The 268,206-nt window shown below is 41.3% G+C and overlaps 5 protein-coding genes and 2 pseudogenes across 13 annotated transcripts; 5 read left to right on the top strand and 2 right to left on the bottom strand.

Moving 5' to 3' along the window:
* Nucleotides 1-13,539: 13,539 nt before the first annotated feature.
* LOC122726603 (40S ribosomal protein SA-like) lies at nucleotides 13,540-14,547 on the top strand. The gene has a single exon (XM_043964429.1). The coding sequence runs from the start codon at nucleotides 13,580-13,582 to the stop codon at nucleotides 14,465-14,467; it is 888 nt and encodes a 295-aa protein (XP_043820364.1). The 5' UTR covers nucleotides 13,540-13,579; the 3' UTR covers nucleotides 14,468-14,547.
* A 1,400-nt stretch (nucleotides 14,548-15,947) lies between these two features.
* Nucleotides 15,948-16,640, top strand: LOC122726291 (annotated as a pseudogene).
* A 39,104-nt stretch (nucleotides 16,641-55,744) lies between these two features.
* On the top strand, nucleotides 55,745-181,356 carry GPATCH8 (G-patch domain containing 8). 7 transcript variants are annotated; one of them, XM_043999568.1, is made up of 12 exons: nucleotides 55,781-55,844; nucleotides 114,805-114,879; nucleotides 121,169-121,186; nucleotides 123,322-123,394; nucleotides 124,104-124,157; nucleotides 135,333-135,389; nucleotides 148,894-148,938; nucleotides 151,041-151,108; nucleotides 151,840-151,926; nucleotides 158,912-159,055; nucleotides 173,023-173,153; nucleotides 174,901-181,356. In XM_043999568.1, exons 8-12 carry the CDS (start codon nucleotides 151,082-151,084, stop codon nucleotides 178,769-178,771), a joined length of 4,260 nt encoding a protein of 1,419 aa, XP_043855503.1. In that variant the 5' UTR covers nucleotides 55,781-55,844; nucleotides 114,805-114,879; nucleotides 121,169-121,186; nucleotides 123,322-123,394; nucleotides 124,104-124,157; nucleotides 135,333-135,389; nucleotides 148,894-148,938; nucleotides 151,041-151,081; the 3' UTR covers nucleotides 178,772-181,356. The 7 variants fall into 7 exon arrangements, with proteins under 7 accessions (XP_043855500.1, XP_043855503.1, XP_043855505.1 ...); XM_043999570.1 differs by lacking the exon at nucleotides 135,333-135,389; XM_043999566.1 differs by lacking the exons at nucleotides 124,104-124,157; nucleotides 135,333-135,389.
* LOC122753433 lies at nucleotides 61,751-62,297 on the bottom strand (annotated as a pseudogene).
* A 7,901-nt stretch (nucleotides 181,357-189,257) lies between the features above and the next one.
* ITGA2B (integrin subunit alpha 2b) lies at nucleotides 189,258-205,860 on the top strand. Its single transcript, XM_044003994.1, is given in 36 exon segments — nucleotides 189,258-189,639; nucleotides 190,349-190,470; nucleotides 190,771-190,868; nucleotides 191,150-191,312; nucleotides 191,533-191,582; nucleotides 191,807-191,852; nucleotides 192,148-192,276; nucleotides 192,471-192,518; nucleotides 192,684-192,727; nucleotides 193,026-193,079; nucleotides 193,314-193,366; nucleotides 193,551-193,759; nucleotides 193,873-194,055; nucleotides 194,442-194,487; nucleotides 194,821-194,931; nucleotides 195,036-195,063; nucleotides 195,066-195,093; nucleotides 195,204-195,351; nucleotides 195,750-195,882; nucleotides 196,059-196,126; nucleotides 196,721-196,868; nucleotides 197,021-197,113; nucleotides 197,308-197,387; nucleotides 198,450-198,548; nucleotides 198,807-198,872; nucleotides 198,874-198,898; nucleotides 198,900-198,935; nucleotides 199,082-199,234; nucleotides 199,765-199,896; nucleotides 201,232-201,241; nucleotides 201,244-201,317; nucleotides 201,319-201,348; nucleotides 201,527-201,581; nucleotides 201,584-201,625; nucleotides 201,813-201,958; nucleotides 205,521-205,860. Coding segments are annotated over 36 exon segments (3,198 nt in total). The 5' UTR covers nucleotides 189,258-189,448; the 3' UTR covers nucleotides 205,578-205,860.
* Nucleotides 205,861-213,555: 7,695 nt separating this feature from the next.
* On the top strand, nucleotides 213,556-225,364 carry FAM171A2 (family with sequence similarity 171 member A2). Of its 2 annotated transcripts, XM_043963535.1 has the most exons (8): nucleotides 213,557-213,778; nucleotides 218,076-218,303; nucleotides 218,702-218,794; nucleotides 219,999-220,157; nucleotides 220,287-220,463; nucleotides 220,554-220,673; nucleotides 222,304-222,436; nucleotides 223,058-225,364. In XM_043963535.1, the coding sequence occupies exons 1-8, from the start codon at nucleotides 213,667-213,669 to the stop codon at nucleotides 224,511-224,513; spliced, it is 2,478 nt and encodes an 825-aa protein (XP_043819470.1). In that variant the 5' UTR covers nucleotides 213,557-213,666; the 3' UTR covers nucleotides 224,514-225,364. The 2 variants fall into 2 exon arrangements, with proteins under 2 accessions (XP_043819471.1, XP_043819470.1); XM_043963536.1 differs by lacking the exons at nucleotides 218,076-218,303; nucleotides 218,702-218,794 and having other exon boundaries at nucleotides 213,556-213,778.
* A 158-nt stretch (nucleotides 225,365-225,522) lies between these two features.
* On the bottom strand, nucleotides 225,523-233,312 carry GRN (granulin precursor). 2 transcript variants are annotated; one of them, XM_043964070.1, is made up of 13 exons: nucleotides 233,159-233,312; nucleotides 229,672-229,816; nucleotides 229,230-229,364; nucleotides 229,060-229,144; nucleotides 228,372-228,481; nucleotides 228,163-228,292; nucleotides 227,952-228,061; nucleotides 227,593-227,719; nucleotides 227,330-227,427; nucleotides 226,982-227,209; nucleotides 226,514-226,738; nucleotides 226,156-226,386; nucleotides 225,523-226,077 (listed from the first exon to the last, which is right to left on the bottom strand). In XM_043964070.1, exons 2-13 carry the CDS (start codon nucleotides 229,807-229,809, stop codon nucleotides 225,952-225,954), a joined length of 1,743 nt encoding a protein of 580 aa, XP_043820005.1. In that variant the 5' UTR covers nucleotides 229,810-229,816; nucleotides 233,159-233,312; the 3' UTR covers nucleotides 225,523-225,951. The 2 variants fall into 2 exon arrangements, with proteins under 2 accessions (XP_043820005.1, XP_043820007.1); XM_043964072.1 differs by having other exon boundaries at nucleotides 233,110-233,180.
* Between the last annotated feature and the right edge of the window lie 34,894 nt (nucleotides 233,313-268,206).

The following is a 268,206-nucleotide window of genomic DNA, read 5'->3' as shown; positions in this document are numbered from 1 at the left end:
AGAGGGCAGCACATGGCCCTAGAGAGGCTGGAGAGTTGAAGCCTGGCTGATGTTCACAGACATACAACTTAATGCTCAGTGGAGATATGATGCAATACCCAGCAGAGAGAAGAGTAATTGGTTTTGGTTTTTTGTTTTTTAAATTTATTTGATTATTTTCCAGTTACAGATTACATATAAGGATAGTTTTCAACATTTGTTTACACTGGATTTTTAGTTCCAAATTTTTCTTTTCTCTCCTCCTTCCCTCCCTCCTCCCCAAGACAGAAAGCAGTCTGATATAGGTTGTATATGTATACAGTCACATCAAACATATTTCTACATTAGTCATCTTGTGAAGGAACAATCAGAGCACAAAGGAAAAACCTCAAACAGGAAGGAAAAAAAATAGTCCCAAAGTAGAAACTGTATGATTCAATCTGCATTCATAATTCACAGTTCTTTTTTCTGGATGTTGAGAATATTTTCTATCATGAGTCCTTTGAAACTGTTTTGGATTGTTGCACTGCTGAGAAGAGCCAAGTCTATCCCCATTGTTCATCACACAATGTTGCTGTTACTGTGTACAATGTTCTCCTGGTTCTGCTCCTCTCAGTCAGCATCAGTTCATATAAGTCCTTCCAGGTTTCTCTGAACTCCTCCAAGCAGAGTAATTGTAACACCAGAAGACATCAGTAACTCTGGAGCATTGGACATGTGAGTTGCCCCAAATACTCATGCACCTTGAGACACAAACCTTACACGTGGTCCTCCATAGGTGTTCCCAGGCCTTCTGGATTCCTGTTATGTCTGTTCCATTTGTGGGCCTTGGTGCTTTCTGCATGTGCCCTCCCTTACTGGTGGTGTAGTAGACTGCGGGAAAGTGTACCTCTTGTTATACTGACTAGTCTTGTCTCTTGATCTGCTGGGCCCTTGGATTAATATTAGCTAACATTTATATAGTGCTCACTATGTGTCAGGTGCTGTGCTAAGCATTTTATCACATATTATTTGGTTTTCACAACAACTCTGGGAGGTGGATGCTATGATTATCTTCATTTTACAAATGGGAAAACTGAGATAAACAGAAGTGACATGACTTGCCCAGGGTCACCCAGCTAGTAAATGTCTGAGGCTGGATTTCAACCCAGGTCTTCCTGATTTCAGGCCCAGTACTCCATTCACTGAGCTCATTTACTTTGAACTAATGTCTACTTTCTTGTTGGCTGATAAAAGTAAGGGGGTGGGAGCGTAAGAGCTCTTTTTAAAAATGATTGAAAATGCATTTATTAATTGCTTATTATTAAGGGTTAAAATTCTAGCTAAACTGTCTAAAATATCTAATGAGTGGTCGCCAATAAATTATAAACTTTAGCAAGAGTTAGGCTTTTAAGCATTTATTAAGGAAAACAATAATTTGGTAAAGAGAGAGAGAAAGGCCTAGATTCCTATCTATTAAAGGGAGAGCACATTTCTAGCTCCGCTCTCCACCAGAGTCCAAAGGAAAGAGAGTGAGACTGAGTGCCAGTCTCTTCCTTCCTCCTCCCACTCACCCGCGTCACTTCCTCATGCCAAAGAAAAGACTCCTGGTCTTGCCCTCAAAGACCTTCCCTTCATGGGCGGAACTCTTCTACAGTAAGTCTCCAGCAGGTGGCGTCATTCCAATCGTTACAGTATTATGTTTTAGGTACTGTGCTAGGTGCTGGAAACACAAATAAAAGCAAGTAAGACAATGCCTGTCCTCAAGGAGTTTATATTATTTAAACATATTTTATTTTTTCCCAATTCCATGTAAAAATAATTTTTAACATAAATCTTTAAAAATGTTGAGTTCCAAATTCTCTTCCTCCTCCTACTTCTCTCCTTGAGAAGGCAAGCAATTTGGTATAGGTTATACATATGTAAAACATTTAAAAAATTATTTTTACATTCTTTTTAAAAAACTTTCATTTTATTCCAAATTTAATGAACACCAAAAAAAGAGCACTTTTCCATATGCAAAGTAGAATAGAAAAAAGGGAATTACATGTGAAACCATGAATATCTATTATACACAGCTTACTTTTCTTCGCTAAAATTCAACATGTTACTTTCAAAGATATCTTGCTTGGGGGCAGCTAGGTGGCGCAGTGGATAAAGCACTGGTCTTGGATTCAGGAGGACCTGAGTTCAAATCCAGCCTCAGACACTTGACACTTAACTAGCTGTGTGACCCTGGGCAAGTCACTTAACCCTCATTGCCCCACAAAAACAAACAAAAAGACATCTTGCTTGTCAAAAAAGTTTCAATGATCCTTCTTTTCATTCTTTTCCCCCATTTATTTATTTATTTTTAAATTTTATCTATTTATTTGCTTGTTTGTTTGTTTGTTTATTTATTTATATATTTATTTTCCCCAGGGAAAAGATACTTGTTTCTAGAGGCTTCCTTCCCTCTGTTTTACCCTTTCTACATTAGATGGGGAGACTAGGGCACGATGATAAAATAAGGGAGACTATCAGAGGTTGATTTAGAAGTCAAAAAGGGCAAACCCCAGCACTGAGTACACCTTTGGAGGGGAGGGAGTTGTGTGACCTTGGCCAAGTCCCTTCATCTCTCTTGGTTTCTTCCTCTGTAAAGTGAGGGGGATGGACTACAAGGTCCCTTTCTGTTCTATGATTCCATGATATTCTATCTTTAACACACAGTTCTCTTTCAAGGATTCTAGGGCTTCTCCCCTAAATACCTCTGGGTGCTGGCCGGGTAGGAGAGCTGAAGCCTTCTGGTCCCAGCCAACCACCCCCTCTCTCTGGATCTGCCCACTCTTTTGTGCCAGCCTTTTTCCCACAGCATAGGAAAAGAAGGGTGGGTTTCAGGCCCACCCCTTTCTGCCAAGCAGCACCCCCACGACCATCTCTCTCCATGGAGGATTTGAAAGTGGAGAGGGTGGGGGTGAGGGGGCGTCATGGTAGGAGGAGGGTATCCCAGCACCCTACCTCCCTTTTTTAGGGGGAAAAAGTAAAATGTTAATGGCTTGGGCCTCTTCCCCAGCTCCATTGCCCCAGCCCCACTCCCCCAGACAAAAAACTGCTTTACATGTGAAGAGAGGGCTGGCCAGGCCTGCTTCAACCCAGGCCCCCTCTCAATGGGGCTGTAGCCCCTGACAGCTGAGTGCAGCCTGCCCCTCTTCCCCCCACAAAGAGGCCTCATTTAGTTGCAATTAGCAATTCTTTGCATATCTCCCTACTGGGACTTTACTGGGAGGCTTTTCTTTCTCTGGCTTTGGCTCTGCTTTCTGGCCTCAAACATGCAACCCCTCCTCTCCCTCCCCTCTCCCCTTCTTCTCTTCTGAGGCCCACCCCATCTCACCCCACCCCAAAGAAATGATGCCCCTTCTTCCAGCCCTCTTCAAGTATTCTTTCTACATCCCTGGATTTTTTGGAGGAAAGGACAAGAGAGGCTCTCCAGATGATATATGGAGTGAAGAGTGGATAAAGGGGGGGATTCAGGGATGAGAAAAGTCTGAGAGTCTGTTCCCCCTCCCTCAAGTCCACAAAGAAAGTATGTCTCCTTGACTGCCCCCACCCCATGACTCATACTTAGGCGATTGAGGGATGAAGGGGAAAAGTTGGGATTGGGTATGAAAATTGATAGAGGGAGGAATCCTAGTTAGAGAAGGGGGCAGGCTAGGATGCACAATCCTAGAATGATTGAAGAAAGGATGAGAGAGGGGGCTCAGCCAGAAACTCAATATGGTCATGATTTTATTCCACAAACTGAACAAATGTTAGGTAGACACTGGGAAGACGAAGCAAAGGACCCAGTTCCTGCCTTCCAAGAGTTTACAATCTAGTGTAGGGGCATGTAGACATAATCATGATACTGATCAAGGATTAATTGCATAGGAGAAGGTTAAAAAAAAAAGTGGACAGAGACAATGGAGGAAGGAGAGATCATTTCTAGTTGGGAAGGGCTCATGAAGGAGGTGATATCTGAAGTGGGCCTTCAAGGGCAAGATCAAATCATGTAGAATGGAGTATTCAGGGACCTCTGGGATGTGGCCAGCTTTATCCCAAATCTGATTTTTTTTTCTTGGAAAGAGCACTGACTCTGGTGTAGGACAACTTGGAAGGTCCTGAGTTCAAGAGCTAAGTTCAAATTCACCTTCAGATACTTACTGCCTGCATGACCCTGGGCAAGTCCCTTAATCTTGTTTGTTTCAGTTTCCTCACCTGTAAAATGAACTGGAAAAGGAAATGGCAAATCGCTCCAGTATCTCTGCCAAGAAAACCCCAAATAGGATCATGAAGAGTGGGACACAACTGAAAATAACTAAACAACAAACCACAAGAAGACCCGAGTTTCAAATCCTGCCTCTTATTCTTTCTTTTTAATTTTTAATTTTTTTGTGGGGCAATGAGGGTTAAGTGATTTACCAGGGTCATACAACCAGTGTCAAGTGTCTGAGGCCCAATTTGAACTCAGGTCCTCCTGAATCCAGGGCCCGGTGCTTTATCCACTGCGCCACCTAGCTGCCCTGCCTCTTATTCTTAATAGCTGTCTGAACTTGGGCCTCAGTTTCTTCAACTGTGAAATGAGGGAGGGTGTATTAGATGCCCTCTGTGGTCCCTTCCAGCTCTAAGTCTATGATCTTTAATCCTATAGAAGATTTTCTGTGTGCCTCTTATTTGGGGACTTCTGTACAGTTTCTTTAGCTTTGGGGGGGTACCCCCATAGCCTTTTTCATACCTTGAATTTTTTTCTGGGGAGTCCAGTGCTTCAAAACCCATTCCTTTCCACTTCTACTCCCTTTCCCCAAACAAAATCCCTCCTGCCCTCCCCCTCAGGGTTTCCTCCCCAGTGGGAAGGAGCCTTTAAAAGTAATTAGAGGGGCAGCTAGGTGGCGAAGTGGATAGAGCACGGGCCCTGGAGTCAGGAGTACCTGAGTTCAAGTCCAGCCTCAGACACTTAACACTTACTAGCTGTGTGACCCTAGGCAAGTCACTTAACCCCAATTGTCTCACTAAAAAAAAATAATAATAATAAAAATAAAAGTAATTAGAGTTGAGATAACTGGGAGTAGGAGAGGGAGGGGGTTTCAGGAATCTAATCTCCACTTTGGGTTCATCTTCTTCCCCATTAGAATCTCACTATTAAGGGACCAAAGGATTTGGGAGAGGCACTTTTAGGGATAGAGGCCTGGATCCTTCTGTCCCAGGCCTTCATTGAGATGGGGTGGGGCTAATGTGTCAAGGGAAGAATCTCAGATTGTGCTGGCAGATGGGGTCGGGGCTGGAGGAAGAAGCCAAAGGACTTGTTAAGAACTTGGAATGGCCCAAGTTTCTCCTGGGAACCCAGGTGTTATCAACGCAGCACACACACCCCCTTAAAAATTTTTTTTCCAGTTAAGTATTTTTATTCTCTGCCTCCCTCTCCAATTGAACAGTTAAAGAAAATAATAAAACCCTTATAACAAATGTTTTCGCTGGAAAAAGATCAACAACCATGAGACCTGCAGAGACACAGCTTTACCCCAGAACCTGCTCCTCCTGCCTTAAATATTTGTATTGGTGTTGTTGCCATTTGTCCAGGCCCAAGGCGGCCTTGTGTGGATAGAGCCCTGGGCCTGGAGTCTCCAAGATCTGAGTTAAAATCTGACCTAATACTAGGTCACACTAGCTGTGTGACCTTAGACAAGTCATTTCATCTGTTTGCCTCAGATTTCTCATATGTAAAATGAAGAGAAGCCTAGCACCTACCTCCCAGGGTTGTTTTGAGGCTCAAATGAGACAATAACTACAAAGTGCTCAGTGTGGTGCCTGGCTCTTCAGTTGTTTCCAACTCTTCATGACCCCATTTGGGGTTTTCTTGGCAAAGATACTGGAGTGCTTTGCCATTCTCAATTTACAGATGGGAAAACTGAGGCAAACTGGGTTAAGTGACTCTCCCAGGGTCACACAGCTAGTAAGTGTCTGAGTCTATATGTAAACTCACTAAGAGGAGTCCTCCTGACTCCAGGCCTGACATTCTATCCACTACCACTTGCCTGGCACCAGTCAGCACAGTATAAATGCTAGTTATTATTATTATTATTATTATTTTATTATCTCACAGGATTATTGTAAGGATCTGGAATGAGACAGATAATATTTGTAAAGTCCCTGTCACATAGCAGGTGCTATATAAATTCTTAGTTCCCTTCTCTTTCCCCTCATGTTCAAAAGTTCAGTGTTATTCTCCCCCCCATCTTATACACAAGCAGGTACCAAGTCACAGAATCATAATCCTAGAGTTGACAATCCATCTTTCTTATTTTACAGATGAGGAAACTGAGGCACACAGAGACTTGCTCAAGGTCACCCAGGCAATAGGTGACTGACTAGAGCCACACAAAGGAGTGTTGGTTTTGCTACCATTATCTTTCTCATTCATTTCTCTTCCCTTTTCTGTTTCTAATACCACCACCCCTGTAGTCATTATCTCCAACCTGCACTATTTCAATGGTTTTCCTAAACATTTTCCCACTTCCATTTTTCCTCTTCCTCTAGGTTGTCCCTTTAAGTAACTTATACTCTTATCTCCTTTATACATAAATCTGTATGTATCACTCTTCTCTCTACTCATCACTGCAGTACCTCCCTATTGCCTTGTATAATAGTTGTTAGCCTATCTGTCACATCTTTCTTACTGGATTATAAACTATGAGGGGAGGTAATACACACAGGTCTCCTGGGCATACCCCCGTGTTCTGTACATAAGAGACTTTAATAAGTGTTTGCTGAGTGAATTAGAGATCTTACAAGTATGTGTGTGAGTTTGTAGAGGGTAAGGGGAGGGGTACTGGTGGTGAAGAATAAGGACTTGTGGGGAGCAGCTTTACTTCCTGGAATCCAGAATCTGGGGCCAATTGCCTTGGCACAGATAAGTAAGCTCAGTAATCTTCTAGGAGGTTTCTAGGACAGAAGTGGGGAGAAATTCAGTAAATATTGTCCCAGATGCAGTTTTCTGTTGAGGAAATCAAAGCTATTTATTCCCATATGAAAAAAATGCTCTAAATCACTATTTTTTTTTTAGTGAGGCAATTGGGGTTAAGTGACTTGCCCAGGGTCACACAGCTAGTAAGTGTTAAGTGTCTGAGGCTGGATTTGAACTCAGGTTCTCCTGACTCCAGGGCCGGTGCTCTATCCCCTGCACCATCTAGCTGCCCTTCTAAATCACTCTTGATTAGAGAGATGCAAATTAAAACAACTCTGAGGTACCACGTGACACCTATCAAATTGGCTAATATGACAAAAAAGGAAAATAACAAATGTTGGAGAAGCTGTGGAAAAAATGGAACTCTAATGCATTGTTGGTGGAGCTGTGAACTGATCCAACCGTTCTGGAGAGCAATCTGGAATTATGCCCAAAGGGCTATAAAGCTGTGCATACCATTTGACCCAGCAATACCACTTTTGGGTCTTTTCCCCAAAGAGATCATAAAAAAGGGAAAAGGACCCACATGTACAAAAATATTTATAGCTGCTCTTTTTGTGGTGGCAAGGAATTGGAAATTGAGGGGTTACCCATCAATTGGGGAATGGCTGAACAAGTTGTGGTATCTGAATGTAATGGAATTCTATTGTGCTGTAAGAAACAATGAGCAGGAAGAGTTCAGAGAAATCTGGAAGGACTTGCATGAACTGATGATGAGTGAGATGAGCAGAACCAGAAGAACATTATACACAGTATCGACATTATGTGTTGATCAACTGTAATAGATTAGATTCTTCTCACCAATATAATAGTACAAGAAAGTTCCAAAGAACTCATGATGGAAAAGGCTCTCCAAATCCAGGAAAAAAAACAAAAAGAACTGTGGAATATGGATGCTGATTGAACCATGCTATTTCTTTTTGGGGAGGGGACAATGGGGGTTAAGTGACTTGCCCATGGTCACACAGCTAGTGAGTGTCAAATGTCTGAGGTCAGATTTGAACTCAGGTCCTCCTGAATCCAGGGCCAGTGTTTTATCCACTGCACCACCTAGCTGCCCCTGAACCATGCTATTTCTTTTAGTTTTGGTGCTGTTGTTTTTCCTTTTTTGAGGTTTTTCCTTTTTTGCTCTGATTCTTCTCTTATAACACGACTAATGCAGAAATATGTTTAATGTATATATATATATATAAAACCTATATCACATTACCTGCTGTCTAGGGGAGGGGGGAGGGGAGGTAGGGAGAAAAATTTGAAATTGGAAATCTTATATAAACAAATATTGAAAACCATCTCTAGGGGCAGCTAGGTGGCACAGTGGATAGAGCACTGGCCCTGGATTCAGGAGAACCTGAGTTCAAATTCGACATGACACTTAACACTTACTAGCTGTGTGACCCTGGGCAAGTCACTTAACCCCAACTGCCTCACCAAAAAAAACAAAAAACAAACAAACAAAAATACTAATAAATCCTCCAAATGCTAAATATGCTGGCCTTTGCTCAATCTTCATCACTTCTGGCCTTTTGGCAGGGTAGGACATGTTGACCAGGTTGCTCTTGTTTTGTATATTTACTCTTTCTTCTCTGGGATATCCTAATACTGCTGTCTCTTGGTTTTCTTCTGATCTGTTGGACTATTTCTTTCTTTTAAATAATACTTTAATTTTTTCCAATTATATGTAAGGACAATTTTTAACATTCATTTTTACAAAATTTTGAGTTCCAAACTTTTCTTTCTTCTTCCCTCCCCTTCCCTCTTCTTAAAATGGTAAGCAATTTGATATAGGTTATATATATTCAATCATGTAAAAATTGTTTCCATATTAGTCATGTTGTGAAAGAAGAAACAGACCAAAAGGAAAAAAAAACATGGAAAAAATGGTGAAAGTAGTATGCTTTGATCTGCATTCAGACTCTTTCAGTTCTTTCTCTAGATGTGCAGAGCATTTTCTATCATGAGTCCTTTTTTTTATCTTGGATCATTATATTGCTGAGAAGAGCTAAGTCATCTGTAGTTGATCAGCACACTATGTTACTGTTAGTGTCTACAATGTTCTCCTGATTCTGCTCATTTCACTCTGCATCAGTTCATATAAGTCTTTCTGAAATCATCTTGCTCATCTTTTTTTTTTGGGGGGGGGACTAGTTCTTCTCAGTTTTCTTTGTGTGATTCTTCATTCATATCTCAGCCCCCTACATATGCATATTCTTCAAGGTTCTGACCTGAACACTCTTTGTTTTTCTTGCAGTATTTCACTCTATGACTTTATCAGCAACCATGGATTAAATAATCATCTCTATGCAAATAAGGGAAATACACAGAGATTTATATATGTAGCCCCAATCTCTTTCCTGAAACTGCTCCCACATTACCAATAGCTTACTGGACATTTTGACTTGATGTCCCTTAGGCAACTTAAATCTAACATGTCCAAAACAGAACTCATTATCATTGTCCTAAATCCTACCTTCTCCTGAACTTCCCTGTTTCTGTTCAGGGTCTCACCATCCTCCCAGTCACCCATGCCTTTGACCATGTTATTGACTCCTTACTTTCCCTCACCCCACAGTCAATCTTGTGCCAAATATTTTCTTTTCAACCTCCATAACATCTCTTACATCTGTCCCCTTCTCCCTTGTCACATAACTACTCCCTCAGTTCAGGCCCTCACCACCTATCCCTAGAAAATGACCACAGCTTGCCAATTGGTCCACCACTCTAATCCATGCTTCACACTGCTGCCAAAGTGATTTTCCTAAAGTGTAAGTCCAACTATGCCATGACCATGAAATAAAATATGATTTTATTATTAAAATAGCTTTTTTGGAAATTCTATAATGTACACAATTATCAATATAATACTACATGTTCATAATTTACAAATAAGCAAATATACATATTTGAGAGGGTATACTCAAAAGTTTTTACTGATGGATTGCACTATCGAAAAAAGTTGGAGACCAGTGGCCTAGATGTTCAAAGGAGATAATATATGTAAGGTGCCAGGCAAATTTTAAAAGTGCCACAGACAGTTAGAAATTAGATCTGCCTAACATCTTTTTTTTTTTTTAGTGAGGCAATTGGGGTTAAGTGACTTGCCCAGGGTCACACAGCTAGTGTTAAGTGTCTGAGGCCAGATTTGAACTCAGGTACTCCTGACTCCAGGGCCGGTGGTCTATCTACTGCACCACCTAGCTGCCCCTCTGACTAACATCTTTAAAATAAAGTTAAGGGGTAAGAGGAATGCACTGGAAGAAAGGGAAAGGGAGAGGTGGAATAGGGTAAAGTAACTCACATAAAAGAAACAAGAAAAAGTTTCTGGAGTAGAAGGGTAGATGGGGAAGGAGCCGGGGAGTGAGTGAGCCTTACTTTCATCAGAATTGGCTCAGAGGCAATAACATACACACTCAAGTGGGTATAGTAATATATCTTGCCCTGCCAGAAAGTGGGAGGGGAATGGGATATGGAGGGAGAGGTGAAGGAAGGGAGGGCAGATTGAAGGAGGGGGCAGTAAAAAGCAAAACACTTTTGAGGAGGGACAGGGTGAAAGAAGATAGAAAATAGAGTAAATATCAAGGGGAGGGAATAGGTCGGAGGGCAATACAGTTAACAATAATAAATGTGAAAGAAATGATGAGCAGGATTCTGTCAGAAGGATTTATGAAAAATGCAGTCCATCTACAGAGAAAGAACTGATGGTATCTGAATATAGATTGGAGCATAATTTTTTTTTGTTAGTTCCTCTTTCTAAAAGTATTTTGTCTGTTTTCTTTCACAACCTGACTAATGTGGAGATGTTTTACATGACTGCACATGTATAACTTATATTGAATTGCTTGATTTCTTAAAGTGGGAAGGGAGGGAGGAAGGAAGAAAATTTAGAACACAAAGTTTTTTTAAAATCTATGTTAAAAATTTATTTTTTACATGTAACTTGGGGAAAACTCTAAATCAATCAATCAATCAATCAAAAAAAAAGAAATTAGATCTGCCTATAAGGGGACTAGGCTGCCTCAGGAGACAGCGAGCCTCTCTCTCTACACACACACACACACACACACACACACACACACACACACACAGTCTTTAAATGAAGGCTAGATAATCATTTATTAACTAGATGGTGCAGTTGATAGAGGGCTGATCCTTAAGGTCAAATCAGGCAAATGGGCAATTATTAGGTGGGTAACACTGTGCATGTTATTTAACCCATTTGCCTCAGTTTCCCTATCTGTGAAATGAGGATAATCATAGCCTCTACCTCTCAGGATTGATTTAAGGATAAAATGAGATATTTGTTATATAAATGCTAGCTACATTTGAGGTCTCTTCCAGCCTAGAGATTCTGCTAGTTTAGCTGGACCCTGAAGATTGGGGAAGATTTAGGAAGAAAAAGAGAAGGCAGCAGCAAAGGGTTTTGTTGAATGTTTGGAGGCAAAGAGATTAGATCTGTCCCACTTTCCTGATGCCCACTTCCACCTGAATGGCTTTTCCACTCTGCTTGCTTCCTCTACCATCTACCCTGGTGTTGACTTCTTTCTCCTTCCCTACCCCACCCAGATTCTGGGTCTTTGGGAAGCTCGGGCTTCCAACGCCCGGCAGCAGGGGGTGGGGGTGGGGGTGGGGGGGAAAGGGGAGAGGCCTCTCAGTTTTGGGTTGAGAAAACAAGACTCCCGCAACTTGGTCTTTCCCTCCCTCTCTCTAGGGAGACCCAAGCCCAGGCAAGAGGCCAGTGGGGGAGGGGGGGGAGGAAAAAAAAAAAAAAATCAAACGGAGTCTCCATTATGAGACAAGAGTGCTCTCTGCTGGACAATAGGTGGCACGGCAATAGCAAGGCTCAAGGACAAGGTTTCTATGCCCAGAAAAGAGGTGAGGAGAGAAGGGTGATTGTTGGTGTTGGCCAAAGTGTTAATATACCTCTCCATCTAAACATCTTCCAAGGGAGAATGAGGAAAGCCTCTTTCTATAGTGGAAGTTATAATGAAACACTGTTCCATGTCAATGGGACAGTCCCAAAATGTGTGTTCTCTTTATTCTCTTCCTAGGATCTGAGAGTAGAAGGAATGAGAGGGAAAATTAATAGTTACTGGACCATAGGTTCATAGATTTAAAGCTAGATGGAACCTCAGAGGTCACCTAGTCCAGATCCCTCATACCCATGAGAAGTCACCTCTATATCCCAATGAGGTTGAGAGAAGACTTCAGTAGAACTTACAACTGAGGTAACGCGCGCGCGCGTGTGTGTGTGTGTGTGTGTGTGTGTGTGTGTCTCACTACACTGTAAACCACTTTAGGTCAGGGACCCCATCCTTCTACATTTCTGAACCATTTCATGTACATATATGGCTGGTGGCTAGCAATCCTGCCTCAGACACTTACCGGCTGTGTGACATTGGGCCAGTAACTTCCTGTTTCTGTCTCAGTTTTATCATCTGTAAAATAGGGTTGTAGTGGCCTACACCTCATAGGGTTGTTGTGAGGATAAAACGAGATAATATAAAGTGCTTTACAAACCCTGCAGAACAATATAAATGCTAGTCATATTTTTCTATCAAAACAATAATTATTATTTACTGCATAACAATATTATAATTATTTGTTGAATAAATAAAGTGACCAGGAATAGAGTATTAAGAATAGGATTTCCAAGGGCTGTCCAATGGCCTCTTGCTGCCTCCTCCCATCCTTTCTATGGGTATTAGGGAGTAAAGACTATGGAATATCAATGATCTCTATTGCTTGAAGACTTTTAATGGTTCTCTATTGCCTTACAACAGACTCTCCTAGACCTAGGCTTAACTGAAGATTTCTATTTCTTAAGGAATCAGAGCTAACCTAGCAGAATTCTGCCTTTTGGCCTAAAGATTCCTCCTCTTCCTCCTCCTCTTCTTCTTCTTCTTCTTCTACTACTACTACTACTACTACTACTACTACTACTACTACTACTACTACTACCAACAACCATCACCACCACCACCATCACAAAAACAACAATAACTAATGACAACAACAATAAAGCATCATGAATATTCAACAAAAACATTGATGAATAAATATTGATTGAATATTGCTTTCTATGTGCAAGGGGTTGTGTTGGATACTGGGGACACATAGTAAAAAATGAAATAGTCTCTGCCTTCAAGGAGCAGAGACCTAACCCCCTCTGCTGGGCTTAGATAGTATGGAGATACAACATGTACATAGAGCACTAAAGACAAGTTAGTGTGAAGAAGAGAATACCCACAAATAGAGGGATAGCCAATAGAGGTAAAATTTGAGCCAAGCTTTGAAGGAAGAGAAGGATTCTGAGAAGCAGAGAAAAAAATGGAGTGCATTCTAGGCTTTTGCAAATAGATGGGAAATAGATATTGACAATTTTGACCATAGGGCCTCAGATACTTACTAGCTGTGTGACCCTGGACCAGTTACTTAGCCCTGTTTGCCTCAGTTTCTGCATCTGTAAAGTAAGCTGGAGATGGTAAACCACTCCAGCATCTCTGCCAAGAAAACTCCAAATGGGGTCTTGAAGACTTGGACACAATTTAAAAATGACTGAACAGGCCCTTTCCGCGCTACCCAGAAGAGGGATCCATACGGCGTTGTACTCGGTTTCCGTCATAACTTTAAAGGGAAACTTCCACAATGTCCGGAGCCCTGGATGTCTTGCAGATGAAGGAAGAGGATGTCCTCAAATTCCTCGCTGCAGGAACCCATTTGGGTGGCACTAATTTGGACTTCCAGATGGAACAGTACATCTACAAAAGGAAGAGTGATGGCATCTACATCATTAATTTGAAGAGAACTTGGGAAAAGCTTCTGCTCGCTGCTCGTGCCATTGTTGCCATTGAAAACCCTGCTGATGTTAGTGTTATCTCATCCAGGAACACTGGCCAGCGAGCTGTTCTGAAATTTGCTGCTGCCACTGGTGCTACACCTATTGCTGGACGTTTCACTCCGGGCACCTTCACTAACCAGATTCAGGCAGCTTTCCGGGAACCTCGTCTCTTGGTGGTCACTGATCCTCGGGCAGATCACCAGCCTCTGACTGAAGCATCATATGTTAACCTCCTAACCACTGCATTGTGCAACACAGATTCTCCACTTCGCTATGTGGACATTGCCATTCCATGCAACAACAAGGGAGCTCACTCTGTGGGTCTGATGTGGTGGATGCTGGCCCGTGAAGTCCTACGTATGCGTGGTACCATCTCCCGTGAACACCCGTGGGAAGTGATGCCTGATCTTTACTTCTACAGGGATCCAGAGGAGATTGAGAAGGAAGAGCAGGCCGCAGCTGAGAAGGCAGTGACAAAGGAGGAATTTCAGGGTGAATGGACTGCCCCTGCCCCAGAATTCACTGCTGCTCAACCAGAGGTGGCTGATTGGTCTGAGGGAGTGCAGGTGCCATCTGTGCCCATTCAGCAGTTCCCTACTGAAGACTGGAGTGCTCAGCCTGCTACCGAGGACTGGTCCGCGGCTCCTACTGCTCAGGCCACTGAGTGGGTAGGGACTACCACAGAGTGGTCCTAAGTTTTATCCCAGATGCTCTAATAGAGAAGGAAAAGATTCTTGAAGGAAAATAAATCTTGATTTCTTAAAAAAAAAAAAAATGACTGAACAGGAGTCAAGATGGCTGAGTGAAACCAGGAAGCTGCCTGAGGTCTCCCAAATTTCCTTCAGAAACAATATTAAATTAAGGCTTGCAACAGATTCTGGAGCTGCAAAACCTGCCAAAACCCCGCAGTGAAACCATCTTCTGACTTAAGTTAACCAAGAAGATCTTCAGGAAGGGTGTGTTTCATCTGGGTAAAAGGGGAGCACAGCTTAGCTCAGAGGGTGTCTGGGCAAGCCAGCAAAAGGCTCCTAGTCACAGCACAGATCAGCAGCTGAGGACCTGAGATCCCAACCCAGCAAGCTAGTGGCATAGCAGGCCAGTTGTGAGGTCTCCAATCCCAACGCTGAAGGCAATCTGCAAGCTGGGGTATCGGCTACTTAGCAAGCCCAACTAAGCTGGGCCACTCCAGTGCAGTGAGAAGCCACAAGCTGCTGATGCCTCAGAACAGAAAGCTGGTGACTTGGTCCCCCAGAACCCAGCAAAAGAAGCTCTGGACAGTGCACACTGTACTCCAGGAGCAGAACTCAACCTTAAAAGGCGCAAAAGAGGCTAAAATAAAAACAAAAATATTAATAAAAAACAAAAAAAGAACCCTCACTATTGACAGTTACTATGGTGACAGGAAGGATCAAAACATAAACTCAGAGGAAGACAATGATAAAACTCCTACATATGAATCCTTAAAGGGGAAGAAAAATTGATCTTGAGACCAAAAAGCCCTTATGAAAGAGCTCAGAAAGGATTTTATAAACCAAATAAGAGAAATAGAAGAAAAATTGGAGAAAGAAATGAGAGTTATGCAAGAGAAAGTCAATAGCTTTGAAAAAGAAAATAATGTCTTAAAAATACAATTGGAAAATTGGAAAAGGAGAATAATTCCCATAGAATCAGAATTGAGGAGATGGAAGCTAATGACTCAATAAAACAACAGGAAGAAGTAAAGCAGAATCAAAAGAATATAAAAGTAGAAGAAAAAGCAAAATACCTCTTCAGAAAAACAACAGACCTGGAAAATAGATCCAGGAGGGACAATATAAGAAAAATCTGGGGCAGCTGGGTGGCACAGCAGATAAAGCACGGGCCCTGGATTCAGGAGGACCTGAGTTCAAATCAGACCTCAGACACTTGACTCTTACTAGCTGTGTGACCCTGGGCAAGTCATTTAACCTGCACCGCACTGCAAATAAATAAACAAACGAATGAATGAATGAATAAAAAATAATTGGACTACCTGAGCACCATGATCAAAAAAAGAGCCTAGACAGCATCTTTCGTGACATTATTAAGAACTGCCCCCAATGTCTTACAACCAGAGGAAAAAGTAGAGTCACTGAAAGAATCCAGGTGCTCTGCTACTGACCTTCAATCTCCTCCCGAGTCACTACCTGTTACCGACAAGCCATGGTGTTTCGGAAGTTCTTTGTCAGGGGCAATTGGAAGATAAATGGTGACAAGAAGTGTCTGGGGGAGCTCATCACTTTGATCAATGGGGCCAAGGTGCCCACCAACACCAAAGTGGTATGGTGGAGCCCCTTCCATCTACCTTGACTGTTAGTCAGAAATTGGATGCAAAAATTGGCATAACTGCTCAGAACTGCTACAAAATGGCCAAGGGTGCATTTACTGGGGAGATCAGCTTGGCCGTGATTAAGGACTGTGGGGCCAAACTGGGTGATCCTGGGACACCCTGAAAGAAGACATATCTTTGGACAGAAGGTAGCCCATGCCCTGTCAGAAGGCCTGGGAGTGATCACTTGTATTGATGAGAAATTGGTTGAGAGGGAAGCTGGAATCACTGAAAAGGTGGTTTTTGACTAGACTAAGGCCATTGCAGATAACATGAAGGACTGGAGCAAAGTTGTCCTAGCCACACCCCAACAGGCCCAAGAGGTACGTGAGAAGCTTTGATGCTGGCTTAAGACCCACATCTCAGAATCTGTATCACAGTCTACCAGGATCATTTATGGAAGCTCTGTGACAGGGGCCAACTGTAAGGATCTGGCATGCCAAGCTGATGTAGATGGCTTCCTGGTGGGTGGAGCTTCCCTTAAGTCTGAATTCCTGGACATCATCCAAGCCAAAAACTGAGCTCTCCATGCGGTCCTCTCACTCTCTCACTTACAGAGCTGAGACTAGGCTCCACAAGTCTGGTTTACCCCTCCCCTTCTCATTCGATTGTGATGTGGATTCCCCTCCCACCATGGTCCCATTCAAGCTACCCCTTTCTCCATCTAGTAGATTGTGTCCACCAGTTCTCAGCTCCTTAGCCCTTCATCCAATGGACCAGGCCTTTCTCCATTTACGGTAAATTTGAAGGAAGCAAAAAGAAAAAAAAAAGAAAGAAAAGAAAAGGAAAGAAAGAAAGAAAGAAAGAAAGAAAGAATCCACCTCCTGAAAGAGACCCCAAAAAGAAAATGCTAAGGAATATAGTAGCCAAATTCCAGAACTATCAAGTAAAGGAGAAAATACTCCGAGCAGCCAGAAAGAAACACTTTAAATATCAAGGAACAACAATAAAAATTACACAGAACCTGGCAGCTTCAACATTAAAGGATCAGAAGGTTTGGAATATGATATTCCAGATTACAACCAAGAATGTACTACCCAGCAAAATTAAGCATAATCTTTCAGGGGAAAATATTGATAGACATTCAATGAAATAGAAGACTTTAAAACTTTCCTAATGAAAATCTCAGAACTGAACAGAAAATTTAATCTACAAATACAAGACTCAAGAGACACATAAAAAGGTAAAAAGGGAAAAACATGTTATTCAATAATGTTAAAATGTTTGCATCCCTACATGGGAAGAAGATACTTGTAACTTGAGAACTGTATCTTTATTAAGGCAGATAGGAGGAGTACACACAGACAGAAGGTGTGGGTATAAGTTAATTCTGATGTGATGATATTAAAAAAAAAACCTTAAGGGGAAACAAAAAGGATTATACTGGGAGAAGAGGAAAGAGAAGGCAGAATGGGGTAAATCACATTACATGAAGAGGCACAAAAGACCTATTGCAACAGAAGGAAAGAAAGAAGGGGTGAGCATTGTTTTGATTTTACTCTCATCTGATTTGGCTCAAAGAGGGAATAACATACATACTTAATTGTGTATATAATACTATCTTACCCTATAGGGAAGTAAAAGGGGAAAGGGGAAAGAAAAGGATGGGGTACTGATAGAAGGGAGGGTAAAACTCGGAGAGGAAAGGGGAAAGGACAAAAAGGAGGTGGGGCTGATAGAAGAGAGGGTAGACTGAGGTGGCCAGAAACAAAACACTAGTGAGAAGGGACAGGGGAAAAGGAAAGAGAAAAATACAAACAAGGCAAAAAATAAGGTGCAGGGAAATACACAGTAACCATAACCGTGAATGTGAATGGGATAAACTCTCCTATAAAACAGAAGCAGATAGCAGAGTGGATTAAAAATCAAAAACCTACAATATGTTATTTACAAGATACACATTTGAAGTAGAGAGATACACATAGAGTAAAGGTAAAAGGCTGGAGCAGAATATATTATGCTTCAGCTGAAGCAAAAAAAAAAAAAAGCAGGGGTAGTAATCCTTATCTCAGACAAAGCAAAAGCAAAAATTGACCTAATTAAAAGAGATAAGGAAGGAGACTACATCTTGTTAAAAGGTACTATAGACAATGAAATAATATAAATATTAAACATGTATGTACCAAGTGGTATAGCATCCAAATTGTTAGAGAAGTTAAGTGAGTTACAGGAAGAAATAGATAGCAAAACTATATTAATGGGGAACCTCAATCTCCCCCTTTCAGAACTAGATAAATCTAACCAAAAATTAATAAAAAGAAGTTAAGGGGGCAGCAAGGTGGCACAGTGGATTGAGCACCGGCCCTGGATTCAGGAGGACCTGAGTTCAAATCTGGCCTCAGACAATTAACAATTACGCAAGTCACTTAACCCCAATTGCCTCATCAAAAAAAAAAAAAGAAAGAAAAAAAAGAAAGAAAAGAAAGAAAGAAAGAAAAAAGAAGTTAAAGAGGTAAATAAAATTTTAGAAACATTAAGTATGATAGACCTCTGAAGAAAACTGAATGGGGATAGAAAAGAATATACCTTTTTCTTAGCAGTACATGGCACATACACAAAAATTGACCATGTATTAGGGCATAAAAACCTCACAGTCAGATGCAGAAAGACAGAAATAGTAAATGCATCCTTCTCAGATCATGATGCAATAAAAATTATGTATAATAAAGGGCCATGGAAAGATAGACCAAAAATTAAATGGAAACTAAATAATCTCATCCTAAAGAATGAGTGGGTCAAGGAACAAATCATATAAACAATCAATAGCTTCATCCAAGAGAATGACAATAATGAGACAACATACCAAAACTTATGGGATGCAGCCAAAGCAGTTTTTAGGGGAAATTTTATATCTCTAAATGTCTACATGAATAAAATAGAGAAAGAGGTCAAAGAATTGGGCGTGCAACTAAAAAAGCTAGAAAAAGAACAATTTTTAAATCCCCAATTAAATAACAAATTGGCAATTCTGAAAATTAAAGGAGAGATTAATAAAATTGAAAGTAAGGAAATTATAAAATTAATAAATAAAACTAAGGGCTGGTTCTATGAAAAAACACAATAAAATAGATAAACCTTTGGTTAATTTGATTTGGTTCATTTAAAAAAAGAAAGAAGGGGCATCTAGGTGGCACAGGATAAAGCACTGGCCCTGTATTCAGGAGGACCTGAGTTCAAATCCAGTCTCAGACACTTGACACTTACTAGCTGTGTGACCTTGGGCAAGTCACTTAACCCCCATTGCCCCACAAAAAAAAGAAAGAAAGAAAGAAGAAAATCAAATTACCAGCATCAAAAATGAAAAGGGTGAGTGGATAGAGCACCAGCCCTGGAGTCAGGAGTACCTGAGTTCAAATCCAGCCTCAGACACTTAACACTTACTTAGCTGTGTGACACTGGGCAAATCACTTAACCCCAATTGCCTCACTAAAAAAAAACAAAAACAACAACAACAACAACAAAAATGAAAAGGGTGAACTCACCACCGACTTAAAGGAAATTAAAGTAATAATTAGGAGTTATTTTGTATAACTATATGCCAATAAATTTGACAACCTAAATAAAATAGATGAATATTTACAAAAATATAAAGTACCCAGATTAACAGAAGGGGAAACAAAATTCTTAAATAAGGCCATTTTAGAAAAAGAAATTGAACAAGCCATCAATGAACTCCCTAAGAAAAAAATTCCCAGGGCCGGATGGGTTTATAAGTGAATTCTACCAAACATTTAAAGAACAATTAATTCCAATACTATACAAATTATTTGGAAAAGCAGGTGAAGAAGGAATCCTACCAAATTCCTTCCATGAGACAAGTGTGGTGCTGATGCCTAAAGCAGGAAGAACAAAAACAGAGAAAAAAAAATTATAGACCAACCTCCTAAATGAATATTGATGTAAAAAATATAAACAGAATATTAGCAAAGATATTATAGCAATTTGTCACCAGACTGTGACCAGGTGGGATTTATACCAGGAATGCAGGGCTAGTTCAATATTAGGAAAACTATCAACATAATCAACCATATCAATAACAAAACTAACCAAAATCATATGATTATCTCAATGCAGAGAAAACTTTTGACAAAATGCAGCACCCATTCCTATTAAAAACACTAGAGAGCATAGGAATAAATGGAGCTTTCCTTAAGATAATAAACAGTATCTATCTTAAAGCATCAGAAAGCGTTATATGCAATGGGGATAGGTTCCCAATAAGATCACGGGTGAAACAAGGATGTCCATTATCACCACTAGTATTCAATATTGTACTAGGAATGTGAGCCTTAGCAGTAAGAGAAGAAAAAGAAATTGAAGGAATTAGAATAGGCAAGGAAGAAACAAAAATATCACTCTTTTCAGATGATATGATGGTATACTTAGAGAATCCTAAAGAATCAACAAAAAAACTACTTGAAATAATGAACAACTTTAGCAAAGTTGAAGGGTATAAAATAAACCCACACAAATCATCAGCATTTCTATATATGACCAACAAAGACCAGCAGCAAGAGAAGAGAAATTCCTTTTAAAATAACTGTAGACAATATAAAATACTTGTGAGTCTACCTGTCAAGGCAAACCCAGGAACTATAATGAACACAATCACAAGCCACTTTTGACACAAATAAAATCAGGTCTAAACACATGGAAAAATATAAATTGCTCATGGGTAGACCATGCTAATATAATAAAAATGACATTTCTACCCAAATTAGTTTACTTATTTAGTGCCATACCAATCAAACTACCAAAAAATTATTTCCTAGCTAGAAAAAACAATAACAAAATTCATATGGAAGAAAAAAAGGTCAAGAATATCAAGGGAATTAATGGAAATGACAGCTGTATCAGATCTAAAACTATATTATAAAGCAGCAATCATCAAAACTATTTGGTACTGACTAAGAAATAGAAAGGAGGATCAGTAGAATAGGTTAGGCACACAAAACACAGCAGTAAATAAATATAGCAATTTCCTGCTTGATAAACCCAAAGACTCTAGCTTCCAGGATAAGAACTATTTAACAAAGACTGCTGGGAAAACTGGAAAATAGTATGGCAGAAATTACTCATAGACCAACATCTTATACCATACACCAAAGTAAAGTCAAAATGGGTACAAGATCTAGGCATAAAGGGTGATACCATAGGCAAATTAGAAAAGGAAGGAATGGGGGGCAGCTAGGTGGCACAGTGGATAGAGCACCAGCCCTGGAGTCAGGCAGACCTGAGTTCAAATGCAGCCTCAGACACTTAACACTTACTAGCTGTGTGACCCTGGGCAAGTCACTTAACCCCAATTGCCTCACCAAAAAAAGAAAAAAAGAAAAAAGGAAGGAATGGTTTACTTGTCAGAAGTATGGAGAGCGGAAGAATTTATGACCAAAGATGAAATAGAGACCATTATGAAATATAGAATGGAACATTTTGACTACATTAAATTAAAAAGATTTTACATAAACAAAACCAATACAAACAAGATTAGAAGGAAAGCAGAAAGCTGGGAAACAATTTTTATAGACTGTTTCTGATAAAGGCCTCATATCTAAAATATATAGAGAACTGAATCAAATATATAAAAATACAAGTCATTCCCCAATTGAGAAATTGTCAAAGGATATGAACAGACAGTTTTCAGATGGTGAAATTAAAACTATCTACAGGTATATGAAAAAATGTTTTTAATCACTACTTATTAGAGAAATGCAAATTAAAAGTACTCGGAGGTACCACCTCACATCTATCTAATTGGCTAATATGACAAAAAAGGAAAATGATAAATGTAGAAGAAAATGTGGGAAAATTGGAACACTCATGGACTGTTGGTGGAGCTGTGAACTGATAAAACCATTCTGGAAAGCAATTTGGAATCATGTCCAAAAGGCTTTAAAACTGTGCATACCCTTTGACTCAGCAATACCACTACTAGGTCTATATTCCAAAGAGATCATAAAAAGGGAAAGGACCCACATGCACAAAAATATTTATAGCTGCTCTTTTTGTGGTAGCAAAAAATTAGAAACTGAGGGAATGCCCAACAATTGGGGCATGGCTGAACAAGTTGTGGTACATGAATGTAATGGAATACTAATGTGCTATAAGAAATGATAAGCAGATGGATTTCAGAAAAACCCAGAAAGACTTACATAAATTGATGCTGAGTGAAATGAGAACATTATATACAGTATCAACAACATTGTGGGATGATCAACTGTGATATACTTAACTCTTCTTAGCGATACAGTGATAAAAGACTCATGGTGGAAAATGCTCTCCACATTCAGAAAAAGAACTATGGAGTCTGCATGCAGATTGAAACATACTATTTTCACTTTCCTTGTTGCTTTGTTGTTCTTGTTCTTGTTCCTTGTGTTTTTTTCCTTTTGTTCTGATTAATGTAGAAATATGTTTAACATGATAGTGATGTATAACCTATATCAAATTGCTTGCTGGCCTCAGGAGGGGGAGGGAAGGGAGGATGGGAGAAAAATTTGGAACTCAAAAAATATCTTTACATGTAATTGAGAAAAATTAAAATCAGAGGAAAAAAGAGAAACGAGTGAACAAGTTAGACCATATGTATATCAGGGTGACCAGGATGATGAGAGGTCTATAGACCATATCATATAGTTAAAGGATCTGGATTTTCATCCCAGAAAAGAGAAGATTCAGGAGGAAAAGAAGATTTCTCATTCCACTTTGCATCTCCTGCCTTGCCTGGTTTCAACTCCACCAAGGCCAGGTACTCCTGGTGTCCTGTCCTCCTCCCTTCTACTTTTCTGCCTCCTTCTGTGTGTTGTTTCCTCTTTAGATTGTAAGCTCCTTGAGGGCAGAGACTGTCTTTCTTTTTATGAATTATATCCCAGCACTTGGCACAGTGCCTGGCACATAGTAGGTATTTAATAAAAGTTTATTGGATTGGATTAGAACAAGACAGTTAAAAATAAAATAAAAAAAATAAAAAGCAAACAAATTAAAATTTTTAAAATTTTTTAAAAGAACAAGACTTGTTTTCAAGCATTTTAAAGACTTTCACGTGGAAGAATGATTAGGATTTGCTTTGATTTGTCTGAAAGGGCAGAACTAGGAGCAAGCAGTGGGTGGAAGGATGAGTCTAAGATTTTTAGTTCTACCAAAGAGGGGGCGGGCAGGGAATCCTAACAACTAGAGCTTTAGCAGTTTCCCTATCACTGCCAATTTTTAAGAGGAAGCTGGCTGACCAGTTGTTGGAAATGTAGAAGAGATTCCTATTCAGTTACACGTTTGGCTAAAGACCACTGACAAGCTAGAATGAGATATTTTCATTCTGGAGAAGAAAAAGATACTTTGGAGGAGGCAGGGGTGGAGGAAGAGTTGTCTAAAATTATATGAAGGGTGTGGGGGGTGGGTGGGAAAGATTAGACAAGGTCTCTTCTAAATCTGAGATTCTATGATCTCTAAACTCCTGTTTGATCTCTGGAATCTGTGACTTTCTGGGTCCCTTAGCCAACATGGCTCCATCACCTTGGGGATCTTCTGTACCTTAATCACTAATAAAACATCCAGTCAATCATTAGCTCCTGGATCATTTCTGCAGTTATTCTTTCCCTGGGCATCCTGGCAACTTCTTTCCCTTTTTCCCCTCAGTCAACAGATTGTTTAATGGATCCATCAACAAGATGTTATTAAGTCCCTACTATGTGCTAGGTGCCAGAGAGACAAAGACAAAGAATAAAACAACCTCTAACCTTCAAGAGCTTACATTCTATCAAGCGAGGTATGTAAATATATAAGCATATACAGAATAAATATAAATGGAGTCAATACTAGATCATAATAGCTAGCACTTGTATAATATTTTAAGGTTTGCAAAACACTGTCCATATTATCTCATTTATAAGAGTTAAATATAAGGCATTAAGTATATTTCTTTCAAATAGTTTATCCATAAGAGAAAAGATTATACATACATATATACATATATATTCAGAAATAACATTCAAGGGCAAAAGTAATCAGCAATGTGACTACAACAATACTACCCAACTGTAGACTTGGTGGTACACAAGTTTACTGATCTAGTAATTCAGTTCAATTCAATTCAATAGACGTTCATTGGGGGGGCAGCTAGATGGAGCAGTGGATAAAGCACTGACCCTGGAGTCAGGAGGACCTGAATTCAAATTTGGCCTCAGACACTTGACACTAGCTGTGTGACCCTGGGCAGGTCACTTAATCCTCATTGCCCCGAAAAAAAAAATAGACATTCATTAGGCTCTTATTGTGGGCATATGATGGGAATACAAAAACTCTTACCCTCAAGGGCAAATGTCCTTCAAAAATACATTGAGAACCCAAAACTGGCAAAAAAAAAAAAAAAAAAAGGAAGTTGAAGTTAATTGGAAGGATAGCTAACAAGTTCCCTTTGGAGAGGCACATAAAGGATTTGGTTTTACGATGTACCCAAAGGCAATAAGAAACATAATTTCTTTTTTTTTAAACATTCATTTTGTTTTTGTTTTTGTTTTTTTTGCAGGGCAATGAGGGTTAAGTGACTCGCCCAGAGTCACATAGCTAGTAAGTGTCAATTGTCTGAGGCTGGATTTGAACTCAGGTACTCCTGAATCCAGGGCCGGTGCTTTACCACTGTGCCATCTAGCTGCCCCCAACATTCATTTTTTTTAAATTGTGAGATACAAATTCTCTCCCTTTCTCCATTCCTTTCCCATCCATTAGAGAAGGCAAGCAATATGATATTCATTATAAATATGAAGCCAAACAAAACACATTTTCATATTAGCCATGTTGCCCAAAAAAGACAAAATAAATAAAGTGAAAAAATAGGTTTCAATCAGGAACTCAGAGTTCATCAGTTCTCTCTCTGTGGGACAGTTGCTTAGAACTGTCTTGTATCATTGTATTGACTAGAATAGCTAAGTCTTTCACAGTTGATCATCATTACAATATTGCTGTTACTGTGCACGATGGTATTCTTCAGTCTTAAGTCTTTCTAGTTTTTTTCTGAACCTATACCCCTCATCATTTTATTTCTTTTCTTTTTTTATCCTAATTCTTAGGCAATTATTTTCATTAGAGAGCTTTTCCATTTGACTTTTCAAGCTGTTGACTTTTTTCTCATGTCTTTCCTGCATCACCTTCATTTCTCTTTCATTTTTTCCCACTACCTCTCTCTAACTTTATCTTCAAAGTCCTTTTTGAGCGCCTCTATGGCCTGAGACCAATTCATATTTTTCTTGGAAACCTTAGATATAGGGGCCCTGATGTTGACATCTTCCTCTGAGTGTGACCTCAGTCTTCCTTGTAACTGAAGAAACTTTCTATGGTCCTCACCTTTCTCTGTCTGCTCATCTTGCCTTTCTTTTACTAGACTTTTAGCTCCTTAAAGTGGGGCACTACTTCCAGGCTGCAGTGTCCCAAGCTTAAGAAGTCCCAGGTGGTATGATTTAAGGAGGATCAGGTTCTTCCCTGCCCAGCCTGTTCCCTGGTCCTAGATGACCCCAGACCAACTTGCCAATCAACCAGCTTTGTGTGTTGTGGTTGTTAGCTCCGATGAGCCTGTGTCCCTCCCCCACCTGGGCCACTTCTACTCGAGCCTACCTCCTGGTTCTTGGCAGGGGTGAAAAATCCAAGTTCTGCCTCAGCACTAGCATAGACCCCTGTAGTCTCCCCCCTGCCCAGGGCTCAGCCCTCTCACCAGACTGTGAGTTTAGTTCCAGATGACACTGGTGCTTCAGCTGATTTAGAGGCTCTGGGGGTCTCCCTCTCTGGTGAGGCCTTCCTGGGACTGGATCTGTGTCAGGGTGACTGTGGGGTTGGGCTTGACTCCTGTATCAGCACAGAAGCTCCCTCCTTCTGACCTTCCAAGCCGTTCTTGGTTAGAAGATGATTTCAGCACATTTTTCTGTGAGTTTTGCTGCTCTGGGCATTTTCCTATGGCGTTATTTGGATGGTTTTTGGAGCAATTGTGTCATGAGTTTGAGAGCTCACTGCCTTTCCTCCGCCATCTTGGCTCTGCCCTGGAAGTCTCCCCCTCATTATTTCTTAAAGCACTCCATCACAATCACATACCACAACTTGTTTAGCCAACAACTGATGAGTATCACCCCCAATTTCCAATTCTTTGCCACCATGAAAAGAACTGCTATGTTTTTGTACATATAGGTCCTTTTCCTTCTTCTTTGATCTCTTTAGGATTATTGTTGTTGTTTGTCCTTTGTTCTTGAAGACCATGACATCATGGTGATGTCATGACTTTCAGTGAATTAGATTTAAGTGAAGCAGGGCCAGTACTCTCTCCACTGCACCACCTAGCTGCCCATCTCTTTGGGATACAGACCTAGTGGTGGTAATTCTGTGTCAAAGGTTATATACAGTTTTATGACCTTTCGACCATATTTACAAATTGAAGAAACATCATTTCATGAGAAATTTGGTGGTTTTGCTTTGCTGTGTTCAAGATGAACATAAGCAGAAACATTATCACAAAGATAACTACAGTTTATGTGACATCTGTTAAAGAGGAAGAGGGAAAGAAAAAATGATATTCAATTATTTTATTTTGAGTCCTGAATTATCTCCTTTCTTCTATCCACTTCCCCATCCATTGAGAAGTCAAGAAAAATAAAACTCATTGCAAATATGTATAATCATGTAAAATAAATTCCTTCATTAGCCATGCATTTAGCCAAAAGAGAAAAAGAAAGAAAGAGAAACATATGCTTTAATTTGCACTCTGAGTCCTTGGGAATTATGGTTGGTCATTTTATTGATCAGTTACTAAGTCTTTCACAGTTGATTATTTTTTACAATGTTGCCATTATTGTATACATTGTTCTCCTGGTTCTTCTCACTTTACTTCATCAGATCATATGTCTTCCAGGTTTTTCTGAACCATCCCCTTCTAAATTTCTTCTAGCATAATAATATTCCACTGCATTGATATACCACACCTTGTTTAGCCATCCCCCAATTAATGGGCATCTCCTCAGATTCTAATTCTTTGATACTACAAAAAAAGCTGCTATAAATATTTATGTACATATGGGTAATATCTGAGAAAGACAGTGTTTAGAAAGAATTTGATAAGAACCTTCAAAGTAAGACATTTCTTAATTATTGGTGACTTCAGTTCAAAGGAGGGTTTAAGAAGAGTAGAGAAAGTACTTTGGAAAAAATATGGTTTAGAATTATACATAGCATCATCAACATTATGTGTTGATCAACTGTGATAGACTAGATTCTTCTTACCAATCCAATGGTACAAGAAAGTTCCAAAGGACTCATGATGGAAAAGGCTCTCCAAATCCAGAAAAAAAAAAAAAGGAACTGTGGAATATGGATGCTGATTGGACCATACTATTGCTTATGTTTTTGGTGCTGTTGTTTTTCTGTTTTTTTCCTTTTTACTCTGATTCTTCTCGTATAACATAACTAATGCAGAAATATGTTTAATGTTATTAAGTATATATAACCTATATCAGATTACCTGCTGTCTAGGGAAGGAGGGGAGGGAGGGAAGGGAGGGAGAAAAATTTGAAATTGGAAATCATATATAAACAAATGTCGAAAACTAAAAAAATATGGTTCATAATTAAGAAATGAGAGGTTGGGGCAGCTAGGTGGTGCAGTGGATGGAGCGCCGGCCCTGGAGTCAGGAATACCTGGGTTCAGATCCAGCCTCAGACACTTAACACTTGCTGGCTGTGTGACCCTGGGCAGGTCACTTGACCCCAGTTGCCTCGCTAAAAAAAAAAAAAAGAAATGAGAAGTCAAAGGCTAGACAGAAATCTCATACATAAATATCATGAATACTCTTTTTCATGAAGAAAGCTGGAAGGCTCTGGGTGTGTGGTAAGCATTGAATAACACTACGGGCATACAAAATGAAACTATGTCTTCACAGATTTGAAATGACTGGTTACTCATATGGGGGCTGTTTCTGAATCAGATGTGTAGCCAAATCATTGACTTGTTAGAACAAAGATATCAACACCAAATTAAAAGAAAGCATGACTATAAGAATAAATAGTGTATAACTAAAAAAGCTCCAGCATGATCTATTCAAGTAAGAAATTGATACTCAAAATAGGAAATGGAACAAGGAAAAAATATAATTATGGGCCATCATCATTTCTTGTAAAAGTTTAATGAAACAAGAAGTCCAAAAAACCTAAAAACTACTTTATCCAGCAAATTCTTGAACTTGTCAAGTGGAGAGACATGGTAGCCAATGGCAATGTGAGTTTAGAATATAAACTCATTTGCAAAATCTTGTGAAAGAGGAATGGTGGAAGAATATAATCTTTACTGCTTCATAAAACACTGAAAGGCAATGGAGAGGAAAAATGAGTTATCAAACATCTTGGTATGAAACTCAATTAAGCCAGAACTTCCAAAGAACACAGAGTTCCTGCTAGATTATGGAGCAACTGAACTGAATGATTGCTAAGGTTGCTTCTAATTATAATAGTCTGAGAGAAGTGGTATGGTATTGGAAAAAAGAAGACTGAATTTGGAGTCAGAGGGTCAGGGTAGGAATCTTTGGTTTATTGTCTGTATGACTCTCATTCTGGACTTTACTTTTCTTTGCTTTTTCTTTCTTTCTTTCTATTTTTTTTTGGGGGGGTGGGACAATGGGGGTTAAATGACTTGCCCAGGGTCATACAACTAGTAAGTATCAAGTGTCTAAGGCCGGATCTGAACTCAGGTCCTCCTGAATCCAGGGCTGGTGCTTTATCCACTTCACCACCTAGCTGTCCCTGACTTTACTTTTCTTATCTGTAAAATAGGGGCGTTAAATTAGACAATCCACAAGGTTTCCATTTGTCTCAGTCCTATTGTGAAATTCTATACTTACTGTGATACTGAGACACCAAGTCTCATGGAGAAAATGAAAACTTTATGGGAATTAGATTTTGACTACTTGACTCATAGGGCTATTGGGAGGAAAAGTCTTTGTAAATGGTAAAAGGCTATTTTAAAATATGACATCATCACAGCAAATGTGGATGGAGGTTAGAGAACAGCAAAAACAAAGAACAGCAGCAGTTGCAGTGCCCCAAGATTCCTGTAGATGGCAGAACACCCATTCTCATTCCCATTGCATCACGGAGGAGTCAGTCCTTTTGCAAGGTTTCATGACCTGAGATCCTTAGTTTATATGTGTGTATACATATATATAATATAAAATATATATAATATGATGACCATTTCAATATAATTGGTTTCCTTTATAATCTATGTGTTTAATTTTATGCATCTGAAAACATTATTCCGAGAAGAGATCCCATAGGCTTCACCAGATTGATAAAGGGGTTCATAACCTACAAAAATGGCTAAAAACCCTTGCTTTAGGGCACTGGTCTCTAAAATTTTTAAAACATGCACTCTGTTGGTAAAAATTTTTGAGCACCCCCCCAATATCTGTGTGTGTATATATACACATATTTACATTAAAATGTATATACATATATATGTGTATACACACAAATTATATGCAAGTACTACTGTGAAAATAATTGTGTCCATTATAAAATTTGTGCAAAGATAGAAATTTTAAAATATGGGAGAAAGATAAAATAATATCTGAACCTAGAATCAATAAGGAGCCACTGGAGTTTATTGAGTTGGTGAAGAGACGTGCCTGAATTTTGGGGGAAAAAATCACTTTGTGGGGGGCAGATTGGCGAGGAGAGAGAATTGAAGCAGGGAAAACAATTAGAAGGCTGTTGCAATAGTCCAAGTGGCAAGGGAGGAGTGGGATGATGAGAAAACATACTAGCGTGGAATGAAGGTGGTGGCTATGTGAGCAGAGAGAAAGAGATGCATGAAGGAAATGTTGTGGAGGTAGAAATGACAAGATCTGGTAACTATTTGGATATGGTAGGTGAGGGGGAATGAGGAATTGAAGACCAAATGTTCACAGAAGATGAGAAGCTAGGTGACTGGAAGGGAAGCAGGACCCTGGACAGAAATAAGGAAGTTCAGCATACAGGCAGATTTGGGGAGGGGGGGATGGAGATGAATAAGATCTATGATGCATGTTGCAGCCCATTCATACCCACTCATCTGATGCAATTCACTTTCCTCCACCCAAAATAAGGGGGAAGGGTGAGCTCTTAGTCAGAGTAAGAGTTGCTCTAGTTCCAGAGACCACCCTCTGAAAGCTGCCTGCTGCAGCCACAAGATGAACTGGGGGACAGGAGGTGGGTATGCTTGGGGGTGGGGTGCAAGGAGGAAGAGCACGGTGGAGAATCTTTCCAATGGCACCTGTATACTCAGTAGCTTATGATTGTCCAAAAAACAATTGGGTTATAAATGTCCCTTGAGGCCAACTTCAGGGGCTGGAAACAGTGGAGGGAGGGAATAGAGTGGCAGTGTGTTGGGGGATGAGGATGTGTGGTTTTGTTAGAGACCAGCCCCATGATTGGATATCATAGGGAAAGTGAGATTTATCTGATTGATCATAGACTCCCTCAGGGCAAAGCCGGGGGGAGGGGGCAGAACCCATTTTGAAGAACAATACTTTAGGGGACAGAGAACTGAATATATAGGAAGAATGAAGGAATAACCTCATGCAATTGAGATAGGATAAAAACTCGTGGGAATTTATATATCAAGATGAATATTATACAAATTATTCTCCAAAAACTGAAAAATAAGGCACTCTACCAAACTTTTTGCAAGACGAATATAGTTCTACTATCTAAATTGAGAATGATAAAGGAAAGAAAGAGAAGTAAGACCAGTATCATTAGTGAATATTGGTTCCAAAAGTTAAACTAAAATCCCAGCAAAAATATTACTATATTCAAGTTAGATTTATGTCAGGAATGAAAATAATGTAATTAATCCTATTAAAAACAAAACAGCTAAGGATCTTTTAGATGTGTGTGTGTATGTGTGTGTATTTAAAGTTTAGTTTAATTTTGTAGGGAGCATTCTGGAGAGCAATTTGGAACTATGCCCAAAGGGCTATAAAAGTATGCATACCCTTTGATCCAGCAATACCACTTCTTGGTTTATATCCCAAAGACATCCCAAAAAGAGAAAAAGACTTATATGTACAAAAATATTTATAGCAGCTCTTTTTGTGGTGGCTAAGAATTGGAAATCAAAGGAATGCCCATCAATTGGGGAATGGCTAAACAAGGTGTGGTATATGATGGTGATGGAATATTATTGTGCTATAAGAAATGACAAGCAGGATAATTTCAGAAAGATCTGGAAAGACTTGTATGAACTGAGGTATAGTGAAGTAAGCTGAATCAAGAGAACATTGTGCACAGAGACAGCAATATTGTTTGATGAAGAACTGTGAATGACTTAGCTATTTTCAACAATACAATGATCCAAGATAATCCCAAAGGACTAATGATGAAGCCTACTATCCACCTTCAAAGAAAGAACTGATATTGATGGAACACAGACTTTCTTTCATTTTTTTCTTTTATTCAAGTTTTCTTATACAAAATGACTAATATGGTAATGTTTTACATAATTGCACATGTATAAAGCCTATATCTGATTGCTTACAGCCTCAGGGAAGGGGGGAGCATAGAGAGGGAAGGAAGGATAAAAAATGGAACCCAAAACTATAAATAAACATGTGATTATTTTTTAAAAAGATTTCCAAAAAAAATAATTAAAATAAATAAATAATATTTTGGAGGTATTTAGGTGGTACAGTGGATAGAGTGTTGTGACCTCTAGTCAGCAAGACCTAAGTTTGAATCCATCCTTTAGACATTTATTAGCTGTTTGACCCAGGAAGCTAGGTGGCACAGCGTATATAGCACCAGGCCTGGAAGTAGGAAGACTTATCTTCCTGGGTTCAAATCTAGTCTCAGATAATTATAATTTTTTTTTGGTAGGGAAATGAGGGTTAAGTGACTTGCCCAAGGTCACACAGCTAGTAAGTGTCAAGTGTCTGAGGCTGGATTTGAACTCAGGTCCTCCTGAATCCAAAGCCAGTGCTTTATCCACTGAGCCACCTAGCCACCCCCATCAGATAATTATAACTGTGTGACCCTGGGAAAGTCACTTAACCCTGTTTGTCTCAGTTTTCTCATCAGTAAAATGATCTGGAGAAGAAAATGGCAAACCACTTCAGTCTCTCTGCCAAGAAAACCCCAAATGGGGTCATGAAGAGTTGGAAGCAACTGAAAAATGACTGAACAAAAGCTGGGAAAGTCACTTCACCTCTACAGTTTTCTCAACTGTAAAATGGGGATTAATAGCAACCCTTACCATGTAGGAGTGTTGTGAGGGTTAAATGAAATATTAGCATAGTGCCTTGCACATAGTAGGCATGATATAAGGACTTATTTCCTTCTCTTCCCTCCTAAAGTCACATGATTATATCAAAAGTTATTTTAAAAGCCTTTGAAAAGAAATTACTTATGACTTAAAAAAACAAACAAACTTGGGGGCAGCTAGGTGGCACAGTGGATAGAGTACCAGCCCTGGAGTCAGGAGGACCTGAGTTCAAATCCGGCCTCAGACACTTAACACTTACTAGCTGTGTGACCCTGGGCAAGTCATTTAACCCCAATTGCCTCACCAAAACAAACAAACAAACAAAAAACCCAAACAAACTCTTTAAGGCATGGGCTTAGAAGAGCCTTTAAAAAATAAAAAATAAAAACATGACAAAAAAGTGTTTATCTAAAATAAATAATAATTATATGTGATGGGGAAACACTAGAAGCTTTTCCAGAAATTAAAAGGGTAAAGCAAGAATCCCTCTTTTCCCTGCTGTTACTTGACATGGGTCTAGAAATGTTAGCAACAGCATTAAGAAAACAGAAGGAAAAAAAAGAAAAGAAAATAGAAAGAAAATAAAGATATATAGTCAGACAACAAAAGTATCTCTATTTGCTGATGACATGGCTTACAAAATCCTAGAAAATCCGCAAAGAAACCAATTGAGACAATTAACAGATTCAATAAAGTTTCAGGCTACAAAATAAACTCACAAAATAAGTAGCATTTCTATTTAATAATAATAGCAAAATCCAGGAAGCAATAATAGAAATGGAAGTCCTATTCAAAATAACTGCAAAATGCATTAAATATCTGGGACTCAAACTACTAAACTATACTTTATTTATAAAACATTTTTAAAGAAAAAAAAACAATGTAAATAGCTGGAGTCAAGTGACAGTCACTGCTTATGGCTGGGCCATGTCAATATAATGAAAATGCCAATACCACTAAGATTAATTTAGAGATTTGGTGCTATATCAATACCAAATATATTCTTTATAAAGCTAGGTAAAAAACCCAAACAAAAAACACACAATTCATTTGAAGAAACAAAACGTCAAAGGAACAATGTTGAAAAAAGGTAGGAATGAAGTAGAGGAGAACAGTTTTAGGCCTTAAATTATATCATAGAGCAGAAATTAACAAAATGTTGGTATTGATCTTTTTTTTTTTTTGAGGCAATTGGGGTTAAGTGACTTGCCCAAGGTCACACAGCTAGTGTCAAGTGTCTGAGGCCGGATTTGAACTCAGGTAGTCCTGACTCCAGGGCCGGTGCTCTATCCACTGCGCCACCTAGCTGCCCCCTATTTACTCCTTTCTTAAAAGCAAATCATTGAGTCAGAATTTCAGAGTTAGGAAGGACCATAGAGATCATCCATTGCTTTTCAGGGATGACAACCTGGGTCTGTCTACTTCTAACCTTGAGCAAATCCACAGGTCTCTTTGGCCCCCAATTTTCTCACCTGCAAAATGAAATAAATAAATTAGATAAGTACTTCCCAATCTATATGCTATGGATCCTTGGGGGTTCCTGGAGTTATAAGAAGGAATCTTTTTTAAAAAATAATAAACATTGGGGGCAGCTAGGTGGCACAGTGGATAAAGCACCAGCCCTGAATTCAGGAGTACCTGAGTTCAAATCCAGCCTCAGACACTTGACACTTACTAGCTGTGTGACCCTGGGCAAGTCACTTAACCCCCCAAAGCCCTGCAAACACAAACAAAAAAATTTTTATTTAAAGTTTTGAGTTTCAAATGTTATCCCTCCTTCCCTTCCTCCCTTTCCCCCTCTGTGAAATAATAACCAATCAGATATAGGTTATACATGTGTAATTATGTAAAACATTACCATATTCGTTGTTTTGTATAAGAAAACTCAAATAAAAGAAAAACAACAAAACAAAGTGAAAAATAGCTTGCTTCAATCTGTGTTCAATCAATATAGTTCTTTCTTTGAAGGTGGATAGTATGCTTCATCATTAGTCCTTTGGGATTGTCTTGGATCATTGTATTGCTGAGAATAGTTAAGCCATTCACAGTTCTTCACCGAACAATATTGCTGTCACTGCACGACATCCTCCTGGTTCTGCTCACTTCACCATACATCAATTCACAAAAGTCTTTCCAGGCCTTTCTGAAATCATCCTGCTTGTCATTTCTTATAGCACAATAATATTCCATCATAATCATATACCACAGCTTGTTCAGTCAGTCCCCAATTGATAGACATTCGTTTGACTTCCAATTCTTAGCCACCACAAAAAGAGCTGCCATAAATATTTAACAAGGAATCTTATTACAAGGCTGTTGCAATGGCCATGAAGATGGCCAAATCAGGTGCTGTGAAGCACTTAGAGCTTGGTCAGACATTGAGGATACTAAAGTCATCCACTGCATCCCAGGCCATTGCCAGTCATCTTGACTTTTGTCCTGCCACAGGACTTCACTGACTCCAGGAGAGAGAGTGAGGCTGCTAACTTTGTGGAACTCTGCTTCACTCAAATCCAATTCACACGAGTCAAGACATTATCCCTTGATATCATTGGTCCTCTTTGAAACAAAGTACAAACAACAAGAAGGAATCTGTAAATCCATAAGTTCACCATCCGTCTCATTAAGTGGTTTAATGTTTACCTTCTAAAGACTGAATCATCTCTCTATATAGATATGTGTATTTATATATATATAATTTTCTAATGGATATAGTTGCTGTTTTTATTAACAAAATAGGAATTCACTTTTAAAAATTGATGTCACAGTAGCTTTTGTTACCATGTATTTTCTCAATCAGTGGGATATTAATAGTATAATTAGGAGGCAGAGCAGTTCAATGCAAAAACCACTAGATTTGAAAGCAGCAGATCTGGTTTCAAATCTTGGCTTTTCCACTTACTCTTTTTTTTTTTTTTTTTTTTTGGTGAGGCAATTGAGGTTAAGTGACTTGTCCAGGGTCACACAGCTAGTAAGTGTCAAGTGTCTGAGGCCAGATTTGAACTCAGGTCCTCCTGAATCCAGGGCCGGTGCTTTATCCACTGTGCCACCTAGCTGCCCCTCCACTTATTCTTTGTGTGAATTGGATTAAGTCCCCTCCCCTCTTTGGAAATCAGTTTTCTTACCTGTAAAATGTGGGAGTTTGGATTAGATGATCTCTCAGTTCCCTTCCAGCTCTAAATTTAGGCTGCTATATCAGAGAAAGTCTGTGAAATTTGCTTATGTTATATTAGGGGGAGGATCTTTAAACTCAAAAAATTTGAAAATCATTAAACTAACTTTTTTTGGTTTTTATTTTATTTTTATTTTTTAATTTTTTAAATCATAAAAGTATTTTATTATGTTCCAGTTACATGTAAAGATAGGTTTCACCATTTGTTTTCATTTGTTTTTTAGATCCAGATTTTTCTCCTTCCCTCCCCCCTCCTCAAGACAGAAAGCAATCCAATATGGGTTATATATGTACAATCACATCAAGCATATTTCTGCATTAGTCATGTTGTAAAAGAAGAATCAGAACAAAAGGGGAAAACCTAAAAAAACAAAAGCAAAAGTAGAAACAAACTAACTTATTTTTGGTTTTTTTTGTTTGTTTTTTTGTTTGTTTGTTTGTTTTTAGTGAGGCAATTGGGGTTAAGTGACTTGCCCAGGGTCACACAGCTAGTAAGTGTTAAGTGTCTGAGGCTGGATTTGAACTCAGGTCCTCCTGACTCCAGGGCCGGTGCTCTATCCACTGCACCACCTAGCTGCCCCAAACTAACTTATTTTTAAGTTCCTTTCTACCGTCTATCGTTCTGTGATGCTCTTCCCTATACTTCAGTGGTAGATGCTCAGTAAATGCAAACTCACTTGAAAGTCTGAGTCAAACAGAATTAGGAAGGTCACTTTTCTGCTAAATCAATTAATCATAGAATGAATTAATCAAAACTAAATTAAAAGGACTTGTAGATTATCTAATGTTTTAGACTATCTGTATCACTATGTTCCTATAACAGAAGAGACAATTAAGGATTGACTGACCTTAATTTTAAAAATATACAGGATGTCCCCAAAGTCTTTGTGTAGTTTTAAGCTTTAATAGTTTAAAATGACGCTGAAACTACCTGGAACACCTTGGGTTTGGTATATATTATCTTTCTCTTTTCACTCAACAAACAATTATTAAGTGCCTTTGGATTGAATTATTCCTGGTCCAAAGGTGAAGTGCCCTATAGGGAGGAAAGGAGATAGTAAAGAAATACAAGAAATAGACCCCGACTTTACAAAAATTATAATCTATTTCTTTAAAGGGAAGGGTAGGGTCTGCCTCCCATTGTTCTGAGTATCACCATCCTACTTGAAAAAAAAAAAAAAAGGAAATCTTGCCACTCACTCTGTGTTTTGGTGGAGAAATACGTAGTCCTCAAGAAGACTGATACATGAAAAAAAAAAAGTGAAATCCTTGTTCTTCTTGGAGCCTGTTCCATTTTGACCCTAAGGGATTCAGTTTCTTCTACTTGCTGCCTCTTCCAGGACTGGAATCCTCTGACCCACATGCAAATCTATAATTAACAGAGGTTATCACTATCAAGTAGCTAGGGACTGGGGGCCAGATGTGAGGTGGGTGTCTTCTTTCCTCTTCTAAAACTGCCTGAAGTGTCTTGCTTAGCAGTTGTAATTAGGGCGGGGAGACTAGGGCTTTGTCCCCAAATTTAGAGGAGGCTGACACCACTCAGAGTCCTTCAGCATTATAGAAACAACAGAACTATTACATGAAGAACTAATTCTTGCTAATTAAAATAGGAAGTTACCAGGTGGTAGTCAGTGTGAACTCTTCCCTTGTCTTACACAGACAGACAGACAGATACACACACACACACACACACACACACACACACACACACGACAACACCCCTCCTTCATAGGAAATTTCCCTAGCAACACTGACCTTGTCCCTGATTGCCCTAGGCAGCCAAGTTCCTAAGTTTGGCTCTATGTCAAAAGATGGTGTGATGTTGGGATCTTCAAATGCTGGTATTCACATCCTGATGCATGGGAAAAGTTTCTTGAGGCAAATAGAACAGACAAGTTGTCCTACTTCTTCCCTTTCTCATAAGCCTTCATGGCCTTTGGGTGCTGAAATGTAATGTGAGAACACTGGCAACCCAGCTTTTGTGGCAGGCATCTTGTAACAGTACATTCCTCTACCCAGAGAGCTTTCAGTGAATTGTGGAATTGACAGTATATTTTTCCTGCCTTTGATACATACCTTCAATGTGACCATGTATAGGCTCTTTGAGCCTCATGTGTAAAAGGGCGGCACAAATACTTATAATATCTACCTTCCAGGGTTGTCATGAGGCTCTAATGAAATAATGTATACCAAGGGTCTTGCATACCTTAAAGTACTATATAGGGTATCCCAAGAGTCTTAGTTTTTTGGTTTTTTAAGTCTGTAGTTTTTTAAGCTAGTGAAGCTTAAAACTTTAGCTTTGTCACTATTTTAAGCTATTACTTGAAGCTAAAGCTTTAGTTTTTAATCACTAGCTTAAGCCACTCAAGCTTAAAACTGTACTAAGATTTGGGGAGAATCTGTATGTATTAGTTATTAGAACTATTAGATCATAAATTTGGAGTTGGAAAGAACCTTAGAGGATACAAAGCCCAACTTTCTTGTTTTTACATGTAAGGAAACTGAGACACAGAGAGGTTGTGACTTGCCCAATGTTACATAGATAGCAGAGCTAGAATGCAAACCCAGGCCTTCTGGACCAAATCTGTCATTCCATTGCACCATGATGCAAATTTTTCTTGTAGGCATACAGAGTAAATGGAATGATTTTTAGGGAGTTTTGATACCATCTCTGAGTCAGGGTGCAAGCTATACGTTTGTGGCTTGCCTTGAACCAGATTCGATATATTTTAGATGCCACTAAAAGGATGCTAAGGGGTCAGACCAAAGTATTTTCAACTTTTCTCACCTGGTTGGCATAAGGGCTTTCCCATCCCACCCTTCTAACTGCTTAAGAAAGAAAGGGGCATAGGTAAGACTTTCCATTTCATTTGCTTAGGAAGTCACTCAACCATTATTACTAGGTCCACTATACAAAGTTATGTTATCTAATTCCAAACTGGCCTTCACTGCAGTAAAATGATCCTTTTACTCCCTGATAATTTATTCTCTTTCCCACTTCCTACAAAGACTGTTCCAAACCTCTTTTCTTCTGGAGTCATCTAGAGCAATACATCCAACCACCATCTTAGCCTCTGCTAAGATCTTTACCTCTTCTTCACCCTCTGTGATATCACTGGTCTTCAAGAATAAAGGATGAACAGCAGTAACAACCACCACCACCTCATACTTTTCTGAGAAAATACAGACCAGTCACCTTGAGCTCCTTATTTCTTCTCCTCTTCCTCTCACAACACTTGACATCATCTTCCCCTATTTCTTATTTTACTACAGTCTCCAATGAAGAGGTAGCTCTTCTCTTCCCAATAAGCACCCTCTCTCTACATGCTCCTTCATTCAGATTCCTTCTAAGTTTCTCTAGCAGATTTCCTCCAGCATCTTCCTCCTTTCTCTCTCCATTCTTCAGTCTTTTTGTATCTACTGGTTCTTTCCTAGCTGCCTACATAGGCTTCCCCAAACTTATAAAAAACCTCATTAGAGCCCATCAATCTCCTATCCTATATTTCTCTTCCTCTTATGAGTTAAATTCCTTGGAAAACCCATCTACACTCAATACCTACACTTCCTCTTACTTTCTTCTAAATCCTCTGCAATCTATTTTGGGGGAGGGCAGGGCAATAAGTTAAGTGACTTGCCCAGGGTCACACAGCTAGTAACTGTCAAGTGTCTGAGTCAGAATTTGAACTCAGGTCCTCCTGAATCCAGGGCCATTGCTTTATCCACTGCACCACCTAGCTGCCCTAATGCAATCTATTTTCTTTTTTTTTTTAGTGAGGCAATTGGGGTTAAGTGACTTGCCCAGGGTCACACAGCTAGTAAGTGTTAAGTGTCTGAGGACAGATTTGAACTCAGGTACTCCTGAATCCAGGGCCGGTGCTTTATCCACTGTGCCACCTAGCTGCCCTGATCTATTTTCTAACCTCATTACTCAAATGAAACTACTCTCTCCAAAGTTACCAATGATCTAATGGCCTCTTCTTAATCTCTCTTCAGCTTTTTACAATGTTGACAGCCTTCTCCTCACAGGTATTCTATCCTCTCTGGGTTTTTATGACACTGCTCCCTCTTGGCTCTCCTCCTACCTGTTTAATTAACTCTCCTTCTCAGTCTCCTTTGCTGGATCTTCACCCAAGCCATGTTCATAGTTGTATGTGTATACCCTAAGGCTCTGTGTTGGGCACTCTTCCCTTTCCTCCCCTACTCTCTCATTTAGTGACCTCGCCAGTTCCCATGGGTTCAATTATTATCTCCATTAGAATGTATGCTTTTTGAAAGCAGGATCTGTCCTTTGCTGATCTTTTGTATTCCTAGCTTGTATACTCAACACAGTGCCTAGCACACAGTATTTAATAAATGCTTATTGACTCTTGCATACATTAGCCTCACAGTAGGCCTTATTATTTTATTTTTTTTTTTTGCAGGCAATGGGGGTTAAGTGACTTGCCCAGGGTCACACAGCTAGTAAGTGTCAAGTGTGTGAGGTCGGATTTGAACTCAGGTACTCCTGAATCCAGGGCTGGTGCTCTATCCACTGCGACACCTAGCTGCCCCTGTTTATTGACTCTTAAATCTATATATCCAATTCTAGGCTCTCTCCTGAGCTCCCACCCCACATCATCACCTTCTTATTTGACATTTGAACTGAACATCCCATAGATATTTCAAACTCAATATGTCAACAGCAAGCGAACTTATTATTTTTCTCCCTAAACTTGCCCCTCTTCTGAACTTCCCTATTACTATAGAGGGCATTACCATCTTTATAGCCACCCAAGTTCACAACCTTGATATAATCCTCGACTCCTCGATCTTCCTTCACATATGCAGGCAGTTGACAAATCTTGTTTCTGTCTCCACATTTGTTGTACAGGTCTTTCCATTCAAACATTCTAGTTCAGGCCCCAATCACCTCATCACTGTAATTTTGGAAAAGCTTCCTGGTTTATCTCTTCACATTGATCTCCACACTCCAGTCTATCCTCTACTCAGATGTCAACTGATCTTCTTATATGCCATCCCCCCATTCCTGCCCCATTTGATAAACTCCAGGGGCTCCTTATTATCTTTGAGATCAAATATAAAATCCTGTTTGACTTTTATAGCCCTTCATAACCTGGCCCCTTCTTACCTTTCTTCTAGTCTTCTTATAACTTCCTCCCCTTCATGTTCTCTGCAATCCAGTGCCACAGGCTTCCTTGTTCTTCCTTGGACAAGATACTCCCTCTCTTAACTCTGGATATTTTTGCTGGCTGTCCCCCTGTGTTTGGAATTCTCTCCCTCCTCATTTCCACTTTCTGGCATCCTTGGTTTTCTTCAAGCGCCAACTAAAATCCTACCTTCTACAAGAAGCCTTTCTTAATCCCCTTTAATGCTAGTGCCTTCCCTCTGTAATTATATCCAAATTTATCCTTTCTCTATCTTGTTTGTATGTAGCTGTTTACATGTTGCCTCCCCCATTAAATTGTGAGCTTCCTGAGAATAGGGACTTTTTGCTGGTCTTTGTATCATCTAGAGGTCAGCACAATACTTGGCACATAGTAGGTCCTTACTAAATACTTGATGACTTGATTTAGTTCCATATAGTTGCCAAAGTGATTCTGTCAAAGCATAGGTTTGACCATATCATTCCCTTATTTAATAAACTTCTGATATCAAATATAAACTCCTCTCCTTGATATTTAAATCCCTTCCCAATCTGGTCTTTTTCTACCATTCTAGTCTTACATATTACTACCTTCCACACACTGTATGGTCCAGCCATATTGGTCTAATCTCTATTTCAGATTCTCAGTCTATATACTGAACTGTGTCCCCTATGTCTGGTACATACTCTCTCCTCAATTTTACCTCTGAAAATCCCAGGTTTGGATTCAATTCAAAAGAGGGTTCCCCCTGAGAAAGCAGCAATGTGGTCAGAAAGCTCCAGGATAGTCAGAATTTCTCAGGGTGGTTACTTCTGAATTGGCTGTAATGATCAGTGAAGTAGCACTCAGGCTTGGACACCTCAGGGTTTTGAGGTCTCTAGCACCCTGTCCTGGGACACCAGAGAGGTCTCTTAACACCCAGTGTTCTGACCACCCAAGATCCCAGGGGTGGCTAAATCCAGGAAATAGAGATTAGAGAAGAAATCAGGACACCCAGGGTGAGACCAGTCAGGGGCCAATCACTCCCACTCAAAAGCACAGAAGGGAGAAGAGACTAACTTTGGCACAGAGGCCTAGTTCAGGAACTAAAGCTGGAGAAATGAGTATCTGAAAGAAAACATTGACCAGTATCAACAACTATTGCAAATGCAGAGATTCCTTCCAAAAGAGAGAATAACTCTGTGATAAATGCTAGCAGTGAATCAAATGAATAAAACTTTTTCATACTACTATATGAATACCTCAAAGTAATGAAGCAGAAGAAAAAAATGAAATAAAATTTTTGGAGGAAAAAATGGGAAAAACAATGAATGGTTTAGCAAATAAAATGATAGACCTTACCTAAGAAATGGACTTTGAAAACTAGAATACAGCAAACAAAAAATTAATGACTCTATGAGACAATAAGAGATAATAGATCATAATCAAAAGATTGAAACAATAAAAGACAATTAAGATATTTAGCCTTAAAAACAATCGACCTGAAAGACAAATCAAGGAGAAATAATTTAAGAATTACTGGACTCCCTAAAAATCATGATTTAAAAAAACCCAAATAATCTGGGACAACATATTTCAAGAAATCATAGATGAAAACTTCCTAGATCTATTAGAACTAGTCAGTCAGTCAATAAGTATTAATTAAGTGTTTACCATGTGCCAGGAAGTGGGGATACAAAAAGAGGCAAAAGACAATCTCTAAACTCAGGGAATTTACAATCTAATGTAAAGATAAAAATAATCTACCAATCATCTCCTGAAAGGACTTTCCCAAAAGAAAACTCCCCGGAATGTCATAGGCAAAATCTAGAGTTTCTATATCAAAGAAAAAAAAATACTGCAAACAATCAGAAAGAAGCAGGTCAAGTACCAAGGGACCACAATCTGGATCACACAAGACTTGGCAGCTTCTACTAAAAATGAAAGATTCTGGAATATGATACTGCAAAAGTCAAGAGACAGGTTTACAATCAAGAAAAGATGAGCATATTGCGGGGGAGGGGGGGGGGCCGGCAGATGAATCTTTAATGTGACAGAGTACTTGCAGGAATATTTGGTCTGAAAAGACCAGAGCTGAGTAGGAAGTTTGAAACACAAATACAACAATTGTCCAGAGAAACCTAGAAAGGTGAATTTATTTGAGCAATTAGAAAGATCTGTGTGATGTAATGCCCCCAGGATTCTAATAGGGAAAGAAGAAACAAGTGGCCCTTCAAAACTTTTAAGGTCCTCAAAGGGCATTAAAGAAGTAAAATAAAAAAAATCAGGTCTTGAGTGGGTGGAGACAGATTGGTTCTGTTCTGGGAATTTTGTTTCTGTCCTTGGGTTTTTAAGAGGGAAAAGAGAATAGATTGTAAAAGAAATATACTAGTATAGTAAGGAAGAAGAAGGGGGTGGAACTTGCTATTTTTCATATTTGGGATGCATGAAAAGATGAATAGATAAATATGGAAGAATGGAAAATGGGAGTGGGAATCAGATGAACTTGATGCTTATCTGAAATAGAGAAGGATGAAACACACACATACATGCATTCACAGACACACACAGTTTGGTGTAGTAATACACCAAATTCAACATGGAAAGAAATGGGGCTGGGGGACATTAAGAGAGAGAACAGGGGCAGCTAGGTGGTGCAGTGGATAAAGCACCGGCCCTGGATTCAGGAGTACCTGGGTTCAAATCTGGCCTCAGACACTTGACACTTACTAGCTGTGTGACCCTGGGCAAGTCACTTAACCCTCATTGCCCTGCAAAAAAAAAAAAAAGAGAGAGAGAGAGAATAATTCCAGGGTGGAAATAGTAGTAAGCAAAACAAAATTCCTGATCCTGAAAGGGGGATCAAAAGGGAGGAAAAAGAACTAGAATCTAATGGAGTGCCTTAGATTGGCCTTATAAGCAACTAGGAGAGGTTTGAAGAAATTGTAGTATATTATTGTGGTGAAGTGTTATTTTGCTGTAAGAAATGAAGAAAGGGGGCAGCTAGGTGGTGCAGTGGATAGAGGACTGGCCCTGGAGTCAGGAGTACCTGAGTTCAAATCCGGCCTCAGACACTTAACACTTACTAGCTGTGTGACCCTGGGCAAGTCACTTAACCCCAATTGCCTCACTAAAAAAAAAAAAAAAAAATGGGGGCGGCTAGGTGGCGCAGTGGATAGAGCACTGGCCCTGGATTCAGGAGTATCTGAGTTCAAATCCGGCCTCAGACATGTGTGACCTTGGGCAAGTCACTTAACCCCAATTGCCTCACAAAAAAAAAAAATGAGGAAAGACTATTTCAGAGCATCTTGAACAGTATGAACTGGTTTAGAGTGAAGAACTGAGTACAGAGCAAATGGAACAATTTATACAAGGATGGCAACATTGCAAAGTAAAATATCTTTGAAAGACCTAAGAAGTGTGATTGATGCAATGACCAACTATGTCTTCAGTGTACCTATCATGAAGGAAGTTCCCCACATCCTGACAGAGAAGTGATGGACAGAAGATGCAAAGACATGCATTTTTTTGTATGGCCACTGTAGATTCATTTTGATTGATGATGCTTGTTACAAGGACTAGTTTTTCTTTCTTTCTCGGTTTTCAATGTGATGGGAGGGAAGAAAGGAGGGTTATCAATAGTGATACCAAAAAAAAGGACATTGAAACATTTTTCCAAATGTACAGAAGACAACAGAAGGAAGATCAGAAGGAAGCACTGAGCAGGAGAATTTTGTGAATAACACGTAGAACTTGTTGCATTCTTTTGAAGAACAAGAGCAACTGGTATGGAGATTCAAATTTTCATACAGAATCTTTTTGTGTTCTGTTATGATTATCAAAATGTTTTGGTGTTTGAATTTAGAATAAAAAACTAAAAAAACCCACTTAGTTCAAGCTCCATCTTCTTCTAGATAAAGAGTTTTTTATGACTTTCTTAGCTCCTAGTGCCAAAAATTAATGTTTATTCATCTCTTCCAAAATTGTTTTTCATTCATTTTTTGGGGTGTGTGTGAGGCAATCAGGGTTAAGTGACTTGCCCAGGGTCACACTGCTAGTAAGTGTCAAGTGTCTGAGGCTGGATTTGAATTCAGGTCCTCCTGACTTTGGAGCTAGTACTCTATCCACTGCACCACCTAGCTGCCCCTTCATTCATTTTTTTTATCATAAAAGTATTTTATTATTTCTAGTTACATGTAGAGATAGTTTTCGACATTTGTTTTTTACAAGATTTATAGTTACAAATTTTTCTCCCTTCCTCCTCTCCCTCCCCTCTCCAGACAGCAAGCAATCTGATATAGGTTATATATGTACAATCACATTAAACATATTTCTGCATTAGTCATGCTGTGAAAGAAGAATCAGAACAAAAGGGAAAAACCTCAAAAAACAAAAACAAAAAAAGTAGAAATAGTATGGTTCAATCTGCATCTAGATTCCACAGTTCTTTTTTCTGGATTTGGAGAGCATTTTCCATCATGAATCCTTTGGAACTATCTAGGACCATTGTATTGCTGAGAAGAGTCAAGTGTATCACAGTTGATCAACACACAATGTTGTTGATACTGTGTATAATATTCTCCTGGTTCTGCTCATCTCACTCAGCATCAGTTCATTAAGTCCTTCCAGTTTTCTCTGAAATCCACCTGCTCATTGTTTCTTACAGCACAATAGTATTCCATTACATTCATAGACCACAACTTGTTCATCCATTCCCCAATTGATGGGCATCTCCTCAATTTCCAGTTCCTTGCCACCACAAAAAGAGCAGCTATAAATATTTTTGTATACCTTCATTCATTTTTTAAAAATCTGTTCTTCATATACTATATATGTATGTGTTATCTCCCCTACTAGAATATAAACTCCCTGAAAGCAGGGACTGTTTTACTTTTTTTTTTTTACTGTTTTACTTTTGACTGTGTATCTCTAGTGCTTAGTATAGTGCCTGACACATAGCAGAAACTTAATAAGTGCTTGTGGAGCAGCTAGGTGGTGTAGTGCAATACTTCTTAAACTGTGCATCACAACCCCATATGGAATCATGTAACTGAATGTGGGGATCATGAAAAAATTGGCAACAGTAAAAGGTTATATATACGTATTTTATATGCCCATATACCCTGGGTTGTATAAAAATTTCTCAGGCAAAAAGGGGTCATGAGTGGAAAAAGTTTAAGAAGCCCTGGTGTAGTTGATACAATGCCAGGCCTGGAGTCAGGAAGATTTGAGTTCAAATCTGGCCTCAAACACTTACTAGCTTCGTGACCCTGGGCAAGTCACTTAACCCTTTTTGTCTCTGTTTCCTCATCTGTGAAATGAACTGGAGAAGGAAATGGCAAGCTGCTCCAGTATCTTTGCCAAGATACTGTCAAACCCCACAATAGGGTCACAGAGATTCAGACTTAACTGAAGCAAATGAACACCAGTTTCCTCATCTGTCAAATGAAGCTGGAGAGGGAAATGGCAAACTACTCCAGTATCTTTGCCAAGAAAACTCCTGATGGGGTCATGAAGAGTTGGACATGACTTGACGACAACAAGCTTCAAGCAAACCTAAAGTGTACCCCACCCTCTCTTCCTCTACCAATAAGGTAATTTCCAGCTCCCAATGTATGATCCTATGAAACCCTAGAACTAGCTAGAACACTACCTGTCCATCCTTTGTGGCCAGCATCCTGAGACACACCATTCCTCCATCTACAGAGCTTCCAATGAATTGTGGAGCTCTCACAGTATTCCCATCCCTCTCCTTACTTAATAAACAATGTGACCACAGGTCAGTCAAGTCACTTCTCTGAGATTCATCTGTAAAATGGAAACAATAATGCCTCTTCTGTCCATTGGACAAAGGAGAGGCTGACAGGAGATACTGCATATAAAACTCCTTGCATTAGAATATAGGAAGAAAATTAGGGTCATAAAGAGGGTATAGATAAAGTGCTTTAGTTCATTAAGGGTGACCTATGAAGCAGGGCTTGAATGATAAGTAGATGCTATAATTCCTTGATTTCTTTTTTCCTATCTGTTTTTCTTCTTCTGATTCCTCCCCTTCCTTCCTCCCCATCCTTCCATTTCATCCTTATGAGGATGCTAGCTGCTCTGTGGTTTCCCAGGCAACAGGAAGAAAATCTCTATGTTCTACATTTCACAATGAACCTTTCTCTGCTTTCTTTCAGTAGGAAGTGATTCCTGCTATATCCTTCAATTCCAGATGAGATTCTTATCTACCAAAATAATCCTGGGTTTCAATGAAGCTACCTTGTCTATCTGGGGACTTAAAGGTATGCTAGTCACAAAGTGAGGGAAGTTCCAACCTGGCTTTCTTTTTTTCTTTCTTTTTTTGGTGGGGCAGTGAGGGTTAAGTGACTTGCCCAGGGTCACACAGCTAGTACATGTCAAGTGTCTGAGGCTGGATTTGAACTCAGGTCCTCCTGAACCCAGGGCCAGTGCTTTATCTACTTAGCCACCTAGCTGCCCCCCAACCTGGCTTTCTAACAAAAGTGGGTACCTTAAATCCTCACCATTTAGAGGTAATTCATTCTTATAACACAAACTAGATAGCAAACAACAAGGTTCTAGGGACTCTAGATTTACCCAGAGTAATATTCACATATGAGAGGCAGGCTATGTGAACAGAGGGGCCAGTTGCTTGAATTCAAGTCATCAGGGAAATTTATTTACTCTCTCAGTTGCCAAGCCAAGTCTATTAAGACTATATATTGGGGAAGCTAGGTGGCGCAGTGGATAGAGCACCAGCCCTGGAGTCAGGAGGACCTGAGTTCAAATCCGGCCTCAGACACTTAACACTTACTAGTTGTGTGACCCTGGGCAAGTCACTTAACCCCAATTGCTTCACATAAAAAAAAAGACTATATGTTGTAAAATAATTGCCAATCTCCTTCAGTAGGGGAAATCCCCTCCCAGGGGACTCCCTATATGGATGAAGTTATAGATCTGGACAACTCCCAACTTCAGTTTTTTGTTGAACACTTTCTAATAACAGATCTAGGTGCTTTTAGCAGTTTTGGGGGTAGAAAGTGAAGGGTTGATGATCAGGAGGTGTGCCTCTCTTAATGACTTTAGTTCTGCCTCAGGGTAGGTAGGTGGAGAGAATGAATTTCTCTAATCTGCCAGGAAGGAAGAAAAGAACCTAAGCAATTGTCTTCACCTGCAGGGCCTAACCCCTACAAAAGTGCCTGGGTTTCTTTTGGTCTGGATTGACTTGGTCTTTTTCTTTGTTTGAGAAGTTATAAAATATGACTCAATAGAATATCTCTTCAGTCTAGCTCTGAGCTCCCACGATGGAACTGTTCCCAGCAATTATGTAAATGGTTATCTTTCTTTACCTGGTTACCTTGCCACTCATGGCCCTCCAACCTCCTGCCCCCTCCCCCAAATCAATACAGTAATAATGTCCACTCAAACTTTTAGAAACAGGTTTCAAGACTGGTAAGGCAGACAGACAGACACAAACAGAGACAGAGATAGACACAGAGAAATACACGCAGCTAGGTGGTGCAGGGGTAGAGCACCAGACCTGGAGTTAGGAATATTTGAGTTCAAATCCGACCTCTGATACTAGCTGTGTGACCCTGAGCAAGTCACTTAACCCCTATTTGCCTCAGTTCCTCATCTGTAAAATGGGGATACACTGGAGAAAAAGAAATGACAAACCACTTCCACATTTTTTGCCAGGGGGTCATGTAGAGTGAGATGCTACTGAACAAAAACAAGAACAGAAAACTAGAGGGTAGAGGGAAGAGGCAGAACATGGATGTTTAAGAATTACCTGGGGGGGGCAGCTAGGTGGTGCAGTGGATAGAGCACCAGTCCTGGATTCAGGAGGACCTGAGTTCAAATACGACACTTAACACTTACTAGCTGTGTAACCCTGGGCAAGTCACTTAACCCCAACTGCCTCACCAAAAAAAAAAAAAAAAGAATTGCCTGGGTTTGTCTCCACAACTCTCTACATTGTTCTATCTGGATTATATTTAGCCCAGATGACCAGTCCTGATACTGGAGTCAAAGCATTGAAGTTGAAGCTGTTTGGATGGGGAGTAAGGGAGGGTCTCCCTCCCTTTCTTTCTCTTCCATATGGAAGTATCTAAATTTCCCAATGTGGTGCTACCAGAGCCCCTTTCATCCTCCCTTCCCCTCCTTTTTCTTCCTCTTGCTTCTTTAGAATTTCAGCTCTCCCTTCTCATTTCGAGAAAGAGGCTAGCTGTTCCTGTATAGTCAGTGCTCCTTTAGCCCTTGAGTAGACTAAGGCTTTCTGTCAAGTCTCACTTCTTACATATAGTAGCCATATGGCAACGGGTAAGTAACTGAACTTCTTGATGGCCCAGGCTTCTCCTTAAGACTGTTGAGTTTTTATTTATTTTTATTCTGAACTAAACACTAAATACAGCTAACAGCTCAAATAGTGTTGTGCAGCTCAAGTATTAGCAGCTCAAAGAATCTAAGCAGGCAATAGAGGATGGGTGAAGGCTTGTTTATTCATCTTCAAGAAAATGGGCACTCTTCTGAATGTGCTGGAGAGTGTACTGAAGTGAGGTCCTGCATCATTAGTTATACCCACCAAGGGTTCTTCTCCACCAATCACATTACAGTTCTCATTTACATACAGCATTACAGAAACAACCAATCACAGCATATAGTACCAACTTCCCATATATGGTAATTCTAATAACCAATCAGATTGTACCGGTTGACCAATCAGATTGCAACACTAGGCCTTAACCTTATTCAGGGCGAGAATGTCCATTTCTCACTAGAACAATGCTGTTTGGTTTTTTTGGTGGTTTTTTTTGTTTTTTGTTTTTTGGTACAATGCTGTTTTAACATACATAAACATACACCTGAGGTGCCTCAATGTGAACTTCCAGCTTAGCTCGGTTCCCATAAAACACAGGCCGGTTCCAAGCCCTGCTGGGGCCTAAGTCCCAGGAGCCTTGGCTTCTCAGAGCTTTATGTGCCATGTGGCCCCCTGCTGGGAAGTTGGGGGGTGGCAACAAAGTTGTGAGGCTTGAAACAAAACACTCTCTGTCTTTAGGGCTCTAAGAAGAGTCCAGATATGCTCTTTTCTCTCACATAGAAACTATAATAGAGAGGACTGAAAATGAAGTCATTAATTTCTATTAATTATAGCTTGCTTTTTAAAATGTATATGATAAATTCAACATATTACCTTCAAATCTCTCTCTCCTCTAGTATATCGCCCACTTAGCTGTCAAATTGATCTTCCCAAAGCACTGATCTGACCATGTCATATACTGATCCCCTTCCCCTATTCCATAAACTCCAGGGGCTCTTTATTATCTCAAGGGTCAAATATGATATCATGTGTTTGGCTTCTAAAGCACTTCATAACTGGCTCCTTCCAACCCTTCTAGTCATCTTATACCTTATTTCCTTCAATGTACTATGAAATCCTGACTAGCCTCCACGCTGCTCTTTGGGCAAGATAGTCCTCTACCTCCTGACTGATGGCTTCTTTCAAGACTCATCTAAAATCCCACCTTCTACAAGAAGCCTCTCCTGATCCCCCTTAATTCTAATGCTTTCTCTCTGTGATTATATTCCATTTATCCTGTATATATCTTGTTTGTATATAGTTGTTTGCATAGTTGTCTCCCTCATTAGACTGTGAACTCCTTGAGAGAATGGACTACTATTAGGTAAACGTCTGTAAATTGTTTTGCACAGTCCCTGGCATTACGCACTATTTAAATACTCTGTATTCCCAGGGCTTGGCATAGTATCTGGCATATAGAAGACACCTTATAAATGCTTGTTAATTTGATTTAACTTCCTTTGAAAACTGCTTATTCATATCCTTTGAGCATTTATATTTTGTGCATTTAAAAATGCTTCAATGACCCTTTTATTTTTTAACCAATTAGCTTTTTAAAAAATTTAAATCATAAAGTATTTTTTATTATCTTCTAGTTACATGTAGAGATATTTAATGACCCTTTAAAAAAAATCTCTCCATTACTACCTTCTCTTCATTCTATTAATTCCCCCTGAAATTTAAAAATAACAACCAAAAACTAATTACAAATAAGCATAGTCAAGCAAAATAAATCCATGCGTTGGTAATGTCTGAAAATGTAAAATCTCATTCTGCATCTTGATTCTACCAAGTTCTCCTATTAGTGGTGGAAACATGCTTCAACATCAGACCTCTGGAATTGTGGTTGGTCATTGCTTCTAATCAGAGTTTTTAAGTCTTTCAAAATTATTTGTCTTTACACAGTGTGGTTGTTATTATATAAATTGCTCTCCTGGTCCTGCTCACTTCATTCCACATGAGTTCATTACAAGTCTTCCCATCAAATCAGATAATATACATAAGGCACTTTGTGAACTTTAAATTGTTATATAAATGTTTTTGTTACAATTATTTCTGAGTTTTTTCCAAAACTATTCTTTTAATAATTTTTTATGGCACAATAATATTCCACTACCTTCATATACCATAATTGGTTCAGCCATTTCCCAGGTGATGGGGATTTTCTCAGTTATCAGTTTTCTAATACAAGAAAAAAATGTAGCTATTAATATTTTAGTCCATCTGGGTCTTTTCCGTCTTTCCATGATCTCTTTGCAATATAAGTCTAGTAGTGCTAAGACCCCTACTACTCAGGCAAGGACTCACTATTTAACCAAAGGTATGGTGAAAATTTGAAAGCAACCTGGCAGAAATTAGGCTGACCAAGGTCTTTTATACACACACACACACACACACACACACACACACACACACACACACACACATACATTTAAGATATATATATATATCTCTTAAATCAGAGCAGGGAAAGTGAAAAATTTCACATCTCTAGAGACAAGAATTTTTGACCAAAGAAGACACAGAGAGAAAGGAAGGAAACAAATATTTATCAAATACTTGATTGTGAGAAACAGGTGCAGACTATCTTCTCAAAATAAGTTCTTTCAGAGGCAACTTTGATAAGACAAAAGCCTTTATTGCATTCTCATGAGAATGAGCATCTACAGTAAAACCAATTAGTGATGCCAGTGTTGAGAGTGCTCAGCCTATATTTATCCTGAACTCTGACTCGGTCAGTCCCTCCTCTGAGTCACTATAGGTTGCTAGGTTCAGGTTCACAGTCTTCCTGGGAAAGTTCTAACTGAATTCTCCTTGATATATTACCCCTCCCATCCACATACACCTTCATTAAACCCATGATCAAAAATGGAGTGGAGATTTTAGGCTTGGGAGGAGAAGTTAATATTCATAAGTCTATTAAGCAAGCGTAGGGGTGACTAGGGTTGAACTTTTACCTATTTTTACTAGGATACCAACGAGAGCCAGCTCAAACTGGTTTCTATCTCTAACCCTGAAAAACTTACTCTTCTCTTTCTTGAGTTGATGTAATTTACTAGATATTCTTGCCCTGCTGTTCCTTATATGGGCATGCTTTTCTAAATGAGAAGAGTCCACTATTGTATCAGGTTGTTACTGTATTTCTCACATTTACTATGTGTCAGACACTGTGTTAAGCCCTAAAGATACAAAACAACCAAAAAGAAAGATGCTCCCTGCCCTCAAGAAGCTTACATTCTAATGGTGGAAAGATAATACATAAAAGGGAGCTGAAAGGAGGGGGCAGTGCTCCAATCAAATAAGTAAACAAACAAATAAATGAATGAATAAATAAATGTACATGCATACACACACTTGTATATACACATATCTATATATGCACACATATATGTACATGCATGCACATAATACAGTATGTCCAACTGTAGATGATCAGACCAATATGAGCTTAGACAGCTCTACCACAGGTCAGGCACAAATAGTCCATATGAACATTTGGAGTGGAGATGTCTCTAAATTTGCGCATCTTGTATTTCTTTTGAGCTACTGCAAATCTGCTTTGCTCATATACAGCACCTTCTCTGATGAGGGCATGATGTGCAGGGAGGTCCTGTGCCAGTGTTTTTCATGTCTCACAATCCATTCCAAAGCTCTTCAGAGAGACCTTGAGAGTGTCCTTGTATTCCTTCTTCATTGAGGTCTACTTGCCTTTTGTGAGTTCTCCATAAAACAGTCTTTTAGACAAAGATACTTTTGGCATTATAACCACATGGCCAGCCCCTTGGAGTTGCACTCTCTGCAAAAGAGATTGAATACTTGGCAGTTCAGCTCCAGAAAGGACCTCAGTGTCCAGTACCTTATCTTGTTTTGTTTTTCATTTGTTTGTTTGTTTGGTTTTTTTTTAGTGAGGCAATGGGGGTTAAGTGACTTGCCCAGGGTCACACAGCTAGTAAGTGTTAAGTGTCTGAGGCTGGATTTGAACTCAGGTCCTCCTGACTCCAGGTCAAATTTGAACTCAGGACGAAGGTCTTCTTGACTCCAAGCCTGGCAGTCTATCCACTGTGCCACCTAGCTGCCCCTGCCAGTACTTTATCTTGGCAGGTGATCTACAGAACCTTCCAAAGACAATTAATTTTTTTCTTTTTTCTTTTTTTGGTGGGGCAATGAGGGTTAAGTGACTTGCCCAGGGTCACATAGCTAGTTAAGTGTCAAGTGTCTGAGGCTGGATTTGAACTCAGGTCTTCCTGAATCCAGGGCCAGCCCTTTATCCACTATGCCACCTAGCTACCCTCCCTAAGACAATTCAAATGGAAGCAATTCGGTTTCCTGTCATGGTACTGGTATACTGTCCTGGTTTTATAGGCATACAATGAATGGCTCTGTAGAACTGCAGTTTAGTAGGCAGCCTAACATTTCTTCTCTTCCACACTTTCTTTTGGGGCCTCCCAAACACTAAGTTAAGCTCTGGCAATTATTTTTTTTGGCAGGGCAATAAGGGTTAAGTGACTTGCCCAGGGACACACAGCTGGTTAGTGTCAAGTGTCTGAGACCAGATTTGAACTGAGGTCCTCCTGAATCCAGGGCCGGTGCTTTATCCGCTGCACCATCGAGCTGCCCCAGCTCTGGCAATTTGTGCATCAACCTCATCATCTATGTATACATCTCTGGACAGTATACTGCCAAGGTAAATGAGTTTATTCACAACATTCAAAATTTCTCTATTTACTATAACTGATGGTTCCGCATATGGATGATGTGGTGCTGGCTGGTGGAGAACCTCTTTTTCCTCCTCCTCCTTCTCTTCTTCTTCTCTCTCTCTCTCTTTTTTTTTTTGGTGTTGATTGGTATATATATATATATATATATATATATATATATATATATATATGGTGTCTCAAAGCTATTTAAAGCTACTGAAGTTTAAAATTGCACTTTGGGACACCTTTTATATAATGATAAGATCTAGCATTTGCATATTGGGCAGCTAGTTGGCACAGTGGATAGACTGCCAGGCTTGGAGTCAAGAAGACCTTAGTCCTGAATTCAAATTTGACCTCAGACACTTATTAGCTGTGTGACCCTGGGCAAGTCACTTAAACCTTGCTTGCCTCAGTTTCCTCATCTGTAAAATGAGCTGGAGAAGGAAATGGCAAACCACTCCAGGATCTTTGCCAAGAAAACACCAAATGGGGTCATGAAGAGTTGGACAGGTGTGAACAACAAAGAAATATTAGGGTTTAATGTCTCCAAAGAGCTTTGCAAGTATTATTTTATGACAACAACAATCCTGATGTGGATGCTATTATTATTCCTCTTTTACAAAGGAGAAAACTTTGGCAGACAGAGGTTAAGTGATTTGCCCAGGGTCACACAGGACGCATCTGAGTTTGGATTTAAATGCTGGTCTTCTTGACTCTAGATCCAGGCTTTATCCAATACCCACCAAGCAGCCTCATATATAAATGTAAATGTATATAGACTGGGGGCAGCTAGGTGGTACAGTGGATAAAGCACTGGCCCTGGATTCAGGAGGAACTGAATTCAAATCCTGCCTCAGACACTTGAAACTTACTAGCTGTGTAACCCTGGGCAAGTCACTTAATTCTCATTGCCCCACCAAAAAAAAAATGTCTATAGACTATCCCAAAAGTCTTGGTGCTGTTTAAACCATTTGCTACTCACCTATTATTTAATGTTATAATAGGTTTATTATATAAACATATATTTTTGTTATACAAACATATTTAATACACAGTATATTATGTATTTAATATCAACACATTAATATTTCATGTATACATGACATATTTAACATCACTACAATAGATTGTATATTGCATATTATAAAATGTTATTATTAAGCTTTACAAGCTTAAAAACGACACTAAGGTTTTTGGGACACTATATGTATATGTATGTGTATGTATATGTGTATGTGTATGTGTTTGTATGATGTCCCCAACATCTTAGTTCAGTTTAAGCCATTTATTATTAACTTATTTAGTATATCATTATATTTAAAATATGACATACTAATGTATTTAACACAGGTATAATGTATTATGCACTATTACAATAACATAATTAATATACTACAAATAATAACAATTTACCATTAATCTTTACTAGTGTAAAAGTACACTAAGGCTTTTGAGACAATGTACTTGTACATATGTCTATGTGATGTCCCAAAAGTCTTAGTGTGGTTTAAAGCTATTAATCATCCAATATGCGATATTAAATCACAACATACGATTTAATATAGAAACAACAAATGGAATCTTTTTATAAAAAATTCATCAATTAAATTGCTAAAAATTTAATTGCTTAAAGCCGCACTATTGATATTTGGGACAATTCTGGGGCATGTATAGGTATATACATATATGCAGACCCGGACACACGCACGCAGGGACAAACGCGCACACACACACAAAAGAAGGTAAAGATTTCTTTGGACTTGCTCCGGCTCCTCCCCTCCGATCTTTCCCTCAAGGAGCAATTCTCTCTCTTGAATGTGAATACGCATGCGCAGCGCTAAGGGCTGTAGAGGCCAGACGGCGCCGCCGTATTACCTCCGGCTCGTATCCGGGCGGTGCCATCCAGACCAGGGCTTGCGAGCTCGCTCTCGCGCCAGCGCGCGACCCGCGGGCGTGGGAGGAGGCCGGGAAGAGAGGAAGGGGAGGGGGGGGAGGAGCGAGCGAGCGAGCCTGCGTCGTCGTCGTCGTCGTCGTCGTCCGGAGAGGAGCTACACGGCGGCAAGATGGCGGATCGCTTCTCCCGCTTCAACGAGGACCGCGACTTCCAGGTAAACAGCGGCCCCAGAGCCGGCACTGTCCGAGCCCCTAGTTCCCTTTCCAGCACGCTGGCCCCCGGAGACGGCCATGCTCGTCCCTCTAGGACTTCCCCTTTCGGGTCCTCGGGTGCCGGCGCTCCTTCCTCCCGCCCCCGGCTGCCTGGCGCCCCTGCCTGAGGCGAGGCCGCTTCCCCTCCACCGGGCCCCGGCTCCCTCCCCCTCCCGACCTGCAGGCGAGGGCCCGCGGCAGTGTCGGGGGGCTCCTTCCCGCCTCCCCCCCTTCCCTGTAACGGGCCGGGGAAGGTAGGCCGAGAAAAAAGGTGGGAGGTCGTTCTTAATGCCTTCCCCTCCAAGAGAAATCCTTCGTTTTCCTGCAGTTTCCATTTCCTTACCTGGAAAATGGGTCCGCTCTCCAGCTCTGGGGCTTGCCTGGCAGCGACGTTTCTGGGGTGGAAAGCGTTACCCACCTCTCTCCTCCTCCGCCCCATCCACGACTGTTGTTGTTGTGGTTGGTGTGGGGCCCGCTAATTGGCCTCAAAACACGCACGTCCTTGGGCATCCCCGGTGAGCTCGCCGGCTACGGCGGGCTTGACAAGTTTTTGCTAACCCTTATCCAAGACTGAGTTTATTTTATTTTATTTTAAACTTCTTTTCCCTCAGTTGCAAAGTACGATGGGGGGCGGGGGAGGATGTCAGTTGGGTAGGATAAAATCCTTTGGTGGAAGTTAAAAAAAAAAAAAGAACACATAATTAGAAACCATCTTCCCTTACCTGTTTCGAATTGCCTTGCTCTGGAGGTATCAGTCACCTTGGGAATCTTGGAGAATGAAATTAATTGAGGAGAGGTCTGCTGATTATTGGGTGGAAAAGTGCACCCTCGGAGTCTCAGAAGGAAACCAAATCCAACCAAAAGAACACTGCATTACTGCTGCACACCCTGGCAACAGTAATTTGGGTCAGGGGAAGAACACTGGAATTCAGATTTTCATCCTCCTACAAGGTCTTTCTTAGAGCAGTCCGGATTTACTGTCGCTATGCTCAATAGTCAGAGGAAGGGGATGCAGGTTCATTGAAGGTGGTTGGGTTGGAAATTGAAGGGGGATTACCAGCCAGTGGAAATTATTGTAATTTAGGACAGTCGTCATCAGAGGGACCAAGTAAGGGACTTCGGGGATATTGAAAATTATGTAGTCATGTGCTCTCTCTGTGGCTGCCGCACAAGGTGATTTAGGAGTATACTGTGGGTTCAGAGAAGTTTGAGATGGTTTAAAGCAACCATATGATTGTTCTGTTCTTTACTCTTAGTCTCTGTTAGGAGCCCAGAAGTTATCTCTTGGGTAATAGAAAACCTCACAATGTTAAGATTTTTTTGAAAAAAAAATGTACATTGTTTTGAAGGGCTTTTCGGAGGAGACTTCAAGGTGACTTAATCATATTGCAAATTGTCATGTAAGTTGAACATTGAGGAAAATTTTTTTAAAAAGGTTAATATTTGTGATTGCCAAACTCTCAGAATCTCAGCAGATCCTTTCCCCCCCTAGAATAGAGAGCACAAAATGTCATATGTAAACTTGGGTTTAGTTGTGAAAATTAGCATGAATGTTATGACTTGAAAAAATTGGGAAAGGGATTTAGATTCCAGTTTTCCAGAATCCAGTAGGAAAATAAGATGGCACTTTTACAGTTTAGTCATATTCGTGCTAAATCTTTTCATCTTAATCCTGATAAGGTGGATCTGATATTAATTTATCCAGAAACATAACTATCAATCATCTTTTAAGCTCATTTTCTGCTTTTACTTTTATTGAGGAGAAAATTTTCCTGTAGTCAGCTGTCCTAACAGGTATTGGGAAAATAGGGTATTGGAACTCAGCACACTTTTATTGGTTATTATAATATGCTATATTAAAGCTCTGTAGAGAGATTTTTGTGAAATATTGGTAATATTTTGTTTCTTAATAAGAACTTGGCAAACTTTAGCAAACATTAACATTTCATTATACAGAGAAGAACAGAAAAGAGATGTATATGAAACTGAACCTAGGATTGCATTCAGGTTTTTTAAAATGTATATTAAATTTAACAGAGTAACAAAACTATCTTGCTTGTCCATGTCTCTCTGCACTTTCAAAAATTCCTTCCTTTCTTCCTTCCTTCCTCCCTTCCTTCCGTTCCTTTCCCCTCCTTTCTTTCCTTCCCTTCCCTCCCTCCTGTTGTCTGTCTGTCACTAACTACCAACTTTCTCCAATAAAAGCTTTATCCTAACAGATAAGTATAGCCAAGTAAAACAAATAAACACATTGCATGTATGTCATTCAAAAGCAAGGGGTTACATTTTTTTTTTTGTTTGTTTTCTTTTTGGTTTGTTTTTTGTTTCGTTTTTTGGTTTTTTTTGCAGGGCGATGGGGGTTAAGTGACTTGCCCAGGGTCACACAGCTAGTAAGTGTCAAGTGTCTGAGGCCGGATTTGAACTCAGGTACTCCTGAATCCAGGGCCGGTGCTTTATCCACTGCACCACCTAGCTGCCCCACTAGGGGTTACATTTTGAAAGAATTCATCTTAAAAGATGTTTTATGGGCAGCTAGATGGCGCAGTGGTAAAGCACCAGCCCTGGATTCAGGAGTACCTGAGTTCAAATCCGGCCTCAGACACTTGACACTTACTAGCTGTGTGACCCTGGGCAAGTCACTTAACCCTCATCGCCCTGCAAAAACAAAAAACCAAAACAGACAAAAAAAAGTTTTAAAGAATTGTAGTTTATATTCTCATTACATATTTAGTAAAGTTTTTAGCTTACCAGAGAACTAAAATCAGCTTTTTGTATTTTCTTTTTTTAAAATATTTATTTATTTATTTAGCTTTTTGTATTTCCAATGGAAAATATTGGTGGGCTTTTCCCTCTATTTTTCCCCCTCGATTAGATGTAAAAATTTTTTTAATTGTTTTTAAAAGTTTTGAGTTTCAAATTCTTTCCCTCCCTTCTCCTTGAGAAGTCAAACAATTTGACATACATAGATCATACATGTGAAGTCATGCAAAACATTTCCATATTGGCCATGTTACAAAAGAAAACATAGACCAAAAAAAAGAAAAATAAACAAAGTATGCTTAGATCTGCATTCAAACTCCTTCACTTCTTTCTCTGGAAGTCGATAGCACTTTTCATCAGTAAGTCCTTTGAAATTGTCTTGTATCATTGTATTGATCAGGAAAACTAAGTCATTCACAGTTGATCATCTTTCAGTATTGCTATTATTGAATACAGTGTTCTCCCAGTTCTGCTCATTTCACCTTGCATGGGTTTATGTGAGTCTTTACGGGTTTTTCTGAAATCCTGCTTGACATTTCTTATAGTACAGTAGTATTCCATTACAGTCATATGCTACAACTTGCTTGGCCATTTCCCATTTGATGGACATACCCTCAATTTCTAAATATTTGACACCACAAAAAGAGATGCTTTGATTTTTTTTTTAAGCATGTTGGGTTTTTTTTTTTTTCTTTGATCTCTTTGGGATACAGACCATTAGTGATACTGCTGAGTTAAAGGGTATGCACAGTTTTATAGCTTTTTGGGCATAGTTCAAAATTGTTCTTCAGAATGGTTGAATCAGTTCACAATTGATTTTTTTTTTACTTATAATGTAATTCTTTGATTTAGGGTTCTCGGAAAAGAGAATGTTCCTAGAAATAATACAAAAAGTACCTCTACTTAGAGTATCATTAAAACATTTTCATATTTAGGTCAATTAGTGTTCATTGAGAAATGTGGTTTTTCTACTCAGCTCCTTTTGAGAATGCTGTAAATATTAAGCTGTGAAGGAAACCTCTAAGAGAAAAGGAAGAGATGAATATTGTAGTTTTAAAAACTGTTTTGAAAGTCTTGCAAAAATAACCCAAAATACCTAGTACAGCAGATAAATTTTGTTGCTCTTCATATGCCATTTACAACAACATTGGAATTTTCCTTGTACAGTAAGTTCTAGCTGAATAAAACCTTACAATTGTATTGGTTGCAGTTTAACAAGATGATTATTGTTCAGACGTTTTTCAGTCATGTCCAACTTTTCGTGACCCCATTTGGGATTTTCTTGGCAAAGATATTGAAGTGGTTTGCCATTTCCTTCTCCAACTCATTTTACAGACGAGTCGAGTAAGGCAAATTTGGTGACTTGCCCAGGATCATACCACTGGTAAATGTCTGAGGCTAAATTTGAACTCGGGAAGATGAATCTTGAATCCAGGCTTGGTGCCACCTCACTGTTCCCAACAAGATGATTAGTCCATGTTTTAGACACTCCACTATTATATTAATATGCCATTAAATTCAAGTGGAGAAATAAAAGCTTTTGCCTTGCTTATTAATCTCAGTTTGTTGCCATGGGGTTTAGCTAGTTCTGTTTTGTGCATCAGTATGTAAAGTCCATTTCGAGGGTATACCTGCATAGTGAACTTAGGTACAGTTTGTAGTCCTTTAGAAATCAAAACATTTGGGGGCAGCTAGGTGGCGAGGTGGATAGAGCACTGGCCCTGGATTCAGGAGGACCTGAGTTCAAATTCAGCCTTAGACACTTGATACTACCCAGGTGTGTGACCCTGGGTAAGTCACTTAACCCTCATTGCCCTGAAAGGAGAAAAAAAAAAGAATAGAAATTACAACATTCATAATAAGAACTAACATTTATATAGTGACTATGGGGTAGATACTTTAAAAATATTATCTCATTTGATCCTTACAATAACCCTGGGAGGTAGGTGGTATTATTATCCCTATTTTGCAGTTAAGGAAACTGAGGAAAATTGGTTAGATGAATTGCTCAAGGTCACACAGCTAGTAAGTGGCTGAGGTCAAATTTGAACTTAGGTCTTCCTGACTTCAGGTCCAGTGCTCTATCCTCTCTACCCATAAATACTAACAGTGATCTTTTTAATTTTTTTTTTTAAGGGCAACGGGGGTTAAGTGACTTGCCCAGGGTCACACAGCTAGCAAGTGTCAAGTGTCTGAGGCCAGATTTGAACTCAGGTACTCCTGAATCCAGGGCCGGTGCTTTATCCACTGCACCACCTAGCCGCCCCCCATAACAGTGATCTTATCGAGTCAACCTCTGTATTTTTGTAGTACACATGTACATATACACATGGAATTGTTTAGCAGGAATTGAATCACAAAATATGGAGGGAAAACTTAAAAAGTCAATGTCATAGGTATTACAAATCATTGATAAAGGCCATACAGCTACTGTTTTATATTGTCCTCTTTTTTGTCTAGATCTCTTTGTTTATTTATTGTCTTCAGAGGCTTTGCTAGCCTACATTACAAGGTTCAGGTAGTGCCACTTACTGCTATTTTAGTTAGTAGATTGATCGTTTGAATTATTGACCTATTAAATAATTTATGAATTTGGTACAGCCTGACTAGTTTTATTAAAGATATAATTTTTTGGAGGTAATCCTGTCCTAATAGAGGTAGAGAACTTATCTCAAGAGTCAGGAAAATCAGGGTTCAAGTTTGGCCTTTGTCACACACTGACTGTGTGACCCAGGAAGTCACTTAACTTTTTTAGTGCCCAGTCAGTTCTTTAGGACTTCCAGAATAGGTACAGATGCTCAAGAGAAGGGAGTTTCTGATTAAAGGTTAGTAATAGTATACTTTTTTTTTTAATGTGAAAGGAAACTGGGAATCATATTTATTTGTCTTTTGTACAATGCAACTCTTATATTTTACAAAAATGGATATAATCATACCCATAAAATTGTAATCCATGGTATCCAAAAGCAAACACTCTTTGTAATTATTTAAAAGAAGGGCCTTTTAAAAAAAATATAATACAAAGGTCTGTGCTATAGAAGCAGTCCTCCACTGTGCATTATAACCATAAGCCTTACTTTGAATACAAAGACTAATCACACATTCGGAGTTATGAACCACTGGATTTAACAAGCATCATTTTGTAATTGCTCTTTGCATCCTTCTTAGCTTTGGGGTTCTCTGCTTCCTCTGGCTGTTCAGTAGCTTGTAGTTCTTCGGCAGATTCCTCCTTCTCAGACTCTGAATCACTTTCAGAGTCCTCTGTACTTTTGGGGTCAGGTGAATCATCATCGTAGTCATCATCATTTCCAGCAGCATCACCTTCCCCATCGGGATCCTCTAACTCACTGAAGCCAGGTCCACAATGTTGCTGATATCTCCCTGATAATTTACTGTCCATATTCTGCTGATACTGTGACTCCAGTTCTTATCTTCTTCCCCTGTTCTGAAGTGAGATGTTGACTTATGATCTCCTATAACAAGATGGGATGTTCTTTCTTTCCAGCTCCCATTAGTCTTAAGAACTTATGTTTCCTCTCTTCATTGCCAAGGTCAGCTGCCTCCCAGTTGCTAGATCCAATATGGTTGTCAGGGGAGGCTGAGCGCTTCACCCCGAGACTCTCAGGCTGCACGCATCCTCCCGCTGACCCTTCCATGGGGAGCGCTGAGGCCACCCACTGCTCTCCTCCTCTGCCTCGGGCACCCACAGCCAGCCGTCACAGCCCGAGCTCAGCGCAGCTCAATAGTATACTTTTAATACAAAGTTCCCCAAGAACACATTATGACCTATAAGTGTAACAAAAATCACGGTAATTTTGTGCAAATTCATTTGTGGGATTCTTTATTACCATATTTAATTTGTCAAGAGACATTATGGAATAGGACAAAGCTTCTTAAGCTTTGGGTGCTGGTTATGTGGTCACATAACAGAATGTGGGGGTTGGGAAAATTTGGTAACAGTAAAAGGTTATGTATACCTTTTTTATATACCTATATACCTGGGAATAAAAGTTTCTCAGGTGAAAAGGGGTTGCAAGTGGAAAAAATTTAAGAAGCCCTGGAGTAGGAGATGGTTTACAATTTGTGGTCTTGGGTCCCTAGCACCCTTTCAGGGATCTTCAAAGTCAAAACTCTTTTTATAATAATATTAAGACTTGCTTATTAATACTCTTCCCTTTTCAACTACATATATATCTGTGAGGTCAGATTCTCTTCATATATTTCAACTAAAACTATATTGTAGCAGATTGAATGTAGACGCAGATATGCAAAGTCTTTTATTCAGACATTAAAGAGATTTGTAGACATGTAAAACAAAATGCTACTTTTCTCAATTGATTTCTTGTTTTGGAAAATATAGTGATTTTTCGTAAAGGTATGTTATTTACATTAATATTATGAGTTTATTATTTTAAATTTGATCCATTAAAATTTTATGTTTTAATTTCTAATATGGTAAATATAAAAAACCGCAAACTCACATAAAGCCCTTTGGGGTCCTCAGTAATTATTAAGAATATTAAGGGGTGGGGGCAGCTAGATGGTGCAGTGGATAGAGCACCGGCCCTGGATTCAGGAGTACCTGAGTTCAAATCTGGCCTCAGACACTTAACACTTACTAGCTGTGTGACTCTGGGCAAGTCACTTAACCCCAATTGCCTTACTAAAAAAAAAAAAAAAAAAAAAAAGAATATTAAGGGGTTCTGAGATCCAAATGTTTAAGAAGTTCATGGTTAGGTATGTAGTACTGACACAGTGGTGTGAGGAAGAGTTGAATTTAAATCCTGCCACCTGTGGCTGTGTAGTTGATCAGTCAGTTTTTGCCCCTGGGCAACCCTCTATAATCCAAATAGAAAGAACAACAATAGCAAAACAATTGATACTGAATGCAATGAAATGATAATCACCAAATTTGGCCCTAAAGAAGAGATAGGAAAAGACACCTTCCTCCTCCTTTTTTTTTTTTTTTCAGACAGGGAACTATGGATTTAGTTGTAATGTTAGACTGTTTTGATGTCTTGGTTAGTTTTGCTGAACTTTTATTTTCTTTTTAAGATTTATTATATAGGATATTATATAGGAGGGTTTAGGAGGCAGGGCTGCATTGGGAAACAAGTGATTTTTTTTAAAGCTATTAAAAAAGGCTATATATTATAAAAGTTCGCTTCCTTATTCCTTGAACAAGACGCTGATTCATTCTTGTGTGTATATATAAAAGATGTGTAAAGATAGATAGTTGCGTGCCCACCGCCCCCATTACATGTTAAAACAAGTTTTAAACTTTTTTTAAAAAAAGTTTTGAATTATAGATTTTTGACTGGGCATTTTCATTGGCTGTCTCCTTTACTTGGAATGTTCTCCCTCATCTCTGCCTCCTGGCTTCCCTGACTTCTTTTGAGTCCCAGCTAAAATCCCATCTTCTACAGGAAGTCTTTCCAAAATTCCTCTTAATTCTAATACCTTCCTTTTGTTGATGATTTCCGGTTTATCCTGTATATAGTTGTTTGTGTGTTGTTTTCCCCCTATTGTGAGCTCTTCAAGGGCAGAGAATGTTTTTTGCCTTCATTGTATGCCCAGCTCTTAGCACAGTGTCTTAGGGTGCACCTGTTAGTTGTGTTTAATAAATGTTTATTGACTTGAATGACTCCCAACCATAGTCAATTGAGGAGCTTATTTCTAGCATAACTACATCTGCTTTTATCCTACAGCACTCTCCTACTGGGCCTCTCCTTTCCCCCCGTGCATGCTACCAAGTCTTCCCCCTTCTGTACCTTGTTGATGCTTTTGGACACCTACAGCCAGCCACACTGGTGCAGTTGGGAAAATTCACCCTCTCTCATCACCTTATCAGAGCTCTGGGGCATTGACAGATGAATAAGAACCCCACCTTCCCACTTTTCATTTGGGGGAGGGCAGAATAGATTCTAAAGGATAAGCAAGTATGGTTGGGTCATGACAGATTGAAAATCTTATTACTTTTTCTCTTACGACTTTTTACTCACCCCTCTAACAAACTTTACTATTTTTATCAAAGGCATCACTGTCTTTCCAGTCACCAAGGTTTACCACCTCATTGTTGTCTTTGACTCTTCCCTCAACTCACATATCCAATCAGTTGCAAAATTTCATAGTTTCTATTTCAACATGTCTTCCATCTGTTCACTTCTGTCTTTTCATTCAACTACCATCCTAATTGTGGCCCTTATCACCCACTCACCTGGACTGTTGCAGTATTCTCCTAATTGGTCTCTTTGCCTATAATGCTTTTCCTCTACTCTATACTCTACAGAGCTGCCAAAGTGATTCTCCTAAAGCCCAAATCTAACCATATTGCTCTCTTACTTGATTAGTTCTAATGGCTCCCAATTGACTAGTATGAAATATTATTTCATTTTTATCTCATCCTTAACATTTTTTCTTTTGGTATAATTTCCATAACAAAAGTGTTTTTAGTTAAGTGGTATATGTATATAATTTGTGAATAATGTACTTTGAGGGTACATGCCCCCAATTTTTTTGCTGATACGTGGAGACTACTGAATTAGAAAATACATTCTAATGACAGATGGACTAATCAGTTACTATCCCTAGGTCTCAAGGTTACACTAAATTAGTAATCTAACTAGGATTAGACCTCAGGTTCTGTCAGGAGACAGAGAAAAACAAAACATCAGAGTTTTAAGGGACTTCAGGCCATCTATTTCAGTCCATATCCTTCTGTTCTGGGCTGGACCTAACTCAGGTCAGTCTCTTAGTAATTTATATTCAAAATTGTGACAAAATGAGACACTCAGGTCATTCAGCAATGAACAAAAGGAGATTTACTTTTGGAATATCCTCCATAGTAGGAGGATATTCAACAAAGGATAGGTTATTGAGGACATCCTGAAGTGATTAAGATGAGTAAAGCTCCCCTGCTTCTTGGAGAATTTCCTATCTTGGTCTGCCAACTATGCATCAAAGTGTGCCTGAATCTCCTCAAGGTGGTTTTGTACCCAGGCACCAGGAAATACTATTAGGCTGATCCTTTAATATTTGTTGTTCAGTACATTTAGTCATGCCTGACTCTTTGAGACTCCATTTGGGTACTAGAGTGGTTTGGCATTTCCTTTTCAGCTCATTTTACAGATGAGGAAACAGACTTGCCTGGGGTCACACAGCTAGTAAGTGTCTGAGGCCAGATTTGAACTCAGATGAGTTTTCCTGACTCCAGGTCTGGCATTTCATCCACTGTGACACCTGGCTGCCTCTGAATCCTTTAGTACCCTGAGCCAGTCAAATGGGGAGGATGCTTTCAGTGCCTTTTAAGGAAAAAAGTAGCCTAATTTACGTGGGGCAGGGGTTATAATGCCTATTACTCCCATAATACTAACCCCCTAGATGGAAAGGCTCTTAAAAGTCTCTTATAGAATATTCCATCACATAAATGACTTTAGGACTATTACTGGTCCATTCTGACCTTTGGTATTCAAGAAGTCTAACATAGATGGTACTAAAGGAGGAAAAGGAAAATTAAAACACAAATAGCAAAATAAAACAGCATAAAAGTCCAGGAAAGTGATTGAATATGGGAAAACAAAGACCAGAAATCCCAGGCTTCATCAGGGAAGGATGGATAAGTCCCAAGGTGAAGGTTCATGTGGTGGATTCTGTCCAGTCATTGCAGTTTAAAATGGATATCTTGATATAAAAAACATATGGGCCAATTTTCATTGATACGACCTGGTTGTTATAGCTTTGCCCTTCTCTTTCTTTTTCTTTTCTTTCTTTTATTTTTGGTGGGTCAGTGAGGTTAAGTGATTTGCCCAGGGTCACACAGCTAGTAAGTGTCAAGTGTCTGGGGTTGGATTTCAACTCAGGTCCTCCTGAATCCAGGGCCAGTGCTCTATCCACTTCGCCACCTAGCTGCCTCTTCTCTATTTTTCAGCACTTGCTAAAACCTACAAAAATTGGTATACGTGAGGCGGGGGAAAGCCAGAATTGTAGCACACTGCTTTTAGAAGATTGCCAGCTTTTGCCTCTTTAAAAGAAGACATGCTTCTTTAATCAATGGTTATAAACTTGATATAATGATACTCCCCCTTTTTATAGAAAAAAGTTTCCTTCCTTTTCATAAAATTACATACATTAATCATTCATATTTTAGCCAAATAAAATTAAGAATTTATGAACATTTTTATAATACCCAATCATTTTACACATAAAATTAAAATAGTATAACAACTACTTAATGATTAAATTCTTTTATAATTTTTACATATATAAAAATGTCTGATATTACTATTCATAATTCAGTCACTAATCAAGTTTATTTTGCTTCTATTTTAACTAGAACAGAAGACCCTATTTTACGTAAATAAGATGTTATGAATAGTAGTAAATTTTGTATTGCTTTATTTGGTAAGCTAGAAAATTCTGCTTATATACAGAACATAAGATTTTTCAGGTTCAAATGCTTGTTTCAGCATGCTATTTTAAGAAAAGTCTGTTAATATTTCTTGTTAATGGGCATCCTTCCAGACACCTAAGTTTGTAACTTACGGTGTCATCCTTAACTCCTCACTGTCTTACTGCCCCATGCCACCCCCTCAGTCCACCCCCCCCCCCAATATCCAGTCATTTGTCAGGTCCTGTTGATGCTACTCATTAACAGTCTCATTTATTCCCTCTTTTCTGACTGCCATTCTGTGGTACTGATGCTCATCATCTCAGACCTGGACAATTACAATAGCCTGCTGGTTTGTCCCTACCTCAAGGTCTCCTACTCTAGCAGATCTTCCACTCTGCTGTTAAATTGATCTTCCTAAAATGAGGTCTGCCTATATCACATGCCTACCCCACAATAAACTCCAGTGGCTCCCTATTATCTTCAGGATCAAATATGAAATCCTCTGATTTATTTTTTTTTAAGCCAGTCATAACATGAACCCTTCCTGCCTCTTAAGTCTTATACCTTACTCCTTTGTGAATACTGCTCTGCAATCCAGTAACCCTGACTTCCTTTATGCTTCTTGAATAAGACACTCTATCTCCCAATTCTGTGAATTTTTACTGCCTCCCATATCTGGAACGCTCCTCATCTTTCTCCTGATTTATTTGGCTTCCTTGAAGCCTCATCTAATGTTCCACTTTGTGCAAGAAGTCCTGGTTTTCCTCTAATCTTAGTACCTTCTCTCTGAGATTACTTACAATTTAACCTGTTTTTACTATTTTACTACATAGTTGTTTGAATATTGTCTTTCCCATTAGCTTGTGAGCTACTTGAGAGTAAGGACTGTTTTTCCTTCTTTGAATCTCCCAGTGCATAGCAGTCTTTCTTTCAATAATAACATTCACAAATCCCAGTGATCAGTATAAAGATTCATATTTTCTGAATGTTGCCTTTTTACTTTATATTTCTGCTACATATATTTCTGCTTTTATTTGTTTCAGTTACTCCGCTGGATTTACTCTTCAAACTTTATTATGTCTTTATCCATTATGAGGGAATATAATTTCACTAAAAAAGACAAAATATTTAATACAATTAAATTTCAGTTTTAATTGGTGAGAATTCCGAATGGTGTTATCTATAATCATTCTCAACATATTGTAATTTTTAAAGTTATGGGTTTTTTGGTTTTGGGGGTTTGGGGGAAACTTTATTTTGTGCTTAGCAAAATGAATGCTGTTGAATAATATGACATATGGTACTTTAGAATTCCACACACAAGTTATTTAAACACTTCACATTCCAGTGTAGCAAGCATAAGAACACAAGATCATCTGTGTCATGAGTCATTATTGATTGTTGATGGCAGTTAATTGAGTCCAAGTCAAGGTTTGACTTTGTGCATACTATATGTTAAATAATCAGTCAATTGCATTCACTGTTATAGTAAAGTCACAATGCTAGCCTTGCTTTTTAAAATTTTTACTTTGATTTTAATTTTATTTTCTTTGAAAAAGAAGTGTAATTCTGTGAGAGTTGCACTCAAAATATCCAGTAACTTTGGCTACCTCTTCATGTCATTTCTGAAAGGATCTCACTTGCTGTCTCCTCTTTGCCTTCCTCCATTTCCTCCTTGGAAATTTCAGCTTTAAAGAATTATCTTATTGGGGAGAAAAAATACAAGAACATGAAATTTCATGTGATTACTTACAAAGAAACATTTTAATGAGTACAAAACAATATTATATTCAGTTCAAGGTAGCAAACATTTATTATGCAACTCCTATGTGCAGTGTACTGTTAGATTGTGGGAATATGAAGATTTTTAATTTTTTTAAAAAAATTTTTAGGCAACTGGGATTAAGTGAGTTGCCCAGGGTCACATAGCTAGTAAGTGTTAAGTGTCTGAGGCCGGATTTGAACTCAGGTACTCCTGACTCCAGGGCCGGTGCTCTATCCACTGCGCCACCTAGCTGCCCCATGTGAAGATTTTTAAAAAGAGTCTTTTCTTAAAAGAATTTATATTCTAATGTTAAAGCTAAAATTCTAGCTATACTGTCTAAAATATCTAATGAGTGGTTGCCAATAAATTATAAGCTTTAGCAAGAGTTAGACTTTTAAGCATTTATTAAGGAGAATAAGAATTTGGTAAAGAGAGAGAGAAAGGCCTACATTCATCTATTAAAGGGAGAGTGCATTTCTAGCTCCCTTCTCCACCAGAGTCCTCAGGAAAGAGAGTGAGTCAGAGCACCAGGCTGCCCCTTCTTCCTCCCACAAGCAAACGTCACTTCCTGACGCCAAAGAAAATATGCATGGTCTTACCCTCAGAGACCTTCACCTCATGGCAGAGCTTTTCTACAGTAAGTCTCCAGCAGGTGGTGTTATTCCAATCGTTGCACTAATAATAGAGAGAAAAAGATAAATACATAAAATAATATGTTGGGTACTAAAGTTCACAAGAAAGGTCCAGTGTGGTATGAAAGATTTCAGGAAAGAGAAATCACTTTTAGGGATTAGGGAAAGCAATATGGGGGTGGTTCAAGCTGCACCTTGAAGGAAGAGAAGATTTAGACAGGTGTAAAACATTGGGTGAAATCATTTTTGATATGAGAAGATGAGAGGCAGTGTATGTAATGGCATAGAAGAATGGAATGAGGACTGGATACAAAATATTCAGGAAATGTAAACTAAGTGGAATCAGTGGAGTAAGGATTAATTAGGGAAGGCTAACTGAAAAAGGTGACTTGTAGAAGTAGGTGATTTGACTGAAGTGAGTTAGAGATTCAAAATTTAGGGAATAGCAAAGAGGAATTAAGTTGCATTTGGGGGTGGCAAGAAATGTCAAGATGTTATGTGATTATAATAAATAACTCATACAGTGCTTTAAGGTATGCAAAGCTCTTTCCTCACAGCAATCCTGTGCAAGAATTATTATCCTTATTTTATAAAGTATGTTAATTTAATTTGGGGTTCGTAAAATTCTTTGTAGAATTTATTATTTACCTCTTTATTCTCACTGATGTTGGTACATAAGCTGCAATTTATTTTCATGGTGGTCTTTTTGCGATTACCGTTACTGTTGCAATAGGTGATGACCAAATGTCCCATGAAATGAAATTTCTTGTTGCCTTTTGATGTATAATGAAACTGATCATTACCTCCTTATTTTGCTTCTCCATGAGTATCTGTAAGCAGTCCTGGCATTTTGCTCTACCTTCCTTTTTTTTTTTTTTTTTCTGGGGTGAGGTGGGGGTGGGGGTGCATGTTTAATAGCAAAAATGCTAAGATTGATATGATTAATTGTCTTTTGGCCATGTGTGTCCTTTTTGGGCATTGGAAAAGGAGCTCATATTCAGAGAACCATTAAAATTAAAGTTTATTTGAGAGTCTAAAAACTGCTTTCTTCACACCCTTTGACTCATTTTCTGTCATGACTTCCATATAGGACTGAGGGCCATTTAAAATATTTCTGTAGAACTTGTACATTAGTATGTATTTAGGTGATAGATGGTGCATATGGATAAGTTGAGTTCAATTGTAAGGGGCTAAAATTCTAGCTAGTCTGTCTAAAATATCTAATAAATTATAAGCTTTAGCAAGAGTTTAGACTTTTAAGCATTTATTAAGGAGAATAAGAATTTGGTGAAGAGAGAGAGAGAGAGAGACCTAGATTCATCTATCTATCAAAGGGACAGCACATTTTTAGCTCCACTCTCCACCAGAATCCTCAGGAAAGTGAACGAGAGAGCCTGCCTCACCCTTCCTTCCTCCCACAAGCAAACTTCACTTCCTGATGCCAAAGAAAAGCCACCTGGCTTGCCCTCAGGCACCTTCTCCTCATGGCGGAACTTTCCTACAGTAGCTCTCCAGTAGTGACATCATTCCAATCATTACCGTCCCCCCTTTGTTTCTTCAAGAAACGCGGGGTGTTTCCTTGATGAAACAGTCAAAAATAACAGAATATAATACCCTATTCTAACAAACAATATGTTAATAACAATAAAGAAAAGGGAGAAAGGGGAAATTTTGTCCAGAGGGACGGTAGCTCCTGAACCAGTGCTTTGACACTGGCCTGCAGAGAGAGGTCCTCTGCAGAGAATACATATTACAAATGGTGTACATAACAACAGAAGGGAATAAAAATCAACAAAACAAAACTGTTCAGTTAAAGTCTTTGAAAATCTTTTCTCAGATGATTCTTGGCATGTCCTCTGGGTGTAGTCGTGGAATGGAAGTCTGTTCAGGGGTTGATGTGTAGATGCTGGTAATCAATCAGGAAAATTTCCTACAAAATTGAGCTTAACACAACTTTAAAATAGCTTTGTCAATAATCAAATCAAACAATGAAAGGTTTTTTTTTTTTAAGTGAGGCAATTGGGGTTAAGTGACTTGCCCAGGGTCACACAGCTAGTAAGTGTCTGAGGCCGGATTTGAACTCAGGTACTCCAGACTCCAGGGCCCGTGCTCTATCTCCACTGCGCCACCTAGCTGCCCCTATGAAAGTTCTTAAAAACATATCTAAGGGAATTCAGAATCTTAGTTTTTATACATGAAACATATACTAAAACAAAAATTGAAACATTCTCTAAAACTTAATATTACGATAGTACCCCCTTGTGGAGGGTAAATTGAGAAGACAATTGCTGTGATATTAATTTAAAAAATAATTTTTATCTTTGTTTCATCACTTTTTGCATCATATTCCTAATTATCCTCATGCCATTGTGAGAAATTTTAAAATCTAATATAATTGGTAACAGATGTCAAGGCCAAATTCAACCCTGTATTTATCATGACACCTGAGATAATTATGGGGGTTACCATAAAAGAACAGAGAGATGATGGGATATGAGCATTCCCACACTTGAGCAATATATACTGCCCATGCAGTATGCCAGGCTTAAAATAGGTGTATGGGAGATACGTCCATACCACTGAACATATTGGAGGAAACTGAGTCAGACTTAATCAGATATATGGGTTTGAGATGTCCATGACATCAGGCATATAGAAGGGGGCATAGAAGCTAGGTGTAGAATGAGATGGGTGGGATGAAAACTTCAAGCCATCTGTACAATATTGTGGGGGAAAATTAAAACAAGAGAAACCAAACTCAACATTTGTCAAAAGCCATTCCCTCAGCCATATCTTGACTTCATGCATGTCTCCCTTCATATGACAGTTCAATGTCTGCTCTCACATGTATTCCTCTTGTGATAGGATGGCATCTTGGCCAACTGGCATCTGATAACTCAGAATGAAGGCAATTAATGTCTTAAATGATAAGTTCCCATAATCTAAGTCTCATGAATTTAAAAATTGAGGATAATGATAACAAAAATGTGAATGTACCTTGACTCAGAATATAATATACAATTATGCAACAATTTCAAATAATGCCCTTTTTTTTTACTAAGTATACAATTACTTTTGTGAAAAATCAGAACATATTTAAATACAAGTTAAAACACAACACAATCTTAAAGAAAACCTTTAAAAAAAACTTTTACAAATGTTCCCTTCTTTTTATTTTTAAATATGCTTATCAAAAATAATGCTTCTAGGGGGGCAGCTAGGTGGCACAGTGGATAGAGCACTGGCCCTGAATTCAGGAGGACCTGAGTTCAAATCCAGTCTCAGACACTTGACACTTACTAGCTGTGTGACCCTGGGCAAATTACTTAACCCTCATTGCCCCACAAAAAAAAAACAAAAACAAAAAAATAATACTTCTAGAATCAATTTACACTTGCCATGGCAACCAGTTTGCCAGGGAAATGCTTTATAGAGTTTGATCAAATAATCAGTTGAGAGAAAAAAAATAACAAAAACAAATAACAAAAACAAACAACTCAGATTATGGGAGCATAATACTCCCAGAATTAGCATTGTATTATGAAATCTAAACTATCTTGCATTGTTTCAAATTAGATAGATGAATGAATAGAAGAAAATACACATGGAAGAATGAAAGACAATGAAATTCAAACTGGGGAAATCTAAATGAATATGAACTTATATTAATAAGAGTATTACAAAATATAAACTTGATCACATGACTATAAAAAGCGTTTACAAATGTGTCCCCCCCCCCCTTTTTTTTAAACTAAGTATAAAACACAATATGTAAATAGAGATGATGTTACTGAAGCTTAGGCTAATTGAGCTAGTCAAGGTCACACAACTGAGATTTTTCCCCATTTCTTTCTTTTTCTATTTAAAAAAATTCATATTTATTTATTTTCAAGTCCAGAGTCTTTCTACCATCTTGACCTTCATTGATAAAGTGAGAAAAAAAATTCCACTAAAATCCCTTATAAACATGTATTGTCAAGCAAAACAAATTCCTACATTAGCAATGTCCAAGTGTATGGGTTGGAGGCTAGGTGGGGGGGGTGGTGTATACATGCTTCTCTTTTGTTTGCCTTAAAACTTCCGGGGTCATCCTGATGTATATTTGCCATTGGACCCAGATGCCTTTGGAGGAGAGAGTTTGGTTACCTTGCACACCCCTCCCTCACTTAAATCCAATTCAGTGCAAGTCATGACATTCATGGTCCTTTTTGAGAATGAAGGACCACCACCTACAAACAACAATCCCTGTTACAGATAATGTTGGTTCTTGTTTTTAGGTTGATATGACTTACTATTTTAGGGAGAAATATTCCTGTTTTCTCATGTGTTTTTGGTTTGTTTTTTTTTTAATACAAAGACTAGTGTACTGTTTTGTGAAAATCTTTGTCGGTATCTATTGATATGATCATGTTTTTTATTGTTATTCATATGGTCAATTATGTTTATAGTTTTCCTAATATTGAACAAGCTCTGCATTCCTAGCATAAATCCAGCCTTATCATAGTATATAATCTTTGTGATATTTTCCTGTAGTCTTCTTGCTGCTAATAATTTTATCTAAAAAATTTTGCATCAATATTCATTAGTGATATTTGTCTATGGTTTTCGTTTTGTTTTGACTTTCCCTTGTTTTAAGTATCATGAATATATTTCTGTAATAGAATGAATTTTATAGGACCCTTTTCCCTATTTTTTCCATACAGTTTATGTTGTACTGGAATACTCCATCTGGTTTGGGATCTTCCCTCTACCGCAGCCCTGTTTTTCTCATGACTCCACTTTGCCCTATTCTATTTCCTCTTCTCTTAATCTGAGCATTTACTATTTTTGTTTATATTGATCCACCTAATTTATGTCATCTATTATATTTCACATTATGTTGGCATATAATTGGTTGAAATAACTCAATTTCCTTTATTTTTTTTCTTCATTGTTTGTGAATTTGCCTTTTTCACTTTTGTTGCTGGTCATTTTTTTCCTTTTAAAACAAGTTAGGTAATGACTTCTATTCCCCACCCCAAAAAACCAGCACCTACTTTTATTTATTAATTCGTATTGTGTGTGTGTGTGTGTGTGTGTGTGTGTGTGTGTGTGTGTGTGTACGTATGTAAGTTGCTTTTAGTTTTGATCCTCTCTCCTTTTATTTTTCAGGATTTCTCTTTTGGGGTTTAATTGGGGTTTTTAATTTGTTCCTTTTCTAGGGTTTTGTTTTTTAGTTGCATGTCCAATTTGTCAATTTTTCTCTTATTGATGAAAGTGTTTAGAGAAGCAGATTTCCCCCAGAGTAGTACTTTGGCTACATCCTAAAATTTTTGATACGTTATTTCATTGTTTTTGTATTTTTTCTATATTTTTTCTTTAACCCACTCTTTAGGATTAAGTCAGTTTACAGTTAATTTTTTATTTTTACTTCAGAGACCCTTTAATATAATTTTTATTGCATTATGGTCAGTAAAAATAATTCTTTTACTATTTCTGCTTTTCTGCATTTATTTGTGAAGTTTTTAATATCTTAATACATGCTGAATTTCTGTTAAGGTACTATATAAGGAGAAATATGTATTCTCCTTTCTGTTACTATTCAGTATTCTTCAGAGGGCTATAGTGTCTTTTTCTAAATTTTACTTAGGTTTTTAATTTCTTTTTGATTTATCTAGGGTAAGAGAGGTAAATTGAGATCTATCACTATTGATCAGGGTTTTTTTTTTGTTTTGTTTTGTTTTGTTTATTTATTTATTTATTTTTTTTGCGGGGCAGTGGGGCTTAAGTGACTTGCCCAGGGTCACACAGCTATTAAGTGTCAACTGTCTGAGGCTGAATTTGAACTCAGGTACTCCTGAATCCAGAGCCGGTGCTTTATCCACTGCGCCACCTAGCCGCCCTATTGATCGTTTTACTGTCTATTTCCTCCTATAACTCATTTAGCTTTTCCTTTAAGAATTTACATGCTATGCCATTTGGTGCACATGTGTTCAGTATTGCTATTAATTGGGTTTGGTGCCTTTCAACAAAATGTAGTTTCCTTGTTTTTCTCTTTTAATTAGGTCTATTTTTGCTGTGTTCTGTCTGAGATCATGATAGTTATCCCTACTTTTTTTTACTTCAGCTGAAACATAATAAGTTCTACTCTAGCCCTTTATTTTAACTCTATGTGTATCTATTTTGAGTATGTTTCATGTAAACAAATATTTTATTGGATTCTAGCTTCTAATCCAGTGGGCTATCCTTTTCTGTTTTCTGAGTGAGTTCATCACATTTACATTCACAGTTATGATGGTTAATTGTGTATTTCCCTTCATCCTATTCTCTTACACTTTTTCTTCTCTTTGTTTACTGCATCCCCTTGAAGCTTTTGTTTTGCTTCTGACTAATCTCTCCTTTAATCTACCCTCTCTCTTCTTATTCCACTTTTCTTTAATATCCTTTCTCTCCTGCTTCCCTGCTGGGTGAAATGTTTTTCTATAGTGTGTGCCCATGTGCATATGTGTATTCTTCCCTCTTGTGACCAATTCAGATATGAATGAGGTTGAAGTGGAGCCTTCTACTTGTGCATCTAAACTGTGAGATAATTTTCCTTATTTCCTCTCTTTTTCACCCCACCCCCAGTGTATTCCTCCTCTTCTCTCCATTCTTTCAAAAAATATTATCAAAACATAACAAAATCATTTCTACTCTCTCTAATTAGACTCTGTGATGATAGAGCATTTCCTCGTGCAAACAATTTTTTTTGTATAGTCATTTTTGATTGCTCACTCATGTTTACCTGTTTATGCTTCTCTTGATTCCAGTGTTTGTAGTTCAGATTTTCTATTCAATTCTGGTTTTTTTCATTAGGAGTGCTAGAGCCAGGTCTTACCAAAGCTTACAAGAGCTGATTTTTAAATTTTAGGTGTAAGTACTTATCCTTGGAAATTGGCAAATGGTACATTATCAGGGCTTAATTTATCATTTCGTTGATGGTATAGACTTAAGAAAGTGATGTGGTTGGGGCAGCTAGGTGGCACAGTGGATATAGAGCACTGGCCCTGGAGTCAGGAGGACCTGAGTTCAAATCTGGCCTCAGACACTTAACACTTACTAGCTGTGTGACCCTGGGCAAGTCACTTAACCCCAATTGCCTCACTAAAATAAAAAAAAAGAAAAAAGAAAGTGATGTGGTAAACGTTAATGTTTCAGGTTAAAGTATGTGATATACCCTCCCCCCCTCAACAAACCCCTCAGCTAGTTTTAGAGATTTACTAATAGATGCCTGTTTAGAAGTCCTATTTTATTAAAGGTCCATCTGCCCTCCTTCCTCCCCCCCATAAGATTTTGTTCAGTTTTGTTGAGAATAAGTTATTTTTGGTTGTAAGCCTACATCTTTTGCCTTTTGGAATATCATATTCCAAATTCTCTGCTTCTTTATTGGAGTAGTTGCCAAATCTCATGTGATCCTGATTGGCTCCTCAGGACTTGAATTCTTTCTATTTTTCTGGCTGCTTGCAGTATTTTTTCTTTAATCTGGAGGCTCTTGATTGTTTCTGGGAGTTCTGATTTTGGCTTTTCTTTCAGGAAATGATAAGTGGATTCTCTCTATTTCTACTTTTCTTTCTAGTTCCAAAAGATCTGAGCAATTTTCTTTTTTATCATTCTTTAAAAATAGGATGTTTGTATAGGTTTGGGTTTTGGTCATGGCTTTGAGGTAGTCCACTGATTCTTAGAGCATCTCTCTTCAGTCTGTTTTCCTGGTCAGTTGTTTTTGCTATGAGATAACTTTATCATCATCACCATTACCATCATCACCACCACCCCCTTCCTCTTCTTCTGGCATTGTTTGGTCATTTTTATTTTCAGGGATATCTTTTCTTGGGAAATACCTTGTACTGCTTGTTCCAAATCACTAATTCTTTCTCTTATCTTTTTTTCCATAGCTCTTATTTCTGTTCTCATTTTTTCCCCTCAGTTGGTTTTAAATATAATTTTTAAGCTTTTTAAAAAAAACTCTTTCTTTTTTTTTGGTGAGGCAATTGGGGTTAAGTAACTTGCCCAGGGTCAAAGCTAGTAAGTATTAAGTGTCTGAGGTCGTATTTGAACTCAGGTCCTCCTGAATCCGGGCCAGTGCTCTATCCACTGTGCCACCTAGCTGCCCCACTTTATTTCTTCAAAGAATTCTGGTTAGACTTTTTCCAGGCTGTGTTTTACCATGAGATTTTGTTTAAATATTTTGGAGTCATTCTCTTCTGGGTTTGTGTTTTGAGCTTCCCTGTCATCAAAAGATTCCTTTATAGTGGCATCTTTTTTTGTTTGTTCGTTCTTAACAGTCTACTTCTTAACTTTGGACTTTTAGTACTGGGTTCTGTATACTTATGATGGAAATGTCTGTGCTGAGCTTCTCTCTTCATGGCTCCTGACCCCTTTTTTGGGGGGTGGGGTGAGGCAGTTGGCATTAAGTGACTTGCCCAGGATCACACAACTAGTAAGTGTCAAGTGTCTGAGGCTGCATTTGAACTCAGGTCCTCCTGAATTCAGGGCCATTGCTCTATCCACTGCACCATCTAGCTGCCCCTCCTGATGCTTTTTTATATATAAAGCTTTTTTTTTTTTTCCTTTTTTTTTTTTTTTTTAGTGAGGCAATTGGGGTTAAGTGACTTGCCCAGGGTCACACAGCTAGTAAGTGTTAAGTGTCTAAGGCCGAATTTGAACTCAGGTACTCCTGACTCCAGGGCCGGTGCTCTATCCACTGCGCCACCTAGCTGCCCCCTGATGCTTTTTTATAGGGTATTGAATGTTGTTATTCAGGATCTCAGGTACAGCTCATGCTGGGAACCTGCAAGCCTTTAGGGTTCCAACAGTGGTGTGATTGGAGTGAAATGTATTTATTCACAGCTTTCTTGGTTTAAGCTGTTAGTCTTGATGCAGATTTAAGTGTGGGCAAAAATATATCTTGACTTGTCCTTGATTGGAAATTCCAGTAGACAGTGCTACTGAATTCAAGCAACTGTCAGCTCACTTGGAGTTTTTGTAGACTCATAGTGACAGAACTGCAGGCTTCTCTTTGGTCTGTGATTACCTTGGTAATTCCTTTACACTTCACACTGGGCTAGAGGCTGGAACTGAGTCACTGCTCTGCTCCTGGGGTCAGAATCGCTACACCTCCTGTTTGCTTCTCCATTTATTCTTTGCTTAGTTAAAATCTCGCCCAAGTCACTTAACCCTGATTTCCTCAAACATCCGGGGCCATCTCTAGTTATCTTGATTTATATCTTGCCACTGGTCCCAGATGACTCTGGAGGAGAGAGTGAGATTGGTAACTTTGCAGAGCCCCTCCTCACTTAAATCCAATTCAGTATAAGTCATGACATTGTCATGTTCCTCTTTCAAGAATGAAGGACAAAAAACAACAATTACAAAGCTAAGGTTTGTTGAAAGCTGATTGCTTTTGTCTTTGCCATCTCTGGGCATAGGCTGCTTCTCAGTCTGATCTGGATCTGTGACCCAACACTAGGAAGTGAGTGACAGAACTGCCAAATGGCACCTGTTTCTGCACAGTTCATGGATCCCCTGGAATTTGTTCCTGCCCCCATGCACAGCTTCATTTCTCTTTTGGTTCCTGAAAGCTAGAAGACTCCACATCACATGGCAGCTCTCCTGGCCAGAACCTTTGCCCAGTGTCTGCAGACCTCTTTTTTGTCTCCTATTATCCTGGGCAGATATTACCTTCATTTTTCTTATCTTAAATTAAAAAAATAATAATAATGAAAATTTACCTTGTTTCCCTCCTGCCTGCCTCCTTATTATGCTGATTTTCTTTCTTTTTTTAAAAAATAATTTAATTTGAAGTTTTGAGTTTCAAATTCTGTCCTTCCTTCCCTCCTTTCCTTCCCCCTTCCCTGAAGTGGTAAACAATCAGATGTAGGTTATATATGTACGACTACATAAATATTACCATATTGATAATTTTGTATAAGAAAACTCAAATAAAAGAAAAAAATGAAAGAAAATGAAAAATAGCCTGCTTCAGTCTGTGTTCAATCAATATCAGTTTTTTTTTGGAGGTGGATAGTATGCTTCATCATTAGTCTTTTGGGATTCTCTTGGATCATTGTATTGCTAAGAATAGTTAAGTTCACAGTTCTTCATTCAACAAATACTGTCACTGTGCACAAAATTCTACTGGTTCTTCTTACTTTACATCAGTTCATGTAACTCTTTCCAGGCCTTTCTGAAATCATCCTGCTTTTCATTTCTTATAACACAATAATATTCCATCACCATCATATGCCACAGTTTGTTTAGCCATTCCCCAATTGATGAACATTCCTTTGATTTCCAATTCTTAGCCACCACAAAATGTGCTGCTATAAATATTTTCATAGAAATAGGTCTTTTTCTCTTCTTTGGGATAGAAACCTGACAGTAGTATTGCTGGATCAAAGGATATTTGTGCTGATTTTCAAAAACAGTCAGAGAGTAGGCTGCAAATTATTAGCCAGTGAGCTTGTTTCATTCTTTTTTTTTTTTCCTTCAGAATTTTGCACTTTTTTTTTTAAGTAAGGCAGTTGGGGTTAAGTGACTTGCCCAGGGTCACACAGCTAGTAAGTGTTAAGTGTCTGAGGCCAGATTTGAACTCAGGTCCTCCTAAATCCAGGGCCAGTGCTCTATCCACTGCACCACCTAGCTGCCCCAGTTGCACTATTTTTAAACGATCTGTTAGTTAACATCTAGAAAAGAAAGTGGTAGTCAGAGTTAAGATTTATCGCACTTAGACTAACTTGATTTCCATTTGTTGTTGTTGTTGTTTTGGTAAGGCAATGAGGGTTAAGTGACTTACCCAGGGTCTCACAGCTAGTAAGTGTCAAGTGTCTGAGGCCGGATTTGAACTCCAGGTCCTCCTGAATCCAGGACTGGTGCTTTATCCACTGCGCCACCTAGCTGCCCCGATTTCCATTTTCGACAGGATTCTTAAACTATAAGTAGATTAGGGAACTACTGTAGATTTAGTTTACCTTGTTTAGTCATTGTCATGTCCAACTCTTTGTAACCTGTTGGACCATAGCATACCAATAATGTCCATGGGATTTTCTTGGCAAAAATAACTAGACTGGTTTGTCATTTCCTTTTCCAGTGGATTAAAGCAAACAGACATTAAATGACTTGCCCAGCATCACATAGCTAGTAAGTGTCTTGAGGCTGGATTTGAAGTCAGGTCTTCCTGACTTTAGGCCTAGTGGTCTTTCCACAGAGCCATCTATTTAGATTTTATCAAATTATTTGACTAAGTCTCTTTTGCAATCCTTGTGATTAAGAACAAATTTAGAACTGGAAGGGGAGATCAAAATTCCTTTTGATATGCAATTTGGCAACAGTTCCTGCAGACCCCAGTCCCTGCCTTCTCAGCCACAACTACTAAAACCCGGGGTGTGTGGAGGGGTTATCAATACCAAAGTGCTTGACAGTGTCAGTTCATTGATTAGAAATGGGTGTGTTTATCAATGGAAAAAACATTAAAGAAGATGTATTATTTTCTCTTTTATTGCTGCACCTTAAGAATCATGGGACATTTCCATTTGACTTTGCAGCTGAAATCTTCTCTATGTGTGTTTACCTTCCCTTATTAGAATTTGAGCTCTTGGAAAGTGTAGGGGGGGGGGAGCTATCTTTTCTATTTGTATTCTCAGTGGTTAGCATAGTGAGCACTTAATAAATTCATTCATCTTGTACAACTCCCTAATTTTTAGAGGCTAATGTTAAGTGACTTGCCGAGAGTTACACAGGTAGTAAGTAGCAAAATTGGCATTTGAACACAGTTCTCTGCTTCAAAACCAGAAAATGCTTTTCTGTTGTACTACCTTGCTTACTCTGAAGTTGTAGATGAGACAGTACTACCTTGCTTACTCTGAAATTGTAGATGACACAGTAGTACATTTGGGTAGTAGATTACTTCAAGTCAAGGTTCAACTTTGATGCCACCACCTCCCTGATACTTTTCTTGTTTCTCCCTTAATTTTTAGTTTTATTATATTTATTTTAATGTATGTTGTATAATCTTCAGTAGAATGTGAATTCATTGAGGAAAGAAGTTTAATTTTTGTTTTTGTGTAACCAGCACCTATTACAATACCCTGCTATACTATACGTAGGAGCTGAATGTTTTTTTAATTGAATTAGGAAATGTTTGAATGACTCAAAGTGTGACCCTTGCTGCATCTAAATCAGCTTAAAGGGTCTCTAGTGGAGTACCCCCAGAGATCTGTGTTTGACCCTCTGCTGTTTAACTTTATCAGTGGACTTAGAACCCTAGCTTCTTAAATGGTGGGTTGCAACCCCATATGGGATCACATAACTGAATTTGGGGGTCCTGAAAAATTTGGCAACAATAAAAGGTTATGTATACCTGTTTATATGCCTACATACCTTGGGTTGTGTAAAAATTTCTCAGGTGAAAAGTGATCACAAGTGGAAAAAGTAAGAAGCCCTGACTTAGATAAAGGTTTCAATGACACACTTGATATACTTGCAGCTGATGTGAATCTGAAAGGAATAGCTAACAGAGATAACAGAATCAGGATCCAGAAATTTGAAAGGTGTGATGGGAATAACATTTGTTTTTGTATCCTATGACAGTGCTTACTCTTTTAAGGAAAAACAGATTAATTATAGGTCTAAAGGATATAACAATTTAGCCTGGCTTATATATGGAGTCAGGGCTCTTGGATTTTAGTAGAATTTACATAGCCTTGCAGGGATCCTGTGTTGCTCCTTGCCTTGGTAAATGCAGAGGTAGAGGGTAGTAGTGTTTTAATTGAAATTAGCCAGTAATTTTTAACCTTTTGAAGTCTTATTCAAGTATAGTGGTAGGTACTAGACCTGTGATTTCAGTGATAAAGGGAATTCTCAGATGAGTAATCTACTACTAATAAAGTTGGCACCATCTCTGCAATTTATTGCCCATGACAGTTATCTGTAATAATAAAAGGTTAAGTGATTTGTTCAGGGTCACAGACAAGAAGTTTCAGAGGTACGATTAGAGCCTAAGTCTTCCTGCCTCCAAGGTCAGCTTTCTATTTGTTTCACCAAGATGCTTCTCATTATCAGTAAAATTGTTGTTGTTGTTGTTTTGAAATTATTCCCCCAGAGTTTTGTTGTATTTTAATTAAGATCCTTAATACATTGTTGTTGTTTGTTCATTTTCGAAGATGACCAGTGATATCCTGGGATAATGTCTTGATTTGTTCATGAATTGAAGTGACGCATACTTTCACAAAGTCCTCAGCCTCGCTCTCCCAGTATCATTGGAAGTCTAACAGCAAGACAAAAGTCAAGACAACTGGTGACGGCTGGGGATGGAAAGGTGCACTTTGGCTTCAACCACCTTCATGGCCATTGGAATAAATTAATTTGTTCTAATAAATTGTTCTCATCCACCCGTTCTGCCTAGGGAAGTCTTCACATGCTTGGGGTAGACATCCCCTTAACTCACTGATGGGTTTGAGGCCTGTCAGTTACCTTCAGCCTGGTTTAGCCCATCTGGTGAGAAGGTTTTACTGGAGTGTGGCTGCTGAACACTGGCCGGAAGATGGCTAACTCTGGATAGCAGGATTCAAAAAGATACTGATAACCTAGAAAAGTGGGCTGAATAAATCTTAAACTTGTATTTTAAAAAATTTTTATTATACAAGTATGATAGAAGTGTGGCTAAGTAGTTGTTGTGAATGTACAGTAGAGCTAAGCTTTAATTTATTCATTTTTGTTTAATTTGGAACTCTGAGCATATGAAGAGAAAAGGCTGCTACCTTAGTCACTTTTGTAGCCCAGGCCATTTTTGAAAAAGTTGTTTCTGAAACGATTGAGTAATATATGTAAGGGGCTAGTAGGCCTCCACCAGTCGCAGACAACCATGGATCAGCACCCTGAAAAGCCACAGGCCACAGTGTAGGTGTGCAGTCCCATAGGGGAGCCCCAGCTCCTGAGTGACTTATAACCAGTAACTGTCGCATCCTGTGTTGTATCTACCCCATCAGGAGGAGCTGTAGTGTCCTCTCCAGGGTGCTGACCTGGGTGGATCAATATGGAAAACAAGCTGTTGCCCATGCAGCAGGTTTTCCCTCTCTGCGACATTGGTGGATCCAAAGGAGAGGCAGAGCCAATACAGTTTGGCACCAGTGCTGCTGCAGGAGTTGCCAGAGGGATGTGATGTCCAACATCCAACTGCCTCAAGGACTTCTACTCCTGATTTTTTCCTTGGGGTTAACTCCCGAAGCCTTTCCCATATATGGGTATAGCCGCAAGGCAGCAGAGGTTTAAAATCAGGGTTCAGGCTAACGAGCCCCACCTGCCAGAAGCCACCGGTTTTAAGGCACCAGTGACTCGCCTTCGCCCCTTCTCTTGTTAGGGGAAACAGTTCTGCCATGACAAGGCCAGGAGTTGGGCTTAGGTTGTCAGAGGCTATTTGAGACACACGCCATTGGAGCATTTTATAGAGAGTAGGAGCTTATCCCCACTCCCACCCCAGCATGACAATCTTTGGAACCTTTGGAAGGGGCTAAAATTCTAGCTATACTGTCTAAAATATCTAATGAGTGGTCGCCAATAAATTATAAGCTTTAGCAAGAGTTAGACTTTTAAGCATTTATTAAGGAGAATAAAAATTTGGTGAAGAGAGAAAGGCCTAGATTCATCTATCTATCAAAGGGAGAGTGCATCTTTAGCTCCACTCTCCACCAGAGTCCTCACGAAAGAGAGTGAGAGCCAACCTCACCCCTTCTTCCTCCCACAAGCAAACTTCACTTCCTGATGCCAAAGAAAAGCCGCATGGCTTGCCCTCAGGTGCCTTCTCCTCATGGTGGAACTTTCCTACAGTAGCTCTCCAGCAGGTGGTGTCATTCCAATCGTTATATATAGAATAATTAATATAAGAGCTGTTGTACATTTCTTACATTTACCCATATGTATGGCTTAATAAATTTCTTATACTTATGGAAATGAATTCTAGCTTGAGGTAAATAAATATATAGTTCCTGAGCTTTAAGATTCTTTCCATGAAGCATTATAGTGTTGCTTGTCTTATTCAACTTATGAATCTGGCATTAATTCAGTTTTCATTTTAATATTGCTATTTAACATTGTGAATGATAATTCTTGGATACTTCCAGTGGAATTACAAGTGACTACTACATGAATACTGAAAGAATCCATTGATTAGATATTGCAATGAATACCAAAAGAGACCGTAATGGTTTTCTATGTATAAAAAAATTAATTGTACATTTTGCTTTGGAAATCTGACCACCTGTGTTTACTGTACTTACTGTATTGGTAAATGTACAGTATTAAGTGCTCCAGATGAAAGTAATAAATGATTTTGTAGGTACTTAAAGAATAAGTAAATTTAATACTTGGTTTCTAATTTAGGAATGCATATGTTAAAAAAAATGTAGGCAGTTTCAATTTACATATTTTTGGTGCTCCCATACACAGAGTGGATAGCAAGGAATTGACATGTTTCGGGGCAGATATGGAATTCACTAATTAATTGCCTTAATTATTTTTGAGGTTGTGAATGGAATTGTCATAAAATTCTCTGTTTTATAGCACCCATAAGATGATAATAAAGCATAATAAATTTTCACATTTGGTTAAACAAGATTGAAACACAATTTTTATCATTCTTATTATAGCTAGGATATATGTAGGAGCAATTTATTAACCTAAAAGATGGAATCCCAAATCGTATCTGCTTTTTAAGGGCCTGAAAACAAAGCAGGTGTTAGATTTTTCCAATGGAGAAAAGGAAAAACATCACTAATTGTGTTCTTTTGAAATGCTTTTTTGACTGTTGGAAAAACCAGTACTGATGACCTGTAGTTTTTGTAGGCTATCTCATATTTATTAAATACTTGTTTTGGGGCCTCAATATTTCTGTTTATCATCATAAATCTATTATGAATATTTTTCTACATTTAGATATTTCACTATCTAACTTCCTTGAGGTATATTGACATTTTGATGTTTAAAAGCATAGTTGCCTCCCTTTTTAAAAAAAGCAATTCTGAGCAAAGACATGAAGTTTAATTTTATATTTCTGGTTTTGATGTTGTCGTTTTACAGGGCAATGAGGATTAAGTGACTCGCCCAAGGTCACACAACTAGTAAGTGTCAAGTGTCTGAGACTGGATTCGAACTCAGGGTCCTCCTGAATCCAGGGCCGGTGCTTTATCCACTGTGCCACCTAGCTGCCCCCGAATTTTATTTTTCTGAATAGGTCTTTACTGTATGTTGACTTAAAGTTGGCATTTGTGAATTATGAGTTCTAGTGTAAATTTCTCTCTAGTGTTGGTGTGAGGAAAGATGGAGCTATTTATGGGTAAAACACTGGTATTACTGTAAAGAAAAGACATAAAGGCTTTCGAACACAGTGATGGTGTAGTATAGACAAGACATTATTATACTTGATATTTGAATGAAAAGAAAGGTCTCCTACATTAAAAAAATATTTATAGTCGTTCTTTTTGTAGTAAGTAGCAAAGCACTAGAAGGATATTGAGTACACATTTATTGGGGAATGGCTGAACAAATTGAAGAGTGTGTGTGTACTTACATATATATATGTAGCAATTATCGTACCATAAGAAATGATTAATGAAGAATTCACAGAAACTTAGGGAAAGTTGTATGAATTGATACAGAGTGAAGCAACTAGAACTGGAACAGTTTGCATCTTGACTATGAGGAAAACAATATTGAAAGCTATAAAGTATAATTAGTACAGTGACCAGTTGTGATATAATGTTGAAGCATTTTTCCTGCCTTTGAGCACAATGCTAGTAGGAAATGGGTGTGAAAAGACAAGTGAATTCAAACTTGGACAGTGTTAATTTGTCTTTTGTTTTCATTTTATTTAATCTTTTGTTAAATGTTAAGTTTCAAACGGTGTCTCTCCCTACCTGTCACTATTGAAGACAGAGAGAGAGAGAGAGAGAGAGAGAGAGAGAGAGAGAGAGAGAGAGAGAGAGAGACCAACAGACAGACAGACAGAAACTGACTGAGAGCTCGAACACCACCATGCTGTGTATACTTCTGTTTATCAATTCTTTTTCTGGAGGTGGATTGCATTTTCCTTCATACTCATTTGTGGTTGATGGATACTTAGAATAACTTAGCAGGTATACTCGCAGGTATTTTATATGGTCAACAGTTATTTTTAAAGGGTTATGTCTTGCTATCTCTTGTAAGGTTTTGTTGGTAATATATAGAAATGATTGATGATGATGTGAATTATGTTGATGATTATGTGAATGTATTTTATATCCTGCTGCTTTGCTATAAATATTGTTTCAACGAACTTTTTAGTTGAATCTATATCATATCATATGCAAAAAGAAATAGTTTTATTACTTCATTGTCTATTCTGATTCCTTAAATTTGTTTTTCTTCCCTTATTGCTGTTGCTAGTGTGTAATGTAAGATTCTAAATGTGTATTCTAATCTGTTCCCCCAGTTTTGGGGAAACTGACTAAAATCACTGATAAAACAAGTTTAGGTTTTTAAGGGTTTATTGGAAAATAGAAAGAAAAAGATTGAGAACAGAATTCCAACAGCCTGGCATTCCTATCTTTCCTCAAATTTCCTGTGAAGTCCTCTGCCGCCACAACCATCCAGTCAGGAACCCAAAAAGCCCCAGAGCTCTCCGCGCAGGCTCCCTTTCCTCCTTCCTGTCTCCTCCCAGACCATAGGAGGCTCCTCAAGTTGATTGGCTGGTAGCCTTGATAGACAGCACCCATGAGCAAACATCATTTCCTGACGCCAAGGAAAAGCCACAATGCCTCTGAGGCATTTTCCTCATGGTGGAGCTTTCCCACAGCAAGTCTCCAGTAGGTGGCATCATTCCAATCATTACACTAGCATTTCTAATACAGTGCTGAATAATATTGGTGATATTGGGCATCCTTATTTCACTCCTGATTTATTGGGAAGGCTTCTAGCTTATGTCCATTACAAATGCTACTTACCAATGGTTTTATGTAGGTATTTCTTAGCATTTTAAGGAAAAATCCCGTTTCTACCAATGTTTTCAAGTGTTTTTAAAAGGAATGTGTTGTATTTTGTCAAAAGCCTTTTCTTCATCTATTGATATAATTGTATTATTTGATATGATCAATTATTTTAATAGTTTTCCTATTTTAAACCATCACTGCATTCTTGGTATAAATCTCACTTTGTGGTATATTGTTGTAGTCTCCTAGCTAGTATTTTATTTAGGATTTTTACATCTATATTCATTAGTAAAATTGGTATATGATATTCTTTCTGTTTTTGCTCTTCTTGGTTTAGGTATCAGCTTCGTGTTTATTTCATTTGGAGTTTGTAGGATTCCTTCTTTACCTAGTATTCCAAGTAATGTACTTAATATTGGGATTAGTTAATCTTCAAATGTTTGGTGGAATTCATTTTTAAATCTATCTTCTCCAGATGTTTTTTTTCTTAGGAAGTCCATTAATGGCCTCTTCAGTTTTTTTTTTTTTCTAAAATAGGCTTATTTATTCATTCATTCATTTATTTTTTGCAGGGCAATGAGGGTTAGGTGACTTGCCCAGGGTCACATAGCTAGTGTCAAGTGTCTGAGGTGGAATTTGAACTCAGGTCCTCCTGAATCCAAGGCTGGTGCTTTATCTACTGCACTACCTAGCTGCTTCCTAAAATGTGTTTTCTTGTAAACAACATATTGTTGGATTCTAGTTTTTAATTCTGTTTTCATTTTATGGGTGATTTTATCCCATTTATAATGACTATATTTCCCTCCATTTTGTTTTTCCTCACTGTTTGTCCTTCTCTCCCTATTTTTTCACCCTGTCCCTCCTCAAACATATAATTTACTTCCTACTACTGCCTCTTGTGACATTTAAAATTTAATGTGTGGTCGCCTTAAATTAGAAGCTTTAGTACCAGTCTTTGGGCATTAAGCATTTATTAAAGCATACCAGGTGTTAGAAAAAAGAGAACATGTGGAGTTAAGAAAAGGCCTATCTAGCCTAGAGTTCCAGCCTGGTCTGGTTTTTACTCAAGTCCTCCGCCACAAGCTTGCTTCAGCCATGAACTCTTCTCATCCTGAGTGTGGAAGCTTTTTATAAGTCTGGAGCAGAGGCAGTCCTTACACACTGCTTCAAGCTGATTGGTAGGCATCATCAAATCCCTTGATTCAGTGGGCTTGAAGGTGGTCTCAAGGTCAAAGTCCTTAGCTTCTGAGAACAATACCACCTTAAGGGCCAGCCAGGTGTGGTTACAATCTAATTAACTTGAAGTAGGCTAATTAGCAAAGTCAACCACTCTCACTTAATTCAGTCAGTTTAGATTAATCTCTAGGTGAGTCTTTGAGAATGTGCCAAATCCCATTATTTTCTCACACTCCTTAATCTGTACCCCTTCCAAGAATCCCTTCTATATCCTTTCTCCTTGTCCTCCTATTCCTTCATCTACCTACCCTTCTATAAGAGTCCCTTATAAGAGTTCCTCCCTCATTTTATTCCCTAATCTGCATATCCTTCTAAGCATTCCTCCCTTATCCTATTCCATCACCCTCCTATTTCTCTGTAAATTACAAAGATTTTTATACCCTTCTAGTTAGATATAATTCCCTATTTAACCCTGTTCTTATGAGAATAATTTTCTAGGACTACCAGCCCTCTACCCCTTCCTGCCCTCCACTGTAACAGTTCTTGTATTTGTGCCTCATTTTTATGAGATAATTGCTCCATTTTACCTTTCCTTGATCAATTTTATTTTTTTAGGATCATTCTGTGATTCTTAACCCCAAGTCTTTCAGCATATGCCTTTTTTTTTTTTTTTTGGTGAGGCAATGGGGGTTAAGTGACTTGCCTAGGGTCATGAAGCTGGTAAGTGTTAAGTGTCTGAGGCTGGATTTGAACTCAGGTCCTCCTGACTCCAGGGCTGGTGCTCTATCCACTGCACCACTTAGCTGTCCCTCTACATATGCTCTTTAAAACTACCCTAGTAATGACAACATTCTTAAGAGTTAGATAATGTTTTCCATATAAGAAGTAACAGTTTTACCTTATTAAATCCCTTAAAATTGGTCTTTCATGGGGCAGCTAGGTGGCACAATGGATAGAGCACCAGCCCTGGATTCAGGAGGACCTGAGTTCAAATCCAGCCTCAGACACTTGACATACTTATTAGCTGCATGACCCTGAGCAAGTCACTTAACCCCAATTGCCTCACCCAAAAAAAAAAATTGGTCTTTCATGTTTACCTTCTTATGTTTCTTCTGATTCTTGTCAGTCACATTTTTCATTCAGTTCTGGTCTTTTTCTAGTGAATACCTGAAAGTCTTTTAATTCATTAAATGTTCATTTTCCCCATGCAGGATTACATTCAGTTTTGCTGGGTAAATTATTCTTGGTTGCAAACCCATGTCCTTTGTTCTTTCAAATATCTTGTTACATGCCCTTTGATCTTTTAATGAAGAAACTTTAAATCTTGTATTATCCTGACTGTAGCATCATCATATTTAAATTGTTACTTTATGGTTGCTTGTAGTATTTTCTCCTTGATTTAGGAGTTTCAGAACTTAGTTACAATGTTCCTGTGAGTTTTCATCTTGAGATCTCTTTCAGGTGGTAATCATTGGATTTTTTCATTTTCTGTCTTACCCTCTAGTTCTAAAACTTCAGGCCAATTTTCCTTAATAATTTCTAGACTTTTTTTTATCATAACTTTCAGGTCCATTAGTCCATTAATTATTTTGGGTTTGTTTTTTGTTTTTTTGGTGAGGCAATTGGGGTTAAGTGACTTGCTCAGGGTCACACAGCTAGTAAGTGTTAAGTGTCTGAGGCCAGATTTGAACTCAGGTCCTCCTGACTCCAGGGCCAGTGCTCTATCCACTTCGCCACCTAGCTGCCCCCCAGATGTCACCATCTTTGAGGACAAAATATCCAACTAAAAATGACCAGAAAATAATTGGCAATTTGGGACTGGTCCTCGAGAGAGATCAAGATTGGGCATACAGACTGAGCTGTTAGTAAAGTTTTGAGAGAGGATGGTATTATAATCAACATGCATTTATTAAGTCTTGCTGTGCATTAAGCACTGTGCTAAGTCAGATAGGTAATATGGTGTAAGGATACCTCTAGAGGGTAGGATGGGGAAAGACCTCTTGTAAAGGAAAGTAATTGAATTGAATCTTGAAAATGGCCAGCAATTCTGAGAGATATATGTGATAATGCAGAGCATGGGGTACAGAGGCTCAGTGACCAAGACATAGAATGCCATCACTTGAACAGCAAGTAGGCCTATGTAGCTGGAATGTGGAAGTGATTAATATGTAAGAAGACTGGAAATATTGGAAGAGTCCAAGTTGTGAAGTGCTTTAAATGCCAAACTAACTATAAAGTTAGTCCCAGAAGTAATAGAGAACCATTGCAGTTTATTGAGGGGAGGGAGTGTATGTGAAGTGGTCAGGCTTATGGTTTAGGAAAAATCACTTTGGTATCTCTATAGAGAGCATAGATTAGAAAAAGAGAGGCACTTTGAGTCAGGGAATCCAATTAAAAAACCATTCTAATGGTCCACATAAGAGGTGGTAGGGTCCTGATCTAGAGTAGTTCCATGACTGTGAAGAGAGCGAAGGAGGTGTTATGTGAGAGATGATCTTGCAACTTCTAGATGTGCTGAGTGAATGAGAGTAAAAAGTCGAGGGTGACATCAGATTTTTGAATCTGGGTGATTGAAATGATGATGGTGCCCAGTACTGGAAAGTTTGGAAGACGTTTGGGTTTTGGGGAAAAGATAATGAGTCTTGTTTTGGGACTTTTGAGTTTGAGATGGTTATGAGACATCCAGTTGGATATGTTCAAGAGGCACTTGGTGATGACATGACTATAGTTCGTGCAAAAGATTAGGATTGGTTATATATGCCTGAGGAACATTTACATAGAGATAACTGAACCTGTGATCACCAAATGAGATTATAGAGTGAAAGAGAAGAGGGCCCAGATCAGAGCCATGGACTATTTCAGGAGTCAGGTGGGAATCCCAAATGTATTACTAAGTACCTAAAGGATAGGTTAGATTTCCTCCAGGGATGGAAGTTTTGTTTTTGTTGTTTGTCCTTCATTCTGGAAGAGGACAATGACATTGGGTGATGTCATGAATTGCACTGAATTGGATTTAAGTGAGGAGGGGCTGTGCAAAGTCACTAATCTCACTCTCTCCTCCAGAGCCATCTGGGTCTAGTGGCAAGATATTTATCAGGATGACTGGAGATGACTGTGGATGTTTAAGGCATTTGGGTTAAGTGACTTGACCAGAGTTACACAGTGTGACTGAGATGAAATTTGAACTCGGGTCCTCACCACTTCAGAGTCAGTGCTCTATTCACTGTGCCACCTGGCTGGCCCAGGATGGAAGTTTTACTTCAGGATGAATGTGGCCAGAAAAAATAATGGTAGTGACCATGGTGCCTTTGTATTACAATAATATGAGTACTTGGCCCTGTCCCAGTCCTTCAGTTTCACACAGCAGGATAAACCTAAACTTTGTCTACAGTAGATTTACAAGTTACTGTGTCACTGCATACTCACTGTGTGAGCCTTTGACCCCAGGTCCTCAATCTTTTTTGAAGGCTGGAAAACATTATTCCCCTCTCTGACCTGTAAAAACCTATTCCTTTTGTTTTCCTTTGGTTTCTCACATGTTACAAGGAGGTCAAGAAAGATGAGGATTAAGAAAAGGACAGAGGCAGCTAGGTGACGCAGTGGATTAGAGCACCGGCCCTGGAGTCAGGAGGACCTGAGTTCAAATCCGGCCTCAGACACTTAACACTTACTAGCTGTGTGACTTTGGGCAAGTCACTTAACCCCCAATTGCCTCACCAAAAAAAAAAAAAAAAAAAAGGAAAGGAAAGGACAGTAGATTTTTCCATAAAGACACCATTGATAACAGGAAGAAATTGTGGTGAGAATACAAAGGCCAAGTAATAAACCTTGGAGAATGCCTACATTTAGGGAATAGAAGAATAAAAGGAGTTAGCCAAAGAAGGAGACAATACTGTCTCATTGGATGGGAAACTTTCTATGAGGACTTACTGCATTGAAAGGCTATGGTGACTTTGACTTTAATATAGGGAAATTACCCCTTTGATCCTAATTAGATGAATACATTCCTGTGGAACACTTCTTTTTTTAGTTACAAATATTTCAGCTTTGTCTTTAATTTTGTTGCTTCTGGATTATTAGTGCTTCTGAATCAAAAGTTTAAATTCTTGATATCTGCATGAGATATTCCTATTCTCTCACATCTCTTGGTAACCAATTTTAAATATTCCCATCAATATTTTAGAAAGATAATTACCAGAGATATTGTGACTTTCCGAATTTGAAGAAACTAAATGGATTCCTTTCTTGGGGGTCATGTTAAAGGCAAATTCTTTTTATTTATTTGTTTTTTCCTAGCAACAAACATTTATTTTATTTTCCAGTTACATGTAAGGGTAGTTTTCAGCATTTGTTTTCATAAGATTTAGAGTTCCAAATTTTTCTTCCTCCCCCCTCCACAAGATCACAACCAGGTTATATATGTACAATCCACAAGTGTTCTTTTTATCAGTTCTTTCTATAGGGGTGCATAGTAAGCTTCCTTATTAGTTCCTTGGGATTGTCTTGGATCATTGCACTGCTGAGAGTAGTTAAGTCATTCACAATTGCTCATTGAACAATACTGCTGTCACTATGCACAATGTCCTCCCAGCTCTGCTCACTTCACTATACATCTGTTATGGGGGAAATGGGGTACAGGGTTTGGGTTAGGGGTAGGGGTGCTTAGGAATTCCTCTTTAAAGAATTATACCCTCTTGCACACAAAAGCAGTTAGAATAAGATGGTAGTTTATTTGGGGGGAAGGGAAGGGAAACCAAGAGACATCCTTGGACTTCTCTTGGGGAGAAAGGCACAAAGCACGTGGCTCTGAGGTACCAATCTCCTCGAGCAGGAGGCTAGTAGGTACTTTTATAGAGGACTGATTGGGGGACGGCAGGAGTGACCGTTTGACTGTGGAAAGTTCCTTTAGTGAGGGAGGACCATCCCCCACTGGTGGTGGCTAGGGGAATTGGGTGAGGGGTGGCTACAGATCTCTCAAGCCACCTCTCTCTTCAGAACACAAAGGCCACAGCCACACCCAAATTTATCTCTCCAGGGGTAAGGGAGATCAGAATGAAGGGTGGAGGTCCCGAAACTAGCTCAGTCCGATCTGGTCCCACTTATCTCCCTAGGCTTATCTGTCCTCTGGTTTAGTTTCAAGATTCCTTGATGTGCCCCCAGAGAACTTCTGGGCCCACAACACTATCTAGTTTTACCCCTGTATTCCTGTATCCCTCTCCTCCTGGAGCCATTCTTTATAACAGAATTTTTTTAAAAAAGGAATAAGGAAAAAAAATATTCAGCAAAACCATTGAACACATTGAGAAAAATCTGATATGAAATTTTCCTTACCTTTCCTCAGCAAAGGAGGGGAGCGGTAAGGTAAGAGTTTTCTTTTTCCTTCTTTGGGGCCAGGTTTATTTTTTTATAATTTCACAACATTCAGCTTTAATTTTTTTTATAGTTGTTCTTTCTGCTTATTATAATCATGTGTATGTTGTTTTCCTGGTTCTGCTTGTTTCACTTTGTATTAGTTAATATATACTTTTCATGCATCTGTTTCATTTTATTCAGTGTTTCTTTCAGCATAGTGTAGTTTTCTACTACATCCATGTTGTTTAGTCATTACAGTCATGTTCACATTTGGAATTTTCTTGGCAAAGATACTGGAGAAGTTTGCCATTTCTAGGCCTGGCACTCCATTCACTGTACCAACTAACTACTCCTTCATTCATATACCACAATTTGGTTAGCCATTTCTAGGGATTAGGTACTGTCCTAACCTCTCCTTTACTGTGAAATTTTCGGGAGAATAGTTTGTACTTACTACCTCCATTTCTTATTACCCCCCTTTTATCCCCTCGCAATGCAATTTCTATCTTTAATACTCAACTGAGGCTGCCTTCTCAATGGGTACCAGTGAACTCTTCACAAATCAGTATCTTTTTTTCTTGGGATATTGAGACATCATCTTACCCTTTTTGTAGTACTATTGCCGTTTTTTGGATACACTCTTGTCACTTTACTTCTGTGACACTGTACTGTAATGGTGATTTTATTGCATCTCTTTCTGGTTCCTCTTCTTCCAGTTCCCAAAATGTTCCCTAAAGGCTCTATCCCTTTATTTTCTTGTGTCTACTTTGACCTTAATGACTCCATTTACTGCTATAGTTTCAATTTTCAGCTCCATGTAGACGATTCCCAAGTCCAAACTTGTAGCCCAAAATTGTCTTTTGAACTGTCCCACATTTTCTTTCTTTTTAAAAAAGTTATTTTTTAAACATTCATTTAAAAAAATTGTTGAGGTCTGAATTCTTTCCCTCTGTTCTACATTTTCAGTTGTCTGTTGGACTCCTTTATCTTCAAGGGAATGTGATATAGTCAATACTGTGCTGGACTTTGAGTCTGAAATTTCTAGATTCAAAAGCTGCCTCAGAAATTTATTAACAGTGGCAAGTCTTTTAACTTTTCTCTGAGCCTTAGTTTTCCCATCTGTAAAGGAGGGAAAATAATAGCATCTACTTCCCAGTGTTATGAGGATTAAATGAAAATGGTGAACATAAAGCATTTTGCAAACCTGAAAGTGCTATATGAAATGCCAGATACAGAAATCATTAACTTAGTGACTGGTAAGATATTTCCAAAAAGGATCCGATTATCTTTGCCCCCAAATCTGACCCTTTTGAAAGTCTTTTATTTATGTTAATGACAACATCCTTTTTCAACTCACCCAACCTTGAAACCTCCATTTTTTCAAGTCTTTACTTCCAAATCTAAAGTCCTTTCAAATCCATGCCCTTCTTTTCATTCTAGTATTCTAATTCTTGGCTGGACTGTCATTACAGTAGTCATCTTGAATGTAACCCTGTTTCTAGTCACCTCTATTTCCCTCTGCAGCCCATACCACTGCCACATTTTTCAAATGCACCATTCAGAAACTTTTAATGGCTAGGTATTAACTACTGTGTAAAGTTCAAGTCCTTATTTTTATGGGCTTCAAATAGGTTTCTAACCTAGCTTTTCAATAATTTTTTTCTTCATATACATGATATTCTGGCCCAATTAGATTATTTACTATTTCCTGAATAACCCCATGCTTTTTTCTGCCTCATGCTTGTAAGATTCTATATGATTGGAATGTATTCTCCCTAATGCCTTCTCCACTTGTTGAAATCTACCCACCTGTAAGTATAACCCCACCTATTCTACAAAACTGCAGTGCTGTGTTTTTTGAATTTTACTCTGATTTCTCACCAAATAAAAGTCACTTTTCCCTCATATACACCTTAATGACACTGAACTTTTATCAAATTATACTTTTCATTGTACTTTAGTACTTCAGTGGATCTATGTTTTTATCAATAAGGGTACTATCCAATGATGCTGTTTACCTTAATGGGCAATCTTCATTATTTCATAGAAACATAGAATTTAGAGTTGGAAGATACCATAGAGATAATGTAGTCCATCTCCTTCATACAGACAGAGAAACTGAGGCTCATTGTTAAATTCACCATTGGTGGTGGTTCTTGACTGTGAGCCTCTCTGCACTTAGGCCAGTCCTTGGGTCAAACTATGAAAGATGCAACATCAGAGAAATTTATTTGACCTTCTGGTTTTTAATAGCAAGTAAGACATAGAAAAAGGGAAATATATGCTTACCACAAGTATGTTATTCTCGTGAAAGACACCTGGAGCAGCAAGGAGGGAATAACATACACATTCAATTGGGTGGGTAATCTATCTAACTCTGCAGGAAAATAGGAGGGGAAGGGGACAAAGAGAGGGGCAAAAGAAGGGAGGGAAGATTGGGGGAAGGGGCAATCAGAAGCAAATTCCTTTTGAGGAGGGATAGGGTGAAAGAAGATAGATAATAGAATAAATATCATGGGGAAGGGAATAGGATGGAAGGAAACAGTTAACAATGGTAATTGTGAAAAAGAGAAAAGGGGGAAAATTATACAAAAACTATTTATAGCAACTCTTTGTGGTGGCTAAGAATTGGAAATCAAAGGAATGTCCATCAATTGGGAATGACTGAAGAAGCTGTGAGATATGATTGTAATGGAATATTATTGTGCTGGAAGAAATGACAAGCAAGATGATTTCAGAAAAACCTGGACTCATGAACTGATGTATAGTGAATTGAGCAGAACCAGGAGAACATTGTGCACAGTGACAGCATGCAATTGTGAATGACTTAACTATTCTCAGCAATACAATGATCCAAGACAACCCCAAAGGGCTAATGATGAAGCCTGCTATCCACCTCCAGAGAAAGAACTGATATTAATTGAACACAGACTTAAAAAAAAAAAAGAGTACTTGTGGATTATACATATATAACCTATATCGGATTGGTTGCTGTCTTGTGGAGGGGGGAGGAAAGGGAGGGAGAAAAATTTGGAACTCTAAATCTTATAAAAATGAATGTTGAAAAAGATTCCTGGAGCAGAATCTAAATTGAAGAGGGATTCCTTATACATAGTGAAGTCCTCAGATGTTCCTGTTTATTTTTTAATATGATAGTTCACTTTTTACTTTTTGATATTCTGAGTTTGTATCCCAACAAAGTTTCCACATGTAAAGAAAAGAAGAAAAAATAGGATTATATATGACATCGCATCTTTTATGTTCCAGTTGCCTAGAAACATATTCAGCTCTCTCCCATTCTCAAAAACCCCAACTTCATCCATCCATCCATCCATCCATCCATATCATCATCCCATTTATTTCCTCTCTTTTGTATTGGGAGGCCTGGGCTGAGTTGGAGGCTCAACTTGCTGGGGTCAGTTAGAAGGTACTCTTCCTTTGGGGAAAGCAAAGCAATTAATCAACCAGGTAACAAAATAGACATGTCAAGGGTACCCAGGAAATTAGGTGCCCTGAAATTTATAGCAGGAGCCTAATTGGAAGCCTTATTTGTTTACTATCTGACTAGGACCAGGTGGTGACGATAATCCCTAGTTAGGCAAGCATCCCCCACTCCCCAACAGCTCTAACTCCCCTCCACCCCCTTCTATCCCCCTATAAAAGCATTGTCTTCCCTCTGACTCAGGGAGGAACATGTCTTAAATCTACTTCTCCCTGGGAGCTGAAGCCTTAAAACATCTCCCAGCTACATTCCCTCATGCCAAATAAAATTTTACTATTTCTGATCAGAACATGTGAGAGTTGATTCTTTAACATAGGGGTATCCAAAACTAGATCCCTAACATCCCCCCAGCCCCCTTGACATATTTTGGTGCTGAAACTCAGGATACAGGATATTCCTCCTTCTTCTTGCTACAACACCCTGAGGTAAGACTCCCTTCTGTGTATTTTCTCTCTCACATCTTCCCCCTGTTCCTTGCTGGTGGCTCCCAAAGGGAGGGGAGGCTAGTCTTCAGCGCCAAGGGAGTGGCATCTCTTGTGAAAGACTGACCTGTTGTTTGGACTGGAGTGTTGGGGGATACCCCAACAGGTGTTCAAACTCTCAGTTTCGATTATCTCCTTGGATGTAGGGACAGTATTTGGGTAGCAGTATAGCCAACCCTACTTGTCCTAGGCATGGGGCAGGGAGAAAGTATTCCAAGGGATTTCCCTTTGGGGTGCATTCTGAACAGTAGACCTAAATTCGACCTTATAGACCTGAAAATGGAGCACATGATCTTTTATTGTAACACTGCCTGGCTGTAATATCAGTTGGAATCCCAAGAATTCTGGGCATTAAACAAGACACTAAATAATTTTGCAGTTGGACTTGTTCTGTAGGCGTGAAGGAAAATGGACAGAGATCCCATATATATATATATATATATATATATATATAGGTCTTTAGGGACTTAAGCCAGAATTCAGAAATGAGGGAACAATGCAGGATGTGCCCAGCAAAAACCTTTACTGACTAAACCTGAGGAGGCCTTTGATAAGAACAAAACGACTCTCCCATTTCAGGATTCCACTGGGTTTTTTTTACTTTTTTTTTTTTTAAACTGGGTTTTTTTTTGGGGGGGGGGTGAGGCAGTTGGGGTTAAGTGACTTGCCCAGGGTCACACAGCCAGTAAATGTTAAGTGTCTGAGGCTGAATTTGAACTCAGGTCCTCCCGACTCCAGGGCTGGTGCTTTATCCACTGCACCACCTAGCTGCCCCTGCCCCTATCTCTTTATCTCCTTCCCCTTTTATTTTCCTTCAGGGTTAGAGAGATTACTCCACCCAATTGAGTGTGTGTGTTATTCCCTCCTTGAGCCAATTCTAATGAAATTGAGCTCTTTGAGCCAATTCTGATGAGTGTTAGGCTCATTTACTGCCCAGATTAAATAGATTACTCCACCCAGTTGGGGTGTGTGTGTGTGTCCCTCCTTGAGGCAACTCTGATGAGTTTAAGGTCTTTGAACCTTTTCTCTCTCTTCTCTCTCTCTCTCTTTTTTTTTTGCGGGGCAATAGGGGTTAAATGACTTGCCCAGGATCCCACAGCTAGTAAGTGTCAAGTGTCTGAGGCCGGATTTGAACTCAGGTACTCCTGAATGAATCCAGGGCCAGGGCTTTATCCACTGTGCCACCTAGCTGCCCCCTGAACCTTTTCTGATGAGTGTAAAATTCATTTACTGCCCTGCCCCTCTCCCATCTCTTCCCCTACTCCATTAGCCTTTTCCTGTTTCTTTCATGTAGGATTTCACCTCTGCCCTTCCCCCTCTCCCAGTGCATTCCCCATATCCCTCAATTTAACCCTAAAGATGTCATCATGGGGCAGCTAGGTGACACAGGGGACAAAGCATCCACCCTGGACCCAGGGTAGCCCTAAGCTTTGATTGGTGAAACTTGCTATTTGGGATAAAATCTTTTGAGTTGAATTTAGGTATAGTTGTCTGATGGATCATTAAGTCAGTAATCCACCACTTGAGAGAAATGCTACAAGTTATTCAGAGGGAATGTGATCCTGAGCTGTTATAGGTGGAGCTCTGTATCTGGAAAAAGGCTGAGAGGACAATCTTGGTTTCATCTAAGGTAGGATCCTTCTGGCTCAGTTTCTCCATTGTGTTCTGGTCAAATAGGAATGTTTCCCACATGGTTATTCCTCAGTATGTCTATGAGGTGGAATTGTTACTGCTTGACTGGTTGTCATCTGTGATTCTTCCTGGAAGTAAAACAGCTAAGATGCTTTATCCTGCCTAGGGCAGCTAGGTGGAGCAGTGGATAAAGCACTGGTGCTAGATTCAGGAGGACCTGAGTTCAAATCTAGGTTCAAATACTTGACACTTAGTATCTGTGTGACCATGGGCAAGCCACTTAACCCTGATTTCCCCACCATAATAATAATAATAGTAATAGTAATAATAATAATAATCCTGAGGGGCGGCTAGGTGGCGCAGTGGATAAAGCACCGGCCCTGGATTCAGGAGGACCTGAGTTCAAATTCGGCCTCAGACACTTGACACGTACTAGCTGTGTGACCCTGGGCAAGTCACTTAACCCCAATTGCCTCACCAAAAAAAAAAAAAAACCAACTCCTGAAGGACCAATCTGATGTTGTTATAATCATGTCTCTGCTTTGAGAAGGCTATCTACAATCGGTACCTCTACTTCCTTTATTCCCTGTTTTCTCAGCTCTCCACAGTCTGGCTTCTAAATTCATAATTTCTGCTAAAAATACTTTATTAAAGATACCAATGATCTCTTATTTGCCAAATCTAATTCTCAATCCTCATCCTTCCTGTCCTTTCTATGGACATTGACACTATCTCCCTCTTTCTTGATATTTTCCTCTTTGGGTTTCTATGATACTACTGTCTTCTGTTTTGGTTTTTTGTTTGTTTGTTTGTTGTTTTGTTTTGTTTGGGGGGGGGTGAGCCAGTTGGGGTTAAGTGACTTGCCCAGGGTCACGCAGCTAGTAAGTGGTAAGTGTCTGAGGTCGGATTTGAACTCAGGTCCTTTTGACCCCAGGGCCAGTGTTCTATCCACTGCGCCATCTAGCTGCCCTGATACTACTGTGTTCTGGTTATCTTACCTGTCTGGCTGTTCCTTCTCAAGTCTCCCTTGTCGGATCTTTGTCCAGGTCATGCTTGCCAATCCTGCTAGGTGCTATGTCTCGGGGAATCTGTCCTGTTTCCTCTTTTCTTCTCCCTCTATACTATTTTACTTGGTAATTTCATCAGATTCCATGGATTCAATTATCATCTTTTGGGGGGGGGCAACAAGGGTTAAGTGACTCGCCCAGGGTCACACAGCTAGTAAGTGTCAAGTTCTGAGGCTGGATTTGAACTCTCAGGTCCTCCTGAATCCAGGGCTGGTGCTTTATCTACTGTGCCACCTAGCTGCCCCCCCCTTTTTAAATAATAAACATTTTTATTTATAGTTTGAGTTCCAAATTTTATCTCTCCTTACCTCCCTCCCCTCTCTCCTCCCTGAGGCAGTAAGCAATCAGATATGGGTTATACTTGTGCGATTATGTAAAAGGTTAACATAGTAGACATTTTGTACAAGAAAACTTGAAGAAAAGAAAAATGAAAGTGAAAAATAGCATGCTTCATTCAGTTCAATATCAGTTCTTTCTTTGGAGGTAGATAATATGTTTCATCATTAGTCCTTTGGGGTTGGCTTGGATTGTTGTATTGCTGAGAATAGTTGTCATTCACAGTTCTTCATCAAATAATATTGCTGTCTCTGCATGTTCTCTTGGTTCTGCTCACTTTACTATACATCAGTTCATACAAGTCTTTCCAGACCTTTCTGAAATCATCCTAGTTAGCCTTTTTTTTTTGAAGCCACGTTGATAGCTAAGATTTGCTATCCATGTGAAAATAATAGAATTGACTACATCAAGATAGGTAGGACAACATTGGAGAATAGATTGGTTGTATTAAGTTCTGTAATTATTGGTCTCTAATTTTTGCTTAAGCATTCTTTCCATATGGGAGGGAGAGATAGCGAATCATCTCCATTGTTTTATGAATCTTTTTTGCACTTTGAAATTACAGGTTTGTGGCTGTATTTTTTAAAGAGCTGATCTGACTGTTACATTTTCCCCCAGTGGTAATTTTCCCCTTCTAATTACCATATATTTAATTGTGGAAAGTGTACAGCTGTAGGAGTAAAGGGGTTTCAAAATCAGCACCTGTTAGCAAATAGCAGGATTCCACTTAAAGGATAAGATTCTTGGGTAGCCCTGTCTTAGTTTATATTTAAATGATCATTGCATTGCTCGGTGTGTAATTGTGTTGAGCTTTCCAAATTAATTCTGTGCATGAAAGCAAAATCTTTGATTTGTACATAACAAAACCTATGTGTTTTAATGTCATTGTATGCCAACCAAATTATAATTGACTCTTAATTAGAGCTTCATTGACTAAAGCATTATTTTTTTGAAGTTGAGGGAGTGGGGCAGGGCAAGCTTTTTTTGTTTTTGCCTTGAACAGAGATTGTCAGATGTACTTGCTTCTAGTCTGATGTTTTAAACTGAAACCTATAATTAGTATATATGAATATTTTGTATGTCAATTTTAATACTTGACATTTAGGAAGGAAGATTTGGTCTAACAGTAGGAGTGGATCTTGTATTTGTGTTGGACACATACCCATAGTTAGCTGTGGGTGAGGGATGGGTGGGATATGTGATCCCATTACTTTCCAGTTTATCTGTTCTTTGGGGTCAAGTCACAGACCACTGGGCTAGAGGTTAGAATGATGTTTATAAACAGCAATCATAAAAATTATATTTCAGCATATCTCCTCCATACAGTTTTGTGTTTTTTTTAAGTGAGGCAATTGGGGTTAAAGTGACTTGCCCAGGGTCACACAACTAGTAAGTGTTAAGTGTCTGAGGCCGGATTTGAACTCAGGTGCTCCTGAATCCAGGGCCGGTGCTCTATCCACTGCACCATCTAGTTCTCTCCCCCCCCCCCCACAGTTCTAAGAAATTCCATAACACAAAATCCAGAATTTCTTTAACACATTTTAAAAATTATTTTTAATTTTGTTATTTTTAGGGGCAGTGAGAGTTAAGTGACTTGCCCAGGGTCACACAGCTAGTATCAAGTGTCTGAGGCTGGATTTGAACTCAGGTCCTTCTGAATCCAAGGCCAGTGCTTTATCCACTGCGCCACCTAGCTGCCCCCTCTATAACACATTTTGATGGGTAAAATAAAGAAAAAAATCAGAATGAGTCATTTTCCTAGCCTAGGTTGGCAAAGGGAAACAGAGAGGTCTGCGGACATGCCAGGAATGGCTGCATGGAACATTCTGTTGCAGGGAACTAGGGCAAGAAGACATTCCTGATCCATCACAGAGGGTCCTGACCATATACAGGACTAGGTACCAGCTGGCAGCTCTGTTGCTCATTACTCAGTTCTCAGTTCTGGGTCAAGTCTAGGTCAGACTATGAGGACCTGTTCCTAAGAGTGGTGTTCCATGGAGAGGAAAAGCTTTGGACCCTTGTTTTTGTACTGAGCAAACAGCAAATTCTGAAGCAAGCAACAGCTCTATAGCTCTGACCCTAGAAACTGAGAGCCAAGTCTGAAGCCTGCAAAATAAAATAACCAGAGCAGGAATCTCAGACCAAAGGGGAGTCTGCAGTTCTGTCACTCTGAACCAGCGGAGCTTTTGAGCCTCACTGGTAATGGCTGAGTCCAACAGAAGTCTACTGGAAGTCCAAGAAGAGGAAAACTCATAGGTGTGCTGCTCAGACCCAGACCCAAGCCAGTAAATTGAAGAGCTCAGACTACTGTGGGAGCACTGAAAGCTTGGAGGCCTCAGGCCCTAAGTGTCCCTAAGATCCTAGAATTTCACAACACTCAATACCATACCCCAAGAAAGCAGCAGGACCAGAAGACAGAAGCTTGGCCCAGACATTCCCACCAGAATTACACAAAGTGCAACCCTAACATAAAGTTCACATTCAGGAAGTAGGTTGAAAGAATGAATAAACATACCAAAAAAGAAAAAGAAAAAGAATCCCAATGTAAAAAGCTTTTATAATGACAGGGATTAAGGGCAGCAATGTGGTGTGGTGGGTAGAGTGCCAGGCCTACTATCAGGTAGACCTGAGTTGAAATCTGGCCTCAAATGGTCATTGTGTGACCTTAGGCAAATCACTTAATCCTCGTTGCCTCAGTTTCTTCAGCTGTAAAATGAGCTGAAATAGCAAACTGTTACAGTATCTTTGCCAAAATAAACACACACTATATGGAGTCATGACTTAGTCAGACACAATTTAGAAATGACTAACCAAAACAAAACAACACGTTATGTGCAAGGCATAGTTGCAGAAGAATATGACTCCAAAGCATCTGCAAATAAAGCCCCCCCCCAAAAATGTTTGACTTAGGTGCAACTAGAATTCTAAAACAGATGAAACAATTTTTTTAAAGGAGTTTAGTATTTTTTCTTTCTTTTTTCTTTTTTAAATAAATGAAATGAGAATACTGAAAGAACAAATTGAAAAAGGGGAAAGAGAGAATAAAAGAAGGGAAGATTAAGAGAGGGATTAGTCTTGTAGAAAACTAACGTCTAGCAAGATGCTTTCAGAAAAACATGGAAAGACTTACATGAATTGATGCTGAGTGGAGTGAGCACAACCAGAACATTATACACAGTAACAGCAACACTGTGATGATCAGCTATGATAGACTTAGCTCTTCTCAGCAATACAATGATCCAAGACAATTCCAAAAGACTTATGATGGAAAAAAGCCATTTATCTCCAGGGAAAACATTTTCCCATTAGTCATGTTGTGAAAAAAGAATCAAAACATAAGGGAAAAAGATGGTTGATTGATGCATTGATGATGATTAAATGGAGATGAGGATCAAGGATCCTGAGGGTTGATTTGAAGATGATGAAGAGGATTGATGGATGATGATGACAAAACCGTATGGTGATTACTTTTCTCCGCTATTGTGAAGAAAATCCTTTGTCAGGTATAAGGTACTATAAATGTTATCAATTATTGTTGTGGCAATAATTAACCTCAAGGGTTTATTGTAAGGAAATCTCTCATTAAAGTACTATATAAATGTAGTTTAAAATGATGAGCAGGATGCTATCAGGAAAATCTGGAAAGACCTACATGAGCTGATGCTCAAGTGAAATGTACAGTATACAAAATAACAGCAATGTTGTAAGATGATCTTGGTTATTTTCAGCAATTCAATGATCCAAGACAACTCTGAAGGTCTTATGAAAAATTCAGCCCATCTACAGAGAGAAAACTGATGGTTTCTCAGTACCTATTGAAGCATAATTATTTTTTGTTAGTTCCTTTTTCTGAAGTTTTGTTTTAGTCTTGTTTTCTTTCACAACCTGGCTAATGTGGAAATGTTTTGCATGACTGCTCATGTATATCTTATATTGAATTGCTTGAGTTCTTGGTGGTGGTGGTGGATTGGGGAGGGAAGGAGGAAGAGAATTTAGAACACAAAGTTTTAAAAAATTGATGTCAAAATTTGTATTTTACATGTAATTTGGGAAAATAAAATTCTAAATATTGGGGGGAAAGGGAAAATAACAAGGAAAAATCCCCACAAAACAACAAAAAATGTGAAAATAGTTTGCCTCCATCTGCATTCAGACTCTTCAACTTCCTTGTGTCATTTTAGGAAAGTGGTGTCAAATTCAAATAGAAACTGATCCCTGTTAACCAGCAACATATTGACTTGGAAAACCCAAAATTAACATTGTCTATGTTGCATTGTATTGGGGGGGTGGGGTTGTGGGACAATGAGGGTTAAGTGACTTGCCAAACTCACACAGCTAGTTAAGTGTCAAGTGTCTGAGGCCAGATTTGAATTCAGGTCCTCCTGAATCCAGGGCTGGTGTTTTATCCACTGCGCTACCTAGCTGCCCCCTGTTGTATTATATTTTCAAAACATTTTCCAGGTGCATTTTAATCTGGTTTGGCATAAGTATCAAAATACCCCACATATATACCAATTACACACACACACACACACACACACACACACACACACACACACACACAGAGTTTCCAAGTATGCATTGCAGAGAGGAAATGTGAAATAGATCATTGGTAACCCTCCTATGAGCTGGGAAGAAGTTTTTGGAAGGGGACCAGGAATCCAGAAACAAGCCAAACACACCTTTTTTAGACTAAATAAAGACTATCATAGATAGATGTTCTCTTACTGTTTCAGTTATATAAAATTATTAAAATTATAAATTAAATTTTAAAATTGTTGAATTAATAGAATTTTGCTATTTATTTTCTCATTTAATAGCACAATTGCAGAGAGTACATTAATTTAAAAAAAATTTTAATAGGGTCACTCATACTCAAAAAGGTTGGGAACCATTGGTATCAGAGGAAAGAGCATTCTCACTGTATATTAATATCTGGAGACCTGACTTGTAGCTCTGTCTCTGTCGTTAATTACATGTCTGGTTTTGGATAAATCATTTCCTCTCCCTGGTACTCATCTATAAAATAAGGAAATTAGACTTGATCTCTAAGGGCCCTTCCAGGTCTACAATTTCATGATTTTAGGGTTCATATCTCTATGATTCCAGCTTCCCTTGACTTTATTTCGTATTTGCTTAGATATCTATTCAGGGAATTTGAATGAACTTTCTTTTCTTTTTTTCCCTGTTTTTTCTTTTTTAAAATTTATGTGTTTTTTTTTTTTAAACAGGGCAATGAGGGTTAAGTGGCTTGCCCAGGGTCACACAGCTGGTAAGTGTCAAGTGTCTGAGGCTGAATTTGAACTCAGGTCCTCCTGAATCCAGGGCTTGTGCTTTATCCACTGTGCTACCTAGCTGCCCCCTTGAATGAACTTGAATACACTGAGAATAACATAAAGAGAAAGCTACTCCCCAAACAAAACAAAATACATCATTGTGCATATTTCTTCCTAGTCTGTAGCTTCAGACTTTCAAGTTAGAAGTATAAATTGGAACTGTTGAAAAACAGCTGTGAAAATCAAAGGTATTACTAGTTAATATTATTTTTGATGGTAAAAAAAATAGATACAGAGTCAATTCTCAACTTTCATAGGGTTAATATTCCCAGAAAATGGCACAGATGTAAAAAATGGGAGTGTTGATACATTGATCTTATCCCAAAAAACTATAATCTTTCATTAGAGATTGCCGAAAATATGCGTTTCTGTATATAATTCTTTATAATGAAACATTAATTCTGATATGTACTGTTGACATAGTAACCATGAAATAACCTGTAAGATGAAGTACACAAAATAAAATTAGTAACATGCAAAACATTTTTCTTGCTAGTAATTCCATAGAATTCTGTGAACTTTTGTGCTAACATCTCAATTTTTAAAAACCAGACAATATTCATTTTTCATAACACACAGAACCCACAGCATCACAAATATTTTCCTCCTTTCTGTGGATGTTTGTTAATACCAAACTTTCTGCCAATAGTGGATACAGTCATTCTGGTTTTTGTTTTGTTTTTTTTTGGCAGGGCAGTGAGGGTTAAAGTGATTTGCCTGGGGTCACACAGCTAGTAAGTGTCAAATGTCTAAGGCCGGATTTGAACTCAGGTTCTCCTGAATCCAGGGTCGGTGCTTTATCCACTGCACCACCCAGATGGCCTGCTGCAGTCATTTTGGAATGAAGTTTATCTGACCCCTTTATTTTTTTCTCTAAGGGGCATTGCTTGAATTTGCATACTTAGAGCCCAAAGGACCTACATAGTTCTTGGGGGGCATAATTACAATGCAAAACTAGAGTTTTAAAGGCAAACAATGAAACCATGCAACAAACGCATGGGAAGTGCTTTACAGTGGTAGGGTAAACAAGACCAGTGAAGCACTTACTAGGGTACCAGTTGTGTTCATCGTGCCTCTTATTTTTTCTCTAATGCTCATATCCGTGAATGTGCATAGTTGCCATTGTGAAAGTGAAACTGTAGTTACTAATAAATTCACGCAAATGCTTGAAGTTGCCAATGTTAACACATGAATGTTGAGGATTGACAACTGTTCTATCCAGCTAGTAATGAGCATTTGGAAGAAATGCTATGGAGATTTTAGGTATAGTTATCTTTTGTAAAATACCCTGCTGCACTTGATTAAAAACTTCTTAAATGCTTTTTTTTTTTTTTAAGTAGTGGAGAAGAAATTATGTGAACTGTTGGCTGCTTTTTTCCCCCCCTTAATGTGTGAATTAAGGTTCATGCATCCTATCTGTTTACCTTTCCCACGTTTCCTGCAGTAGCTAAACATTAAGAGTAATGATTTAGGGGGCAGCTAGGTGGCACAGTGGATAAAAGTGCCAGCCCTGGATTCAGGAGGACCTGAGTTCCAATTTGGCCTCAGACACTTGACACTTACTAGCTGTGTGACCCTGGGCGAGTCACTTAACCCTCATTGCCCCACAAACAAACAAACAAAAAAGAGTAATGATGTATTGGTTTGGGGATATTCTCTTGAATGTTTTGCCCTGATATCCTGCCTTGCTAAGTCTCACCTTGGATTACTCTAATCTATCTCCTCTGCTCCTCTTTACATGCTGTTGAATAGAGCTGAAGAAACTCATGCCAATATCCTAATGGAGTCCACTTAAGATTATGTTATGTAATCTCAGCTGGACCTCATTTCAGCAAAGTAATCTTCTAATTTCTGCCTAAATGATTCTTTGTCACACTCCCCACAGTGACTTCTTTCAAGCTTTTCATACTACCTGAACTCCACCTTTTACAGCTGAGAACCTTGCTCCATATCTTACTGAGAAAAAATGACAATTTGCCATGAACTCCCTCTTCTACCTTTCTCTGTATCAGAATCACTTAATATTATCCTTCATTTTCTCTTCCTTTTCTTCTGCCTCTGGAGACATCACCAAGACAATTTCTCCACATGTACCTTTATCCCATCCCCTCCTGTCATTCCCAGAAGATTGTCCTCATAATCCATCTTTTCCCCCCTATTCTTAAATATTCCTTATCTCTTGATTCCAGTGCCTGGCACATAGTAGGTGTCTAATAAATGTTTATTGACTGACTGGTTACTATAAGAACAGTTTCTCCCATCCTTTAAAAAACTGACCAGATTCTGACCTTCCCTCAATCTATCATAATGATATCTCTCAGGGCAGCTAGGTGGCACAATGGATAGAGCACCTGCCCTGGAGTCAGGAGGACCTGAGTTCAAATCTGGCCTCAGACACTTAACACTTACTAGCTGTGTGACCCTGGGCAAGTCACTTAACCCCCCCTCCCCCCTTTCCCCCCCCAAAAAGATACCTTTCCTCCCTTTCATAGCAAAACACAAAAAACTGCCTCATCTTTTTGCTTCCACTTCTCTGACAGTTTCCATCCATTGAAATTTGGCTTCCAACCTCATACCTGAAACTGCTTTCTCCAAAATTACCATGTGATGTCTTAATTGCCAAAATAAGGCTAGAAAGCCCTTTTCACTGTTCTTAACCTTAATCTTCCCTGCAGCATTTAATACTATTGATCATCCTTTCCCTTTTCAGATTTTTGTGACACTGTTCTTTCATCTGTCTGATTAATTTCTATCAGTCTTTTCTGGATCTTCAGCCTTATTATACCCCATAGTTGTATATATACACCAAGACCCTTATCCTATCTCTCTCATAGGTTCTTACAGATCTCTGTGTGTGTAACTCCAGGCTCACTTAGACATTTTGAAATCTTCTCCAGCTCATTTTGCAGGGCACACAGGGTTAAGCGATGTGCCCAGACTCTTAGAGCTAGTAAGTGTCTCAGGCTGGATTTGTACTCAGGAAGATCAGTCTTCCTGACTCTGGGCCTTGCATTCTATTTACTATGCCATCTAGCTGCCCCAAAAGTGCTTTGCTTCTCTTATCTCACTTGATTTTCACAATAACCCTGTAAGGTATAGGCTGTTATTATTACCACTTTTCAGATGAGAAAACAGGCTGAGAGAGGCTAAGTGACTTTACCAGAGTAATATAGCTAATAAATGTTTCAGGGCAGGGTTGGAACATGGTCTTCCTGTTGCTAAGTCCAACACTTTATCCCACTCTGCCACCTAGCTGCCTCATTTTATATATATATATATATATATATAGGTACAAATAAGATCTTTCAGGACAGGAATTTTCACTTTTTTCTTTTTATCCCCAGCATTTTGAACAGTGCTTAGCACCTAGTAGGGAATTAATAAATATTTGTTGATCTATTGATACTCCATACTGGCATCTGTTAATCTCAAGATATGTTGTGAAAGTATCAGCACCATTTTAAAAAATCTACTCTAGTATAATGCATTACAGTGGTATGGTGATGGGGGCAGAGCCAAGATGGCAGAGGAAAGGCTGTGATCCTTGGAGCTCCTGACACTAACCATCCACATACCTTCAAAATAATGCCATAAGACAATTCTTGGAGCAGCAAGACCCACAAAAGAACAGAGGGAAACCATTTTCCAGCCAAAGATTTCTTGAAAGGGCAACAGGGAAGGTCTGTGGAACCCAACTGAGAGAGGAGCATAGCGCACTGCACAGATCCAGCCCCAGACAGGCTGTGCCTCCAGAGCCTCAGAACCATCAGCGGCTACTTCTGAAATTCGGCTCGTGGACTGGTGAGGGTGTCCAGTGGTTGGCCAGGTGAAATAGCTGCGGTCTCTGCTGGAGCACCCATATTCTGAACCAGTAAGCAGACTCAAGTAGCAGTGGCCCAGTCGGGGAGGGACACAGGTACACCAAGCTTCCAACCATAGAAAATCAGATTTCAATCAGATTTCTGCTTCTGGGTTAAAGAGTAAGCAGGCCCATGGTGGGCTGAGAATGAGCCTCACATTAAATCATACCACCTGGGACCCCCTGTAGCTTGGGACAGTGCATCCTGGAAGCAGGGCTCCACTGTAAGAAGGAGTTAAAAGCCAAAAAATAGGCTGGCAAGATGAGTAGGTAGAGAAAGCAGCAGACCATTGAAAGTTTCTTTGGTGACAAGGTAGATCAAAATACACCCTTAGAAGAAAATAACAAAGTCAAAGCTCCTACATCCAAAGATTCTAAGAAAAATATGAATTGGTCTCAGTCCATAGAGGTGTTCAAAAAGGACTTTGAAGATAAAGTTAGAGAGGTAGAGGAAAAAGCAGAAAGAGAAATGAGAGTGATGGAGGAGGGTCATGAAAAAAAAGTTAACAGCTTGAAAAGCCAAATTGGCCAAATGGAAAAGGAGGCACAGAAGTTCTCTGAAGAAAATCATTGCTTAAGAATTAGGATAGAGCAAATAGAAGCTAATGACTTTATGAGAAATCAAGACATAATAAAGCAAATCCAAATGAATAAAAAAATAGAGGGTAATATAAAATATCTCCTTGTAAAAACAGCTGACCTGGAAAATAGATCCAGGAGAGAGATAATGTGAAAATCATTGGACGACCTGAAAACCATGATAAAAAAAAAAAAGAGCTTAGACATTGTCTTCTAAGAAATTGTCAGGGAAAATTGCCCTGATATTCTAGAAACTGAAAAATAGAAATTGAAAGAATCCACTGATCACCTCCAGAAAGAGATCCCAAAAGGAAAACTTCCAGGAATATTATGGCCAAATTCCAGAGATCCCAGGTCAAGAAGAAAATATTGCAAGCAGATACAATGGTAAGGTGACATAATTTCAGAAGGGTTAAAAATCACTTACCTATAGGCAGAACTAAAAATTTAGTCCGTTTTCTCCTTCAGGATTTCTTCACCCATATATGTGTTTTTGCTAGCATAGTTGGATACTGTTTATAAGTAAAGGATTCACTTGGTTTTGTTTTTTTTTTTCAATGTCTTTACTTAATTTCAATCACTAGTCAGAGACAGTTTTATCCTTTTTTGAAACAAAAAACACCCCACATTTTTGTTGATAGACTAAAGCTTTATTTTATAAAGATCACTTTTTGAAGAGGAATCTTTTTTTCCTATTTTATTAGTACCATTTATTTTCATATCTTTTAATATAGTTCTCCCCTTCTCCAATTTGCTAAGCTTTTCCTTTGTAATAAAAATGTTTTAAAAAAAAAGGTCAATAAAACCAACTGGCACATTTATCACATTTGATAGAATATGCACAATTTCATACTCTTAGGCCCCTATTTCTCCAGTAAAAAGAGAGAATTGCATTTTCTCAATTCTTCAAGTTAAGCTTGGTCTTTATACCAAGTTCAGATTTGTTTTATTATTTCTGTTGGTGGTGTTATATTCATTTTGTATATTTTCCAACTTCTGCCTAATCCTTGCACCAAATACTGTGTGTACCAATGTTGGTTGGAATTATTCATACTTGCATTTCTTGCATGCAACAATATTCTGTTACATTGATGTACATAGTTTGATGGACATCTACTTTATTTCTGATTCTTTTTAACCACAAAAATGCTATTGTGGATATTATGGTACACACAGGGCTTTTCTTTGTCTTTTAAGTCCTTGGGGATAATCACAACAGTGTGATTTCTGGGTAAAGGGATATAAACATTTTAGTCAGGGACAGGGTGGGGGGGAGCATCTAGGGCAATGCCTCAAAAGCATAGTTCCAAAGTGAGAAAAGACATGATTCTGAATGTCTTGATAAATTCACCAAACCATTCGGTGCATTAGTGTGCCAGTCTTCCTGTAGCATCTTTTTTCATCTTTGCCAATTTGCAGAGCTATAGGTGAAACCTGTAACTTTCATTTTTGAAAGCTGTATACTGAATTCTTTCTCTTTTCACCTTGCCCTTTTGTTTCAGTAGATCTGGGCAGTTTTTGTAAGTGATTTCCTGAAATACAATGTCCAAGGCCTTTTGGAGGACATGGCTTTATGGTAATCTAAAGATTCTTAAATTATATCTCCTTGATCTTTTTTCCAGGTCAGTTGTTTTTGCTATGAAATATCTACCTTATATTTTCTTCATTTTTTTTTCAGTCTTTTTGTTTTAATATTTCTTGTTGTCTAATGAAGTCAATTATTTCTCTTGCTTAGGTAAAGTTTTTCTACCTCTTCTGCTAAGCTATGAATTCTCCTTCCAAGCCTTTCCTCTTAAACTCTCATTTATTTATTTATTTATTTAGTGAGGCAATTGGGATTAAGTGACTTGCCCAGGGTCACACAGCTAGTAAGTGTTAAGTGTCTGGGGCCGGATTTGAACTCAGGTACTCCTGAGTCCAGGGCCGGTGCTCTATCCACTGCGCCACCTAGCTGCCCCTCTCATTTATTTTTAAACGTTTCCTCCAGGGTTCTCATTTCATGTTAAAATTCTTGCTATATCTCTCCAAAGAATTGTAGTTGAATTTTTGACCAAGCTGTGTTTTTCCTTGAGGCTTGGCTTGTAGATGTTTTGGAATCATTCTCTTCCTTGGGGTTTGTGTCTTGGGCATCACTGTTACTGTAAAAGTGCTCTTTGGTGACAGGTTTTTTTAGGAGTTGGGGAGTGGGGAGTGGAATCATTCTTTTCTACCTTACATCCTGAATTAGAGCTTTATATTTCATCCAGACTCTGTATTCTGATAGTAGGTTACATCCAAGGCTAGTTTGGTCCTGATTTGTATTCTTTGCCGTTGTTTTCTCTGGCTATTATGTTCTTCAAGGATCTCAGGGACAGTTCAGGCCAGGAACCTGTAAGTTTCCAGTGTGCCAAAGTGGCCTAGGGTAAAATCTGATCACTTCTGGTTTCAGCTTTACAAGATTCTTACCCCATTTGAATCTGGGTGACACAACCCTAGACTTCCTGGTTGGAGCTCCAAAAGACATGTTTTGTGGTCAACCACTTTGCAACCAGGAAGACTGTACAGGTTCAGAACAATAGATTTACAAGTTCCTCTTTAGTCTGGACTTGCTACTCAGCTGCCTGACCCAGACAGGACTTGGGGTTGCTAAATCTGAGATCTGGTGTAGGAGTAGATCTCATCTTCAGTAGGTACTGAAAAACGAAAATTCAGCTACACGTGTACAAGAGTAAGTACAAGTGAGGGATAGAGTCATTACCTGGCTCTTTTTCATTCTTCCTGTGTCAGGCATGAGGCTGGTACTTACTGAATCTGGGGTCACCTCTTGCTTGTCAGCTGTGTAGCTACAGACCCCAGTTCAGTACTGGTACTGGAAGGCTCCTTGTTCACTGCCTTTCCCCAGTCTTTGCAGGTCTATCTGTTTTCCTGTGCTGGCTTAGGCTGGAAAATTGACTCACTGCAAATTTTCCTTACGATTTTTCTGGGGGGCATTTAGGTGGCACAGTGGATAGAGCACAAGCCCTGGATTCAGGAGGACCTGAGTTCAAATGCGACCTTGACATGTACTAGCTTTGTGACCCTGGGAAAGTCACTTAACCCTCATTGCCCCTCTAAAAACAAAAGATTTTCTGATCGTGATTCAGTCTGATGCTCTTTCTAGTTCTTTGTTGGAGTAGTTTGGGGAGAGTTGGGCTGTACTTTTATTCTGCCGTCTTTACTGGTCCCTTTAGATGGCTGGATTTAGATAACTATTTCAAGATGAATACATTTCTCTTAAAATTTAGGACTCAAGACTGCAAACGTGTTGCTCTGGAAGAGTACACTCCCTTAATTTCTGACAGCAGTGGGGAAAATATTTACACTCTATACGATTTAGTAGCCAAAATGTGGTTTTCCTTGAATATTTTATCAGCTTCAAATCATAGATTTTTAGTGATAAATTCTCAGCATTATATATAAAAATTGAAGTATACCCAAAGAAGAGATATGGGAGGGAACCTCTTTGCTTTTTTTGGGTGGATGAGAGGGTCCTAACATGGGGGACTATGTGTATGGAACACTTCATATAATGTCAGACTTTTCTGATATGTTGGTTAGTTTTGCTGAATTGCATTTTTAAAATCTTTGTCTAAAAGAATGGCTTTTAGGGAGAGGAGAGGGGAGTGATATATTTAGAAATATAGGTGACAAAAAATTAGATAGTAATAAAATCTTTTTAAGTAAAACAAAAAGTCCTTTATTTCAGAATTGTACATTTCTATATAGTTTGTTTACATTAGCAATTTACACTGTTTACATTGAACTGATGTTTAAAATTAAATGTCCAATTTATGAAGTATATTTTGAGGGTTGAGAGTCAGAATAGCATATTAGCAGAATAGTTATTTTCTTCATAATTCTAATAAATAACTTATCTAATTTTTTTAAATCCCCAGAAAATGAGGAGGGAGAATAAATTGTTGACCATTAAAAAAAAGTTTTAAAAAATACTACCTTTTGCAGTTTATTTTCATATGTCTGTATACTGAAAAGAATCATCAAACTAAAATTACTTCTTTGAAGTCAGATTTACCTTTTAAAGATAACTGTAGTAATTTTCTTACAGGGCAATCACTTCGATCAGTATGAAGAAGGACACTTGGAGATTGAACAAGCATCACTAGACAAACCTATAGAATCGGTAAGATGTTCAGTGTTTATTTTTTGGGCCACCAACAAGCTAGATAGCGTTCGGATGGTATTTGATGTGAATGCAGTTAAATTTGTTAATGGTGGATTGTAGTAGTGTAGAATTGCTGTTCTCTAGTCTGTACTTTACTCTAGTTGGGTTGGGGGTGTAGTCTAAAATTTATTTTGGTTCATAATTTAGGCACTTAAAGACTAATTTTTTTAGTGAAAATGTATCCTTTTGGCCCATACCAAAAAAAGGGAGCAAGATTTAAGCCCTCCCCCCTCAAATACAAGGAGTAAAATGTATTTTGATCCTTTTAAAACTTTTTATTCATGTATTTATTTTTGCTTAATTAGTCAAATTATGTTGTACAGAATGATGAGCTGTGAGACTTTCCCACTCAAAACAGTAAGGGATGATAAATTTGTATTTGTTGCATTAATGGGACTCATTTGATTAAGAACAGAATAGTTCAGTATTTTTGTTTTGTATTTTCTTTCCCACCTCTCCCTGCTTCATTATGGATATAAATTGATTCCAGGTTGTGAAGTAGATGAAGTTATTTTCCTGAATTTTGAAACTTAGTTCGATTAGTCCATTGTTGCCTTCCATGCCATAAAGCATAGAAGAATGTCTAAACCTGTGGTGGTTTCAGCACTTAATATTGGTAGTAAACAGGTTTAGCCTCATTTTTAATGTATGTATGTTCAGTCATTTTTCAGTCATGTCTGACTCTTCTTGACCCCATTTGGGGTTTGCTTGGCAAAGGTGTACCATTTGCTTCTCCAGCTCATTTCACAGATGAGAAATCTGAGGCAAACAGGCTTAAATTACTTGCCCAGGTTCACACATTTCATAATCATCTGAGGTCAAATTTGAACTCAGGGACAGGAGTCTTCCTGACTCCAGGCCTGACACTCTGTGCACTTGCCACCTACCTGCCACTAGGAGTATATATAGTAAAACCTTTAATGGCGAAATGAATTCAGTCTTGGCATTCTAGCCAGTCCTGGGTTGTTTGTTTGTTTTTAAGGGCTTAGATGATTGTTGTTTTCCAAAAGAAAACAAAAATTAGTCATTATTTATGATAATATAGCTTATGGTATCTTTAGTTTTTATTTATTAAAAAACCCACAACATTAGCAAAGGATCAACATGCATTTATATTCCTACATAGGGTTGGTGTAGTGTATGTTTGTGTGTGTGTTTAGATGTTTACAGAAATTTACACAACTTGGGGTGTTCGACATTTTTCTTCCACAGCAGTTGGCCCATATTAGCTAAGCAGCCATGATCTGGTTTGTATTGCACGGTCTGCCTTTTTTTTTTTTTTTTAATTTCTTCTCTAGGGTTTCTTTTCTCCCCACTTCCCCTTCTTATTTCTGTTCTTCTGGTCCAGTGAACACTGCATATAGTACCTTCTGTCTTAATGTGCTGGCATGACGCTAGTCTTAGGCATGGCAGTAATTGATGACGCATGTGATAATGCTGCAGAGGGAGAATTCATATCTGATGCGCTGAACAGCCTAGTCTTGTGTTTTGAAGTAAAAACTTTAATTGAAATGCCAAGCCCACTCTGCACTGTAAATTTCATAAGAAAGAATTAGCATTATTGTCTTGTTCTATAGCACCCTGAGAATTATTGCCAAATTATTCAAATATCTGTGTCTCAGTGTCTTGCACTTAGAAGAGGACCCTCCCCACCTCCACCTTCTATTTGATGTACATTTTGAATATATATGTTAAATAGTTAAAAATTAAAGGATAGCTAGATTTGTGAAGCCTGGGCATATCTGTATTGCATAATTGGTTAATAATACTTTAAAACAAGATCTTAATTTATTGAGGGTACTCTGTACTGGCTGCAGCAGAAAACTGAATTTAAATCCCTGAGTATTCATTGTTCATATGCCCATCTTAACTGAAAGTTTTTTTTAAGTACTAAATAAAATTTTTTAAATTTGTAAAGGCTTCTTTTAGGACCAGATTTTTAGCGCTTTTGAATAATTGATTGGAGCTTATTTTTTCTCTTGTCCTGTGGCAGATATGACTGATATTTCATCAACCACAGTTTTATTGAGAGGCCAATTTGTTTTTAAAGACATTTCAGAATTCAGGAAATGAATTCTAGTTCATAATATGAGAAGAAGAACACTATCAAAGGTCAATCCATTGCATTTCTATTATTTTAAGGACCAGAGTAGACTAATATGCATTATTTGTAAAATGGAATTAGCTTAATCTGTCCAAACAACAAAAGGTACCATATTTTAACCACAACAAAGAAATATTGACATTCCTGAATTCCAGATGCTCGGTGATAGCAATAATGATTCTAACCATTGTGATATCTTGGAATTCCTAGGGACCAATGGTGTTGTACACAAGAGTTTATCTGCTGAATTCAGATCTGTCTCTGCAGCAATATCTGAGAGGTGCTGACTGTTTTGCTACAGCATGCAACTCAAAGGTGGCTGGAAGTATGCAGGTTTGGGAGTATACAGATCATTACAAGGTCCTAAAAGTCTAGTGAACAAAACATCTTTTTTTCTTAAGAGTATTCTGCAGCATCTGGTAACCATGGAAGACTGCACAGTTTATGCCAAGTATGTGTTTGTGAGTGTAGATCGAAGGTTTTTTTTGTTTGTTTTTTTTAAATAGAGTGGATGTGAAGCAAAGCTACCCCAGATTGGAAAAAACTCAGAGGTGCAAAAATGCAGTATACCTTTGGACAGCTTCTAAAGCCTTACACATTCAGCCATTGAAATGTTAGCTCTTTTGTTTTGGCAGTTCTGAATAATTTCACAATATTTGGTTAAGGAGTATCCTGCCCCTCCTCCCAAACGTTTATTTCAACCAAGTAAATACCTTTAGTAAGGTTCCAGATGACCTTTCTAGAATAAGTCTTTAGAAGATAATTAAGATTGCTCAGTAGATGACTTTATTTATCTTGAGTTTAAAGGAACCAAAATAAAATTCTGAAGATAAGGCCTTTTCACATGCCAATTACTAAAAAATAACTTTTGGAATCTTGATGAAAAAACAGCCATCAGTACTATATGGACTCCACATATTTATAGTTGATATGCAAAGAAATATGTATTAGTTTGATCTAAAGCCATAGTTTAATTAAGAGAGCTGGAGCACATGTGTGTTTGAATCCCACAATGTCCTTGAATCCTTATTTCTACAATTGGATTGATTTCTTAGGTAATTTTTCTCAATTCTTATGTGAAGTCAAAGAAAAGAGATGGGGAGTGAATGCCTACTCCCTAAGTTGTGCTGCCTGCAGCAGAGTTAAACTAAGCTGTCATTGTACAAGTTAAATTGCATATCATCCATTAGTTTGTACTTGGCTACATTTAACTGTTAAAACCCTTTCCCCAGAGCAGTCAGGTTGACTGAGCAGGCTTTGAAAAAATCCGTGAAAATCCTTAGACTCCAGTTGCTGCTTGTTTAGTCTGTTCATCTAGAGTTTAAAGAAATTATATGCAATTGAGTTTTGTCACTTTAAACTTTGAGGTTTGGTTTTTGTCACTTTGTATATCTTTTTGAATCTGTGGACTCCATTAGTTCCAAAGAATAACTCTTAAGACTACTGATTTGACATTTAGCAGTGGCCATATGTGGATTGCACTATAAATAATGTGCTTCTTGGAGCTGAATGGTGTAGCATTACTATTTGGCTTTTCTCTCTGGTCTTCATTGTGTCATCTGTAGTGAGCTATAGGTTTTGTTTTGGGAATCTTTTACAACCTGTTGTTTGCATGGGTTCACCCAGTAGCATCCAGTCCTTGCTTATGGATTTCTCAATACACAGTCAGCAAAGCTTACAATCCACTCAAGAGGTTTGCCATTTTTTAATCAGTGTTGAAAGGGAGCTAAAAATCTAACATTAATGTGGCTGTCAATATGGAAGTAAGTTTAACTAGTTATTTACCTATAATATATTTGATTTTATTTGGTTTATTTTGTACCTAGTCCAAGTACACTTGGAATCAGCCTTACATAAATTTTGATCCATATTTTAGCATTTTTCCAAAGTTTTGTTACACAGATTGGTACTGTTAAAAGTGGTCGCATACAATTTCATGGAGCAGAGTAAAGTCCTAAGAATTCACTGCTTGAGATAGAATTCATAAACAAAAATACTGAAGAAATGTTTAGAGGATTGGCAATGCATTATGATTGTTTCTGGTATTAAGTATTTTTTTCATGCTGGTTTTTTAAAAATGTGAGTAAATGCTTCATGCTTTCAAGGATTTTCCCATCTAAATTATCTTATTTCTCCTTAAAAACACACTCTGCCACATGTCCTCAACACCATCTTTCTCTCCCCTCCCCATATAAAAAGGCATGAAATGAAAAGAGAATAGAGGCCAAAAAATACTGCATATCCACTATGCAGTCGTTCAGAAATGCAAAAAATAGGGACCCACCGAAATGTGACCTTCATGAAATGAGTTTGGATTCTTATTCCAAATCCCATGCCAGCCAGAGCTAGAAGAATTTCATGGTCCACTTCTAAAGTGACATTGAACATGGATTGCCAGCATCCACATCATAGATATAGATAGTAACACACAAATGAAGTGTGGAAGTGGATCTACTCCAGTGGATCTTGTGAAAAACGGACATATTGCAGAGTATCCTTGGGGAAGCATGTATGCCTAGGTTGTCTTATTTATCAGTAGTTCATAAGGAGGATTTCTTGCTGAGAGTAGTTAAGCTCGGGTCCTTCTGAATCCAGAGCCAGCGTTTTATCCATTGCACCACCTAGCTGCCAGTAAGGAGGATTTCTTTGCATAAATTCCAATTAGAATGTAAAGTTCCTGTGAGTAGAAATTGTTTCCTTTTTTTTACCTTGTACTCCCAACCCTAGTACTCCCAACCCTAGCTCAGTATCTAGTATGTAGTAGGCACCTAATAAATACTTGCTGATTGATCCCTCAAATGTACTTACCTGCAGCCTAGGACTGCTGTCTCTTCACTAGTCACAATCTATTTGTGATGGAAGAAAAGATTTTACACAATATTTGTGTCAGACTTTCATAAGATTATAATTGAATCTGAATTTATGTACTTTATAGGAGTTTTCGATAAAAGATTTCTAGTTCTTCCATATATTCCAAGAGATATGACCCATTTCTGATGCAGATCTTTGTATATTTATTGCCCATGGGGACCATGAAAAGCTTCCAAGTGATACAGTTTTATTCTGCCATCATTTATTAAGCTTTTCCTATTGTACTATGAAGTGGAATACAAATATAGAAATGAAACAACCACTTTCATTTAAAAGCATTCATGGGAAATAGTTGGGGAAAGATAGAAACATTACCCTTCACAGGGTGAGTGGATTCATAAATTTTTTGGAGGAGCAGGAGCTGGGAAGAGGGTGTTGCTTTCCCTATCATAAACATAATGTTTTTAATGAATACTTGAGAGAGATGGTCAAGACCATTTTATGGTAAAATAATCTGGCCCCATCATTTTACATATCCAAGACCTAATAGTCCCAGAAGCACTAAGAGTATACATGGTTGCTCTCTTCTTCTGGGGGGAAAGATGAGCCATATTTGAATACTGACTCTCTTGTCAGTTCATTTCTAACCCTGGTTTTCCCCAGTAAGAAAGAGGTAATATTCTAGGTGAAAGAGTTCTGGGGTGAAAAGATATGAGATACTGTTCTTCCTCATTTGCTCTAGTCATTTATAGGGAAGTTACCACTGGGGAAGCGCAAGGAGAGAAGTAACCTATTCAGCTATTGCCTTCACTGCATTCAGAAGGAAATGCTAAATATTGGTATATGTTGACATTTTCACTCCAGCAGTTTCATTGCCTTTTCAGAACTGGAAAAATAGACTTAAGTAAGTAGAACACATTTTTATTTGTCCCAAAATTTCTTCATCTAAATTTTTATTTTAGAAAGCAAGTGCTACTACTGTTATGATAACAGAGATTCTTGTAGCCAAAACTTTTAAACTTTTTTCTAAGAGGTCACAGCCATCCTCTTGAGTGGTTTGTAAAAGTGGTGCTAATGTGTATAACCTTCCTAAATTTTTCTTTCCCCTACTCTTCTCCTTTTAACATTTGTTATTCCCTTCACTGTGTCAGTCACAACACGCTGCTCTTGAATCTCTCAGCTGGTCTTGACTCGTGAATTTACTTTTTGCTTTCACTCTTCTTTAATAAATACATTACTTGCAAGCAGTGAATTGAAAACAAGACAAAAAAAAGACCATTAGTGATTGGACAGTTTCTTACTTTGTGTTACATTTAACTGTTCTTTTGACAGCCCAGTTTTTAAAGCCAGGTTCGTATGGAAATGCTTTCACTCCACTTGCACTGCTTTTGGAAATAGCATACTGCTTCATCTGTCTGTTTATTTTAGTGCATTCATAATACAATACAGTCAGCATAATGTCTCATCTCCACTTAGCAAAAGATTGTCATCTTCTCTTTTTAAAAAGCCAGCAATTTTTGTCAGCATTGCCTAAGTGCCCAAATCCCTGTCAAGTAGAGTAACAACCTAAGTATCTTAAAGATATAGCAGCCACTTAATCTAGTCATTTAAGTCAGTGGTCAAATGTAATGTCTATGTACATCAAAATTCCGCGGTTATAGGAACTGTAATGTAAAACTAGGATTGTATGTGGTAAGTTGGTCTATATTGAAAACAGAAAAATGTTTTATTATGCCTTGGAACTTAACATGGGAAAATTAGTATTTATTTACCTTTTCTTTCCCTGTGTTAACTTTCCTATACAGGCTTTAAATTTCTGTTTGAAATTGTTATTGTTTATCAGGTATCTAACTTTACTTGGGAGGAACATGTTCTGCCTAGGTGCTGAGCCTCTTGATAGTCTTAATTATTGGTCAGAACAGGATTAGTCCATCATTCATGAGGGCTGACAATATAGAATCATAAGTCTTGGAGCCCAAATGATCTATGATCTGCTAATTTATCCAGTTTCTAGCCTCTTACCTATAAGAACTGTCATCATTTTGTAGACTTAATATTTTTTCTTTGATTTTGGAAATTGCTCTGTCCTTGTAATTTACCTTTACTCCAGCAATTTTTCAAAATCATGAATTTAAAAAACCCCAACCATGGGTCTCAACAGATAATTTTTTTCTCACCCACCTTAGAGAAGGAACAGCAGAGGTAGTATTTCTCATCTCTTTGGTGCCAAGATATATATTATTTCACACTTACGCAGAAGGTTAGAAGTCAGGTGGTTCTAAGATATTTAATTCATAGATCTGTGGGAGTATACTGACTTTAGAAATTTAGATTTGGAAATTATAGAATTTAGTTTTAGACATGTCACCAAGTTAATGTAATTATTGTGACTTAAAGCTAAATACATGGTTGATAACCAGCTGTGTATAGACTACTTTCTGTGTATGTGGATAAGCTTTTAAAAAACTGGTAGCGTTATTTTTTAATTATAGTGGTTTATTGTAGTATTGGCATGGTAATAGATCAATAGCTAATTTGACCAAGTTATTAAGCAAAAGGTTGCCACTTCTTCCCAAGTACCTTCACGACTCTTTGCCCCTCGTCCAATAGCTGACATTTAATTGTTGTTTCCAATGTCTTTTAAATCCATTTTATATTGAAAAACTGTTTCTCCTGTGTCCTTAGGAAGATGAGACATTATGTTTGTTGTTTTTCCCCCTACATGCACTAATGGTTCCTTACTGTTAACTTATTGCTAGGCCTGTTTCATTCTAACATCTTAGCATTTTTGTTAGATTACATGTTGAAATGCATCACCCAGTCTGTGCTTGAACTCATTTTATTTAATTTTTTTGTTTAATCAATTTACTTTCTTGTTTTTACTAACCTCACTGTTTTTTCAGTTAAATATTGGCTGCATGCTAGTTTATATATTTATATTATATATATATAAAACCCAATCAAGTCTAGCCTGGATTTTGCTCTGATTGTGTTTTCGTTTCTAGTGGTGGGGCAGTCTTGCACTTACAACTTACTTCGTATCATGAAAGCCTGACACACAAACAAAATGACTAAACACAATGTAGATTTTCTTTTTACAAAATCTTAAAGTGGTGCTGTCTAGGTGATGGATATGATTGTATAAGTAGCTTGATTTTATGCTTTTTAATGTCATTTTTTACTGATAAACTTTTATTTTCTCCCACTTTTTTTTTCCCCTTTCAAAAGTGTTATGCACAAAAGTTGCCCAGCACACCATCAGAAAAGTACCCTTACCCATATGTTCTTCCCCTGGAAAAATACTAGCCAGCAGTTTTTTGATATTTATTTATTTCCCTTTTATTGGGCATATTTGCCCTGTTAGCAGTTTTTTGCATGCTTATATGTAGAATTATCTTTTGCTCATCACGTGTTTAAATGTTGGTAGGAGGGGAAGAATATATTATTGGAATATTTTTGGTTTGTCTTTCTGTTCTGTCTGTCAGGATAATATTGGACACCGCTTACTCCAGAAACATGGGTGGAAGCTGGGCCAGGGATTGGGGAAATCTCTTCAGGGTAAGTTTTTTAAATATTAAAAAAAAGAGAGAAGAAAAAAAAAAACAACCCAATGTTCCTAATGCAGTCTGTGTCAGATTTTTTGTTGTCTTTGAAAGATGTTTGGTTTATTTTATTTCTGCTTTTTCTCTAGAGTAGATCATTTTAATTTTTATTAATGTTTTTTAAAAGTACAGTTGCAAATAATTTGCGAGTATAAGCTGCTATTTCATTAAAATCTGCAGGTCAAACATATTGTGTGTGATTTACTTTGTTTATTTGAAAAATAGGGTGGTGGGAATAAATAAGCTATTATTTTTCTGCCTGTTAATGATAATCAAGTTGTCCAGGCTGCCAAATTATAAGGGGATTCATCCAACTAACATAATCCAACTGTTGTCTCTTGGAAAGGGAGCCTCAGAGTACCTTAGCACAGTCCACGGTTGCTCTAAATGTCTTGTGCTTCTATCAAAAATCATTGATTGAGAGCAAAAGAACCCATTTGAAGTGCTAATAGTTAACAGAGGTTTTTTTAGGGTGGAAGGAGGCCATTTCTCAACTGATTTCTCCCGGCTGTTGATAACAAGCTCTGGTAGGCACATGGTGTAGGGCTTCCATTGTTCTATTTATTTCCTTCTAACCATATTGATCATAGGGTAAGGACAGAGTGTTTTGTTTCAGATGTACTTGCTAGTTAGTTGGAAATCAACCAACTCCTTTCACTTTTCAGCTGTTTCAGCTTTGGGGGCCACATTTGTTCCTTGCAGATGTCAACACTAACTTGGTAAGGATTGGGAACACTGACTGAACTTCTGTACCTAATCATTGACCCTCTTACTCCTTAGCAAGGGACTTCTAGAGCAGAGCTGTGATAGAATTGGTTCTTTGAACATTAGAAATGGTTTTTTTGCAATTTGGATGGGGTTCTGATTTTCCAAGAGTATGTATAGGGAACATTTCATTTCAACAATTGAAGCCTCCCCTTTATTTTATTTGCACATTTTATCTATAAATGTTGTTCAGCAGTGAATGATTAACCCACTAAGCAGTAACCTATTTGTAGTGGGAATTGAACTGGGAATCCAGATTCGTTTGTTATATTTCTCAATCATACTTGTTCAGTACTCCAGTTGTGCTACTGGCCAGTTGGATGAGCCTAACTATGAGGTTGAAATTAATTTTCTTTCAAACTGTTTTGGCTTGAAATAGAGGAAGCGCTCTAGTCATAAACTGCACTTCTAATAACTCTTAATCAGCTGACTGGGGGAGAAAGGGGCTTTTTATCTTTGGTTAATCACAGATATCCATAGAATTTAGGGTCTAGTTCATCAAGCATTTAGTGAGCTCACCATTATCTAGGTACCATACACGGAAATGAAATCATTGAGATATCTGCTCTTTAAGGACCTTACAGTATAATTAGGGGGATAAAACTAATCTAAAGAATATAATATGACCATTTATATTTAAGTGATAAATTATATACATTTTATACAAGTTATAAATGTACATGTTATAAGTGCAGTAGGAGATCAAAAGAAAGGGGAGAGGAGGGACCTTAGTGATGGCTAGAATCATCGGGGAAGATCTCTGTCTTCTCCTTTCATTTGTAGAGGAGGCCGGCTGGATGTGTAGCACTTGAAGAAAGGTACACAACTCAGTGCAGTTGTGTACTACTCTTTTTTTTTTTTTAAGTGAGGCAATTGGGGGTTAAGTGACTTGCCCAGGGTCACACAGCTAGTAAGTGTTAAGTGTCTGAGGCTGGATTTGAACTCAGGTACTCTTTTTTTTTTTTTTTTTTTGAGATATTTTATTTTTTCCGTTACATGTAAAGATAGTTCTCAACTTTTGTTTATACATGCTTTACACTTTCAGATTTTTCTCCCTCCCTCCCTCCCCTCCCTCCCCCCTCCCCTAGACAGCAGGTAATCTGATATAGGTTATATCTATATATATCTATACATATACATATAGATATATATATATACACACATATATATACACATAATCACATTAATCCTATTTCTGCATTAATCCTGTTACAAGAGAAAGAATCAGAGCAGTGATGCAAAACCTCAAAATAGAAAAAAAAAAACAACAGCACCCAAAACAAAAGAAATAATATGGTTCAATCAGCATCTATACTCCACAGTTCTTTCTTTCTTTTTTTTTCTTGGATTTGGAGATCCTCTTCTATCATGAGTTCCCTGGAACTCTTCTGTACCATTGCATTGGTGAGAAGAATATAGTCCATCACAGTAGGTCAACACTCAATGTTGATGATACTGTGTACAATGTTCTTCTGGTTCTGCTCATCTCACTCATCATCAGCTCACGTAAGACCCTCCAGGTTTCTCTGAACTCTTCCTGCTCATCATTTCTTACAGCACAATAGTATTCCATTGTATTCATATACCACAACTTGTCCAGCCATTCCCCAATTGATGGGCACCCCCTCAACTTCCAATTCCTTGCTACCACGTAAAGAGCAGCTATAAATATTTTTGTACATGTGGGTCCCTTTCCCCCTTCCATGATTTCTTTGGGCAAAAGACCTAAAAGTGGGATTGCTGGGTCAAAGGGTATGCACAGCTTTATCGCCCTTTGGGCATAATTCCAAATTGCTCTCCAGAATGGTTGGATCAGCTCACAGCTCCACCAACAATGCATTAGTGTTCCAATTTTCCCACAGCCTCTCCAACATTTATTATCTTCCTTTTTTGTCATTTTAGCCAATCTGATAGGTGTCAGGTGGTACCTCAGAGTTGTTTTAATTTGCATCTCTCTAATCATTAGAGATTTAGAGCATTTTTTCATATGGGAATAGATAGCTTTGGTTTCTTCATCAGAAAACTGCCTGTTCATATCCTTTGACCATTTCTCAATTGGGGAATGACTTGGATTCTTATAAATTTGATTTAATTCCCTATATATTTTAGAGATGAGGCCTTTATCAGAAGCACTGGCCTCAAAAATTGTTTCCCAGCTTTCTGCCTCCCTTCTAATTTTGGATGCATTGCTTCTGTTTGTACAAAAATTTTTTAATTTAATATAATCAAAATCATCCACTTTGCATTTTATAATATACTCTATCTCATGTTTGGTCAAAAACTGTTCTCCTTTCCAAAGATCTGATAGGTACACTATTCCTTTCTCTCCTAATTTACCTATGGTATCACCTCTTATGTCTAAATCATGTATCCATTTTGACCTTATTTTAGTATAAGGTGTAAGATTGAACTCAGGTACTCTTGACTCCAGGACCAGTGCTCTATCCACTGCGCCACCTAGCTGCCCCTACCCCTACTCTTCCCCCCCCTTAAAAAAAAAAAAAAAGAAACCAACAGACCAGACCAGCAATTATAAATTATAAGGCATCTTGTATTCAGGATTGGTCAGTTACAGTCATCTTTAATATCAATAAATGCTTATTTAATTGAATGAAAGACAATAAAACTATATTATTACTGGGATATTGGATAAGATATTCAGGATTTTAGAAATTTTTACTAGATGTTCTGCCGTTTCATAGGGACTAACAAAAATGTGTGTATCTAAAAATTTTGTTTTACCCATGGGATGGAAGGCCCAGACCTGCCATCCTATCTGTTTAGAAGAGCTCCTTCTACCAATGTCAGTAAATAACTTCTAAAAACTATGGTTTTAGAGGGGTATTTTGAGGCATTGAGAGATTAAGTGACTTGTTCAGGGTTATACTGTTTACATATATGTCAGATGCAAGATTTGAACCCATCATCCTGACAACAAGGCCATCCCTCTATCACCCACTGCTGGCTCTTAAGCCTTATATTGGGGACCTAAAAGGCTTTTAAAGGTGAGGATAAATCTTATAGTGTGTTTCTAGAATGGAGAAGCAGTTGTTTCCATGGATTCAATCAGTTATCTTTTATTTGTGCTTTAAAGAACTTTTTGTAGCTTAGCCCTGAAAAATCACCCTTTATGGTTTTTACAAGTGCACTTCCAGCCGGAATTTAGGGAATAATATTGGAATAACAGGGACATCATGAGTTTCTTTTAAGTCAGTTTTTTTTTTTTCCTACTTGAATCCCTTCACTGAGTTTAAATTGAGGTGAAATATCATTTAACCTGTTTCAAATGTCTAGTTCAGTGTCTTATACTATTTGTTATAATCGAAACAATATTCTTTTTTTGTTATTTTCACATTGCTTTATAATAGTTCAGGCTAAAATGAAAATATTGGCAAATAAATTTTACATTAATAGTAGCTATAGTTGGGAATTCATCAGTAGCTCTGTAGCAGCAAATGAAGATGAGAATCACCTGTGAAAATTACAAGTATTTCTCTGCATTCTAAAGAAGTTTGTTGTTATAAAGTCACCTAAAATAGAGAAATTCTAAATAAGGCATAGTTCAGGATAGGCATTCTTAACTTTTAAAAAATGTTTTAATAACTGTATTTCAGTATAATGGGTTACCTTTGTAATCCTGTGTTTTGTATTTTATGCTTTTGAAAACATTCTGAGACAGGATCCATAGACTTCACCTTACTGCCAGAAACATCTATGACATAAAAAAGTTAAAACCTCTGCTCTAGGATAATAGCATAAATCTTTACTTTGAACTTTGAAGGGCGGGGAGAACTGTTTCCAGAAAATCAGCTACATTTGTAACAAGAATGAACTGAATGTTAGGACTGAAAAGACAGTTTAAGTTATGTAAGGCATTGATATTTCAAAAGCACTTCCTTCCAGAGATTTTTTATTTTTTAAATCTTTTTTGTAATTAAAATATGACTAGGATCTTCCTTTGTTCTCAGTCTTGGGAGCCAGGTAATATATTAAGTGTTCCATATCTGCAGTCTTAGAATTCTTAACAAGTGCTACATCTGTAAGCACATTTAGTGTTACTATAGGAGAAGTCGAATTGTCTTTGGTAAAGAAGTTCAGGTAACTTAATGCAAAGGTCTGCAGAACTGGCCTTATTTATCTTTGTTGTAAGAGCTTCTTTATTGACACTACTTTTATATGACTTTAATATTTCTACTTGCTAGTTCTCTCAGCAGAAAATTTTACTCTATCCTTTGCAAAAAGATATTACAACACTATTTCTGATATGATAAATAGCAACAGACTCCTGCAGATTCTCCAGGGAATATTTTCACCATATGCTTAAACTTTGGTTCTGAAATTACAAGTTATACAACATAGAAGTCTATGAACGTAAAGTCTGAAAATTTTTTCCAATTTACTAACTTGCATATTAGTGCCAATATTCTATATTGCCTTTTCCCCTTACAGCATCGACAGCTTCATTGATGGCACATTTTAATATTTTGGATATGTTGGTGAGATTGGTGCCTGTTGCCAGGTTACTGTTATAGCAGTGTTTAAGTGAGGAAGCATTTATTAAACTTCTGCTGTTCTAGACATTGTGCTAATTGCTGGGGATAAAAAAAAAAGCTCCTGTACACACACACACACACACACACACACACCCCCTTCCCCTCCCCCCAAAAATCCCCAAAACCAAAACCCACCCCACAATTCTTTTTCCCACTGTCAAGGATATCCCAGGCTAATAGGAAAGACAACATGCAAACCACTATGTACAAATAAGGTATATACAGGACATATGGAGATAATTTTAGTGGAAAGGCAGTTAGCATTAAGGGGGGAATTGGGAAAGGCAAGTGTCAAAGTCCTCTGAGAAGTCAAGCTGCCCTAGGGATGTGTAGGAACAACCCATGATCAATGCAGGTTCATTCTACATAATCTGTTGTGCAAGCAATCCTCAATAATGAGGGGGACTTTCAGCATGGAACCCTGTACCAATAAAGAAAGTAACTCATGGATAGGAGTAATAAAGCTTGCTTAGGAAATGGAGAGGACAGTGAACAGTGTTCTTGGAAATGGAACCCCCAGCCCCTGAAGAAAGGTTAACACTTCAAGCTGCTTAAAATAGCTACCCATGGCCACCTGTCTAATTTGTTGTTTTTAAAAATATTTGTTTATTTTATTGATGTCTTTTGTCTTTATGTTATTTACTCCCCTTATCTCACTAGATTGAGCCCTCCTTTGTGAGAAAGAAAAAGCAAAAAATGTCCCATAGAGATCATGTCTTCTCAGCTTTAAGGGAGGAGTTATATTTTATTATCTGGTCTTTTGGAGTTTTTTAAGTTAGAGTTTGACTTCATTTTAGTGATTTTTTTTTCCATTTCTGTTGCTATATAAATTACTTTCTTGGTTCCACTTATATCAACTCCGTATCAGTTTATACAGATCTTATGTGTCTCTGAATTCTCCTTATTCACTTTTATTTTTTTTAAGGACCTCCATTGGTGTATGGGAACTCCCTTTACTACCTATGACCTTTGTCATCAGTTTTGCAACTTAGTCTGAGAGTGATTCAGACCCTGACATGGAATTAAATAATATATCCAGGGTCACACAGTCAGTATGTATTGGAGGCAGGAATTGAATCTGGGTCTTCCTGATTCAGAATTTGATTCTCCTTCCACTGTGACACTGCCCCATATCATTTCTTTTTTTTTTTCTTTTTTTTTTTAGTGAGGCAATTGGGGTTAAGTGACTTGCCCAGGGTCACATAGCTAGTAAGTGTTAAGTGTCTGAGACTGGATTTGAACTCAGGTACTCCTGAATCCAGGGCCTGTGCTTTACCACTGCGCCATCTAGCTGCCCCCATATCATTTCTTACTTTACAAAATTTCATTGCATTCATATACTATAATATTTTTAAATTATTCTTCAGTTGACAGGAACCTACTTTATTCCTAGTTCTTTGCTACAAGAGAATATTGTTAAAAATATTTAGATATGTAATAGATTTTTATTCCTGTCTTTGCCTACCTTGGGATGGGTCTATACTTAGGACTGGAATCATTGAGTCAAAGGTTAAGGACATTTTCTAAGTAAATACTCTATGACAGGTCACTATGCTTAGAACTACAATACTATATTTCTAACCTGAAGGAGTTTATATTGTGATTGGAGGAAGATGATGTAAGTTTACATAGTATTTTTAAGTAATAAACATTTTTATTTATAGTTGTGGTTTCCAATTTTTATCCAATTTTATCTTCCTTCCACTCTCCCTTCACTGAGGCAGTAAGCAATCAGATACAGGTTATACAGTTTACATACTATTTTCACTAATTCTTTAACTAGATAAACCAGACAAGATTCTAGTAAGAACCCTTATTTGCAAAGATCTCTTCTACCCTCCACCCCCTTTTTTTGGCCACACTCATTTTCCCTTACTGTTGCTACCTTCTACCTTACTTTCTCTTCCTCTTTGCTTAGTAAGACCCTTTACTAGCTAGCACTAACCATCTGACAGGGGTTCAGGTTTGTGCAGATAGTCTTGGGTTAAACTGGGCAAGACTCCTGAGTTTCACCCACATCTAAAAGTAGACCAGACTGCTGCCAAAGAAGCTAGTAAAGATGTTTTTGTCATATATAAGATTTTGTTTTTTGAATGTTAAGAAGCTGGGGTTGAAGTTCAGTGTAGCACAGTTCCCCCTTTAAAAGAAGCACACCTTGGGGGCAGCTAGGTGGCGCAGTGCATAGAGCACTGGCCCTGGAGTCAGGAGTACCTGAGTTCAAATCCGGCCTCGGACACTTAACACTTACTAGCTGTGTGACCCTGGGCAAGTCACTTAACCCCAATTGCCTCACTAAAAAAAAAAAAACACAATAAAAGAAGCACACCTTATTGTTCACAACAGAGATGCTGCTGGGTTTAGAAGAATGTTAGAAAGGATAGCATACATGTAGCCTCCCAGATCCCAAAATAGGAGATGATGTTTTAAAATATAGATTGATCCAAGAAAGAGGTAGGATAACCTGCAGCTGTAATTGCTGCCAGATTTGGGAACTTTATACAAATTTGTCAGAGACACATAATCATTTTACAGAATGGGAGTTAATTGGTATGGAAGTTACTACTTAAGGTCTGGTGTGTCTTTGACTTTCTTGCTCAAATGTAATGAATACAGTTATCTCTTCCACTTCACAGGGATTAGGGACACAGCACTCCCTCAATCTGGAAAATCGGCACAAAATTTTTTGGCCCTCCCTTTGTACCAGAGAATAAGTCTGAATTATTATGGCATTAAAAAATAAAATGTTGGGGCAGCTACATGGCGCAGTGGATAGAGCACCGGCCCTGGAGTCAGGAGGACCTGAGTTCAAATCCGGCCTCGGACACTTAACACTTACTGGCTGTGTGACCCTGGGCAAGTCACTTAACCCCAATTGCCTCACTTAAAAAAAAAAATAAAAGTTAAAAAAAAATAAAATGTTGATATTATTCAATACTATACATATATTTTATCCATTCCTGAGTTTCTAAACTTTCTCTGTCATCTGTTGGCCTTTGCATGTTGTCTGCAGCTTCTGCAAAACTCCCAAAAAATTCCTGTTTAATTTCTTATGCCAATTCACAATATAGTGAAACCTCAGTGGGGAAAGTCATGATGTGGAAAGGATAACTGTATAGACAAAATTAATGAAACTAAACGGGAGACAATTAGTCGAAGTTTGGTAGTCAGTTAAACCTCAAGAAGTACAGAGTGATTTGTGCTTGGCCATCTAAGTAGTAGGGTTAGAGGAGTGAGAAACACTGATATGAAGCTTGTGCTAAGATCAAGCTAGGTGAAAACAGAAAGAGAATATTAAAGGAAAACACCAAAGGCAATTTAGTAACTCATCTGTAACATACGATAGAATAACTAAAGCAACTAAAATAGTCTTTAAAATTTGTTATTGATATCTTTTGCCTTTTTGCCACCTTCATTTCAAATATCTCTCCCCCTCCCAGACTTAGAAGGCTATATCTTATAACTAAGAAAGATACAATTTTTAAAAAGTAACCAACCAATTCATACATGAAGTCTGACAGTATATACTGTGTTCCAAAGATGGGAAGGGAAGTGCATTCTCAAATATCTTTCAGGGGTAGGGGGAAAGTGAGTATGGGAATCAAGCTTTTAACATAGCCTTTAACTCACACATGACAAGCATTCACATGGAGGTTGGAAGAAGCCATACAAAGATACTCTCAAAGCCCCTCTTTGGGGGCTGCTAGGTAGCACAGTGGATAGAGCACTAGCCCTAAAGTTGGGAGGTTCTGTGTTCAGATCTCACCTTAGACACTAGCTGTGTGACCCTGGGCAAGTCACTTAACCCAATTGCCTTAAATATCTAGGGCCATCTCCAATCGTCCTGATGTATGTCTTTCCACTGGACCCAGGTGGCTCTGGAGGAATGAGTGAGGTTGGTGACTTTGCACAACCCTCCCTCACTTAAATCCAATTCACTGCAAGTCATGACATCATCCTCATGTGATGATCCTCTTCAGGAATGAAGGACAAACGGGGCAGCTAGGTGGTGCAGTGGATAAGAGCACTGGCCCTAGAGTCAGGAGGACCTGAGCCTGGGCAAGTCACTAAACCCCAGTTGCCTCACCTCCCCCCCCCCCCAAAAAAAATAGCAAAAGAAAGAATGAAGGACAAACAACAAGGTGATTGTGAGACATGGAGACACTGGCACAGGACTGCCCAACATGGTACGCCTGCATCAAAGAAGGTGCTATGCTCTCTGAGCAAAGCAAAATTGCAGTAGCTCAAGAGAAACATGAGATAAACAAATTTAGAGGCATCTCCACTCCAAATGTTCATATGGCCTATTCATGCCTGACCTGTGGTGGAGCCTTCCAAGCTTGTATTGGTCTGATCAGCCACAGTGGACACGTACCTTGACCCCAATATGGTGATGTCATTTTGGTCTTCTTTGAGAACAAAGCACAACCATGACCATTTATTAATTTTTGTTGGTTGTTTTTCCCCCCCAATTTGCATTGCAGTCATTGTGTGTATTATTTCCCCCTTCTGCTTCTTTACATCAGTTCCCTTAAGTCTTCCCATATCAGTGTGTATTCATATTCATCATTTCCTATGGTACAGTAATATTCTGTTATATTCATGTACCACAAATTGTTTAGCCATCACCAAGACTTTGTCTTCAAAGTATTATAAAAGGTGTCACTATTTATATTTTTGGTGTATGTATTGAACATTTCTCTCTTTGCTAAGCATATGCTTAGCAGTGGTATCTCTGGACTAGAGACTGGGCATTTTACTTGCTTTCACATCATAATTCCAGGTTGCTTTCCCTAATAGTTGGACCAATTCACAATTCCACCAACTGAGTATTAGTGTGTCTGGAAAACTACTAATTTTTTAAAGTTAATATTTGCTAGGAGGGCTATTTTGCTATCCCTATCTCTTTAGCTTTGAAAACAAAGATACCACTGTTATATGCAGTATCAGAGAGGCAAGTTAGAAGCCATCCACAGGCAAAGAATAAATTAGGAAGTGGTTTAGTATAATGGAACTAGAATCTCTGAGCTCTGTCCCACTTCAAATCTATAATCAAAGAACCAGGAGCAAATATTTAGTGCCTACTGTGTGCACTGGACACTGGGAGGAACTTAAATAAGACATAGTCTCTTCACTCAAAATTTACATTCTAGTTGGAGAAAACATGCCTCTGTATCCATGAAAAAGTAATTAATAACATGCCAATATATAAAGGGCAGACAAGTATGTTCAGAAAAGGCCATGGTAAAACAAAGCTTCACAAAAGACGTGAAGCTTGAGCCAAGTCTTGAAGGACAGGTAGAGAGGATTAGAAAGAGCATTCCATTTTGAGGAACATTGTGAACAGTGAGTAGATTTAGCTGGCTGGACCAAGGTAAGAGATAGATTTGGAGCCATATTAAAGAGGGTTGTGAATAACAAGCTTTAAACTTTATACTATGAACAGTTTTTAAAAAGACTTTTGAGTAGGTAAGTGAAATAGGGTCATAGAAAATCCAGAGATGGAGAACAGTACCCTAACATGGCCAAAACTATTAATTACCTTCTCCCATTTTCCACCCCTCCTCTAGACTTTGCTCGTTCTTTTTGAGGTTATTTCCATTCTCACTATTAGCTATGGTCAAACAACCTTAGAGTCGTTCTCGACTATTTCTTTTCCCTTATCCCTGTTTTGCTATATGCAGTCAGTTGATAAACCATGTGAATTTACTTCTGCAATATCTTCTACATTTATCCCTTTCTCTCCATAGCAACCACCCTAGTTCTGGTTGATGTCACTGCTTGTCTACACTACTGAAACAACTTTCTACGTTGTCACCCTGCTTCCAGCCTCTTCTCTCTCTAATCCACCCTCCCCATAGCTGCCAAAATAATCTTCCTAAAATTTATAGGAGCTGATAGAAAATGAAGTGAGCAGAAGGAGGGAAACATTGTACACTGTATCAGTAATATTGTAATGGTAATCAACTTTGAAAGACTTAGCTACTGATCAACACAAATGGTCCACCACAATTCCAAAGGACCCGTGATGAAAAATTCCGTCCACCTTTGGAAAGAAAACTGATGAACTCTAAGAATAGATTGGAACTAATTTTTTTCATTTTTAAAAAATTTGCTCTCTCCCCCAACCCCCCCATTATGGAGATATGTTTTGCTTGACTTCATGTATGATGTGTATCATATTTCTTCCCTTCCCAATGGGGGGGGCGGGGTAAGGGTAAGAGAGAGGAAGAAAATTTGGAACTAAAAACAATTTTATTTTTTAATTAAGGAGGAAAAAAGAAAACAAGAAACAAAATAATCTCCCTAAAGTACAGGTGTGACCATGTCACTTACCTGCTTGATCTTTGGTGGCTTCCTATTGCTCCTAGGATAACACAAAAACTCCTCTGTTTGGCCCTAGACTTTCCAAACTTATTTCATGTTATTTCCCTTTGTGTTCTTGGTATAGCAGATAAACTGACCCACTTGTTGTTTCTTGAACTTAGTCCTGCTTGCATACCTTTGTATCAGCATGCCTAAAATGCACTCATTCTTTATCTTTCCCTCTTAAAATACTTAACTTCCTTTGATGCTTAGGTCTCAACTACCACTTCTTATGAGAATCTGCCTTTCCTAATCTTCCTGAATTAAATTGTAAGTCTCCCTCCTCAGATTGTTTTGTATTTACCTATCTGCATGTTGTATCTCTCAGTAGAAGGTGAATTTCTCAAGGGTGTAAGACTCTTTTTTGTCTTCGTGTCCTCCAACATCTAGTACATTGCTTATACCCCTGAACATCTCATCCTCAACTTATCCAAAAATGAACTCATTCTCTTTCTCCCTAAACCCTCCCCTCTTCCAAATTTTCCTGTTTCTGTCACTATTCTTCCAGTGTTCCAAATCTTGTCATTTCTACATACACATTTTTATTCTGACCCCCTTCCCTCCTCTCACAGAGCTTCCACTTTAGCCCAAGCCACCATTACTTCTTCCTACATCGTTATAAAACCCTCCTAATTTGTCTACAGTTTCTCTGTATTCCAGTCCATCCTACACACTGCTACCAAAGTGGTTTTCCTTAAGTGCAAGTCTACCATGTGGTGCTTCTGTGATCCAGCACCTGTCTCCTCTTTGTTCATTACACATGACAATTCATATCCCATCTCCCTCTCTTCAGACACAATTCAAATAGAGTGAAGGGGGGGGTGTAAACCTTACTCTCATCAGAATTGGCTCAAAGAGGAAATAACATACACACTCGAGTGGGTATAGTAATATCTCTTGCCCTGCAGAAAAGTGGGAGGAGAAGGAGATAAGGAGGGAGCAGTAAGAAGCAAAACACTTTTGAGGAGGGATAGGGTGAAAGAAGATAGAAAATAGAGTAAATATCAAGGGGAGGGAATAGGATGGAGGGTAATACAGTTAACAATAATAAATGTGAAAGAAGTGATGAGCGGGATGCTATCAGAAGGACTTATGAAAAATGCAATCCATCTACAGAGAAAGAACTTATGGTATCTGAACACAGGTTGAAGTATTTTTTTTGTTAGTTCCTCTTTCTAAAGTTATTTTGTCTGTTTTCTTTTACAACCTGTGGAGATATTTTGCATGACTGCACATGTATAACTTACATTGAATTACTTGAGTTCTTAGGGAGAGGTTGGGAGGGGGAGGGAGGAAGAGACTTTGGAACACAAAGTTTTTTTAAAAATCAATGTGAAAATTTGTTTTTACATGTAACTTGGGGAAAATTCTAAATTTATTATTATTATAAAAGACACAATTCAAGCACTATCGTGAAAACATGAAGCTTTCCTTGATCTTCCCAACTGCAAGTACTTTCCTTCTAAAATACCCTGTTTTTAACTATGTATATATTCTTATTCATATTATCTTTATACTATATACATTTATATATGAATTGATTGTCTTTCCCGTAATAATATAAAGTCCTGGGGGACAGCTAGGTGGTACAGTGGATAAAGCACTGGTCCTGAATGCAGGAGGACCTGAGTTCAAATCTGGCCTCAGACACTCAGCACTTACTAGCTGTGTGACCCATGGCAAGTCACTTAACCCTCATTGCCCTGAAAAAAAAAATCTGTAATTAGAATACCTTTGGGGCCGATAGGTGGCGCAGTGGATAAAGCACTGGCCCTGAATTCAGGAGGGACCCGAGTTCAAAGCTGGCCTCAGACACTTAACACTTACAAGCTGTGTGACCCTGGGCAAATCACTTAACCCTCCATTGCCTCTCCGGAAAAAAAAAAAATATGTAAAATCCTTACAAGTAGGAGGAGGGGCAGCTAGGTGGCGCAGTGAATAGAGCACCGGCCCTGGATTCAGGAGGACCTGAGTTCAAATCTGGCCTCAGACACTTGACACGCACTAGCTGTGACCCTGGGCAAGTCACTTAACCCCAATTGCCTCACCAAAAAATAAAAAATAGTGAAACATGAAAAACAAGTAGGGGGAGTTGTCTCATCCCCATTATATAGTCTCTTGACACTTAGGGTCCAGGGAAGTAAAGAAAAAAATGGTGTCCTTGCCCTTGAACAACTTATGTTCTACTGATAGGGACCAAACATTTAGAAATAGATGAATAGAAATCAAGTAAGGAAACCTCAAACAGAATGCTCTAGGAGAATTTGAGCAGGGACAGAACATCTTCAGCCAGGGTGTAGAGAAGGATGAGGAAAGAAATAGAGTAGTCTTCTTGGAGGAGATAACCCTTGAGCTAAGGTTTAAAGGAGATGGTTTCTGAAAGGTAGATGCAAAGAAGGAGAAATGCATTTCAGTAATGAGGAATATTTAAAAAGGCACGGAAGCAAGAGACAGAATAGCAAGTTTATGGAATAGCTAGTGGTCCTATTTTTTTTCCCTATTTGGACTAGAACATAGTCTTTATGAAAGGCAGAGTATTGTAAATAAAACTGGAAAAGTACAGTGTAGAGAATTTTAAATTTCATATTTAGACTGTTTTTGAATTTTATCATCTAGACAATGTGGGGCATTAAAGATTTTTGAGCAGGGAAAATTCCATCGTGAGACTTTTTAAATCAGGAAGATTTAGCACCTGTTTGAAAGCCAAATGGTAAGTGACAAGAGTAGAGGCAGGCTAGCCTCCACAGAAGCCATTAGAGAATTCCAGACAAGAGGCCAGGCCAGGTATTGGGGAGTTGTGATTGATGAGATTCAGCAACTGACTGAATGTGAGTAGTGAAAGAAAGCTTTCTTCCTTTTTTTTGTTGAGGCAGTTGGGGTTAAGTGACTTGCCCAGGGTCACACAGCTAGTAAGTGTCAAGTGTCTGAGGCCGGATTTGAACTCAGGTCCTCCTGAGTCCAGGACTGGTGCTCTATCCACTGTGCCACCTAGCTGCCCCAGGACTCTTTAGCTTTCAAGCCTGGATCTCAGAGGGTGGTGGTATTCATTCAACAAAAATGCTTGTTGAATTGAAATAATTCAACAATTCATTTAATTCAGTAGCTTGAGCACTTGCTGGTCTATTATGCTTACTTGTACTTCAGATTACTTTTATCCTTGTCCATTATTTCAGAATTTATTTTCCTTTGAATTTAAAACTTTACCAAGTGACATTATAGCAGGCTTCTACAGTATTATGGTGGGGGTAGGTCATAATGCATAATAGCTGTTCTAAAATTTGTGTTGGTTAGAGATGTGCAGTGCTTTTTTATATCATGTGGCCTTTTATAATGAAAAGGATATTTCTAAGTAGATTAATTTGGCACTGAAATGTAGTGTGAGTGTTCTTAGGAAGACTTATTTAGAAGCTTTTGCAGCAGAAAATACTAACTTGGACTATCAAGACAACAAGGTGGTGAAGTGCTGGGCCTGGAGTCAGGAAGATCTGAGGTTAAATTCAGCCTCATTTACTAGCTGTGAACCTGAGCAAGGCACTTAACCTCTGTCTTCCTCAGTTTTCTTAAAATGGGGATAATAATACCATCCACTTCCCTGGGATAGTGAGTATCAAGTGAGATATTTGTAAACACTTAGCACAGTGCCTGGCACATAATAGGAACTTAGTAAATACTTGTTCCCTTCCCCTTCTTAAATAATGACTGAGGAAGTGACTTCAAATAAGGAAGGAGTAAGTACCAAAGACCATATGAACAAAGAGTCAGCTAATGGTAACTATGTCAGTCATGCAAGTATTTAATTAGAAAACCCTTATGCATTAAGTTTAATGTTTATTCATCTGAGGAGTTGATGATAGGACTTCAGGTATACACAGTGTGCAAGAAGTTGGTTGGTGATTGATGAATAGTGGCATGGCATGAGGCATGGCACTAACTCATCTTCTCTCCCTAGAAAATGACAGAATGGGTAAATAAAGGTGGTTCTTGATGGTGATACTGTGCCGTAGGACACTAGTCAAGGTAATTTCTAAAGTTGTCTCTTGTCTTCATAGCCAGTATGTCGTTGAAAATTCTCCAACAACTTCAGACTAAATTGAGGAATGAGGTGGGAGGGTGTAAAAGTGTCAAGAAGGAATTAGGACAGATTTTTTAAAGATTTTACTCTAGAGCAAAGGGAAATGACCTAAGAAACATGGTACTATGTTATAAATTGTTGAGAAAAAAACAAAAACTGTCTTTCCATGAAGCCAGTGAAGAATATGAAAGGTCCTAGTAAGGAAATGGTTTTTATTTTAATTTTTTTTAAGAATAAAGAAAATAGGGACAGCTAGATGGCGCAGTGGTTAAAGTACCGGCCCTGGATTCAGGAGTACCTGAGTTCAAATCCAGCCTCAGACACTTGACACGTACTAGCTGTGTGACCCTGGGCAAGTCACTTAACCCCCTATTGCCTGAAAAAAAAAAAAAGATTTAAGAATAAAAAAAATAAATGGTGATAATAATTACAGGGATAAATTAAAGCCAGTTAGCATGAGATGTATACAAAGGAAATATTTATCTGAATTTGGTTCATAAAACATTTGCTTAGAAACATAAGATAATGCTATAGTATTATGGACATATATCCTGTTTTCTGTTATTGTATAAAATTTCCTTTGGAAATAGTCTTAAGTTTTTTGATGTACCAGTGTAGAATACTTAAGGTATAGATGATTGTTTCAGTAAAAAGTTCTGAGATTATTAGAACAAAAAAAGAATAAAATTGTAAAAAATCCGACCAACACTATTAACTAGTTGATAATATGTAAGTCAGAAATCTTTGGATTGATGGAATTTCCTCCTTACTCTTAAACTGAGCAGCAAGGTTTATTCTGGAAAATGAAAATGGGAAAAAATATATAGAGAAAATGGAAAATGAGTTGCCCAAATAAAATTTTTTCAGCCAAAATCTACAATATAGGAAGCCATGATATAGGATAGTTAGAGAAGGGAAAAGATAGTAAAAGATGGTAGGAGGCACGTGACACTAGCTGTGTGACCCTGGGCAAGTCACTTAACCCCCATTGCCTGGCCAAAAAAAAAAAGAGAGAGAGAGATGTAGTCCAGGTAATACCAACAAGATTTAGTAACTGGTTGTATGGGGTGAGGAAGAGGGAGGAATCCAGTATGACTCCAAAATTAAGAATGCAGGTAACTTGGGGCAGCTAAGTGGCGCAGTGGATAGAGCACCGGCCCTGGAGTCAGGAGGACCTGAGTTCAAATCCGGCCTCAGACACTTAACACTTACTAGCTGTGTGACCCTTGGCAAGTCACTTAACCCCAATTGCCTCACTAAAAAAAGAAAAATCAAAAACAAAGAATGGAGGTAACTTATAAGAATTATAGTTTCCTTCATAGAAAGTGGACAATTCAGAAGAAAGTTTGGGTTTATTTGACAAGACAAGTCTTCTTTTGGATATGTTAGGTTTGAGATGCCTATTATGGGACATCTGGTTCAAAATGTCCAGTGAGGGCAATTGAAGACAAGAGACAACTTTAGAAATTACCTTGACTAGTGTCCTACGGCACAGTATCACCATCAAGAACCACCTTTATTTACCCATTCTGTCATTTTCTAGGGAGAGAAGATGAGTTAGTGCCATGCCTCATGCCAATAGATCTGGAGTCATCCACATAGAGATGATAATGAAACTCAGGAGAATTGAGAAAGTTACTAAAAGATAATGGAGAAAAAGAAAGGAGGGTCTAGGACAATCTTGAGATACTCCTACAGTTAGGAGATGTGATATGGATGATAGAAAAGGAGACAGTAGGAATGCTCATATAGATAGGTAGATAACCAAAAGAGAATAGTATTGTGAAAACCCAGAGAGGAGAGAGAATGGTCAAGAATGCCAAGTACTGGAGGCAGGTAGATAGCACAATGGATAAAGCAGTGGTCCTGGGTTCAGGAGGACCTGAGTTCAAATGTGGCCTCAGACACTTGACACTTACTAGCTGTGTGACCCTGAGCAAATCACTTAACCCTCATTGCCTTGCCTAAAACAGAATGCGAAATACTTCTAAAAAGTCAAGAAAGATAAGTGAGAAAAAGTCACCAGAGTTGGTGGTTAAAGAAATGATACTTTGATGGTAGCTTTGGAGAGAATAATTTCTATGAATGGTGAGTTTGGAAGCCAATTTGCAAGGGGTTGAGAAATGAGTGGGAAGAAGGGAAATGGAAACAATGAAAAAGATTTTTCAATAAGAGTTTGGCTATGAAAGAGAAAAGTATAGGGCAGTAATTTGAGAAGACAGAAGATCTAGGTGGGGATTTTTTAAGGCTGAAGGAATGTGGGTAGAGCAAACCTGGGTATGTTGGTAGGCAGGGCTAGATTAAAGATGAGATAGAAAACAAATGGTTGAAGGCAACTGATTCTTCTATTTATCAAAAGAATAGTAGTGAATTGTATGGCAGTACTACTTCAGTCGTTCAAAATAGTATTCTTTGGATTTATGTATTTCTAGGTTTTAGTTTTGTGCCCTAATTTGCAAGGGAAGAACAATAAAACCAAAGTGAAAGTTGTGGTATAGTAGAAAGAGCACCAGATTTTAAATCAGAAGGAATCTTGGTTCTCATTACCTCTATAATATCTAGGCTTCCTAGTGGCTGTTTGTCTCCCATCCAAGTACTAACCAGGCCCGACCCTGCTTAGCTTCCGAGATCAGATGAGATTGGGCAGGGTGGTATGGCCAGACACTAGTGGCTATTTGTAATGCCAGTGTAGAGTACATTGGGTTCTTGAAAAGAAAGGAGTTGTTAATTATGTAGTCCAGCTGCTGCTGGCTTTTTTTTTTCAATATGGATTGTGTGTGTGGCAGGGAGAGGGATATGGATTGTGCTGCCATAGATTTCATAGAATTTAAGGATGTTTAGGACCTTAGAACTAATTTTCTTCCTGTAAATTTGAAATGCAGAAGAGAGGCCATCTTTCCAATTGACATATGCTCAGTAATAATAAAATTAATTAAATGAGACCAAACCTTATTTTTGTGGTAAAATGGATAATAGTGCAGTAGATTGTAATCTGCTAAATCCCAGTTCTATAACTTCCTCCAGAGTGACTGTGGACAGCTCTCAGTATCAGGTTCCCCTCCCTGTAGTTCCCATTTAAGAGCTGAATGACTTTAAGTAAGTCACTTCCCATTTTAGGTTTCAAATTCTTTCTCCAAAAGGAGGAGGTTGGACTAGGTGATTGTCAAGGTCCAGTGATGATATTCTGATTCATAGTATGCTATAAATATAAAGCCACCTACAAAGTTTCTCTCTCTCCCTCGGTTGAGCTATGTGACTTACTCTTCTGTATTAATCAGTTTGTTTGGGGATTGACTGTTGGTCTCATTTCCTTAAGTTCTGCTTGTCATGTTTCTAATATATTCTTTGAACTTCTATTTCATATATATTTTTGCGTGTGTGCTTTCTCCTAGTAACAGATAATTTCTTAAAAACAGGATATAAGGGTCAGACTCCTTGACTCTTTTAATTATTGACCCTGAATCATTCATATTCCCAGTTTCTAAGTAGGATTTTTTTTGGTTTGATACTAGATTTGAGAAATACTGCTAAGGATTCTTTTTTTAAACCGAAAGTTGATGGCTACCCATAGCATGTAATACCACAGGTTCTGAAGAAGTTGCAGGTCACTGAGGATACACTAATTACAACCAATTCCTTACAAACTAGAGGAAAATTCAGGCTGGAATACAGATAGGTTTGGCCTAATATAATTATTTGGATATATGAAAACATAAGACAAAATGCCTTTATTGGACTGTCCCATAGGAATAGTTATAAATAGATGATTAGCTAAATGTTGTGGTGAGATTTTATGACTTTATAATTGGATTTGATTATAATATTCATGAATTTATTGGAAAACTGTTGATCAGGGCAGCCTTATGAAGGGTGTTGGCTTGCTAACTGTCTTGTTGGAGCCGCCTTTGTTACTGGAGTTTAGCTCTTTTAGACACTATTATCAACACCAAAGAAGTAAAGGTAGAAGTGAGCGTTTGGGAATCAAGAAGTTCTCTGGCTTGATATATAGGATCTCACAGGATTGGGGAGACTTTATATATGGTAGGGAGCCAAAGAGATGTATTTGATGCTTTATGCTTTACACAGGATTTTCACATACACATTGTTATTTGTTTTTCCGCAACAACCTCATGAGTTGGGCAAAAGATGATGATATGCTTATTCTGCAGATTAGGAAAATGGCTTAGAAGCCCAAGACACTAAACCTAGTAAGTGATAGAGCTAGGACTCTCTATTGCTCTTTGCACTAAAACTGTAATATCCAGTTGGTATTGACTTGCTGGTATAGATATTTCAATACCCAACACTAAACTAACAAACATCTTAACCTCTTCCTTTGACAATGTTTTTACAACATGCAATTTTAGAGCTCTCCTGTTATCTTAGAGTTCAGTTAGTCCAATACTTTATTTTTACAGATGAGAAAACTAAAGCCCTGAAGGTTTTTTGACACCTTACAGTGAGAGTGTAAGGACTAGAATCCTGATTTCTTACATTTTGGTTCTGTGTAGCTTGATGTATGGAGATTAAAGGACAATGATTTGAAACCTAGCTCTGCTACTTATTATCTGTGGGTCCTTAGGCAAGGTATTTAATTCTCTGGTCCTCAGATAAGATTAGGCTGGATAATCACTTGACCTATTCTAAGCCTTTGATCCTGTATGATGCTGTCTCCCTTGTATCTTCCCTCATCCATCCTTCCCCATGTAAATAACTTTTCTGGTTTTTTAACAGAAGTTAATGGGAAGATTCATTTTAAATCAGTAAGTATTTATTAAGTGCCTAAAATGTTTCAGACACTTCAGGGATACAAAAAAGAAAGATATAGTCCCTGTCCTCAAGTTTAAGATGCTATAAGGGGATAACAACTTGTAGGAAATAGACATTTGTGTGGGGGTGTATGTATATGTATAAACATTTTAAAAGGAAGAGGTTAAGATGTTAACCAGTTTTATGCTGGATCTTGAATTATCCACTGGGGATGGCTTGAGTGCGCGCACGCACGCGAGTGTGTGTGTGTGTGTGTGTGTGTTTTAATAAAAGGATAAAGACTAGACCTGAGATTTCATTGTTATAAGAAACTCCCAAGTGAGGAAACTCCCTGTCAATGCTTGTGGGACCTTATCTGCAATGTGTAGCTTTAGAATGTTGCCTAAAATGATACAAACAGTTTGTGTCAAAGGCAGGACTACAATCCATTTCTGGCTTTGAGGCCAGTTCTGGATCTACTGTTGCATTGCTGCCTCTTTATATCTAAAATTAAAATAAATATAAACTAATTCAGGTAGTAGCTTTAAGAATCAGGAAATTCCACATGTAGAAAGTGTTGTTTGCGCTTAATTTTGAAAACTAAGGATTCTAAGAAGCTAAAAATGAAGAAGTGAATTCCAGACACGTGGGAATAGCCTGCATTTGTGCATAGGAAAATATCAACAACTAAGCTAGTTTGGTTGAACTAAAAGAGAGTCTGGATGGGCAAGATTTAGCTTGTTAATAGCTTTAAATGGCAAACAGAGAAAGTTATATTTGATTTTAAAGGTAAATACCACTGACTGGAGTATGTTGCATAGTAGAATGACATGGTCAGATTTGCTGTGTTGTATGGACTAGAAAGGGCAGAGACTAGAGGTAACAAAAGCACCCTTGTGTTGTCACACTAATCATAAAGGAAGTTAAATTCAGTTCTTCAGATTTGAAGGTTAGACTTTCAGATGAGAAAATGAAAAAGTTCTATAATCATTAAATGTTGTATAAATATAGGCTACCATTATTCAATTTTTATAGCTCAAGGGGCTAATTTTTAAACCTTATTGATACCTTTCAACTAGGTAGAACTAGCTCTTTTTTAAAAGCTGATATATGTAATAATCAATAGGTGTTGGACAAATTTGTCATAAGCCACAGATTTTCTGATGCATTATAGAGTCTGATCTAAAATAGCAAGAAGGCAAGAATTCCGAAGTTCAAACGATCATTTTCTTTCCCTTAATCTTGCTTACAGAATGTCTCCCCCAACCTTTTAGCTCTAAAGAGATACAGTGTAATGAAGCACTGTGTGAAGTTTAGTTAGTTTTCCCAGATAATATAATTTCCCTCATCTTTAGGTCAAGGTAGATATTTTTAATCTTTAAATTCTCTCTCCCCGCAATTGACATCCTAGCTAATGTTTTTAGGTGGGAAATGGCACTCAGCCAGTCAGCTTTGTCTACAAACTCCTCTGCTACAGTTAACCAAAAAAATTAAATGAATCAAGAGATAATTCATGAAATACCTACCACATGTAGAACAGTTAGGTGGTAAAGGGCAGGGCTTCTTAGACTTTTTCCACTTGTGACCCCTTTTTGCCCAAGGAATTTTTATGTGACTGGGTGCGTATAGGTATATAAAATATGTATACATAACCATTTCTTGTTGCCAAATTTTTCTTGAAACTCCCCCCCATTCAGTTATGTGATCCCATATGGTATTGCAACCCGCAGTTTAAGAAGCTAACATAGGGAATGATGTTGTTCAGTAATACATAGCTGACTTTTCATGACCCCCTCTGGAGCTTTCTTGACAGAGAAAGTGAAGTAGTTTGCCATTTCCTTTTCCAAGTCATTTTACAGATGAGGAAACTGAGGAAAACGGGGTTACACAGTCACAAAGGGTGGGACCACATGACCACATACAGAGTTACATGGTTGTCCATGGTAACATAGCTAGTGTCAGAGGCCAAATTTGAACTAATGAAGATGAATCTTACTGACTCCAGGCCCTGCAAGATATCTACTCCATCATCTGTCCTATTGTAGGGAATACATAGAAAAATAAAGACTTAGTCCCTGTTCTTATGGCGCTTACATTGTGAGTGCAACAAGACCTATTCAATACATATAATACTTTTATGCTAATATAATGAAAGTACAAGGGACAGCTAGGTGGCACAATGGATAAAGCACCGGCCATGGATTCAGCAGGACCTGAGTTCAAATTTGACCTCAGACACTTGACACTTACTAGCTCACACAGCTAGTCACTTAACCCTCATCCCCCCCCCACAAAGTATAACGAGAAAAGAGAAAGTATTATGTAAATAGGAGAAATTACTTCTATAGAGGGGATAAGAAGGAAGGATACATGGAAAGAATCAAGGAAGGCATTGTGGAGGAAATGGTATTTGAGCTGGGCCTTGGGGGAGAAAAAGGAATTGTGTTCATCATAACTGGGAGGGGAGGTAAAAAAGGGTATTCGGGCAAAGAGAACAGAATGAACAAATCATGGAGGCAGGGTACTTTGGCTCTAATTTTGAATAACAGTGAATACTTCTATTTGGAGCATAAGATCTACCAAGTAAAGTATAATGAGATAAGGCTAGAAAGCCAGGTCAGGGCCAAATTGTAGAGGACTTTGAATCCTAGGGTTTTTTATTTGATTTTATTTGGTAGGTAATCTAAAGTCATTGAACATTTGGGGACATGGGAAGACAGCAGCATTAATTAACATGATCAGAACCATCAAAAAGATTATTCTGGCAGCAGAATATAGAATGGATGAAAATGGGGGACAAAGTAATGGTAGGGAAACCAATTTTGAGGCTCTTGCAGTAATTTAAGCAAATAGGAAGCTAAATCACTGTGATGGCAATAGGTGAAATAAACATTTAATGGGAATCTAGTTGATTTGGCTGTTAAAATTGTAGGTGAGAGGAGAGAGGACTGTAGTCCAAAGCCTGGGTGAATTAACTAATAAAGTGAATGGTAGTGCCATTCACAAATAAAAAAGCTGGAAGAGAAACTAGCTGACTTTGAGTTGGAGAGGGAGTTCAGGACATGTTAAAATAACAACGTGTATAGAGGGAAAGTACTTAATATGGGAGTTTGAGAGAAAAATTGACTCTAGGTGGCACAGTGGACAAGGCACCAACCCTGAATTCAGGAGGACCTGAGTTAAAATCCAGATTCAGACACTTGACACTTACTAGCACTGTGACCCTGGACAAGTCATTTAACCCTCATTGCCCCGCCCTGCCCCATCCCCCAAAAAGAGAGATGCTGGGAATTGAATGTAATGTCATATGGAAAGTTCTAGCAAAGGAGAGGTTAGAAAGGGGCCTCTTGGAGAAAATGGAATTTGAATTGATTCTTTTGTTCATTTTTTAAAATTTATTTGTGGGGCAATGAGAGTTAAGTGACTTGCCCAGGGTCACACAGCTAGTAAGTGTCAAGTGTCTGAGGCCAGATTTGAACTCAGGTCCTCCTGAATCCAGGACCAGTGCTTTATCCACTGTGCCACTTAGCTGCCCCTTTAACTGATTTTTGAAAGATGCCAGGACAGAGAGCATTCCTAGCATAGGGGACAGGCAAGTAGGGCAGGGAGTTCAAAAAATTAAATGTCATTAAGTAAAGGACAGCTAGAAGGCCACTGCCGATGGATAGCAATGATGTGTGGCCTTTTAAAAGGTAGAAAGCTTTGCTATTAAAGAACCAAAATACTAAAGTGGGGAATATTTACCACCTATATCAATCACTCTCGGGAAGTCAGTTCTGTTTACACAAAACATCAGATCAACTCCTATTAATTTTTAGTCTTAGAGACTTTCCCAGGCCATGGAGAGTTCAGGACTTAAACCCTCTATCCACTACCATTGGGTGCTTTTCATCATACTTGATAAGAAACAATAAATACATGCTCTATACCTTTTTTAAGAATTATTTTGTAAGGCCTTCTCTTAGGATTTTTCCTTGGTCCAGGGCCTGCTTAATATGGAGAGAAATTACATTTGACCTTTTAGTTTTTTAAAAGTCTGGTTATTTATTTTCTGTGATTTTAACCTTTTGAGTGGACTGATTGTAAATCTAGTAGTTTTTAGGCCCTACTTTCTCCAGAGTTCTTGGTCTCTACCAAAGGTTAGTTTTGTTCAGTGTTAATTGGTGCTTGGAAAGGCTTCCTTATGAAGAAACAAAGCTCAAGAGAGATCACTTGAAAAGAATGTTATTCATTCACAACAGAACTGAAATGCTGTTTGACTATCTAAGATACAAAACTCAGAAGTCTTTTGGCTACATTTTCTAGAGTGGAGCTTTAAAGATTCTCTCCGCACCCCAATTTTTTCATTTGATTTTTGTTCTTTAGAATTTGTTTTCAGTCATGAATAGCTATAACATTCTTCCAACTCCTAAAACACTGACTCTTGGGACCCCAAATTATATTTGACTGCATGATCTTTAAGTAGTTAGAAAACAGAACATGGAGAGCTAGAACTAAATGATTGCCAGTTAGGTATGAGACCAAAAGCCTAGTTTTTGACCAGAGTGAGTGTTCGGTCTTGAGAAGTTATTATTAAAGCGATCAAAATCCATGCCAAACATCATTTCAAACCAAAGTAGGTAAGGAGTATAACCAGACAAAAAGCTGTTACCTATTTACTCTAGTAAATTAAATTGGCCGGTACTTTGCCCTTCTCCTGTTCCATCCCCAGTTTTGTATTTTAAAGCAGGAGTTGCTGTACATGTTACCAAGAAATTGTACAGAAATCCCAAGTCCTGGTGTAACTATTGTGAAATCTGGTTGATGATGACCACTTTCTTCCCCAGCCCCACCCTGAAGTAGTGGGAGGGGAGAAGTCCAACTGTTAACTTTAACCCATCCTGTCTGCCTGCTAGAAGGCCTGTTTTCCACCCTAATGGTTTCTGCCTAACAAATGGTGTTTCTTTCTTACAGCATTATGATCCTGGACTTGTTGTGGTGATGGTAAACTTAGCAGTGGTAATTTTTATTTTCAGACTGAATTACTCCTTTTTGTCATCAGTGCACCAATATGTTAGGCTTACTTTCTCTGTTGTAGCCTTCATCCCTCTGCTTGGTCTTTTTCATTTTCCTTTCCTTTCCTTTATGCAACTTGTCTGATCCCTGTTCATTAAAGGGTAATGCTAAGAAGGGATGTATCTGTTTGTGATAGAACTGCCACAAAAAAAAAAATCATTTAAAACATAAAATTCTAATATTGTTCAAACTTGATTTACCCCACAACATCATGGGCGCTAGCACTTGCTACTGCAATTCTCAAATAAATAAATAGGCTGAAACAAACTTTGACTGCCTTAGAAGGCAAAAGTACTGATGCAGTGTTTATGTACAGGGGTTTACATAGTTATTGAATCTGTGCCAAAAGTCTTCATTCTTGCAAAAGCAATGCTTAACAAATAAAAAAGTAGAAAATAAAACTGAATTTTTTTTACTTTTCCCCCCCAATTATTCCATTAGTTTCTCTGACTTTATCAGTAAATCCCTGATTGAGACATTTTGAAAGTGAAATTGCACTTAAGGACATCATTTTTATAACTTGTCTTTAATTTGGTCCTTTTGCTAAAGATTGCAGTCACTGCTTATTTATTATACCATTGGGCGCAAGGTAGTGATGTGGGGGTTTGCTTTTGTTTTTGTTGGGGGGGGTGTTTATTTTTTCATTTTTTCCCCTCCGTTTAACTGGCAGTCTTTGGAAGAATTCAAATGAAAGCTATACTCCAGAAACCTTTTTTTCTTTGCTGGCATGAGATGTGGTTGTTTTGGGGTTTTTGGGGTTTGTTTTTGGTTTTTGGTTGTTGTTATTTTTAAATTTTAAAATTCTAATTGCCCCAGTTAATTTTCCTGTTTGTTGCTAAAAGTAACAGTTGGTCTTTGGTGATACTTAGGTAAACTCCTGAATTTTTACCACTGCCTGAAGATAAAAGTTGACTCTATAAATGCAGATCAGTTGAATAAAAATTTCATAAATTGTTGCATGGTGGTTTGAAAAAACTTAATCCTTGTCACACAGAGTCCAAGATCCAACCACGGTCATGGCATTTGTCGATTTTTTTAAAATGCCTCATTGTTGGATGATAAAGTTGATTTTTTTTTTTGGCCCAAAGGTATAATATGTATATGTGTGTATAACAAAAGCAGTTTTTTACACCAGCCTGAGTGTAAAAGATGAGGGAAGTAAACATTGTGTTTTTTCACTCAAGGTATACTACGGATAAGGTAAGTCCTCTTTTCAAGTGGGCTTACATCACAATAAACAGCGCAAGTTGTGATGTAAAACAGCTGTGGTAGTAAAGTGCTTGTCTGCCCCATTTTGCTTTGTTTGGCTGGTTATGAGTGGATTAAAGATACATAAAAACAAATTTCAGCATAGTTTGATTAGTTTAAAGTCAATTTTCTTCGCAACTAGTCCTTTTCACAGCTTACTGATTGCTACTACCAATCTGGGAAATAAGAAAGTAGCATTACTATTTTAGAAAGTTCCAGTTTAATGAATTAAATCATTTTGGGCTACCCAAGGGTACCTACTTCCTCATTTAATTTTTTTAAGCTACCTCTTATTTAATTGTCAAGCCATATTTCCACAAACAAATAAAATTTAAGTTCCAATTTTACTAAGTTGGCTTTATAATTTTCTAGCATTTTGGTTGGAAATAAACTTTTCTGTTTATGTAGGTTGAGGTGGCTATAGGGGAAAGGGGTTGTTAGTATAATGTGTGAATAAGTTGTTTTTGATGGGAGGATCTTTTAAGTCAAAGAACAAAAGTTTTTAAACCTCCTGCTGCCACTGTATAGTGTAATGTCTTAACCTAACCACCAATCTGTTTTTGCTTGAGTGGTTAGTGTCCTGTGAATCCCAGGTTCTTAGGTTAGCCAAGGGTGGTGGGATTTGAGCTGAAAGAAATAGGTTTGGATGTAAGCTGTGAGAATGGCTTGTGTTTGGTTCACTGTAGCTTTCTGGTCTCTGCACTCCAAGGCAAGATCTCTAACCACCCAAACCCACTGTGTAAAGTGAGCTGTTGACTTGGCTGTGTGCCTCACCTGCTTATGTGTTCCTGTTTCAGGGAGAACAGATCCCATTCCTATCGTTGTCAAGTATGATGTCATGGGTATGGGTCGAATGGAGATGGAGGTAAGCTGATCTTGCTAGTCCATCGCTTTATGAAATATGTGAACTAAGTTATGTTAACTCTCAGTCTACTTAATACCTAATCTAAGTTATCTCTGAGAATACTGGGGCGGGGGGTCCCCAGAGAAGATGGAGTAATAGATATTAAGTTAATTAATTGCATAGTGCTTTTTTTAAATTAAAAGAAATGCTTTATAACATTTTATGCTACGATTGCTTTTTAAGGGAAGCAGGTGATTGAATAATTCAGTTTTATCTTTGGGAAACCTGAGTCACGGAGGTTTGTAGATTTACCCATGATCACAACTCTGTGACTGAGTACAAGGATCCTGAAGCCCCTGAGTAGTATAGTATTTTTCCCATAGGCAGCACTACTTTTCTTAAAATTTGCTATTGTAATAAAAGTCCCTTCAAGAGCATTACCCCTGGTTCCCTACACTTCATTACCTGAAATCTTTTCCACATCCTTGCTTATTCTTTGGCAATGGGGCCTGCATTTCCATAAAGTGAAGTCCATTACTGGCAATGGATGTGCCTGCTGGGAACCACTGCCATGGAAGGATTAATGAACTGTTTTTCAGGCCATTTTCTCTGTGGTAACAAAGTGGGAGACAGTTAAGTAAGATATACAGTGATTTTATTACAGACAATATTGTGTTTGATAATGCAATGCTTTTTAGGCTGACTGGATCATATTAGGATAATAAAACTCATCTGATTCTGTTCTTGTTAAGCTTGATTATGCTGAAGATGCTACCGAACGGAGGCGTGTCCTAGAAGTAGAAAAAGAAGACACAGAAGAGCTGAGGCAGAAGTACAAGGTACTTGATGAGCATAGTTCATGTATCTAGGTAGTCTCCAGGCTAAATGTAAAGACAACTTATTTTTTTATGAAGAGGAACAATTTATGATAATTTAATATTAATTGTTAAGATGTATCATCAGATCTTGGTCCCTTGGACTCCTTTTGCTTCTAAGGCTCCTTTGGGAATTTGTTTTTTGATGTGGTTACAAACTCATTAGATCCATATGTACCATTGAATCTCTTCAGTTTTATGTTCTAAACGATCACCTCTGCTTAGATTTTCAAGTTATGGCCAACAAAATACATTCTAGTTTTTGTTTGTTTAAGGAGGTGGGGGAATTCTACCACTACCACTCTGGAAGTGTTATATTAAAAATTAGGGAGGTGGGTGGATGCAGAGATTGGTATGGGAGAAACAGAAAGCCTTATAATTTACATTCACTTAGAGCAACCATCAGATACTGTATGCCTCCTGAAGATACTGTACTGCTTCAACCACTGTGTTTTAAAAGCCTTCCAGACAGTTGATTGGAATAGCTTATTAGTGGTTTATATGGTGTCAGCTTGCAACAGAAGTATATGGAGTTAATGACCTTGTCAGACTCCAAGAAGAATTTTACACAGATGCTGATGGGGGCAGGGAAGGGAAGGCAATCTATAAAAGAAAAAAACAACCCACAACACACCCATAGCCTTCCTGCTATAGAAATTGTTGGAAAAAACTCTGACATCATCCAGATAAATGGTTTGATATTTGGTGGATCTGTGATCTCATTGATGTGGGTGCTCCAAATGTACAGATCATTTGTAAAATACTTATTAGTCTTAAACATCTGTAGTCTCATGACTATTATGAAATGTAATGGAATTTTACATCCTGACCCAAGACTTTGGTTTCAAAGGGTCAGCTACCATTTGTGGAAAACATTTCCTTTGATTGCCAAAAGATGGACTTTTTGAGGACATTTAATGAAAATATCCAGGGGCTTGAGATATTTTTGCTTCAGTCCTGTATTGCTATCTAGTTAACCTTAAGTTACCGCAGATAATGAAGTGAGGTTGTTATGAGAAGGAGGGAGGTAGGGTGGGTGACTGGAGGGGAGAGAGAGAGAGAGAGAGAGAGAGTTGTGTGTGTCTACACACACACAGCCAAGCCATGATGCTAGGGAGCTGAAGGCAGCAACAGCTGTGGGACATAGTGGTGGATAGTATATACTTTTCTTTCTGTTAATTTGGGGGTAGGGGTGGCAGATGGGACTCAGACCCTGTGATTTCATTGGTTATGGGAACTTCCCAGGTAAGGAAACTCCTTCTAATCTACTGATAGAAATCAGCACCTTCTTTATATCTTTAAATGCAGCTAGATTTGAAAGCTATTTTAAATCTGACCTTTCCTTTTGAAAACTGATATAAACACAATTATTTCAGTGCTTCAAGTCAAGCTTAATAAGTGTGGCCATTCATACAGAGTAATTGTAGGTCACTGACAACTCAAAATATAGTGAAAGCAGATTCTAGTATCTGATTTCCTTCTTGGTTACTTATTGAATCATCATCATTAGTCAAAATATTTGGTATGACCAAAATGAACATTTTTAACCTTTTTGAATCATTAATTTTGAGAGGCAAGTGTGTTCCTGGTGCTCAAAGTAGATTTTTTTTTTATTCCTTTTATACAGTTATTGCCATCATTTTACTTGAATGACTTCAGAATCCAAACAGGAAGATGTGTGTATAGATAGCTAGCTATTTCACATTCAGATTGCTGAATCATTCATCATAGTGATAGTCTTTGTTAACTATGTGTGTGTCATGCTCTAGTTAGAAATGGGACTGGTGTCTCTTCATTCTCGAGTAGTTAAAATGTTTAAAGTAATAGAGAAATTACTTGCCCAAGTTCACATAGAGCTAGCTAATCTAGGAGTCAGAATTTGAACCCAGGTTGCCAGATTTTCACTACCTCGCATTGCTTCCCCCTTACCCTCCTGTGTTGCTTTATAGATTTATACTATAGGTCATCCAAAAAACCCTAACTTTCAGAGTGGCTGCCAGAAAGCACAAGCCTCTAAATGTATCCTGTCTCTAAGCCTTCTAGCTCAATCAGTGCAACGATATTAACAAAACAAAACAAAAAAACCACCCGACTGGTTTTCAATAAGAATAGTTGGGTTCAAGGACCTTGACCAACTTATTTTACACAGAAACTGATGGTTTAGTATTAACTTTTTTCTCTAAAACTTAAGTTTTACTTTTTTCCTAGATATATTTACATTTAAGACAAGTGACCTTTTTTTTCAGATTTCACCTTTTCTAACTGACACATCCCCAAGTCATCATTTTAAATGTACTTTGACTTAAAAAAAAAACCAATGACACTATTAATGTGATTGTACATTTATAACCTATATTGGATTGCCTTCTGTCTTGGGGAGAGAGGAGGGAGAAAAATTTGGAACTAAAAATCTTATGAAAACAATGTTAAACTATCTTAACATGTAACTGGAAAATAATAAAATACTTTTATGATTTGGGAAAAAAAGTAACACTAAATAAATTATAGATACAGAGCTCAGCAATTGACTTTGGAGAAATTTAGAGAAGCAAAAATCCTGTCTCTAGTCAAATATTCTTTTTGGGGGGGGGGTGAGGCAATTGGGGTTAAGTGACTTGCCCAGGGTCACACAACTAGTGTTAAGTGTCTGAGGCCAGATTTGAACTCAGGTACTCCTGACTCCAGGGCCAGTGCTCTATCCACTGTGCCACCTAGCTGCCCCCTCTAGTCAAATATTCTAATCATTAATACTGTCACGTAAGGAGCGCTTTTATAAAAATTTTACATAGAAACCTTTACAGATAATAACTAAACAAAACTTTGACAGTCTGTATCTTTTCCTTTTATTCTAAAATGGTCTCAAATTCTCGGAGCAAATTTTTTGTGTTATATTTGCCTAAGTATTTTTAAATATCTGGAATTTAAAACTTCAAATCAAAATTAGACATTTATAGAATGGTGTTTTTCCAAACCACAATCATCCCATAAGTGTTTTATAAATTCCCAAAGATTGAAAGCAAGCAGAGGAGGCAGCTAGGTGGCACAGTGGATAAAGCACCAGCCCTAGATTCAATAGGACCTGAGTTCAAATTTGGCCTCAGACACTTGACACTATCTCTGTAACCCTGAGCAAGTCACCTAACCCTCATTGCCCCATTAAAAAAAAAAGAAAGAAAGTAAGCAGGAATTTTTTGTTAGATGAGTAATTTGAATTCTTCATTTATGAGATATGGAATTAAAAGATCTTTTTGCAAAGAAAGTCAAAGCTTAAGCTTTTGCATGAAATCCAGGTTTTTTAATTTTTTTTTAATTTTTAATGGTCTGCTTAATCCATGTTGGTTCATATCTGTGCTAGCCAAACACCAGCAACAGAACTCTCACATTTAAAATGGATATTTTTTTTAAAAAGGAATAAAATAAAATGGACATTCATAGATTTTTACTTCAAAAAACAATAAAAATGTTGGAAATAATACCTTCCTATGAATGTGGAACACTGGATTTAATGTTGCACTTGGTTGATGTATTGGTTGGTTTTGCTGAATTATTCCTATTATAAGGGATACCACCTCTCTGGGAGGGCAGGGGAGAATATACTGGGAAATGTAGGTGATATAAAAACAAAAAATATCAATAAAAATGTTTTTGGAGGAGGGAAGGAATAACACCTTTGTTCTAAGGAACAGCATTTTCTATATACATTTGGCTCACAAAAACCTGTGAAGTGGAAATGCATGGTAAAAGTTGACTAATTTATACAATTAGAAGGTTTCAGAAGCTAGCTTGACTTGGTGAAATCAGAGCCCATAAAAAAACTTTATAAGGATACAGTTTGATTTTCAAGTACAATTTAAGCTTCAGATTTCATTATCATTAGATGTTTATGAAAAGAAATCACCAGTATAAGCCTATATTCAGTTTTACTTTTTATATTCATTATCACATTTCATCTTCACAAGAATTCTCTGGAATAGATGCAATTCACTAGGCATTTATTAAGCACCTACTATGTGCCAAGTACCTAGCTAGCTACAAAGACAAAAATACACCTTATTTGCCACTTACAGCCTAAGGGAATTGCTTGTGTTTATGAGAGGTCATGTATTCTGTTAGATGCAAGACACCTGACCCTGACCGTGCAACCAGCTTTCTCTCAACCATGCCATGCTGTCTCTCAGGTGCGTCTTTTAGAAAAAACTATTGTGGGGGCTTGCCTCATTTCCCCTTATAAGTAAAACCTAAAAGTCAGGCAAGAGGAGTATTTTGAGCTTGCTTTTATTTTTTTTTTTCAGTTATCACCAATTTTGAATTAAATGTAAATAAATGTCAGGAAAACTGAAACTCATAAAGAGGAAATTACAAGAAATTCAGGTTCCAACTACATGGTTATTTCACATTTACTAGAAAAATTTGAGCATAGAAATTTTAATCAAAAAGGTCAATTAAGTGCTTATATGGGGAGGGAGGTACCATTGACAAAGTCTGTTTCATTCCTATCTAAATTGAACATTTTTATAGTGCTACTGTCAAGTGACAATTTATTCTCTCTTCTTCTTTCTCCTTCCCCCCCACCCCAATACTCTTATGTAGTTGGGCAGCTAGGTGGCACAGTGGCTCGAGCACTGGGCCTGGAGGCAGGAAGACGAGTTCAGATTTGACCTTAGACACTAGCATTGTGACCCTGGGCAAGTCATTTAACCTGGTTACCTTAATCCACTAGAGAAGGAAATGGCAAAGCACACCAGTATCCTTGCCAAGAAAGCCCTGTGGAGGGCAGCTGGGTGGTGCAGTGGATAAAGCACTGGCCCTGGATTCAGGAGGCCCTGAATTCAAATCTGACCTCAGACACTTGACACTTACTAGTTGCGTGACCCTGGGCAGGTCACTTAACCCTCATTGCCCTGGAAAGGAAAAAAAGCGCCCTGTGGACAGTGTTAATGTGCAGTGGTCTACAGGGTCAGAAAGAGTCAGATGCCAGTGATCAAATTGTTTGCCAGAAAAAAGGGACAAAGAAAGTGGAAGACAACCCAGGGAGGACTGAAGTTGCAGAAATCAGGGATATGGATAACACACTAGCTGGCAATCAACTACTGATCAATTATGAACTGCCCTTTTAAGAAATAGGATGTCAGGGGCAGCTAGGTGGTGCAGTGGATAGAGTACTTGCTCTGGAGTCAGGAGGACTTGAATTCAAATCCAGCCTCAGACACTTGACACTTACTAGCTGTGTGACCCTGGGCAAGTCACTTAATCCTTGATTGCCACACACACACACACACACACACACACACACACACACACAGAGAAAAATAAGAAAAAGAAATTGGGTGGCTGTTCCCAGGATAACTTTTAGGACACAAGTGGGAAGTCCCAGCATTCTTCAGACCCTTGAAAACTGGAAGGTCCTTTGGGAAGTGGGGAAAGAGACTTAACTATTACTGAGGCTTCCTTCCCACCCTGCAGCAGTTCCTCCTTTAGGGATATTCTGGGAAGCTACATGCTCCAATTTCTAGAAGGGCCTTTTTGCGCGCGCACGTGTGTGTGTGTGTGTGTGTGTGTGTGTGTGTGTGTTTTGTTTTGTTTTAGTGAGGCAATTGGGGTTAAGTGACTTGCCCAGGGTCACACAGCTAGTAAGTGTTAAGTGTCTGAGGCCGGACTTGAACTCAGGTACTCCTGACTCCAAGGCTGGTGCTCTATCCACTGCGCCACCTAGCTGCCCCTTGTGTTTTGGTTTTTTTGCAGGGCAGTGAGGGTTAAGTGACTTGACCGGGGTCACACAGCTAGTTAAATGTCAAGTGTCTGCGACTGGATTTGAACTCCGGCCCTCCTGAATCCAAGGCCTGTGCTTTATCCACTGCACCACCTAGCTGCCCCCTTGAAGGGCCTTTTCTTTTCTTCTTCTTCTTTTTTTTTTTTTTTTTTTTTAGTGAGGCAATTGGGGTTAAGTGACTTGCCCAGGGTCACACAGCTAGTAAGTGTGTGTTAAGTGTCTGAGGCCGGATTTGAACTCAGGTACTCCTGACTCCAGGGCCAGTGCTCTATCCACTGCGCCACCTAGCTGCCCCTGAAGGGCCTTTTCTAATAGCTTACTCAGTGTTTTTATATAGTACATAGAATGTATGATAAAATCCCATAGCCGGTCTTTTTTTATATTATCCTTTCTTTTTTTTCAAATGGCATTCAAAGATTTTTCACACAGTCTGTAGTATTTTGATTGAGACTTATTTTCACCCATTTAAGGTTATCATTCTAATGAAAGTATGACTAAACCAATGTAAGTCACATCAAGTCCAGTGTGGTGTGTTTTTTTCCTCTTTATAAGACCTACTTTAAATATTGTGTCAGAATAGGAAAGGAAGGAATAGAACATATTTCCTCTACTTTGGTCCATGTTCATTATCTTACAAAAGACTAGTATTGAGTTCAAAACAGCTTTCAGTTTGCAGATTCCTTGTAATCAACTGTAATTTACATCACAGAAAGACCTTCTATGCAAAAAATTCATGAGAACTAACTGGATCCTTCATGGCTGAAACCTCTTTGGTTTCTGGTTTACATGGATTAGGTTTTTGGAATGTGATTTGGAAATGGAGGCTACTTTTTCTGAAGTGATTTTTGGGTTTCCAGACTCATTTTGTAATAAAAAATTTTATTTATTAACCAAACATTATTATAGCTAGGTGGCTTTTACCTATGGAGCCTTAGTCACCTGTTCTTAAAACTGGACTTTTGTAATAATTCTTTTTTCTGAGGTTGTCTGCATATCATATCCCTTTGAATAACAACGTATATGAAAATATCTGTTGGTCCAGTTGTACAGACTTTCTGACATCTAATTGTTCTTTAAATGAGATTTTGGAAGATCATATTAATGAAAAACTATTTTCCTCTTCAGTTAAGTGTTCTTTTTAGTTTAAGGTTAATTGATTGATTTTTCTTGCTCTTATAGGATTATGTTGATAAAGAGAAGGCCATTGCCAAAGCCCTAGAAGACCTGCGGGCTAACTTTTACTGTGAACTCTGTGACAAGCAATATCAGAAACACCAGGAGTTCGACAACCACATCAACTCCTATGATCATGCACACAAACAGGTGGGAAAGAGTTAATTGCTTACAGCACCACAAGTTTCTGGTTTTATTACCTTATCTTCTGCATTCTTGTTTTATATTTTTTAAGTTGAACTTTTCCCTATCCACCTATTTAATTTCCTTCCATTCTAGGATTCATTTTTGGATGCTCTTGGTTGTGACTTCCCATTTCCATAAATGCACCTCTATATACACATTCATTTGGAAAATATACCTTTGGTGTGTTTGTGTACTGACTGCTATATTTTTAGCTTAAATTAAAAAGAAATATTTGTTAGATATGGAAGACCCATATCTGCTTGCCAGTGGTGAAGCCTGAAGATAAGTGACTAACATGACATATAGATTTCTTAGGGAAACAGTTCTGACACTCATATCCCCTCTAGACTTGAAGGGAAAGGAAAAACCATGAATTTCATTGATTTTTAGAAAGTTTTCATCAGATAAATACTGTCAAGGAAAATACAGATTAATGCCTGTCGTAGCCAACCACTTTACTTAAAAGAATAGTGGTGGGGCAGCTAGGTGGCGCAGTGGATAGAGCACCAGCCTTGGAGTCAGGAGTACCTGAGTTCAAGTCCGGCCTCAGACACTTAACACTTACTAGCTGTGTGACCCTGGGCAAGTCACTTAACCCCAATTGCCTCTCACACACACAAAAAAAGAAAAAGAAAAAAAAAGAATAGTGGTAGAACATGTTCACATCTTTGTAAAGGGATGAATTAAGATGCTTTTACAACCGTTTTATTAGCATGGAAAAGAAACTTGGGAACATCTTTCTGCTGCGTGTAGAAAACAGGAGGTTAAAGAATAAAATAGTTATTTCCCTTGGTGAAGCTTTGGAAGGGAAAGAAGTCTTCAGTCTCACAGCAAGGTCCTGTCTGGATAAGGATTGGGAATCATCCGATCACCAAGTATTGGGTGACTTTGGCAGAATATGCTGGCAGAGCATTCAGTTCACAATTATGGAGCTTGTTAAATTTGTAAGATTTATGAGCTTTCTAAAGAAGTTGCACCTGTTCAACATTTCTTTGGTCTTGGAATTGGCAAGACTCCAGTCTTATTGGTCTTTCAGCCATGAAAGTCCATGGAAATTTTAAAAGACAGGCTTTGGCTATTGAAGTTTTACTTCTAGTAGGAGATGGGTTTATTTGCCCAGCTGGTATATGTGGTTTTGTTTGTTTGGGGTTTTTTGGTTTTGTTTTGTTTTGTTTTTTAGATTTTTTGCTGTAATATACCAGACATGTATTTGGTCATCTATAGGACGCTTTTCCTGACACTCACCCCACTGTGGATTTAACCAGATTATAAAAAATGCTTATTTGTTCTTAAACACCTTTTGAACCTAACATCTTTAGTCATTGCTTTGAACATATTATCAGCATGACTTTATTTGAAGAAGTTAGGGAAATCAATTCTATAGCAGCAGCAGTATGTGGACAATTCACATCCCCTCCAAATTGTCCTCCACAGAGGAAAAGGTGAGGTATATAATAACATGCTGTTACTCATCTGGTTATTTTTAGGTTCACCATTTTATTAATTGTAGTCTTACCATTGAAAGAAGAAGATAGTCTTTAGTTGTTTCTTATTGTTTTACCACTTAAGAGATTTTAGAATTTTAAGGATGTACCTTTCTGGTTTGGTAAGAATTTCTTGTAAGAGACTAAGTATCATCATAGAAATAGCAGGGGAAAACCTAAACTACCACAAGAACATTTAGAAAGGCTAACGTTTAAAAAATAAGTTAGATGTCTCTTGAACAGGGTACCTAGTTTTATTCTGTTTTATACTAGAAAAAAAACTAGGGAAGATGTAATTCAGCAACCCTATGTACTAATCTTGAACAGTTTGTTAATAAGTAGATTTATATGTTATATTTACCTGAGTTTTGACTCATTTTGGCATTTTATCCTGTCAGGTGCACCATAAGCAGTTATTTATTTTTGTTCTACCATTTAAGCATTGCTAGCCTCTGTTCTACTGAAATCATTTATCTTTGGACTGATGGTTGGTAAACAGTTTAATCTGGAAATAGTGACATTACAACCATATAGAACAGAGAAATTTTGGGGGCTGTGGTATAACCTGTTTTCCTTAGCTCATCTCTTCACAGCATTTTGAATTTCCTCAAGAAATTTTAATGTTAGTATATCACAGATAAATAACCTTAATAGCAAATAGATCCTATTTTTTTCTCTTTGATCAACATAGATACCTGCTTATAAAATTACCATCCTTTGAAACTTTCTGTTTTCCAGCATTATTAAGACTGTGTCTTGCCTTCCTGGAAGGTACACAGGATTGTTGTGAATCTGAGCCAGTAGATCAGTGCATATAGCCATATGGTGGTGGCTCTATTGTACATCTTCCAAGTTTTCATCATTAAAAGGAATATTAGTTGGGGCGGCTAGGTGGCGCAGTGGATAAAGCCTTGGCCCTGGATTCAGGAGTACTTGAGTTCAAATCCAACCTCAGACACTTGACACTTACTATCTGTGTGACCCTGGGCAAGTCACTTAACCCCCATTGTCCCACAAAAAACAAACAAACAAAAACGGAATATTAGTTAAATTGCCTGGTAGTAGGTTGCTGGAATGGGCAGTCATAATACAGTCTTTTCCCTAACCTGAATAATCTCTTTCTTAGAGTGAATGCTGATCACATTACTTTAACTCTTTATTAAAATTGAGAATATTTTATTTATTCATTGCCCTGAGATCCTATGTTACTAATTTTTCTTATTTTAATTAAAATTAAAATAATTTAAAGCAGAAATTCATAATTTTTTATAAATGGCTTATCTTTCATAGATACAAAAGCCTATGGGATATAGTAACTATTTTCAGCATCCTGATGCTGTCTCATAAGTGATACATGTAGACATTCTTGAATTTTCTGGTGATGCTCTTGGTTGTGTCTTCAAGAATCAGTAAAGCTTTGGTGACTTATCTAAATTCTGCTATACTTCACATGTCTGACCAGAAAGTCAGAGTTATAATCAAAATGAAACTATCATCTCTATCCCTATTTTTTTTTTAAGGCAATTGGGGTTAAGTGACTTGCCCAGGGTCACACAGCTAGTAAGTATTGTGTCTGAGGCACAGATTTGAACTCAAGGCTGGTGCTCTATCCGCTGTGCCACCTAGCTGCCCCCATCTCTATCCCTATTTTCTTATCCAGCCTGACTCCCCCAATTTTTCAGTACATAAATATTTAAAATAAAATGAGGAAACATTTTTTATCTTTTTCAGGAATCTGAAAACCAAATTGGACACATGATTAGTTTATTTTTACTGTGATCATTGAAATTCAACATGTAAGGGGCAGCTAGGTGGCGCAGTGGATAGAGCACTGGCCCTGGAGTCAGGAGGACCTGAGTTCAAATCCAGCCTCAGACACTTAACACTTACTGGCTGTGTGACCCTGGGCAAGTCACTTAACCCCAATTGCCTCACCAAAAAAACGAAATTTAATATGTATTTTCAACCCTAGGTAAGCTGGAAATTATTTTTTCAAAACAACCAAACGCATAATTTATTTATTCAGAATTATTTTAAAACACTCTCTTCCTTTTCTGTTTGTAGCAATAGTTCCACTTTAAAATTATTTATCTTCTTTATTATCCCCCATCATCTAATACAATATTCTACAATATTTTGGCCACTATGGGGCAGTTAGGTAGCACAGTGGATAAAAGCACTGGCCCTGGATTCAGGAGGACCTGAGTTCAAATGCAGTCTCAGACACTTGACACTTACTAGCTGTGTGACCCTGGGCAAGTCACTTAACCCTTATTGCCCTGCTATAAATACATAAATTAAAAAATTTGGCCACTAAAAATACTTTTCAGCATTTTCCCAAACTTCTGTATTTGTCATACAAGTTCCCACCAATCCCAACTGAGGTAGTTTCCAATTTTAAAAATTAAAGTTATCCATTCCCCCAACCCACCCTACTCCCTTTTTGGCTCAGCAGGATCAATTTCCTTGCCCCCTTCAGGATTCTGTGTTGTAATTTTGCTAATTTAGACTTCACTGTCTTAGATTTGGTTTTCCTTTCACACCAGCACCTCTTCTGCTAAGCCTTAGGGTAGCTTCAACAACAGCAACAAAATTTTATATAACATATAAAGCAGCAGTAGTCTATTTGGGAAAAGATGCCTTTAGCCTACCAACCTAGTCCTCTGTTCTGTGGTCATGACTCCAATATAAGAAGAGGAAATAGTATCCATATTTCTGAAAAGAAAAAGGTCCTTTTCAAAATCTTATTTGTAGGCTCAATCTTAGCTTGAATTGTGGTTTTTCTAGCTGTGAAGAACTGAAAGATCTTTCTTTTGTGAGACTACTCTATAGCAGCTACCAAGACCAGTTCTTTCTCTTCTGTATTGTTAATTCATAATTTGTCTTTATATCATTTTGATTAAGAGGAGCTTTATTAAAATTGTGAATATTTTATTTATTCATTGCCCTCATGGTCTCTGATGGTATAGAAAGTAATGACTAGTCAATTCAGTACCTAGTAGCGTTCTACATGATAGTTTATCAGTAACTATTAGTGACTAACAAAATTTATAGATACGTTATTATACAGACTGTTAACTATTATAGTTGGTGGCCAATGTGGAACAAGAAGGATATGGACATACTATCTTCCTGGCGTTATTTTGCTGATGGAAACTATCTATATTTTGAACTTCATCGTTAGGTTTTAATGGCCTAGATGATAGCTCCGAAGTTGAAGTTATCTTCACTGAACAGATTTGTATTCGGAGTAGTTTGCCAATAGCAAAATATCTACCTCTTTCAAAACACATTTTTCAAACATAAAATTCTCTCTATATTTGGTATTTATGGGATTAAGACAACAAATATAGTAACAAATATATTGAAAACAATAGACATAAAACAGATCAAATAAAGCTCTAAAGGGAGACTCCCAAGTCTTTTTCCCATGTGACATGGTAGAGAGAAGAAAATGGCAAGGAATCAACAAGGTGAGAAAAGACAATTGGAGTTTGGGAATTTGGGAGATATTTTCACTGCTAGGAAGTTAGAGCACTAAGGTCCTCATTATGTATTTCATTTAAGCTCTAAACTACTGAGTTCCTATATATTTGTAATAAATGGCTGTAGTCGTCATTCATTTTCTGTAGACATCTATTTATAAGATAACAGAATGGCAAAATACAGTATTTTAGCCCTTATAATTCACTCCCTTAAAAAATTTTACAATGAAGACCAAATGTGAAGGAATCACACATGTCAAAATTTGGGAACACGATAACTTTATTTTAATAATCTAAGGCAGATAGCTGAAGACAGTAGGTTGAGTGGGACCTCAGCTATGCAAGAGATACATTCTTTCTCTGGAGCTACATTGTGTGGTAAGTGAATTAATAAAGTCTTGCTCACCTTCCTAGGGGTTGGACTTTTTTCCCCTCTCCCTTTTATTTCCCTGTCGTACCCTATATACACACCACCCCTTTGGGAAAATAGAAAAATAGGTTCCTTTGTTTTCTCAGCGTTTTCAATGCTAATTACTCTTGAAAACCTGGAAAACTTTGAAAAACCTATAGGCTGATGAATGAATTTAACCCCAAACAACTAGTTTTAGGAGCAAAGGTTGCTCTGCATTTTCCTTAAGAATTTCCCTTCAACTTTTTTAGGAAGTTTGCTTATGGAATCTTGAATTCTTACCTCTGCTGTAAGGTCTGGGCTGCCTTTTTTTTTTTTTTGCTTCCATCAGACACTTTGGTACAGATTAATATTAACATGCTAACAATTAGCTAAATTTGAAGAACATCTAGCAAAATTTTTCCCATGTTAGCACTAGTATTTATTGATTGATCTTTATGGGGTGTCTAGATATAATTTTGATGGTTAATAAGGTCAGGCTAGCACAGATTTTAACATTGCCAAGTTGATACTCACTGTTATATTTCAGTATTTTGGTTTGTTTCTTGTATTATGTCAGATACATCTAATGACTCGACCTTTGGTGGGATTGTGAATGAAAATAGTTCTAATGGCAGCTCAAGTTATGCTAGTTTGATAAGTTTTTGTCTAATACTGGTGAGAGAAAACTTTTTCATTGCTGATGTGCTGTGGACATTCACTGTCCCTGCCAACTGCTTCTTTTGTTTCCTTGTGTCATTAAACCTTTGGATTTAACCTAAAGACATTTTTGAATTTTTCTTTGTGACTCCATGCAAATAATTCAAACTGTTTTCCCATTCCAAATTTTGGGAGTTTCCTTATTGTTTAGAATATCTTAAAGAAGTGCCCTGCCCCTGTAAGGTATGTATTGTGTCTTAAAAGGGCCTATCATTGAATTTCTTCGGTGTGACTGAGGATCTTGTTATCATGAGTTAGGCTAATTGCTGTAACTCTTATTCCATAGTGCCATGATTGGCTGTGGTTACATCGATTCTTTCTCTCTTTTAAACTGTTTAAGTTGTACCCTGAATCATATATGGGTCAGGCACACAGTGCTAAGTGGTAAGGTTTCAATGTCCAACGTGAATTCGAATTAATTCAACTAGGAACAGATTTGGCCAAAGAAGAAATACAATCACCCACTACATCTGCAATTAGTATGAATTATGACCACTCATTAGTGTTTTCTCTAAATCTTTTAAGATTGTAAGTAAACCTTTCTAAATGGACAGCAAATTAATGAAAGCTGATAATAAACCTTACATAGATTAATCTAGCTGTGATATTCATAGTCATTGTGTTGCAAAGCTACTAGACATAATAAAGAGTTAACATAAATGATATAATTATTATTTTTACATATCTCTTTATTCTCTTTTATCTGTAATGAGTATCAGTAGCTTTCTGTCAAACAGCATGGTTTCAGGCTCATAAAGACAAAAAATATGAATCTATTTCTCCATCAGTTGTGGCTACTGTTAGTACTACTCTTTTTCCTCCCACCTCAGACCTAGGTCTGAGACGTCTTCTGCTCTTTCAAGGTTTATCCTTGATTCTCTTCCTGGTATACTGGTGCTTAGATACTGGAAGCACTAGGAACTCTAGGTCCTGCATCTGTGGCTATCTGCCACATGGCCACCTTGATGTGGACTAGGATGAGGGAGATCTGAGTTCATGGGAGGTAGTGTATGGAAAAGTAGAGTGGGAATGGGCTCTGGATTCTTTGTCCCCCAGATTTTGGGAGTAGAGGTAAGGGTGGATCTGGGTAGGAAACTATGGCAATGGGTTGCATACATAACTTTTAGGAAAAGGGAGCAAGGGGTTACCTGAAGAAAAAAACATTGTGTCTGTCCAGACTGACTCTGAGTTCCCCAGAAGGACTTAGATAAAAGACAAACCTTAGAAATAGGAATAATGTGTTACCAAGTACAGTAGGAAAGTCTCTTCCTTCCCAAAATAATATAGTTCCACATGTTTGGTGATGCTTCAGATTCCTTCAAGGGAAAAATTTTAAATGTCATTCCAAGAATAGTCATAAAAGACCTAAAACCCAAATACTTGGGAGAATTAATCAGTCAGCAGATTTAAATATCTGGTAGCAACAGATCCTTTTCTATTTTGATAAAGGGTGTTGAGTTAAAAGCAAGGAATAAGAATTGCAGGGGGAGAGTAGTAGTATTAGAAAGAAAGGGAAGCTGAGAATACAGAAGGCCAGTTTTGCCAAGATCTGTGTTTATTCTGTTTCCTGAATTAATGATAGAAGTTGTAAATAGATATTTCTGTCTTTTTTGTACCCAGCTGGAACATAGCTTTAGCCATAATATATTGACACTGCTCATGTTTTCTTGTCAGGCATGTAAGAGATTGTTTTCTAGTTATAATAGATTATACCGGGGGCAGCTAGATGTCGCAGTGGATAAAGTGCCAGCCCTGGATTCAGGAGGACCTGTATTCAAATCCGGCCTCAGACACTTGACACTTTAGCTGTGTGACTCTGGGCAAGTCACTTAATCCTCATTACCCTGGGAAAAAAAAACCATAATAGATTATACCTCTTCAGACACTTGACACTTTAGCTGTGTGACTCTGGGCAAGTCACTTAACCCTCATTGCCCTGGGGAAAAAAACCATAATAGATTATACCTCTTCTGCTTGCCTGAAACCCATCTTGCAATGAAATGGGCCATTAGTTATTTCTGTATGATCTTTCCCTCCAAATCTCCTATACTGTATAGGATCTATATTGTTCTAGTTTCCTTGGCTTAATTCAGGCTCACATTGTTATGAGACCCTGTACCTAAACAAGAATGTATTGTCTCCTCTGAAGGTGGGTTTTTTGGTTTTTTGGTTGGTTGGGGTTTTTTTTTTTTTTGCTGTGCAGTTGGGGTTAAGTGACTTGCCCAGGGTCACACAGCTAGTAAGTGTTAAGTGTCTGAGGCCGGATTTGAACTCAGGTCCTCCTGAATCCAGGGCCGGTGCTCTATCCACTGCGCCACCTAGCTGTCCCTCCTCTGAAGTTCTTGAGAATAGGACTCTTGCTTTTCTTCCTGTTATCTCCAGTGCTTACTTAATACATACTATCACATAATAAGTGCTTAATAAATGCTTTTAAAAAACCAGTCAACAAATATTTATTAAGCCATCTTCTAAGTGCTAGATGCTGGGGATACAAATACAGTAGACAGTTCCTGCATGCCCTGTACTACACACCCAGCAATGACCATCCAGCCTTTCCTTGAAGACCTCTCCAATCGAGGAAACTGCTTACATCCCAGAGCAACTTGTTACATTTTAATATCATTTTTTTTTTCCTTATATCAAGCCATAATCTGCTTCTGCACCTTTCCCCCTGTTACCCCTAGTTCTGCCCTTTGGGATAAGGAGAGCAAAAATGGTATTTCTTATTATTTGAAGACAGCTAACATCCCTCTTGGGCGCTAGGTGGCACAGTGGATAGAGTGCTGGGCCTGGAGTTCACCCTGTGTACCTCAGTTTCCTTATCTATAAAATGAGCTGTAGAAGTAAATGGCAACACCAAAAAAAAAAAAAAAGAAGTAAATGGCAAAACCAATCTAGTATCTTTGCCAAGAAAACCCCAAAATGGGGTCATAGTTGGCCCCGGCTGAACAACTACATTCATATCCCTCTAAAGTCTTCAGGCTAAATATCCATGGTTCCTTCACCCATTCCTCATCTGGCATGATCTTAAGGCCTTTTATCTCCTGATTTTCCTCCTTTAGACACTTTACCACTTCCCACATCCCCATTTCTAGACCCTATCTTGGGTGCTTTGGAGGCAAGGGCATAGAAGAGGGAGACTATAACCAGTAAGGAATCTTTTACTCCACCCTATCAGTAACCACTTCTCTCTCCACTCCTTTGGAAGGGAATCTAGAATCTCTGCTCCTTTCAAATCCCACCCTGCAACCCACCCCCCCACCCCCCCATAGCCATAGATGCTAATTTTCTTGAGTGAACTACTAGTAACTAATTATAATCCTAATGGTAAGGTAGAGTACTACTAGGCCCTGGGTGGGGCAATGAGGGTTAAGTGACTTGTCCAGGGTCACACAGCTAGTAAGTGTCAAGTGTCTGAGGCCAGATTTGAACTCAGGTCTTCCTGGATCCAGGGCTCGTGCTTTATCTACTTCTCCACCTAGCTGCCCCCAACTACTAGGCCTTTAATACTTGCCTTGCTACTATGCTGTTCAAACCCACAGGCAATGCCATCTGACTTCTTGGTGCAACTAAGGAGTCCTAGACCTTGCCTTCTGCCCTACTACTGAACCCTTAGGACTTTCCTTCTTTTCCATATGTCCTAAATGTGAGCCCTCCTGTATGTTTCCTTTTCTCCCACAATTAGATTATGAGCTTCTTAGAGCAGTGACTGTATCAGTTTTCTTTTTTAATACATATACATATTAAGTGCTTAATAAATGTTTTCCCCGAGCCCCCAATTCATTGTTAGTTTCCTTCCTAAAATGTGGAACGAAGATGGGGGGGAAGGAGCTGCACTAGATGTCTTGCCAAGGAAAAGTACAGTGAGACTATCACAGAATTCTCTGTACTTTTTGATTTAGCCTGATGATCACATTATCACACTTTCACACTGTTTCTTGTCATACTGTTAATTCATATTGAGCTTCCAGTCCACTCAAAATCTCCAGAGATTTTTCCCAGATGAGCTTCTTACTACCTAGCCATGCCTCTCCTGACTTGTACTTGTCAAATTGACTTTTTTAAACTATGTGTAAGATTTTATATTTATCTGTATTCATTTTCACTTTAGTTGATTTGGCCAAGTGTTTGGTCTGTCAGGATCAATTTAAATCTTGATTAAAATCAGTTAATATCCTTCACAGTTTTGAAAATGGAAAATCTTCCTGTCTGTATATTTATTTAAATCATTGGTAAAAGTGTTAAATAGCACAGAGCCAAACACAGAAAAGAAAGAAACCATTCTGAATGACTTTATGGAGTGAAGCCATAAACAGCTATTGGAAAACCCCACTGACTGTGAATAAAGGCTTTGTACATTAATGGCAACAAGGCTCCTTTTATTGCTCATGATGGTATTTCTACAGGTGATGTCTGAGGTCCTGACCTTTGTCATTTCACCTCCCTCTGTTCCTGTACTAGAAAGAATTGGGAATATATATACATTTTCCATTTGGTTTGTTTTCTTTACAAATGAATCTTCCCCACTAACTGAAGAGGCTAGCTTTTAAAAAACAAGAACCAAATGACACTTTTAAATTGTAGGGCATTGCAAGATTTTCTGTGGGACACGATGAATGGTGGGTTGTCATTTCACATCAGTTTTGCCCGAATATAATAAAATATATTGAACTTTTGGGGAAAAACATTAGGTCCCTAAAGTCCAAGCTGAGAGTAATGTTGGTGTTTTCCAAATAATGGACCCTGAAAATAAGGGTGGAACAAAATGACTTTTCAAATAGATTTGTATTTAAACCATCCTAGACAGGTGATAATCTATTTGCTTTTTACAGATCCATTAATATTACTCATCTACCTCCTCACTTACGTTTTCTTGAAAATGTAATAGTCTTTGGTCCTGTTTCTCCTTTTTCCTGTTGTCTTCAGAACATTCACATCTTGAAGTTATGTTAAACTTCATGTTGAAGAGAAGAGGAAGGAAAACCCCAGGTTTAGGAAAATCTCAACCCAAACTTTAATAGGATTGGAGTGAAACTGAAATCCCACCTCTGAGGCCTCAGCTCTCATTTCAGCTATGGGAACCTAGGCTACTGTACAAGCATTGGGAAAATAGGGTGCATCTTTTGTAGAACCAATTAAACATCACAGGGAAGGACTGCAGCTTATACATTTTTCTTGTTGTTGCTGTTTTAATCATTCATTCACAACTAAATAGAGAGGATTGAGATATAAAATCCTCAGAATTTTGTGCTCATAGACCTTATTCATCTATCAGAGAGCTCCTAGGAGGCCATTACTAATTTAGGAACTACCCATACATAAAATCCAGAAAGCTGGTCAAATTTCTCTGCTTCTGTTTACTCTTGTCATAATATTACTCACATTGACCTGATAGATGCCAGTTAGACTAGTTTTTGAATTTGAAAATCATGTTTTAAAATTTCTAGCCCCAAAGTGTTTTGTCTTCTCTTAACAAATCAATCGCCTCCTCTTAAGACTATGCTCAGTTAAAAGTGGAAGCAAAACGTTTCCAACATTGACTCCATGATACCATAGTACAAAATGCTAAGTTAGCTTCTGTAGCCCCTAAGTGCTCCTAGGCTTGGCATTATCATATCTGCATCACAGTATGTTTCTTTCTCTCTCTTGCCACTCCTTTATTTTCTTCCCCTTCCCCTCCTTTCCTCCCCCTCCACCCCTTTCAAACTTGATATTATAATCAGACTTCTACTGACTACACACAATATATTTAGCACTCTATAGACATGGTTCCAACAGACAGGCCGTCTAATTGAGTACCCCTCCTAGGAATGAGGAACCTAGGGAAATAGAACCCCTAGAGAGTGTTCAGTAGTAGCATTTTATGACTTTTTTTCTTGAGTGTCATATAATCAGAAAATGCCTTCGTGAAGAGGAAAAAATATGAGAGGTAGTGAAAGAGAAGTGACCGAGCAGAGAAACTGTTTTCAGCTCTATGGGATCACAAGGAAAGTGCCACATGAAGGATATAATAGGTTCCCTTTAAATCTCTAGCTAGAGAACCAGCCACATGTCTGGAGAGGAGAAAAGGTGAAAAATTAAGTTTGCGGGCTTGAAACAGGCACATAAACATTCTGCTGCTTCCACCCTGTCACTTTGTCTTGATACTCTTAAAGGAAGGAAATTATCATTTGTATTGAAAACAGTTGGTCACAACTCACAACTGTTACCTTAAAATGGATTAAAAAATTGAAAATCTTGGCAGCCAGACTGTGAAATTATTTTTCTAATTGTTGAGGACATGAACTTCCTATAAACAAAGGTGATTTAAAAACAAAAAAACAAGACTGGCCACTTGAGGCAGCAGTGTGCATTCTTAATTTTCCATTTAAAACACAGCTAGTCTCATTACTCAGGGTGGGGTTTTTAGTCAGTGTTTTTTGTGTGTGCATGTGTTGGGTGTGCATGTTGTTTAGGTGCTTGGTCTTACCCTCACCCCCCACTGTATTAGAGATGATGGGTCCATCCTTCTATGTTCACTATAATAGCATACAGATTCACTGAGAGAGCCTGTGTAGTAATGCTTGCTTTTATTTTTTTCTCTTCCACTCTTGTTTTATTTTTTCCTTTTTTTTCTTTGTGATGTGACATTTTCAGCTGATGTATTGAAAGCAAATCCTTCTAATTTGGGAGCCCAGATCACAAGAGTGAGTTTTTCTACTAGTGTCTTTAGCTGTATATCTTTTTTGTGTGTCTTTTCCACTCTTTCCCCCTTCCTTTCCAACTCAGTAACAATTCAATCACATTTCATCAATATTAGGTAAGAGAATTCCTCTGTCTGTCAAACTTCATCTTTTTCACAAAGCAATGTCCACTTTATATTGGGTCAAACTCCCTTTTCCAATGTTGTTGTAAGACTGATATGTTTGTTAATTTTTTGGTTTTTCCTATTATCTAGCATATTGAAAATATCTGGTTCCTGTCCCCTTTGAATATCGATGATGTTGTGTCATGGCACCATTTAAAAATAGTTTTGGAAAATTACATGATAATCTCCTGGAAATAAGCTTCCCCCATTCTAGTAAGTCCCTATATTCAAAATAGTGTGACCATTGACAAACTTCTTTGACTTATCTCTGTCCCCCACATGCACCTCCCTGCCCCCTGGAGCTTCCTCTCAGGGCCTTCTAAGAACAAAATACTACACAAATTGCTGTCTATTTTCAGCAGACTGACTGAGAGAAAGTGGTCAGGTTGGTTAGCTGTGTTCATGCTAGTACTGGGAAGACCTCTCCTGAGACTCCACTAATCGAATAAGCAGGAAAAGTCTGTTCAAACTAGAAAGATGGGGCAGCACTTTCTTATGATAAAGTGAATTGTACTTTGTAGTCATGAGCTCTGTCTCAGAAACTTGTTCCCCATGTAATCTGTACATTGCTTTTCAAGATCTTGTACCTGGGTAATTTTCTGCACTAGCTAATCCCTTTCTGTTCTCTTTGGCCTATGTTATTAAGACTTCTGTTATGCTCTGTTTGTCAAATACTTTTATACCCTAAAAGAGCAGACAATTAAACAGTCACTTTACTTTCAATGTTCTGAGATTTGCTTGTTGCTTTTGAAATCAACATTTTATTGTGCAATACTGTAAATAACTATCCTGATTATAAATGCAGATACATCAATGGCAAAATTGATCAACCATTGTTTACAATGACCTTCGGAAAGTATTGTAATGTGTTCTTGGGGACCAAGAGACTCTCAGCCTTAGCTCAATAACCATTGGTTGGGGGTGGAGTTTCTGGAATCCCAGCTTCTCATTTCTCAGGCTCTTCTAATCCTCTCTGCCTACTCTTTCCTTGCTTTCTGTCACCACAGAGATTGAAAGATCTCAAGCAGAGAGAGTTTGCTCGTAATGTCTCTTCAAGATCGAGGAAAGATGAGAAGAAGCAAGAGAAAGCTTTACGACGGCTGCATGAGTTGGCAGAGCAGAGAAAGCAAGCTGAATGGTGAGCCCCTCTCCCAGAGGGCCTGGGATTAGTTGTAAACTCTAACAATTTCGATGGACTAAACATTTTCTTGTCCTCCTTCCTTTTTGTTTCTTTTTAAAAGGGTGGGGGTGAATTAGACTGAGGATGGCAATAAAGGGGGATGACTAGTTCTGAAACTGTTCTTCTCTTCCTCTCATTATCCCCATGAGTGAGTTAGAAATGACTTTTGTCTTCATTTTATTGATGGGGAAACTGAGGGACAGAATGAATCATTTTTCAAACATACTCTGTACTAAGTGCTAGGTATGGACATATTCAGGAGGGAGAAGTTACTAAAGAAATAGAAAATGCAGTCTTGATTGTTGAGACACGCTCCCTCTTCTGAGTTAATCGTCCAGTATTGTATCTGGTTTATAAATTTATTACCTCTTTTAATATTTCTGACGTATACATCTTAGGTCCTGATGAAGGAAGGAAAGGCCTTAAGAGGAATTTTGGAGAGTGTAGGTTTTATGAGATCTTGGAAAAATATTGAGTTAAATTGTCTTTAAATCGTATCAATCCCATCTCAGTTCTCTGGTGACTCCTCATGGAACCATAGACATTCATTCCTCCAGGGAGTATTGCTAGGGTTCTTACCCAAAATGCATTACAGTCGGCTGATTCCAACTTGGTTTGGTTTTGTTTTTGCTTAAGCGTTATACTGAGCCATCTTTGTAGATCTTGCTTGTTTTCCAGTTTTTGTTTTTCCTAATGCAGTTTTCCATTTTCCCCAAAAGCTTCAGTCCTTTCTGGAGACAGTTTTAGCACTTACAAATAGAACTTACAGCCAGCTTTCTAGCTAATGAAGGTGCTGGAGTACCAGAGTTCTTGAGACTCTTAAGTAGCATGGGGATTTAAGTAATATATAAAGTACAGAGCTATAAACACACGTACACACCCTTCTCACTAAAGTTATGTTCTTTAATAATTGATAGTGAATGCCCCTGTGCTGTACAGGCTTTGTGGTACAAAAACCACAAGGAAGATAATGAGTACGTCTCTTTTGGCCACTGGGATTTTTCTCAATGGTCAGAGGCCCTGTACTGAAATTCTGCTACCTTAGCAAATCATAGAGGAGACCATCTGAATAGATTAGGTGTAGTATGCAAGAATTAAACAACAAACTTGGCCTTTGACCTCAGAGGACTAACATTCTTAGACAGTGATATAGGTAAACCTCTATAGACCACCACCACCACCCCGTCCTTTTTTAAGTTTGAAGGATTGGGAAGAAATGAAATAGAATTTCTCTTCTAAGATGTCTAATACAGTATCCCTACCACCACTTTGCTGAATGAAACAAGGACTAGTGGGCACCCTTTGATAAAATTTGGGAAACCATTGACAGCCTGCCGCCAAGATAGTACGATATTGCCTGAGAAAGGATCAGGAGCAGAAGAGGATCAGTCTAAATCAAAAAGCATCAAGAGAGAGAGTATAACCTGTGAAAATCAGTACTTTTTGCATTGAGCATCAGGGTTAGAGGCAAGGTTAGTGTAATGAGATTTTGCCAGCCTCTTTTGAGAAAGTTCTTATACTATAATAGTGAACCAAGTGTAGGATATGTTCTGTTATCTACATAGTGCTTTTTCTGCTGATGGATGAGCAGGGGCCAGCAAAGGGAAAGGTATGAAAGCCAGAGTAGAAAATAATAAATAATTTGTGAAACTTGTGAAATGTGCCTCTAGTAACTTACCTTTCCTTTTTCCAAATCATTGGGCAGTGCCCTTGGAAGTGGCCCTATGTTCAGACCAACCACAGTTGCTGTAGATGAAGAAGGAGAAGATGACAAGGATGAGTCAACTGCCAGTAGTGGCATGGGAGCTTCTGCTTCTTCTGGCCTGAGCACTGAATTCACCACAGACAAAGGAGGCCCATTCACTTCAGTACAACCTAGTGGCACTGCTGGTCTGGGACAAGCTGCTGTTTTGGCCCCCCAGGCTATCAGCTTTGGCATCAAGAATAATTTGGGGACTCCCTTGCAAAAATTAGGGGTCTCATTTTCTTTTGCCAAAAAAGCCCCTGTTAAACTCGAATCAATAGCATCTGTCTTCAAGGACCATGCGGAGGAAGGTAGCCCTGAAGACAGCACAAAAGCTGATGAGAAGAGTTCTGACCCAGGAGCATTGCAGAAAGTGGGAGACTCTGATAGTAGCAGTAATCCCGAAGGCAAAAAGGAAGATGAAGATGCTCATGAAAAAGATGGTGGGTCACTTGCCTCAACACTATCCAAGCTTAAAAAAATGAGACGAGAAGATGGCACTGGAGCAGCAGAGCCTGAATATTACCACTACATCCCTCCAGCTCATTGCAAAGTGAAGCCCAACTTCCCCTTCCTTCTCTTCATGCGAGCCAGTGAACAAATGGAAGCAGATCATAGCACACACCCAAAGAGTAACCCTGAAAGTAAAAAAAACAGTTCTCCCAAGCTTAAGAGCTGCAGCAAGTCAGCATTGAGCCAAGGAACAGAAAAGATGATGATTGAAAACCCTGTGCAACAGAAGGAGACAATTGTGACTGAGTCTGCAGAGCTTAGAAGCAAGGCTGAAGCAAAGGAGGGCCAAATGGATGCAGATGAGCAGAGTGGAGACAGTCAGCAGCTTGCAGAAAATCAAATCCTTGAACCCAGCCCTTTTAAAGAAGCTGCCCAGACTACCCCAGCAAGGAAAGAGGGCCCAGAGGGACCTAAACATCCTAGTGGCCCTTTCTTCCCAGTTTTGAGCAAAGATGAAAGCACTACCCTCCAGTGGCCATCAGAACTGTTAATTTTTACCAAGACAACACCCTCCATTTCATACAGCTGCAACCCTCTGTACTTTGACTTTAAGTTGTCAAGAAATAAAGACGCTAGAGCAAAAGGGATAGAAAAACCAAAGGATCCAGGAGGCCCCTCAAAGGAACATTTCCAGTGTTCAGATCCTGGAGATGTAAATAAGAACAAGGAAGCAGGGAATATAAGTCATAGTTCAGGGGAGAAAACGGATGCTGTGCCCTCTGGTTCAGCATGTAGTCTTCATAGGCAAGAACCTGGGGAGAGCCGTGGGGAAGAGGTGGAGGAAAAAGGAAAGAGCCTTCCCAGCAGGAAAGAGCGAGCTGCCAAGTCTCACCGACACAAGAAGAAGAAGAAGCACAAAAAGTCTAGCAAACATAAGCGAAAACACAAAGATGATCCAGAAGACAAGGGCTCTAAAACTGAGTCTGGGGAGAAGTCCAAGAAGCGCAAGAAGCGAAAACGGAAGAAAAATAAATCGTCAGCCCCTGCAGACTCAGAGCGGGGACCTAAACCTGAGCCCCCAGGAAGTGGCAGCCCTGCACCCCCCAGGAGGAGGCGGCGCACTCAGGAAGATTCCCAGAGGAGAGCACTTCCAGCCGATGAGGGGAATAGCAACAAGAAGGAGGAAGGGGGTGGCGGTGGCAGCAGTGCCCAAGACCATGGTGGCAAAAAGCACCGAGCTGACCCGCCTCCATCTGCCTGCCAGCGAAGAGTGGGTGCTAAGCGAAGGAGTAGCCAGCCCAGCAGTGGAGATGAGGAGAGTGATGCAGCTTCATCACGCAGGCAGCATCAGAAATCTCCATCTCAAGACAGTGAGGATGATGATGAAGACTCTGGCAGTGAACACTCCCGGAGCTGTTCTCGGTCTGGTCGGCGCCATTCTTCCCGACGTTCATCCCGACGGTCCTATTCAAGCAGCTCTGATGCTTCTACAGACCAGAGTTGCTACAGTCGTCAACGTAGTTACTCGGATGACACTTACAGTGATTACAGTGACCGGTCACGAAGGCATTCAAAGCGTTCTCATGACTCAGAGGATGACTCAGACTATGCCAGTTCAAAACATCGGTCAAAGCGACACAAATACTCCTCTTCAGAAGATGACTACAGCCTCAGCTGTAGCCAGTCACGGAGTCGGTCACGGAGCCATACTCGAGAGCGTTCGAGGTCCAGGAGCAGGGGTCGGAGCCGTAGCCGAAGCAGCAGCTGTAGTCGAAGCCGGAGCAAACGAAGAAGCCGGAGCACTACAGCCCACAGTTGGCAGAGGAGTCGGAGCTATAGCCGGGACCGGAGTCGCAGTACCCGAAGCCCTTCCCAGAGATCGGATTCCAGAAAGGGCTCAAGAGGTCATGAGAGCCCTGAGGAGAGACGATCGGGTCGCAGGGATTTCATCCGCTCCAAGATCTATCGTTCCCAGTCCCCACACTACTACCGGTCAGGTCGAGCTGAGGGACCTGGAAAGAAAGATGGAAGAGGGGAAGACAGTAAAGGATCTGAGCCACCTTCCCAAAATAGTACTGGCCCAGCAAGGGGGTCTGATGGTGACTGCAGCCCAGAGGATAAGAATTCAGTCACTGCTAAGCTCTTATTAGAGAAGATTCAATCAAGGAAGGTTGAAAGAAAACCAAGTGTAAATGAAGAGGTCCTAGTTATCCCAAACAAGGTAGGGCTCAAATTGAAGGATCCCCCACAGGGTTACTTTGGGCCTAAGCTTCCACCCTCCCTAGGCAATAAGTCAGTTCTCCCGTTGATAGGGAAGCTCCCAGCCACTCGCAAACCAAACACCAAAAAATGTGAAGAGTCTGGCTTGGAGCGGGGTGATGAACAAGAACAGTCAGAGACAGAGGAGGGGCCCCTGGGCATCATTGAGGCCCCATTTGGACACCAGTGCCCTTCAGAGGACACAGCGAGACCCACATCAGACCCACTTCCTGAAGAGCCAAAACCTGAAGAAGGCGCTGCCCAACACTCCACAGCTCCTTTGAATACCCCAGCACTCCCTAACTGCTATCCTGGGGATCCTGCCATGCCCCACAACTACCTCCCTGAGCCCAGTGATGGGGATGCCCTGGAGCACCTGGACGGGGCCAGTCAATCCATACCCAATGAATCTAGTGCCCTCCCTTTAGTCCCAGACATGGAACACTTCCCCAGCTATGCACCTCCAAGCGGGGAACCCAACGTTGAGTCCCCTGACGGGGCAGATGATGCCTCACTGGCCCCCCTGGAGAGTCAGCCCATCACTTTCACCCCAGAAGAGATGGAGAAGTATAGCAAGCTCCAGCAGGCAGCCCAGCAGCATATCCAACAGCAGCTCCTGGCTAAGCAAGTGAAGGCTTTTCCAGCCTCAGCAGCGCTGGCCCCTGCAACACCTGCTCTTCAGCCCATCCACATTCAGCAGCCTGCCACAGCCTCAGCTACTTCCATCACCACGGTGCAGCATGCCATCCTGCAACACCATGCTGCTGCTGCTGCCGCCGCCATTGGCATCCACCCTCATCCCCATCCCCAGCCCCTTGCCCAGGTGCACCACATTCCCCAGCCCCACCTGACTCCTATCTCCTTGTCTCACCTCACTCACTCAATTATCCCTGGCCACCCTGCCACTTTTCTTGCCAGCCATCCCATCCACATCATTCCTGCTTCTGCCATCCACCCAGGGCCTTTTACCTTTCACCCAGTCCCTCATGCAGCTCTCTATCCCACACTTTTAGCCCCACGCCCTGCTGCAGCAGCTGCCACTGCTCTCCACCTCCACCCGCTACTGCACCCCATTTTCTCAGGTCAGGACCTGCAGCATCCACCTAGCCATGGTACATGAGTGGATGCAGAGGGGGAGGGACAAGTGGGGAGAGGAGAAGTGATGACACCTGAACCTCTCACAGAGAAGGGGGCTGAGCCATTGGAACCAGTAAGTGGAAGTTGGGGGGCGGGGGGGGGGAGATTTTCTTTTGACAGCCAAAGAAATGAGTCTTGGCTTGCAGGAATGGTTTGGGATATGAGGTTTGCATTGGACTTAATATCAGGGATTTTTTTCTTTCTTTCTCATTTCCCATTCCACCCCTCCTTTGTGTTTTCAACACAGAAAACATCTCTAAGTGTTACCCCACTTCCTTTGCAGCAGCATCTCCCCACTGAAAACCTTGCTAACCCCACTCAACACCCCCTCCCCATACTCCTAATTCCCTTCCTGGTCTTTGCCCCTCTGCCCTCTCTTGTAAATTTACAACTAGCATTTCCTCCTCTCTAGCCAATGGGTTGTCACTAGAGCACTTGTAATAAGCCCAGCTGCTCCATTCCCTGTCGGCAGTGCCGGGGGCAAGCTTGAATTTTCCCTAGTGGGCAGTGGTGACATCTGATTTAAAAGCATCACTACCTTGGGTTGGGTTCCTTGGCGATTGATCCCATGGTGACCTAACATTGTCCCAGTTGTGAGGTGAAAAAGAGATATCTGACCAGGACTCCAAACTGCAGTTAGATGTACTCCTCACCTAAACAGAAAAAATCATTCCTCACTGCCCCTTACCCTAAAAGAGGCATCTACACAGCCCAGAAAAGAAGATTCTGTCATGACTTGGGTATTGTAGAGTATGGAGTCCCCTCTGTATGCTTCCCCAGAGAGGAGCTTGAGTGTCTAAAGGGTATTCTTTCTTCTGTCATGTTGATGTTTCCTTCTTAATTTATAGGAATTTTTTTTAATGTAAAGAATTGCACTGAACTCTGTAAACGTAAATGCTGCTTTTTGTAGCTCATATGAAAAAAAAAGGTTCCATATTTGTAGTATACTGCAATAATATTTTTTACAGCCAACTCTAAGTGATCCTTGTTCTGGTGGCTTTGTGTAAATATGTTTGCTGTAGTTTAAGACACTTTTAAAAGTTGCAAAATGAGAACAAAATAAAATAAAAACAAATTTGTTTTCTGCTAGATGCAAAATGACTAAGCATGTATATTTTATCAAGCTCATGTATTTTTGAAGTTATGTACTATATAAAATGTAAAAAAAAAAGCAAAGGGGAAAAATCATTTAATGTTTTTTCGTTTTGTTTTTTGTTTTTTTTTTTTTTGTTTTGGGGTTTTTGTTTTTGCTGAGAAGAAATGTTGAGTAACTACAGTAAAATATACATTCAACACTGGGACTCCTAAGAGCTAATGGATGGCAGCCAGTGGGAGGTGTCAAAGAGACATTCATCTATGGGGATGCTGCATGATACACTTAGCTGTCATGTTCCAGAAGGGCAGGCCCCTAAGGCAGCAGGCATAGACAGGTTGAAGAGCTAGAAATTTCATTATCCGGGTGAGGTAAAATCCAGAGTAATTATTTCATTTAGCTTCTGCCACTCATTTTTGACCTGTGGCTCCAATTCTATTCCCAGAAGCCTTCCTAGTACTACTTCAGTCCCTCTGAGTTTGTTTTTGTTTTTGTTTTTTAAAAAACTCTGCCTTTTGGGTTCTAAACTGAAGCAGGAAGATAGAAGGAGAAAGATGGGGAAGGGTCAGTTTTTCTTTCCCTTTTGAGAGTGAGCATATTTCTGTGCTCTTTCACTTGATTGACTAAAGGAGATAGTAGTCATACTCACATAAAGTGAGATCCTTTTCCTTTTAAAGACACTGACCATAAAAATTTTTACCTCAGCATCCCTTCCCAACCTCTCACTAGACTTTTGCCTTAACATAATACACTGGCCTGAGCTGGTGCTGAGGCTTTAGGTTATCTCACTCTTTACTTTTAATAATGTCCATGGCTCTTTCCCAACCCAACCTAACCAGCCTTCACGGCTAGAATTGGTTGTGTAAACCAGGCAGGATGGCCACCTAAAAGGATAAGAAATTAGTAGTCTGGGCCAAGAATGGCTTTCTGCTTTTTTTTCCATCCCCTTCACCATCACCACTCTTCTTTCAGTCCGTGTCCCCCAGTCTTGGCCCCACCCCCCAAAAAAGACATAGAGCATTTTGAGTGCTAGGAATAAGTTCTAAGCAAACCCAAAGCTTTGAGCCCTTACCCTGATACATGCTCCTCATTAAAATAACAAACATTGCTTTTAAAATTAATAGCACTGGAAAAATGAAATCATCTGTTTTAAGTGAAGGGACTTATTTTTTTCTTTAAGTTGATGTAAATATTTAAATGGTCTAAATGATACAGTATTAACATTTTGATGCTGCTCACCATTAGCTTGTAGATGGAGCCCATGGATTCTAGCAGCCTTGCTGCTTTTGTGGAGGCAGTTTTTCTTAAACTCCCAGAATAGTGATTTTAAGAAAAGGAAAAAAAAAAGGAAAAAAAACCCTATCCTACTTACAAGCGTAATAGACTGTATTTAACTTTATCACATAAGATAGCTATATATATATATATGCTGTAAAATGAGGGGAGAGAAAACTTTCTAATAAACCAATGATTTGTGGAAACAGCACATTCTGTCATGATTCAGCCCCTTTCACTTAGGATGGGGGAAATGGGTTTGTGGGTTAGGGGTGGCATCTTTGTGTCCCCCTCAAGTGTGCTATGGTAGAAAATCAAGTCAAAACCCTTTGGTTGGGTTTTGATCATATACCTGTTGAACCTGCTCAGAACCCTTGGTAGACAAAAGGCATGGGGACAACCCAGGCACCTTTTCCTTGGTGGTCATGGATGCAGAACACTATAGCTCTTTTGTGGGTAACTCAAAAGGGACTTCCCATTGACTTACAAGTGTGGTCACAGAATAATGGGGTTTTAAGGCTCCATAATACTTGCCTTTCACAGTGAGCTCTCCATCCCAGGCATGGAAATTTTTCTTCTAAAGCATTCCAGAGATGCAGAGCTACTGATGGGCAGAAATACACGAGTGAGAATGTACCCTAAATTGGTGCTAAGCTGATAAAAGACCAGTGATAAATCCAATTTTCATGTTACCTCTTGTTTTATGGCTTTGCCTTCTGGTTTTTCCACCTGAGAGGCCAGTTTTCCTATTTTCCCCTCTTTTTAGATTGTTTGGGAAAAGAGAACAAGGAATATTTATTTTACTTTGTTCTTACCCACATCTATTTATTCTGCTTTTAGCCAGAAGGGAGCTTCTCATAATTGAGAAGGCTATATCAGAGTTTGGGATTAGTGTTCTTAGTTGATAAGCCTTGAGTAGCAGAGATCTGCCATATGTGTGTTTGTGGTCAGGGACGTGGGTGACAGGGAAGGATGATGGGTAGAGGAAAAGATAAATCATGAATTGCTGAGGTACCACTAGCGCTACTTCTGCTAAGAAATTCGTTTGATTAGTTAACAAACCTTTATTACTCATTTTTCAAAATAACATACCGAGTGCTTAAGTAATCGGCCCCATTCCTATTCTTGGGATATCCCAGTCTCAAAGGTAAAACACCTAGAATTACATCAGTGGTACTACCATTGTTCAAGTCATAGGCTCAAAACCTTGGCTCTATCTTTCACAACCTCTATCTTGTCACCAAGTGCCCTCGATTTTTCCTCCCAAATGTTATCCCTGTATTTCTCTTCCTCCTTCAGTCACTTGAGTCCATTTGTGCCTGGATTACTCCAGTAGCATTATAGCTGACCTCACTAACTCCCGTTATTTGCTCCCTCCAAACCACTGACAGTACTGTCAGATTAATCTTCCATTTTAATCAGATTGCCCTCAAGAATTGAGTCTCTGCACTGCCCTCAAGATAAAGTTCAAACTTCCCTAAATGCTTTTCAATACCTTCCATAATCTGGCCCCGCTTAATCTAAATCTCATTACATTTCAACAGGATCCTTCAAGTCAGTTGACTGTCTTCACTAACAAATGTGCTTTGCTCATTTTCTCCACTCCCTTGCTCTTCCTCTTCACCATCACATGGAATGCCATTCCTCATTCTCACCGGCCTAGCCAGCTCTTAGGGTTGGAAGGAACTGTGGTTCATCTATTCCACCTTGCAACACCCATGAAGACCAATCCTGTCTCTCCTTGAAACATCTCTATTCATGGAGGAGTCATTACCACGGGGACGGGTTCCACTGTTGAATACTCTAATCATTAGGAAGTTCTTTCTTAAACTGAGTCCAAAAAAAATCACATCAACTTAAATTCCATTGACCCTAGTTCTCCCATTTGGAGTCAACCAGATTGTTTTTACCACATCCAATTCCATAAACGTTAAGCAGGAAAGGCTATCTCCACAGACAGGGATACTTCCCTTCCCTTCTCATTCTTCATCTAGCCTACAGAACTTGAAAGATCACCAATCAATTCCAGTCGGATGGAGAGCCAGCCACCCACCCTCATTCTGCCCTGCTGCTGTATCATGAGGTCCTCCGGGTTTTTACCATTGTTTTGCCTCTATACCCTGCAAACCCCCTTTGGTCCTGCCATTTAATCTATTAAAGGGCTCTGGTCCTTGACATTAGCCTGCCTGCCTCCTTAGGACTTTGAGTTCTGTCCATCCTCCCTGCAGCTAAGCTTTGTTTTATGTACTCTCTCCCTCAATTAGAATGTGTGTTTCATCAGAGCAGGGACTATTGCAATTTGCACTTGATGAATGCTTAATAATTTTTCATTCATACATTCAATGAAAAAGTACTGGGTTTGAGTCCCAGTGCTGCTACTTAATAGCTGACTGTGCTTCTTCAGGCCGCAGGTTCATCTGCACAGTGACAAGGCACTGGTAATATTTTAAATTAAAAAAATTTTTTTTTTAAGTGAGGCAATTGGGGTTAAGTGACTTGCCCAGGGTCACACAGCCAGTAAGTATTAAGTGTCTGAGGCCAGATTTGAACTCAGGTACTCCTGACTCCAGGGCCGGTGCTCTATCCACTGCGCCACCTAGCTGCCCCGAGGCACTGGTAATATAAAGATGAAGATAAACCCCTTCAAGAGCTTTTATATTCCTAACATGAGGATAAAATATGCAAGTAATTGATGAGGCAAAATATGTTAAGTAAAAAGAGATGGTCAGGCCTTGCCATGAGATTTTATTTATTTATTGGTGGGGCGATGAGGGTTAAGTGACTTGCCCAGGGTCACACAGCTACTAAGTGTCAAGTGTCTGAGGTAGGGTTTGAACTCAGGTCCTCCTGAATCCAGGGCTAGTGCTTTATCCACTGCACCATCTAGCTGCCCCCGCCATGAGATTTTAAAAGAGAGATTACTTTAAACTGGGGATATTAGGGAAGGTTTTCTGTTTTGTTCAGGGGATAGGGTTCTGGTTGTTGTTTTAAGTCATGTCAGACTCTTCAAGACCCCATTTGGATTTTTCTTGGCAAAGATACTGGACTGATTTGCCATTTCTTTATCCAACTCATTTTACATGGGAAAACTGAAGCAGATGGGTTAAGTGACTTGGCCAGGATCACACAGCTAGTAAGGCCACATTTGAACTCAGGAAGAGGAGTCTTCCCACTTCTCCAGGTACCATATACTATCCACTGTGCCACCTAGCTGCATGAGGGAAATGGTTAAGGAAGGATAAATATTGACGAGTTTCCAAAGGATCCCTCATGATAAAAACAGCAATGGCCTCTTCCACCTGCAGCTGCTTGGTCGTAACTTTTCATGCCTGCTGTAAGGTGGGATTCCCGGGACACAGCAGCTCCACCTCCCAAGAGGCTCACAGAGAACCTTCATCTAATTACCTGTTTCCCACAAAGGATTTTCTTCTACTGATAATCTTTTTTTTTAATCTACTGATAATCTACCTAGACTCATTCCTCAATGGTTTAGCATATTCTCAGCCCCTTTTATTCTCCCTATTCCGGTATTACAAGACACTGTGTGCTGAACAAGGCCCTTCCCAAATCTCAAGTACCCCCTTCATCATTTCCATCCACTTCACTCCCATCTCAGCAATCTTCATGCCAAAATCGACCTGACCTTTTCACTTTGTCTCTGGAATACCTGCTCTATAAGTGACATTTTATCTTTCTCTCATGCTTCAGCGTTCACTGAGACCTGGCTCACTCCCTCCTGATAACAATATTTCCCAGAGTACTCCTTGTCCTCTCACCCTCCACCCCAGGTCATCATGAAAGTCAAAATACTCCTTAATATCCCATTTGCAGATTCCTTCTACCATTTTGACTCAGTAGCCTTTTCTCCTTGATCCAGATTTACAATACAAATCTTGGATTATCTGCTAATAGCAAACTCCTAATTCTTCAGTATATTCTCTTTACTTGATGAGTTTAGTGTGGCTCACAGTCTTCAATCCAACTCCTCCCTTCATACTAGGAACTTTAATATACATATGAATCTTCCCTCAAATACCCCATTCCTATTCTTCACGTCTATTTAGTCTTCATTCCCACCTCAACAAGACTCAGATAGGCCATTCCTTTGATCTTGCCATCACCCATGAATGGACTAATTTCATGATTTTGAATCCCTAATTCCCTTATCTCATCATCTCTTTTTCTCTTTTTCTGTATCCTATGATTCCAACTGTCCTGACTTCACATCTCTTCTTTCCTGTTAGAACACTCCCTCCACCAACCATGTCAGCTCAGGACTTTGTCTTGTACTTGACCAAAAAGATTAAAGCTACTTGCTGAGAAATTCCTTTTCTTTCCCCTTCTCATCTCACATAAAACTCCTCTGTCTTTTACGTTTTAATGAAAAGCCCTTGTGCTTGACAAGATCAATATGAATCCTTGATCCTGTCCTTTTCCTTCTCTCCACTATCATCTTCAAACTCTTTCCCCATCTACTGGCTGCTCCCCTGCTCTCTACAAACAAAACCCAAGTCTCTCCCATCCCTAAGAAAGCCTCATTTGATCCTACCATCCCTATTTTTCTTATCTCAATTAACTCCTTCAAAAAACGATTTAAATTCTGTTTTTCTAGCTTCTAAACTACACTATGCCTTCTGGCCTCATTCAATTGTACTTTTTATTTCGTTTTATCTTAATAAAAATACTTTTGTTTAAAGGAAGAGGCATTGAAAAAGTAAAAGAAAAAACCTTGTAACAAAGATGTAGTCAAGAAAAACTAATTTCCACAGTGTCCATGTCCAAAAAGTATTTCATTCTGCGACAAGTCCATTGGCTCTGTCAGGGGTGAGGTAGCATGCTTCAACATGGCTTCTCTGAAATCATTTCATTAATGAGAGTTTCTTAAGTCTTTCCGAGTTTATTGTCTTCCATTGTTATTTTGTAAATTGCTCTTCTGATTCTATCACTTAATTGCACTTCTTTGTACAAATCTTCCCAGGTTTCTCTGAACCAGCCCCTTCGTTTCTTACAGTACCACAAACAGTAACCCATTATGTTGACATCATAGCTGCTTCAGCCATTCCCTAATTGAAAGGCACCTCAGTTTTCCAGTCCTTTGTCACTACAAAAGAGCTGTGAAAAATATTTTTTTGTACTTAGGATACTATCCTTTCTTTGCTGTCTTGGGCTACTCATAGGACTCTGTGGTTTAGTCAATCAAAGGAGATACACAATTTAGTAACTTGGGGCATAGTACTAAACTACTTTGTAGAATAACTGGTTGGGACCAATTTTTAGCTCCACAAATAGGAAGGAAGGGGATGAGCATTTTTACATAGTGCCTATTATGTTTGGCATCACTGTAAGCACTTTCATAAATATCTTGTTTGATCTTTACAACAACCCTTCCAAGGTAGGAACAATTATCCCCATTTTACAATGGAGAAAACTGAGAGGAACTTGCCCAGGTTCACACAAAGCTCACGTCTAAGATCTGATTTGAACTCATGTCTTCCTGACTCCAGGCCCAGCACTCTACCATACCACCTGTGGTTTAAATCATTTTAAAAATTGTTCTTACTCACCCAAGATCTGCATTTTCACCCCAACAGCCCCAACTCTCCAACCCCTGACTGAGAACATGTGAAAAAAAAAATCCGTTACAAACATGGATCATCAAGTAAAACAAATTGCCACACTGGCTATGTTTAAAAAAAAAAAAATTGTCCTCATTTTGAATTCTGAGTCCTTCACCCATCTGTCAGGAGGTGGATAGCATGTTTCATCATTAGTCCTCTGGAATCCTGGTTGGTCATTACACTAGTAAGAGCTTGCCATGATAGTAATCCATAACATATACTGTAATTTGTTCATTCCCCCTAGGTTATATAATATATATTTAGATATAACCCCAGATTAGATTCCTATCTTAGAATCTCCAACTTCTTCCAAGACTCAGCCTTTCCTGAACCCCTTAGCTATTATCTTTTTATTTACACATTGTCTTCCCCATTTGGATGTAAACTTCTTGAGAACAGGGCTAAAGCGTGCCTTTATGCTCCCAACAATTAGCACATAGTGCATGGTACATACTAAACACCTTATGAATATTTTGTTTGATAGATGTGGCCCCTAAGTTTACACTACATGACTACCCTTTGACTATGTTGGCAATATCCTGGTCCCCTTTTCTGGACGTGGTACATATACTTTGTGAATGTTCCTCTTAAATTGTGCCATACATGACTGAATACTTGTCCAGTTGTGGTCTGATAGGACAGAGCACAGTGTGGCCAGAAGCCGCTTATTTGAGATGCTAAGATCAGCTTTAGCATTTTTTGGAGCCACTACCATGTAATTCACAATGAACTTGCAGTCCAATAAAAGTCAGAAGTCTTTTCATATAAAGTACTTTTCTAGCTATATCTCCCCCTCTTTCTTTTGCAGTTGGGTTTTTAAACTCAAATGCAGAGGTTTACCTTCTGTTAGTAGTAAAACCCAGTGATGTAGCTTCTATCCCAACACCATACTCTCTAGCCCAGATCCCATTTCTTCCTTAACCCCCCATTCCCACATTGGTCCCTGAAGACTTACAAGCATCTTATGTGTGTTCCTCTCAATTTGACCCTTCATCATATGTACTTGTCTGTTACGCGTGTCCCTTTTTTGGTGAGCTCTAGGTAAGTTTCTTAAGGGCAGGGCCTATCTCAATACCAGCTTCCCATCTTCCATACTGCTGGGCACAGAAACGCTCTGGTATTATAGAATTGAATTTTATGTTCAACAGAAGCAGACATAACCTGATCAATTGAGCTACAAGTATTACCTTGTTTGATCCTCACAACAAGTCCTGTGAGGGTTGTGGTTATACCCATTTTAAAGTTGAGGAAGCTGAGCAGATAAAAGTTAAATGACTTGCTCAGGGTCACACAGCTATTAACTCTGCAGATGGATTTGAATTCAGGTCTCCCTGACTCAGGCCTGGCACTGTGGTTCATTGATACCACCTGGCTACATAACAGTATTCAGGTGAGTGGCGACAAGGATAGGTGAGGTGGGCTCTGGGTTACTTGTGATGCTTGTGATAAATTCTAAAGACTCACTCCACAAGGTGCCGGGGATGTCTGAAGCCATGTTAGGTGTACTCTCTGCCCCTAAGGCAGCTCTATATTCTATTGGAAGGGCATAGGAAAAACATAGACAATTAAATACAAAGTATGGGTGGTAGAGTGTGAGACCTGGAGTCAGGAGACTCACCTTCCTGAGTTCAAGTCTGGCCTCAGACACTTACCAGCTGTGTGACTCTGAGTAAGTCTCTTAACCCTGTTTACCTCAGTTTCTTCATCTGTAAAAATGAACTGGAGAAGCACATGGCAAACCACTTCCAGTATCCTTTGCCTTGCCAAGGAAGCCCAAAGTGGGTTCATGAAGAGTCCGGACACAACTGAAATGGACTGAACAAGAACAAAATATGCAAAGTAATTTCCAGGGGGAAGGCACATGTTTAATATTCAGAACAGTCTTAAACAACAGAACTGGGGGTTCCAGGTGGCACAATGGATGGATTGAGCAGAAGAATCCTTCCTTGTCTCTGCCCTTCCTCTTGTCCTGCTTCCTTGTGTACTGCCATCTCTGGCCCCTATGCCCTTTCCCCTCTTTGGCAGAGTACTCTCTCCTGCTCTGGAGAGCTTTCCTCACATTCCTATTCCACAACACTTACTGCCTTCACTCTTATTCATCCATCTTGTCTGTCTTCTGCTGAGTGGCCAGAGCAGACCAAATGCCAGAGGCTTTGGGCACTATTGCCCATGATTTGCTATGACCAGTCCATTAAACAAGACTTGAACGACCCTAACCCCCTTCCTTAGAGGAAGCTGCAGAACTGTGTTAACTGCAGAGCTGTGGTAACGATCATTGGTAATAAGAAGAAGGAAACAGCTGCCACTGATATGACCCTGTTGTATTTGCCAGGCCAAGGGGGAAGGTGGGGGAAGGGGAGGGGAAAAAGAAGTATTTTCTTCCTCTGTCAGGTGAAAGTTAGGTTTTGTGCCCTAATCATAAGATGTCACAGCTCTCGAGGGACTCAGTCCTGAATCCCAGTTCAATGCATTCATCCCCCGAGTGGTTTTCCCCCACCTGCCAAAACAGCAGACTCAGCGGGCAGTGTTATAGGAATGTTGTCTCATCTGTCATTCATTGAGTTATTTTGGGGGCCAGCTTGATAAGGAGCAACTTCCTGAGGTTGGCAGGGGTGGAGTGGAAGAAAAGAAGACTTTGTCTTAAGAGTTCTATTCAGGGGGCATCAGCAGGAGGATGATGGTTAGAACTCAGTGCCTGCTGCCTACTCTGTGGCTCTCGAATTGGATACATCTGCTTCTGGTGCCTGGCAGTGTTCCCCCTGCCTGGGCCCTGAACCTGGATGCTACACAGCCAGTCTTCTATGTAGGCCCCAATGGCAGCCACTTTGGATTTGCTCTGGATTTCTACCAGGATGGCTATGGAGGGTAAGTCATAGGCAGAGGGAAACTAAGGTGGAGTGAGGGCCCTGGGCAAACTATAGTGAGGAACAGGGACACTAGGAATACTAGGGCAGAGTAGGATATCACCTGGGTCCCTCAAATTGTCCATCCACCCAACGAGAGCCTGAAATTCTACCATTTATTCTTTCTACTCCATGGTATGAATGAAGTCTTTGTTAAAATTTAGCTATCTCTAGGAGAGGTCCCACTTTTAGCCCCTTACTGAGCATTTGTACCTCTATGGGAAGGAATTTGTATGCTCCTTTCCAAAGGATTGAGAGCAGGGCAGATAACACTTTGTGTTTGGTAGGAGGAAGTGGGGAAAGCATTACAGACTTGAGACAGAGCAGACTTAACTAAGGGGCTCTGAACATGCTAGGGTCATCATGAAGACACCAGATACCTAAAGAGAACTCAGGCTGGGCAGAAAAGAAAAGGAACTAAAGACAGACATTTATTCTCCTGAGGGCCAGGCTGAGATTCACAATGTGAAATCCCATTCCCTCAACAGACACCCAATTGTATGGTTTATCATCCCTAAATTCAGACTTTCCTTCTTACCCTACTATGAATCCCTGCCCTAGCATCTCCCCACAATGTTTGATCAGCCTCATCTTCCTGTCCCTGCTCCCCTTGAGTCCCCTTGGGTGATGCTGACCAGATGACCTCAGCTCAGGGCCCTTTCTGCCTGCAGCATTGGCATCATGGTAGGAGCTCCACGGGCTGTAGGCCTCCAGGGGGAGGAGACTGGAGCTGTGTTCCTGTGTCCCTGGGCAACCCAGGGGAGTACCTGCAGCCCCCTGACCTTTGACCTCAGTGAGTCTTGGGCCCTGGAAAGGAAGGGGATGGGGGGGGGGGAGAGGAGATGGGAACAATGGGGTAGGGAGGGGGTGATTCCACTAGGAGAGAGGTCTTTTTTTTTTTTTTTAACGGGGCAAAGGGGGTTAAGTGACTTGCTCAGGGTCACACAGCTAGTAAGTGCTCTATCCACTGCGCCACCTAGCCGCCCCAAGGAGAGAGGTCTTTGCTGGGATGAGAGCAGGGCAGGCTGGAGAGACCATGGGAAGCGATCCCTGCTTACCTCCTCCAACCCAAGTTCTCACCTCTCCCTTCCAGAGGATCAGACCAGCAGCGTGGGCTCCATGACTTTCAAAACCTTCAAGACCAAGCAGGGGCTTGGTGCATCCGTTGCAAGTTGGAAGGAAAACATTGTGGTGGGCACTGAGCAAGCATGGGTCTGGGAATGATAGGGACCAGGCAGGAATGAAGTAGGGCATTGGACTGACGTGAAACTGCTAGCGCTTGGGCATTGGAAGGGCAGCAAGTATGAAGAGGCACTCTGACGGGCACAGAGCGAACACTGGACAGGGCCGTGGTCAGCACGGAGAGGGGAGTGGAGGGGACGGGAGAGCCAGGTCCACAAGCCCTGAGTGTGGGGGAGGCAGCGGAGAGGGGAGTACGGGAGCACCGCTTCATCCCAGGCCCCCTCCCGCAGGCTGGCGCTCCCTGGCAGCACTGGAACGCGTTGGAGCTGACCGAGGAGGCCGGAAAGACACCCGTCGGGAGCTGCTTCGTGGCCCAGCTCAAGAGCGGCCGTCGGGCGGAGTATGCGCCCTGCCGGGAGAATGCCATGAACCAGCACTACCTAGCTAACTACCGTGAGCCCGGGTCCCGGCCCAGCAACCCGCCCACTGCCTCCCGGGGGTTTACCCCCAGAAGTGGCCTCGCCTCGGGGGGGTGGGGGTCGGGGCTTTGGATGGCCACGCCCCTCTCCTTTGGTCCCCGCCCTTTTGGTGGCCGGGAGGGGCCTCTTACCCAGGTGAATAACTGACCTCACTCTTCTCTTTTCGTATCTTCTCTCTTCCTACCTGGGTCCAGGCAGAGACTTGCGCTACTGCGAAGTAGGGTTCAGTTCCACCATCACCCAGGTGAATGAGGGGTGCAGGGGCTGCGGATGAGAAATTAGAATTGTGGGAGGGAGAGGATCCAAAAAGGGGGCTCAGTGCCTAGCCCATAAGAAGATCTTAATAAAAGGTTTCTTTGATTTAAATAGTTGAATTGGGCAGGCGTGGGGGAGGGGTATGGGGGGTGGAGGTGCATCTGTCAGCCTAGCCTGGACCTTCTCTTCTCACCTTCTGTGATTCCCTTTCAGTCTGGGGAGCTGGTTCTGGGGGCTCCTGGAGGCTACTATTTCATAGGTATCATCCTTCCCCGTCAGCCCCTTTCCCTCCCATACTCTGCCCCACCACCCCTCTCCAGCCTCTGATTACTCTTTTGAGGTTTTCCCCAATGTGCCCCCAGGGGACACAGGTGTCAGGACAACATCCTTGGCACTCCGAGTGACTAAAATGGGAACCCAGGAGTCTTCCACCCCGACCCACGATATACCATTCCCCCACCCCCTCCAGTCCTGGGCTCGGTCCTTGGACTGAGGGGTGCTGCAGGGAAAAGCCTTCACTGGCCCTCTCAGACCAAACGGTCTTCACTCATCAGGTCTGGTAGCCCGGGCTCAGCTTTCTGACATCGTGGCCAGCTACACCCCTTCCTCACTCCTCTGGACTGTGCCCTCCCAGCGCCTGAGCATGGATGTCTTTAGACCTGAGCACCGGGACTCCTACCGGGGTATTGGGTCCCTTCTTCATTTCCCAACCCATGGTCATCTTTCCACATAATTCCTACTCCTATCATCTTGCTTGCATTCATCCCAATCCCTCCTCCTGTTAACACTCCTTCCACTTGTCCTTGGTCTTTAAACTTTCCCCTGGGTGAGGGGGTGGAGGAGTGGCACCCTGTCAATGAATGCTCCCTGTCCACAGGGTACTCGGTGGCTGTGGGAGAATTTAATGAAAACCCTAAAGATACAGGTAAGATAGTTCCACCCACCCAGGGCTTCTGGTTGAGGATGGGGAGGCAGCCCTGGTAGGGAGACATCTCCAAGCCCTTGAGATATTAAGGGGAAATTCTAGATAGGTGGCCCTCATGGATCCCAGGGTAAGGGGTTGTCCCCAAATTGGGCTGTTCTTCTCCAGAATATGTACTGGGTGTCCCCAACTGGAGCACAACACTGGGAGCGGTGAGTCCCTCAGTCTTCCTAATTCCATCACCATTGCCCCATCTCCACCAACTCAGTTTTCCCCCTCATCCTCTCAATCCACAACTCCAGAATGACCTTTCCCTCTCCCCTATCTCATCTCTCATCCCACCCCTGCCATGGGACCAGTGGTTAAGGGGATTTTCCCTCATGATTGGCTGGGTTCCCCACAATGGGGCCAGTAGTTAAAAGGACCCTTCAGATTCTTGCCAGGCCCTCACAGGTTTCCTAGACACCCACCCCTATCTCTAGTGGAACTGAGGCCTCACCCTCCCCACAGGTGGAAATTTTTTATCAGAATCTCAGCATCCTGCATTTGCTACAAGGAGAGCAGGTTGGAGAAAGAAGGGGAACCTGGATGGGGCAGGAGGGATTTGGGTGGATTTGGTGGATTTGGTGGGAGAAGGCAGTCCATGGCTGGGAGAGACTGTGCTTGCCTATACACTCCAATGTCAATATTACATGCAAAACCACTGGGCAAGGACATGTCCAGATGTTGTGGACGACCTGAATTGCCCTGAATCAAAAAAAGATAGAAACCCCAGAATGTAATCACATCTCCCTCCAGGTTGCATCATACTTTGGGCACACAGTGGCAGTGACTGACATCAACAGTGATGGGTGAGGAGGGGTGAAGTCCCACGATGGGGAGGCATCCTCTTGGGCATTGTGTCTGGCACTACAAAGGGCCAGGTGCCTCAAAATGAGAGACCAAGGCTGAGTTCAGATTCTTCCCATGCCCCCCTCCTAGGGATGGCATCCCATTCTCCTCCTCTCTGGAGTGACAATGCATTCCATTTAACAGGAAAGATGACCTGCTGGTAGGTGCCCCGCTCTTCATGGAACACCAAGCCAACCGAAAACTGGCAGAAGTGGGACGGGTATACATCTACCTGCAGCTTCGAACCCCACATACCCTGGGCAGCCCCAAGCATCTGACTGGCACTGAGTTGTACGGGCGCTTTGGCTCAGCTATTGCTCCTCTTGGTGATCTGGACCAGGATGGGTACAATGGTAAGGTCAAAGGCATGAGGGGGAGGAAGAGGAGGAGGAGGAGGGAGGAGGAGGAGGATAGGTACTGAGTGTGCTGGATGAAGAAACATAATGACTACTCTTTCCTTTCTCAGATGTAGCAGTAGGTGCCCCATTTGGAGGACCCAATGGACAGGGCCGAGTGTTTATATTCCAGGGACAAGATGAGGGCCTGAGCCCAAACCCATCACAGGTTCTAGATAGCCCTTTCCACCAAGGTTCTGGCTTTGGCTTTGCCCTGAAAGGGGCCACCGACATTGATAAAAATGGATACCCAGGTGCCTGCCTTGTTTCTACCTAGGCTGCCCCCATTCTAATCCAGTGTGGCCATTCTTGGTACAGACCCAAACTAGGGAGGAGAGCTCCTAAGATGCTGCCTCCTAATGCCAGGGGCATTGCAGCTGGGACATCTTCCTATCTTGGCGCCCAAACCTACATCTACCATTTCATGGTCTCCAGACCCCTTCCTTTCCCCTTCTTTCATCTAAGCTGAATCACACAATGGATCCCTAAATGTTCAGCTTTGTTAGCCTAAATTTCCATGGGGGAGAAGGATGAGTAAATGAGAAGGAACTCAGCTTCTAAGCTAATGATGGGGCATGGGGGGAGGATGTGGTCTCACATGCAGGATTTTCATTTCTGACCCTACCTCCTGTGCTTACAGATCTGCTGGTGGGGGCATTTGGAGCCAGCCAAGTGGTTGTATACAGGTGAGCACTGGCGTGGGGCAGTTCCCTTGAGGCATCTCTGGGGCTCCCTTGAGAAGTATGTACTTACAGGGGTCATCTTATGATAGGGGTAGAAAGCATGTGAACTAGATGGTGTCAGGACCTGATTTCAAATGTAACTTCAGACGCTTACTAGCTGTGTGACCCTGGGAAAGTCACTTCACCCTTTTCCTCAGTTTCCTTATCTATAAAATGAGCTGGAAAAGGAATGACAAACCACTCCAGTCTCTTTGCATAGAAAAGCCCAATGGGGGTCACGCAGAGTCGGACACAACTGAAGAATAACTAAGCAACAGAGTCTTGCATCTTCCCTAGGGCCCAACCTGTGGTGTTAGCCACTGTACGATTAGTGGTACCAGAGGTATTGAACCCAGCTGCGAAGAACTGTGACCTCCCCAGCCCAAAGACTGTAGTTGCTGTCAGCTGGTAAGGAGGAGGGGGAAACAGATGTGGGTTCCTTGAGAGCAATGATTAAGCTTTTGCCTGAGGATCTCAATGCTTAAAGACTCCTTCCCCCCCCCCTCCCCCAGTTTCGATATCCAGATGTGTTTTGAGTGTCGCTGGGAGCAACAGTCCCGAAGAAGCTTCGTGAGTAGCACTGTCCAGCTTTAGAGAACACAGGTCCAAGTGCACCTGTGGGCTTGCCCACACTGGCATTAGCTCATCTCTCCCTCACCTCTCCTTTCTTCCATGCCCAGGTATAAATGCCGAGCTGCAGCTGGACAGGCTGAAACCACGAACACGGTCCGGCGTGTACTCTTGCTGGGGCTCTCTGCAATCAAGCACCACACTAGAATTAGAATTAGGCAGTGACCAGAACTCTATCTGCCATGACACCAAGGCCTTTTTTGCGGGAGAGTAGGAGAAAGGTTGGGGTTGACAGTGTCAGAAGTTTAAAGAGCAGCAGGCCAAATATTTTCATTAGAAAAAGAAAATCTTTATGTTAGATCATAATACAGAATGACATTGCACCAGTGCCCACTAGAGAATTTCGGTTGGTGTTCAGTCATTCCAGATCGTTGCAATGGTAGCTAAAAAATACCTAATATCTCGTTCTTGACATCGCCGCCATTGCCAGTGATCTTTTCCACCCCGGCCCCCAGGACGCTTGGTAGTAGAGGCTTGGGCTTTGGTGAGAATGGAGGTGGCTATGGTTTGAGACTGGAGGAATCTCTCATGTGTGTATGGTGGGGGAGCCTTGACAGGGAGGAAGATCTTCTTTACTCTCTCCTCCTCTTATCTCACCTGCAGGATGAGGCTGAATTCCGGGACAAGCTGAGCCCCATCGTGCTGAGTTTTAATGTGTCCTTAAAGAACCAGGGGGCTGGAGGCTCTCTGCCCCTGGTACTGAATGGAGACACTCACGTCCAGAAGCAGGTAAGGGGAGGGTCAGCCCGGGAGCCAGGTTGAACCTTGAGAAGGGAGATGGGAGAGAAGGAAAGTGAAGCTGATGCTGAGGTTACCAAAGTTGGGGGTCATGAGGTAAACGAAGTCAAATGGGAAAATTATTCGGTCCTGGCCCTAAACTCCTGACGTGACAACTTTCCCCCTAGACACGCATCATACTGGACTGTGGGGAAGACGACGTGTGCATACCCCAGTTACAACTCAATGCCAGCATGTGAGCAGGCCCTTCTCTCTTCCCCAATCTGATGTCCTTATCCAACCTTTGCCCCTTTGCTCCCACTGTGACCTGGGATGAATCGCTTCAGGTTTCTCATCTGTAAGATGAGAATTCAGTTCGATAAGTAACTGGAGGAAAGCAGGCTTGCTGGACAAAATTCGAATCCCTGCCAACTCTAAGCTATGATCGTTTCTTTTCTTTTCTTTTCTTTTTTTGTGGGGCAGTGGGGGTTAAGTGACTTGCCCAGGGTTACACAGCTAGTAAGTGTCAAGTGTCTGAGGCCAGATTTGAACTCAGATACTCCTGAATCCAGGGCTGGTGCTCTATCCACTGCACCACCTAGCCACCCCCTGAGCTGTGATTTTCTGAACCCTCTTATCTCTACTCCCATCTCTCTCCATCTTCCCTATCCCCTTACCCTGAATCTTACCCCTGATCCCACCCCAGTGCCCACATTGCCCATGCCCAATCTCCATCTCCTTGTCTCTCCCACACTATAGGTACCATCTATGCCCTACCCCATCTCCAGGACTCTGTCACCCCTTGACTGGCCTGTGCCCCCCAGCTTTCTTCTCATTGTGCCTCCTCTAGGAAAGGTTCTCCACTCCTGATTGGTGCAGACAATGTGCTGGAACTACAAGTGAATACCACCAATGCGGGTGAGGGTGCCTATGAGGCTGAGCTGGCGGTACATCTGCCCCAAGGTGCCCATTTCATGCAGGCACTGAGTGACATCAAGGTGAGGGCATCTACTGCTGCTTCTGCCCTTCTCAGGCACTATGGGTCACTTTGAGCCCATCTCTGAGCACCAGAAAGGTACTTACCATTTTGGGTTGTTGGTTCCAAATTCATACCAGTGAATTCAAATTCCTCCCTGCCTCCCCTACACAGAACTTTGAGAAACTACTTTGTATCCAGAAGAAGGAGAATGAGAGTCAGTTAGTGCTGTGTGAACTGGGCAACCCCATGAAGAAGGGTGCCAGGGTAAGAGGGCATGGTGTGGCTAGAGGAGATGACCAGGGTGGGGGGAGGGGAGGAATGGGGAGGGGGGGGGAGGGGAGAATGGGGTAGGGGGGGGAGGGGAGGGATGGGGGGGGTTTCCTCTGTGCCAGAAACCAGAGGTTCTAAAGCACTTTAGGCTGGAGTATCCCTAACTGTGCCCTTTTTTGCCTTTCCAGATGAAAATTCTTATGCTGGTGAGTGTGGGAAACCTGGAAGGAGCTGGGGACAGCGTCTTGTTTGTGCTGCAGGTTAAGAGGTAAGGAGGACATGATTGCACATTATAAACCATGTTGGATTGGCTTTACTGTCTCAGGACAGGAAGGAGGAAGAGATGGGATTTGAAACTCAAAGCTTAAAAAATGTTAAAAATAATTTTTTTAATGTATAAGCGGGGGGGGGAAATAAAATATATTAATTTTTTTTTAAAAAGAGGTACTGACAGGCAGCTAGGTGGCACAGTGATAAAGCACAGGCCCTGGATTCAGGAGGACCTGAGTTCAAATCCGCTTCAGACACTTAACACTTACTAGCTGTGTGACCCTGGGCAAGTCACTTAACCCCAATTGCCTCACCAAAAAAAAGAGGTACTGAGTGGGGCAGCTAGGTGGTGCAAAGCACTGTCCCTGGATTCAGGAGGACCTGAGTTCAAATCCATCCTCAGACACATGACACTACCTGTGTGACCCTAGGCAAGTCACTTAACCCTCATTACCCTGCAAAAAAAAAAAAAAAGAGTTACTGAAGCTACCCTCCTCTATACATCCATGCCTTCATCCCCCCAAATTGAACATGACTGATAGTTCATCTAGAAAGGACTTCTGAGGCCTTGAAATTTTGGTGTAGAAGGGACCTTAGAGTTCATCTGGCCCAAGCCCTTCATTTTAAAGATAAGAAAATTGATGCCCAGGGATGTGTGACTTCCAGGCAGAACTAGAAATCAGTCTCCTACCTCCAAATTTGGTGCTCTTTCCTCTGTCATGCTGCCTCATCTCATTTATCTCCCTACTCCCCAGCAAAAAGGCTTATCAGCAGGTCTAGTTTGAAATCCTCCAGAGAAAAAGTTAATTCCCTTCGTTTCTCAGGGGCAAGTTTTAGTGTCTTGTTGGCATCAAAGTTTAAACCCATTTCTGCAGGCTATAGTCCAAGTTAAGTCCCTCTGTACCCATAGTCACCTTAACCTCAGAGAAGCCAGATGTGGTTCTCAGGGAAGTTCATCCTGGTTCTTTCATCACCACAAGGCCCCAGTGGTGCCCCACACTGGGGCGCCTTCCCCTTCATATCTTCCTCCCCTCCATCACCTTCTTCTCTCCCTCAACAGCAAGAATAGTCAAAATCCTAACAGTGAAAGCTTTTCCTCATGGAGGGTCCCAGTCAGGGCTCAAGCCCATGTGAGCTGTTTGGGTGAGGGGGGGGCAGAGTCCTGCGAGGAGCCATCGGGTCTTTGAGGGGAGGGGGAGGGCAAGAGAGATGGGACTGGAATGGGATAGTGGGAGTGAAGCATGAGAGGGAGGGGGATGGAATGGAGAGAGGGGGTGGATGGAAGGGGGAGGAGGGGGATGGTAATGGGATGGAATGGGAGAGGGCAGGGGAGGGAGCGGGATGGAATGAGATCAAAGGGGAATATGTGTAGAAGAAGGAGGGGGCTCAGCCCCATGGGGTCTCTGGTATCTGGCAGGAACTCTTTCCCAGCTACCTTGGTGCTCTCCCCACCCCCTGAGGGAAACCTGGGGAACAAGGACCCATGACGTAGACAGGAGTACCTACAAGAATGGGAAGATGCTTCAAGGTGGAACATGCATTTGAGGTATGGTTTTTGGGTGTCCTTGGGGCCCTCGCCGGGCATGCTTGTGGCCTCTCAGGTTTAAATGGAAGGGGGTGAGGTGGGGGGATCCTGTCAGGGAAGGGAGCTAGGATCCTCATGCTTGACCCCCTTTCTTCCTCTTCCCCAAGCTCCATAACCAGGGTCCAGGGACAGTGACGGGGCTTCGGCTCTGGATAGGCTTCCCTAGCCGTTCCCATACTGATGACCTGCTCTACGTGCTGGATGTTCACACCCAAGGAGACCTCGAATGCTCTGCTCAGCCTTCCCCCAATCCCCTTAATGTAAGAATCTACAAGGATGACAGGGCAGGGTAGGGAGTGGGGTGGGGAACAGTGAGGTAGAGAAGGGGCAGATTAGAGTGACTAAGGGAGAGGGGGAAAATTTTTTTAAATAACAAAAAAAAAAAAATAAGGGAGAGGGAGTTCTGGGATCAAGCAGAAAGAAATGCAAGGAAAAAGAGGAAAGATGGGAAGAAGGAAGGGGAAGGAGGACCAGGACAGCCGTCTCAGAATTCAGAATCTGAAAGGCCACCTCAGAGGTCACCCGGTCCAAGGATGCCCTCTACAACACAACATCCATGTACAAGGGGCTGGTGGGAGGCTTGAGGAAAAAGATGAGACTCCCCTTGAATTGGAGCAGGGAAAGGGGGGGGGCAGAATTCAAGTGTCCAGGGGCAGGGAGTCGAAAGCCAGATGTTCCAACCCTCTGAGTGAGGATGTGAAAGGGGAGATGGGAGCATGCCCATCTAGGGAGATTAGAAGGACTGTTTAGCATGTAGAATCTGAGGACATCTGTGCTTTTATCTCTGTAGCTGAAAATTGGGCAACCTACCCCTGCTCCCACCTCTGCCTCCAGCCACCCTTTCCAGCACGATCGAGAGAAGAGAAGCGCATTCACCCCAGAGCATTTAGGGCCCTCTGGGCTCCAGGAACCAATGCTTCTGGTGAGTTGTCTGTCCAGTGCCTTGGGTGGGGGCAAGGACAGCGCCACCCAGGGAGGAAGCCCTTTGCCCTGCCCTCTTTTATCCATTCACCACCAACATTCTAGAGGTGTCTGATGACTACCTGTTGTAGGGTCTGGGTGGTCACAGCTCTCCATGTCAAGGGATGGAGGAGCCAGGGAAAGGAGACCCAAGGAAATACCTTATTGAGGGCTCTGGATTAGATTCAAATCCATATCGTGCTCCTTACTATCTTTGGGATCTTGACAAGTCACATCTCTCCAGGCTTTCAGTTTTTTTTTCCATTAATAAAACCAAAAGGTCAGGATGGGGTTCAGTCTTTTCAGTCGTGTCTGACTCTTTGTGACCCCATTTGGGGTTTTCTTAGCATAGATACTGGACTGGTTTGTCATTTCCTTCTCCAGCTCATTTTACAGATGAGGAAACTGAGGCAAACAGGGCGAAGTGACTTACCCAGGGGTCACAAAGCTAGTAACTGTCTGATGCTGGATTTGAACTCAGGTCTTCCTGTCTTTAGGCTCAGTGCTCTAATCCACTGAGCCACCTAGCTGTCCTAATGGGTTGGAATAGATGAACTTTAAGGTCCCTTTTACCTCTGGGTCCTGGGTCCTGTAAAAACATTTTCCATATAAGGTATTTTGAAAGATACAAAGAGATTTAAGACATTGGGCCTGCCCTTAAGGGGCCATCAGGGTAAAGAACTCTGTGTATGCCTATCAGTATGCACGTATCTATATGTATATGTGTGTACATATATATGTTCATGAGTATGTGGAGTCAGCATGGATAGACTTCTGGGCTTGAAGTTGGGAAGACTCAGCTTCAAATTCCACTTCAGATATTTACTACGTGGGGCAGCTTGGTGGTGCAGTGGATAGAGCATGGGCCCTGGATTCAGGAGTACCTGAGTTCAAATCCAACCTCAGACACTTAACACTTACTAGCTGTGTGACCCTGGGCAAGTCACTTATAATCCAATTGGCTCACAAAAACAAACAATCAAACAAAAAACAACAGATATTTACTACATGACCCTGAGCAAAACCCATCTTCTCACATTTGTCCTAACTTTATGCTTCTCTGTGAATTGGGATGATAATGCACTTGCCTTATGAGAATGTTGTGAAGTCTGAGGGTAGTAATGTCCCTTGGCAAACTTTAAAGGGCTTTATATACATCAAGTCTATGGAAAGTGAAGAATCCCTTCATTTCTGCCTGGTGAGGGAGGAAAAGGGTGAGCCTGGGGGAGTGGAGGGGATGAGAGAGCTGGATGGGGCAAGCAGAGTGGTAACCCTGTCGGGGTGATGTCCCTGGCAGAACTGCGACACTTGCCCTGCACTTTGGTGAAATGTGGGCTGAAGCAGATGGGAGCGAGGAGCCAGCGGGTTATGGTCACCATCTCTAACCATTCTGTGGATGCCTAGCCTCCTCAAGGTATGTAAGGTAGGATCTATGGGGCAGGGCACCTGCCTGGGACCGCTGACCCAGAGAGAGTACGGATTATGTCCCATTGAGACATATGTAGTGTGTGGATCCAGGCCAGCCTGCTCAGACTCACTCTGGGTGACAGTATTCCTCCCCTCCCCTCCCTTCCTTGACCCTCCCACGCCAGAGGGCCCCTGGAAACAGTTTTGTCCTGCAGTCTAAAGCCTGGTTCAACGGCTCTGGCTGCCTTATGATGTGCCTGCTGAGAGCCTGCCTCAAGGACCACGTTAAGGTTGGTTAGGGAGGGTGGGATTGTAGCAGTGATGCCCAGGGATGGGGAGAGGTGGGGATTGGGGGCCCTGCCCTTGACTCAGAGCGGGGGGCGTTCACCTATGTGTGGAATAAAGGGCAGACTGTCGTCCTGGGAACCTCTAGGCCCCTGCCCCATTGGGAGGGGCCTTTCTGAAAAGGAGGTGTGTGTGGGGGGGTGTTCACCCAGGTGGAGACCAAGCTGCTTCGGGCAAGCCTGGAAGAAAGGGAGATTCCCACCTGGTGGGTGGCCGTGGGCGTGATAGGTGGTCTGCTTTTGCTGGCCTTGCTCATCCTTGTAATGTGGAAGGTAAGGGCGAAAGGCCGGGGGGGGGGGGGGGCGCCTGGGACCTAGAAAACGAGGGGCAAGGATAGCTCACTGGTCTGGCCTTTCTATTGTGGGAGTAAGTGGTCACCTGGTTATGTGACGTGATGAGATCTGAGAAGATCCATTGCCCCAAAAGACTTCCCACAGGCTGAGGATGCTGCGCCCAAGGTTGATTCCTTTACTCATTTATTTTTTTGCCAGGCAATGAGGATTAAGTGACTTTCCCAGGGTCACACAGCTAGTAAGTGTTTGAGGCCAGATTTGAGCTCAGGAAGATGAGTCTTCAAGACTCCAGGCCTCAAACTCTGTGTGCTATGGCGCCACCTAGCGGTCCCATTATTCACCTAATAAGGGCTTAATAAACGCCTGTGGACAACTTAATTGGGTGGGTGGGAGTGGGAAAAACTGGACCAATGAGAGAAAACCTTTCACCTGAAAGGATGAAGGAACTGTTGGAAACTGTCAGTCAGCCAATAAACATTTATTAAGCACTTACCGTGTGCTAGGCACTGTGTTAAGCTTTGGGGATACAAACAAAGGCAAAAGACAATCCTTGCTTTCAAGGAGCTCACAGTCTAATGGAGGAGACAATATGTCAATAACAAGGTAGAAGCAAACTATATACAGGATAAAATGGAAATAATCAACAGAGAGAAGGCACTAGAAAAGAGGCATTGGGAAAGAAGGTAGGGATTTTAGCCAGGGAATCCAGAAGACAGGGATGAGAAGGGACCATGGAGGACAGCCAAGGAAAATGTTGTGGATGTTTGGTCATTTCATATCCAATTCTTTGTGGCCCCTTTGGGGGTTTTCTTGGCAGAGACACTGGAGAGTTTTTCCATTTCCTTCTCTAGCTCATTTTACCAAGGCAAACAGGATGAAGTGACTTACCCAGGGTCACACAGCTAGTAAGTGTCTGAGGCCAGATTTGAACTTGGGAAGATGAATCTTCTTGGTTTAGTTTCTTATTCAAGGAGCAGTGAGGAGGCCAGTGTCACTAAATCCCAGGGTAGGGTGTAAGGTATAAGAAGAACAGAAAAGAGGGAAGTGACAGCAGGTTATAAAGGGCTTCAGAGCCAAACAGAGGTTATAGGGGGTCAGGAGTTACTAGAGTTTATTGAGAATGGCGGGGGGGGGGGGAGTAGTAACAGGGTCTGCACTTTAAGAAGATCATTTCAATAGCTGAGTGGAAGATGGACTGGAATAGGGAGAGACTTTAGGCAGAGATACCATCCAGAAGGCCACTGCAGGGGCAGCTAGGTGGCAGAGTGGATAGAGCACCAGCCCTGGATTCAGGAGGACCTGAGTTCAAATCCAGCCTCTGACACTGGACACTTACTAGCTGTGTGACCCTGGGCAAGTCACTTAACCCCAATTGCACCCACACACACAGAGCTTAATCAGAAGGCCATTGCAATGTTCCAGTCTCTAGGTGATGAGCATCTGCATCAGGATGGTGGCAGTGTTTGAGGAAAGAAGGGGGCAAACTGAAGAGACAAAACATCTCTTGAGGCAAAAATCAACAGGCTTTGGCCACAGATTGGCTGTGGAAAGTGAGCAGTTGTGTGGAACAGATAGTTTGTGAGCCTGGGTGCCTGGAAGGATGCGGGGGAAAGATCATGAGTTCAGTTTTGAATAAGTTGAGTTAAGAGGTCTGCAGGACATCTAATCTAATAGTCAGTTGGAGATATGAGACTGGAGGTCAGGAGAGAGGTTAGAGGGAGATAAATAGATTTGAGATTCATCAACATAGAGATGATCACTGAATCCACAGGAGCGATGAGGGCACCAAGTGAAATACAGTTATCCTTTCTGCATCGCAACTTTCCCCATTGCAGTTTTGATCCATCACAGGTCATCGTAAGAAATTAAATGGGCATTTTGGGGGGAGTCTTGTGGAAGCCTCAGACAATATTCAAAGGCCAGCAGATAACACAGAAAAAGTTTAGAAATTCAGAAATACATTAAAAACTAGGTACAATATTGTATAATATCAACATGTTTTCTCTTTTAATACCATAAATATACCCAATTTCTTTTTTAAAGTTAAAATATGACCAAATCCTTAACCCAAATTTGACAATAAGGTACTGTAAAACACCCTATAAAGAAAAATTTAAATTTAGACTTCTCTGGCATGGGGAGGAGGGGCAAAAAAAGTTTTATTCCAGATTCTGGGAGTAGCATGCCCTAACCCTGCAATGTGGAAGGAATAACTGTATTGGAGATGGAAAAGGGGGGACCAGGGACAAGGCGCACCATTGGAATATCCACAGTAATTGGATTTGACCTGGATGAAGACCCAGTAAAAGGAGACTGAAGGGGGCAGCTGGGTGGCGCAGTGGATAGAGTACTGACCCTGGAGTCAAGAGGACCTGAGTTCAAATCTGGCCTCAGACACTTGATACTTACTAGCTGTGTGACCCTGGGCAAGTCACTTAACCCCAATTGCCTCACACAAAAAAGAGAGAGAGAGAGAGAAACTGACTGAGAAAGGCAGGCAGATGGGTAGGAGAATCAGGATACAGTGGTATCCCAAAAACCTAGGGAGAAGAAATAAATAAAAACTCCTTAAGCATAGGAACTCTTTTCACATTTTCTCTGTATCCCCATGGTGTCTGGCACATAGTAAACAATAAATGTTTGTTGATTGTTTGATTGATTGAAAGTAATGAAAGTGGGGAAAGGGATAAGTGGGCAAAGGCAATTTTGGCCTATTTCCCAGTTTTGCTGAGGGTATGGTAACACGGGGACAGCTAAGGTGGCACAGTGGATAGAGCACCAGGTCTGGAGTCTGGAAAATCCATCTTCCTGAATTAAAATCTGGCCTCAGACACTTACTAGCTGGGTGACCCTAGGCAAGTCACTTGACCTGGTTTGCCTCAGTTTCCCCATCTGTAAAATGAGCTGGAGAAGAAAATGGCAAACCATTTTTAAAGTATCTTTAAGGCCAAGAAAACCCCAAATGGGGTCACCAAGAGTTGGATACAATTGAACAAATGGCATGGTGGGGGGGGGGGGAGTGATAGACCGAAGAGGGCAGTTGGTGCAGTTGGTTGTTTATCCTGTATTTAAAATCTTGCAGTCAGTGCTTGAAAATAGGCTATGGATATTAGCTATGTCAAAGAAAACCTATCCCTCTGAGCGCTCCCAGTCCTATGGGGAAGACAAGACAGTGGGCCTACCTAGAATCTATATTCTCTTGTTTCTGTTCCACTCTCCTTTAGAGGCAGCAGAAGGACTAGACACACTAGACTTGGGTTCGAATCTCAGCTCTGCTGAGACCTGGGGTAGCTCACCTCCCCTTGCTGAGCCTCAGTTTCTTCCTCTAACCAATGAGGCAATAATTGTACTCAAAGACCTATCAGGTCCCTTCTGGCTTTAAATCTACTACCTGTAGGCCCAAGTTCTTGACTTGAATCTGAACCAGCCCCTCTCTGAATCTTGTTTTCCTCCTCTATAAAATATTGGATGTTGGAATAGTTGGTCCCTCAGTTAGAATATTCTATGATTCTATTCTCCCCTCCTTCCCCCTCTCTCCCAGGTTGGCTTCTTCAAAAGGAATCGCCCGCCCCTGGAAGAAGAGGAAGAAGAGGAATAAATAAATACTTCCTCCCCTCCCTCCCTCATACTTTGAAGGAAGGCCTGTTCTCTCACCTTGGTCTGTTGCCCTCTTTGCCCTTCCTTAGCTCCATTGGCTGTATCCACCCTCCCCAGATCCCTGAAGCCACTCTTTGTGTGTGTGGAGGGTGGGGGAAGGAAGGCAGGCTTGAACCTGGCCAGACAAGGCCTCCCAAATCCAGGCTGCTCTTGGTATCCTCTCTCCAACCCAGATACTTCTGATTTTGTCATTATTCCCAGAAAAATGAACCCTAATAAATGAATCTGACACCAGCTCCCATATGGTTCTGTCTTCCATGACTGGAGAGGGATCGTTTGGGAAGGCCTTGGCCTGCACACTCTCTTGATACTGGTATTCCTAGGGTGTGGTGGTCAGTGGAGGAACTGGAACTGGAGAAGGGGGTGGTAGGCAGCATATCTAAGTCAATCTCTTTGTGAATTTTTTTTTTTTTTGCCTCCTGTCACTAGTGGTAAATCTCCATTCAACCTTGGCCCCAGGCATCTGGGTGAGGGTGGTGAGGATGCAGAAAATGGGGGTTGGGAGTGGGGGAAGGGTGTGTGAGAGAAAGAGCAATGGTGGGATTAGAAATGAGAAAATGGAATGGGGGAGGGCATGGAATGGGAGGGAGGGGATAGGAGGAAGAAGGAGACATGGGAAGGAGGGGGATAGGATGGGAGGGAGGGGATAAGAGGAATTGTGTGGAATGGGAAGGAAGGGAGAGGATTGTCTGATGAACAGTGTAGGGGGCATTAGGATGAGAGAGAGGAATGGAATCTAGAGGTAAGAGAGCAATGGGAGGGTTTAGGAGTGAGTAAGGGAGGCAGTAAATCCCTTTGATTCAGGCACTCCGTAAATATGTGTTGATGATAATGGAAGGCTAAAGCCAAGAATGAGCTGAGATGTGCAGAAAGTACTGAATGGGAAAGAAAGAGCTTTTCCACATACATTTCAAAAAGAAGAGCAGGGAAGGTGTAATGGGGGAAGATATGTAATGTGAAGATCTAGATATCAGCACAGCATTTGGCAAAGTCTCATAATGGTGGACAGAAAAATGTGGTCTGGATTACAGATGGATTCCTGGCTGGTCAAGCAATCTTACGCAAAGAATGGGATGTTGCAGAAAGAGTATTGGACTTGGAGTCAGGAGAGATCCCTGTCACACAAGCTCTGTGACTCTAAGTTAATCATTTCATCTCACTGAGACTCAGTTTTCTCATCTGCAAAGTGGAAATAATACTTGCACTACCCACCTCACAGGATTTTGTGAGGAAATTGCTTTATAAATCTTTAAAATGCCTTCTAGCCAGTTACCTTCCATATGATGGCATGAATAAAAATAGAAAGATCAGCTCCCACATATCTAAGCAAAAAACAAAAACAAAATAAAAAACCTACAAGTCAAACCACACCAAATAATGATCAAGAAACAAAGCAAAATCCAGATAGGTGATTCCTTTCAGCCCAGAACTACACACAGTCAACCAGAAGTCCATAGGCAATGGGAACAAAGCTATCCTCCCATTTCCCCAGTCCCCTACTCCCCACACAGGCAAACAAGCCAGCAGCTTCTCAGTGTCAACAGACACTAGCCAGGGAAATACATAAACTAAAGGACTCTATGTCCAGAGGCAATGAGTGGAAGTTTCCCCAAGAAAGTTCCAGGGTGGTCAAAAAGCCCCAAGATGGTTGGAAATAACACGTAAGGACCAAGAGTAGCAGCAACCAGTGTGGGAGACGAAGCACTCAGACCAGGCCAGCCAAGGACTGCAAGGTCCCTAGCTCTCTGTCCTAAGATGATATAGAGGTCCCTAAAGATCCATTGATCTGCACCTCAGTGAAGCAGAAGAGACTCACCCTGGGAAGTAGAGCCTAAATTAATAGGAGACCAGGCAACCTTCAGAGAGAACAAGCATGGTTCACTACCCCAAATCAAAAACACAGCAAGGTCTAGAGCCTGTCCCAATTCATAAACAAAAACCAGAGAGATGAGTAAACAACAGCACCAACAAGAAGTTATCAACAAACGATTATCACAGCCCTAGAGATGCCCAAAAATCTAGTGTGGAAAGAGAAATTAACTCCATAAACATCTGCAACCAGAGACTCCAAGGAAAAAATGGATTTTCTACAATAACTATATTAATACCTAGAAGGAATGAAACAAGAAACCAAAAAATTAAATACAAGCTCTGCAGGAAAGAATTGAAGGGCTAGTAAATAGCTCAGAATGGAGAGTGTTAAACATTACCCATCCCCCGAAAACTAGAATAGACCAAAGATAAACCAAGACTCCTTGAGACAGCAAGATATGTTAGAAAAAACCAAAACATTGAAAAATATAAGTCGATGTAAGATATCTGATGTCAAAAAACAACTGACCTATTAAATGTCAAGAAGAGTTTGTTTAAGAATCACTGGACTCCTTGAAAACCCTAATTAAAAAAAAAAACAAAACCTGGACACTGCTCATATCTATTAGAACCAGAGGGCAAAATGAACATAGAAACAATAAATCAATCTCTTCCTGAAAGAAACCCTAAGAGGAAAAGTCCCAGAAAAAAGAACCTTCACATAAAAGCAAAAATATCACAAGTATCCAAGGAACTGAAGTCAGGATTACATGTGACATAGTAGCTACTACTATAAATGAGAGGAGATGTTAGAATACAATATTCCAAAAGGCAAAAAATATGGGGTTAAAGGCAAGAAAAATTTACCCCAAAGTACTGAGTATCATCCTACAGTGAAAGAAATGGATCCTTAATGGAATAGAGGACTTTAAAGCAATTCTGATGAAAAGACTAGAGCTTCAGAGAAACTTTAAAATACAAGCACCCAGCTGTTGTTGTTTTTTTCTATTTTGAGGTTTTGCATCACTGCTCTGATTTTTTCTCTTGTAACAGGATTAATGCAGAAATAGGATTAATGTTATTATGTGTATATATATGTGTGTGTATATATCTATATCTATATGTATAGAGATATATAGATATAACCTATATCAGATTACCTGCTGTCTAGGGGAGGGAGGAGGGAGGGGAGGGAGGGAGAAAAATCTGAAATTGTAAAGCTTGTATAAACAAAAGTTGAGAACTATCTTTACATGTAATGGAAAAAATAAAATACCTTATACATTAAAAAATAATAATAATAAAAATAAAAAAATACAAGCACCCAAGAAAAGAGGAATCTCAGAAAGCAAATTTTCTTGAACAATTGGAAGAGCCTGTATGATGATGAAGTGCTAATATTCTAATAAGAAGAGAAGAAACAATCATCATGTCAGAACTTTAATGTCTTCAAAGAGTATTGAAGGGGACAGTGGTAGATTGGTTCTGTTCTGAGTGTTTTAAGAGGAGAAAGAGAAAGAAGAATAAAAGGAATACACAATAGCATAGAAAGGAAAAAGAACTGATTGGAACTTGCTAATCAAGACACATAAGGATGGAGGAAGGGATGGGGTGGGCATTAGATGAATCTCTCATTTGAAAAGGACAAAGGATTGAACACACTCATACACAGACACAGTTTTGTATAGAAATATACCGAACTCAACATGGAAACCAGGGAGGGAAGAGTCCCAAGAAAAACAAACTTGCTAATCCTGAAAGGGTGATTAAAAAGAAAAACAAAAACAAAGAAATAGAACCCAAGGGAAATCACCATAGATTGGAGAATGGCTGAACAAATTGTGGCATGTGAATGCGATGGAATATTTTTGTGTTCTAAGAAATGAGAGGAAAGATGACTCCAAAGGATGTAGTAAGACTTGTATGAACTGAGGTAGATTCAAGTGAGCAGAACCAAGAGAATAATTTGTACAGAACCAGCATCAATGAGAGTAACAGGAAGACAAAATGTACAGAAACCTTGTCAGCAGGAAGGTGTTCCACATGGTATAGTGAATGAAGTGCTGGGTTTAAGGCAGGCTCTAGGATCCACCCTCTTCTAACTGGAAGGAAGGAAGGAAGGGAGGGAGGGATGGAGGGAAGGAGAGGAGGAAGATAAGGAGGAAGGGAGAGAAAGGTGAGAGGGAAGGAAAAGGGAAGGATAGAAGGAAGGAAGGAGGGAGGGAAGAAAAGAGGGAAGGGAAGAAGGAAAGAGGGAAGGAAGGAGGGCAGAAGGAAGAAAGGAAGGAAAGGAGGAATGAAGGAAAAAAAGGAAGGAGGGAAAGATGGAAGGAAGGAAAGAGGGAAAGAAGGAAGGAAAGATGGAAGGAGGGAAGAAAAAGGAAGAGATAGAAGAAAGGAGGGAGGGAAAGAGAGGGGAGGAAGGAAGGAGGAAGAAAGGAAGGAAAGGAAGAATGAAGAAAAGATGGAAGAAAGGAGGGAAGGAAGAAAGAAACAAGGAAGAAAAGAAAGAAATATTTATTAAGTATCTACTGTGCCCCAGGCACTGAGCTACAAGCTTTACAAACATCTCATTTGCTCCTCACAACAACCCTCAGAGGTTGGTGCTATTATTATAGCTATTTTATAGTTGAATAAGACAGAAAAGAGAGGTTCGTCAGTTTGCCCAGGGTCACACAGCTGGTAAGTGTCTGAGGCTGGATTTGAACCAAGGTCTGATTCCAAGCCCAGTGCTTAATCCATGGACCAGTGATCCAGCCATTTGGGACTTGAATTTCCTCATCTATAAAATCAGGAATATAATACCTCAGAGGGTTACAATTAAGAAAACACTCTTCAAACCTTAAAGTGATATATAACATGAATTCTTTTTTTAAATTGTTCTTAACTAAATGAACACCCTTCTCCCAAAAGAACATTTCTATATATAAAATAGGATCAAAAAAGAGGATTCTTCAAGAAACCTCAACTCCCTAATACATACGGCTTGCTTTAAAAAAATAAAGTATATAATAAAGTCAGCATAGAGACATCCAAGTGGCACAATGGATAGAACACTGGGCCTGGAGTCAGGAAGACCCCATTTCAAATTCAGCCTCAGAAACTCACTGGCTGTGTGATTCTGAGCAAGTCATTTAACTAATGTCTGACTCAATTTCCTTATCTGTCAAATGAGGATAATAATAGTACCTGCCTTCCAGGATCAAAAGAGGTAATATCTGCAAAGTGTCTTGAAGACTTTAAAGTGTTATATAAATGCTAGCTATTATTATTATTATTATTATTATGTACAACTTTATTTTAAAAATACACATAATAAATTCAACACACTACTTTTGAAGCTGTTTTGTTTCCCTGTTTCCTTCCAAACCATTTCTCTATTCTCATATTCATATATATATATAAATATAGGCGGGGCAGTGAGGGTTAAGTGACTTGCCCAGGGTCACACAGCTAGTAAGTGTCAAGTGTCTGATGCCGGATTTGAACTCAGGTCCTCCTGAATCTAGAGCTGGTGCTTTATCCACTGCACCACCTAGCTGCCCCCTTCTGTGTGTGTGTGTGTGTGTGTGTGTGTGTGTGTGTGTGTGTGTGTGTGTAAAATGCATCCGTATTTCTTTTATCTTTCTTTTCCTCTTGGGGGGGGGAATGAAGAGGTGCTGCTCTATCCCTAGTCTTCCTCTTCATCTCATCCCATTGGAAAAAAAGAAAAGAAAAAGACAACCCTTGTAATAAATATGTATAGTCAAACAAAACACATTCCCACATTGGCTATGTCCAAAAATGTATATCTTATTCTGCATATTAAATCCATCTCTGTCAGGAAGACGTGTAGCTTGCTTCATCAATGGTCCTTTGGAATCATGGTTGAAATTTCATTGATCTGAGTTCTTAAGTCTTTCAAAGTTGTTTTCATTACCATTGTTATTGTATTTTGTTGTTTTTCACTTGTGTCTGACTCTATGATTCCATTTGGTTTTGGTTTTTTTGGTTTTGTTTTTTGGCAAAGACACTGCAGTAATTTGCCATTTGCTTCTCTAGCTCATTTGACAAATAAGGAAATGGAGGTAAACAGGGTTAGGTGACTTGCCCAGGGTCATACAGCCATAGTAAATGTCTGAGACCAGATTTAAACTCGGGGCTTTCTGACTATAGGCTTGGCTCTCTATCCACTGCACCATCTAGTTGCCCTGTTTTATTTATATTTTATCATTTATTTGTAATTGTATATTTATTATGTTGCATATTTGTATCAGGTCATGGGTCTTCCCAGGTTTCTCTGAAACTGTCCCTTTCATCATTTCTTCTGGTATAATAATATTCAATTACATTCTTCTTTGGTAATTTGCTCAGCCATTCTCCAACTGATGGACATCCTTTGTTTCTAAAGACATCCTTCAGGGCAGTTAGGTGGCTCAGTGGATAGAGCACTGGCCCTGGAGTCAAGAGGACCTGAATTCAAATCCAGCCTCAGACATTTGACACTTACTAGCTGTGTGACCCTGGGCAAGTCACTTAACCCCAATTGCCTCACAAAAAAAATAAAGACATCCTTCTTTATTTGCTATAAGAAAAAGAGTTGCTATAAATTTTGTACAAATATGGTGGCTTCTCTGGGCCAGAAGGTATTTACAGTTTAGTGACTTTGGGGGACATAGACAGTTCCAAGTTACTTTCCAGAATGGCTGGACCAATCCATACTTTCACCAACTGTTCACTTGTGCTAGAATGTGGGCTCATCATTTGAAGGTGGTGGGGGAGGTAAACAGACCATGTAGGAGAGGTGGTTTGCATGAGACACTGTCTCTGGAATCAGAGGACCTGGATTCATATTTGCTCACTAACTAAGCAGCAGCTTGCTGGTACACTGGACAGGATGCTGGATTTAGAATTAGGAAGAAATGAGTACAAATCCCAACTCACATACTCACTAGCTGTGTGACTCTGGGCAAGTCACAACATTTTCACCTCAGTTTTCCTCCTCTGTAAAATGGGGATAATAATAGCACCTATCTCCCAGAGATGTTGTGAGGATTAAATGAGAGAATATTTGTGAAGCGCTTTACAAACCTTAAAGTGATATATAAATGTCAGTAACTCTAGACAGATATAATTATTATGCTAGTTACTGGCACTTAACCTCCCTGGGACAAAGATTCCTCATCAGTTGAGAAAGACAGAGAAAAAAAGAGACAGGCAGGGGGCAGCTAGGTGGCACAGTGGATAAAGCACCAGCCCTGGATTCAGGAGGACCTGAGTTCAAATCCAGACTCAGATACTTGACACTTACTAGCTGTGTGACCCTGGGCAAGTCACTTAACCCTCATTGCCCTGAGAGAGAGAGAGAGAGAGAGAGAGAGAGAGAGAGAGAGAGAGAGAAGCAGACATGCAGACAGACAGACGGACAGGGGAGGGGAGAGGTTGAACCAGATAGCCTAAGGGCAGGGGAAGGAAACAGCCCTGCCTTCAAATATGTGAAGGCCATAATCTTAATCTGTGTCTCAGGGTGAGAAAGAGGCAGTAAAATGAGAAAGAGGCAGTAGGATGAGAAGTAATGGGAGGAAGGTAAAGTGAGGTAGATTTTGGCTGGTGGCTCAGAATCCAACCTTGGGATGGATGGATGGATGGATGGATGGATAGATGGATGAATGAATGAATGAATGAGAATGGACTGTTCCCCCAAGGACTGCCCCCTCTCCCCAAGAACTGTCTCTCTACTACACAAACTTCTCTCTGAGGTTGGACCAGCACTGGCCATGGACCTTGTAGAGCATAAGTGTGAGATTGAACTTGACCTCAAGGTTCCCTTCCAACTGGGGGGACGGGGACCGCTATCGGGGGCTGGGTTGCAGTCCCGAGGAGGTTGGATGTGCAGGGTGAAGGGATCCGATGGGGGTGGGAGCGTGAGCAGGAGGGGAGGGAAAGGGAGGGGAGGGCACGGGAGGGGAGGGGGTGGAACTGCCGGGCGCGGCCTGCAGGGGGGGCCGGCGGGCGGGCTGAGACAATCGCGGGGAGCCGGCGGAGCGGGGCTGCGCGGGGCGGGGGCTGCGGGCTGTCTGCCGGAGGAGGAGGACGACGACGACGACGACGAGGAGGAGGAGGAGGAGAAGGAGGGAGGGGCGGGCGGTGGCCCGGGCCTGTGCCTGTGCGCGGGGGCCGGCAGCGGGCAGCGGGCAGCGGGCGAATGGGATGGGCCGCTAGCTGCCGGGGCCGCCAGGATGCCGCCGCGGAGCGGGTGTCTCCTCCTGCTGCTGCTGCTGCTGCCGTTGCTCCTCGGAGACGCTTCCCGAGCCCGGGGCAAGTCCCCTCCGGAGCCCCCCAACCCACAGGGTAAGTGCAGGGGCCCCCGGGGCGGGCGTAGGGAAGATCAGCCCCGCCAGGCCCCCATCTTCCCTGCAGCCCCAAATCCCACCCCGGCCCCCTCCCTCAAGGACGCCCAGAAAGCTACTGGAGCGGGGGGAGGGGGCCAGGCAGATTTCCTCGCTCCATTGGGGGGCGTGGATCCTGTGCTGGAGGGGCGATGGGGAGCAGGGGCGGGGCTGGGGTGTCGGGAAGGGAAACACAATGGGGAGGGCAGGGGCTCCCCGAAACCTCCTCTCGCCGTGGGTTTCTTCCCCTTTTGGCCCACCCAGGCGAGCACTGTCTGAGCCATTGTCTGCCTGAGACACCCATTTTACTGCTAGATGAGGGGTCCCCTGTTGATCTCCCCTCTGTCCACTCTGGGGCCTGACACCCACTCCTTTGCTAGATGTGAAGTCCCCTCACTGGTTCCCCATCCCTCTTCTGCCCCCCACAATAGCCCCACTGCTAGATGTTGGGTTACCCATTGGTCCCCACCGGGCCCTGACATCAGCCCCACTGTTAGAGATTGGATAGCCCCATTGGTTCTGAGCTCTGAGACCCCCACCCCCACTTTGATACAGGATTGGGTTTAGGGGTATACCATTTCAAAATTAGTGTTGGTGAGGAGGGAGCAGGTTTGTATTGAAGGGAGGAGACTAGAAGAGGAGGCACCCAGGTCCCTGCATTCCTTGTGAACTCCTTGGGCACTGTGGGGTGTGGGACCCATAGGAAACCACAGATCTAGAGTGGGAGCCACGATGTGGGACAGTGAGGAGAATAGGAGGCATGGGAGGCTGGTGGCCTGAGTCCCAGTTTAGCCCAAACTGGACCATTTCTCCCTCTGTGCCTCAGTTTCCCTACACTCTTCTGCCCTTTTCTCAGGCTCGAGGGTCTGTAAGGTGACCAGAGAAGCTACTTTTCTCCTCCCTTTTCCCTTTCATCTCCTGGGGAGTGGGTTTGGGGAAAAGAAACAGACTTCCTGCCAAACTCCCTTCCAAGGGCCCCTGACTTTGGGCACCCATTATTTGGTTCCTGCCCATCCTGGCTCTTCCATCTCCAGCCTCTGCCGGATGTGTTTAACCCTCCTCCTCATACACACACATATACACACACCTCTCTCCTCAGCTGCTTCCCCTCTGCTCCCTCTCCTCCAAGGAGGTGTGTGTGTGTGGGGGGGGGGGAATCAATGCTGTGGGATGGAATTCACCTCCGTCCCCCATCAGTTAGGTTGTTCCCTTAGTCCTCCTCCACCTCCTGTCCCCAGGGCCTCAGGGTGGGTGTAGGGGAGAGGTTGACTTGCAGTTCTAAGCACAGTATTTCTCCTCCCTCCCCCAGGAGCTCAGCAGGAAAAGCAGGGGGGAGGGGGAATCTGGCTGGGAAAGGGGACAGGATTTCCTCCTAGAAAGAGGCAGAGCTGAGCCCCTGGGGGTGGGTGAAAACGAAATAGAGTAAGTTAAGCATGTGGGGGAGGGGGCAGGTCCTGGGTTCCAGGGGAAGTTGAATGAAGTACCTCCCTGCATGGCAATACACCAGGGTCACAGGGAGGCTGAGAGCTTAGGACTGTCTTCTTAGGAGGGTGAGCCATCACCTCCCACATGTCCCCTAAAGTGGAATATGACTACCCCCCCAGATACTAGGGATTTCTGCCCCTATGACTTAGCCCCTTCCTCACCAGACCCCCAAGGGGAGTCTCTCCATGGTGCACAGGATTCCTGGCTATTTGTCAGGTTTTAGTGTAGCAGGCTAGGGACAAGGGATGGCCAGGAGCAGAGTCTAGGACTTGGGCCTGTCCTGAGGCTCTCTAAGGAACCTTTAGGCTCTGGAATGAGGGTTAACATATTTGGTTTAGGGGGCAGCTAGGTGGTGCAGTGGATAAAGCACCAGTCCTGGATTCAGAAGTACCTGAGTTCAAATCCGGCCACGGACACTTGACACTTACTAGCTGTGTGACCCTGGGCAAGTCACTTAACCCTCATTGCCCAGCGCAAAAACAAAAAACAAAAAACAAAAAACATATTTGGTTTATATCTCTTTGAATCTTGGTAGATCCCTACTGCCTCCTCTCTCTCTCTCTCTCATCTATCTCTCTGTTTTTCTGTCTCACTCTCACTGTTTCTGTGTCTCTGTCTCTCTCATCTATCTGGTTTTTTGTCTCTCACTCTCACTCTGTGTCTCTGTCTCTGTCTCTCTCTGTCTCTCCTATCTCTGGTCTGTTTCTTCTAAATGCTGCCTTTTTGGGAAACCCTTGGAGGCTCTGGCTGTGGGGCCCTGGAGCCTGGGACATTCCCTAAAGTGGCTACATTCCAGACCCCCAAGTGTCCCCTCCCTCCCCCCCCCATCTCCCAGCTGTTGAGTCCAGCTGTTCCCAGGCAGGCGCAGCCCCACTGAAAGCTTCTCTGAATTCCTCCTGAGGCCGGGCGGGTCCCACCACCTCTGGGGCCCATCAGAGCCAGGGACTCAAAGAGGCTTTTGCCAGGGGAAGCTAGGTGAGAATTCCAGGAGAGGGAGGGGCCTGACCTCTGTGGACCTCTGAGAGCAAGAATGGGAGAGTACCAGGGTTGGAGGCGCTGAGAAAGCCCAGCAGCTGGGGTCAGGGATGTCAAGGCAGGCACAGCCACATATGCCCAGGAGCTAGATGCCAAATCTGGGGAGCACCTGTCAGCTACTCTGTGGCATCTGATAGCTAGGGTCACCCCGACACTCCAGCTTCAGGACCCACCCCCTTTGATGCCAAGCATAGGCTTAGAGAATCAAAGCTGAACCTTTTCTGTGGCATGGACCCCTGTCGCAATCTGGTGAAGTCCATAGACTCCTTCCCAGAATTATGTTTTTAAATGTACAAAATAAATTATATAGGCTTACAAAGAAAATCAATTATGTTAAAATATAGTTATCAAAATATTGACAACTCAAGTTCAAAGATCTCAATTTAAAGCCCCTCACAAACCATCTAGTCTAACCTCTTTATTTTGTTTTTTTGTTTTTGAGGAGCAATTGGGGGTTAAGTGACTTGCCCAGGGTCACACAGCTAGTAAGTGTCAAGTGTCTGAGGTCAGATTTGAACTCAGGTCTTCCTGAATCCAGGGTCGGTGTTTTATCCACTGTGCCACCTAGCTGCCCCCCAACCCTCTCTTTACAGATGAGGGGACTAAAGGCCAGAGAGACTAAGGATTTACCCAAGGTCACACAGGTATTTCAGATTCCCTCTAAGAGGGACTAGCTTTGGTTACCCAGGCCCCTGATCCTGTGCCTCAATTTTAAATAGTCTAGGACTGCCCTTCATTTCTTGCCCAGTCCCATTCCCACTTTGCTATCCCATCAAAGGTGCCCCTGGCTCATGTTCTGGCTCTGCTCTGGCTCGGACATTTTCAGCTCTTGGCTAATTAGGAGTGGTGTGTAAATGTTTGAGGTTAGGGGTCTGGACTTTGAGGAAGGCCCCTGAGCTCTCAAGTGTGTGTGTGTAGGGAGTGTCTGCCTGGAGTGGGCAGGACACCTGGGATCCCTCCCCCTGTGCCCTGGTAACAACTCCTCAACCCCCCCCTTCCCCTTCCCCATCCCTTGGGGCCCCAGCTCCTACACAGAGCCCTCCCAGGAGGAATGAGGGCATTGCTATGGCAACGACAGTTTGGCTGGGGGTGGGTGATGCTGGCCAGCTCCCAGGGAAGGGCAAGCTGTGGGTTAGGGAGTGCCAGGAGACATGTCTGGAAATGGAAGGGTTCCCATGGGTGCAGCAGAAGGAAACCCCAGTGCTGGAGTGTATGTGGGGGACCACAAACCAAAGGATTCTCTGGAGGGATGAACTGAGATTCATGACTTGGGAACTAGATGGATGGTTTAGGCTCCCGGACCACAAATCCCATCTTAAATCGTCTAATCTCTGAAATCCCCCCTTTAAATTCTTCCTGGACCTGGCTCCCCCAGCCCTCTCCATCCCTGGCTTCCCAATCTCCCATCCAGTTTCCTCAGTTCTCCCCCTCAACCTTTGCCTGCATCTGATTGCTCTGTACTCACCATCTGTCCTTTCGCCAAATCTCCTCTCCCCATATAATACTCTGTAGCTCTTGGGCTACCATCTCCCAAATATAACCCCACCCCTTCCCACCTTTCCATATAGTTTGTCCCTCCTGCCCCCTCCTCCCAAATTTCTGACTTTTCTCTACCTCTCCCCCTACTGTCCTGCCATCAGCTCTGTCCCTCAGCCTGGATAGCTCCTCCATTCTTGACTTCCCAGCCTCCGGGCCTCCTCTTTGGCCCCCTAGGCCTTGACTCCTGTCTCTCCCAACAGAGGTGCTCATCAAGGTCCAGGTGTATGTCAGTGGGGAACTAGCCCCCCTAGCCCGGGCCTCTGTAGATGTGTTTGGGAATCGGACCCTGCTGGCCACAGGAACCACCGATGCAGAGGGGGTGGCTACACTGCCTCTCAACTACCGCCTGGGCACCTGGGTGCTGGTCACTGCTGCCCGGCCTGGCTTCCTCACCAACTCTGTGCCCTGGCGTGTCGACAAGCTGCCCTGTGAGTGTGGGCGTGTCGGGTGGGGCTGGAAGAGAGCATTATTTCCCCGCTCCTCCCTGGCCAGCTGACCCTCAGCCCCTTCCCAAAATAGACACGAGGGGCCCCTGTTGTTGGAGCAGCTGCAACCCAGGCCCTGGTGGTGTGGGGGAAGCCCACATAGCTTACAGATGAAGCTTCAGGAATGGGAGGAAGGCTCCCTTTTACCTTCCCCCAGTTTGGGATGGGCCTCTATGTAGGGGAAGTGTGAGGGGTGGGGGAGGATGGAGATTTATCTTGTGCCCTCCTGAACTGGTCAGGAGGATAACCTTAAGAAAGGGGTTCCGTGTGGTGGGTGGAGAAGAGGGTTGTGGCCTTGGAGAAGCACTTCATTGGTACAGACGCCTCCCCGCTTCCCACAGTGTATGCCTCTGTCAGCCTCTATCTGCTTCCTGAGCGCCCTGCCACCCTCATCCTCTATGAGGACCTCGTCCACATTCTGCTGGGCTCCCCAGGTAAGGCGGGAGTCCCCTCTGTGCCGTCCCCCACCCAGAATCCTGACTCGCCTCTCCCACTGGAGCACACAGCACGGGTCTGCTCAACCCCAAGGAAGATCCCCTTCCTTGTCTTCTTCAACGGCACGCCCGTCCCCAAGTCACCATCTCCGCACACCCTCAGTCAGCCAATGAGTAGTGAGCTCCTGCCGACCCTCCGAAGGACTCTCCCTTCCACTCCTGCTGTCACCACTCTGGCTCAAGCCCCCATCTCTTTTTGCCTAAACTACGGTGAGGCCTCCTCGCCTCTGCCTCATCCCCTCTCCATTCCATCCTTTGTAGAACACTGCCTCAGTAACTTCCTAATGTGCCACTCCTGAACTCAGTCATCTTCAGTGGCTCCCCTTTATGTACCCACTACAGACACTATAAAGCCTGACTTTCAAGTCTCTCTTTAATCTACCCTTCTAGCCTCACCCCCCACCCTGGAATTCCTGCTGAACTGGATTATTTTCTAGAATACCCTGTTCTTAACCTGTCCTTTCCTGTCTGTGTTTTAGCTAATCTAACACCCTCTTCCTAAAACAGAGTCTTCCTGCCTCTTCTAACTCCAGCCCTCAAATTCCAGGTCTTCCTCACTTCAACTCAGTTAGTCAATACGCCTTTATTAAGCACTTTCTGAGTGACAGATCAGGGCAGCTAGAAGGCTCAGTGGATAAAGTGACAGGCCTTGGAGTCAGGAAGACCTGAGTTCAAATTTGGCCTCAGACACTGACCAGCTGTGTAACCCTGGGCAGGTCACTTAACCTCTTTTTGCCTTAACCCACTAAAGATGGAAATGGCAAACCACTCCAGTATCTTTGCCAAGAAAACCCCATGGACACTATGGTCCATGGAGTCATGAAAAGTTGGACATGACTAAACAACATGTGAGAGGTACAAGACGATACAAATAGATACCTGTTGGAATGGAATCAGCATTGAGGAAACTGAGGCTGATTAGTGGTTAAGTGACTTGACCAAGGTCACACAGCTAGTGAGTGACTGAGGCAGGATTTGAACTCAGATCTTCCTGACTCCCAAGTGCTTCCTAACAGCCTAAGCATCACACAGCTTATAGCAAAGATAGGATTAGACTTCATATATACTATATATTGATAATAAGATAATGTACAATTGGTTCATTGCTCATCCCTCTGTCATCCCTCTCTCTGCCCTGTCCCAGGTGCCCGCTCTCAGCCCTGGGTACAGTTCCAGCGCCGGGCAGCACGTCTGCCCCGAAGCTCCACCTACAGCCAACTCTGGGCCTCACTTACCCCGGCCAACACAGAACAGGAGATGAGGGCCTTCCCCGCCTTCCTGGGCACAGAAGGCAATAGTTCAGGTAAGGCAGGTACAGAACAGCTGAGGGACCAGGGAGGGGAAGAGGGAGACTATGAGAGAAATGGGGAGTGGGGTCTGTCTGATTTGACTATTTCCTGCCCTGTACCCCCATTTCTTCATCCTCCTGCAGCCAACAGTTCCTGGCTGGAGCTGGCACCCCTGGCTGCGGTGAGCGTCCACCTGCTGACCGGCAATGGAACGGAGGTGCCGCTATCAGGGCCTGTGCACTTCTCGCTGCCCCTCCCGCCAGGACCGCGGGCTCTCGGTGCCAGTAGCGTTCCTGCCTGGAGATTTGACCCCAAGAGTGGTAAGTCCTGGGCTACGGGACCATTGCTGGAGAGGGCCAAAAGGGGGAGCGCAACTGCCCTGATTTCATTGTCTCATTCTCTGCCCCCAGGACTTTGGGTACGAAATGGGACTGGACTGATCAGGAAGGAGGGGCGGCAGCTCTACTGGACCTTCGTCTCCCCTCAACTGGGCTACTGGGCTGCTGCCCTGGCCTCCCCTGCTTCTTCTGGTGAGGAGCCAGAGGAGGGAAGGGCAGAGGGTCTGCCCTACTTCTGGACAGGGGCAGGCAGGGCCACATGGGGGGGGGGCGGGGGAAAGGGGAAAGGGGAGATGAAGCATCATCAGAGCATAGAGTAAAAGCTGGAAGGGCCCTTATAGGTCACCTAGTTCAAACCAAACCCCTTGTTTTATACATGAAGAAACCAAGGTGCCTCTACCCTCCAGACACCTTGGCTCCCACCTCTTATATCTGCCCCTTCATTATACCCCAACCTCTTTCCTCAGCTCTGAGGCATAGAAAAGTTAAGGCCTTTGCCTAAGGTCACACATCTTTGAAGTAGCAGTGGTGGGATTGGAATTTGGATCCTCTGTTGGCAAAGTCAGTATCTTTCCATTCCTAGACTGACTGAAGATGAGAAATCTTCCTCATGCCTGTTGTGTGCAGAGCACTGTGCTAGATTCTTGGGAGCAAGAATTTAGATTATTTGTTTATTATTTTTTGTTTTCGAGGCAATGGGGTGGAGAGGGTTAGGTGACTTGCCCAGGGTCAATTAGTAAGTATCTGAGGTTGGATTTGAACTCAGGTCCTTCTGAGTCCAGGGCCTGTGCTCTATCCACTGCATCACCTGGTGGCCCTGATAGTTGCAATAAAACAGTCTTTGCCCTCCTAGAGCTTACAGTCTAATGGGGGATAAAACAAATGCATGGATATAATTATAATAGATGGAGGACAAGCACATCAGATACAAGGAGGAAGAGATTATTCTATTTGTGTTTGGGAGGTAGGAGAGGGATCAGAGAAGGATTTCTAGGGGAGGTAGCAAAGTAGCACTTGAAGGTTTAAAAAAACATGTAGAGGGGCGGCTAGATGGCGCAGTGGATAGAGCACTGGCCCTGGAGTCAGGAGTACCTGAGTTCAAATCCAGCCTCAGACACTTAACACTTACTAGCTGTGTGACCCTGGGCAAGTCACTTAACCCCAATTGCCTCACTAAAAAAAAAAAAAAAAAAAAACATGTAGAAATGCAAACAAGTAAAGAGGGATCTGGGAGGGCCTTCTAGGCTTAGGCATAAGTACAGGATATGACATATACAGGGGGTGTCAAGTCGTCCAGTTTGTTGCTGTTCAGTCATTTTTCAGTCGTGTCCAACTCTGCATGACCCCATTTGGGATTTTCTTGGCAGAGACACTGGAGTGATTTGCCATTTCCTTCTCTACCTCATTTTACAGATGAGGAAACTGAGGAAAGCAGGGTGAAGTGACTTGGCCAGGGTCACACAGCTAGTGTCTAAGGCCAGATTTGAAGTCAGGAAGATGGCCTGTCACTCTATCCACTGAGCCACCTGCACAGTTTGGCTGGAGTGCAAAGTTTAGAAAAGGCAGTAATAGTGGATAAGGCTAGAAAGTTAGTTTTCTTCCAGCTTGTGAATGGTCTTGAGTGCCAGGCAAAGGAGCCACTGAAGGATTTTAAGCTGAGGAGTGATGTGGCTGAGTCTGTGTATAAGGAATGCCAGAGGGCCTGTTCCGTATCCCAGGCCTGAGCAGCTCCATGAGCAGACTGAGGATGGTGGGTCAGGGCAATAAGACCAGGGGCCAGGTCCTCCCTCCTCCCTCGTCCCTCCTCCCTCCTTCTCTGCAGGCACAGGGCTGGTGACTGTCACATCAGGCATTAAGGATATCAGCACCTACCACACCATCTTCCTGCTCACTATCCTGGGGGCCCTCGCCTTGCTTGTGCTCAGCCTGCTCTGCCTCCTCATCTACTACTGCAGGTTTGAGGACAGCTCCCCGACATTTCGTGTCCCCCCGCCGCCCCCCCGCCCCCCCCCCGCAGCCCCTCGGTGCCCCCTGGGCTGCACCACATCCTTGGCCAATCCATGCCCTCTTGCCACATCACTTTTTTCAGACGTCCTAACCCTACCCCCTGCCCCTGTGACCTTTCCTCCCTAAACCAGATACCCCCTGGACCCTACACCTCCACCCTTGGCCACCTCTTACCACTAACCCTTCCAGATCCCCCCACCTCCTTCCCCAATGCTTAATAGCATCCTTTGGGCCTGCCTTAGGGCCTCCGCCCCATTCCCTGGCACATGCTCCTCCTACCCACCTCCTTTCCTGTTCTTTGGTTGGTCAGTGGTGACCCCCTGGACCATACTGTCTGTGGGGTTTTCTTGGCAGAGATACTACAGTGGTTTGCCATCCCCTTCTCCACCCCCTCTTTCCTAGTCACACTCTGAAGAATGATCTTTTCTTAGAGGCCAGATCCTCCCCATTTCCCCCTCATTCCTCATCTTGGAGGGAAGGGGAAAGGGCATCTTTTTCATCACCAGCCCTCATCCCATAGGGCCCTTCCTTTTCACTGAATGCCCATGCCACGTTCCCTTTATCCGCAGAAGGCGCTGCCTGAAGCCTCGGCAGCAGCTTCACAAACTGCCTCTCTCGGGACCCCTGGAAAGTAACAAGAAGGACCAGGCCACCTCTATGTCTCAGCTCCACCTGATCTGTGGGGGGTCCCTGGAGCCTCCTTCCACAGGGGACCCCGAAGCACCCCCTCCCGGGGCCCTGCATTCCGCCTTCTCCAGCTCCCGAGACCTGGCCAGCTCCCGAGATGACTTCTTCCGTGCCAAACCTCGCCCAGCTGGCCGGGCATCAGCAGAGCCCCCTTGTGCCCGGGGAACCGAGGGTGCAGGTCTTAAGGGAGCCCGCTCGGTGGAGGGTCCTGGGGGACTGGAACCAAGCCTGGAAGAATACCGTCGGGGAGCCTCGGGAGGAGCCACCTACATCCATGATCCTCCGTCCCCACCTCCACTGCCCTCGCCCTTTGACCACTTCTTAGGGCATAAGGCCAACACAGAGGGCAAGCCCCCTGACTTCCTGCTCTCCCAGTCTGTGGACCAGCTGTCCCGCCCCCCATCCCTCAGCCAGGCTGGCCAGCTGATCTTCTGTGGATCCATTGACCACCTGAAGGACAGTGTCTACCGAAATGTCATGCCTACCCTGGTCATCCCTGCCCACTATGTGAGGCTAGGGGAGTCAGGTACGGCCTCTGGAGATGAGTCAGCCCCCACTGAAGGTGCCACTCAAGGCCCTGCCCGGCCCTTTCCCCAACCTGACCCTCAGCGCCAGCTCCTCCAGGGCCACACAGGTGCAAGCAGTGAAAGCGGAGAGAGCTGGGCTGGTGCCCGGTCCACCCCAGTCAGTGGCTCTGTCACCATTCCTGTCCTCTTCAATGAGTCTACCATGGCCCAGCTTAATGGAGAGCTGCAGGCCCTCACAGAGAAAAAGCTGCTAGAGTTGGGGGTGAAGCCCCACCCTCGGGCGTGGTTTGTGTCATTGGATGGGCGCTCCAACTCCCAGGTGCGCCATTCCTACATCGACCTGCAGGCTGGTGGGGGCAGCGGCGGGCGAAGCACCGATGCCAGCCTGGACTCTGGCGTCGATGTGCACGAGGCCAGGCCCCTGCCTCGACGTCGGCCACAGGGTCCCCGGGGAGAAGAGCGGGCCCCTGCCCCAGCTCCTCCCCCAGCCCCACCCCGCCTGGCCCTGAGTGAGGACACGGAGCCCAGCAGCAGCGAGAGCCGCACAGGCCTCTGCTCCCCAGAGGACAACTCCCTGACTCCGCTGCTGGATGAGGCGGTGGCGCCAGAGGGCCGGGCGGCCACAGTGCCCAGGGGCCGGGGCCGCAGCCGGGGCGACAGCTCCCGAAGCAGTGCCAGTGAGCTGCGGCGGGACTCCCTCACCAGCCCCGAGGACGAGCTGGGTGTGGAGGTGGGAGATGAGGCTGGGGACAAGAAAAGCCCCTGGCAGAGGAGGGAGGAGAGGCCGTTGATGGTGTTCAATGTTAAGTAACCCTTCCCCTCGGGCTGGCACTGTGGTGGCATTGGGGTGCCCGGGGCTCAGGCCCTCCGCAAATACACACCCTTTCCAGAGCATCAGTGCCAGGGACAGGTGATAGCCGGGTGTGCCAGCAGGCAATGCCAACCTTGAAGAGGTGTCTGGTGAAGCACTTCCAACGGTCCTTAGCCCTCCAGGGTTCTGTGTGGTATCTGGGATGGGAGGGAGGCCTGGGGCTGGGCCTGTGTAAATCTGCCCCTCTCCCCTTTCCTTTCCCTGGGGCTCTTGGGGGTTGCCTTGGGGGCAAGCAGAGGGTGGTTGGTGGGGGAACACAGAGGCTGTGGGGAGGGGGAAGAGGTGGGAGGGGAAGGGTTTGTCCCTTACCTCCCATTACCATGCTACCCTGGGGGTAACCCCCCCCCCAAGTGCCTTTTCTCCCTGGCAGCCCCAGTGCCCTATTCTGGGAAGGGGAGGGGGAGGGGCTAGGGCTTTCAAGGTACGTGAAATGGAATGCCTGACCCCAAACCCTAAAAAAAACAACCCTTTTGGAGGCTAGGAGGAAGGGAGAGACTCCCACCATTTGTATAAATACCCTGTATATAGAAAGCTCTATTGTGGGGAAGATGGGGGTAGGGAGACTGCTCAGAGCCGGGGAGGGAGGGGGAGCTCAAGGGAGGAGGACGGGATCCCTAGGCCAGGAGTGGGGGAAAAGGGGAGGGAGGGAGGGCTTGGCATGCGTGCTGCTTGTTCGCCAGCCTGGGAAGTTGGCATCACGTCCTCTACCAGGAGTGCCCCAGGCAGGCTGCATTGGGAGAGATGGTGGGGAGCAAGGGGCTGGCTTGAGAGACTATACATAAAAACCATTGACCTGACTGATGCTGGCACGTTTCTTTCTTGGGAAGAGAGGGAGGGACTGAGGGAATTGCCCCCACTGCAGGAGCCAAGGAAAGGGAGGTGTCCATCAGTGACTGCAGAGAAAGAACTCCCCTCCTCCCCCAGGCCCACCCCAGCAACGGATGGGCACTTTAACAAACTGTATAAATTTTATTGTGCTATGTCACCCCCTCGCAAAGGTCCTCTCTGGGCAGAGGAGAGAGCAGCCTGACAAACGGAGCCCTCAAAGTTAAGGGGCACCTCCCCCCAAACCAAGGTGCCCAAGGGCCATGGAGAATCATAGTGGTAGAGGCTTTCCTCTTGCCTTGGTGCTGCCCACCCCAAGCCCCTGAAAGCCAAGGCTGTGATCTGAGGGGGAAAGCATGGACTGGCACTCCTCCCAAGGGGCTGAATGCCCATGATGACGTGGAACCTGAGGAGGAAGGGGCTGGGAAGACCCAGTGTGGGGAGAGCCACAACTGAGGAGGCCTGAGCAAACTGCTCCAGCAGCAGCGCCCTCACGGCTGGGCTGGAGTGCTTGGAGGAGAGAGATGGGGGAGCCCTGGGGGTCCCGTCCCACTCAGAGCAGGGTCGAGGAGAAGGTATCCCATCGAAGCTGCTTCTTCTTCCGAATACACTTGGTGCCCTTGGCCCCGCAGCGGAAGCCCTCGGGGCAGCAGTGCTGGCCGTCAGAGCAGCACACACCCTGGAAGGAGAAAGAGGCACATGAGTGGCAGAGCGTCTCACCGGGGAGCAGGATGGCGAGGAGGGGGCAGACACAGACCTTAGCGAGTGGGCAGCACGACCAGCCCCCTGCTGTGTTCCGGCAGCAGGTCTGGGAGGTATGGCAGTAGCGGCGGCCCCCACACTGCACGTCCCCACTGTCCGACCCCAGCACGAGGGGCAGGGAGGAGGTGGGGGGCTGGACCCAGTCTTGTTTCTCACAGGCCCTGGCCTCCACATTGCAGGTATAGCCTGATGGGCAGCAGTGCTTTCTATCCTCACAGCAGACGGCCTGGAAGAAGCAAGCGGGAGCTCCTTGTGGCTCTGGCTTCCCCCTGGCCCACTTCCATGGAGAGCGGGCCCCCCGAATCGAGAGGAGAGAGCCCAGGACGAGAGGAGGGAGATGCTCTGGGACTCACATGGGGCAGCTGGCAGCAGGCCCAGCCTCCTCGAAGGCTGGGACAGCAGGTCTGACCATCTGGGCACCTGGTGTGCTGGTCACAATCCACAGAAGAGGAGGCCAGCTTCCGGGAGGCTGGTACCTTCTGCAGCCAGGGCACTAAGTGGTGCTGGGTCTTACAGCCCTCCGGGTGGCAGACAAAGCCATGGGGGCAGCAGTGCTTGTGGTCAGGACAGCACACGGCCTGGTTTGGGAGAGGACAAGGGGCTGCAGGAAGAAGATCTCATGGCCTGGCGCCGACTTTCTTGGGGACCTCCCTCTCATGCTTGTTCTCCTCCTCCTGCACGGAGCTGGGCCAGAGTGCAGAGAATCCAGAATTCCCTCCTCCCAAGGAAAAGTCCTCCTCCTCCCACCGTGCCTCTCCCTCAAGCCCCCTCCCAGGGCACAGGGCAGACACTGCTCCACCCCCAGCGGGGCCCCACGGTACCTCTGGGGCAGGGCAGCAGCCCCACATCCCCAATTCCAGGAGGCAGCAGGTGCTGTTGGGGGGACAGCTGGTGGTATTGTCACAGGCGACACTGCTTATGGTAACAAGGGAAGTCATGGCGCTCCCCAGCAGCAACGTGTCGCTGGCCTCTTTTTCACACTGGCTCAAATCTAGGTCACAGTGATAGCCGTGGGGGCAGCAGTGGACGTAGTCCTCACAGCAATTGGCCTGGGGGCAGAGGGTTGACCTTTGACCCCAGGGTCAGCCCCAGAGCGGCAAGGGGGACAGGGAGACCAGGCTAGTTAGAGGCCCTCCCCCTTCCCCACTCCCTCTGCTTCTCCCAGGTACCTCAGGAAATGGGCAACATCCCCAGGTCCCAGATATCAGGCGGCAGCAGGTGTTGCCGTTTGGGCAGCTCATTTCTTCACCACACTGTACATCCTGAACTGGGGGAGAGAGGAGAGGTGATGCTGGGGCGTCTGGGGGTGGTGAGGGACACAGAACACTGCATCTGGACAAGCAGGGCTCTGAAGGTGGCAGCTCCTCGCCCCCCCCCCCCCGGGGCAGGGAAGAGCCCAGAGGGCCCTCACTGTCCTCTCTTCCCCAGGTACCTTTCTGTGCAGGCAGCTTGGTAACAAAGTCAGAGATGTCCCCCTTTGTGGAGAGGCATTTACTCTTCTGCATGTCACACACAGTGCCCTCGGGGCAGCAGTGCACTCGGTCTGGGCAACAGACGGCCTGGGAAAAGAGGGAAGGCTCTGCATGAGCCCTGGGCTGAGGGGAGGCAGTCTGTTGGCTGTGGTCGCCCAAGTTCACCAGCAGATGGCAGACTACCACAGAGTCCTCAGACAGCAGGCTCAGATGCCCCAGTGCCCACACCAAGCTCCAAGCCTTTAAGCCAGGGGACCTGAATGGGCACCAGCCTGGGAGTGAGAGGAGGGGGAGGATCCCAGGACCCTTCCTCACTAACATCTGGCAAAGGGCAGCAGCCGTATGATCCGCTGGGCAGCTGGCAGCAGGTAGTGCCCTCATCACACTGGGAACGGGCATCTGGACAAATCACTTTGGTGACCATCCTCCCTGAAAGAAGGGAAAGAGACCACCTGATGAGGTCTGTGCTGGAGACTGGTTCTTAGGATGAGCTGCCCCTTAGTTTTCCTTACCCTGCCCAAATTCCTCACCTTCCTTTTGAGCAGGGGTTTTTCGTGCCAGTGGGTAGGTACCACCGCCAGCTGTGAGGCAGCGGGCATGAGCCAGGTCACAGGAAGTGCCTCGGGGGCAGCAGTGAACTTTGTCTTCACAGCAAGAAGCCTGGGGAAGAACCGATTTAGATAATTTACAGGTTGCACTCAGACCCCACAACCTCCCAGCCAACCCCACGGATGAGTACCTGGGGCATAGGGCAACAGCCCCAGGAGCCATCTGGCATCACACAGCAGGTAGAATCATTGGGGCATTCGAACTGGCTGTCTGGGCATTTCACTGCCCTGGAGTTAGCTCCTATTGAAACAATAAACCAGGTGCTTTCCCTAGCCCAGCCGATTCTCTCCCTTCCCCAAACATCTTTTCTTCCCATCTAGCTAGCCAAAACTGGAGTAGAAGGATTGGAAGATGGGCCACCATACTTTTTTGGTGCTAGGTTTGCCTCCCTAAGTCGCCAGGTATAATTCAGGTATGTGTCAGGCTAATGCCAAACTGACCTCCCTGGTGTCCATTTCTAATGGATGGAGACCATGAAGCCAGACACCAGGGTTCTCTCCTACCCTGCCACCCTGCTCCCCACTTCTATCCTGCCCCAGGAAGAGAATCACCTCCTCACTGGAGCAGGGTTGTAGAGATTATGGTACCTTAGATGCATCTGAGTCCAAACCACTCAATGAACAGATGTAAAAACTGAGGCCCAGAGTGATATGCCCAAAGTTACACAGGCAGCAAGTGATAAAGCCACGATTCAAACTCGGCTCCTCAGATTCTGGATCCAGTATTCTCTGTATCCTACTATCTCCTCAGATAAATGCCTTCCTCAGCCTCACAGCCCCTGCCCCTTCCCATCTACCAGAGGCCCAGCTATTCCATACCTTGTACCTTAAAGCAGGAATGCCCATCTGAGCTGCAGTGGAAGCCACGAGGACAGCAGTGGTGCCCGTTACCACATGCCACAGCCTGGGGTAGACAGAAGAGCTCGTTGGTAGGGGGCAACATGAGGAGAGACTCTACCAGACACCTCCCTCTAGCCCTCAGCACGTACCTCTGGGTAGGGGCAGCAGCTGTAGTTCCCCAAAGGGGTGAGGAGGCAGGAGAAGCCAACGGGACAACGGGAATCACCCTGGCATGTGACGCCCAGGTGTACATTCTTTGCTACAGGTATGGATGGTTGTGGATCCTAGGAAGAGGGACAGGGACAATGAGATGGGAAAGAAGTTAGGGGGAGGGGAAGAGTTCCTTCCTCTACAGGGACCTTTGTATCTTCTTTCTCATTCCCCCTACACCCAGAGAGCCAAGATGAGGAGGCTCTTTCACCATTCCTGGCAGTTCCTGGGTTTACCCAGTCAGGGAAAAGCAGCTCCACCCAGTAATCTGAGCTTGTGGGCACTACGTGCACCAGAAAGAACCTGGCTAAATAAACCTGGACACTTGGTCCCAAGGGATTAGCAACATCTTCCTGGGTACCAGGGTGGGTACTCACTCACCCAAGGTGAATCACAGCAACTGTAGCCAGTCCTTCCTGGTTGCTTGCAGCAGGCCTTAGGACACACCTGCCCATCGGGGCACTGGGTGCCAGCCACCAGCCCTGTCACCAGGGACAGCCAGACTACCAGCTTCCACATGGTCCACCTGTCAGCCAAAATTAAGCCAAAGCTTAAGTCAACCACAGGGTCTCTCCTATCCTCCCCAAGCACATGGGGCTCAACCTTATGCTGACAGCCATGACCCCTGAAGTCTCAGGCAAGACACTGGACATAGCGGAGCTGAGGGGAGTGGGGGCAAGGGATAAAATCCAAACTCTACATATGGAGAGTTTCCTGCAGGGATGTGAAGAGGGCATCCTGGCACCTCTGGCAGGATCACGGATTGGGAATTGGAAGTGACTTCAGACGCTCCTTTATTTTACAGATGTGGAAATTAAGGGGCCTGGGGCTGTTGCCCAAGGTCCCGTAGGTGACATTCACGCTAAGCATCTCCTGGGTCAGGCAGCTATCTATCCCTAACCTCTGAGAGAGAGGGAATAGGGCAAGAGGGAGTCGGGAGATGGAGCTAGACGGGGCAAGTTCCCCAAAGGGAACCATTCCTGGGTGCTGTCCTTGTGCCTGGGAATCATTCTTGTTTAAACCTGCTTCAGAGCTCTATGTGATTGAGAGAAAGGCTCACATGATTACACCAGAAACAATGTGGTCAGGGAACTTTCAAAAGGGGAAGCAGAAAGGGTCCACGCGGCTAGGCTCTTCCTTCCCCACCAACCACCTTGTACTTACACCTTTCCCTCTGTTCCTAAACCCAGGAGCCCGGCCAAGGGGGAGAGAAGAGTGTGTACCCCTAGTCCACATCTAAGCAGCCTCTGCCAACTCTACTGCAGCTCTCCTATGCCCACCCCACCCCCACCTTCTCTACTGGACTTATCCCTATCCACATTCTCTCTTCTCCAGGGCCTGTGGCACCCAACTTGGCCAAATCTGGACTGAAACAGCTGCTTCTGAGTCTCTTGTCTCTCCCCCCCAACCACCACCCCCTCACCACCACCCATGAGTCAGCAGAGGGAACTGAGTCTCATGTCAGTGGCGGAAACACTCTGACTGGCTCAGACTTGTTAGGTCATCTCTTCCTTCAAGCTCAAAGAGGGAAAAGACTCATCATCTCAACAGAGTGGGGATGGGGTGAGAAGGATGATTGGGGGGGGGGTGATATTAACTTCCCCAAAGGAAGGAAAGTCCTATTTGGGTTTGCCCAGCTCTTGATTAAGAAAGAAAGAAAGAACGGAACCTATGGGGAGAAATGGTTTTATGTCATTCTCACTGCACTGACAAGAGGCTGAGAAGTACTGGGGGAATATATTTCCAAGATGATGGGCAGCTAGGTGGTACAGTGGATAGAATGCCAGGCATGGAGTCAGGAAGATCTGAGTTCAAATGAGATCGAAGACACTTAGTAGCTACATAACCCTGGACAAGTCATTTAACTTTGTCTGCCTCGGTTTACCCATCTGTAAAATGAGGTGGAGAAGGAAATGGCAAACCACTCCAGTACCTTTTTTGGGGGGGACAGGGCAATTAGGGTTAAGTGACTTGCCCAGGGTCACATGTCAGGTGTCTGAGGTCAAATTTGAACTCAGGTCCTCCTGAATCCAGGGCCGGTGCTTTATCCACTGCTCCACCTACCTGCCCCCCACTCCAGTATCTTTGCCAAGAAAATCCCCAAAGGAGTCACGAAGAGTTGGACATGGCTGAAAAACAACTAAACAAATTTCCAATATGGAAGTTTGAGGGCAGGCTCTTGGGATCTGGGATATGTTTGTTATAACTTTGTTCCTTCTTTTTCTAAGTTTACCTGCCTCACCCCCTCCGTCAATAATTGATGGGGAGATAAGGGAATAGGGTAAGAACAAGGAAAGAGAAAGTGTCATCATCATTTCCTGACATAAGCTACTGATGAGATAGGGGCTGGGGAGGGGAGAACAGCTTCAGGATGTGTTTTTCCACCCTTCACTTCCTCTTAAAGTAGAAACCAAATTTCCTTGAAATCCAGGTATCCCCCAGCTTAGATGGAGAAAGGGGAAGAAACAAGGAGAAACCAGGACCCCCAAACTTAATTTAGCTAAGTTGTGGTGAGAGATCACAGGTAAACTCTAACCCTGTTCAGCAACAAACTCCCAGGTATCACTGCTCTGCCCTGGTCACCACATAGATCACTTTGACAAGGAGATTCATTTCCTTATCCTCAGCCCTTTCTTCTTCCAAGAAAAATCTTGGGGGCACCTAGGTGGTGCAGTGGATAAAGCACTGGTTCAGAAGGACCTGAGTTCAAATCCGACCTCAAACACTTGATACTTAGTAGCGGTGTGACCCTGGGCAAGTCACTTAACCCTCACTGCCCCGGAAAAAAAAAAATCCAACGCCTCCAGGGTCCAGCTGGGTCCCAACTCTGCTTTATTTCTTGTTATTCCCCACACTAGCCAGGCGTTCCACCTGCTTCCCTTTCGGCCTCCCTGAACCGACGGTCTTGGAATAGGTAGACACAGAGGTCTCTAGGTTCCCAGCCTCTACAAAATTATTTCCCCTAAGGGGAGATGAACGTATTTACTCGCGTAAACTGCTCCTCCCTCTTCCTCTCTGGTAGGAGGTCCTGGCCCATCCATACAAGCCCAACCCCAAGTTCTTCCTAAGAGAGCAAAGAACCGAGTTTGTAAAAAGGAATCAGTGCTAGGGAAGTTGTGTGTTGTACTGTACTGCATGAAGAGGAATCACGTTTTAGTAACAACCATTCCCACCACTTCCCCCTTCCTCTTCCTGTTTTTTGTTTTTGTCGATTTCGACTGGACCGACTTACAGCCCGGGACTGTAAAATGGTAGAGAAGCCGGGAGGGTGAGACGCTATGAGAGAGGGAGCTTGCCGAACCTTTGACCCAGACTCCCAAAGGGTTTTCGTCCTTATTCCAAGTCTAGGAGTGTAGGAAGTCACAGGGGAGGGGGTGAAGGGGACCCAGTCCTGGGGCTTTGCCAGGCTGCCCAAGGCTTGATAGTAAACCCTGTGCCAGTCTTCTCACTCCTTCCCTAGGGAGAGAGGTGGGGGAGGGGGAGTAGGTGCCCTCTTCCTGCCTCTGGGGACTCTGCCCCAGAAAATCATGGCCAAGAGAAGGCCAGGGGAGAGGGGACGGGTCCCCCCGAGGATGCCAGGGTGCCCACTTTAAGAGGAGGTGAGGGAGACGGGGCATTAACTTCGAAGGGGTCTCGGGGCCGTGGGTAAGCTCTCCTTCCAGGGAAGCGAGTCACTGAGATTACCGCTCACTAGCAGCCCCCACTGGGGCCCGAGCCCCTGAAGAAGCCCCCCAGCTCTTCCCAATCTCCAAGCATGGAGAGCCCACCAAACCCCTCCTCCACTCCCCAAGCAGAGCCCTGCAGTCCGTGGTCCCCCACCTCCTCAGGAGCCGTCGGAAGCCGGGGACAGCAGGACGGTCCCGCTTACCTGAGCGCACCACTCACTGCCCAGGGCCACAATCTTCTGGGGGCCACAGCACCAGGACCGGACCCTAGCCAGATTTGGGTACCCCGCCCACCCCTTTCCTATTGGCTGAGAGCTCAGGGCCGCCCTGCTGCCATTGGCTGTCTCCCCCTTCTTCCCCCCCCCCCAACTCAGCGGGGCAGTAGAAACCGGACTCCCTCCCACCCTGCCGCCACCCCCACCCCACCCCCAATTACGAGTGCATCACGTGACGGCTTGGTCACGTGATTCCCGGGCTGCTCTGGGGTTCCGCGTGTGGAAGGAGGAGGGGAGGCAGCGGCCCACAGTGAGGGATGGGGTCGGCGGGCGCAGATAATCCACACCTACGCCTCGCTCCTCATCTTGGACTTGTCGCGTGACTTCTCCGACCCCACCTCCCCTCCCCCCAAGTTCTCATCATCCATTTAGACTGGCCTCTTGAACCTGGGGCCAGAAAAGGGGACCACCTCCCCAAGATCATCTACTCCAAGCTTCCCCCGCCCTTTTACATAGCCATGAAACTGAGGCCCAGAGAGGTTAAGGGACTTGCACGTGTGCACACCGCTAGTAAGTAGCAAAATCTGGATTTGAACCCAGATACGATGACATTTCATAAATTTGTTTGTGATGGGAGAGATGTAGGGGGAGAGGAGCTATTCCCCGCACCCCCTACCCGAGTGAGTCTGGAAGAGCTGAGTCCAAATGCAGCCCCAGACACTTAGTAGCTGTGTGACCCTGAGCAAGTCGCTTCACCTCTGCCTCCCTTAGTTTCCTTCTTTGTAAAATGAGAATAGCACCCAGCTAGCTCTCCGGCTTGTTGTGAGAAGGGCTGGTAGACTTTTGTAAAGGCCTTTGCAAACCCTGGGCCCCCCCCCCATAAACGCTTTCGATTATGATTGTTATGTAATCCTAAATTAGTAACACGTGTTCAATTCCCAAACAATTGAGGAAGTTTCAAGCCCTTGGGCGAATTAGAAAAGTCCCACTGACTGGCTGAAGATTAAAAAAGAAAACAACCCTGGCAGCCTAAGCACCCTTCTAATAATAATAGCTAACATTTATATTATGCTTCCTTTGTGCTGGGCATCGTGCTAAGCACTTTACAATCATCCCATTTGATCTTCACAACAACCCTGGGAGGTAGATGCTACAATGATACTCATTTTACAGGGTGGGAAACAAGCAAACCGGTTAAGTGACTTGCAGGGGGTTACACAGTTAATAAATATAGTAGTCAGAATTTGAACTCAGGTCTTTCTTTCTCCAGGCTGGGAGTTCTAGCCACTGTGGATATAGTAGAGGCAGTTTAAGGTTATTCAAGGTCCAGGAACCAGGCCTGGTGGGAATTCCTGCGGAGGTAGGAAGTGAAGAAGGAATTTCTTTCCTCATCCCTGTCTGGTCTGTCCGGTAGCTTGGATCAAGAGCTACTTAGCCCAAAAGGACTAGATGCTGCCAGACGCTTCTGCTTGGAGATTCGGTTTGGGATGAAGAGCTAAAACTTCTGCTACCTTCTGCCTGGGAGGTGGCTGGCCTTGCAGCCAAGGCCCCAGACTAGCAGAAGTGGGGAAACTTCTGCTAGTGATGGCCTCAAGGTCCCTGTTCTTTCTGGGGAAAAAAACAACAACAACCCATAGTAGTTCCCTGAGCCAAAAGAGCTGGAAGAAGCAGAGACCAAAGCGGCCTGGTGAGTAAACCTGGTGGAGTCTAGCAGGGCTATCTTCCCCAGAGAGGCTGTCTTCCTGTGAGAAACAAGCCCATCCTACAAGTAAAGCATCCCACCTCAAACTCAGCAGAAAACCAACAGAGGACCTCATAAGAAACGGCTAGGCCTTGGGGTCTGGCACAGCCACAGCTGTGAACACGTATTGTCATTGACTCCAAATTGGATACCGCTCCTTAGGATGTTCGTATAGTTATGGAAATATGCACCCTGGAGCAGCTAGGTGTTGCAGTGGATAGAGCACTGGTCCTGGAGTCAGGAGGACCTGAGTTCAAATCCAGCCTCGGACACTTAACACTTACTAGCTGTGTGATGCTGGGCAAGTCACTTAACCCCAATTACCTCACCAAAGGGAAAAAAAATATGCACCCCTCCGTTTAGCGGGGAGAGGTAATGTTTTGTAGCTGCTATTCTTATACCATCTTAGTAAATAAATAGCATTAGTAAAGAGCTGATTATGTCTGCTGGATGTCTGTTAAGGGAAGGCATACAGGTTGGAGCTTGTGAGATTTAGTGTTAGGAGTGGGTACTTCAGAGAGCCCCTGGTAGCCACTGCTCTCTAGGGGCCCAATCTAAGAATTCAAGTGGGGAGGAGGGGAGGGGAAGATAGCTTTGAATTTCCTAGTCTTGGATTTTGTTTTTAGCTAGAAGGTAGGCTCAGGTCCTTCATGGAGATAGTTGGACACTCTCAAGGTGTTTCTGAAGAACTCTGGAATTGTTTGTGAGACATGGGGAGACACTGGCATAGGAGACTGCCCAGAGAAGGCACTGTGCCCAATGAGCAAAGCAGAATTGAAGTAGCTCAAAAGAAACTCAAAATGCAAAAACTTAGAGAATTCACCCCAAATGTTCACATAGACTATTTGTGCCTGAACTGCCGTAGAGCAGTCCAAGCTCACTTTGGTCCTCTGACAGAAAGGACAGCAACCAACCAACCAACCGGCAGGTAGTCCTCATCCAGGTTTTCCCAAGAGACCACCTTGCCTCCAGGGTCGTCTCCTTCCTTCACTAGTAGATCCAAATCAGCTCAGATTCACAGCCTCAGGCTGTGTTGCTAGATTAACCAGCCTAAAACACTAACTTTATCAAGCAACTCCCAAGATACCACCTCTCTCCCAAGGGCCTACAAGATAAGGGCTCAGAGGTGTCAAACTCTAGGCCTGAACCAGATTAAAATATAATTAGAAAATGATTAACAGAATTAAAAATATGTGTGTATACATATATATTTCGCATAGTTAATACTAATTTGATGTTTTCTAAATCAACATGTGGCTCATAAGAAATTTCTTTCTATTTGAGTTTGACACCAGGGTTTTGGTTATCATTCAAGGCCTTTCACTGTCTGCCCTCCACCCTCTCCCTACTACTCAAAACAAACAACCAGCCCTAGGCAGACTTTAGTCTTTTCAGGATTACAAATCTTGGCCCTAGTCCCTCCCTTTTCCTCTTCACTTTCCTTTTCCCCCTCCACCCCCCACTACATACACCCAGAAGGCCTATTGCTTCAGTCTTGCTTCCTTCCCCCCCAAAGGGACTTCTGTGACTTCAATATTGTTTGTACTTTTCATTGTGCGGGGTCTGACAATATTTTCTCTCTTATCTTCCCACCTCAGTTATAAGATTTTAGAGTTAGAATCCAAGAGCATTAGATTTAGAATCAGAGGGACCTGGGTTCAAAACCCATTTCTTTTTCTTTGAAGCTAAGTCTCAGCCTCAGTTTCCTCACCTGTAAAATGAAAAGGTCTGACCAGACTAGCCTCTGTGGTTCCTTCCAGCACTAAACAATGACTCCAAACAGCGACCTTAGGTTTGGGTCATAATCCAAGCATCCATCCGAGTAATGGAGCCTCAATACATGCTTTGACAGGAGGGCAAGAACAGGAGAAGGTGGAAGTCCCCGCTAGAAGCCTTTGGTGTCTGTCCAAGAGGTCAGGGAATGCTTCCTGGCATTTGAGCTGGACTCTGAAAGATGAGGAAAATTTGGAGAAGAGGGGAGAGGTGTTCAAACATCATGAACAGAGAGGCCCAGGGACAAGAATTCACCGGCCATGTGTGGGTACTACCTGGCCTCTCCAGTTCTCTGGGGAGGAATGGGACTGTGGCACATAGCCAAAAACTAGAAAGAGAGCAAAAAGAAGCCCCCAGCACACCCAAATAGATGTTCCTGGATTTTAGGAGACCATAGAAGCCAGAGTTGTAAGGATTCCTAAAGATGCATGCCAACTCCTCTAATTTTCCAGATGAGAACTTCTGCCCAAAGGGAAGTGACTTGTTCAAGGTCACATAGAATTGCCAAGTAGCAGAGTCAAGCCTTGAATCCAGGTCCTCTGACACGGGAGCCAGTAAGAGGCCTTCATTAAGAAGAACCCATTATTTTTATTTTAAATATTTCTATATTTACTGTATTTATATGTTTATACAAATTAACCTTATTTATTTCATTTGTCATTTATTTATTATATACTTATATAGATTGAATTTATTTTATTATTTCATTGATTATATACTTATATAATTTGAATTTATTTTATTAATTATTTCATTGATTATATACTTATATAAATTAAATTTGTGTTTTTTGAAATTAGTTATTATTGCTATTGGTATGTACACTAGTTTAGGGTAAGCATATTATTCATATATTCAGTATTATAGCAGTAGAGGATTGACCACGTGTCTCCCTAACTTCTTCTCATGGTCTCAGGCTGATTGGTAGAGAGAGCTTCAGCATGACAGTTAGCTCCAGCAGGAGAAAAGCCCCAAGATTCATGCTGTCTTCTGGAGAGACACAAGAGAACCAAGAAGACATAGAAGACCTAGAAGTTCCATGCTGTCCTAAAAAAAGACCCTTGTCTCTCTTCCAAGAGTTTTTATCTTCTTTTGGTAGAAGCAGGTCATTATACATTGATCAAAGCTAATTGGTTAGCATCATTCCATTGGTTGACATGACTTGAAGGTGGTCTACATTAAAATCAACTTCTAAAGATGACATCAGGGAAAAGAATGCAAAAGACCCTCACTAAAGTAGCTCAAGACAAAGTCCGTTATCTAGGTGTGGTTTAATTCCACCAGTCCTTCACTGATCTAGACAAAAAGAATCTGTCTCCATTTCTTTAGTTCCCTTGGGTTTGTCCCAGATGAGAATTTTTTTTTTTTTGGTGAGGCAATTGGGGTTAAGTGACTTGCCCAAGGTCACACAGCTAGTAAGTGTCAAGGGTCTGAGGCCGGATTTGAACTCAGATTCTCCTGAATCCAGGGCCAGTGCTCTATCCTCTGCGCCACCTAGTTACCACCCCCCCACCATGAGATTTAATGAAGTTTCTCAAGGAGAGCTGGACTTTCTGGAGTGGGGGGGAGGGGGGCAAAGCACTGAGAAAGTGATCTCTGGGTCCCCCAAGAAATACATCATTAATAATGGTTTTATCACAATTTATTTATTATATACTTATGTAAATTAAGTTTATTTTAAATAAGATAATCATCTTGTTCACGGCTGACTAGAAGCAGCCACTTGAGGAGAGATGCTGAGCAGAAAGAAGTATCAACTTGGCAGTGACCAAATCTCTTCCTATGTCTCCCCTTTCTTCTCTTTCCCAACCTGATGCTCAGGTTTCTGGGTCCCTGGCAGGGTTGCTGCCACCATGCTGTGGCCGATCAGCCCAGCTGGCATCTCTGTGTCCCCTTCCCCTATCATCTGTCACCTTCAGTGTTCTACCTTGATATGGGCATCCTCTGTGATGACACTGCTGTAGCCATCTGCTCCCTTGCTCATCTTAGTGGCCTCTCTCTGGGATACTTGCCAGATAGCTCAGGTGCCTGCCTTGGCCACTTGGCACCTTGCTCGGAGTCCCTGAAGTCTGGCTAATTATTGTATCTCTTGGTATAGGGACGACAGCACAGCCATGTTAGGGACTGGGCAGAAATGGGCATGGTGTCTTATCTGCCCAGTATCCTAGTCCCTTAAAATCCAATGTTTGCTTTACTAAGAGTTTGAATTCCAACTCCTGCTGCTGCTGAGGATCAAGGCTCTGTTAGGCACTATGTTAGAAACTCTGAGTTTTCTCTGTCCTTGTCATTTGGCCCTGGCAGGACCTCATACAGATCTCTGCAACCCTGAACTGGAGTGTTATGGAGTGGGGGGATTGGCCTAGGAGGGCACCTGGGTTGGAAATCCAGCTTTATCACTGGCCTTTTTTTTTTTTTTTTTTTGCCGGGCAATGGGGGTTAAGTGACTTGCCCAGGGTCACACAGCTAGTAAGTATCAAGTGTCTGAGGCCGGATTTGAACTCTGGTACTCCTGAATCCAGGGCCGGTGCTTTATCCACTGCGCCACCTAGCCGCCTCGATATCACTGGCCTTTTTGAGGAAGAAATCAAAGTGGTCTTGCCTTCCTGGCCACAAACATGCCAGACACCAAAGAGAAGACAACGGAAGCTTATTTCAGGGTTTCAAGCCTGGAGCTTAAGTGCCCCTAGCTCCTGTCTCCTCCTGTTTCTTTCTCTTTCAGTTTCTACTTTTGCTGGAACCTTTCTCCTCTGCAGAACTGGTGTTCTGCCCATCCAGGGACCAAGGCTTAGTGGCTCTTCCACCTGGCATCAGGGAGAGATCCATGTTGGTTATGGGAGAGAGAGCCCATCTTTACCCACTTTCCACTCCCCACCCTATCAGTCTTCCACTTTGAGTCATCTTTGCTGTAAATAGCTATTGAACCAATTGTGGGGTCCCTGTCTGCCTCAGCCCCAACCATGGTCCTACCCTCTCTTCAGCCCTCCAAGTTCCCAGCCTAGGATGAGATTTGGATCGTTCTATCTGCCACACCCACCTTTGCCCATTCTTACAGCTGGGGGGAACAGTCTAGTTAGCCACCCAAGAGGGCCCAGGAGACCTCATATGGTCAGAGGTCTGTGCATAATGATTGCAATAATGTTGTTATTATCAATGGGGTTTTCTTGGCAAAGAGACTGGAGTGGTTTGCTATTTCCTTCTCCAATGGATTTAGGCAAAGAGAGGTTAAGTGACTTGCTCAGGGTTACACAGCTAGTAAGTATCTGAGATGAATTTGAATTCAGGTCTTCCTGACTCCAGGCCCAGCTCTCTATCCACTGAGCTATTGAGCTGCCGCCCAGGCAAACAGAGGTTAAGTGACTTGTCCAAGTTCACACAGCTAGTAAATATCTGAGGCTGGATTTGAACTCAGGTCTTCTCAACTCCAGGCTCATTGCTCTATCCACTAAGCCACTGAGCTGCCTCACATGTACATATAATTGATATATTGTTTGCCTTCTCAAAGGATGGAGAAGGGAGGGAATTTGGAACTCAAAATTTTTTTTTGATGAATGTTAAATAATTTTTATATGCAATTGGGAAATATTTAATAAAATAAATTAAAAATATTTTTTAAGAAGAAGACATTTAGAGGCAGCTAGGTGGCACAGTGGATAAAGCACTGGCCCTGAATTCAGGAAGACCTGAGTTCACTTGACACTTAACTAGCTGTGTGACCCTGGGCAAGTCCCTTAACTTTCATTGCCCTGCCAAAAAAAAGAAGAAGAAGACATCTGTGCATAAAATTTAGAGGTGAAAGAGGCCTTAGAAATCATCTAAGAAAGGGAGAACTGAGACAGACTAGGGGAAGTAACTTGTCAAGATTACAGAAGTAATGCAGGTGTGCTTTGAGATTCACAGCTCTTCCCACAATACTACTTCTGAGAGGGTGTAGGTGTGTTGTGGGGCAGGCTGGGTGGAAAGCTTCTGAGGAAGTCTTAGACTTTTCATACACAGTAGAGTATATTAGAGGGGCAGCTAGGTGGCACAGTGGATAGAGCACCAGCCCTGAATTCAGGAGCACCTGAGTTAAAATCCAGCCTCAGACACTTGATACTTACCAGCTGTGTGACCCTGGGCAAGTCACTTAACCCCCATTGCCCTGCCCAAGGGGAAAAAAAAATAAGGATTTTAAGAAATGGAGTTAAACAGTGACTACATTCCAGGTGTGGGGGACAAGTGAAAAGGCGAGGAGATAGGAAATAAAGTGCTTGTATGAATGGTAAGAAGGAAAGTTCTTTTAGGGGTAGGGGTAAAGAGTCATCAGGGAAGGAATGTGGAAAAATAGGTGCATTACTGCATGGTTGGTGGAGTTATAAACTGTTCAAATACTCTGGAGAACAATTTGGAACTATGCCCAAAGGGCTATCAAACTGTGCATACCCTTTCACCCATCAATTCTGGTAGTAGGTCTATACCTCAAAGAGATCAAAGAAAAAGGAAAAGGACCCATATGTACAAAAATATTTATAGCAGCTCTTTTTGTGGTGGCAAAGAACTGGAAAATGAGGGGATGCCCATCAATTGGGGAATGGCTGAACAATTTGTGGTATATGATTGTGACAGAATACTATTATGTTGTAAGAGATGATAAAGTGGATGATTTCAGAAAAACCTGGGAAGACTTCGATGACGAGGAGGAGGAGGAAGAACATGAAGAATTTTCATTTATATAGAATTTTAAGGTTTACAAAGTACGATGCATACATTATCCAAACACAATGGAATAACCTTAAAATCTAAGTATCAGGACAGCTAGGTGGCACAGTGGATAAAGCACTGGCCCTGGATTCAGGAGGACCTGAGTTTAAATCTGAGTTCAGACACTTGACACTTACTAGCTGTGTGACCCTGGGCAAGTCACTTGACCCCAATCACCTCACCAAAAAAAAAAAAAAAAGAGAGTATATTAGAACTAAAAGTGACCTTAGAAGTCCTAGAATCATAAGACTTAGAATTAATGTTGTCTAACCCTCTTCATTTTGCAGATGAGGAAATTCACTTCCTCAAAGTCACACCAACTATATACTGCAAAAACAGAAAATCTACTGGGTTTGGTTTGGGTCTTTTCCTACTATGCAAATAAGGATTGATTCTTAGCAGCATAGAGGAACTCCTTTCACCTGCTTTCATCTGCTAAGTTTCAGGAGGCACAAGGAGGATGTCACAAGACAGTTAAGTGTCAGAGAACAGAATTGGAAACCAGTTTTCCCTTATTCAGCATTCTAGTCTAACACACCATGCTTTCCTCCAAACCTTTTCTAAAAATTGTTTTGAAGCTAGAATTTTTTTCCTCTATTGTTTTTCACCATCTTGATTTTTTTTGCATTGATCATCATTTTTTAAAATTCTGAACTTTTCAAATCCTGCCTCAGACACTTAGCTTTGTGACCCATGGCAAGTAAGTCACTTAACCCTCATTGCTTCAAAAAAAAATCTGAACTTAAACATCAAATAAAATGGGTATTTACACATACATGGTAGATCAGAAAAAGATTATACATGAAATAGCAAATATCTATTATGTACAGCTTGCTTTTCATTTAAAGCATAATATACATTTATATAATATATTCCACATGTAACTTTCAAAGTTATTCAGATTGTGATTCTGGCTTTCCTTCTGTGATTCATTTTTTTTTTCTTTGCGGGGCAGTAAGGGTTAAGTGACTTGCCCAGGGTCACACAGCTAGTAAGTGTCAAGTGTCTGACGTCCGATTTGAACTCAGATCCTCTGAAATCCAGGGCAGGTGCTTTATTCATTGTGCCACCTAGCCACCCCCCCCATTCTTTTAAAAGTATTTTAATGGCTCTCTTCTTTCTATGCTTTTTCTTTCTTTTCTTCTCCCTCCTTCTTTTCCTTCCTCCCTTGCTTCCTTTCTTCTTATTTTTTTTCCTACCCTATCTCCAGTGTCCCTTTAACTCCCATCCTATTGGAAAAGAAGAAAAAAAAACACCCCACTTGTTATAAATAAGCATAGTCAAACAAAACAAATCCCTATGTTGACTATGTCTCATTTTGCATCTTGAATCCATTACCTATCAGGTGGTGTGTAACAAACATAAGTCATCATCTGTCTTCTGGATTCATGGTTGCTCACTGCATTGATCAGAGTTCTCAAGTTTTTCAAAGTTCTTTAATGTTGTTGTTATTGAATAAATTGTTCTGGTTCTGCTCAATCCACTCTATATCGGTTCAGATAAATCTTACCAGGTATTTTTTTTTTTTGCAGGGCAGTGAGGGTTAAGTGATTTGCCCAGTGTTACACAGCTAGTAAGTGTCAAGGATTTGAGGTCGGATTTGAACTCAGGTCCTCCTGAATCCAGGGATAGTGCTTTATTCACTGTGCCACCTAGCTGCCCCCTTCCCAGGTATTCCTGAAACTGTCCCTTTCATCATTTCTATGATGTAATCATAATCTATTGCATTCATATACCATAATTTATAGTTTCCAGTTCTTTGCCATAAGGGAAAGAACTATAAATATTATTGTATATATAGGCTCTCCCTCATCTGTCTAGTAGTATTGTCAGGTCAAAAGGTATGCATAGTTTAGTGACCTTTAAGAGCTTCATTCCAAGTTGTTTTCCAGAATGGTTGGCCCAACTCACAGCTCCACCAACAGTGCATTATTGTGTCTGTTTTCCTGAAGCCCTCCAACAACTACCATTTTCCTTTTTAAAAAATTCCTCTTTGGGGCAGCTAAGTGGCGCAGTGGATGAAGCACTGGCCCTGGATTCAGGAGTACCTGAGTTCAAATCTGGCCTCAGACATTTCACTTACTAGCTGTGTGACCCTAGGCAAGTCACTTAACCCCCATTGCCCTGCCAAAAAAAAAAAAAAATTCCTCTTTGCCAAACTGATGGGTGTAAGGTAGAACCTCAGATACTCTAATTTCTCTTTCTCTGTTCATAATTTGGAATATTTTCCCCACATAGTTATTTATAATTTAGATTTCTTTGTTTGAAAATTATCTATCATTTGACCATTTACCTATTGGGGAATGAATCTTTTTTTTTTAATTCCTTAAAAAATAATTTAACTTAACTGAGAATGATTTTGGGATGGAGTTTATCAAGTCCAACCTCCTTATTCCAGGATTGTTGGGAGGGTCAAATGAGATAACATTTGTAAAGTGCTTTGCACAGTTCTTGGCACATTGTAAGCACTAAATAAAACTAATTCTTTATCATTATCTTGAAAATTCCCAAAGAGAAAAAAATGACCTATACCAGGTCACACAGTTGGCAGAACCAGTTCTAGAACCCAGAATGCTTTCCACCACACCACACTACTTCCCTTATTTTGATGGGCCTTTCTTTTCTTCTTTTTTCCCCCCAAACATATGTTGTGTGGAAATAGGGTAGGGGGTTTGGGAGAGGGGTAGGGGTTTAGGGTCCTTAGGAATTCCTCTTTAAAGGATTACACTCCCTTGCACACAAATCCAATAGAATAAGATAATAGTTTATTTAGGGGCTGGGGAAGGGAAACCAAGAGAGAAATCCTTGGACTTCTCATGGGGAGAAGGCATGGCACAGAGCGTGGCTCTGAGATACCAATCTCCTCGAACAGGAGACAGGCAGATACTTTTATAGAGGTCTGATGGTGGTCCAATGAGGTGATCGTCTGACTGTAGAAAGTTTCCATATTGAGGGAGGACCATCCTCCACTGGTGGTGGCTGAAGGAGTTGGGTGAGGGGTGGCTGCAGATCTCTCAAACTCTCTCTCTGCTCCTCAGGCCACAAGGGCAGCAACCACACCTAATCTTATCTCCCCAGGGGTGAGGAATACTGGAATAGCTCCGTCTGGATCAGGTTCCACTTATCTCTTTAGGTGTGTGTGTCCTTTGGTTTAGTTTCTCAAGGAGAAGGTTCTTTGATGTACCCCAGAGAACTTCTGGGGTGCTCTGGGCCCATAACACATACAAACTGGTTGCCTCATCTCTGCCCCCAAATCCCACTTTGCTAGATTGTAGCTGTTTCCCTGCAGAGCTGGCAAAACTCAGATGTGAAGAAAAAGGCGCCACATGTAGATCTAACCTGACCCTGAAATGTACTCCATCTGTCCCAGCTTCCACCAGCTCTATTTACCCATACATTTGTGCCCCAGATGGAATGAATTATTTTTTGTTTTTGTTTTTTTGTGGGGAAATGAGGGTTAAGTGACTTGCCCAGGGTCACACAGCTAGTAAGCATCAAGAGTCTGAGGCTGGATTTGAACTCAGGTCCTCCTGAATCCCTGAATCCCTGAATCCAGGGCCAGTGCTTTATCCACTGCACCACCAAGCAGCCCCCTGGAATGAATATTTGAATGGCAAAAGAAGAATGTGCATAACTGAGCCATGGCTATGTTGGCAGGTCAATGGGGCATGCTGGAAGGGCAGCATTTGCTGAGGTTAGGTGGGTTAGGTAGACTCCCTGCTGGTATCCCAGGAGCTCTGAGGAACAAGGGAAAAGGAACTGCCTGGACCCACAAAACATTCAGTAGATAACACAAAAGGCACCATGATGTAAGTGGGAAGAAGTCTGGTCTTAGAGGAGGGAAACTCAAGAGTTAGAAACCTATGTCTGATGTTTGCTTACTCTCTGTGTGACAGGCCAGGTCACTTTACTTTTCTGACCTTGGTTCCTTGTTTGTTAAATAAAGATATTGTACTAGATTGCTGTTCTAAATCTAAATATCCTTGCCTGGAGTCATTAACACTGTGCCTGGCCTGTTTGCAGTAGGCCCTTAAGGTTCATTGAATTGAATAGCTTTGATATATAGCCATATGAAAAAATGTTCTCAATCACTACTGATCAGAGAAATGCAAATTAAAACTAGTCTGAGGTACCACCTTGATGTAGGAGGTAAAAAAAGGGTTAACAGAAAAAACCTAAGACCCAAGCTTTAATTCAGATATTTAGCTCTAAAAGGGAGTCAGACCCCAGTTAATGGATAACTTACAAATCAGGATGCTAGGTTATCGCACCTACAGTGATCAGTACCCATAACGGGACCATAAAGGGTCAGGTCATATAACAATAAGATACAAGACAGGGTATAGAAATTCTAATGAAAAATGTGAAACTAGCCATGGGAATCAGAGACATGCACAGAAAAGGCCAAATTTGTCCCCAGATTCACCTTATGACGCGAAACCCCCCAAAACACACCTCCACAGAAAAAGGTACCCACCTTGGGGGTTGGCTTAGGACCCCAGGAACTTTAAATTAGGATAAGCCCTCCCCTGTACCTCCCCAAGGTAGAGAATATTATGAGTAGGACAGGCCCTCCCTTGTACCTCCCCAAGATGGAGATTATTTTAATGAGACTGATAATCAATTTATAAATATAACTGTCTTTCCTTATTTGAGAGATACCTTTCCATTATTCTGGTTCTCTCCCTATGGTGACTTACAGTATTGCAATAAAATTTGGGAAACTGAGTCACTGAGTCTTGTAATTCTTTTGGGACGATTCATGATCAATTTGACCCCAAATTTCATCCCACATCAACCTCACACCTATACAGTTGGCTAATATGACAAAAAAGGAAAATGATAAATGTTGGAGAAGATGTGGGAAAATTGAAACACTAATGCATTGTTGGTGGAATTGTGAATTGATCCAACCATTCTGGAGAGCAATTTAGAACTGTGCCCAAAGGGCTATAAAATTGTGCATATCCTTTGACCCAGTAACACTACTAGGTCTGTATCCCAAAGAGATCATAAAAAAAGGGAAAAGGACCCACATGCACAAAAATATTTATAGCTGCTTTTCATGATGGCAAAGAATTGGAAATTATGGGGATGCCCGTCAATTGGGGAATGGTTAAACAAGTTCTGGTGTATGAATGTGATAGATTACTATTGTGTTGTAAGAAATAATGAGCAGGCAGATTTCAGAAAAACATAGAAAGACTTAAATGAACTGATGCTGAGTGAAATGAGCAGAACAAAGAGAACATTGTATACAGTAACATCATTGTGTGATTATCAACTGTGATAGACTTAGCTCTTCTCAGCAATACAATGATCCAAGACAATGCCAAAAGACTCATGACAGAAAATGCTCTCCACATCCAGAAAAAGAACTATGGAGTCTGAATGCAGATTGAAGCATGATATTTTCACTTTTTTTGTTGTTGGGGTTTTTTTGTTTGTTTCTCCATGTGTTTTTTTCCTTTTGTTCTGATTCTTCTCTCACAACATGACTAATGTGGAAATATGTTTAACATGATTGTAATGTATAACCTATATCAGATTGCTTACTGGCTCCAGGAGGGAAGAGAGAAAGGAGGGAGAAAAATTTGGAACTCAAAATCTTACAAAAATGAATGTTGAAAACTATCTTGATGTATAATTGGGGGGAAAAATGAAATAAAATACAATTTTTTCTCATTCATTAATTCATCCAATCATCCATTTATTTATTTATTTGCTTGTTTACTGGTTTATTTATTCATTCGTTTGTTTTTGGTGAGGCAATTGGGGTTAAGTGACTTGCCCAGGGTCACACAGCTAGTAAGTGTCAAGTGTCTGAAGCTGGATTTGAACTCAGGCCCTCCTGACTCCAGGGCCATGCTCTATCCACTGTGTCACCTAGCTACCCCTAATGAATGGGGTTTTTGGTGACTTTTTTTGGGTGTTTTTTTTTTGTGGGGCAATGAGGGTTAAAGTGATTTGCCCAGGGTCACACAGCTAGTAAGTGATCCTTTTTTTTTTTTTGCAGGGCAGTGAGGGTTAAGTGACTTGCCCAAGGTCACACAGCTGTCTGAGACTGGATTTGAACTCAGGTCCTCCTCAATCTAGGACCATTGCTTTATTTACTACACCACCTAGATGCCCCCTAAAATTTTTTTTTTTTTTAAGAATTGAATAGCTTTGTAATCCTGAGTGAAATACTCAGTCCACAAGCTTCAAGTGCTTATTATACATCAGACACTTGATAAGCCCTGGGGATAGAGAAAAGGCAAAAACAATTCCTGCCTTCAGGGAGGTCATATTCTAATGGGGCATGATTTTATTCTAACAGATCACAGTGTCTGAGTTGAAACTGTTGCTAGCTTGGAGGGAGAGTTGAGCCGACATGAGGTTGGCAACAGTGGAACAGAAAAGGAGTAAGCAGCTTTCAGAGATTTGCTCATCTGGGTCAGAACACTCACAAACATCAAGACTGGTTTGATGAAAATGATGGGGAAATTCAGAAGCTGCTAAACAAAAAAACAAGAACTCCATAGGGCTTACCAGCAGAACAGTTTATCCATCCCCAAGAAAGCAGCATTTAATGCCATCAAAAGTAAAGTACAAGTGAAGCTTAACAAGATGAAGGATTCTTGGCTCCGTAAGAAGGAAGATGAAATTCATTTTTATGCTGATCATAACAATCCAAACCATAGATGATGATGATACCCTGAAGGCTATGTATGGGCCAGAGACATATGATACTTCTCAGCTACTCAGTGTAGATGGAACCACATTGATTAGTTTTTGTTGTTTTTTGTTGTTTGTTTTTGTTTTTTTGTGGGGCAATGAGAATTAAGTGACTTGCCCAGGGTCACACAGCTAGTAAGTATCAAGTGTCTGAGGTTGGATTTGAACTCAGGTGCTCCTGAATCCAGGGCTGTTGTTTATGTACCACCTAGCTGCCCCAACCACATTGATTAGTGATAAGGACATGATCCTGGAGAGATGGCCTGGACACTTCCATAGTGTTCTCAGCAGACCATCATCAATGATGAAGCCATTGACCATTTACCTCAGCTTGAAGTCAACCCCTCTCTAGACACATTGCCAACTGAAGAAGAGATTTCAAATGCCATTAGGCTCCTTTCCTGTGGCAAAGAACTTGGGTTTGATTTTATTCCAGCTGAGATTTACAAGGCAAGGAGTCCATTGGTCATATAAAAGCTGACTGAAGTTTTTTGGGTCATATGAGAAGAGGAGGTTATCCCCCAGGAGTTCAAGGATACTTCCTTTGTCCATTTCTATAAAAGTAAAGGAAAAAGATTGTCCTGTGACAATCACAGGCGTCTCTCTCTTAATCATTGCTGGCAAGATTCTTGCCAGAATCTTCTTTAATAACCTGATCCTTCACCTAGAAGAGGGTGAAAGCCAATGTGGCTTCAGAAAGGGCCAAGGAATGACCAATATGATATTGGCTGCCAACAACTCCAGGAGAAATACCAGGAGCAGAACAGAAGATCTGTCAACAACATTTGTAGACTGACCAAGGCCTTTGATAATGCCAGTTGTGAGGGCTTATGGAAAATTATGTCAAAATTTGGTTGCTCAGAGAAGTTCATTAGTATTGTATGTCAATTCCACGATGGCATGCTTACCTGGGTTTGGGATAATGGACAATGCTCTCATGATTCCTCAGTCATCAGTGGAGTGAAACAAGGCTGGGTGCTTGCTCCCATGCTTTTTAGCATGTTTTCAGCCATGTTGTCAAATGCCTTCAGTGAAGATGAACGTGATGCGGAGATCAACTACCATACTGATGGTAAATTCTTCAACTTGAAAAGGCTATAAGCCAAGACTGAAGTGGAGGGAGTGGTGGTACATGATTTTTTGTTTGCAGATGTGGGGACCAATTTTTAATTGGGGAGTGTTAGCTAAGCGGCTCACCACAATATTGGGGCAAAGAAGGAGACTGGCAGCCTCCCTCAAAACAGAGCAGGATTTATTTAACCAGAACGAACTTAAAAAAACACAAACATAGGGGCAGCTAGGTGGTGCAGTGGATAAAGCACCAGCCTTGGATTCAGGAGTACCCGAGTTCAAATCTGGCTTCAGACACTTGACACTTACTAGCTGTGTGACCCTGGGCAAGTCACTTAACCCTCATTGCCCCACAAAACAACAAAAACAAACAAACAACAAAAACTAATCAATGTGGTTCCATCTACACCAAGTAGTTGAGAGGTACTAGTTGTGTGACCCTGGGCAAGTCACTTAACCCCCATTGCCCCACAAACAAAAAAACAAACAAAAAACACAAACAAAAAAAAAAAACCACAAACAGGATCAGTAGGATCAAGGGAAAGGAAATAAAATGGAGAAAGGGAAATTATACAACCTGAAAAACACCACTGCCCAGGAATCAGCTGAGAATACACAGCAGTGTTCATGAAAATCTCCTCCCTCTTGCCAGCAAACCCCAGGCTGCCACCAGCCAATTGGCTGGCTGCTCTGACAGTCACATGACTGCCCTCACTAGGCTTCCAATCATTATAATTTTGCCAGGCTCATGTAGGCGTCCGATGATTGTGCATTCAATGCAGCCCTCCAGAGCAGAGATGCAATAAAGTTTGGACTGATTCTCTTCTGCTTGTGCTAATTTGGCAGCCAGCACCACACCATCCATACATGGAACCATCAATCACAGCAAATGGAAAAGTTTTGAATACTGTGGATAAGTTCACTTACCTTGGCAGTATACTTTGCAAGAATGTGCACAGTGATCATGAGGTTGATGCAAGCATTGCCAGAGCTAGCTCAGAATTTGGGAGGCTCTGAAGGAAAGTATGGGAGGGAAGAGGTATTATACTGACTACCAAACTAAAGGTCTACAGAACCATTGTGCTGACCTCATTGTTGAATGCCTGGAGACCTGGACAGTCTACCAGCACCAGGTCAGGAAACTGAATTGCTTCCATTTGAATTGTCTTAGGAAGATTCTGAAGATTACCTTGGAGGTTAATATACCAGGTCCTCTATCAAACTGAACTGCCAAGCATTCAGGCTCTCGTTCAGAGAATGCAACTCCGATGGGCTGTCCACATTGTTCAAATTGCCAAACATATGCTTGCCTAAAAGACTAATGGAGAACTCACAGAAGGCAAGTGCTCACATGGAGATCAGAAAAAGCGATATGAGGACATTCTCAAGGTCTCTCTGAAGAACTTTGGAATTGATTGCATGTCACGGGAGACACTGGCACGAGGCTGCCCGGCATGGTGTGCCCTCATCAGAGAAGGTGCTGTGCTCTATGAATAAAGCAGAATAAAATGGAGAGAATCCACCCCGAATGTTCACATGGACTCTTTGTGCCAGACCTGTGGTAGAGCCTTCTGAGCTCCTATTGATCTGATCAGTCACAGGCAGACACAGTGTAACATAGTGATGCCACTTTGGTCCTTTTCAAGAATGAAAGACGACAACCAACCAATTCTAATGGGTTGTGTAAATAACTATGTGCCTACAAAATAAGATGGATTTAATGATATCTGCCCTAGAGTTATAAGACAAGTGTTTTGTTGGCCTTCAACAATTATATAAAAGTGAACCATTCTTATGAAAGGTGTCTTCTTTCTAGGCTCTCAGGGCTTGGAGCTCAAAGAGACTAAGATGATGACCCTCCCAGATTACCCCTCCAAGTTCACCTGCATATGGAGGAGGCAAGAAGCCTTTGGTGTGGATTCTATAATGCTAAGAATATTGAATTTGGGGCAGCTAGGTGGCACAGTGGTTAAAGCACCAGCCCTGGATTCAGGAGGACCTGAGTTCAAATCCAGCCTCAGATACTTGGCATTTACTAGCTGTGTGACCCTGGGCAAGTCACTTAACCCCAATTGCCTCACACACACACAAAAAAAAGAATATTGAATTTGGGACAGCTAGGTGGCACAGTGATTAAAGCACCAGCCCTGGATTCAGGAGGACCTGAGTTCAAATTCGGCCTCAGATACTTGACATTTACTAGCTGTGTGACCCTGGGCAAGTCACTTAGCTCCAATTGCCTCACCAAAAAAAAAAAAAAAATATTGAATTTGGAGTCAGAGAAATGGGGTTTGAAAGTTGCGTTTTCTTCTTGCTTATCTGTGGATAAACATCCTGGATGAGTGACTTCCCCTCTCTGGACTTCAGTTTCTCCCTCTGTAAAAAGAAAGCATGCTATTGGATGATCTCTGAGATCTCCTTTTGCTCAAATTCTATGAGCTCAGTGGCTTTGCTGCAGGCATAGCAACGGGCAAAAATGAATCTGGGCTCCATCTTCATTTACTGCTCCAGTCAGGAAGAAGGAGGGAGAGGAAGCCCTCAAATGGGGTCAGTGGCCACTACCTTGGACAGAAGATTTTTATGACTTTGGGGATTCTCAGTATAAACTCATATTGGGGCAGGAGTGAACAGTTAAACTCTCAACCTGTTCACTCTCACCCTGACCTTTTACCTCTCTACCTGTCAGCCTAAACTGCTTCCTGATAGTTTCTTCATCTTGCCTCAGAATCTTGGAACCACTCCCTCTTTTCATTTCTGAGTCTTTCCCCTTCCCACCCTTCTCCAGGCAGCCCTCCCTAATTTACATAAAAAATTTGCTTTATCCCCTAGCCCTGAGGTCTAACCCAAGCTCTGCCTTGATTTGTATTGTCAGTTCACACTTAGGAGACATTCAATCAATAATCTCTCCTACTTTACAGGTATTCTCAAACCACCTTACAGGAAAGAAGGTGGGGATTGGACCACAGGGGAAAATAATCTAATTGTTCCTGGGGGAAGGAAAACAGGTTCCTTCCTTTTCTTCTCTAATTGCTCCCCTTCTTCACACTACCCTCCCCCCACCAAGGATGTAGAATCTGAAAGCATTGTCATCAGCCTCCAGCCTTCCTGGCACCCAGAGAGAACACACTAGAACGCCAACACCCAGGAGAAGGAGTCTCAATATGGTTACCGTGGCGGTGGACCCTGAAAGCCTCACAGCAGGCCAGAGGACAGGGCAGAGCACCTTTGGGAGAGACTCAGGCTGATGAGGGCCTCCCCGGAGCCTGACTGCTAAAGTAGAAGTCATATCCAAGTGGAAGGATCCCAACAGGTAAAAACCAGAGATTATTTCCCCAGCCGACCCTGGCTCTGTCTAGTCTCCCCCACAATTCTGCTGGTCTTGCTCTCTATTTTGTGACTTGGTGATTCTATCTTCAAAGCTCTTGCTCTGGGGCAGCTAGGTGGCACAGTGGATAGAGCACTGGCCCTGGATTCAGGAGGAAATGAGTTCAAATCCAGCCTCAGACACTTGACATTTACTAGCTGTGTGACCCTGAGCAAGTCAACCCCAATTGCCTCACTCACCAAAAAAAAAAAAAAAGAAAAGAAAAGAAAAGAAAAAACTCTTGCTTCCCCCAGAGCCTTACTGAGGCTTCTGCCCCTATGTGGCTCTAACTGATATTTCTCTCACTTTGGGCCGACCTGCAATATCTGTTGGAGCTCTGTTGGAGGTCCAGGGAGAAGGTCTCCAGATAAATGAGGTAACAGTGTCTGTACCTTTTAGGAGTCTCTGGTCTATTCTGGGAGTGAAAAGATCCTGGGCTGACCTTCCTGTTCTCTCAGCAAGCTTTTTATAAGGGTTGCCCCATCACCTTCTGTACAGGGTCAAGTTCTCCCAACCAAAGATGTCTGTCGACTCCCCTGTGCCCCTGCTGTGGTTACAAGAGGGGTACTGCCCAATTGATCAGTCGCTCACTCAGCCTCCATAGGATCAAGGCCAAGTTTTCATAAGGCTTGAAGGGTTTAAAGTTAGAAAGGACCTTGGAGACCAACTGGTTCAACTATCATGCTTTACAAAAGAAAAAGGTGAGGCCCACAGAGGAAAAGGAAAAGTCCCACAGGTAGTAACTAGCAGTGCCAAGGTTTAAAAACAGGCCTAAGTGGGCAGCTAGGTGGCACAGGAGATAAAGCACTGGCCCTGGATTCAGGAGGAACTGAGTTCAAATCCAACCTCAGACACTTGATAGTTACTGTGTGACCCTGGGCTAGTCACTTAACCCTCATTGCCCCACCAAAAAATAAATAAAAATAAAACAAAGATAAAAAACCAGGCCTAAGCACATAGGAAACAAAAAAGAAAAGGTATCCAGCACATGTAGAAAGCTGAAATACATTATATTCTCAGGTGACTTGGCACCCTGTGTTGTCTCTTCCAGGTGGACCAATCTTTTTCCTCTCTCTCCTTCTAAGAACTGTCCCTTTCTCTCCAAATTGTCAAGTCCCCTCCTTTCCCTTTTAGTCATTCAGCTGGACATGGGGTCATAGATTTAGAGCCAGAAGGGACCTTAGAGTTCATCTTGCACAGGGGTGCTTGACTTTAATTGTGCCATGGACCCCTTGGGCAGTCTGGGGAAGCCTAGGGATCTCATCTCAGAATAATGTTATTAAATGTATATATAAGATAAAGTATATAGAATTACAAAGGAAACTGATTATGCCATTATCAATCTTAAAAACAATTTCATAGGCCACAGGTTAAGAATTTCTGATTTAATACAACTTCCTTATTTTATAGATAAGGAAACTGAGGCCCACAGAGGTAGAGTGCCTTACCTGAGATCATACAGGTTGTATGTGGGAAAGTCTGGTTTTGAACCCACGCCGCTATATCATGCTGCCCTTTCTTTAGAGATGATCCAACCCAGGAAAGAGAGGCCTGGAGTGCCCATGGTCAGTCACAGGGTCAATAAGTAGCTGAACCCTGAATCTGAATGCCTAATACCTAACTCTAGATGCACAGCTCATTCACACCACCCACTTCCCACTTGGCAGCAGGTGGTTAAATTTTGTTTGCCAAGGTCACTTTCCCGACTCTGAGCCTCCAGCTCCTCTATAAAATGAGAGTTCTGGATGAGATGGTTTCAAAAGTTCTTTCCATCTTAAGAGAGACTAGGTTTTATTATCTTTTGATCTTGCTACTTCTCCTTTGTCCGTCGAGCAGGTTCCCATTTGATTCAAGGCAAAGGGACAAAGTGTTCAGGATTAGTCAACAAAGTCTTTGAAATCTGTTTTCTTACAGAAGACAAATCTTTTGCTGCCCCAGGACACAATGCTAACCCTTTGATTAAAAAACAAACAACAACAACAAAAAAAACCCCTAGAAAGGTGGCTGTTTTAGAGGATCACCAGATCATAGACAGAGTTGGAAAAGTTGTAAAGAGTTTAACCTCTTACAGATGAGGAAATTGAGGCTCAAAAAAAAGTGAAGTCTCTTGTTTATAGAATGCAAAGTTCTTATAGGGCCACAAGCTGACACAGTGGAATCATGAAGACTGATATTCCTGAGTTCAAATCTGACCTCAGACAGTAGCTGCATGACCCTGGGCAAGTCACTCAACCATGTTTGCCTCAGTTTTCTCATCTGCAAAATGAGCTGGAGAAGGAAGTGGCAAGCCAGTTCAGTATCTTTGCCAGGAAAACCCCCAAAGGGGTCATGAAGAGTTAGACACAACTGAAAAAAAAAGACTAAACAACAAAAAGGTCCTTGAGGGCAGGCACTGTCTTGTCTTTATCAGTTCTTTCTTGATTTCTGCCTTCCCACTCTAAATCTTATATCGATATATGTATGTGTGTGTAAATATGTACATATGTATATATATATATAATTTATTTTCATCTATCTGTTTATCTGTTTGTTTATTTGTTTATTTATAGTTTTGAGTTCCAAATTCTATCCCTCTCTCATTCCCTCCCTCCCTACCCTCCCCCTCCCTGAGGTAGTAAGCAATCAGATATAGGTTATACATGTGCAATTATGTAAAACATTACCACATCAGTCATTTTATATAAAAAGACTCACTATACATCAGTTCATATGAGTTTCTCCAAGCCTTTCTGAAATCATCCTGCCTGTCATTTCTTATAGCACAATAATATTCCATTACAATCATATACTACAGCTTGTTCAGTTATTCCCCAATTGATGGACATTCCTTCGATTTCCAATTCTTAGCTGCCACAAAGAGTTGCTATAAATATTTTTTGTACACTTTTTTTCCTTTTCTCTTTTTCACAGTTACTACTGTCAACTGCCCTCCTCCATCCCACTCTCCTCCCCATGACATCCACTCCACTATCTATCCTCCTTCACCCCATCCCCCCCAAAAGGGACTTGCCTCTGACTGCCCCCTCCCCTAATCCACCCACCCTCCCAGGGCCAGACAGACCACTCCACTCCCCCCAAAGAGTACTCACATGGCCACTCCCTCTCTGAGCCAACCCCAGGTGAGATCAAGGTCCTTGAGCCAACTCCACTGAGTGAAAGGCCCACCACCCCCAGCCCAGACAGATCACTCAATTGAGTGTGTATTTTAATCCCTCTTTGAGCCACCTTTGATGAGATCAAGGTCTTTGAGCCAATTCTGATGAGTGCTATATATATATATATTTTTTTTAAATAATAAACATTTTTATTTATAGTTTTGGGTTCCAATTTTTATCCCTCTTTCCCTCCCTCTCCTCCTCCCCCACCCCCGAGGTAGCAATCAGATATGGGTTTGATGTATATATTTTTGCATATATGTATGTATATACATATGTATGTATGTATATACACACACACACATATGTACTGTCTTTTATGTACTATCCCTCCAGATAGAATATAAGCTCCTTGAGGGGACAGGGACTTTTGGGGGGGGGGTCAGGCCTTTTCTAATTCCTTATCATGCCCTCTGTGAGGGAAAAATCCATCCTCTTCTCAATAATTCTCAGGAACTCAGCAGCGAGGTGACAAAGGCTGTTTATTTCATTCTCATGAGAAGGAGGCACCCTAGTGTGCAGCTAGTGGGTGCCCAGAAAGGGGACTCGAAGGCCCTGTTTTAAACCCTAGTCCCTAACGCGAATGGACCTTCCCCTTTTTCATCACTGGTGGGGTTACAATCTATGAGCAAAAACTAGTTTATCAGAACGCAGTATTCCAACCCCTCTTCCTTGTATGGGCATAATTCAGGAGTGGACCATATACTTCCTTATATGGACACAACTCTGAAGCGGACCTTATTGAGACCAGGGCTCCTTGAACCATGTGACCTTGCTAACCTGAGAGGGAGGAGGGGATCTGAGACCTTTGTCCTACTAACAGGTCAGGGGGAGTATGACTGACTGTTATATCCCCTCCAAAAGGAGCACTTGTTTTTTATTCTTACAGAAATGTGAGGGGCAGCTAGGTGGCACAGTGGATAAAGCACTAGACTTGGATTCAGGAGGACCTGAGTTCAAATCCAGCCTCAGACACTTGACACTTACTAGCTGTGTGACCCTGGGCAAGTCACTTAACCCTCATTCCCCTGCCAAAAAAAAAAAAGTGTGGGGAGTGGGGATGGAGTCTCTCCAGAGAGAAGGTAAACTTCTGGAGGACAGGAATTGCTTTGTAGCATTAGAACCTAGCACAGTGCCTGAGGGCATATAAAATAATTGGTGCTTGGTAAATTCTTGAATACTTGCTCAAGGTTACACATACAGTGAGGGATAGAGCTAGGATTCAAACCAGAATTACAGCATTTGAGCTCCATAAGGGACTTCAGAGGCCTCCTGATCCAACTCACAAAAGGAAGGCATTCTTCCCCCATAACAGGCTTGACCAGTGCTTGTCCAGACTCTGCTTGAAGACCTCCAATGTGTGGGATAGGTGGACTTGAGTTAGTTCAGATTCTGAGGATGGGGTCTGGAAAGTACCCAGCCCCTAGTCCCTGTTATAGTCAGATTATTTTGTTCATGTTTTATTCCATAGATTATAATAGAAATCATGTATCTTGCCTTATTGAACCTAATGTACCCTGATACCACCCCTTTACCATGCCCCCCTTACCTACATTCCAAACCCCCAGTCTGTGTTATGGGTTAGTTATGCTGTTGCTACAGCACACCCTTTTTTTTTTTTTTTTGGCGAGGCATTTGGGGTTAAGTGACTTGCCCAGGGTCACAAAGCTAGTAAGTGTTAAGCATTTGAGATCGGATTTGAACTCAGGTCCTCCTGACTCCGGGGCCGGTGCTCTATCTACTGCGCCACCTAGCAGCCCCTACAACACACCTTTTACCGCCCGCCCCACCCCTCTATTCTATGACCAGGCAGGAAAGACTTCTTCTGCTAGCTTGGACCCCACCCAGATACTACCTCCCCCTTTTACATTCCTAAGCTCCAGCTCCTGGTACCATCTCTCCCCTCTTCCCCCTTGCCCCTCCTTACATGGGTGGAGTGGTTGACCTTTTCCCCTTCCCCTTTCCCCCTTGTTTTTGGAACACATATCCATACCATGATCATGATCTGAACACGCATCTTGGGTGAGATAGGATTGGATGTTAGATTGTGAGCTCACCCTGTGCACGAGGGGAACCCCCACCTCAAAACTTCCATAAAAGCCCAACTCATGAGCCCATTAGTGCATTCCTCATCCCTTTCATGGGGTCGCCCATTATTCTCATGAGAATATGATAAATTTGCCTCTGCTTGACTTGGTGGTCTCCTCGAATTATTTGGGTAAACTGAGGCAATTTTGTCCTGAACATCCAATGAGATGGAAGCCACCCCCTGGTGAGGCAGTCCATCCCACTTCCGGAGAGTTCTGATTATTACCGAGTTTTTCTTGACATCAAGCCTAAATGTCCTCTTTGTAGTACCTACCCATTGTTCCAGGTTCTACCCTCTAGGGCCAAACAGAAATTTAGTCTCTCTTCAGTATTTACATACTTGAAGACAGCTATCCTGTCACAGTCTTCTCACTACCCCCCAGGTTTTTCTTCAGTATCCTTTAGTAGATCCTTATATGATACTCAAGGCCCTTTACCATGCTGGTTACCTTCCTGTGGACATTCTCCAGCTCATCACTATCATTCTTTGTTTTGTTTTGTTTTGTTTTTAGTGAGGCAGTTGGGGTTAAGTGACTTGCCCAGGGTCACACAGCTAGTAAGTGTCAAGTGTCTGAGGCTGGGTTTGAACTCAGGTACTCCTGAATCCAGGGCCACTGCACCACCTAGCTGCCCCATCACTGTCATTCTTGATGCCCAGAACTGAAAATGATAACACAGCTAAAGTCTGACAATAGAACAGAATGGAATAGGGTAGAATAGGATAGGATAGAATAGTACAGAACAGAACAGAACAGAAGCATCACCTCCCTGTTTTTGGAAGCTCTACCTCTCTTAATAAACTCTAGATCTTTTTTTCAGAGCAACTGCTGTCTCACCCTACCTCTTCCATATTATACCTACAAAGCTGTTTTGTTTTGTTTTGTTTGTTTGTTTGTTCATTTTATACTCCAAGTGAAAGGCTTTATATGGATCCCCATTGAATATCTTCTTAACTTTTGTTGTTTGGTTGTTTTAGTTGTGTCTGACTCTTCACGATGCTGTTTGGGTCATGGGTTTTTTTGGCAGAGAAACTGAAATGCTTTGTGTGAGAAATAGAACTCCAAAAACTTCTGGAACTCAGCGTTGGTGATGTGTCAAAAGTTCATTTATTGTCATTCTCCCGAGAATGGTTTGCCCGCTAGAGAAGCAAACCCCAAGTTGGAGGCTCTTAGGCCTTTCATCTCTTCCCATCCCTAACTGGATTGGCCCCTCCCCCTAGGGTTACAATCAAACACAGCATTCCTGCCTGCTGCATGGATTCTTCTTCTCTTGGGAACCTTCCTTGAGAAGCCCTCTATTTGAATTAACCCCCATTTGTGGATATTAGTATTTGAGTACCTGCTTCTATTCTAATCAACTCTCCCAATCCACTCCCCACACATTAAATCACCTGTTGGGGCAGCTAGATGGAGCAGTGGATAAAGCACTAGCCCTGGATTCAGCAGGATCTGAGTTCAAATCCGGCGTCAGACACTTGATACTTACTAGCTGTGTGACCCTGGGCAAGTCACTTAACCCCAATTGCCCCACCAAAAAAAAAGAAAGAAAGAAAGAAATCACCTGTAATTGTCTTCCCAGACAGGTCCATTCACCTTGAGAGGAGCCCACATTTCTCACACTTTGCCATTTCCTTTTCCAGCTCATTTTACAGATGAGGAACTGACAAGTGTCTTAATCAGAGTCTGAGACTGGATTTGAACTCAGGAATATGAGTCTTCCTGACTCCAGGCCTCAAACTCTATGCACTATGCACTCCACCTAACCTCCCCTCTTTTTTGTATTGCCGAGAAGAGCTAAATCCATTACAGTTGCTCATTTTACAATGTTGCTGTTACTGTGTACAATGTTCTCCTGGTTCTGCTCACTTCACTCAGCATCAGTCAATCCACTTAAATCTTTCCAGGTTTTTCTGAAATCTACCTGCTCATCATTTCTTTCTTCTCTTTTCTTTTTTTTCCCCAAATATGATCAGTTTATTAGCCATGGTTAGTAGTTTGCCAATGAAATGGATCCTAGACCACCTCAGTTGGTACAGGGACCCTGAACTGAGTTTACAGAGCACTTTGATAGACATAAATGAGAAACATCAGAATGGGGAACATAATAAATGAGGAACATTAATCCTAAACTGAGGAACATGATATTGATTCTCATGGGCATTTACATTTTGTGACTGGCTGAATATTTTGGTACTTTCCATTGTCATCATGGAAGCCTATCTCTTGTAAAGATCCTTGACAAGAAGAGGGAATTTTCATGACAATGGGGATCTTTGACAGGTGCTCCATCATTTCTTAGAGCACAATAGTATTCTATTACATTCATATACCACAACTTGTTCAGCCATTCCTCAATTGATGGGCATTCCCTCAATTTCCAATTATTTGCCACCACAAAGAGAGTTGCTATAAATATTTTTGTACATGTGGGTCATTTTCCCTTTTTTATGATCTCTTTGGGATACAGACCTAGTAGTAGTATTGCTGGGTCAAAAGGTATGTACATCCCCATAGCCCTTTGGGCATAGTTATGAATTGCTTTCCAGAATGGTTGGATCAGTTCACAATTCCACAAACAACGCATTAGTGTTCCAATTTTTCCACAGCTTCTCTAACATTTATTATTTTTCTTTTTTGTCATATCAGCCAATCTGATAGGTGTGAGGTGGGACCTCAAAGTTATTTTAATTTGCATTTCTCTAATCAATAGTTTATTTAGAGCATTTTTTTCATATGGCAATTGATAGCTTTGATTTCTTCATCTGTCTATTCATATCCTTTGACCATTTCTCAATTGGGGAATGACTTGCATTCTTATAAATTTGATTTAGTTCACTATATATTTTACTTTATTTAAAAAAATTTTTTTTGGTGAGGCAATTGGGGTTAAGTGATTTGCCCAGGGTCACACAGCTAGTAAGTGTTAAGTGTCTGAAGCCGGATTTGAACTCAGGTCCTCCTGACTCCAGGGCCAGTGCTCTATCCACACTGCACCACCTAGCTGCCTCCCCTATATATTTTAGAAATGAGGCCTTTATCAGAAACACTGGCTGTAAAAATTGTTTTTCAGCTTTCTGCTTCCCTTCTAATTTTGGCTGCAATACTTCTGTTTGTACAAAACCTTTTTAATTTGGGGTAGCTAGGTGGTACAGTGGATAGAGAGAGCACCAGCCCTGGATTCAGGAGGACCTAAGTTAAAATTCAGCCTCAGACACTTAACACTTACTAGCTGTGTGACCCTGAGTAAGTCACGTAACTCCAATTGCCTCACCAAAACCCCAAACAAAACAAACACCCTTTTTAATTTAATGTAGTAAAAACCATCCATTTTAGCAACTACCCTTCGAATGAGATCAGCCACTTCTGAATTCCTTTAATTGTATTATCATCTTATCCATATCCCTTCATCTTCTCCCAAGAATAGGAAGAGCTGCTTTGTCAAAAGCTTTGCTAGAAACTAGATAAACTATATTCCCAGCAATCTCCTCAAACCTCCCACAGGGACTATAGGCAATAGCCTACTCTAGTTGTAATAGCCTGTCAGGTGGTCTCCCTGCCTCAAGCCACTCCCTGCACCAATTCATCCTTCATTCAGCCACTGAAGTGACCTTCACAAAGCACAGGTCTGACCATGTCACTTCCCTAACTCATTACACTCTGGTGGCTCCCATTACTTCCAGGCTCAAATATAAAATCCCATTTGGATCTTAAAGCCCTTCATAATCTACCCCCTCTTTTAGTCCTTTTACACACTGGGATCCAATGACACTGGCCTCTTTGCTGTTCCTTAAACAAGACAAACTATTTCCAGATTCTCTATGTTTTCACTGGCTGCCCCTTGAGTTTCCCTCCCTATCTCTGCCTCCTGGCTTTCTAAGCTTTCTTCTTTCATTCCTCAGCTCAGATCCTGCCTTCTGCAAGAGGTCTTTCTAGGTCCCCCTCATTGTGAAAGCCTTCCCTCTGAGATTACTTCCAATTTACCCTGTACATCTATTTATTTTTTAAATTAATTTATTCAATATAATAAATCAATTTAATATTCAATTAAAATTATTTAAAATCATTTTTATAAAGTAATAAAACAATATGTTTTATATACTTTATTAATTTATACCAATTTATGTATTTATATCTTACTCATACATAGTGGTTTACACATTGTCTCCCCCATCAGACCAGGAGCTTCTTGAGGTCAAGGATTGTTTTTGCTTTTCTTTGTTTTCCCAGCTTAAAGTGCTTAACTATCAAGTCAGCCTATTGAAGGGGAAAGGGAAGGGGGAAAGCTTGTAAATAGCACCTACTATGCACCAGGTACTGTTGACCTGACTGATTCATTTAGCAGTTTGGCAATCCTGTCCTCAGGAAAGGGAATGAGGTTAGTCCAGAATGACCTGTTCCTGATGGAGTCACTAATCACTACTTCTCTTTCTATATATTTAGCATCCATCTCATTAATGATCTGCATGAGAATTTTCCCAGGAATTGAAGTCAAGCTCCCTGGCCTATAGTTTGTAGGCTCTGTTCTTCTTTTTCTTCCTTCAGAAATTTTGAAAATCCTGCTTTCCATGATTGCTCAGGTATCGCTGACCAGGGCCCATGATCCCATTGGCACATGCTTTCAGATTCCAAGGATGTTGTTCACCTGGGCTGGGTGACCTGAATTCATAGGAGTACCTTGATGCTCCCTTCTTTTCTCCTCTCTTACCTTAGGCACCACCTCCGTGTTAGTGCTTCTTGTTCTCTCATTTCCAGTGTGGTTTGTTCTCATTTGCAGAGAAGAAAGAAACAGGTAAGAAAGAAGCAGCTTTGCCTTCTCTCTGTTGTCACATTATCAGTCACTGGTGCCTCTTTGGTTGAGGGTAACCGAGGGGGCCTCCAGACCTTCAGTGAGTTAGGGGGATGTCTACCCAAGCATGTGAAGACTTCCCTGTCAGAATGGGTGAATGAGAACAATTTGTTCCACTGGACATGAAGATGGCTGAATCAGGTACCATGGAGCACTTAGAGCTTGGTCAGACACTGGAGATTATCCACTGCATCCCAGGCCATTGCCAATGATCTTGACTTTTGTCCTGCCACTGGACTTCCAATGACTCTGGGAGAGAGAGTGAGGTTGACAACTTTATGCAACTCTGCCTTACTGAAATCTAAATTATGCAAGAGTCAAAAAACATCAACCCATCATCCATTGGTGTCTAATCAGTATCAATCAACTATAAATATACTCAATAAAAATAATATTTTAGGGGCAGCTAGGTGGCATAGTGGATAGAACACCGGCCCTGGAGTCAGGAGTACCTGAGTTCAAATCCAGCCTCAGACACCTAACATTCACTAGCTGTGTGACCCTGGGCAAGTCACTTAACCCCAATTGCCTCACCAAAAAAAAAAATATATATATATATATATTTTAAAGCCTTTGAGTCAGTTCCATATTCATAGCTTAGTCTTGTCCCGTAAAGATAGAAATCCAAGCAGAGAGAGAACACTAGAGTACTTTGAGGGTCACATGGAAAATAGGACTCCTTTTAAAACACTCCACCCAAAAAAACACACACACACACAAAAAACCCTATGCCACCCATATGTCAAGAAAGCAGCCAGGCAGCACAGTGGATAGAGTTGGGCCTGGAATCACAAAGACTTGAGTTCAAATTTGGCTTTAGACACTTACTAGCTGTGTGACCCTGGGCAAGTTACTTAACCTCTCTTTACCCCAGTTTCCTTGTCTGTAAAATGGGGATAACAGCATCTGCTTCCCAGGGCTGTTGTAAGGATCAAAAAAGATAATATTTGTGGGGGCAGCTAGGTGGCGCAGTGGATAAAGCATCGGCCCTGGATTCAGGAGGACCTGAGTTCAAATCCGGCCTCAGACACTTGACACTTACTAGCTGTGTGACCGTGAGCAAGTCACTTAACCCTCATTGCTCCACAAAACAAAAAAGGTAATATTTGTAAAGCACTTACTTAGCAGGAAAGGCAGTAAGCTCTTGGAACTCATGACACGATTATTCCAAAAAACCTCCAAATAATGCCATAGAACAATTCCTGGAGCAGCAGAACCCACAAAAGAATGGGCTGAGATCATTTCCCAGCCAAAGACGGCTTAGGAGGTCAGCAGGAGAGGGCCACTGTGCCAGGAGTGGAGCCACAGGAGGTGGCTGACACAGTCATGCTGACACAGATCCGGTCCCAGGCAGGCCTTGCCAGAGAAAGAGACCCCTGGAGCCTCTGCAGTGTCATCATCTTCTGGAACTAAGCTCACAGTCGAATGAGAAGTTTGAGTGGTTGGCAGGGGATAGATTACAGGGGTCACTGCTGGCGTTGAGGCAGAACTTGGGAGTTTCACCCCTGCTAGGAACCAGGAAGTAGGCTTGAGTGGTGGTGGTCTAGGTTGGGGAGGAGCATAGGCTCATCAGAGCTAACAACCACAGCACACAAAGTTTTGCTGCCTGGTTAACTAGCAAGTTGGCCTGGGGTTATCTATGGACCATAGAACAGGCCAGGCAAGTGAAGAACCTACCCCTCCTTAAATTGTACCACCTGGGACCCCCTGAAACTTGGGATAGTGCAGCCTGGAAACAATGCCCCATTTTAAGCAGGAGTTAAAAGTCAAATAAAAGACAAGCAAGATGAGCAGACAGAGAAACATATGGACCATAGAAAGTTTCTTTAGTGATAAGGAAGATCAAGGTGCACCCTCAGATGAGGATAACAATGTCCAAGCTCCTACATCCAAAGCTTCCAAGAAAAATATGAATTGGTCCCAGGCCATAGAGGCTCTCAAAAAGGACTTTGAAGATAAAGTAAGAGAGGTAGAGGAAAAAATGGAAAGAGAAATGAGAGTGATGCAGGAGGGTCATAAAAAAAGTGAACAACTTGAAAAGCCAAATTGGCCAAATGGAAAAGGAGGTTAAAAAGCTCTCTGAAGAAAATAATTGCTTAAAAATTAGGATTGGGGGGAAAAAATTGGGATTGAGCAAATAGAAGCTAATGATATGAGAAATCAAGACACTATAAAGCAAATCCAAATGAATAAAAAAAAAATAGAGGGCAATGTGAAATATCTCCTTGGAAAAACAGCTGACCTGGAAAATAGATCCAGGAGAGATAATTTGAAAATTATTGGACTACCTGAAAACCATGACCAAAAAAAGAGCTTAGACATCATCTTCCAGGAAATTGTCAGGGAAAGTTGCCCTGATATTCTAGAAGTAGAGGGTAAAATAGAAATTGGAAGAATCCACCAATCACCTCCTGAAAGAGATCCCAAAATGAAAACTCCCAGAAATATTATAGCCAAATTCCAGAGCTCCCAGATCAAGGAGAAAATATTGTAAGTAGCCAAAAAAAAAAACCAAAACAAAACAAAACAATTCAAGTACTGTGGAGCTACAGTCAGGATAACACAAGGTCTACCAGCTTCTACATTAAAGGATCAGAGGGCATGGAATATGATATTCCAGAGGGCAAAGGATTACAACCAAGAATCACCTATCCAGCAAAACTGATTATAAACTTTCAGGGGGGAAAATGGGACTTCAGTGAAAAAGAGGACTTTCAGGTATTTGTGATGAAAAGACCTGAAGTGAATAGAAAATTTGACTTTTAAATATAAGACCCTAGAGAAGCATAAAAAGGTAAATAGGAAAAAAATGAATAGGGATGTTAAAAGGTTTTTGAAAAAGGCACTTAGCACAGTGCCTAGCACATAGTAGCTAATATATAAATGCTTATTCCCTTCTTTATTCCCATCCCAAGAATAATACATGTGAATAGCATCTTCTAGGAAGACAGCTTAAACTTGAGATGATTCTGAATAGCACTTAAACCCTTTGTTATCACCCCTAAATGGGACTGAGTATGACTTTAAGTCAAAGAAGGAGTTGTATCCAAACATTTGTATTAGTTACTTGAACTATCTGCATGACATCAAGCTATATGACTATTGAAAATCACATTAAATAACTATTTTGTCTTATGGAAACTTAGCTTTAGAGAGCTATTAAAATATCATTTGGAAATGGTAAGTGTAGACTTCTTCATGTATATCAAGACTTGAGACAAAAGGTTTTTTGTTTTTTTTAGTGAGGCAATTGGGGTTAAGTGACATGCCCAGGGTCACACAGCTAGTATGTATTAAGTGTCTGAGGCCAGATTTGAACTCAGGTACTCCTGAATCCAGGGCCAGTGCTCTATCCACTGCACCACCTAGCTGCCCCAGGGGACAAAAGGTTTTGAGCTTAAATCAGGAGATCAGATTGGACTGGTATATAAAGGTGATACATATAAACAAATACCTTGGTGTTTTCCAGGCAAGACACAGTGAGCCTAGGATGCTGAAGAGAAAGACTGAAATTGCATATGTTACAAGATTGACAAATATCATCCTAATGTCACAAGGGAAGAGGAATAATATGTTTAAAGCAGTTAATATCTATACAATACTAGGCTAAACCTAGAATCTTGACATGGGGCAATGAACCTAGGTGTCTAAACAAAAAACAATGCAATGTTAAGGAAAAACAGGGCTCATGACCTGAAGAAAGCTATAGAAAGATGAATGCTTCCTCATTAAAAAGGAACAAGAGGTTTGATTGTGTTTTCAGACCACAAAATGAATAGGTTAAGAATTTACAGGACAACTTTTAGACAAATTGATTTCATTTCACAGGACAATAGCAGAGGATCACAACAAGTACAGACCATTGTAGCCAAAAGTGATTTATTCCACGACTGAACCTAGAAAATGGGTAAGATGGCAAGAGTGGAATCCAAAGTCATTTCATGGGCACCATCTACATGTACAAGGCAGCTAGGGAGGAGAATGGATAGAGTGCTAGGCTTTGGAATCAGGAAGACCTGAGTTCAAATCCAGCTTCAGACCACTTACTAGCTGTATGACCCTGGGCAAGTCATTTAATCCTGTTTGCCTCATCTGTAAAATGAGCTGGAGAAGAAAATGGAAAACTACTCCAGTATCTTTGGAAAATCCCATCCAAATAGGGTCACAAAGAGTCTGAAACAACTGAACAACTATCTCTAATTCACACTGGAGTTCTTTGGGGGCAGTTAGGTGGCACAGTGGATAGGGTGCCAGAACTGGCACTCATCTTGGGGAGAGCTAGGTGGTGCAGTGGATAGAGCACCGGCCCTGGAGTCAGGAGGACCTGAGTTCAAATCCGACCTCAGACACTTGACATTTAATAGCTGTGTAATCCTGGGCAAGTCACTTAACCGTCATTGCCCTGGGGGAAAAAAAGTGGGCCAGAAAGACTCATCTTCCTGAATTCCAATCTGGCCTCAGACACTTACTTAGTGTATGACCCTGGGCAAGTCACTTAAATCTGTTTGCCTTAATTTCATCATCTGTAAAATAAGCTAGAGAAGGGGATGGCGAACCACTCCAGTATCTTTGCCAAGAAAACCCCAAATGGGGTCACAAAAGATTGGATACAACTGAAATGACTCAACAACAGCAACAACAACAAATCTACATGAACTCAGCCAATAATATGTGGACAAAAAAGCATCAAATAGCTGTCATGCTAATTTGTTTATAGAAAAGGAGTTTATGATAGCCATTGAAGACCAGGTCATTGCCTCAAAAATCATAGAAAGATTATCCTAAAAAGCCCAGGACTTATTTGATCAATTTAGAATATACAGAGAAATAGGGGAAACTGTTCAACATATCTCTATGGGTTGCAAACAGTTAGCATTTATCAGCAGCCTAGAAGTTTACCGTCCTTTATAAATCCATGACAGACCCTGTTCTACAAGGATAAATCCCCAGATATCTTTGAGAATTTAACAAATGACCCATATTGGAAACAGAGCAACATACCAGACAGAATGACTGGCCATAACTGCCTGGTACAACACTGGTCTGTAAACAATGAAGAATCATATTTTAATAGATACCACCATGAGTGATCAGATTGGTTTCATCACTTTTATTTGTCTCTTGCCAAGATGGGTTACCTAGAATAAATGCACCTTTTAAAAATTCCTTTGTAGGGGCAGCTAGGTGGTGCAGTGGATAGAACACTGGCCCTGGAGTCAGGAGAACCTGAGTTCAAATCCAGCCTCAGACACTTAACACTAGCTGTGTGACCCTGGGCAAGTCACTTAACCCCAATTGCCTCACAAAAAAAAAATTTAAAAAAAAAATTCTTTTGTTAGCTCTGATCCCCCAATCAGAACCAGTGCTTCTGTCAAAACACCTGCCATAGATATGCCTCTGTCTCTTCTCTGGGGACATTCCCTCCTCAGTTGCCCACCAGAATTGCTTCACAACTATATTCCCAATAAGTACATACTACTAGCAAATGCTGGTTAACACCAGTTATGAAGACAAAATATACGGGGTTTTTTTGAGTGAGGCAGTT

The sequence above is a fragment of the Dromiciops gliroides genome, chromosome 4 (genome assembly GCF_019393635.1).
Source record: "Dromiciops gliroides isolate mDroGli1 chromosome 4, mDroGli1.pri, whole genome shotgun sequence".
NCBI lineage: Eukaryota > Metazoa > Chordata > Mammalia > Microbiotheria > Microbiotheriidae > Dromiciops > Dromiciops gliroides.
Note: the sequence above shows the minus strand (reverse complement) of the source record. Positions and strands in the feature narration are given on the sequence as shown.

What these genes read in the sequence shown, in the direction of transcription:
- LOC122726603 (XM_043964429.1), top strand. Translation starts at nt 13,580, where the DNA reads ATGTCCGGAGCCCTGGATGTCTTGCAGATGAAGGAAGAGGATGTCCTC.
- GPATCH8 (XM_043999565.1), top strand. Translation starts at nt 55,800, where the DNA reads ATGGCGGATCGCTTCTCCCGCTTCAACGAGGACCGCGACTTCCAG. An exon ending in TGGGTCGAATGGAGATGGAG is followed by an intron (nt 151,109 to 151,839) that starts GTAAGCTGATCT and finishes GTTCTTGTTAAG; the next exon opens with CTTGATTATGCTGAAGATGC. An exon ending in CAGAGAAAGCAAGCTGAATG is followed by an intron (nt 173,154 to 174,900) that starts GTGAGCCCCTCT and finishes ATCATTGGGCAG; the next exon opens with TGCCCTTGGAAGTGGCCCTA.
- FAM171A2 (XM_043963535.1), top strand. Translation starts at nt 213,667, where the DNA reads ATGCCGCCGCGGAGCGGGTGTCTCCTCCTGCTGCTGCTGCTGCTGCCG. An exon ending in GCGTGTCGACAAGCTGCCCT is followed by an intron (nt 218,304 to 218,701) that starts GTGAGTGTGGGC and finishes CGCTTCCCACAG; the next exon opens with TGTATGCCTCTGTCAGCCTC. An exon ending in CTCCTCATCTACTACTGCAG is followed by an intron (nt 222,437 to 223,057) that starts GTTTGAGGACAG and finishes CTTTATCCGCAG; the next exon opens with AAGGCGCTGCCTGAAGCCTC.
- GRN (XM_043964070.1), bottom strand. Translation starts at nt 229,809, where the DNA reads ATGTGGAAGCTGGTAGTCTGGCTGTCCCTGGTGACAGGGCTGGTGGCT. An exon ending in GCTGTTGCCCTATGCCCCAG is followed by an intron (nt 228,293 to 228,371) that starts GTACTCATCCGT and finishes GTTCTTCCCCAG; the next exon opens with GCTTCTTGCTGTGAAGACAA. An exon ending in AACCCCTGCTCAAAAGGAAG is followed by an intron (nt 228,062 to 228,162) that starts GTGAGGAATTTG and finishes CCCTTCTTTCAG; the next exon opens with GGAGGATGGTCACCAAAGTG.